The sequence below is a fragment of the Salvelinus namaycush genome, chromosome 24 (assembly GCF_016432855.1).
Source record: "Salvelinus namaycush isolate Seneca chromosome 24, SaNama_1.0, whole genome shotgun sequence".
Lineage (NCBI taxonomy): Eukaryota > Metazoa > Chordata > Actinopteri > Salmoniformes > Salmonidae > Salvelinus > Salvelinus namaycush.
The window spans coordinates 21,961,973-22,250,330 of NC_052330.1; the positions used below are offsets into that span (position 1 = coordinate 21,961,973).

Sequence of the window (288,358 nt, forward strand, 5' to 3'; positions counted from 1 at the left end):
GCCTGAAGAAGTTTTTAATTACAGCTGCAAAGGCCGACACAATGCAACCCTGCATACAGCGAGCTCAGCCCTGTCGGTTTTATTGTCCAATCGCAGTTGTCTGTCTGTGTAAAGGGCTTTAATGTTTCCATGGGCTTACTTAGTTTTACTTGGCTCAGTGCAGCCGGCAGCTACTGTGACAATTTCAGAATGTAACATGCTATTACTTTAATTTCAGGTAAAAGCTTAATAAAACAAGTCTCAAATATCAGGAAAATGTCTATACATTTCAGCTGTACATTTCAAAAACATTGGTCTGCTATAACCATTTGTACTGTAGGAGTGTTGGCTCAACAACACATTTCTGTTTAGACTGCCCTGCTTCAAGGGGGGCAACAGTCGTGCGAATGTCGTGCTACCTCCGGAGGTAGTGGTCGAGACATAGCAAGTATGCAAGTTTACGTTTGAGTAATATGTGTAGCCGACGGTATTTTTAAAGAGGCTCTATGTAGACTACGCCACCTTCTGTTTAATGAGAAGGATTTAAACCTTAATGGCCTATCATGTTCCCTGCACAGTTCAGTTACAGATCACCAGTTTAGAAAATGCATTTTATTATAGTTCAATATTTTCACAAAAGTTAGAGCATGAACGACTGTTTTAGTTATTTTAAATACTCCTATCTAGCCAACCAGACACCGTCTCCAAACTGCGTCCCAGGGAGCTGGCGTCCGCTCCCAACGCATCTCGATGCCCCCATAGGCACCTGCAATGTGATTTAACCAAAGAGTTTTGGTATCCATTACTGGGAGTTACAGGATAGGTACTGTTTGGTGTAGCACAGATCATTTACGAGCAACCTTAGCTTGGAGATACTGTCTTCGTCCTCAATTGGTGGAAACAGGAGTCTCATGGAATGTCGTTGTCCAGCTGCAGGGGGTCCGTTTGAATTTAGTAAATGCTCCATACATTAAAACAAATAGTTTTTTTGTTTCATGAAGAAAATCCAACAATGTCTACGCCCCCATCAAATCAAACTTTATTTGTCACATGCGTCGAATACATGTGTAGACCTTACAATGAAATGCTTACTTACAAGCCCTTAACCAACAATACAGTTCAATAAAGAGTTTAAGGAGCCTTTTGGTTCTAGACTTGGCGCTCCGGTGCCGCTTGCCGTGCGGTAACAGTGAAAACAGTCTATGACTTGGGTGACTGGAGTCTTTGACAATTTTTGGGGCATTTTGAGGATCTGGGGACCCATGCCAAATCTTTTCAGTCTCCCGAGGGGGAAAGGTATAGTCATGCCCTCTTCACGACTGTCTTGGTGTGTTTGGACCATGATAGTTCGTTGGTGATGTGGACACCAAGGAACGTGAAACTCTCTACCCGCTTCACTCGGCCCACCTTTTCCTGTAGTCCACGATCAGCTCCTTTGTCTTGCTCACATTGAGGGAGAGGTTGTTGTCCTGACACCACACTTCCAGGTCTCTGACCTCCTCCCTATAGGCTGTCTCATCGTTGTCGGTGATCAGGCCTACCACTGTTGTGTCGTCAGCAAACTTAATGATGGTGTTGGAGTCGTGTTTGGCCACGCAGTCGTGGGTGAACAGGGAGTACAGGAGGGGACTAAGCACACACCCCTGAGGGGCCCCAGTGTTGAGGATCAGCGTAGCTGACGTGTTGTTGGCTACACTCACCACCTGGGGGCGGCCAGTCAAGAAGTCCAGGATCCAGTTGCAGAGGGAGGTGTTTAGTCCCAGGGTCCTTAGCTCAGTGATGAGCTTTGTGGGCACTATGGTGTTGAACGCTGAGCTGTAGTCAATGAACAGCATTCTCTCATAGGTGTTCCTTTTGTCCAGGTGAGAAAGGGCATTGTGGAGTGCAATTGAGATTGCGTCATCTGTGGATCTGTTGGGGCAGTATGTAAATTGAAGTGGGTCTAGGGTTTCTGGCATGATGGTGTTGATGTGAGCCATGACCAGCCTTTCAAAGCACTTCATGGCTACCGACGTGAGTGCTACGGGGCGGTAATCAGTTAGGCAGGTTACCTTCGCTTCCTTGGGCACAGGGACTATGGTAGTCTGCTTGAAACATGTAGGTATTACAGACTCGGTCAGGGAGAGGTTGAAAATGTCAGTGAAGACACTTCCCAGTTGGTCTGCGCATGCTTTGAGTACACGTCCTGGTAATCCGTCTGGCCCAGCTGCTTTGTGAATGTTGAACGGTTTAAAAGGTCTTGCTCACATCGGCTACCAAGTGCGTTATCACATAGTCGTCCTGAACAGCTGGTGCTCTCATGCATGCTTCAGCGCTGCTTGCCTCGAAGCGAGCATAAAAGGCATTTAGCTCTTCTGGTAGGCTCGCGTCACCATCTTGTCTATTTCAAGTCTTCTCTCATTGATCAAGAGAGTGGGAGTCCACCCCAAAGTGCTGCATGTCATGATGACAGACACCTGTCTCGATCAATGACAGAAGACAAGAAATAGACAAGATGGCGGAGTACACAGTTGTATTAATTCATGGAGCAAAAAAAGTATTTTAATAACAGAGCATTTTCTAAATTCAAATACTCCACACTGCCCACTCACTCAATCACACCTGTAGGCAATTAGGACTGATCGTTCTTGAGAACATCAGCTATGGCTGCGCCACTGTGTGGGAATGTAGGTGTGGTCAGCCAGGTAAAATACCACATGTATGCATCAGCAGCTAATAAAGAGTAGCTTACTATCAGCTCCTAAGATATCACTAGCTTGAATCAAAGAACCCAATGCCCCAGGCCTGTCTGCACCCTGTCTACGTCCTGTGATCTAACCAGCTACTGATCTCAAATCAAAGCCAGTCAACTCAGATATTTCAGAAAACTGAAATATCAATTCAATAACTGAAAAGGGAAATCTATTTTGAATAACTTCTCAAAATACTTGTCACCTATACTCCCTGTCCGGCCTCTAGGTCACAGGTGTCAAACTCATTCCACGGGGGGCCGAGTGTCTGCGGGTTTTCGCTCCTCCCTTGTACTTGATTGATGAATTAACATCACTAATTAGTTAGGAACTCCCCACACCTGGTTGTCTAGGGCTTTATTGAAAGGAAAAACCAAAAACCTGCAGACACTAGGCCCTCCGTGGAATGAGTTTGACACCCCTGCTCTAGGTCATCAGGCTGCTGATTATCCCGCACACCTGTCACCATCGTCTCGCCCACCAGCGCCTCATGACTCCATCACCTGGACTCCATCACCTCCTTGATTATCTTCCCTATATCTGTCACTCCCCTTGGTTCTTTCCTCAGGTGTTATTGACTCTGTTTTCATGTCGGTGTGTTGTTTGTGTTCCGTGTTTATTGTTTTATTTATTCATTAAAACACTCCCTCCCTGTACTTGCTTCCGACTCTCAGTGCGCTCGTTACAGAATAACACCTTAAGCCTCAACCAGATCGCCAGGCTCCCCTGCCTGAGCCGGCTTGTCAAGCTCTCATGCCTCAGCCGATTCGCCAGGCTCCCCTACCTCTACCGATCTGTCAGGTTCTCATGCCTCAGCCGGATCGCCAGGCTCCCCTACCTCTACCGATCTGTCAGGTTCTCATGCCTCAGCCGGATCGCCAGGTTCCCCTACCTCTACCGATCTGTCAGGTTCTCATGCCTCAGCCGGATCGCCAGGCTTCCCTACCTCTACCGATCTGTCAGGTTCTCATGCCTCAGCCGGATGGCCAGGCTCCCCTACCTCTACCGATCTGTCAGGTTCTCATGCCTCAGCCGGATTGCCAGGCTCCCCTACCTCTACCGATCTGTCAGGTTCCTGTGCCCCAGCTGACTCGACAGGTTCCCGTGCCTCAGCTGGCGTGACAGGTTCTCACGCATCAGCATGGGTGACCAGTCCGCTCCTGATCCCTGGGTTCGTCCCCTTTGACGGCGTCCTGCGGCTGGAGCCTCGTGTCGGGGAGGGGGTACTGTCACCTATACTGATCCCTCCTTGATTATCTTCCCTATATCTGTCACTCCCCTTGGTTCTTTCCTCAGGTGTTAATGACTCTGTTTTCATGTTGGTGTGTTGTTTGTGTTTCATGATTATTGTTTTGTTTATTCATTATAACACTCCCTTCCTGTACTTGCTTCCTGACTCTCAGTGCGCTCGTTACAACACTGAAAAGTAAAAGCTATTTATTTTAAAAGTTGCTCCAATTTTTGAAGTTTAAATTCAAATCACTTCCTGAATTGACTACCTTCAATTAGAATTGACCCCAACCCTGGTCTCTTCTCATAGCCTCTGTCTAACCGCTATGTGGGGAGACTAGCTAGTTCCAACACAGCAGCACCACCACTACCCCCCTCAGTGCTGCTCCACGTGTTACCATGCCGTAAGAGCAATCCATCCCCCCTGGACACAGATCCTGCTGTTTGTCCTTCTTGTGCAACGTCAACCGGTCTGCTCCTCTCTGCCTGCAATACACTCCCCAGTCCACTCCACACAACAGTTTAAATGGCAACCATGGTAACCAATATTCACACTGGGTGTCCAAGCTTACCGTACACTCATTACCTAATACATAACACCAACTCATTTAACACCTGTTGTACCTATCACAGTGGATATACGTACTGTACAGGGAAACAGCCTGCTGCTGTATGTCCAGGCCATGTACCGGCTGTACCTGAATACTCCTCTAACCATCATTTACTCTCCCACTTCATTCCCTCTCTCTCTTCCACCTTCATTCCATTATTTTCTCTATTACTCTGCCTTTACCCCTCTTTTTCAAATTCTCTCTCTCAAAGTCTCTTTTCTCCTGAGCCATCCCTATCATGATTCCCTTTACCTTTTGGTCCATCCCTCGCTCTCCCTTTCTCACTCATCTATCTGTAGTGGCACCAGTGGATGGGAAGATGTGGCCGACAGACAAAATGTTCCCCTTAAAGGAGAGTTGACTCAGTGTCTCAGTCACTACTCCCACACGTCATTGGCTCTTACGGTGGTCATCCTTAATATTTTACGCTTTTTTTCTCTCCAAAAGTAAATTTTTGCATTTCTAGTTTTAGGCAGAGAGACAAAAAAAGACAAGTTCAGATCAGACAAGAAACAAACAACATTTCAGTGGCCCAAAAGTGTTTAAACATTTTGTTACCAATTCATATTATCTTCTGATAACAATTGCTGTTTACAATGGTAAAATGAAGAAATTCACAGAAATTCACATCGGCAGAGATCAAATCAAATTTTATTGGTCACACACATGGTTGGCAGATGTTAATGTGAGTGTAGCGAAATGCTTGTGCTTCTAGTTCCAACAGTGCAGTAATATCTAACAAATAATCTAACAATTCCCAACAACTACCTAATATACACAAATCTAAAGGGGTGAATGAGAATATGTACATATAAATATATGGATGAGCGATGGCCAAGCGGCATAGGCAAGGTGCAGAAGATGGTATAAAATATAGTATATACAGTTGAAGTCGGAAGTTTACATACACCTTAGCCAAATACATTTAAACTCAGTTTTTCACAATTCCTGACATTTAACCCAAGTAAAAATTCCCTGTCTTCGGTCAGTCAGGATCACCACTTTATTTAAAGAATGTGAAATGTCAGAATAATAGTAGAGAGAATGATTTATTTCAGCTTTTATTTCTTTCATCACATTCCCAGTGGGTCAGAAGTTTACATACACTCAATTAGTATTTGGTAGCATTGCCTTTAAATTATTTAACTTGGGTCAAATGTTTTGGGTAGCCTTCCACAAGCTTCCCACAATAAGTTGGGTGAATTTTGGCCCATTCCTCCTGACAGAGCTGGTGTAACTGAGTCAGGTTTGTAGGCCTCCTTGCTCACACACGCTTTTTCAGTTCTGCCCACACATTTTCTATAGGACTGAGGTCAGGGCTTTGTGATGGCCATTCCAATACCTTGACTTTGTTGTCCTTAAGCCATTTTGCCACAACTTTGGAAGTATGCTTGGGGTCATTGTCCATTTGGAAGATCCATTTGCGACCAAGCTTTAACTTCCTGACTGATGTCTTGAGATTCAACATAACTTTCCTGCCTCATGATGCCATCTATTTTGTGAAGTGCCCCTTTTCTGAGGTCTTGGCTGATTTCTTTTGATTTTCCCATGATGTCAAGCAAAGAGGCACCGAGTTTGAAGGTAGGCCTTGAAATACATCAACAGGTACACCTCCAATTGACTCAAATTATGTCAATTAGCCTATCAGAAGCTTCTAAAGCCATGACATAATTTTCTGGAATTTTCCAAGCTGTTTAACTTCTCTGCGCTACGGATCCCTTTAGCGGGATCATTTTCCTAAACAACCACTGAATTGCAGGGCGCAAAATATTACTAAAAATATTTATAATCATGCAATCACAAGTGAAATATACCAAAACACAGCTTAGCTTGTTGTTAATCCACCTATCGTGTCAGATTTTGAAAATATGCTTTGCAGCGAAAGCAATCCAAGCTTTTGTGAGTGTATCAATCAATGCTAGAACAGCTAGCCCCAAATTAGCATGGTCACGAAAGTCAGAAAAGCAATAAAATGAATCGCTTACCTTTGATAATCTTCGGATGTTTGCACTCACGAGACTCCCAGTTACACAATAAATGTTATTTTAGTTCGATAAATATTACTTTTATAACAAAAAAAAGCCATTTGGGTTGCGCGTTATGTTCAGAAAACCAAAGCCTCGTTCCGTTTGACGAAAATTCCAAAAAGTATCCGTAATGTTCGTAGAAACATGTCAAATGTTTTTTATAATCAATCCTCAGGTTGTTTTTAACAAACATAATCGATAATATTTCAACCGGACCGTAACCTATTCAATAAAAGAGAGAAATAAAATGGAGAGCTACCCCTCTCACGCGCAGGAACTAATCAAAGGACACCCGACTCATTTTGAAAAATCGCGATAATTTTTCAAAATAAAAGCCTGAAACTATGTCTAAAGCCTGGTCACAGCCTGAGGAAGCCATTGGAAAAGGAATCTGGTTGATACCCCTTTAAATGGAAGAAAGACGGGCAAGGAAACACAGATAAAATAAAAAAATAAAAATCACTTCCGGGTTAGATTTCCTCAGGTTTTCGCCTGCAGAATCAGTTTTGTTATACTCACAGACAATATTTTGACAGTTTTGGAAACTTGAGTGTTTTCTATCCTAATCTGTAAATTATATGCATATTCTACGATCTGGACCTGAGAAATAGTCCGTTTACCTTGGGAACGTTATTTAAAAAAAAATATATATATATATATCTGACCCCTAGCGTCAAGAGGTTAAAGGCACAGTCAACTTAGTGTCTGTAAACTTCTGACCCACTGGAATTGTGATACAGTGAATTACACGTGAAATAATCTGTCTGTAAACAATTGTTGGAAAAAATACTTGTGTAATGCACAAAGTAGATGTTCTAACCGACTTGCCAAAACTATAGTTTGTTAACAAGACATTTGTGGAGTGGTTGAAAAACAAGTTAATGACTCCAAACTAAGCGTATGTAAACTTCCGACTTCAACTGTACATGTGATATGAGTAATGTAAGATATGTAAACATGATTAAAGTGGCATTATTTAAAGGGGCATTGTATAAAGTGACTAGTGATCCATTTATTAAAGTGTCCAGTGATCGAGTCTCAATGTGGTCATCCTCTCGGAGTTAGTGATGGCTGTTTAGCAGTCTGATGGCCTTGAGATAGAAGCTGTTTCTCAATCTCTCGGTCCCAGCGTTGATGCACCTGTACTGACCTCACCTTCTGGATGATTGCGGTGTGAACAGGCATTGGCTTTGGTGGCTGTTGTCCTTGATTATCTTTTTGGCCTTCCTGTGACATTGGGTGCTGTAGGAGTCATGGAGGGCAGGTAGTTTGCCCCCGGTGATGCATTGTGCAGACCGCACCACCCTCTAGAGAGCCTTGCGGTTGAGGGCGGTGCAGTTGCTGTACCAGGCTGTGTACAGCCCAACAGGATGCTCTCGATTGCACATTTGTAAAAGTTTGTCGGAGTTTTGGGTGACAAGCCAAATTTCATCAGTCTCCTGAGGTTAAATAGGCGCTGTTGTGCCTTCTTCACCACACTGTCTGTGTGGGTGAACCATTTCAGGTTGTCTGTGATGTGTACGCCCAGGAACTTAAAACTTTCCACCTTCTACACTGCTGACCCTTCGATGTGGATAGGGGGGTGCTCCCTCTGCTGTTTCCTGAAGTCCACGATCATCTCCTTAGTTTTGTTGACGTTGAGTGAGAGGTTGTTTTCCTGACAGAAGAGGGCTGAGCACACACCCTTGTGGGGCCCCAGTGTTGAGGGTCAGTGAAGTGGAGATGTTGTTTCCTACCTTCACCACCTGGGGGCGGCCCGTCAGAAAGTCCAGGACCAAGTTGCACAGGGCGGGGTTGAGACCCAGGGCCTCCAGCTTGATGATGAGCTTGGAGGGTACTATGGTGTTGAATGCTGAGCTGTAGTCAATGAACAGCATTCTTACATAGGTATTATTTTTGTCCAGATGGGATAGGGCAGTGTGCAGTGCAATGGTGATTGCGTCATCTGTGGATCTGTTGGGGCGGTATGCAAACTGAAGTGGGTCTAGGGTGGCCGGTAAGGTGGAGGTGATATGATCCTTGACTAGCCTCTCAAAGCACTTCATGATGACAGATGTGAGTGTTACGGGGCGGAGGGTGAGCAGAAGGACTTGAGTTCCTGTGTGTTGTTATGATCACACCATGAGTTGTTAATCATAAAGCATACATAATGCACTCCAGATGGAGATCACTGCTTTGAATCTCTGAGAACAGTGTGACAAGTAGGGAGGATCACATGGTGACAACGTCCTGAGTGGTCTTCTAACAGTTGTGTGGTGTGTCTGTGTAAGAGGAGAGAAAGAGAAATACACATTTGGGGAGAAAGAGGGGGTGAGAGTGAGAGAAGAGAGGGAGAGAGTGTGAGAGGAGAGGGAGAGAGAGCGAGGACGAGAGAGAGAGAGCGAGGAGAGAGAGTGCGAGAGGGGGGATGTAATAGGTGGAGCAGGAGGAGGCAGTTCATGGTTGAAATGGAGAGGGAAATGTCAGTTTTATACAGCATGCAGTTTCTCCCTTCATTCTGTGACCACAGCAGGTGTACTACTATTAACCACGCACAGAGGGAGCTACACATAGTTCTATTCCACTAATCAACTGTTTTTGTGGATACAAATTGAACAGGATTGCTACCCCATGAAAGGTAGCTGGCTCCAGATGATTCATTCATTTCAGGCGAGTGAGAGGTGTGTGACCAAAACAAATCACTGATATTTGACACCCGCTGTTTGGTTCAAAAACAACTTAGAAAAACAGGCTTATTTAAAGACCCTGCTTCTCATTCATTCTCACATATAAGCGCGCGTGCACACACACACACACACACACACACTAATGACTAATGAGGGGAAGACGGCTCATAATAATGCCTGGAATGGAATGGCATCAACCACATGGAACCCATGTTTGATGTGTTCGATACCATTCAACTTATTCCGTTCCAGCCATTTCTGAGGCCATCCTCCCCAATTAAGGTGCCAGCAGCCACCTGAGAGACACATATTCATCCTGAAATCTATAAATGCCCACCTTGTTAACCTTGCTACAGCTGTATCTGCCTACTAAGGCCAAACAGCCTTTTACAGTGAAGAAAAAAGGTGGTATGGAGAGGGGAGGCACGTTTACCTAAGCACATGTACGCTCATGGGCTTAGTCTGATTTCTGATCACTAACGGTCTGTTTTTGATAATGTCACTAGACGAGGAAACCAGAAAGACAAAGTATATAAAGAGCTGTCCTAATGGTTGTTGTTCCTCTCTGTCTGATTGGCTATTCTTATCTCTCTAGGCACCCAGCATTGTCCCGCTGGCCAGAAATGGCAGACACCGGCACACGTTCTCTCCCTCCAATGTTCTCGATCAGCTTTAATCTGGGCTTAATAACAGCTAATAGACGTTCACTCTCGGTTTCATTCCCTCTCCTCTACATGCGGGTATATGCAGCAGGCTGTTCATCCCTCCTCCCACGCTTCCTCTCCCCCTTCCTTCTCATTCCTCTATCGCCGTGTCTCACTAGGCACAGAGAGGCCAGGGAGAAAGGACCAGCGGCCAGGGTGTGTGTGTCTTTGTGGAGTGTGTATAACTGAATGTGTGTTATATCTGTGAGCAAGTCAGTGGCTGTGGCTGCAAAAGCTCTCTGAAGCCCGAGGGAGAGACACACACTCAGAGACAGAGAGCGAGGGAGAGCTATACACACACACACAGAGAGAGAGCGAGGGAGAGATATACACACACACACACAGAGACAGAGCGAGGGAGATATACACACACTCAGAGAGACAGAGAGCGAGGGAGAGATACAGAGACAGAGCGAGGGAGAGATATACACACACACACAGAGACAGAGCGAGGGAGAGATATACACACACTCAGGGAGAGATACAGAGACAGAGCGAGACAAAAAGATTGAGAGATTAACAAAATGAATACAACAGTAGAGCATGCAGCCCAAAGTCACCAGCAGACAAATCATCCTCAATGAATGAGTATACAGTACTGTCAGTGTGTTTCTGACATGTACAGTTGTTTTAGTGACAGCTGTAGAGGATGGAGAGGTAGAGGACAAGAAGGAGAGAACAGACTGAAGGAGTGTGGCTTGGTCTTGTTTTCTAAGGATGCTACTGTAGTCCACTCACCAATGAAACCTCTCACCACATTTAGATTTACATGACATTTAATAAATATACAAGTTTAATATGGCGCTACACACTTATTCGCCCCAGTATTTAGATAGGCAGTTATCCTAAACAAAGTAAATCAAAGACAATTAAAAAAGCAAAATAAAAGGTGCAAAACAATGAAAATCATAATCTTCATTATTTATATGAAATGAAATTAAATCAATTAGTTTTGTAAACATGATAAGTTTATTTTGTCCAACATCCAAACAGAAAAAACGACAGCTGTGCTAAATGTGTGTAAAACTCAAAAGCTATATTAAAAAAAGCAGGGATGTGTTTAAAATTGCATGAGAGAGAAAAAGAAAACAATTAAACACTTGTTTAACCTTGGAAGCCATACATGATCATGACTAAAATAACTGAAATAAATAACCTGTTTTCATCCTTTACTGCTGTCACTCTAAAATAACTACTGAAAAATCTGAAGTCATAAAACAGACTAGGAATATTTTCCTCCCTCCTCTGGAAACACTCCCTAACTCTCATCAGTCGGAGAAGCCTTTGATTGGGTGTCCACTGTATACCATGAAACTACCATCCACTCTCCTTGCAGGTAATGGGGCTGTGGTCAAGAGCGCGGTTGATCCAACGTTGAGATGTGGTTGATCGATGGTTGCTCCATGGTTGAGATTTGGTTATGGCCATAGAAATAGAATGAATAGAACAGGCTTGGAATCTCTGACCCTGGCAATATGACTGGTAAACTCATGGGTACACTTGTAATGACTGCCTGGTGATTAAATCATTTCCATGGTAATGTAGAATGTTAATTCAAATGATGCTAACTGATGTGGCTCTTACAATGGAATGTCTTTTTTTGTCATGTCAGTTGAGTTGATTTAACAGATCACATCACAGATTGATGGCACACTTCCTGCTTTTACTTCCTGCTTTGCTCCTTATGGGTACACTCGCAATGGCCACCAGTCCACCCATTATGCCATCATTGACTTTAATGGGGATGACCATTCTATTTCTATGGTTATGGCGCCTCTCACATCACATGTACCTGTTCTTGATGTACTCTCTGTACATGAGTATGTCCTCTCGGCACAGTGATCTCACCTGGCCAAGGCCAGTTAGCACGTGGCCCTCAAACACCTCCCTGTTGTCCCTGTCCACCTGCGGAGACGACACCTCGTATATACTGTCAGTCGTAAAGCATGACACAGGAACACTGAAGAGAGAGAGATAAGAGGGAGAGGTGAAAAATAAAACAAATAGTTAAACTCATGCTGGATATAAGTTACTGTGGTACAGTAGCTGTAGGTAGTAGTGATTCACGTGTAACATAACTAAGCCAAGCAGACCAAAATGTGTTCTGCAGAAAACTGACATTTTTTAAACTGAAACGTGTTCCTAAAAGAAGAGATAATGGGTCACAAGACAGATTTGTAGACGATTGAGGATGCAGGGAGGGAGAGAAAAATGTTGGTATTTCTACAGCCCTGGTAATCACTAATAATAACTAGTGTGGAAGCTGAACCCTTCGCATGTTCAGTCATCTACACAGCTCATTAGCTACCTCAGGTTTCTCAAGTCATCCTTCTGGAGGGTGGCAACACCACAACCCCACCCACCAGCCTCATGCACATACCCACTATACAGACATTTCATAGACCACTTTTTCTCACAGCACTCAACACTACCCCCCCCCCCCGCTTTCGGGAACGTCACAGAATACACAACATGACAGAATGACACAGAATTCATCAGAGCAGAGCACTTAGTAAAAAGCCAGTGTTGAGCAATGGGGCCGGCCATTGGGCTAGACTTAACATCAAGTGCTTTTATGACTGAAAAAGAACAACATGTGGATGTGGAGGTACAATGTGTCTGTTCTGCTTGGAGGTCACAACTCTCTTATTGTAAAAGAGCTTGATATGTACACTCAGCACACAGTACTAAACTGACTTCTGATAGCGGATGTTGGCTGAGAGGTCACCAAGACAACACAGTGAGGCATCCAGTGGGTCACTGAGTGATGTACAGTAGTTAGCCTTGATAGAGAAGCACTTGTGACTGAAGTGTTTTGGGTGAGTCAGAGCAAAGCAAACAGTCACAAGTTAGCTAGGATGAACAATACCAGGAAGTGGAGTAGAACTCAACCTAATCGTTTCACATGTTCCACCTTTCCTACCACCATTTCCTGTAGCAACACTGGTCTTCCTCTTAGTTGTCCCAGCACGTTTGATGACCCACTTCCTCTGCAGTAAATCAAATTACTTTTCTGTTCTTTGTCCTCTCATTCTCACTCTTTTTACTGGTTCCCCTGTCCCCCTAGTCCCTGGCTGTGAATTGAGTGTGTGTGTGTTTCTGGGTGGTTTCTGAGAGCCTGAGAGAAACAGTTGAGGTGTGTAAAAAAAAATGTAGGTGAATAAGAGAGAAGACACTAGCAAGGTTTCCATCCAATTGGTGACAGATGTGAATATAAAAAAAATCCTGATAAAAACCATGTACATTTTCCAAGCAGAGTTGTGTTTCTATGAAATAGACTTTTTGCGGCTAAAAATATGCGGGATGACGTAGTGCACACAGAATAACTTCTGCAGTTAAATTCCCATGTACCGAATAAACAATACAAGTACAGTAAATGGGTTTCCATCACATGTTCAACTACTGATCGTTTTGTCACAAAGCATGTTGCGCTATATAGAGAATGTTCCCGCTCTGGTCTTTGCACGTGTGCTCTAGCCAACAGCTCAGCGATAGGCCTACAGTGCGGGTATCTACATGAGATTCCTATTATGGAAAAAAAGAGCGAGATTCTTTCTATTTGTGAAATGGCAGTCAAGCATCGATCATCACGTCACCAGAATCAGACCCTCAATATTTATTGGAAAGCAGCATCAAGATCACCGTGCACTTTCACCAACCTGTGAAGTTCATAACTTATTTCATCTGTAGTTAAATAAACTGCATGGTTTCCCAGGTCGTAATGGGAGGACCACAAAACATATCATCGCTTGACTCCAAGTTTACTTTGATATTATATCAATATTTGAGCAGAAAGGTATTTCAACCATCATTTCACGCATAATTAACTTTACAGACTCTAAAATATCCTACCTTGTCTAGCGTATTTCATTTTGCCGACATTTGGAAAGTTTACTGACAAATTTGCTGTTTCCATCAGGCCTGTCATACATTTTTACCCGACGTACTTTACTCGCATAAAGAAGTTGGATGTAAACCTGGTTACTGAGACACTTCAGTGTCCGAAAATGTTAAAACACTTCCTGACACAACACACACACACAGGAGACAAGGTACGGGGTGTGGGGTAGTCCAGACATGGTGTAGCACTACATACTACTGAAATATGCATTTCAAAAGACGTGCCACAAGTGCAGGTGAGGTGGTCAACAACGCTGATGGCTGGTTCCTTGTACCAAGCACATGCGAGGTCAACAATGCTGATGGCTGGTTCCTACTACCAAGCGCATGCGAGGTCAACAATGCTGATGGCTGGTTCCTAGTACCAAGCACATGCGAGGTCAACAATGCTGATGGCTGGTTCTTACTACCAAGCGCATGCGAGGTCAACAATGCTGATGGCTGGTTCCTATTACCAAGCACATGCGAGGTCAACAATGCTGATGGCTGGTTCCTAGTACCAAGCACATGCGAGGTCAACAATGCTGATGGCTGGTTCCTACTACCAAGCGCATGCGAGGTCAACAATGCTGATGGCTGGTTCCTATTACCAAGCGCATGCGAGGTCAACAATGCTGATGGCTGGTTCCTAGTACCAAGCACATGCAAGGTCAACAATGCTGATGGCTGGTTCCTAGTACCAAGCACATGCGAGGTCAACAATGCTGATGGCTGGTTCCTAGTACCAAGCACATGCGAGGTCAACAATGCTGATGGCTGGTTCCTAGTACCAAGCGCATGCGAGGTCAACAATGCTGATGGCTGGTTCCTAGTACCAAGCGCATGCGAGGTCAACAATGCTGATGGCTGGTTCCTAGTACCAAGCACATGCGAGGTCAACAATGCTGATGGCTGGTTCCTATTACCAAGCGCATGCGAGGTCAACAATGCTGATGGCTGGTTTCTATTACCAAGCGCATGCGATGTCAACAATGCTGATGGCTGGTTCCTAGTACCAAGCGCATGTGAGGTCAACAATGCTGATGTCTGGTTCCTATTACCAAGCGCATGCGAGGTCAACAATGCTGATGGCTGGTTTCTATTACCAAGCGCATGCGATGTCAACAATGCTGATGGCTGGTTCCTATTACCAAGCGCATGCGAGGTCAACAATGCTGATGGCTGGTTCCTATTACCAAGCGCATGCGAGGTCAACAATGCTGATGGCTGGTTCCTAGTACCAAGCGCATGCGAGGTCAACAATGCTGATGGCTGGTTCCTTGTACCAAGCGCATGCGAGGTCAACAATGCTGATGGCTGGTTCCTAGTACCAAGCGCATGCGAGGTCAACAATGCTGATGGCTGGTTCCTTGTACCAAGCGCATGCGAGGTCAACAATGCTGATGGCTGGTTTCTATTACCAAGCGCATGCGATGTCAACAATGCTGATGGCTGGTTCCTATTACCAAGCGCATGCGAGGTCAACAATGCTGATGGCTGGTTCCTAGTACCAAGCACATGCAAAGTTAACAATGCTGATGGCTGGTTCCTACTACCAAGCGCATGCGAGGTCAACAATGCTGATGGCTGGTTTCTATTACCAAGCGCATGCGAGGTCAACAATGCTGATGGCTGGTTTCTATTACCAAGCGCATGCGATGTCAACAATGCTGATGGCTGGTTCCTATTACCAAGCGCATGCGAGGTCAACAATGCTGATGGCTGGTTTCTATTACCAAGCGCATGCGATGTCAACAATGCTGATGGCTGGTTCCTATTACCAAGCGCATGCGAGGTCAACAATGCTGATGGCTGGTTCCTATTACCAAGCGCATGCGAGGTCAACAATGCTGATGGCTGGTTCCTAGTACCAAGCGCATGCGAGGTCAACAATGCTGATAGCTGGTTACTATTACCAAGCGCATGCGATGTCAACAATGCTGATGGCTGGTTCCTATTACCAAGCACATGCAAGGTCAACAATGCTGATGGCTGGTTCCTAGTACCAAGCACATGCGAGGTCAACAATGCTGATGGCTGGTTCTTACTACCAAGCGCATGCGAGGTCAACAATGCTGATGGCTGGTTCCTTGTACCAAGCGCATGCGAGGTCAACAATGCTGATGGCTGGTTTCTATTACCAAGCGCATGCGATGTCAACAATGCTGATGGCTGGTTCCTATTACCAAGCACATGCAAGGTCAACAATGCTGATGGCTGGTTCCTAGTACCAAGCACATGCGAGGTCAACAATGCTGATGGCTGGTTCTTACTACCAAGCGCATGCGAGGTCAACAATGCTGATGGCTGGTTCCTATTACCAAGCACATGCGAGGTCAACAATGCTGATGGCTGGTTCCTATTACCAAGCGCATGAGAGGTCAACAATGCTGATGGCTGGTTCCTATTACCAAGCGCATGCGAGGTCAACAATGCTGATGGCTGGTTCCTAGTACCAAGCGCATGCGAGGTCAACAATGCTGATGGCTGGTTCCTAGTACCAAGCACATGCGAGGTCAACAATGCTGATGGCTGGTTCCTAGTACCAAGCGCATGCGAGGTCAACAATGCTGATGGCTGGTTCCTAGTACCAAGCGCATGCGAGGTCAACAATGCTGATGGCTGTTTCCTATTACCAAGCGCATGCGAGGTCAACAATGCTGATGGCTGGTTCCTATTACCAAGCGCATGCGAGGTCAACAATGCTGATGGCTGGTTCCTAGTACCAAGCACATGCGAGGTCAACAATGCTGATGGCTGGTTCCTAGTACCAAGCGCATGCGAGGTCAACAATGCTGATGGCTGGTTTCTATTACCAAGCGCATGCGAGGTCAACAATGCTGATGGCTGGTTTCTATTACCAAGCGCATGCGATGTCAACAATGCTGATGGCTGGTTCCTAGTACCAAGCGCATGCGAGGTCAACAATGCTGATGTCTGGTTCCTATTACCAAGCGCATGCGAGGTCAACAATGCTGATGGCTGGTTTCTATTACCAAGCGCATGCGATGTCAACAATGCTGATGGCTGGTTCCTATTACCAAGCGCATGCGAGGTCAACAATGCTGATGGCTGGTTCCTATTACCAAGCGCATGCGAGGTCAACAATGCTGATGGCTGGTTCCTAGTACCAAGCGCATGCGAGGTCAACAATGCTGATGGCTGGTTTCTATTACCAAGCGCATGCGATGTCAACAATGCTGATGGCTGGTTCCTATTACCAAGCACATGCAAGGTCAACAATGCTGATGGCTGGTTCCTAGTACCAAGCACATGCGAGGTCAACAATGCTGATGGCTGGTTCTTACTACCAAGCGCATGCGAGGTCAACAATGCTGATGGCTGGTTCCTATTACCAAGCACATGCGAGGTCAACAATGCTGATGGCTGGTTCCTATTACCAAGCGCATGAGAGGTCAACAATGCTGATGGCTGGTTCCTATTACCAAGCGCATGCGAGGTCAACAATGCTGATGGCTGGTTCCTAGTACCAAGCACATGCGAGGTCAACAATGCTGATGGCTGGTTCCTACTACCAAGCGCATGCGAGGTCAACAATGCTGATGGCTGGTTCCTACTACCAAGTGCATGCGAGGTCAACAATGCTGATGGCTGGTTCCTACTACCAAGCGCATGCGAGGTCAACAATGCTGATGGCTGGTTCCTAGTACCAAGCGCATGCGAGGTCAACAATGCTGATGGCTGGTTCCTAGTACCAAGCACATGCGAGGTCAACAATGCTGATGGCTGGTTCTTACTACCAAGCGCATGCGAGGTCAACAATGCTGATGGCTGGTTCCTATTACCAAGCACATGCGAGGTCAACAATGCTGATGGCTGGTTCCTATTACCAAGCGCATGAGAGGTCAACAATGCTGATGGCTGGTTCCTATTACCAAGCGCATGCGAGGTCAACAATGCTGATGGCTGGTTCCTAGTACCAAGCACATGCGAGGTCAACAATGCTGATGGCTGGTTCCTACTACCAAGCGCATGCGAGGTCAACAATGCTGATGGCTGGTTTCTATTACCAAGCGCATGCGATGTCAACAATGCTGATGGCTGGTTCCTAGTACCAAGCGCATGCGAGGTCAACAATGCTGATGTCTGGTTCCTATTACCAAGCGCATGCGAGGGCAACAATGCTGATGGCTGGTTTCTATTACCAAGCGCATGCAAGGTCAACAATGCTGATGGCTGGTTCCTATTACCAAGCGCATGCGAGGTCAACAATGCTGATGGCTGGTTCCTATTACCAAGCGCATGCGAGGTCAACAATGCTGATGGCTGGTTCCTAGTACCAAGCGCATGCGAGGTCAACAATGCTGATGGCTGGTTTCTATTACCAAGCGCATGCGATGTCAACAATGCTGATGGCTGGTTCCTATTACCAAGCACATGCAAGGTCAACAATGCTGATGGCTGGTTCCTAGTACCAAGCACATGCGAGGTCAACAATGCTGATGGCTGGTTCCTATTACCAAGCACATGCGAGGTCAACAATGCTGATGGCTGGTTCCTATTACCAAGCGCATGAGAGGTCAACAATGCTGATGGCTGGTTCCTATTACCAAGCGCATGCGAGGTCAACAATGCTGATGGCTGGTTCCTAGTACCAAGCACATGCGAGGTCAACAATGCTGATGGCTGGTTCCTAGTACCAAGCACATGCGAGGTCAACAATGCTGATGGCTGGTTCCTACTACCAAGCGCATGCGAGGTCAACAATGCTGATGGCTGGTTCCTACTACCAAGCGCATGCGAGGTCAACAATGCTGATGGCTGGTTCCTACTACCAAGCGCATGCGAGGTCAACAATGCTGATGGCTGGTTCCTAGTACCAAGCGCATGCGAGGTCAACAATGCTGATGGCTGGTTCCTAGTACCAAGCGCATGCGAGGTCAACAATGCTGATGGCTGGTTCCTAGTACCAAGCGCATGCGAGGTCAACAATGCTGATGGCTGGTTTCTATTACCAAGCGCATGCGATGTCAACAATGCTGATGGCTGGTTCCTATTACCAAGCACATGCAAGGTCAACAATGCTGATGGCTGGTTCCTAGTACCAAGCACATGCGAGGTCAACAATGCTGATGGCTGGTTCTTACTACCAAGCGCATGCGAGGTCAACAATGCTGATGGCTGGTTCCTATTACCAAGCACATGCGAGGTCAACAATGCTGATGGCTGGTTCCTATTACCAAGCGCATGAGAGGTCAACAATGCTGATGGCTGGTTCCTATTACCAAGCGCATGCGAGGTCAACAATGCTGATGGCTGGTTCCTAGTACCAAGCACATGCGAGGTCAACAATGCTGATGGCTGGTTCCTACTACCAAGCGCATGCGAGGTCAACAATGCTGATGGCTGGTTCCTACTACCAAGCGCATGCGAGGTCAACAATGCTGATGGCTGGTTCCTAGTACCAAGCGCATGCGAGGTCAACAATGCTGATGGCTGGTTCCTAGTACCAAGCGCATGCGAGGTCAACAATGCTGATGGCTGGTTCCTTGTACCAAGCGCATGCGAGGTCAACAATGCTGATGGCTGGTTCCTAGTACCAAGCGCATGCGAGGTCAACAATGCTGATGGCTGGTTCCTTGTACCAAGCGCATGCGATGTCAACAATGCTGATGGCTGGTTCCTATTACCAAGCGCATGCGATGTCAACAATGCTGATGGCTGGTTCCTATTACCAAGCGCATGCGAGGTCAACAATGCTGATGGCTGGTTCCTATTACCAAGCGCATGCGATGTCAACAATGCTGATGGCTGGTTCCTAGTACCAAGCGCATGTGAGGTCAACAATGCTGATGTCTGGTTCCTATTACCAAGCGCATGCGAGGTCAACAATGCTGATGGCTGGTTTCTATTACCAAGCGCATGCGATGTCAACAATGCTGATGGCTGGTTCCTATTACCAAGCGCATGCGAGGTCAACAATGCTGATGGCTGGTTCCTATTACCAAGCGCATGCGAGGTCAACAATGCTGATGGCTGGTTCCTAGTACCAAGCGCATGCGAGGTCAACAATGCTGATAGCTGGTTACTATTACCAAGCGCATGCGATGTCAACAATGCTGATGGCTGGTTCCTATTACCAAGCACATGCAAGGTCAACAATGCTGATGGCTGGTTCCTAGTACCAAGCACATGCGAGGTCAACAATGCTGATGGCTGGTTCTTACTACCAAGCGCATGCGAGGTCAACAATGCTGATGGCTGGTTCCTTGTACCAAGCGCATGCGAGGTCAACAATGCTGATGGCTGGTTTCTATTACCAAGCGCATGCGATGTCAACAATGCTGATGGCTGGTTCCTATTACCAAGCGCATGCGAGGTCAACAATGCTGATGGCTGGTTCCTAGTACCAAGCGCATGCGAGGTCAACAATGCTGATGTCTGGTTCCTATTACCAAGCGCATGTGAGGTCAACAATGCTGATGGCTGGTTTCTATTACCAAGCGCATGCGATGTCAACAATGCTGATGGCTGGTTCCTATTACCAAGCGCATGCGAGGTCAACAATGCTGATGGCTGGTTCCTATTACCAAGCGCATGCGAGGTCAACAATGCTGATGGCTGGTTCCTAGTACCAAGCGCATGCGAGGTCAACAATGCTGATGGCTGGTTCCTTGTACCAAGCGCATGCGAGGTCAACAATGCTGATGGCTGGTTCCTAGTACCAAGCGCATGCGAGGTCAACAATGCTGATGGCTGGTTCCTTGTACCAAGCGCATGCGAGGTCAACAATGCTGATGGCTGGTTTCTATTACCAAGCGCATGCGATGTCAACAATGCTGATGGCTGGTTCCTAGTACCAAGCGCATGCGAGGTCAACAATGCTGATGGCTGGTTCCTAGTACCAAGCGCATGCGAGGTCAACAATGCTGATGTCTGGTTCCTATTACCAAGCGCATGTGAGGTCAACAATGCTGATGGCTGGTTTCTATTACCAAGCGCATGCGATGTCAACAATGCTGATGGCTGGTTCCTATTACCAAGCGCATGCGAGGTCAACAATGCTGATGGCTGGTTCCTATTACCAAGCGCATGCGAGGTCAACAATGCTGATGGCTGGTTCCTAGTACCAAGCGCATGCGAGGTCAACAATGCTGATGGCTGGTTACTATTACCAAGCGCATGCGATGTCAACAATGCTGATGGCTGGTTCCTACTACCAAGCGCATGCGAGGTCAACAATGCTGATGGCTGGTTCCTACTACCAAGCGCATGCGAGGTCAACAATGCTGATGGCTGGTTCCTACTACCAAGCGCATGCGAGGTCAACAATGCTGATGGCTGGTTCCTAGTACCAAGCGCATGCGAGGTCAACAATGCTGATGGCTGGTTCCTAGTACCAAGCGCATGCGATGTCAACAATGCTGATGGCTGGTTCCTAGTACCAAGCGCATGCGAGGTCAACAATGCTGATGGCTGGTTTCTATTACCAAGCGCATGCGAGGTCAACAATGCTGATGGCTGGTTCCTAGTACCAAGCGCATGCGAGGTCAACAATGCTGATGGCTGGTTCCTATTACCAAGCGCATGCGAGGTCAACAATGCTGATGGCTGGTTCCTAGTACCAAGCACATGCGAGGTCAACAATGCTGATGGCTGGTTCCTAGTACCAAGCGCATGCGAGGTCAACAATGCTGATGGCTGGTTCCTATTACCAAGCGCATGCGAGGTCAACAATGCTGATGGCTGGTTCCTAGTACCAAGCGCATGCGAGGTCAACAATGCTGATGGCTGGTTCCTTGTACCAAGCGCATGCGAGGTCAACAATGCTGATGGCTGGTTCCTAGTACCAAGCGCATGCGAGGTCAACAATGCTGATGGCTGGTTCCTTGTACCAAGCGCATGCGAGGTCAACAATGCTGATGGCTGGTTTCTATTACCAAGCGCATGCGATGTCAACAATGCTGATGGCTGGTTCCTATTACCAAGCGCATGCGAGGTCAACAATGCTGATGGCTGGTTCCTAGTACCAAGCACATGCGAGGTCAACAATGCTGATGGCTGGTTCCTACTACCAAGCGCATGCGAGGTCAACAATGCTGATGGCTGGTTTCTATTACCAAGCGCATGCGAGGTCAACAATGCTGATGGCTGGTTTCTATTACCAAGCGCATGCGATGTCAACAATGCTGATGGCTGGTTCCTAGTACCAAGCGCATGTGAGGTCAACAATGCTGATGTCTGGTTCCTATTACCAAGCGCATGCGAGGTCAACAATGCTGATGGCTGGTTCCTACTACCAAGCGCATGTGAGGTCAACAATGCTGATGGCTGGTTTCTATTACCAAGCGCATGCGATGTCAACAATGCTGATGGCTGGTTGCTATTACCAAGCGCATGTGAGGTCAACAATGCTGATGGCTGGTTTCTATTACCAAGCGCATGCGATGTCAACAATGCTGATGGCTGGTTCCTATTACCAAGCGCATGCGAGGTCAACAATGCTGATGGCTGGTTCCTATTACCAAGCGCATGCGAGGTCAACAATGCTGATGGCTGGTTCCTAGTACCAAGCACATGCGAGGTCAACAATGCTGATGGCTGGTTCTTACTACCAAGCGCATGCGAGGTCAACAATGCTGATGGCTGGTTCCTTGTACCAAGCGCATGCGAGGTCAACAATGCTGATGGCTGGTTTCTATTACCAAGCGCATGCGATGTCAACAATGCTGATGGCTGGTTCCTATTACCAAGCGCATGCGAGGTCAACAATGCTGATGGCTGGTTCCTAGTACCAAGCACATGCGAGGTCAACAATGCTGATGGCTGGTTCCTACTACCAAGCGCATGCGAGGTCAACAATGCTGATGGCTGGTTCCTATTACCAAGCGCATGCGAGGTCAACAATGCTGATGGCTGGTTCCTAGTACCAAGCACATGCGAGGTCAACAATGCTGATGGCTGGTTCCTAGTACCAAGCGCATGTGAGGTCAACAATGCTGATGTCTGGTTCCTATTACCAAGCGCATGCGAGGTCAACAATGCTGATGGCTGGTTTCTATTACCAAGCGCATGCGATGTCAACAATGCTGATGGCTGGTTTCTATTACCAAGCGCATGCGAGGTCAACAATGCTGATGGCTGGTTCTTACTACCAAGCGCATGCGAGGTCAACAATGCTGATGGCTGGTTCCTATTACCAAGCGCATGCGAGGTCAACAATGCTGATGGCTGGTTCTTACTACCAAGCGCATGCGAGGTCAACAATGCTGATGGCTGGTTCCTATTACCAAGCACATGCGAGGTCAACAATGCTGATGGCTGGTTCCTATTACCAAGCGCATGAGAGGTCAACAATGCTGATGGCTGGTTCCTATTACCAAGCGCATGCGAGGTCAACAATGCTGATGGCTGGTTCCTATTACCAAGCACAGGCAAGGTCAACAATGCTGATGGCTGGTTCCTATTACCAAGCACATGCAAGGTCAACAATGCTGATGTCTGGTTCCTATTACCAAGCGCATGCGAGGTCAACAATGCTGATGGCTGGTTTCTATTACCAAGCGCATGCGAGGTCAACAATGCTGATGGCTGGTTTCTATTACCAAGCGCATGCGATGTCAACAATGCTGATGGCTGGTTCCTATTACCAAGCGCATGCGAGGTCAACAATGCTGATGGCTGGTTCCTATTACCAAGCGCATGCGAGGTCAACAATGCTGATGTCTGGTTCCTATTACCAAGCACATGCGAGGTCAACAATGCTGATGGCTGGTTCTTACTACCAAGCGCATGCGAGGTCAACAATGCTGATGGCTGGTTCCTATTACCAAGCACATGCGAGGTCAACAATGCTGATGGCTGGTTCCTATTACCAAGCGCATGAGAGGTCAACAATGCTGATGGCTGGTTCCTATTACCAAGCGCATGCGAGGTCAACAATGCTGATGGCTGGTTCCTATTACCAAGCACATGCAAGGTCAACAATGCTGATGGCTGGTTCCTAGTACCAAGCGCATGCGAGGTCAACAATGCTGATGGCTAGTTCCTATTACCAAGCACATGCGAGGTCAACAATGCTGATGGCTGGTTCCTATTACCAAGCGCATGAGAGGTCAACAATGCTGATGGCTGGTTCCTATTACCAAGCGCATGCGAGGTCAACAATGCTGATGGCTGGTTCCTATTACCAAGTGCATGCGATGTCAACAATGCTGATGGCTGGTTCCTAGTACCAAGTGCATGCGAGGTCAACAATGCTGATGGCTGGTTCCTATTACCAAGTGCATGCGATGTCAACAATGCTGATGGCTGGTTCCTACTACCAAGTGCATGCGAGGTCAACAATGCTGATGGCTGGTTCCTATTACCAAGTGCATGCGAGGTCAACAATGCTGATGGCTGGTTCCTACTACCAAGTGCATGCGAGGTCAACAATGCTGATGGCTGGTTTCTATTACCAAGCGCATGTGAGGTCAACACACACACTGCAAAGAAATACATGCCCTTTTCTGCACTGCCTGAGAGAAAGAAACCAGCTTATCTAGAGCTCCACTGTCCCATGATCAGTCAATTAAAACACTGATACTGCTTTCTCCTTTTTCCTCAGCCTTTCACACCAATAGTGAGCCTCCGTTTAGCTCAGCCAATACATGATGGGTCAAACGGATAATGCCAAGCGCAAGAGATGGGAAAAAAAGAGAACTTTTGGGGGATGTGGTTACATGTCTAAGAATAGCCTTGTTATGCAATGGCAGGTACACCTGCTGGACCCGTGGCCATGAGAGAGAGGGATGGAGGGGAAAAGGGAGGTAGAGAGGACTAGAAAGAGTGATGAGGTCAGATGATAGAGAGAGAGAAAAGGGGGAGAGGGAGGGAGCGTATGATACAAAGTTAGCTGTATTGATGAATCAGTTTGTTTCCCTAGCCACACACACAGCTGTGCTCTATATCAGGGCTGGATGCCTGGCTGATAGGACGCCTGGCTGACAGGACGCCTGGCTGACAAAGCTCTCCATAGAGAAACAGAGGGTGATGAGAACAACACTCAGCCAGCTTCACTGAGACGCTTCACCAACATCAACACAGAGAATCAGCTAGAACATTCAACAAAGGACAACACGTGTCCATCCATACTCCTCCACAAAGGGTTAACATATACAGCAAAAAAAAAAGGGGGTGGGGATAAAGGAGTCTGACCCTCCCCCTTCAATTCACCTGTATAAGCCCACTCATGTATATGATCTGTCATACAGGCCTCTCCCTTTAAGGGAACAGTAGATCCATGTGCACAGGGCACCGGCATATGTATGCGTTAAGCATGGATGGGTCCGTGGGGAATGGGAAAAGCCTTTCAGAGCCTGGTCTTGTTGGGGCTGTGTGTATTGTTTGACGGGGATTTTTCTCCTTTCACTCAAATCCATATCTCAAAATTCGAATTCAACTTCCTGTGAGACGGATCTCAGAGGTTTCTCTCTCTACCAGACTCGCTCTCCCTATTGCTGTCTCTCTCCGTCTCATTTGGTCTCTCTCTCTCCGTATCGCTCCCCTTCTGCCTCAGATTTTGGAACCTCTGGCTGTGTGTTGGCTGGGCGGTTGACTGATCTCTGCAGTGATGTGAAACCACAGCAACACGTTGATTCAGTAAATAGACCCTGATAACACACGTGGCTCTCCTTCCATCCTGTCTCCAGTCTATATTTTTTGCAGCGAAACAAAAACAAACAATCTAACCCTCCAAACCTCTCAAAGGGTTCTCTGAAAGTTCCCCTATTCACACAATTCACTTCCATAATAACCATGGCGAGAATTAAATGAAGACTTTTATTGATCTAGCCTCAATCAAACTGAGCCAGGAAGAGAGCAACACGTGTGTCTGTGTGTGTGTGTGTGTGTGTGTTTAGATGGATTGCTATGCGTCAACCACTTCAACGTCTAGGAGATGGATGAGACGAAAGAGTGTTACCGTGACAACAGGCTGTGGAGATGAACAAGGGTTTTATATAAGGGTGAATGCACTCAAGGCAGGTGTGTGGGTGGTGATGAAGGATTGAGGTATTAGAAAACCACCCTCCCCTCTGACACACACACACATAGCTAATTAACATTCTCCCAATAATGGTCACCTACATTAAGGATCTGACTGTGGAGGTGTGAACCCATTGCGTGAACCCATTAAGCAGTCTAATGACACACAGACACACACCAGAGCCCTTAAACTCAACTCTGGACCTGGAAGCCAGTTCCACTGCTTTGTTTCCCCATTGTTCCCCTCTAATCAGGGACTGATTTAGACCTGGGACCCCAGGTGGGTGCAATTAATGTTCAGGTAGAACAGAGAACCAGCAGGTTCCGGACCTCGTAGGGTATCCCCTGCAATCCTCAACCCTCTGCAATCCCCTGGACCAGAGGATTGCAGGATTTTAGGGTGCTACAACCTAATCGGCTTGTCCACTAGATCTAACAGGCAGTAGTGATGGGTAGGGGGGATAGATACATGTACACATATTTTGGACGATATATCATATCTTATTGTTTTGAGAAGCTTGTTCTCCATCTTCTTTTTAAAAAGGGAGCCAATTTGTTTTCAGCACTTATTTCCATGACTGATCAAAACTTTCTCATGGCTCTTTCTTGTTCCTCAGCAGCAGACATATGGTGAGCAATATGTTTGGAACATTGAATCACAATAAAATCACAGTATCGAATCGCAATACATATAGAATCGGCACCAAAGTATCGTGATAATATCGTATCGTGAGGTCCCTGGCAATTCCCAGCTTTAACACGCAGTGAAGGAAAGTGCAAGATGTTTTACTGGAGGGCCACACAACGCTCTGGACCTGAAAACCATTCAGCCCATCTAACACTAAAGCCACCTCAGAGTCTGGAACTGCCTAGAAGGAAAGGACAATGCAGTCAAAACACGTGTTCCTACATTTTTTCTTTGCTTTAACCCTTTACACTCATGGGAATTGGCCTATATGGATAAGGTCAAATTGAAATGTTTCTTACAGAAGACCTATAAAAAGCATATGACAATGCTAGCAACACTGAGATTATGGGGAAATGATCAGACCGAAAGGTGAGGACAACAGTTCACCTGACAAGACTGAACCCAAACATTAACACTGTTGATTTGATGTGCAATTTACATTTACTGTACTTTTCACAGCATTTGTCAATAATAAAATCTGAAAATACTCTGGATACATTCAGTAACATAATAGGGTTGGGGTTTGAGTGAGGTCTAACTGGAGTCTCCAAGTGGCCACACACCTCTCCAAACTGTGCACAGTTCAGTCATTTCAATGCACCTTCATGACTCAAGGAAATAGCTTTCAAGGTGCTTTTTTGAGCTCTCCTAGCTTTGCCATTGAGGAAATGAAGCAAGCACACTTGTAGTTGTTTTGTTTGGAACACAACCCTGTGTCCACACAACCACAGTTGTTGTTTACGCAATCCAAAAACATTCCTATATAAAATCACAATCTGGATCAGGTGGATCATTATTTTGAAAGCTAACATTGTTGCCAATACAATACGCTAAGTTATAAAATATGATCTTACAGTGTTAGGCGCATCAAATGGAGTTATGAGTACATTCAAGTGCGTATTCCGCGGGAAATTTTCTTCACAATACGACAAACATAGGCTCATTTTGTTCAAGACAACTGAGTATAAGGCAGGTAATCTATGTAACTGTAGATGAAATATGATATGAATTGTAGATTTGGAATCACAGGTGTGTGGTGTGCTTGTATGACATTAAATCTGTATTTAATATAACCCTCATCGTCTCATCTTTTAGAACACAGACTCCTCTCGACATGTCGCCTTCCACATTTCCCTCACTCAGACAACAACAAACATACAAAAGTAGGCCCATTAGTGGGAGGGATGCGGGCATGTTCTTGTTGAGAGCGATTCTTAAGTTTAAAACGACTGTCAGTCAAAAGATATCCAAGTGTGCTTACTTCATTTCCTCAAGCCGAGAACATGAGCACTGATGTCCCGTATAGCATGTAACTGTACAGCTACTGCGTTCCAATTTAGGCACTTATCAATGAGAAAATCTGCCATTTTCAACCCGTATATGGGATGACGGGTGTTGTGTATGGGATGACGGGTGTTGTAAGTGGAAAGGCACACTGGAAAAGGAAATTAAATTAGGATAAATGTGATCAAGATTGTACTGTGAGTCTGGAGTCTGTCCTCATGTAATACCATCCCCTCCATGCCTAAGTCAATGGGTGAGACAGGTCTCAAGGGGGATGAGGCTGTGGATGGAGGGAGTGGGGTGCCAGGGAAGGAGGGGGAGCTGGATAGAAAGCAAACACAAGGATACAGCATTCTGCTGTCCCTCTCTCCCAAATTCTCCCTGCAATTTCTCAAGCAAGAATTTTGCTACGACTGTCTGGTAGTGGTCTGAGTGGGGCGGGGGAAACTGAAAAATACCTGTTATTGGCAGAGGTTTGGAATGCTCTTTCTTATTGGTCTATTAACTAGTGGTGATGTCACCAGGCAGGTCAAAACTCCATCCCACCAACAAAGGCTGACATTTCAGGGGGTCTTTACAAACAGCTCTTACACTAAAAGGGCTTTAGCATAATTTTCACAATTTCACAGTATTATTCCAACCCCATTGTGCCGAAATATATATATAAAACACAGGAAATAACATTTGACTGCACTGGGCCTTTAAAAGAATACAGTTGAAATCAAAAGTTTACATACACTTAGGCTGGAGTCATTACAAATCTTTTTTCAACCACTCCACACATGTCTTGGTAACAAACTATAGTTTTGGCAAGTCTGTTAGGATATCTACTTTGTGCATGACACAAGTAATTTTTCCAACAATTGTTTACAGACAGATTAATTAAATCACAATTCCAGTGGGTCAGAAGTTTACATACACTAAGTTGACTGTGCCTTTTAACAGCTTGGAAAATTCCAGAAAATGATGTCATGGCTTTAGAAGCTTCTGATAGGCTAATTGACATCATTTGAGTCAATTGGAGGTGTACCTGTGGATGTATTTCAAGGCCTACCTTCAAACTCAGAGCCTCTTTGCTTGACATCATGGGAAAATCAAAAGAAATCAGCCAAGACCTCAGAAAAACAATTGTAGACCTCCACAAGTCTGGTTCATCCCTGGGAGCAATTTCCTGAAGGTACCACGTTCATCTGTACAAACAATAGTACGCAAGTATAAACACCATGGGACCACGCGGCCGTCATACCGCTCAGGAAAGAGACGTGTTCTGTCTCCTAGAGACAGACATATTTGGTGCGAAAAGTGCAAATCAATCCCAGAACAACAGCAAAGGATCTTGTGAAGATGCTGGAGGAAACAGGTACAAAATATCTATATCCACAGTAAAACGAGTCCTATATCGACATAACCTGAAAGGCCGCTCAGCAAGGAAGAAGCCACTGCTCCAAAACCGCCATAAAAAAGCCAGACTACGGTTTGCAACTGCACATGGGGACAAAGATCGTTCCTTTTGGAGAAATGTCCTCTGGTCTGATGTAACAAAAATAGAACTGTTTGGCCATAATAACCATCGTTATGTTTGGAGGAAAAAGGGGGAGGCTTGCAAGCCGAAGAACACCATCCCAACCGTGAAGCACGGGGGTGGCAGCATTATGTTGTGGGGGTGCTTAGCTGCAGGATGGACTGGTACACCTCACAAAATAGATGGCATCATGAGGGAGGAAAATGATGTGGATATATTAAAGCAACATCTCAAGACATCAGTCAGGAAGTTAAAGCTTGGTCGCAAATGGGTCATCCAAATGGACAATGACCCCAAGCATACTTCCAAAGTTGTGGCAAAATGGCTTAAGGACAGCAAAGTCAAGGTATTGGAGTGGCCATCACAAAGCCCTGACCTCAATCCTATAGAAAATGTGCGGGCAGAACTGAAAAAGCGTGTGTGAGCAAGGAGGACTACAAACCTGACTGAGTTACACCAGCTCTGTCAGGAGGAAAATTGGAAAATTCACCCAACTTATTGTGGGAAGCTCGGGGAAGGCTACCGGAAACATTTGACCCAAGTTAAACAATTTAAAGGCAATGCTACCAAATACTAATTGAGTGTATGTAAACCTCTGACCCACTGGGAATGTGATGAAAGAAATAAAGCTGAAATAAATCATTCTCTCTACTATTATTCTGAAATTTCACATTCTTAAAATAAAGTGGTGATCCTAACTGACCTAAAACAGGGAATTTTTACTTGGGTTAAATGTCAGGAATTGTGAAAAACTGAGTTTAAATGTATTTGGCTAAGGTGTATGTAAACTTCCGACTTCAACTGTATGTATGAAAAAGTTGTAAAACATTATCCTAAATATAAAACCATCAATTTGGTTACCATTGGTGCTTAATATGAGTTGTCAGTATATAAATATAATATATATATTAAGTACACACTTTTATTTACTATCATTTCTTTGTTGTAAATGTTTTGGTGCCATACTGGTGGCAGTAGTGAAAAACGTCAATAGTTGGAAAGGTTAATTAAAAATAATTCCATTGTTGATCAGATGCTTTTTTCATCAATTAGGCAATAACCATATGGTTTATCCACTAGAAACTCATGGACAATATCGACACGGATATAAAAATGAATACTATATCAACTTTTTTTTGTCAAAGTATAAATGACCGAAGTTACCATTAATTACCAATATTAGCAAAGATTCCAGTAGTAAATTAGTAAATTACCAGTAGCTTTGCAACCCTATTCCCAGGAGACTGTTGTTCATACGCTTTTATATGATGGTGTGTGTGTGTGGGTGTGCGTAGCGCACATTGCTTTAACATGTGTTGGAGTGCTGGCACTTCTAAACCCCCGGTTCACAGTGCACTGGGGTGGGTCAGAAGTGGACACGGGAGCGAGAGGCTACCACTGATGAGAGAATAACACTGAGGAGGATAGAGGGAGGGGATTGACAATAATAAGAAGAGAGAAATTGTGGAGAGACAGGCAGCACAAGTCCACAAGCCCCTTTGGGACCACTTAGAAAGGAATGTGTTATTAAATTTTTTCCAGAGTCGTCTGAAAAGGCCTGTAGCCATCTGTTCATTAGAATAGTATTAGACAGTGTACTTGTTTGTGTGTTAAAAAAAGCTCAACTTACACGTTGATGGCGTTTTCCAGGACTGAGGGTTCAGTTCTCTCCAACTTGTGCTGGTTCTGGCCCAGATAGGCAAACCTGCAGAACGACACACACACAGAGTGTTTAAACAGCTGATCACCACGGAGACCAAAACATCACAGATAACATAAGTAGCATCACACCTCTTTTTTTAGACACCACAGTATCAAATATTTAACATTGAATTATGAAAGTATGTGGACGCCTGCTCGTCAAACATCTCATTCCAAACTAAAAGTAACATTGAAAAATAGTAATCAATATATATATAAAAACACAGAATCCCAAACAATGTTCATAAATCTGAGTTGACATTTCTGGAAGGCCAGCATCTCGGAGTCGCCTCTTCACTGTTGACGTTGAGACTGGTGTTTTGTGGGTACTATTTAATGAAGCTGCCAGTTGAGGACTTGTGAGGCGTCTGTTTCTCAAACTAAACACTCTAATGTACTTGTCCCTCTTGCTCAGTTGTGCACCGGGGCCTCCCACTCCTCTTTCTATTCTGGTTAGAGCCATTTGCGCTGTTATGTGAAGGGAGTAGTACACAGCGTTTTACGATATCTCTTGCCTGCATCTAGCTTATCTAGGGTGTAATCATTAGTCCAAAAGTTGCAAACAAGAGTTTATTGGACAAATTCAGGTTTTTATCCCAGTTTCGTTTGCATCCGTTTAAGAAACGTTTATCAACAGAAATCGATGGAATGAAGACACCCCTGATCACACAGACAGTTCACTTTGTATTCCTTCTCGCCTCTATGCACTCTCCTCTCACCTTTTCCCTTCGTTTGTAGACTTCAATGAACAACACTTCAGCTGTATGTGACCAGGCGAAAAAAAACTTTCCAAGCCAACCCATATCATAACCGCTACACAGCCTACATCGTTGTCACCATATTAGCTAAAGTAACGTCATAGTCAACATAGCTAATAGAAATAACTCATTCGTAAACCTGCTACATTCATGTAGTAACGTTACAGTGTAGAGTCACAGTAAGCAGTTACACTGGCAGGCTCCGGCGGCAATACATTTTTAAAACCAAAAGCTTACCTTTACTTGGAAGAGTTCCAGTTATGGATAGTCATAGCCAGCAAGCTAACATAGCATCCCTCTTTTTGAGCCAGGTGTTTGAGTAACTAAACTAGCCAGCTGCATTTGCTAGCTAAGTGAAACTGAAAAAAAAGTACAAAATCTCACATGCTTCTCCTTCATTTTTGAAGAAATTAATTTGTTGAAAACTGTTCAACTATTGTCTTTCTCTCTCTTTGAGTCAACTACTCACCATATTTGATGCAGTGCTAGCTAGTTGTAGCTTATGCTTTCAGTACTAGATTCATTATCTGATCCTTTGATTGGGTGGACCACATTTCAGTTCATGCTGCTCTGATAGGTTTGAGGACATCCTCCGGAAGTTGTCATAATTACTGTGTAAGTCTATGGAAGGGGGTGAGAACCATGAGCCTCCTAGGTTTTGTATTGAAGTCAATGTACCAAGAGGAGGACGGAAACTAGCTGTCTTCTGGCTACACCATGGTGCTACCCTACAGAGTGCTGTTGAGGCTACTGTAGACATTTATTGCAAAACAGTGTGTTTTAATAAATTATTTGGTGACATTAATATATTTAGTATAGTTTTATCTAAAAAGGATAACTTTTTATGTTTTAACATTTATATTTTTACGAAATTCACTGAGGGTGGTCCTCCCGTTCCTCCTCTGAGGAGCCTCCACTGGTTAAGGTAAAAGCAAGGTGACGTATAACCAATAATTATCTTCATACAATAGCTCCCAGTACTATACAATGGCTGTGTTCAGCTCCTCCAAAATGTGATATCTGAGTGACCAGGGTACAGAAGGACACAGGAACAAAGGACAGTATGACGAACAGCAGCTATAAATACAGAGCTGTGAGGGGAGAGCGAGAAACACAAAACTTTATTGTTCCCCTGGCCTGATTAATCTCTCCATTTCGGTGGTTCCATCAGGACGCCCCACAGGTAGGGAGACGTGAGTGTGTGTGTGTGTGTGTTCTGATGGGATTAGGCTCCAAGGGCCTTCAAAGGCCCAACACACACACTCAGTTGTTCATTGAGGAAGAGACGGCTGTAGCTAACCTGAGGTACCCCTCTGTGTCCTGAGTTCCATCCCTACACTGATGGCCACTATAGTATAGGCTGCCATAGCACATGGCGAAAAGCTCGGATGATGAGAGTAGAACTATACTTCTAAAGGGGGATTATAGATATGATCATACATACAGTACATATTAATGAGCCATTCATTGTATGTGTCCTACAGGCACAGTATGTATAGCGCCTTCAGAAATGATTCACACCCCTGGACTTTTTCCACATTTTGTTGTTACAGCCTGAATTCGAAATGGATTACATTTAGACTTGTTTTGTCACTGGCCTAGACACAATACCCCATAATGTCAAAGTGGAATTGTGTTTTTAGAAATGTTTATAAATTTGTTATAAATTTGCTGAAATGTCTTGAGTCAATAAGTATTCAACTCCTCTGTTATTGCAAGACTAAATAAGTTCAGGAGTAAAAATGTGCTTAACAAGTCACATAAGTTGCATGGACACACTGTGTGCAATAATAGTGTTTAACATGATTTTTGAATGACTCTCTCTACACACCACACATACAATGAACTCTAAGGACCCTCAGTTGAGCAGTGAATTTCAACCACAGAGTCAACCACAAGGACCAGGGAGGTTTCCCAAATCCTTGCAAAGGGCTCCTATTGGTAGAAGGGTACAAATAAAAAAACAGACATTGAATATCCCTTTGATCATGATGAAGTTATTAATAACACTTTGGATGGTGTATCAATACACCCAGTCTCTACAAAGATACTGGCGTCCTTCCTAACTCAGTTTCATGGAGAGGAAGAAAACCACTCAGGGATTTCACCATGAGGCCAGTGGTGACTTTAAAACAGTAACAGAGTTTAATGGCTGTGATCGGAGAAAACAGAGGATGGATCAACATTGTAGTTACTCTACAATAATAACCTATTTGACAGATATTCCAAAATATGGCACAATATTAACCTAATAAAAAATATTCCAAAACATGCATCCTGTTTGCAACAAGGCACTAAAGTGATACTGCAAAAAATGCGTGCAAAGCAATTCACTTTTGTCCTGAATACAAAGTGTTATGTTTGGGGCAAATCCAATACAACACATTACTGAGTACCACTTTCCATATCTACAAGCATAGTGGTGACTGCATCATGTTATGGGTATGCTTGTATTCTTTAAGGACTAATGGATCTATGCACAGGCAAAATCCTACAGGAAAGCCTGGTTCAGTCTGTTTCCACCAGACTTTAGGAGATGATTTACCTTTCATTAACCAAAAACACAGGTGACCAAGAACCGATAGTCACTTTGACAAAGTTCCAGAGTTCCTCTGTGGAGATGGGAGAACCTTCCAGAAGCACAACCATCTCTGCAGCACTCCACCAATCAAGCCTTTATGGTAGAGTGGCGAGATGGAATCCCCTCAGTAAAAGGCACATGACAGCCTGCTGGGAGTTTGCCAAAAGGCACCTAAAGGACTCTCAGACCCAAGATTCTCTGGTCTGATGAAACCAAGATTGAACTCTTTGGCCTGATGTTTTTCAGCAGCAGGGACTGGGGGATTAATCAGGATCGAGGGAAAGATGAATGGAGCAAAGTACAGAGAGATCCTTGATGACAAACTGCTCCAGAGCACTCAGGACCTCAGACTGGGGTGAAGGTTCATCTTCCAACAGGACAATGACCCTAAGCACACAGCCAAGACAATGCAGGAGTGGCTTCGGGTCAAGTCTCTGAATGTCCTTGAGTGGCCCAGCCAGAGCTCTGACTTGAAACCGATCGAACATCTCTGGAGAGACCTGAAAATAGCTGTGCAGCGACGCTCCCCATCCAACCTGACAGAGCTTGAGAGGATCTGCAGAGAAAAATGGGAGAAACTCCCCAAATATAGGGGTGCTAATCGTGTAGCGTCATACCCAATAAGACTTAAGGCTGTAATCACTGCCAAAGATGCTTCAACAAAGTACTGCGTAAAGGGTCTAAATACGTATGCAAATGTGATATTTACATTTTTTTATTTTATTAAATTTGCAAAAATGTGTAATATCCTGTTTTTGCTTAGTCATTATGGGTTATTGTGTGTAGAGTGATGAGAAAAATAAACAATTGAATCAATTTTAGAATAAGGCTATAACGTAACAAAATGTGGAAAAAGTCAAGGGGTTTGAATACTTTCTGAAAGCACTGTATATGGCAATGGTCTATTTGCATATAGGCCTGCTGCAGCTCTGATTGGTTATGGCGCACAGGTCTGTGTAGAGTGGGCTCCCAAGTGGCGCAATAGTCTAAGGCACTGCATCTCAGTGTAAGAGGTGTCACTACAGTCCCTGGTTTGATTCCAGGCTGTATCACAACTGGCCGTGATTGGGAGTCCCATAGGGCGGCGCACAATTGTCCCAGCGTGGTCCGGGTTTGGCCGGGGTAGGCCGTCATTGTAAACAAGAATTTGTTCTTAACTGACCTGCCTAGTTAAATTAAATAAATCAAAACAAGAGTAGTGCCTGTCAATGGAATAGAATCCTACTCAGATGCATTCTGCCTACAATCTGCCTCTTGTATAGCTAGTTCATTTTGTTTCAGTATGTTGCATTGAAACGGGCTAATACTGCGTTGATTCATCACAATTCCTACAGTAAAGAGAAACGTTGACAGTATTAACTAACAGGGAAAACTCTAGAACGTTGAGTGAAGTTCAGTCTCGTGCTTCTCTGCGCTCGCTGATATTTCTTCTGCGCGGCAGTCCTGGGGAAGCTTAGTGGGAACATTGGGTGCAACTCTAAACTCAGCAAAAAAAGAAACGGCCCTTTTGAGGTCATTAATGTGCCGTTCTCCAGTTGACAGAGTCCATTTAGAACATCACCCTAATAGTGACTATGGGACGGCCTGTCCCCATCTTCCTAACAGGTAGGTCTTCAGGACAGGATGTCTTCTATCATTATCATTATCAACATCATCATTACAGAGAAAAGGATCAGAATCAGACTGACTGATCATCAGCTGTGTTTGTCTCACAGGGACCACTTTCATAACGAAACGTGTCTCTGTCATGATTAGACGTTTGGGCAGTTTTGTGTCAGTAGGTCAGAAGCTCACAGGGGTTGAAATGCAATACTCAGTGTGACGGCAGTGTGAAGATCGATCTTTTCGGCATACAGTCAATCATCAAACACCTGACTCAGTCTCACATGATGCGTGGAAGCCACTCGTTTTCATGGTGTGTGTGTGTGTGTGTCTCACCTCTCATATATGAGCATGTCATCCTCGGCAGGGAGCGCGGCCAGGTTGAGTCCATAGGTTTCCCTCATGGACTGTTGCAGGAAGTCCTGTGTGGGGGCAAGGGTCAAATGTTAGGGGTCAAAAGGTTAGAGCGAGGTGAGAGGTAACAGTGAGGAGTGGGATGAAAGGATACAAACAAACAGTATGAAATCATCCTGAACAACTCTGACTAGATCTCCTCAAGCGCTCTCCAACTGTACAACCGTTCAGATTGTACCCCCTTCCTATAACCAGGGACCAAACCTGAGGAGAACATATCAACACATCCTCCCCTCATGAGAAACACTAGACGTGGGAAGTGTAGTTTACTGTGGGAGGTGTGCTTTGTAGTCCGCAGGGAGAAAATAGATGGCTTTTCAGCAAACACAAAGCCACAGGAAAACTACAGACTGGAACACCTGTGATTGTCACCACAAGAGACTAGAGTGAGAATGAATACTAACAACAATAAAGATGAAGTGTACATCCATCTTCTGTCCCTACATAACGTGGATGGTCCAGAGGTGGTTTAAGTAACAGCAGTAGCCTTTCAAGCACTCTTCTCCTCTGAGATGATGGGACAGCTCTATGTCCAAAACAAAACATAGCATTTCCATTCAAAGGCTATGGATTCAGCCTGCCGCCATGGTCTGTGCCCAAGATGAGAGAACTGGAGGGAGGTGGCCGGATACAACGAAATACAAGAGAGTGAAGCTTTGCAAACACACACAGAAACAAACTCTCACACGCACGCACACAGAGGGAATATGGAATTAGTGTGTCTAATTATACAGCAAGCAGCAAGGTAATGATCAGATGTTTAAATATTTGATCAGTTATGTGTTTTTCTGGCGCCATAGCAATCCATTCTCTGGGACAGGCTCGCAGGCAGCGACACGTGTGTGTATGTGCCGACACGTGAGCTAACCGCTAACCTTCTATCCCAAAATATTCATGACCCCCCTCCCTGCTACCCACTCCAGATCCAAGAAGAGGCAGAAAACATATATGAGGGAAGCATGTTATAAATGAAGCCTGAGGGAGAAAACATATGAGGGAAGCATGTTATAAATGAAGCCTGAGGGAGAAAACATATAACTGAGGGAAGTATGTTATAAATGAAGCCTGAGGGAGAAAACATATATCTGAGGGAAGCATGTTATAAATGAAGCCTGAGGGAGAAAACAGTACTGGATATTTAATGGATATTTACACAAATATATATTTTATTCAATGTTTTTTTGCCTCTCGTTGTCAAAAGCAATCAGTGTGGTTGTTACTGGGGATATGAGGATGAGTGAATCTGTCAAGAAAGACTGGGAGGGGAGAGGATGAATCAGAAAACAGAAAGCAGCATGTGAATTAACATATAAAGGTATATTGACATCTAAAAGCATGTGAATGAAGATGTTAAATAAAATAAAAGCTGTCAGCGGAGGAGTGTAATCTCTTTCTTTCGCTCCGTCTTCATCTCTCTACCCTGCTCTCTCCATGGCTCCTGTCCTTTCTCGATCTCTCATCACGTGTAGACGGGGAGAGGAGAGAGCTTATCCTTGTGATATCTTCTGTTTAGAGAGTATGAGATGGCCCTTAACCTGAACACTTCACTCAAGAATGTAAACAGAGGACGAAATTACCCACAAGCCCCCAGCTGGCACCAGAAGCCATGTTGTGTGGATGCCTGGCGGCACACGAAAATAAAAACTTGATTCACCACCACCGACCTCGCCGCTTCTTCACACAATGAGGGTCTAGTCGGTCAAAGAGACCCCAAACAGCATCTGGGTCACCATCGCCGCTGACAACAAATGTGGCACACAATAGTCTCGTTATAGCAACAGATTGAGTACAATTGGGATTTTGAAGCAAAGCGTGACATTTTTATGTGTCCCGGTGTACGTCACTGGGCTTGGCTGTCGATTACTCTGTCTCTTTTCTAGAGGCCTCATTTCTCTTTTCATCTCTGTCCATCCATCTATTCACTTATGCTTTTGTTGTATTTTATGGCAGAGTATAATTTATCCCATAGCTGTCGTCATAAAACATACAGGAGGAATGACCGTTCGAGGAAGGTTCAGTAACTGGACATAAGTTGAGAAATAAGTTGAGAGATGAGTCGAGACAAAGCTACCATAGACCTACCCAGTCTATGATTGACAAACAGAGATTTCAGATATGATATGAACTCAGGGGAAGAGGCCTTTCCAAACCAACTGTCCTAGAGGATGGTAGAATGGATAGAGAAGGAGAGACTTCTCAACTCGTTGTGTTGTCTCTCACAGGGAAAAGTACTGTGAGCCATTATTTAATTAACTACATCCAAATCATCTACTTCGTTAGGATGTCCAGTTCTATACAATTCATGAGTTGGTAATTGCTCCTCATCTTCAATATGCTCCCCATCTTCCCCCAGTTCATTTCCTGACCTGAATGAGCTCCAATGGAATCTACTCACATCTTGCTGCCAATCTAAACCCCCCTTTTATGGTAGCACTCACATGAGGTCCAGGTGATGGTACCACTCTTAATAGACAGTGGTACTACCACCTGGGTACCAGTCCAACAGCAGGTATGTGTCCCAAATGGCATACTATTGCCTTTGTAGTGCACTACTGTTGAAAAGGCCCATAGGGCTCTGGTCCAAATTAGTGCATTATATAGGGAATAGGGTGCCATTTGGGACACAACCACACAATGTATTCTGACTGAGGCTGGCTTCAAAGGGCTAAAGCCCAGCTCCGCTTCTAGGTCATCCTATTCAAATTCAAACTCCCATTGTCTTCCCTCCGCTCACTCACGAAGGAGAATATTCAACCAGTCCAGTTGTCATGGAAACACAGAGACCTTGAGTCACAAACGAGAGATGAGAGCCCCCCGTTTTTTGTTGTGAAGTGTGTGTGCACATGAAAATGGATCAGTGTCATGTATTTTATTCAATCTAGTATAATCATTATGATACAATGTATTAGACTGGTGACTGTGGATAATGTTGATGATAGAACACAATATCAGCTGCAGTGGTATGTTAGTCTTCTACATTTTGCTCTGCTGTCTAAAAATCCAAACCGTCAAGCCAAACCGTCAAACCGTCAAGCCAAACCGTCAAACCAAACTATCAGTGTCCTGGGGAGTTCAATCAAACCATAAGAACTCAAACTGTGTTGTGATGAAAACACTTTTGATTACATATAATTTATATGCCATGTTATGGATTCATTATCTGAATGATTATGCGACCATTGTGATAATCTCAATGGATAGGGGGGAAATTAATGTTCTCAAACAATAACACCGATAGGTCAACTCCGTGAGTGAGAGGGGGAGAGAGGGAGACAGATGGTTGGCTAGAGAGACAGAAATGGGAGGGAGAGGGAATGAGAGAGGGCCAGTTAGCGAGAGAGAAACCAAGAGAAACGTCATTATGTTCTGAACATGTGAGAGAAACAGGAGAGCTCCACCTGACACTGAAAATCTTTTTAAAATTGACACAGAATGAGTTTTCAATCTCGATAGTTGAAATCTTCACTTTTAGTTAGCTCTCTCCCAAGGTCCAGTTTGCATGTCAGCTGACATTTAACTCAGCTGGCTACGTGTGTGTGTGTGTGTGTGTGTGTGTGTGTGTGTGTGTGTTTCCCATCCCATACCTCCTGAGTGCGGACGCTCTCCCCAGACTCGGTCAGTAGTTTGACGGGGGTGGAGCGTTGGGACACTGATCCGTCATCGTCGCGGTCGTCCTCGGAGTCGTCCTCTGAGCTGCTGGAGATCTGTTCCTCGCTGGGGGGCGGGGGGGCGCTGGCCGCTGTCTTCCTCTGGACCACCGTCTCCTCCTTACTGCTCTTAGCACTACACACACACACTTACATTTGAGTCATTTAGCAGACGCTTTTATCCAGAGCGACTTACAATTCATGCCTTCATCTTAAGATAAGTGGTTGTCTCACCCAGCTATCACACACATTAGTAGTAGTAGTAGTTAGTGTCAGTAGTCCATAGCGTGACCATACTGCTCTTAGACACACAGAATAAACAGACAGTAGAGGTAGACAGTACCGTTGGTAGTTTTTTTAAATAAACATGGTTAACAAGACGGAGCCAGACTGAAAGGCTGAGAGAGAGAGAGAGAGAGAGAGAGAGAGAGAGCGCGAGAGTGAGAGATTAGGCAGCAGGACAGAGGGGAGTAGGGGGAAGTGAGCGAGAGGTTAGGCAGCAGGACAGAGGGGAGTAGGGGGAAGTGAGCGAGAGGTTAGGCAGCAGGACAGAGGGGAGTAGGGGGAAGTGAGTGAGAGGTTAGTGGGGAGGAGAGAGGTTAGGCAGCAGGACAGAGGGGAGTAGGGGGAAGTGAGCGGGAGGTTAGTGGGGAGGAGAGAGAAGTTAGGCAGCAGGACAGAGGGGAGTAGGGGGGAGGGCAGAGGGAGAGAGATAAATTAGGGGGGAGGAGAGAGGTTAGGCAGCAGGACAGAGGGGAGTGGAGAGAGGGAGAGAGAGAGGTTAGGGGGGGAAGAGAGAGGTTAGGCAGCAGGACAGAGGGGAGTAGGGGGAAGTGAGCGAGAGGTTAGGCAGCAGGACAGAGGGGAGTAGGGGGAAGTGAGCGAGAGGTTAGGCAGCAGGACAGAGGGGAGTAGGGGGAAGTGAGCGGGAGGTTAGTGGGGAGGAGAGAGGAGAGAGAAGTTAGGCAGCAGGAGAGGGGAGTAGGGGGAAGTGAGCGGGAGGTTAGTGGGGAGGAGAGAGAAGTTAGGCAGCAGGACAGGGGGGAGTGGAGAGAGGGAGAGAGAGAGGTTAGGGGGGGAAGAGAGAGGTTAGGCAGCAGGACAGAGGGGAGTAGGGGGAGGGCAGAGGGAGAGAGAGAAGTTAGGGGGGAGGAGAGAGAAGTTAGGCAGCAGGACAGAGGGGAGTGAAGAGAGGGAGAGAGAGAGGTTAGGGGGGAGGACAGAGGGGAGTGGAGAGAGGGAGGTTAGGGGGGAAGAAAGAGGGAGAGAGAGGTTAGGGGGGGAAGAGAGAGGTTAGGCAGCAGGACAGAGGGGAGTAGGGGGAAGTGAGCGAGTGGTTAGTGGGGAGGAGAGAGAGGTTAGGCAGCAGGACAGAGGGGAGTAGGGGGAAGTGAGCGGGAGGTTAGTGGGGAGGAGAGAGAAGTTAGGCAGCAGGACAGGGGGGAGTGGAGAGAGGGAGAGAGAGAGGTTAGGGGGGAAGACAGAGGGGAGTGGAGAGAGGGAGGTTAGGGGGGAAGAAAGAGGGAGAGAGAGGTTAGGCAGCAGGACAGAGGGGAGTAGGGGGAAGTGAGCGAGAGGTTAGGCAGCAGGACAGAGGGGAGTAGGGGGAAGTGAGCGAGAGGTTAGTGGGGAGGAGAGAGGTTAGGCAGCAGGACAGAGGGGAGTAGAGGGAGGGCAGAGGGAGAGAGAGGTTAGGGGGGAGGAAAGAGAGGTTAGGGGGGAGGAGAGAGAGGTTAGGGGGCAGGATCGAGGGGAGTAGAGGGAGGGCAGAGGAGAGAGAGAGGTTAGGGGGGAGGAGAGAAAGGTTAGGGGGGAGGACCGAGGGGAGTAGGGGGAGGGCAGAGGAGAGAGAGAGGTTAGGGGGGAGGACCGAGGGGAGTAGGGGGGTGGAGAGAAGGAGAGAGAGAGTAATCAAAGCGTTGTCCTCTCTCTACAACGGATGGACAACTCCAATCTGGATGCCTACATAACACTCCAGTAGAGAACGATACCGGACACTCAATCATTCATTAAAAGGTTGCGCTTTGATAAATAAACCCATAAACAGCCATTGACTGGTTAAAGGAACAGGAGTAATACATGCCCTTTATAGTAGTTCAATATTCATACTAACACACGTAATTGCTCAACAACTAGGTGTTATTGAAGGTTTTCAAGAAGGTAAAGAGGTGGTGTGTGTGTGTGTGTGTGTGTGTGTGTGTGTGTGTGTGTGTGTGTGTGTGTGTGTGTGTGTGCTCACATGAGTCAGCTAATGGAAGATGAGTGTCTTGTTTTTGGGCCACGGCTTCCAGATACACGTGTTGAGACACAGAAATATACAAACGCACATAAACAACGCCTGTGCGGAACACACACACACACACACACACACACGAGGCCACACATGAGCGAACAAAGAGAAGCGCACCCACGAGCACACACACACACACACACACACACGAGGCCACACATGAGCGAACAAAGAGAAGCGCACCCACGAGCACACACACACACGTCATGATTCTTTACTCCAAACGGGTGGCGGTTCGTGTGCAAAGTATATGATTACAGTGAGAGTAGTTTCTAAATGTACCAAAGTATTTCACTACCGTTCAAAAGTTTGGGGTCAACTCGAATTTTCCTTGTTTTTGAAAGAAAAGCAAATTTTTTGTCAATTATTTATAGATTATCTACATAGGCGTACAGAGGCCCATTATCAGCAACCATCACTCCTGTGTACCAATGGCATGTTGTGTTAGCTAATCCAAGTTTATCATTTTAAAAGGCTAATTGATCAGAATCAGCCGTTTCCAGCTACAACAGTCATTTACAACATTAACAATGTCTACACTGTATTTCTGATCAATTTGATGTTATTATAAATGGACATTTTTTTTTTGCTTTTCTTTCACAAACAAGGACATTTCTAAGTGACCCCAAACTTTTGAACGGTAGTGTATGTCTCTGTCCCTCTCTCTCGCTTTCTGTCTTTTGTAACAAGCTGCCATATTGTGTCAGTCTGCTTGGGACCTGTTTCTAATGTATTAAGTGTGTATGTTTAACTTGTGTTACCATTTAGTTAGCTGGTAAATAAATAATTAAACCAATTTGTGTAGTACTGAATCATAAGTATGGCTGGGGATTTTGCAGATGCAGGAGGTTACGACTGTTCAGAATGTCGATATGATACGAAGTTACGATTAATACATTGACTGTTTATAGATGTGTTAGGTTAAGACCTTTAGAGTTTAATTTGGGAGATGGTAACTCTTTAAAGAACCGCTCTTGTGGTGCCCCAGATCCTAATGAGTTAATTGTTACCTGATTAATTGAATAAAGTAACAATTAAACATAGTTAGGTGATAAGATAAATAACAGTCATCAGACTAATTAACGTAAAGTCACGACACACACCCAATGTGTAGAGTACACTCACCCAATCACAGCAGATTTCCCAGTCTCCTCTGGCTTGCGCACAGTGAAGGGGCTGGGGTCCACTCCTACCGTCTTGGGCATCAACTCCCTTCAAACACAGAGAGAAAATAATCACCACATTATTATCCCAGGAAAAACACATCATAGTTAACCTCATGTCTGCACCCAGATCCAAATCTCTTTTGTCTCTCTGCAACAGGCATATGGTGAGTACACCAAACATTAGGAACACCTTCCTAATATTGGAGTTGTGCACACCCATGGAGTTGCTGACCAAGAAGACTGTGAATGTTCCTGAGTGGCAGAGTTACTGTTGACTTAAATCAATTGAAAATCTGGCAAGACCTAAAATTGGCTGTCTAGCAAAGATCAATAACCAATTTGACAGAGCTTGACGAATTTTGAAAAGAATAAGGGGCAAATGCTGCACAATCCAGGTGTGGAAAGCTCTTACCCAGAAAAACTCACAGCTGTAATCGCTGCCAAAGGTGCTTCTACAAACTATTGACTCAGGGTTTGAATACCTTTATAAGTGAGAGATTTCTGTAATTCATTTCTAATTATTTTTTTTATCTAAAAACATGTTTCTACTTTGTCATTATGGGGTATTGTGTGAAGATTGGTGAACAAAAAACCCCCATTTAATCCATTTTGAATTCAGGCTGTTACACAACAACATCTGGAATAAGTCAAGCAGAATGAATACTTTCTGAAGGCCCTGTATATAATACCTTCATTGTCAATTTACAATTATAATATTTTTGCTCCGGCCAGTATTCAGACATCTCATTGTATGAAAGTAAAAAGCAACATGGTTAGCCATTACCCAGTGGATATTGATGTAACTGTCTACAGGTCAGGGTACGTACCGTGCAGAGTTGGTCATAGCTATGCAGAAGGTGTCGTCAAAGGAGGTGAGTTCGTAGGGTTTGAAGAACTCTGTGTAGGTATCGATGCTCTCGTCGTAACGGTTCACTCTCCTCACCCCTACCTTCTTCATATTCTCCTCACAGGGAACTGGAAGCACACACACACACACCCTGATTAGGACACACACGCATATCAGGACACGTCACACTAACATATTGTACATACAATGCTCATAGTGTACACACAATCACACACACCGTGAAATTAGAGAAAAGTATATTCTTTTCATTTATTCTTTTCATTTATGTCGGTCATGATTTTGGCTTTGAGACAAACTTTACTTTCCAACCCAGATGTGTGTATGTGTAATAGATACCTTCATCATAGGGCAGAGGCAGGTAGGATAAGATCCCCTCCGACCACCAGTACGTATAGCTAGAGAGAAACACACAACAAGGATTAGCTAACAGCGTTCAACATTATGATAAACGCAAGTTTCCATAAGGTTTGCATTCTCTACATTCTCTACCTTCACTGCCATAACACCAATGAATACCGTACTTCCATAAGCCAGTTATGAAACTAGGATTCAGCTCGACGACAGCCTAACAACTAATACATCATCCCTTTAATTCAACAAAGTCCAGTTTGTGCAAATAAATACAGCAATTATAGGGAGTTGTGTGGCTGGTTGAGAGGAAAAAGACTGACTGCAGATTTCATTTCTTCAGATAATAACAGAGCCATCTTGGCCTTTGTAACTGAATGGTGGAGTGGCCACAGCAATCTGGGTCTGTCATTATGACAGCAGCACAACCACAAAGAGTTGACTGAACAGAGGCAGGCAGGTAGGCAGACAGATCTGGGTCAGAACATACGAGAAGAGAAAGGGAAAGAGGGAGTGAGAGACTGGAAGACAGAAAGAGAGGAGAGTGAAAGACAGTGAGAGGGGGTGAGAGGGCATCAAAGTAAAAATAAGAATGAGAGAGTGAGAGCGAGAGAGAGCGGTAGTAGAGGTCTGCTACCCTACCCGAGCCAGACGGGCCACGACATTATACATGGGGTTAGGGATGGGTAGGGACTGTTTTTTCATCAATAACTACAGTACGGGCAGGTCACTAACATTTTGAACCTGTCATATCTGTCTAAGATCATAACATGGTGTCAGAAGTGATTCAACTTCGTCAAAGATAGGAGACATTATTTAACAGAAAATAACAATTTTCCTTGAGCTGTCTGAGTTGAGTGATAAAGTATCTAACTGCTCTCCTGTCTCTTCATTGAGCAGAGCGGCCCAAGCGGAGCCATTGCTATGGATACTCAAGAGCAGAGCGAGCTGCGTGCATGGAGCCAGTGACAGACAGAGAGGAGCAGCGAATGGATTTACTAAGAGAGGAAGTTACTTCTGATTTTGGGTTTTGGGCAGGGCCTTAAATTTGCCAGAAGCAATCAGGCCTGGGTAGGGTAGGGCCTGAACATCGCAGGCATGGTTAGGGCTCGGCTTAAAATTCATGACTGTGCAGGGCTAGAGGGAGCGAGGGGGTGGAGAGGGCGTGAAATAAGAAAGAAAGAGACAGAGCGAGTGGGTCTGAGAGAGCGGGACCAAGAGAAAGAGATGGAGAAGAGAGACACTTAAATCATAAAACACACTCAGACAAGCTTCAGCATGCGCACACACACACACACACTGCTGTTCTGCAGGTAAGCCCCCCCCCCCTAAAAGAAACACAGATGCAGCTGGTAATCTTGTCCAAGTGATCTCCCACCAGGCATATCAGCGTGTGAGTACGCATCTGCCGTGGTGTGTGTGTGTACCTGCGCCTGTCGTGGGTCAGTGCCATAGAGTTCCTCTGGTGCAGGTAGAAGTCAGTGGGCAGCTCCCAGAGGTGAGGCTTAGACTCTGACGGCTGGTACACCTGCAGAAACAGGTTGATGGCATCCTGCCGGTCTGCATCTGAGACAGAGAGAGTCACAGAGACGACGATACGATAAGCACAATATGTACAAGACCGAGGTGGAAGTAACAGGAAGTAAATGTATCCTTTGTGTCCACATCACTAAGGAATTAACACAGTCCACACACACAGTTATGAAGAGGGCACGACAGAGCCTCTTCCCCCTCAGGAGGCTGAAAAGATTAGGCATGGGTCCTCAGATCCTCATAAAGTTCTACAGCTGCAGCGCTGAGAGCATCTTCACTGGCTGCATCCCCGCTGGGTATGGCAACTGCAAGGCACCCGACCGCAAGGCGCAACAGAGGGTGGTCAGTACGGCCCAGTAGATCACTGGGGCTGAGCTCCCTGCCATCCAGGACCTCTATACCAGGCGGTGTCAGAGGAAGGCCCCAAAAAATGTCTACGACTGCAGCCACCCAAGCCATAGACTGTTCTCTCTGCTACCGCACAGCAAGTGGTACTGATGCACCAAGTCTGGAACCAACTGGACCCTGAACAGCCTCTACCCCCAAGCCATAAGACTGAACAGCTTCTACCCCCAAGCCATAAGACTGCTAAACAAGAGCTAATCAAATGGCTACCTGCTGCTGCTACTGTCTATTATCTATCTTGTTGCCTAGTCACTATAACCCTACCTATGTGTACATTTACCTCATACCTCTGCACATCGACTCAGTACTGGTACTCCCTGTATCTAGCCATGTTATTACCTCGTACCTCTGCACATCGACTCAGTACTGGTACTCCCTGTATCTAGCCATGTTATTACCTCGTACCCCTGCACATCGACTCAGTACTGGTACTCCCTGTATATAGTCAAGTTATTTGTACTCGTCATTGTTATTCACTGTGTATTTCTTCCTCGTGTCACTTTTTCTTTCTTTAACTCTGCATTATTAAAAAAGTACACGGATGTAAGCATTTCACGTTAGTCTACGCCTGTGACAAAAGTGAATGTCTACAGTAACAGAAAGTAAATGTTCTATAATAACAGAAAGTAAATGTTCTACAGTAACAGAAAGTAAATGTTCTATAGTAACAGAAAGTAAATGTTCTATAGTAACAGAAAGTAAATGTTCTATAGTAACAGAAAGTAAATGTTCTGCAGTAACAGAAAGTAAATGTTCTATAGTAACAGAAAGTAAATGTTCTATAATAACAGAAAGTAAATGTTCTACAGTAACAGAAAGTAAATGTTCTACAGTAACAGAAAGTAAATGTTCTATAGTAACAGAAAGTAAATGTTCTATAGTAACAGAAAGTAAATGTTCTACAGTAACAGAAAGTAAATGTTCTACAGTAACAGAAAGTAAATGTTCTACAGTAACAGAAAGTACATGTTCTATAGTAACAGAAAGTAAATGTTCTACAGTAACAGAAAGTAAATGTTCTACAGTAACAGAAAGTAAATGTTCTACAGTAACAGAAAGTAAATGTTCTACAGTAACAGAAAGTAAATGTTCTACAGTAACAGAAAGTAAATGTTCTACAGTAACAGAAAGTAAATGTTCTACAGTAACAGAAAGTACATGTTCTATAGTAACAGAAAGTAAATGTTCTACAGTAACAGAAAGTAAATGTTCTACAGTAACAGAAAGTAAATGTTCTACAGTAACAGAAAGTAAATGTTCTACAGTAACAGAAAGTAAATGTTCTACAGTAACAGAAAGTAAATGTTCTACAGTAACAGAAAGTAAATGTTCTACAATAACAGAAAGTAAATGTTCTACAGTAACAGAAAGTAAATGTTCTACAGTAACAGAAAGTAAATGTTCTACAATAACAGAAAGTAAATGTTCTACAGTAACAGAAAGTAAATGTTCTACAGTAACAGAAAGTAAATGTTCTACAGTAACAGAAAGTAAATGTTCTACAGTAACAGAAAGTAAATGTTCTACAGTAACAGAAAGTAAATGTTCTACAGTAACAGAAAGTAAATGTTCTACAGTAACAGAAAGTAAATGTTCTATAGTAACAGAAAGTAAATGTTCTATAGTAACAGAAAGTAAATGTTCTATAATAACAGAAAGTAAATGTTCTACAGTAACAGAAAGTAAATGTTCTATAGTAACAGAAAGTAAATGTTCTATAGTAACAGAAAGTAAATGTTCTATAGTAACAGAAAGTAAATGTTCTACAGTAACAGAAAGTAAATGTTCTACAGTAACAGAAAGTAAATGTTCTACAGTAACAGAAAGTAAATGTTCTACAGTAACAGAAAGTAAATGTTCTACAGTAACAGAAAGTAAATGTTCTACAGTAACAGAAAGTAAATGTTCTACAGTAACAGAAAGTAAATGTTCTATAGTAACAGAAAGTAAATGTTCTATAGTAACAGAAAGTAAATGTTCTACAGTAACAGAAAGTAAATGTTCTACAGTAACAGAAAGTAAATGTTCTACAGTAACAGAAAGCAAATGTTCTATAGTAACAGAAAGTAAATGTTCTATAATAACAGAAAGTAAATGTTCTACAGTAACAGAAAGTAAATGTTCTACAGTAACAGAAAGTAAATGTTCTACAGTAACAGAAAGTAAATGTTCTACAGTAACAGAAAGTAAATGTTCTACAGTAACAGAAAGTAAATGTTCTACAGTAACAGAAAGTAAATGTTCTACAGTAACAGAAAGTAAATGTTCTACAGTAACAGAAAGTAAATGTTCTACAGTAACAGAAAGTAAATGTTCTACAGTAACAGAAAGTAAATGTTCTACAGTAACAGAAAGTAAATGTTCTACAGTAACAGAAAGTAAATGTTCTACAGTAACAGAAAGTAAATGTTCTACAGTAACAGAAAGTAAATGTTCTACAGTAACAGAAAGTAAATGTTCTACGCTAACAGAAAGTAAATGTTCTACGGTAACAGAAAGTAAATGTTCTACGGTAACAGAAAGTAAATGTTCTACGGTAACAGAAAGTAAATGTTCTATAGTAACAGAAAGTAAATGTTCTATAGTAACAGAAAGTAAATGTTCTATAGTAACAGAAAGTAAATGTTCTACAGTAACAGAAAGTAAATGTTCTATAGTAACAGAAAGTAAATGTTCTATAGTAACAGAAAGTAAATGTTCTACAGTAACAGAAAGTAAATGTTCTACAGTAACAGAAAGTAAATGTTCTACAGTAACAGAAAGTAAATGTTCTACAGTAACAGAAAGTAAATGTTCTACAGTAACAGAAAGTAAATGTTCTATAGTAACAGAAAGTAAATGTTCTATAGTAACAGAAAGTACATGTTCTATAGTAACAGAAAGTACATGTTCTATAGTAACAGAAAGTACATGTTCTATAGTAACAGAAAGTAAATGTTCTACAGTAACAGAAAGTAAATGTTCTATAGTAACAGAAAGTAAATGTTCTACAGTAACAGAAAGTAAATGTTCTATAGTAACAGAAAGTAAATGTTCTATAATAACAGAAAGTAAATGTTCTACAATAACAGAAAGTAAATGTTCTACAATAACAGAAAGTAAATGTTCTACAGTAACAGAAAGTAAATGTTCTACAGTAACAGAAAGTAAATGTTCTATAGTAACAGAAAGTAAATGTTCTATAATAACAGAAAGTAAATGTTCTATAATAACAGAAAGTAAATGTTCTATAATAACAGAAAGTAAATGTTCTACAATAACAGAAAGTAAATGTTCTACAGTAACAGAAAGTAAATGTTCTACAGTAACAGAAAGTAAATGTTCTACAGTAACAGAAAGTAAATGTTCTACAGTAACAGAAAGTAAATGTTCTACAGTAACAGAAAGTAAATGTTCTATAATAACAGAAAGTAAATGTTCTACAGTAACAGAAAGTAAATGTTCTATAGTAACAGAAAGTAAATGTTCTATAGTAACAGAAAGTAAATGTTCTATAGTAACAGAAAGTAAATGTTCTATAGTAACAGAAAGTAAATGTTCTATAGTAACAGAAAGTAAATGTTCTATAGTAACAGAAAGTAAATGTTCTATAGTAACAGAAAGTAAATGTTCTATAGTAACAGAAAGTAAATGTTCTATAGTAACAGAAAGTAAATGTTCTATAGTAACAGAAAGTAAATGTTCTACAGTAACAGAAAGTAAATGTTCTACAGTAACAGAAAGTAAATGTTCTACAGTAACTGAAAGCAAATGTTCTACAGTAACAGAAAGCAAATGTTCTACAGTAACAGAAAGTAAATGTTCTATAATAACAGAAAGTAAATGTTCTACAGTAACAGAAAGTAAATGTTCTATAGTAACAGAAAGTAAATGTTCTATAGTAACAGAAAGTAAATGTTCTATAGTAACAGGAAGTAAATGTTCTACAGTAACAGAAAGTAAATGTTCTACAGTAACAGAAAGTAAATGTTCTACAATAACAGAAAGTAAATGTTCTACAGTAACAGAAAGTAAATGTTCTACAGTAACAGAAAGTAAATGTTCTACAGTAACAGAAAGTAAATGTTCTACAGTAACAGAAAGTAAATGTTCTATAGTAACAGGAAGTAAATGTTCTACAGTAACAGAAAGTAAATGTTCTACAGTAACAGAAAGTAAATGTTCTACAGTAACAGAAAGTAAATGTTCTATAGTAACATAAAGTAAATGTTCTATAGTAACAGAAAGTAAATGTTCTATAGTAACAGAAAGTAAATGTTCTACAGTAACAGAAAGTAAATGTTCTACAGTAACAGAAAGTAAATGTTCTACAGTAACAGAAAGTAAATGTTCTACAGTAACAGAAAGTAAATGTTCTACAGTAACAGAAAGTAAATGTTCTACAGTAACAGAAAGTAAATGTTCTACAGTAACAGAAAGTAAATGTTCTACAGTAACAGAAAGTAAATGTTCTACAGTAACAGAAAGTAAATGTTCTACAGTAACAGAAAGTAAATGTTCTACAGTAACAGAAAGTAAATGTTCTACAGTAACAGAAAGTAAATGTTCTACAGTAACAGAAAGTAAATGTTCTACAGTAACAGAAAGTAAATGTTCTATAGTAACAGAAAGTAAATGTTCTATAGTAAAAGAAAGTAAATGTTCTATAGTAAAAGAAAGTAAATGTTCTATAGTAACAGAAAGTAAATGTTCTATAGTAACAGAAAGTAAATGTTCTATAATAACAGAAAATAAATGTTCTATAGTAACAGAAAGTAAATGTTCTACAGTAACAGAAAGTAAATGTTCTACAGTAACAGAAAGTAAATGTTCTACAGTAACAGAAAGTAAATGTTCTATAGTAACAGAAAGTAAATGTTCTACAGTAACAGAAAGTAAATGTTCTACAGTAACAGAAAGTAAATGTTCTACAATAACAGAAAGTAAATGTTCTATAGTAACAGAAAGTAAATGTTCTACAGTAACAGAAAGTAAATGTTCTACAGTAACAGAAAGTAAATGTTCTACAGTAACAGAAAGTAAATGTTCTACAGTAACAGAAAGTAAATGTTCTACAGTAACAGAAAGTAAATGTTCTACAGTAACAGAAAGTAAATGTTCTACAGTAACAGAAAGTAAATGTTCTACAATAACAGAAAGTAAATGTTCTATAATAACAGAAAGTAAATGTTCTATAATAACAGAAAGTAAATGTTCTATAGTAACAGAAAGTAAATGTTCTACAGTAACAGAAAGTAAATGTTCTACAGTAACAGAAAGTAAATGTTCTACAATAACAGAAAGTAAATGTTCTATAATAACAGAAAGTAAATGTTCTATAGTAACAGAAAGTAAATGTTCTACAGTAACAGAAAGTAAATGTTCTACAGTAACAGAAAGTAAATGTTCTACAGTAACAGAAAGTAAATGTAATTATTCTGTAGTGTTGGTCAGTTGGCTCAGATTTGACCTTAAATCAGACTAAGGACTTTAAGGTGCCCACACGGTCATTTTGGAGACAGATAAAATAGAAGAGGAGGATAGAGAGAGAGAGGAAGATAAATCATCTAATACAACTACATGTACATTAAAGGCTCCAGGGACTCCTGTGATGAATGGATCACTGAGGGGAAAACATCATTACAACCAGACGGTTTGGAGGTGTGGCAGATGGGTGCTGCAGAGATCAGCGTTCGGTCGTCTGCGTGTCATGTGTTGTACCATGTTGTGGTGACGCGAGGTGTGATTGATTAGGTTTCCACACCTCCCTCTCTGCTGCGCAGCCCCGTACTAATGCACTTAAGGGCCAAGGCGGGTAATTAGCTGCAAAACCAGGGTGTTTGGCAGCAATTACAGGCTCTTTCTATCTCTCTCCCTGGTCATTTCTAGAAGTAAATTTCATCATATTCAATAAATAAATAAGGAGTTAATGTCACACTATGGAGGAATACACGCAGCCACAAACATCAAGGAGAAGAAAACATGTGTTTTTACATTTGTGTGTGTGTGCTCGGTGTGTTAATTGTACATTGGAGGCAGGTTAGTGTGTGTGTGTGTGTTAGAGCTTGTGTTCCTTTAATTCAACACTATTGTTTCTCTGTTCTGTACATCCTCCACAGATGCAATAGATTCCGCATGTAGAATGTGATGTCAATGCTATACCTGTCCTTCTCAGTTATATACTTTAAATAACTGTTGTTTTGAGAAAGGGGTTACAGCTCAAGGGAAACACTTTGAAAAACAGTTGTGGAGCTGGCGTGTGTGTGTGTGTGGTCTCCATCATGAAACATGACATTTTTAGTGAAGGACCCTATGACATCATACACAGGTGAGCTCCAAAGCTCACGTCCGGCCAAAAGTGTGACATGACCTTGAGAGTCAGTGAGGCAAGAGTAATATTGGGGCAATGACTAAATAAAAACATTAGCCTTGCCTGTGTGACTGAAATCACACACCGTCCCTGACCCACACAAACAGCCTGTATCATCAGGAACAGTGTGAGAGGAGAGGGATGATGAGGGGGAGAAAAAGAAGAATGGGAGGAACCCAGAGGAAAGAAGGTAGAAAGGCAAAACAAGTATTGCCGTGAAACCGACCATTTTGCATCTTGTCACATGCTTCAGTCACCACTGACAGGTGCACAGGCCGTACACATCAGTTTCCAAGAAAGACACCTGACGTTTCAAAGAGATTTACAAGGCAGAAGGTCCCTGGGCTTTATACCTGTTCTATTAAGAAGTTGCCTAAGGACTAAAAGTAACGTGGAACGAAGTTGATCACAAATACAAAGTCACCAATGTCTTTGTTATGCAACTGTTGCCAACCAAGGATAAAAAGATGCTTCAAATGAAAACCGAGATGACCGCATTAAAAGAGAACTGTATAGACTACAGGCCTATATATTTCAATCAATCCTATTGAAATACATTTCATGCTAATTCAATTGAGTTGTATTTTGCTCATTGTAGGCTACAGTCTGAAATCGTGTCTCAATATATTTCATGGTGTAGCATGTGCACATTTTTACATGGTAATTATAGGGTAATGCCTATGAGCATTACAATAAGTCGCCTCAATATTTGCAACCATAGGTGATAATATCTCTCTAGAAGCTGATCTGTTGTCAGTATTGTGGAATTATTCTCCTAATGTTTTAAGGTAGGCCAAGATTTTAACTGAGGAAGCTGATCCGAGAGCAGCGCTGCTTGTCTTTCGATCACATGCCTCAACTACACACTTCTCTCTGTGTGGAGTTTTGGGAAACGCATGTTACATCTTCGGTGGTTGTAGGAACGATGCATCGCTCAAACACTCGTAAGCCTAAGTTCCATCGCTATCGGGAAACTGGGTCCTGAATACACTGCATAATTTTACAAAGTGGGGTTATGACTATATTCTTGAAGCTTTACAGCATGGTTATCGAATCACTACCCATCAACAGTAAATGCAGCCCATATCAAAATGCCAGTTACTATCTATAGAATACTATAGGGAATTAGATCAAGCTACTAGAGGTTTGTTAGTCATCTACAGTAATTATGTCATGTTAAAACATTATTAGTCACTCGTCCTCAGTGAACAGAAAGCACAGAGCTTGGAACATCATTCAACTGTTGGTAATACTGTGCAGTGCATTCGGAAAGTATTCAGACCCCTTAACCTTTTCCATATTTTGTTACATTACAGCCTTATTCTAAAATGGATTAAATCGTTTTTTTCTCTCACTTCCATCTACACACAATTCCCCATAATAACAAAGCAAAAACAGGTTTTTAGCTACAAGCTTGGCACACCTGTATTTGGGGAGTTTCTCCCATTTTTCCCTGAAGATCCTCTCAAGCTGTCAGGTTGGATGGGGAACGTCGCTGCACAGCTATTTTCAGGTCTCTCCAAAGATGTTAGATCGGGTTCAAGTCCGGGCTCTGGCTGGGTCACTCAAGGACATTCAGGGACTTGTTCCGAAGCCACTCTTGCATTGTTCTGGCTGTGCTTAGGGTCTTGGTCCTGTAGGAAGGTGAACTTTCACCCCAGTCTGAGGTACTGAGTGCTCTGGAGCAAGTTTTCATCAAGGATCTCTGCACTTTTCTCCATTTATATTTCCCTCAATCCTTACTAGTCTCCCAGTCCCTGCAGCTGAAAAACATCCCTACAGCATGATGCTGCCACCACCATGCTTCACCATTGGGATAGTGCCAGGTTTCCTCCAGACGTGACGCTAGGCATTCAGGTCAAAGAGTTCAATCTTGGTTTCATTAGACCAGAGAATCTTGTTTCTCATGGTCAGAGTCCTTTAGGTGTCTTTTGGCTGTCATGTGCATTTTATTGAGGAGTGGCTTCATGCTGGCTACCATAAAGGCCTGATTGGTGGAGTGCTGCAGAGATGGTTGTCCTTCTGGAAGATTCTCCCATCTCCACTCTGCTAGAGTGACCATCGGATTCTTGGTCACCTCCCTGACCAAGACCCTTCTCCCCACAATTGCTCAGTTTGGCAGGGTGGCCAGCTCTAGGAAGAGTCTTGGTGGTTCTAAACTTCTTCCATTTAAAAATTGAGGTCACTGTGTTCTTGGGGACCTTCAATGCTGCAGAAATGTATTGGTACCCTTCCCCAGATCTGTGCCTCGACACAATCCTGTCTCGAAGCTCTACAGACAATTCCTTGAACCTCATGGCTTGGTTTTTGCTCTGACATGCACTGTCAACTGTGGGACCTTATATAGGCAAATTATGTCCAATCAATTGAATTTACCACCGGTGGACTCCAATCAAGTTGTAGAAACATTTCAAGGATGATCAATGTAAACAGGATTCACCTGAGCTCAATTTCAAGTCTCAAAGCAAAGGTACTGAATACTTTTGTAAATAAAATCTGTTTTCACTTGTGTAGATTGATGAGGAAAATGTTTTATTTAATCAATTTTAGAATAAGGCTGTAACGTAACAAAATGTGGAAAAGGTCGAGGGGTCTGAATACTTTCCGAATGCACTGTATGTACTTTAGCCAGAAAACAAATGTGCCGCCTAGAACAGATTGAATTGCAGACGTTTTCAGCTCTAACAATGTTCCAACATTCAACTTGGACACGATACTGTACAGACTCAGCTAAGAACATGTAACAGCTCTTTCTCTCTTATGTCAGTTAGTCCAATCTTCTTTCAACATCTTGCCATAAATTGAAGAACAAAGTAAAATAAACAAGAGTAAGCCTATGAATGAATAAAAACCCTCAATTACAGTTAAGAAGAAAGATGGAGTTCAGAATAGTCTAATAGGGAGACAGACTGTTGGGTTGAGAGGGGTAGGAGAGAGATGCTACAGTAAGAAAAACCAAATGAGTTGTTTTAGCATTAGTGACGACAACGAGGGTGGTGACTCAACACAATAACATAAGAGGAAAAGGAAATGCAATCATGGGAAATAAGCACTGTGACAGTCTGATCCCATCCTCAGTGGCACAGTAGTTTGGCCTTTTCACTTCTTTCTTCTTTTCTTTTTTCTCTCCATCTTTTTGGGAACCGAGTGCTGTGAGGGATGAAGCGTAAATCATAGTCCACAGATGGTAAGACGCGTTAGTCCCGTGTCCCATTGTGACATAGCTACGCCCGAATGCGCACCTCCCCACAATTCCCAAACAGCGTGGCTCCGGTACATGTCCTCGAATCATTTGAATGTGTTGACAGTTGGAGAACAATACTCCTTCAAATTAGTGGATTCAGCTTTTTCAGCCACACCCGTTGCTGACTGGTATATAAAATCGAGGAAACAGCCATGCAATCGCCATAGACAAACATTGGCAGTAGAATGGCCATACAGCAGAGCTCAGTGACTTTCAACGTGGCACTGTCATAGGATGCCACCTTTCCAACAAGTCAGCCCTGCTAGAGCTGCCCCAGTCAACGTGCTGTTACTGTGTAGTGGAAACGTCTAGGAGCAACAGCGGCTCAGCCGCAAAGTGCAAACGCGTTCTCTGAAGTGATGAATCACACTTCACCATCTGGCAGTCCAACGGATGAATCTTGGTTTGGCGGATGCCAAGAGAACGCTACGTGCCCCAATGCAGTGACAACTGTAAAGTTTGGTGCAGGAGGAATAATGGTCTAGGGCTGTTTTTCATGGTTCGGGCTAGGCCCCTTAGTTCCAGTGAAGGGAAATATTAACGCTACAGCACACAATGACATATGGCATACAATGACATTCTGTGTTTCCAACTTTGTGGCAACAGTTTGACACTGTACAGACTAAGTGCACAAAGCGAGGTCCATACAGAAATGGTTTGTCGAGATCCATGTGGAAGAACTTGACTGGCCTGCACAGAGCTCTGACCTCAACCCCATTGAACACCTTTGGGATGAATTGGAACGCAGACTGCGAGCCAGGCATAATCTCCCAGCATCAGTGCCCGACCTCACTAATGCTCTAGTCCCTGCAGCAATGTTCCAACAGCTAGTGGAAAGCCTTCCCAGAAGAGGTGATTTTGGAATGAGATGTTCGACAAGCATTCTTTTGGACATGTAGTGCAGCTTGACCTGCGCTGAGAATTCGAAAAGTATGAACGTCAACATACCAATATTCTAGAACAATGATGGACGCTTAAGGGTGGGATAAGTGTCAGCTCTGTCGTACTAACCATCAGGCATAGATGACACATCTGGGTTAACCAGCATTCAGTCTAACTGTTACTGGCCAATCAAAATGATCCTGTATCTATATTAGCCTGATGACAGACATTGGTTGGTGCAGGGAGAGCAGGGTGTGTGAGGACAGAGGAAGACAGTGACTCACCACTCGACATCACACACAGAGATGTTGCAATTGACTTCTGCAGCCAAAAGAGAAGAGGAGTTTCTTGTGTCGACTCTTGATGAAATGCTCTACTCAAACCCAAAAGGGCAAAAGGGTGGGTTTAGTGTGGAACGTTAGTCTTGAACGTGCTAACACACACACACGCTCACTAACAAATACCTGGCCACAACACTGACATCAAACTGATTCCCACTCAGCGAACGAACGAGTTAGAGTGGCCCCTCATCCTCTCACAGGCCCCCGAGGCCCTCTTTTCTCCTACTCACTCCATTGCAGCCAGGCCCCAGCAGATCTCATTGTGGATATCTTATATGACGCCTGGGGTTCTGGTGTACGTCATTTCTGAACACTAATAACAATGAGGATAGTTTCATCCTGAACTAGAGAACAGTAAAGTTTCATTGCCACCACAATCAGATGACTGTGTGTGTGTGTGTGTGTGTGTGTGTGTGTGTGTGTGTGTGTGTGTGTGTGTGTGTGTGTGTGTGTGTGTGTGTGTGTGTGTGTGTGTGTGTGCGTGTGTAGTCAACACAAGGTAAATTACATCAACCTAGGGAGGCATGGAAGATTTTTATATAAAAAGATCAGGACGCAATAACAGAGATAATAATAATCTCATCCAAAATAAACAATTATTTTCCTCCATATTCCAATAATACCATTTCTCCATTTAAGCCTAACTGTTTTGTTTTTGTATTTATTATGGATCCCCATTAGCTGCTGCCGAAGCAGCAGCTACTCTTCCTGGGGTCCAGTAAAATTAAGACAATTACTGTTGACTGGATTATTCCCATGATTCACTTGGATTGAGTTAAACTAAACATGGTCCCCAGTAAAACACTCCAGGGTCACTTTCCTCACTAAAGTTTGAGGGAGACAGGAAGTAATGTGTTAGTTGAAGAGGAGAGAAGACATTTTGTCCCCTGTAGTGTCAGTGTGACTGAAGGGAGATATTTTTTTGTTTGTTAATTTAACCTTTATTTCACTAGGCAAGTCAGTTAAGAACAAATTCTTATTTACAATGACGGCCTACCCCGGCCAAACCCAGACGACGCTGGGCCAATTGTGCACCGCCCTATCGTTACCAGGATATGGGTCCTGTGGTGCTGGTAGACTGAATGTTACACTGGGGGATGTCATGAGGATGTATAATTCAACGTCGTGAAGGAAGCCTAATTTCATCATAATTAGTGTGGAGGTGGGCGAGGGTGTGTGTGTGTGTCCATGCAAATGTAATGCATGCGTGTGTGACTGTGGATCTTTGTACGTGTGAGGGTGATTCAGAAGATAGTGCTCTGGGAGACCGAGGAGGGTTTCTACAGCTCTGTTGTTAAATCTTCCAGCAACAGGAGATGTAGGACACCGAGACGAGGGCAAGCCTTCTAATCAACCCCGTGTCTACAGTGTTCTGAACAGCAAAGGGCTGTGAACTAAGATGTCGAGAGACTGGGATTTAAAGGGAGAAAGGGAACACTTCTAAGCCAAGAACACAACGAGATGCACTTAGTGCTGTGTATAGTAGATTTTCCTGTGTTTTATATACTCCGTTCTGAAGTATTCCAAGGCAATAGAGTTCTACCCATAGAATTAGAATAGTCAATTAATAGGATCTCTATGGTTCCACCCCTCTGCTCTAACTCTTCCCCACAATGTCGTGTCCTCAAACAATGTAGCTGGGAAATACAATAAATAAATCAGTACTGGACACATTTACAGTGGTTGATTTATTAGGGTCTTTATGGCAATGCTGAAGACTGATGTGAAGGGGGATAATGTATAGCTCTCTACACAGTGTTTCTCTACCAGAATAATTTACAGCAATTAGTCTCCACTAATGCAAACTGTGTGCGTGTGTGTAATCCCGTGGGAGAGAGATAGGTTGTGTAAACATCACATGATGTATGACATTATTATGAGGTTGCCACTCGCCATACGCTGGGTCTGCAAACTCATTATAGATTTTATTTGAAATGTAACTAAGGAGTTGGGGGGGGTCACATTATCTGACAGAGAGAGCATAGAGGTAGTGGGAGCAATGGTTCAACAGTAGTTGGAGAAGTGGAGGGGATGAGGTGGGGGGGTGGGTGGGTGGGTGAGGGGAAAAGGTAGAGTGGATGAGGATGGGGGTGAGAAGGGAGAGTGGATGAGGAAGGGGGCGGGAGAAGAGGGGGTGAGGAGGGGAGAAGGAAGCGTGGATAAGGAGGGGGCGGGAGAAGAGGAGGGGGGCGGGAGGAGGATGAGGAGGGGAGAAGGAAAAGTGGATAAGGAGTGGGCGGGAGAAGAGGAGGAGGGGAGAAGGAAAAGTGGATAAGGAGTGGACGGGAGAAGAGGAGGGGGCGGGAGCAGAGGGGGTGAGGAGGGGAGAAGGAAGAGTGGATGGGAGGGGGGAAGGAAGAGTGGATGAGGAGGGGGACGGGAGAAGAGGGGGGCGGGGCAGGAGAAGAGGAGGGGGGAAGGAGAAGAAGGGGTGAGGAGGGGAGAAGGAAGAGTGGATGAGGAGGGGGACGGGAGAAGAGGGCGGGGCAGGAGAAGAGGAGGGGGGCAGGAAAAGAAGGGGTGAGGAGGGGAGAAGGAAGAGTGGATGAGGGGGACGGGAGAAGAGGAGGGGGCGGGAGAAGAGGGGCAGGAAGAGTGGATGAGGGGGGCGGGAGAAGAGGAGGGGGGCGGGAGAAGAGGAGAAGGAAGAGTGGATGAGGAGAGGGATGGGAGAAGAGGAGGTGGGCGGGAGAAGGGAAGGTGGGCGGGAGAAGAGGAGGGGGCGGGAGAAGAGGGGGACGGGACAGGGAAGAGTGGATAAGGAGGGGGGGAAGGAAGAGTGGATGAGGAGTGGGACGGGAGAAGAGGAGGGGGGCAGGAGAAGAGGGGGTGAGGAGGGGAGAAGGAAGAGTGGATGGGAGGGGAGAAGGAAGAGTGGATGAGGAGGGGGACGGGAGAAGCGGAGGAGGGGAGAAGGAATAGTGGATGAGAAGGGGGGTGGGAGAAGAGGGGGGCGGGAGAAGATGAAGGAATCGGCAGAAGAGGAGGGGGCGGGAGAAGAGGAGGGGGCGGGAGAAGATGGGGGGGCGGGAGAAGAGGAGGGGGTGAGGAGGGGAGAAAGAAGAGTGGAAAAGGAGGGGCAGGAAGAGTGGAAAAGGAGGGGGGTAGGAAGAGTGGATGAGGAGGGGGGTGAGGATGGGGGATGAGGAGGGGGGAGAGGGGATGAGGAGGAGGGGGTGAGGGGATGAGGAGGGGAGAGGATGAGGGGGGTGAGGGGATGAGGAGGGGAGAGGATGAGGTGAGGAGGGGAGAGGATGAGGTGATGAGGAGGGGGTGAGGGGATGAGGAGGGGTAAGGAAAGAGGAAGAGTCACTAGTGGATGAGTAAGCAGTGGTGTCATAAGGACAGGGCAGGGGTGAATGGAGTATGTGTGTGTGTGTGTATTTAGGGGGAATAGAGGGATCCTGAGTGAGTGTGTTGCCGTAGTAACAATACTGGGGTGATGAGTGAGTGGTATGAAGTGGTAATACCTCGAAGGCACCGTTACCTCGGAGACACTACTACCTACATAAGAAATCTCAAACTAGGGCTGTCAAGAGAGACTACCTAAAATCAGGATGCCTGAAAAGAATTTGCAATGGTAAAAGTATTTTTGTTATGACAGATAATGTGTGTGTGTGTGTGAGCATGTGGGTGTGTGTGCATGTGTGTGCTTGCGAGCATGAGACACCATTCTGTGTACTTCTGGCCCTTCTTTGGACACTGTGTTAACAAACCTCCAGACGAGCTTCAATGCCATACAACTCTCCTTCCATAGCCTCCAACTGCAAGTTAAACTAAATGCATGCTCTTCAACCGATCGCTGCCACACCTGCCCGCCCGTCTAGCATCACTACTCTGGACGGTTCTGACTTAGAATATGTGAACAACTACAAATACCTAGGTGTCTGGTTAGACTGCCAACTCTCCTTCCAGATTCACATTAAGCATCTCCAATCCAACATTAAATCTAGAATTGGCTTCCTATTTTGCAACAAAGCATCCTTCGCTCATGTTGCCAGACATACCCTCGTAAAACTGACTATCCTACCGATCCTTAACTTCGGCGATGACATTTACAAAATAGCCTCCAACACTCTACTCAGCAAATTGGATGCAGTCTATCACAGTGCCATCCGTTTTGTCACCAAAGCCCCATATACTACCCACCACTGCGACCTGTATGCTCTCGTTGGCTGGCCCTCACTTCATATTTGTCGACAGACCCATTGGCTCCAGGTCATCTATAAGTCCTTGCTAGGTAAAGCCCCGCCTTATCTCAGCTCACTGGTCACCATAGCAGCACCCACCCGTAGCACGCGCTCCAACAGGTATATTTCACTGGTCACCCCCAAAGCCAACTCTTCCTTTGGCCGCCGTTCCTTCCAGATCTCTGCAGCCAATGACTGGAACGAATAGCAAAAATCACTGAAGCTGGAGACTCATATTTCCCTCACTATCTTTAAGAATCAGCTATCAGAGCAGCTTACAGATCATTGCACCTGTACATAGCCCATCTGTAAAAAGCCCACCCAACTACCTCATTCCCATATTGCTATTTATTTTTTTGCTCCTTTGCACCCCAGCATCTGTAATTGCACATTCATCTTCTGCACATCTATTACTCCAGAGTTTAATTGCTAAATTGTAATTATTTCACCACTATGGCCTATTTATTGCCTCACCTCCCTAATCTTACTCCATTTGCACACACTGTATATATACTTTTCTCTTGTGTTATTGACTGTATGTTTGTTTATTCCATGTGTAACTCTGTGTTGTATGTGTCGAACTGCTTTGCTTTATCTTGGCCAGGTTACAGTTGTAAATGAGAACTAGTTCTCAACTGGCCTACCTGGTTAAATAAAGGTGAGATAAAAGTGTGTCCGTGTCTACCTGAGAAAGCGTTGCTATAGTAACGGGACAGGGTCTGCATGATGTCTTTGGAGTGCTGTGTCCAGGGGGCTATCTTCCGGTAGGTCTTCACCCTGTGGACCAGCTGGGAGCCCCCGTACTGCAGAGACAGGGTGTCCCCATGGTCTTCATACAGTTCCTCAAACAGCCTGAATTGGGGAGGGGGGTAAAGGTCACACAAGGTCAGAGATGTCAACAGCATTTTCTAATTACTTATGTCAACTTTTAGAAAATGTTTAAGTGAGTCTCAGAGGCGAGAGTAGAGTAGGGTTTTACCTAACACAGTCCGTGTCGAACTGCAGCTTGGGCTTGTCAATCATGCCCAGAGCGTAGAGCTGATAGGCCAGAGCACACTTCCCCACCATGAACTGGGCCGTGTTAGTACGGTCCAGACAGTCCACACAGTTCGTCCTCAACACACCTGTCTGAAGATAGGAGAGGAGAGCTCAGCAACAACAAAACATTTGAATGTGGGCGCTGATAAAAGACGTGCATCATCTCCACCTTCAGGTTTCCATGTCAACAGCCACCGCTTGCTTAGGTGTGTACGGTGTGTAATATACCGTACCTGGACACGCCCACTTGAGGTGAGACTTCCCCCAAGATCTCCCCACCTGAGGAAAGAGAAAACTCCTTTAATCAATTAAACACTGAGTATGCTTGTTGTACTTTTATACTCCTGCAATGCACATTAATTGTCTAGAGACGGCACAACTCAAAGTTTCTGAATCTGAACACATTTAGGACTGGTGCATCGAGGAGTAATTATCCAATGCCACAAAGCACTGTATGATGAAAACCAGAGAAACATCGGCTCTACTACCCATAGCATCTCTTTCCTCTCCAAGATTACCATCCCGTCCTCTTTGCTTATCAATTTAGGTCACTCTAGGCTTGCTTCATTGCCAGGTGTATCTAGCCCCTGGCTTGTATGCAAAGCATGATATGCTAATGTAAAAAATAATGAACCCCTTTTCTCCCCAATTTCGTGATATCCAATTATGATCTTGTCTCATCGCTGCAACTCCCCAACGGGCTCGGGAGAGGCGAAGGTCGAGTCATGCGTCCTCCGAAAAAGCACCCGGAAGCCAGCCGCACCAATGTGTCGGAGGAAACACTGTTCAACTGATGACGGAGTCAGCCTGCAGGCGCCTGGCACGCCACAAGGAGTCGCTAGAACGCGATGAGCCAAGTAAAGCCCCCCCGGCCAAACCCTCCCCTAACCCGGACGCCGCCCTATGGGACTCACGCTCATGGCCGGTTGTGACACAGCCTGGGATTAAACTTGGGTCTGAAGTGATGCCTCTCACTCATTATGATGGCGTCGACAGGAAACACAGAAACATGGCTCTCTCAGGATATGTTGTCAGAATCGGTTCAGCCACCGGGCTTCTCCATGCAACACGCCGACAGAGATAAACACCTCTCTGGGAAAAGATAGGGGGTGTATGCTTTATGATTAACGACTCATGGTGTAATCATAACAACATACAGGAAGTCAAGTCCTTCTGCTCACCCGATCTAGAATTCCTTACAATCAAGTGTCAGCATTTTACCGACCAAGATAATTCTCATCATGTATAGTCACAGCTGTGTACATTCCCCCTCAAGCAGACACCAAGATGGCCATCAAGGAACTTCACTGGACTATATGCAAACTGGAAACCATACATCCTGAGGCTGCATTTATTATAGCCAGGGATTTTAACAAAGCAAATTTGAGAACAAGACTACCTAAATTCTACCAGCATATTGATTGCGCATGCGCAATACCCTCGACCACTGCTACTCTAACTTCCGCGATGCATGCAAAGCCCTCCCCCGCCCTCCCTTCGGCAAATCCGACCACGATGCCATCTAGCTCCATCCGTCTTATAGGCAGAAACTCAAACAGGATGTACCAGTGACGAGAACCATTCAACGCTGGTCTGACCAATTGGAAGCCACACTTCAAAATTGTTTTGATCACGCGGACTGGAATATGTTGAGGTCAGCATCAGAACAACATCGACCTATACACTGGCTCGGTGAGTGCTTTTATAAAAAAGTGCATTGGAGATGTTGTACACACTGTGACTATTAACACCTACCCTAACCAGAAACCGTGGATGGATGGCGGCATTCACGCAAAACTAAAAGCACGATCCACCGCATTTAACCATGGAAAGAGGTCTGGGAATATGTCTGAATATAAACAGTGTAGCTATTCCTTCCGCAAGGCAATCAAACAAGCCAGTACAGGGACAAGGTGGAGTCGCAATTCAACAGCTCAGACACAAGACACAAGGCAGGGTCTAAAGGAAATCACGGACTACAAAAATAAATCCAGCCACGTCACAGACGTCACGCTTCGAAACACTTTCTTCGCCCGCTTTGAGGATAATACAGTGCCACCATCGCGGCCCACTAACAAGGACTGCGTCCCCCCCCCCCTTCTCCATGGCTGATGTGAGTAAAACATTTAAACGTGTTAACCCTCGAAAGGCTGTTGGCCCAGGCAGCATCCCTAGCCGCATCCTCAAAGCATGCGCAGACCAGCTGGCTGGTGTGTTTAAGGACATATTCAATCGCTCCCTATCCCAGTCTGTTGTCCCCACATGCTTCAAGATTGCTACCATTGTTCCTGTACCCAAGAAGGCAAAGATAACTGAACTAAATGACTACCGCCCCGTAGCACTCACTTCTGTCATCATGAAGTGCTTCGAGAGACTAGTCAAGGATTATATCACCACCTTACTGGCCAAACTAGACCCACTTCAGTTTGCATACCGCCAACAGGTCCACAGACGACGCAATCGCCATCACACTGCCCCATCTCATCTGGACAAGAGGAATACCTATATAAGAATGCTGTTCATTGACTACAGCTCAGCATTCAACACCATAGTACACTCCAAGTTCATCATCAAGCTGGAGGCCCTGGGTCTCAACCCCACCCTGTGCAATTGGGTCCTGGACTTTCCAACAACGACGAGACAGACTAGAGGGAGGAGGTGAGGGAACTCGGAGTGTGGCGTCAGGAAACCAACCTCTCACTCAACGTCAAGAAAACAAAGGAGATGATCGTGGACTTCAGGAAACAACAGAGGGAGCACCCCCCTATCCACATTGAAGGGACAGCAGTGGAGAAGTTAGGAAGTTTTAAGTTCCTGGGCGTACACATCACAGAACGAGGCTGAAGAAATGTGGCTTGTCACCCAAAACTAGAGGTCGACCGACTTAGATTTTTCAACGCCGATACCGATTATTGGAAGACCAAAAAAAGCCGATTCCGATTAATCGTGCCGATTTTTACATATATATATATATATTTAAAAAAAAAATATATATATATATATATATATATATATATATATATATATATATATGTAATAATGACAATTACAACAATACTGAATGAACAATAAACACTTATTTTTACTTAATATAATACATCAATAAAATCAATTTAGTCTCAAATAAATATTGAAACATGTTCAATTTGGTTTAAATAATGCAAAAACAAAGTGTTGGAATAGAAAGTAAAAGTGCAATATGTGCCATGTAAAAAAGCTAACGTTTAAGTTCCTTGCTCAGAACATGAGAACATATGAAAGCTGGTGGTTCCTTTGAACATGAGTTTTCAATATTCCCAGCTAAGAAGTTTTAGGTTGTAGTTATTATAGGACTATTTCTCCATATACCATTTGTATTTCATATACCTTTGACTATTGGATGTTCTAATAGGTACTTTAGTATTGCCAGCCTAATCTCGGGAGTTGATAGGCTTGAAGTCATAAACAGCGCAATGGAAGAGCTGCTGGCAAATGCAAGACAGTGCTGTTTGAATGAATGCTTATGAGCCTGCTGCTGCCTACCACCGCTCAGTCAGACTGTGCTATCAAATCATAGACTTAATTATAATAACACACAGAAATACGAGCCTTAAGTCATTAATGGTGGTCACGATAACAACACCCACCCGTAGCACATGTTCCAGCAGGTATATCTCACTGATCATCTCCAAAGCCAACACCTCATTTGGCCACCTTTCCTCTGCTGCCAGTGACTGGAACGAATTGCAAAAATCGCTGAAGCTGGAGACTTTTATTTCCCTCACCAACTTTAAACATCTGAGCAGCTAACCGATCGCAGCAGCTGTACATAGTCCATCTGTAAAACAGCCCACCCAATTTACCTACCTCATCCCCTTACTGTTTTTATTTATTTACTTTTCTGCTCTTTTGCACACCAGTATCTCTACTTGCACAAGATCATCTGATGATTTATCATTCCAGTGTTAATCTGCTAAATTGTAATTATTCGCTCCTATGGCCTATTTATTGCCTACCTCCTCATGCCTTTTGCACACAATGTATATAGACAAATTTTTTCCCCTACTGTGTTATTGACTTGTTTATTGTTTACTCCATGTGTAACTGTGTTGTTGTCTGTTCACACTGCTATGCTTTATCTTGGCCAGGTCGCAGTTGTAAATGAGAACTTGTTCTCAACTAGCCTACCTGGTTAAATAAAGGTGAAATAAAATAAAAAATTAATATGGTCAAATCCGGAAACAATAATTTCGAAAACAAAACGTTTATTCTTTCAGTGAAATACAGAACCGTTCCGTATTTTATCTCACGGGTGGCATATATAAGTCTAAATATTGCTGTTACATTGCACAACCTTCAATGTTACGTCATAATTACGTAAAATTCTGGCAAATTAGTTCGCAACGAGCCAGGCGGCCCAAACTGTTGCATATACCCTGACTCGGCGTGCAATGAACGCAAGAGAGGTGAAACAATTTGCCTAGTTAATATTGCCTGCTAACATGAATTTCTTTTAACTAAATATGCAGGTTTAAAAATATATACTTCTGTGTATTGATTTTAAGAAAGGCATTGTACATTCGTACTCATTCGTGAGTACTCTAGAGTACTCTCTCAACTAGACTAAAGAAGGCCAATTGTATTGCTTCTTTAAGCAGCAGAACAGTTTTCAGCTGTGCTAACATAATGGTAAAAGGGTTTTCTAATGATCAATTAGCCTTTTAAAATGATACACTTGGATTAGGTAACACAACGTGCCATTGGAACACAGGAGGGATGGTTACTGATAATGAGCCTCTGTACGCCTAAGTAGATATTCCATTAAAAATCTGCAGTTTCCAGCTACAATAATCATTAACAACATTAACAATGTCTCCACTGTATTTCTGATCAATTTGATGTTATTTTAATGGACTAAAAATGTGCTTTTCTTTCAAAAACAAGGACATTTCTAAGTGACCCCAAAGTTTAACGGTAGTGTGTGTGTGTGTGTATATATATATATATACACACACTGCTCAAAAAAATAAAGGGAACACTAAAATAACACATCCTAGATCTGAATGAATGAAATATTCTTATTAAATACTTTTTTCTTTACATAGTTGAATGTGCTGACAACAAAATCACACAAAAATGATCAATGAAAATCAAATTTATCAACCCATGGAGGTCTGGATTTGGAGTCACACTCAAAATTAAAGTGGAAAACCACACTACAGGCTGATCCAACTTTGATGTAATGTCCTTAAAACAAGTCAAAATGAGGCTCAGTAGTGTGTGTGGCCTCCACGTGCCTGTATGACCTCCCTACAACGCCTGGGCATGCCTGATGAGGTGGCGGATGGTCTCCTGAGGGATCTCCTCCCAGAACTGGACTAAAGCATCCGCCAACTCCTGGACAGTCTGTGGTGCAACGTGGCGTTGGTGGATGGAGCGAGACATGATGTCCCAGATGTGCTCAATTGGATTCAGGTCTGGGGAACGGGCGGGCCACTCCATAGCATCAATGCCTTCCTCTTGCAGGAACTGCTGACACACTCCAGCCACATGAGGTCTAGCATTGTCTTGCATTAGGAGGAACCCAGGGCCAACCGCACCAGCATATGGTCTCACAAGGGCTCTGAGGATCTCATCTCGGTACCTAATGGCAGTCAGGCTACCTCTGGCGAGCACATGGAGGGCTGTGCGGCCCCCCAAAGAAATGCCACCCCACACCATGACTGACCCACCGCCAAACCGGTCATGCTGGAGGATGTTGCAGGCAGCAGAACGTTCTCCACGGCGTCTCCAGACTCTGTCACGTCTGTCACATGTGCTCATGTGCTCAGTGTGAACCTGCTTTCATCTGTGAAGAGCACAGGGCGCCAGTGGCGAATTTGCCAATCTTGGTGTTCTCTGGCAAATGCCAAACGTCCTGCACGGTGTTGGGCTGTAAGCACAACCCCCACCTGTGGACGTCGGGCCCTCATACCACCCTCATGGAGTCTGTTTCTGACCGTTTGAGCAGACACATGCACATTTGTGGCCTGCTGGAGGTCATTTTGCAGGGCTCTGGCAGTGCTCCTCCTTGCAAAAAGGCAGAGGTAGCGGTCCTGCTGCTGGGTTGTTGCCCTCCTACGGCCTCTTCCACGTCTCCTGATGTACTGGCCTGTCTCCTGGTAGCGCCTCCATGCTCTGGACACTACGCTGACAAACACAGCAAACCTTCTTGCCACAGCTCGCATTGATGTGCCATCCTGGATGAGCTGCACTACCTGAGCCACTTGTGTGGGTTGTAGACTCCGTCTCATGCTACCACTAGAGTGAAAGCACCGCCAGCATTCAAAAGTGACCAAAACATCAGCCAGGAAGCATAGGAAACTGAGAAGTGGTCTGTGGTCACCACCTGCAGAACCACTCCTTTATTGGGGGTGTCTTGCTAATTGCCTATAATTTCCACCTTTTGTCTATTCCATTTGCACAACAGCATGTGAAATTTATTGTCAATCAGTGTTGCTTCCTAAGTGGACAGTTTGATTTCACAGAAGTGTGATTGACTTGGAGTTACATTGTGTTGTTTAACTGTTCCCTTTATTTTTTTGAGCAGTGTATATATATTTATTCATTTTTTCTTCTTCTTTTGAATGATTATTTTATTCATAATTGTGGTAGTGTAAGAAGGTTAGCCTCCAGACTAGCAGTGAGCCCCACAGGAGTCTCCATATGAGACAACCCAGGGCTAGTCAGAATGTCACATGTCTGGAAGCACGGAAGAAATAATAAATTAAGAAGTAAATGGAGGAAGACTTTTCATTTGTGACACGTCTGGCCTGGACTCAAGTCAACAACCCCGCCAGAGACGAGAGAGTGGGCGGCCGTGTGTGTGTGTGGTCCATGTGCATATGTGTGTGTTTCTTAAGCATGAGCAAATGTATAAAAGCAAGGGAGTGTGTTTGATAATGTAACATAAAGCTAATAAATACGGCATTAGAAGAATGGCTAGCAGCTTAGGTAACCAGATGGAAATGTCAATGCTTGTGATTAAGATATGCAGATAGTGAGCAGTGCAGCCCTTCTTCACACCCTTCTGCTGCTGCATGCTCCGTCATCTACTCTGATAGGTAGGGATACCCTGGCCATGACTATTCAGCAAGACTCCCATCGAACAGACCCATCTATTCCCATTACTGGACATTCATTTATATCAGAAGGAAAAAAAGAAATGTAATTGCTATTAATGCGTGATTGTAAAATACTGTATGATTAGTTATTAGACGGAGCTTTATAACAGCCCTCAGAGGGACTTTGTCTAACACACTAAAACAAACGTAGCAATAAACACCAACCCCTGTAAAAAAATCTAGAGGGTGGGGTGAGGTAGTTATAGAGGTATAGGTTGGGTTGTAAAGGGCGCAAGTTTTTACCCCTCTGGCGTCACCTCTCGTCTGGGTGTACCTCTCGTCTGGCCTGTTTGTGTGTACCTCTCGTCTGGCCTGTTTGTGTGTACCTCTCGTCTGGCCTGTTTGTGTGTACCTCTCGTCTGGCCTGAGGGTGTGCGTGTGTGTGTGTGTGTGTGTGTGTGTGTGTGTGTGTGTGTACCTCTCGTCTGGTCTGAGGGTGTGGCAAAAGAAGTCAGAGCGGTTGATGAAGAAGCCGGTCCTCTTGACCACGTTCTCTGCTATCATACTAAGACGGTCCAGCACGTTATACAGCTTACTGAGAGAGGGAGGGAGGGAGAGCGAGAGATGCGATCATTATTTGACACACTGGAAAATAATTTACCAAAAATCAGAGCAAACTGGAATGTTATTTGGTCCTAAACAGAGAGTACACATTGGCAGAATACCTGACCACTGTGACTGACCCAAAATTAAGGAAATGTACAGACTCAGTGAGCATAGCCTTGCTATTGAGAGAGGCCACCGTAGGCAGACATGGCTCTCAAAGGAAAACAGGCAATGTGCACACTGCCCACCAAATGAGGTGGAAACTGAGCTGCACTTCCTGACCTCCTGCCAAATGTATGACCATATTAGAGACACATATTTCCCTCAGATTACACAGATCCACAAAGAATTTGAAAACAAATTACATTTTGATAAACTCCCATATCTATTAGGTGAAATACCAGTGTACCATCACAGCAGCAAGATGTGACCTGTTGCTACAAAAGCAACCAGTTTAAATAAAAACATATTTATTATTTTTTGAACTTCAGCTACATACAAACTTTCTTGAGTGTAATGTTTACTGTTCATTTCTGATTGTTTATTTAACTTTTGTTTATCATCCATTTAGCCCCTTAAGCCCCTTAAAGAGAGAGAGAAAGAGACAGAGAGAGGGGGCGGGGCAGGCAGACAGAGAGAGGGGGCGGGGCAGGCAGACAGAGAGAGGGGGCGGGGCAGGCAGACAGAGAGAGGGGGCGGGGTAGGCAGACAGAGAGAGGGGGCGGGGTAGGCAGACAGAGAGAGGGGGCGGGGTAGGCAGACAGAGAGAGGGGGCGGGGCAGGCAGACAGAGAGAGGGGGCGGGGCAGGCAGACAGAGAGAGGGGGCGGGGCAGGCAGACAGAGAGAGGGGGCGGGGCAGGCAGACAGAGAGAGGGGGCGGGGCAGGCAGACAGAGAGAGGGGGCGGGGCAGGCAGACAGAGGGAGGGGGCGGGGCAGGCAGACAGAGAGGGGGGGCGGGGCAGGCAGACAGAGAGAGGGGGCGGGGCAGGCAGACAGAGAGAGGGGGCGGGGCAGGCAGACAGAGAGAGGGGGCGGGGCAGACAGACAGAGAGAGGGGGCGGGGCAGACAGACAGAGAGAGGGGGCGGGGCAGGCAGACAGAGAGAGGGGGCGGGGCAGGCAGACAGAGAGAGGGGGCGGGGCAGGCAGACAGAGAGAGGGGGCGGGGTAGGCAGACAGAGAGAGGGGGCGGGGCAGGCAGACAGAGAGAGGGGGCGGGGCAGACAGACAGAGAGAGGGGGCGGGGCAGACAGACAGAGAGAGGGGGCGGGGCAGGCAGACAGAGGGCGGGGCAGGCAGACAGAGAAAGCATATGAGTGTTAGGCAACTTAAAAGGTCTCTTTGAAAAATGTTTTCACTGAACTTGAACATTTCCTTCAGGGACAGCAACAATAACTCATCTACTGTTAAAGTTAGGTCCATTGCTGGTGATCAAAGGTAGCTTGGGGAGTACCATGCCAGTGAAAATGAATAAGGGAAAGATGTGATCTTCACAGCGTTTCCATAGCTGCAGTGATGGATAACCCCAGGACTTTGTGGTTAATGTACTTTGGCCCATGAAATATATAGCCCTTCTTGGGTCACATGGGACCATGTGCTGCTGTATGTACTGTATATAACCATGTAGCCTAGAGGATCCCAAACTAGGGGGCAGATATGAAAATGGGGTTGCGGGAGAATTTCCCAAATCCCCCCCAAAAATGTAATATATAAATACAAAAAATATATATTATAATACTGTCTTTGTATCTCAATTTTTATGTGGTTAACCTTAAAAATCTAAAATGAAAATGATTATACTCCAAAACTCCCCAGCTTATGCTCTCCAAATGGATGTTAGCTGTGAGGATCGAGATGCCCATGCAATGACTTTTGTTCGCTATAAATGTTGGGGGAGGCTATTCACGAGGACATATTGCTCTGTCTCATGATTCCGGAGTGTGCTGTGGCTATATTGACGAAAAACAGATTCCATATGGGATCGAATGGTGGGCTTTTGCACAGATGGAGCTCCATCTATCACGGGACGGCGGGCAGGCCTCCGCACTAGTTATGAACGTGAATGTGATTTTTCGCATTGAGAGAAGAGCGGTTGTCATTCACAATGGATGTAAAAACAACGGACTTGGTTGACTTTCTGTGTAATGAAAATAACAGAACACAGCATCAGTAAGTGTCCCACATGAGTGATGACTGCTCATCTCCAACGCTTGGAAGGGCACTTTGGGACCTACTTCCCAAGACAACTGGTAACTCGGAATGAAAAGAGCTCCAACTGGGAACATCTGCTTTGAACAGTCATGTAACTCGGAACTCAGCCATCTTTCTAGAGCTTAGACTTCCTGACCTGAAGATCACTAACGTCAGGATTCAACCACGTATTTGTCTTAGTTCCCAGTTGTCTTGAAAGCACCATAAAAGTCATGGTAGACTACCCTTCGCCAGCTCATATCTGTGTGAAGCTGGATCCAGTGCTCGTCTGCATTAAAATCAAATATCCATCCAGGTTGGATGTGACAGCAGAGAGGAGGTGCGTACTATTGACCACGCCCCCTGACTTTGAGAAGCTCTGACGCGACACCCATCAAACATACCCATCTCATTAGTGGTGGCGAGATATAAGACATTATCAGTATAACTTGCAATTGACTGTCATAGTCCCACATTAAAAGTAAACATTGGTTGTTAATTACAACAACAAAAAATTCACATGGGTGGGGTCACGAGACTTTTCAGATATCAAAATAGGGTTGTGGGCCCAAAAAGTTTAGGAACCATTAAATGTTCTGAGGTGTTGACTTAGGTTGCTGGGACAATACTTTGTACCTCTGGCTCTTACAGAACACGATGCTGGTGTAGGGTTACGCTAAAGCAGCCGGTATGAGTAGGATGAAGTCGCAACCAAACACTGATCTTAGGCGTTTCCCCTTTAATGGTTAAGGATAGGGTTTGGGTGAGCTGATCCTAGATCTGTACCTCTTGGTGTATCGGGCCATGTCCCAGGCGATGTAGTCGATGCAGTGTTCTGGAGGGAGGAACTGGTTGAGGTTGATTACAGCTGGGAAGAGCTCCTCACTGAGGATCTTCTCATGCTTTCTCTTCTCTCGTTTCTACACACAGACACGGAGACACACACATCATCAGCGTTACTCATTTACACTGAAGGAAAGGTCTCTGATTTATGAGAAGAGGCATGAAAGTCTATGGTAATTTCATAATTTTTGTCTCGTGCAAATTTCTCCCGCAACGGTACCACCTGAATGAACATAACATTTTTTTTAACATCTCCATCCGTTAACTACATACAGATGTAGGACCTTAATTTGAGCCAGTTTGCTAAAGCAGGAAAATAGTTCTGCAGCAACAGGAAATGTGAATTATGTGGATTATAATTAATGGAATTTTTGTAGGGGTTGATACATTTTGCGTTAGGGCAAATTTAAGTCTGAAATGTCAAAGTGGAAATTCAAATACACTACAAGTTTGCATTTCCTGCAGTGCAGGAAAATTCTCAGCAACAAAAGAATGATCAAATGAAGATCCTACATCTGTAACTAAGATCAGATGGAGCTACCTTAAGAGAGAACTATTTACAGACACTTAAAACTAGTGAGTCACAACCTACCAACCAACCATTAATGCCCGTTCACCCACAGGAGCAGTGTGTGTACGTGTGCGCGCAGTAGTCATCACCTCTTCTCTCCAACGCAGACACACAGACACAGTACTCCTAGCTCTGCATTGACATCAGCTAATCATGTCTACAGCAGCCAAACTATGTCTGTCTACCAGATCTTCAGTTCCTCTCTACGAAACGTTCTCTCAAAACACACTCTCCCTCACATATGCTGGCTACTTACTGCACTGTCAGTTCCTATTCATTCTGTTTGAAGCCAAGAGAGTCTACCCCCGCATCCCAGTATCCAAGCCCCCTGCTGCTCCTCCTGTCATCTCTCCTAAAGATCACGCCGGTCGCTAGACCTTCAACAACCTTTTAACCACTTATCTACAAAACACACACACGCCTCTATCAGTGTCACAGCACTGGCCAAACAGCCAGTTAATAACCAGCCATTAACCACTGCCAGGCTCTCTCTCACAGCATGGCATCAAAACACACACACACACACACACGTGCCAAACAAAGTATCATGCATACACGCACACAACTGCAAACACACTCATCATGTGCCAGCATACCATGCATGCAGTACAGTACAGTACATGCTCTGCACACACAGATGGGAATCATGCAAAATGCATGCACATGGATACACACAGATCTCACACACCTGCATAAGAGTGTGGCAAGGCATGACAGAGGCTCTTGCTGTGACAAATGAACAGTGGTTAAATGTGTCTCTGCACAAACGAGGGAATTTCCCAGTTAAGAGAAATGGATCCTGATGAGTGACACACCCCCACCTACCCATCACAAATCACTACTACGTTGCAAAGTCTATGGTGACTTTTTTTTATTGCTGCTTGTGAGTGAGAGGGGTGGGGGGGGGGGGGGGAGAGCGGGGAGCGTGGGACTAAGGGGGAGCACCCTACCCTCTCATCCCCTACTGCACATGGCCGAGCTTGTGCAGGCAACGGAGGGCTGTGATTGGCTATCCCTCTTCTCGTTCCCTTGTGAGTGACATGCACAGGACACCCGAGCTCAGCAGTAAGAAGGGGGGGGTTCACAACACTGTGTGAAGAGAGTGTGTGAGTGCATTTAAGGTGGTTCTTCAACAGCTTGTAATTACCAGCCCCTAACCAGTTTCATCTCTCCAGTACCTCTTTTATCACTCCATCTGTCAGAGTAACCACAACAACTGTTCTTTTCCAATGTATTGACACAGCTAGGGAGTTAGCCTAAACCTTCACTAGCTAATTAAATCAACACACCAGGCTATTGTCCAATCACATGAAGCTGTGATTCCAGGAATCCTGCTGGTTTCTTAGAAAAATCCTCAAGTGAAATTCTCAGTCATTTGGATGTGTCTGTAAACACTTCATTATGGTCATGTTGGATATTACATCTCTCCTTGTTTTCTCCTCCACAGGGACATCTGACACCAGAGAATGTGTTTTTTTTCCTCCAAAAGCTTATTTAATGCCATCTTTAGTATAAATATGTTAATTGAAACATTGCAGTAATATAATGCTTGGAAAACAACACAATGGGGCCATACTTACAAACATTATATATATTTTTTGTTTAACCTGGACCCGTCTCAAAACGAGCATCAGCAAGATACAATCGTGGACATAGTTGCACATGATAGAACGCTACATTGTAGCTGGCCCCATCAGCTGACAATGATTATATGTGTATATACATACACAAGTTGAAGTCGGAAGTTTACATACACTTAGGTTGGAGTCATTAAAACTTGTTTTTCAACCACTCCACAAATGTCTTGTTAACAAACTATAGTTTTGGCAAGTCTGTTAGGACATCTACTTTGTGCATGACACAAGTAATTTTTCCAACAATTGTTTACAGACAGATTATTTCCCTTATAATTCACTGTATCACAATTACAGTGGGTCAGAAGTTTACATACACTAAGTTGACTATGCCTTTAAACAGCTTGGAAAATTCCAGAAAATGATGTCATGGCTTTAGAAGCTTCTGATAGGCTAATTGACATCATTTGAGTCAATTGGAGGTGTACCTGTGAATGTATTTCAAGGTATACCTTCAAACTCAGTGCCTCTTTGATTGACATCATGGGAAAATCAAAAGAAATCAGCCAAGACCTCAGAAAGAAAATGGTAGACCTCCACAAGTCTGGTTCATCCTTGGGAACAATTTCCAAATGGCTGAAGGTACCAAGTTCATCTGTACAAACAATAGTACGCAAGTATAAACACAATGGGACCACACAGCCATCATACCGCTCAGGAAGGAGATGCATTCTGTCTCCTAGAGATGAACATACTTTGGTGCAAAAAGTGCAAATCAATCCCAGACCAACAGCAAAGGACCTTGTGAAGATGCTGGAGGAAACAGGTACAAAAGTATCTATATCCACAGTAAAACGAGTCCTATATCGACATAAACTGAATGGCCGCTCAGCAAGAAAGCCACTGCCCTAAAACCACTATAAAAAAGCCAGACTACGGTTTGCAACTGCACATGGGGACAAAGATCGTACTTTTTGGAGAAATGTCCTCTGGTCTGATGTGTTACGCCCTGACCATAATTTGCTTTGTATGTTTTATGTTTTGGTTGGTCAGGGTGTGATCTGTGTGGGCATTCTATGTTGTTTGTCTGGTTTGTCTATTTCTGTGTTTGGCCTGATATGGTTCTCAATCAGAGACAGGTGTTTTGCGTTGTCTCTGATTGGGAACCATATTTAGGTAGCCTGTTTTGTATTGTGGGTTATTGTCTATGGCAGGTGCCTATGTCTGCACTGTTTATTTATAGCTTCACGTTCGTTTGTTGTTTTTTGTATAGTTTGTCTAGTGTTGTTCGTCTTCGTTCATTAAATTAAGTATGTATTCAAACCACGCTGCGTTTTGGTCCGATCCTTACTCCTCCTCAGACGAGGAGGATTACGACGAACGTGACATGAAGAAACAAAAATATAACTGTTTGACCATAATGACCATTGTTATGTTTGGAGGAAAAAGGGGGAGGCTTGCAAGCCGAAGAACACTATCCCAACCGTGAAGCAGAAGGGTGGCAGCATCATGTTGTGGGGGTGCTTTGCTGCAGGAGGGACTGGTGCACTTCACAAAATAGATTGCATCATGAGGTAGGAAAATTATGTGAATATATTGAAGCAACATCTCAAGACATCAGTCAGGAAGTTAAAGCTTGGTCGCAAATGGGTCTTCCAAATGGACAATGACCCCAAGCATACTTCTAAAGTTGTGGCAAAATGGCTTAACGATAACAAAGTCAAGGTATTGGAGTGGCCATCACAAAGCCCTAACATCAATCCCATAGAAAATTTGTGGGCAGAAATGAAAAAGTGTTTGCGAGCAAGGAGGCCTACAAACCTGACTCAGTTACACCAGCTCTGTCAGAAGGAATGGGCCAGAATTCACCCAACTTATTGTGGGAAGCTTGTGGAAGGCTACCGGAAACATTTGACCCAAGTTAAACAATTTAAAGGCAATGCTACCAAATACTAATTGAGTGTATGTAAACTTCTGACCCACTGGGAATGTGATGAAAGAAATAAAGCTGAAATAAATCATTCTCTCTACTATTATTCTTACATTTCACATTCTTACAATAAAGTGGTGATCCTAACTGACCTAAAACAGGGTATTTTTACTAGGATTAAATGTCAGGAATTGTGAAAAGCTAAGTTTAAATGTATTTGGCTAAGGTGTATGTAAACTTCCGACTTCAACTGTATATGCTACCACTGGTGTGTGTCCAAATTTGACATTTTTGATAACAACCGCCGTGTCTTTGTGAGACGCAGAGTAGGTGAACGGATAATCTCCGCATGTGTGGTTCCCACCGTGAATCTTGGAGGAGGAGGTGTGATGGTATGGGGGTGACACTGTTGGTGATTTATTCAGAATTCAAGGCACACTGAACCAGCATGGTTTCCACAGCAATCTGCAGCGATACGCCATCCCATCTGGGTTGCGCTTAATGGGACAATAATTTATTTTTCAACAGGACAATGACCCAACATCTCCAGGCTGCGTAAGGGTTATTTGACCAAGAAGGAGAGTGCTGGAGTGCTGCATCAGATGACCTGGCCTCCACAATCACCCATCCTCAACGCAATTGAGATGGTTTGGGATGAGTTGGACCGCAGTGAAGGAAAAGGCGGCAACAAGTGCTCAGCATATGTGGAAACTCCTTCAAGAAAAGCATTCCAGGTGAATCTGGTTGAGAGAATGCCAAGAGTGTGCAAAGCTGTAATCAAGGCAAAGGGTGGCTACTTTGAAGAATCTAAAATATATTTTGATTTTTTTAACATGATTCCATATGTGTTATTTCAGAGTTTTGCTGTCTTCACTATTATTCTACAATGTAAAAAATAGCAAAAATAAAGAAAAATCCTTGAATGAGTCCAAACTTTTGACTGGTAATGTATATACACTACCGTTCAAAAGTTTGTGGTCACTTGGATATGGCTTAAAAAAAAAAAAAAAGTTTGTTTTTGAAAGAAAAGCAATTTTTTTGTCCATTAAAATAACATCAAAATGATCGGAAATACAGTGTAGACATTGTTAATGACTATTGTAGCTGGAAACGGCTGATTTTTAATGGAATATCCACATAGGCGTACAGAGGCCCATTATCAGCAACCATCACTATTGTGTTCCAATGGCACGTTGTGTTAGCTAATCCAAGTTTATAATTTTAAAAAGGTTAATTGATCATTAGAAAACCCTTTTGCAATTATGTTAGCACAGTTGAAGACTGTTGTTCTGAATAAAGAAGCAATAAAACTGGCCTTCTTTAGACTAGTTGAGTATCTGGAGAATCAACATTTGTGGTTTCGATTACAGGCTCAAAATGGCCAGAAACAAATAAGTTTCTTCTGAAACTCATCAGTCTATTCTTGTTCTGAGAAATTGCCAAGAAACTGAAGATCTTGTACAATGCTATGTACTATTTCTTTCACAGACCAGCGCAAACTGGTTCTAACCAGAATAGAAAGAGTGGGAGGCCCCAGTGCACAACTGAGCAAGAGGACAAGTACATTAGTGTCTAGTTTGAGAAACAGACGCCTCACAAGTCCTCAACTGTCAGCTTCATTAAATAGTACCCGCAAAACACCAGTCTCAACATCGATAGTGAAGAGGCGACTCTGGGATGCTGGCCTTCTAGGCAGAGAAAGGAAAAGCCATATCTCTGTCCAGTGTCTGTGTTCTTTTGCCCATCTTAATATTTTGTTTTCATTGGCCAGTCTGAGATATGGCTTTTAAGTGACACCAAACTTATTTCCGGGCAATTTGGATAACTAGGGCCACTAACAATTTATAGGGCATTCACGCCCTGCTCTAAAATGTAGAGAAAAACAGGGCAATTCAAGAGCGTGCTATAAATTCATGTCAAAATGTAGTTTCCTTTGCCCTGTCATTATCAATCACTTGTTCTTGACAGTGTTGATGAAATAAGAACGTTAGTTTGCTAGTTTAGACTGAGGTGCTCTTGGTTGTATCTCTTCCATATTTAGCATTGGGAGATGGCACCATTTGGAGGTCTTTCTGCAGGATGGACCTATCAAAATCAACTTGATACCCTCGTCATTTTCATCTCCGATCCTTGGCTTCCATTGGCTATTTATTGGCGATCAATTTACATTGAGAGGGGCCGTTTCTATAGCGATTTAAAGGGAAAGACTCAGAAATACACAATGAAAACAGGAACAGATTGTCTACGCGGAGGGTGGATAATGAAATTCAGTCTGTCAGTCTTCGAAATAAATATTATTTAGTCCCTATGTTGCTTTCTATTTCACGGATTTCATTTAGAAAAAGTCCATATTTTCACTCATGAACGTGTAGCCAATGGTTAGCTTGTCAGTTGATGTTCGAAGTTAGCGCCAATCTGCCATGAAGCAGCGCCACAGAGTTCTATTGAGCAGTGACCACTTTTTGATCATCCCGGTGACGACATTTCATTCACTCTAAACATGCTCAATTCTCTGAGTATTCTCATGGTAGAGACATGAGGTTTGGACTATTGCTTTTCTGACGCAATTTTCTATTGAATGGACATATTTGTATAAACCTTGAATGAACTAATCATTTTATGGGTGAACACACAACAATTTAAATGAAGTAAATGGATCCGTGGAGACAAACTGTGGAACAATCCTTTAACTGTCCACTGATGTAACAGTATCGTAAATGGGTACTCTGAGGAAGGTTTCATCTATTGGACTCAGTTTCTACCAGAGTAATTATTCCGTTGTTCCATTAACAGTGTGACTGAGGTGTTGGTCTGAGGTGCCCTGTGGTGGGTGGTGCGGTGCAGTGAGGTGAGGTGCGGTTACCTTGACGAGGTTGAGGATGATGATGGGTGAGCCAAACCGCTGGAGCATCTGGTCAAAATGGAGGGCAGCTACATGGGCATAGGGGTCGGCCTGATCCACTGAAACACAACAGAGAGAGGTCAGAGAGCAGCTACACTACCGTTCAAAAGTTTGGAGTCACTTAGAAATGTCCTTGTTTGTTTAAAGAAAAGCACATTTTTTGTCCATTAAAATAACAGAAAAATTATCAGAAATACAGTGTAGACATTGTTAATGTTGTAAATGACTATTGTACATGGAAACGGCAGATTTCTCATGGAATATCTACATAGGCGTAGAGGCCCATTATCAGCAACCATCACTCCTGTGTTCCAATGGCACGTTGTGTTAGCTAATCCAAGTTTATCATTTTAAAAAGGCTAATCGATCATTAGAAAACCCTTTTGCAATTATTTTAGCACAGCTGAAAACTGTTGTCTGATTAAAGAAGCAATAAAACCGGCCTTCTTTAGTCTAGTTGAGTATCTGGAGAATCAGCATTTGTGGGTTCGATTACAGGCTCAAAATGGCCAGAAACAAATAACTTTCTCCTGAAACTCGTCAGTCTATACTTGTTCTGAGAAATTAAGACTATTCCATGCGAGAAATTGCCAAGAAACTGAAGATCTCGTACAATTCTGTGTACTACTGCCTTCACAGAACAGCGCAAACTGTCTCTAACCAGAATAGAAAGAGGAGTGGGAGGCCCCGGTGCACAACTGAGCAAGAGGACAAGTACATTAGAGTGTCTAGTTTGAGAAACAGATGCCTCACGAGTCCTCAACTGGCATCTTCATTAAATAATACCCGCAAAACACCAGTCTCAACGTCAACAGTGAAGAGGGGACTCCGGGATGCTGGCCTTCTAGGCAGAGTTGCAAAGAAAAAAACATCTCAGACTGGCCAATAAAAATAAAATATTAAGATGGGCAAAAGAACACAGACACTGGACAGAGGAACTCTGCCTAGAAGGCCAGCATCCCGGAGTCGCCTCTTCACTGTTGACGTTGAGACTGGTGTTTGTGGGTACTATTTAATGAAGCTGCCAGTTGAAGACTTGAGGCATCTGTTTCTCAAACTAGACACTCTAATGTACTTGTCCTCCTTGCTCAGTTGTGCACCGGGGCCTACCACTCTTTCTATTCTGGTTAGAGCCTGTTTGTGCTGTTCTGTGAAGAGAATAGTACACAGCGTTGTACGAGATTTTCAGTTTATTGGCAATTTCTCAAAGTTTCAGAATAAAGTTCTTTGTTTCTGACCATTTTGAGCCTGTAATTGAACCCACAAATGCTGATGCTCTAGATACTCAACCAGTCTAAAAGGACAGTTTTATTGCTTCTTCAATCAGAACAACAGTTTTCAGCTGTGCTAACATAATTGCAGAAGGGTTTTCAAGTGATCAATTAGCCTTTTAAAATTATCAACTTGGATTAGCTAACACAACGTGCCATTGGAACACAGGAGTGATGGTTGCTGATAATGGGCCTCTGTACACCTATGTAGATATTCAATATATTTTTTTAAATCAGCCTTTTCCATGTACAATAGTCATTTACAACATTAACAATGTATTTCTGATCAATTTAATGTTATTTTAAATGGACAAAGAAATTGCTTTTCTTTCAAAAACAAGGACATTTCCAAGTGACCCCAAACTTTTGAACGGTAGTGTACATGGGCGCACGGGTCGGCCTGGTCCACTGAGACACAACAGAGAGAGGTCAGAGGTTAGAGGGCAAATACATGGGCGCACGGGTCGGCCTGGTCCACAACAGAGAGAGGGCAGATGTTAGAGGGCAAATACATGGGCGCACGGGTCGGCCTGGTCCACTGAGACACAACAGAGAGAGGTCAGAGGTTAGAGGGCAAATACATGGGCGCACGGGTCGGCCTGGTCCACTGAGACACAACAGAGAGAGGTCAGAGGTTAGAGGGCAAATACATGGGCGCACGGGTCGGCCTGGTCCACAGACACAACAGAGCGAGGTCAGAGGTTAGATGGCAGATACATGGGCATAGGGCTTGGCCTGGTCTACTGAGGTGCAACAGAGAGAGGTTAGCTACATGGGCGTAGGGGGCGTCCTGGTCCACTGAGACAACAGAGAGAGAGGTTAGCTACATGGGCGTAGGGGTCGTCCTGGTCCACTGAGACAACAGAGAGAGAGGTTAGCTACATGGGCGTAGGGGTCGTCCTGGTCCACTGAGACAACAGAGAGAGAGGTTAGCTACATGGGCGTAGGGGTCGTCCTGGTCCACTGAGACAACAGAGAGAGAGGTTAGCTACATGGGCGTAGGGGTCATCCTGGTCCACTGAGACAACAGAGAGAGAGGTTAGCTACATGGGCGTAGGGGTCGTCCTGGTCCACTGAGACAACAGAGAGAGAGGTTAGCTACATGGGCGTAGGGGTCGTCCTGGTCCACTGAGACAACAGAGAGAGAGGTTAGCTACATGGGAAAAGGGGGTCGGCCTGGTCCATTGTGTCTGATAGGGAAGTGAGTTACTGTACTGTACATACATATCTTAGTGGGGAGAGCAGTCTCACAGTTACATTAGGGTCACTTTAGCATCTAGTTCACTCAACTCTATTTTGACTGAGCGATGAGCAAACGTTAAGGTTTCGGATGTTAGAAGGAAAGGGGGATACCTAGTCAGTTGTACAACTGAATGCCCTCAACTGAAATGTGTCTTTCGCATTTATCCCAACCCCTCTGAATCAAAGCCATGCCACTGGCTGTATCATAAGGTAAGCAATGTTTGATATGATTCATAAGCATTTCATAAGACCAACCAAAAGGTAACCTGGAAACATTAAGGTCATCTAACCTGCTGTTGGTTATACAGTAGAGTATTATTATACCATAACTAACACGCATGCCCATTTCCTTTCTGCCCCTCTCTCCATCATTTCACCCATCCGCTCTATTCTCCTTTCTGCCCCTCTCTCCATCATTTCACCCATCCGTTCTATTCTCCTTTCTGCCCCTCTCTCCATCATTTCACCCATCCGCTCTATTCTCCTTTCTGCCCCTCTCTCCATCATTTCACCCATCCGCTCTATTCTCCTTTCTGCCCCTCTCTCCATCATTTCACCCATCCGCTCTATTCTCCTTTCTGCCCCTCTCTCCATCATTTCACCCATCCGCTCTATTCTCCTTTCTGCCCCTCTCTCCATCATTTCACCCATCCGCTCTATTCTCCTTTCTGCCCCTCTCTCCATCATTTCACCCATCCGTTCTAATCTCCTTTCTGCCCCTCTCTCCATCATTTCACCCATCCGCTCTATTCTCCTTTCTGCCCCTCTCTCCATCATTTCACCCATCCGCTCTATTCTCCTTTCTGCCCCTCTCTCCATCATTTCACCCATCCGCTCTATTCTCCTTTCTGCCCCTCTCTCCATCATTTCACCCATCCGCTCTATTCTCCTTTCTGCCCCTCTCTCCATCATTTCACCCATCCGTTCTATTCTCCTTTCTGCCCCTCTCTCCATCATTTCACCCATCCGCTCTATTCTCCTTTCTGCCCCTCTCTCCATCATTTCACCCATCCGCTCTATTCTCCTTTCTGCCCCTCTCTCCATCATTTCACCCATCCGCTCTATTCTTTCAGTGTTATGACTTCATGTGGTGGTCATGCAGAGCCCCACACCTGCAGACAATTCAGCCAACCAAATGAAGATCTGGGTCAGTCAAACATCTCTTCCCCTCATGATCAGTCATGAGGGGAAATCAGTCATCCATTTAGGTCAGTTGTAAATGGTGATGTTGGGTAACCAGGGTGAGGGAGGGGGGGGGGGGCTGACTGAAGCCATTTTATGAGGCCCTCATCCTCGTTCCCACGTGGGTCGTCATGATTAGGACGAGGAAGCATGAAAAGACACGCTTCTCTTCATCCCTCCCTACAAAGCTATTCACCTACTTAAGCATGTCATAAAGACAACAGGAGGCTTGTGTAACCGCAGTCTCATTTTTCAGGACCGGCTGGCTGGGTGGTGACTGACCGCTATGTCCCACCAGGGTCTTCCTGATCGTCTACCTGTCCTAAATTCACTAATGGCTGATGATCTTGGAGCTGACAGGCATCGTTATCGAACAAGAATTGACATGTAATTGGACATCTTTGTGTCTATGGGCTTCTATATCTGTGTGTGCCTGATGCCATAACGCTGAATTGATTTAATGGATTAGCTGAATGACGTTTGAGCGGGCGCTTCATGAAATGGATTTCCATGGCTGAACAGCTGCACACAAGCCCAAGATCCCCATGCACAATGCCAAGCGTTGGCTGGAGTGCTGTAACGCTCTTCGCCATTGGACTCTGGAGCAGTGGAAAAACATTCTCCGTAGTGATGAATCACACTTCACCATCTGGCAGTCCAACGGACGAATCTGGGTTTGGCGGATGCCAGGAAAACGCTACCTGCCCCAATGCATAGTGATGTTATATCAGCAAAGGGGGGACCAACTCCATATTAATGCCCATGATTTTGGAATGAGATGTTCGACGAGCAGGCGTCAACATACTTTTGGTTATGTAGTGTAGATAGACAGATGGGAGAGGGAGGGTAAGGTCCCCATCACATAGATCTTGAGGACACACTAGCTCTCTCTGTACATTACATCTCTGCATTATGCACGTAAATGTCATCCTAGGATGGACTGAAAACCAAATGGAGGATGAGAGGAAAAGATCATTTCATATACAAATGCATGCGTGCGCGCGCATACACACATCTTGGGACAAGCTCTCAACCTCTTAGGTAAATATCATCCACGATGGACTGTAGACCAAATGGGGTAAGAAAGGATAACATCATTTAATGCAGTCGAGTCCACACACACAAACTGCAGTCTCTCTCCACCTTTTCAATCTCTGAGACCATCTGATCCTCACACACTCCCTAGGATGTATCCTGCTGGAGTCATAATGAGAAACAGAAATGGATGAAAAGAGGTGAGAATATCTCTCTCTCATCAATAGTAAAACATGGTCCGTTTGGCCAGAGTATAGTTTATAGTATTACTACTACTGTAAGTGCTGTAGTAATGTGTATCTTATGGCATATTGGTGATATGGGTATGTCCAGACAGAGACCAGTAGACCACATTATATTAATGATACTGTACAGTGTATACGATATTTAATGATGATAACATCTTACATCGTATAGGTGGTTTAGGCATCATGGTGGAGATGTCCTGGGACCAATAGAGGGGAACGGAACCCCTGACCTGAACGTACGAAGAGTAACTCCCCGCCGTGAATGACATCACCGACGCATCGTGGATGATCTGCTCAGTCTCCACCTCATTGGCTACGTCGCCCTGCAGAGGACCAGATGAAAACAGGTGAGGGACAATATACAGAGAGAACCACATGGATCTACACACTCTTAGATGGTCCCATAGTTGTTTTTTTCATTGTTCAACAGTTTTGACCTGTAATTGACAGGAGTGGACCATATACTGAACCAGAAAGTCATCCCAAAATGAGCACAGACACACCTTACGACTTTCAATCCTGGCCTAAACTAAGCCGCGCGGAGAGAATAATAGATACATAATTTGGCCTCAAAAACACAGCATACTGAACCCCTTTACCACCAAACTACACACACAAAAAGGAGATGCAGAGACACGGTGCTTACATTAACCCCCCCCCCCCCTTTGTGCCATGCTGCTATTATATAACACTGGGGGCGACTACACCCTGTTGTCGTGGCGACAAGATAAGGCAGGAGGTTACCTCGCAGTTGGCTCCTCTCTTGAGGAAGCGGGTGCCAGCGAATTTACTGGAGCGCCTGGCAATGAGGGTGACATGAACCGGACGACCGTAGATCAGGAGCTCTTCACACAGAGGTTAAGGTGGGACACACACAGTTGTAATATAAAAAGGCAAAGTGTCATTGGTTTCAAATAACAATTAGTAAATGATTGAAATGGTATTGTAATTCACTCGCCACGCAAAACACCTAGGATAAGAGAGATACTTCAAAGAGGGAGACAAGATGGTGCTTTGGCACTTCCCAACTTACTGTTTCACTACTGGGCAGCTAATATTCAGAAGATTTTGGTCTGGTGTAATTCTCCAAGTACCAACTGGTGCTCAATAGAAGCACATTCTTTCCAATCATCCCCTTCTCTTCTTGAATCTGTGCCCCACTATCCATGTGTCCTTCAGAGTACACTACAAATTCTATTGTGCTCTCTACTTTGAAGATCTCTAAACAATTTTGTCAGCATTTTAGACTTTCTGCACCTTATCTTCTACTCCCTATTTGGAACAACCATCCATTTCTACCCTCCAATCTTGACCAGGATTTGTTTTTGTGGCGTGAGAGAGGTTTGGTATGTTTCAACTATTTATTATTTTTAGAAGGGACCTTTGCCAGTTTTAATGATCTTGTAGCTAAATGTAATCTGCCTTAATCTCTTCCGCTATTTCAAAGCTCGTAATTTTGTTAGTTCTCACTTTCCTACTTTTCCTTAATCACCTCCTATCACGCTATTAGAAGGGATCCTGTCACTCCCGCAGATATGGGGACATCTCATATGATGATGTTATGCTATCCTCTGAAAACCTCTCCCATCAACAAACTAAAGACTTACTGGGGAAGAGAACTTGACCTAACAGATGACTGGTCGGAGGAGGCACTTCTTAGGGTTAACATATTCCTGTGCTCGGTTAAGTTTAAATCAGATCAAAGTGTTGGACAAAATTCATTACAAAAAAGGCAAACTCCACCAGAGTCTCAGGGTTCGCGCCCAGGCTCTGTCGCAGCCGGCCGCGACCGGGAGGTCCGTGGGGCGACGCACAATTGGCATAGCGTCGTCCGGGTTAGGGAGGGTTTGGCCGGTAGGGATATCCTTGTCTCATCGCGCTCCAGCGACTCCTGTGGCGGGCCGGGCGCAGTGCGCGCTAACCAAGGGGGACAGGTACACGGTGTTTCCTCCGACACATTGGTGCGGCTGGCTTCCGGGTTGGAGGCGCGCTGTGTTAAGAAGCAGTGCGGCTTGGTTGGGTTGTGCTTCGGAGGACGCATGGCTTTCGACCTTCGTCTCTCCCGAGCCCGTACGGGAGTTGTAGCGATGAGACAAGATAGTAATTACTAGCGATTGGATACCACGAAAATTGGGGAGAAAATGGGATAAAAAATAATAAAAAAAAGGCAAAAAACTATTCATTTTTCCCCCAGAGACAAATGACACGATGCGTAATGTCTCCCGCTGATCACAGTCACATGTTTTACTCATGCTCTAAGCTGTCAAGAGTTTTGTTCTTCCTTTTTAACTTCTTATGGCTGGGGGGGCAGTATTGAGTAGCTTGGATGAGTAAACTGCCTGCTACTCAGGCCCAGAAGCTAAGATATGCATATTAGTAGTAGATTTGGATAGAAAACACTCTGAAGTTTCTAAAACTGTTTGAATGATGTCTGTAAGTATAACTGAACTCATATGGCAGACAAATACCTGAGAAAAAAATCCAACCAGGAAGTGGGAAATCTGAGGTTTGTAGTTTTTCAACTCTTTGCCTATCCAAAATACAGTGGAAATTTGGTCCGATTGCACTTCCTACGGCTTCCACTAGATGTCAACAGTCTTTAGAACCTTGTTTGAGGCTTCTACTGTGAAGGAGGATGGAATGAGAGCTGTTTCAACCAGGTGTCTGGCAGAGTGCCATGAGCTCACTCAGGCGCGCCCCTGTGAGAGTTAGCTGCGTTCCATTGCATTTCTAAAGACAAAGGAATTCTCTGGTTGAATCATTATTGAAGATTTATGTTAAAAACATCCTAAAGATTGATTCTATACATCGTTTGACATGTTTCTACGAACTGTAACAGAACCTTTTGTCTGGATCTAGTGCTCGCGCCTCATGAATTTGGATTTGTGAACTAAACGCGCGAACAAAAAGGAGGTATTTGGACATAAATTATGGACTTTATCGACACAAAACAAACATTTGTGGATCTGGGATTCCTGGGAGTGCATTCTGATGAAGATCATCAAAGGTAAGTTAATATTTATAATGCTATTTCTGACTTCTGTTGACTCCACAACATGGCGGGTATCTGTATGGCTTGTTTTTGTGTCTGAGCGCCGTACTCAGATTATTGCATGGTGTGCTTTTTCCGTAAAGTTTTTTTGAAATCTGACACAGTGGTTGCATTAAGGAGAAGTGGATCTATAATTCCATGTATAACACTTGTATATTTTCATCAACATTTATGATGAGTATTTCTGTAAATTGATGTGGCTCTCTGCAAAATCACCAGATGTTTTGGAAGCAAAACATTACTGACCATAACACGCCAATGTAAACTGAGATTTTTGGATATAAATATACACTTTATCGAACAAAACATACATGTATTGTGTAACATGAAGTCCTATGAATGTCATCTGATGAAGATCATCAAAGGTTAGTGATCCATTTTATCTTTATTTCTGCTTTTTGTGACTACTCTCTTTGGCTGGAAAAATGGCTGTGTTTTTCTGTGACTAGTTGCTGACCTAACATAATCATTTGGTGTGCTTTCGTCGTAAAGCCTTTTTGAAATCGGACACTGTGGTGGGATTAACAACAAGTTTATCTTTAAAATGGTGTAAAATACTTGTATGTTTGAGGATTTTTAATTATGAGATTTCTGTTGTTTGAATTTGGCGCCCTGCACTTCCACTGGCTGTTGTCATATCGATCCCGTTATCGGGATTTCAGCTGTAAGAAGTTAACTACTCTCTCTAAAGGTATTGATATTGACCTGCAGTCTTGTCCTTTGATAGACAGCACAAATGGAAGTCCAAATATAGCTATTCTCACCTAAAGTAAAGCAGATGTAACGTTTGCTTCACTAGTAGCCCGCCAACAGATTTGGCTTAATTGGAAATCTCCCAAAACAACCGCTGAGTTCTTATGTCTTTTCTTAATTTAGAGTGCATGTACTGCTAACTTTTTTCTGAGATGGCCACCTTTAATTTCCTTTTTTTGACAAATTACACTCTATTGAGCAAGATTAAGAACTTGGGACCAAAAGGGGGGGGTAGTGTGTTGTGATCTGTTATACTTTTATTTTCATATTGAATGTTAGTTTGCTTGTTTTTTTTTTGGGGGGGGGGGGGGGGGGGGGGTACTCATGTCAAGAATTGTAAAGTGTATGCATTTATATGTCTAATTCAAGAAAGGGAGAAATTGCCCCTGCCAATCACTGTTCCCCTCCATCTCTCTCGCACTAATTTACTAAGTCCCTCTCTTAACTCTGTTTTCCTCTTTACCTCCATCACTTCCTCCATCTCTGTGCCTTTCTTCACCCCTCCCCCTCAGTTTCCTTCTAGGAATTCTTCTGCCTGGGTTTCTCTGGGAAAAGAACCATGAGAAGGATGGCTTCCAGGAACCGTTGTCTAAACCCAGCGTCTGCAATGTGGCCCCCACTGCCCCTCTAACCAGCCAACCTGGTGAGACACACACACTTAACCCTCGTGCTATTCAGCAATATTTGCTGTAAACCAGTGGTCCTCAACTGGTTGTCTCGGGACCCAAATTGAACCAAATATTCTCAGTCGCAACCCAATATTAGCATCCCATTTTGTTGTTGTTGCAAAAATACAATCTGGAAAACTATTTAGAATGCTATATTGATAGTAAATGTAGCAATTATATGATAAGGGAACAACATTCCCACCTTTTTCCATTGTCAATAACTCTAATTTGCCAATATTCTTGATGAAGAATGTTAATAAGCTGACTGGTTTGAGACCACAAAATCAACCAAATCCGCTAAATAGCACTGCTAATAGCTCCAGATAAGAAAATACTGTGATTGAAAAAATAGTTTCAGAAATAAAACAAATAATAAATGTAAGTAGGTTCATTATCATTTCCCCACACTTTCTACATAGTTTTAGTTGTTTAAGTTCAGACTGAAGTATTTTTGTTTATACTATCCATTTTCTCTTTCATCTCGCCATCACTGGGATACTGGGGAGTTCACTTATTCATCTCATGACTGTGGAGGAGGTGATTCATTATTACTTGCGTATATAAAAAGCCAAGAACAACTTCAGTCAAGCAGAAGAGTCATTAGCTAAAACCTCTCATGGCTAAGAGGTGCAATGAATGGTTATAATGTCTTAATGTCTGCTTATAAGATCTGCACTGACGGATAGTTAAACTGGGCTCTCAAAATCAGGGACACAATTCATCAGATTTAGTTATTCTCAAGCACTTCTACCCAAGCCTCAAGCATCCACACTCAAATATGCATCAATATAACCAAACCATGCATCAATATAACCAATGTATAACCATACATTTTGTTTCAAGTGTGTTTTTCTTTGGCTTAGTGGAGACATTAGCTGTGCGTTCCTAGTCTAAACAAAAAGAAACTGTCTAGCTAACCTAATCATGTTTTTATTTTCCACCTCATATACCAGATGGGCAAAGCATGCAAATGCTGTACTGTTTTCATACCTGATAAGCATTGCGTAATATTTTTATATAGACCATAATATAAACACAAATCGCTTAATGCAGCTTAGCAGACTGGCGAGCATCTGGCTCATTAGGTATTCCAAGTGCCCCCCAAACAAAAACAAACCAAAAAATGGTATTCCATGTGTTGTGGAACAAGAAGCAGGCACACACTTTCCAGTGAGCAGCATGCCAGACACATGATAGGGGGAAAAAAAGAAAACTCGGCCAACCAGCAGCCTATCGAACAAACAATAGACCAGTCGATTAAATTGTCAGCCCTAGTGGATACCAACATCTGGAACATGGCAAAAGCACCAAGTCACTGACACAAGCACACATGCACATTTGCAGCACCTGACTACTAAACTGAACACTCTACTTTGCAGGTCGTAACCAGGCAGGAGGAAAAGGATACTGGACTGGCCACAGAAGCCATGGATGATGTACATGAGCCAATCAGGATGCACTGTGTCCTTGACGCGCTCCAGGAGCTTGCCGTTCCACACGTACTTGGCGTACGGTTCACTCTGGAGGCCGTGGAACACTGCAGCGGAACCATGACATAGGAACATAAAACACCACAGAACAGCTTACATGGACAGGATCAAGGAGGGGATGGTTTACCACCGATACAGTAGATTAGAACATGGAAACTGTATTGAGGAGAGACAGATGAGCTGAATAAAGATTTTGGTTTTGGGCTAGTAGTGATGTCCTGATCAACCTTTTAGCTGGTGAATGGCTTTATGAGTGGCTTGAGTTGTGAGGATCTTTTTCTATTTGGAACCAGTGACTGACTTAACAGTTATAACATCAAGAAAACATAACCAAGTGTAACATACAACTCCTTTTTTTGTGCTAACAAATGAAATGTGTTCAATAGAGTGTATTCACAAAAACTGGAACTGGAGTTTAGGGAGAGTGTGAGAGGGCAGGAGCTGTCTGACCTTGTGTGGGCAGGCCCTCGTCCTCGAAGATGTCGAAGCTGTCCTGCTGTCTGCTGCGCCGTGTGTGCACCTCCTCCACTGTGCCCGGGTCACACGGGCTATGCAGCAGCGTCAGGTTGTACTGCAGGGAGTGGCTCAGGTCATAGCTGTAGCTGGGGGGGTCAAAGTTCATAGGTGAAAAGGTTAACGAGGAAGAAGAACACTTCGATAATCAGAAATCAACGAGATGGATGAATGGAGTGATGCGTAAAAACAATAATGATAGAGGAATGACCGGGAAAAAATCATTTTGTTTTACACCTGACAGTACGTCTATTTTTTTTTTAATATATTTTTTTCTTGACGATATACCTTTTTTATATCCTCAAGGAAAAAAACATTGTAAGGTCCAAAATGTATCTTCACCTGTCGCTAGGGAGAAAAATTACCAGCTTGACAACAAGTCTGAGTGAGAACTAATAGAAGGTCATCTGCGGAGCGAGTCGTGACTACACTAAGTCAATACAGACCCTTTAGTACAGCTACTGCTACAGTGGGCTTTAGATGGTAGGTGCTGAAGGGCATGATTCCAAGAGGAGTTACGGATACACCAGATGGGTATTTTGAGCTCTCTGTGTGTCACTCTGGCTTAATGACGAAAAACTGACAGACACTTCAGAAAGGAGTCCAAACAGTACTTTAATGATACATAACTATTGGTGGCAGTGATGTCATCTCTTATGTGTTTTTGTAAGAGAATTCAATGAAAGAAAATACAATCTAATTCAATGGATGGATGGAAATAAAAGATAACCGTTTGTTTTAATGAGATGTACACTGAGATAAAAACATTAGGAACACTTTCCTAATATTGAGTTGACCCCCTTTTTGCCCTCAGAACAGCCTCAACTCGTATGGGAATGGACTCTACAAGGTGTCGAAAGCGTTCCACAGGGATGCTGGCCCATGTTGACTCCAATGCTTCCCACAGTTATGTCAAGTTGGCTGGATGTCCTTTGGGTGAGTGGACCATTCTTGATACACAGGAAACTGTTGATTGTGAAAAACCCAGCAGCGTTGCAGTTCTTGACACACTCAAATCGGTGCGCCTGGCAAACTCTGTTCAAAAGGCACTTAAATCTTTTGTCTTCCCCATTCCCCCTCTGAATGGCACACATACACAATCCATGTCTCAATTGTCTCAAGGCTTAAAAATCTTTTTTTAACCTGCCTCCTCCCCTTCATCTACACTGATTGAAGTGGATTTCAATAGTTTTAATGAGGATGTTGATACATAAATCCATAAGAGTGTGGCTCTGTCCTCTCTCACCGACTCATAACATCACTGCAGTAAAAGATCCAGTCTTGAAAGTGTGTGTGTGTGTGTGTGTGTGTGTGTGTGCGCATGTATGTACATGAAAGGGATAACCTCAGATATACTATACATCTTGTGTGACATTTGTTCCAACAAAGTAACATACAAAAAAAGTGAAGAACTGAATAGCGTTTGACAGGTTCCATACTGCAGCAAACACCTGAGCATCCTGATCACCAAGGCTTGTGACAAACAAAAGCATTGACTTGACAAACAACAGAAGAGCTATGTGGAGGAGTGGGTATTTTTAAGATCTCACACACTTACTTACCTGAAGTAGAAGTTACTGGACAGGTCCACATTCTGAAAGATCCTCACGTATCTATAAGAGGAGAAATAAACAGTCCCAATCTCTTATGGTTATGACCTGCATCACTGACATAATACTGGTTGTGACTAGACAGAGTACAGCTACGACCGGAATTGACTTTTCGTAGCAGTTCAGGAGCGCATTTGAGCTAACCCTAACCCCTTTCCTAACATTAACCTAAATTCTCCTAACCTGCCACGTGGCTGCGTAAGTTCTCCTAACCTGCTACGAAAAAGTAACTTCTGGTCGTAGCTGTATCCCACCTAGTCAGAACCTCAAATACTAGTGGCAGGAGTTTTTCCTGTCGCATCACCACAGTCACATGACCGGAGTTGTCAGGTCACATAGGAAACAGTCCTAGTCTTTGAGATATAACATCATACATGTTACTTTCTCATCTCAATGAAAAGGGGAGACAAGAAAATGTCATAATCATTTGCTGTGCACGGCAGGTTATTTAGACCCATATACTGAGTGATCCTTAGCTGGTCATCCTTAGCTGGTCACACAGTGAAGCCGTCACACTGTGTGTGTAAACAGAGAGAAACAAGTGAGAGAAAGAGGAAAGTGGAAGGAAAGGAGAAAATCTCCAGTGGGGTGTGAGATGTTGGGTATATAACGGTTGACCTACTGTACCTGGCCTCGTCAGGATGTGTCACCCTCACTGAGTCGTTGGGGATGTAGATCATGTTAGTATCCTCTATCTTGTATATGGAGTGACCACCAATGTCGGCCATCTTCCTCCGCTTGGTGATCAACACGAGGTAATAACCCTCAAGGAATCGGACAAAGCCTGCAAGACCAGGACAATGAATACACATGAACAGCACACATAAGATTAGTATTACTATAGGACACCTCAAACCACCCAGATAACATTTTCATACATCTATGTACAATATCTATTCTCATCTCAACAATCAAATGAGTGCCTATCTATGTATGTGTGTGTCTTCATGATAGATGAGACCACTTGTTTTTCACGCTGCATGACCACAACACACTCACAGTCTGTTCATCTGTCTTACATCCTTCATTATCACCTTCAAAATCTTTATTTTAAATTATATATATATATATTTTCAATTACAAAATAATATGCTTTCAGTCCTGGAATGTGTATTCACTACTGTAATACACAGAGATATACTGCTTCACGGAAAAGCAGAATAGATGTTCTCTGAGAGCATATTATTGTTTGTCAATCATATTAGTCAGGCTGTTTTCATATGATCTCCTCTTGGAGGTCATGGACCGCTAGAAACACAGACCACAAGCGCCATGTCGCTTGGACCAGGGATTCCCAAACTCGGTCCTGGGCCCCCACTCCGATTTACGTTAATGGGAGGGGATGAGACCATAGGCAAATCTACAGGTTACGCATCCTCCTGGGGGAAATAACCTACTGGGGATAGATGAGAGAAACATCCCTAGAAACAGCATAGGATAAATTCATATGGATAAATGATATTAAGCATAAATGGTTTGAGGATTGGGGATGAGAGAATGGACATTTTGTACCTCAAAATGATACCCTTACCCATTTTACATCATCAGAACCACCCATGTTCTTGCCGTGACACATTGACATTCCATTTCCCTGCTTTGTCTGGGTCGGTGTGAGCGATTTCCTAGATCAGTGGTTCCCAAATTGAACTCACTCTTGAAAGTTGTAATAGTAGAATGCAAAAGGTGTCATTTAGAAATTGGGCAGTGCATCATCAGTTCCTCTTGTCATGTCAGTTATCGCAAACCGTAGAGAGCTATTTGTCCAATGCTGGAAGGTGTGACATTAGTGCTAGTACGAACTCGGACACAGGCACAGAGAAACACAACAGATAGAGGTAAGGGTAAATCCAGAATATTTACTTAAGGTCTTCATAGCAAAACAACAAAGCAAGGGCCCACGAGAACACTGAACAAAACATGAGACCTGAGCAACTGGCCCAGTCCACAGAGGAACCTAAATAGTCATCCAGCAGGTGATCCCAATAAGCCCAATCAGGGTCACCTGGATACTAGAAGTAACCCAAGGGTGTTCTCCAGTGGCAACCTCTGGTGTACACTCAAGGGAGAAAACCTGACCTGTGACAGAAGGGGGGGCCTGAGTGAAAAAGTTTGAGAACCCCTGTTCTAGATCACCATCCAGCTCAATACAGATGACTTCCAAGAAATGTTTCTCTGTAGGCCATGCCATGTTACCTACGTAGCCAATTGCAGTGATCGTCAATTTCAGATAGAAAAATAGATTGGGTGTCTGTGGGTGTGAATGTTTAAACCTTAAACCACATTAGTGCTGAACGATTAACTGAAAAGTTGGTTATTTTTCAGTTTTTAAAACAACTAATTGACCGATGTCAGTTCAATTATTTGAATTCCAATTTTCAATGCCTCAATTGCGTTGAAGTTTCTCTAGAGATAAATCAGATCATGTCCGAATTGTGCGATGTAGTAGGGAGTTGTAGTGTCCAACAGACCAATGTTCTACATAATTATCACGTTTTCAGCGCTAAACTAACTACAATGACCATAATCCATTGTACACCTGTTTCTTTTAGCCTGCGACATATAGGCATGAAAATGCCTGATCAAAAGGGATAGGCCTACTTTGAGAGCAATTGCTTCACGAGGTATCCATGGAGGGCCTAGTCTCTGCTGGTTTTTCCTTTCATTTCAGACCTAGACAACCAGGTGAAGGGAATTCCTTACTAATTAATGACCTCACTAATTAATGACCTCATCAATCAAGTACAAGGGAGGAGCAAAACTCTGCAGACACTCGGCCCTCCGTGGAGTTTGACACATATGATCTAAGTGATTGTTGGTATTTATGAGTATGCCTTATTTACTTTGAAGAACTATTAAAATAGTGATTTTCTCAGACAGCATAGGCAACAGCTTTATAGAGAGGAGAAAATAACTTGGAATTAATTAATAAAATCTAATTAAACAAATGTAATATACACAACAACTGAAGTATTTTATTTAAAAGTAAAGTAATGTGAATAAGTGGTTAATAAGTCAGAAGCAGTAATAGGCAGTCACTACCACAATGGGACTTTCCTTACTTGTTTTATTCTGTGTAGTTACAGAATTCAATCCACATAATGAAACCGAAATCATTTTTTTATAATCGAACTGAGACTACCTCAAAAAGCAGTAGTCGCTCAGCCCTATACTAAATTAAAATCGCAGTTATCAAAAAACATTATTTTCCGTGTTATAGCCTAACTAGACAATAGGCTATAAAGGCCTGGGGAAAGTTGTGTAATTTAAAATAAAACCAGAGAGGAACTTTAGGCTTCTTTGGGGAATTTGCGAGGCGTGCAAAGACATGTTTTTCTGCCTGGCCCCTCCCTCCCCTCTCTCCCTTGCGCTAGCTTGTGTGGGGCGTATTCATTATTCTTTGTGAGATACAGCATTCCATTGAGAGATACAGCTTTTGATTGCCGATAGATAGAACCATGCACTAGGCCTGACTGTCTGCCTGGTGGCCGACCTGCATACTGTGCACCTCCCCTCTCTCTCCCCGTCCCTGGATCGCTATGAATGTGCTTATTTTCTCAGAAGTACGGCAACTAATAAGTCTCCTCCGTTTCAAAAACACTGAAGCTTAGGAGTCGATCCCTAGCGAAATCAAATCTTGACACTCAGAAATGGGAGTCGACACCGGGCGTCGACGTGCAAGGCGTCCAGGCAGTAGCGGTTATAGCTTGTAAGGCTCCCTGGGCGAACACCCCTTTCAGCGCCCCACCCGGCAACAACAACAACAAAAAAGCACCATTCTGCACTAACTAATTTTTATTCAGACATTTGGAAAAACACAAATAAATATTCATAACATTTAAAACTATATAAATATAACAATATATACAAAAATAAGACTCATAAATATCAAAAAGAAGTAACAAAGACAAATAGAAACAAATGTGTTGATTTGGCACTCGGGCATCAATACATTAGCCATCCCTCAACACTGTCAACTAAGAGTCAAGACTAAACCAATTCACCTTGGTGGTGTGCAGACTGGTTTTATATTATTCTTAACGATTTCACACTAACCAGAAAAAAATTCAACAGTATTATGAATGAATTGTGGTTTATTTGGTAGCATTTCGTATTGTGACTGATTTTACTAATTGCATTAGTGCTGTACAAAAAGTTAGATGTGCACTATTTGATAGATTCCCCCGCTCCCCCTACCTTGGGTTTCCAGTGGGGTGACCTGACCTCAACCTACCCCCAACCCATCTCGTACTTCTGAGTGGCAGTAGTAGCCTGTCTAGCTCACAAACTAGAAATCAGGGAGCCCACTCCGACAAGGTTAATTGACCCACAGTCCCACACGGTGACATATCATTGACGTGACGTGCAAATGAGCGCTAGAAAACCGATCTCTCATATGTCACCATTACAAAAAAAAATTGTGCGGGTGCCCCGTGCCGCCCCCGACAAGATACCGCCTTAGGTGGCTGCCCATGTCGCCTATACCTAAATCCGCCACTGCGTCCAGGAATCAATTATTTTGGAGTCCACTCTACACTATGTCATCATAATTAACGGTTCGAAAGGCAAGCAACAGCAGCGAAGTCCTGTTTGGCACGACTGTGAAGTTAAAAAAGAAGGAAATACAACTTAGCGAGGTGGAATTGAGGTACGGAAATGATAGTACAGGTGCAATGCTTAACCACCTGAAAGGGACTGACCGTGAGACATAGCCGTGGGAAGCAAGTGTGCTAAGGGTGCTGCAGCACTCCCTGATAAAATCACAATATTTTTCTCTCTCACAAAAGTAGTGAACTGTACCTTTACTACTCCTGTATGAGCGCACCTAAATAGCAGCATCCCTCACCCCCATATAGTTTTAATGTAAAAAACGATAAGGTATCATGGGCAGAGGTGGCCTGCACCCTGGCTTACATGCACTTCACCTGTGTGTGTGTGTGTGTGTGTGTGTGTGTGTGTGTGTATATATATATATATATATATATATATACACACATACACACACACACACACATACAGTTGAAGTCAGAAGTTGACATACACCTTAGCCAAATACATTTAAACTCAGTTTTTCACAATTCCTGACATTTAATCCGAGTACAAATTAAATGTCTTAGGTCAGTTAGGATCACCACTTTATTGTATGAATGAATGTGAAATGTCAGAATAATAGTAGAGAGAATGATTTATTTCAGCTTTTATTTCTTTCATCACATTCCCAGTGGGTCAGAAGTTTACATACACTCAATTAGTATTTGGTAGCATTGCCTTTAAATTGTTTAACTTGGGTCAAGCGTTTCCGGTAGCCTTCTACAAGCTTCCCACAATAAGTTGGGTGAATTTTGGCCCATTCCTCCTGACAGAGATGGTGTAGGATTAAGGTCAGGGCTTTGTAATGGCCACTCCAATGCCTTGACTTTGTTGTCCTTAAGCCACTTTGGAAGTATGCTTGGGGTCATTGTCCATTTGGAAGACCCATTTGCGACCAAGCTTTAACTTCCTGACTGATGTCTTGAGATGTTGCTTCAATACATCCACATAATTTTCTGTCCTCATGATGCCATCTATTTGTGAAGTGCACAAGTCCCTACTGCAGCAAAGCACCCCCACAACATGATGCTGCCACCCCCGTTCTTCACGGTTGGGATGGTGTTCTTCGGCTTGCAAGCCAACCCCCTTTTTCCTCCAAACATAACGATGGTCATTATGGCCAAACAGTTCTATTTTTGTTTCATCAGACCAGAGGACATTTCTCCAAAAAGTACAATCTTTGTCCCCATGTTTTTATTTTATTTTTTATTTCACCTTTATTTAACCAGGTAGGCTAGTTGAGAACAAGTTCTCATTTACAACTGCGACCTGGCCAAGATAAAGCAAAGCAGTGTGACACAGACAACAACACAGAGTTACACATGGAGTAAACAATAAACAAGCCAACAACACAATAAACAAGTCAATGACACAGAAGAAAATAAGTCTATATACAGTGTGTGCAAAAGGCATGAGGTAGGCAATAAATAGGCCATAGTAGCGAAGAATTACAATTGAGCAGATTAACACTGGAGTGATAAATGAGCAGATGATGATGTGCAAGTAGAGATACTGGTGCGCAAAAGAGCAGAAAAGTAAATAAAATAAAAACAGTATGGGGATGAGGTAGGTAGATTGGGTGAGCTATTTACAGATGGACTATGTACAGCTGCAGCTGCTCAGATAGCTGATGTTTAAAGTTGGTGAGGGAAATAAAAGTCTCCAGCTTCAGCGATTTTTGCAATTCGTTCCAGTCACTGGCAGCAGAGGAAAGGTGGCCAAATGAGGTGTTGGCTTTGGAGATGATCAGTGAGATATACCTGCTGGAACGTGTGCTACGGGTGGGTGTTGTTATCGTGACCAGTGAGCTGAGATAAGGCGGAGCTTTACCAAGCATAGACTTATAGATAACCTGGAGCCAGTGGGTCTGGCGACGAATATGTAGCGAGGGCCAGCCGACTAGAGCATACAGGTCGCAGTGGTATAAGGTGATTTGGTAACAAAACGGATGGCACTGTGATAGGAAACTGGATGCAGTCTGAGTAGAGTATTTGCAGTTGCAAACCGGTCTGGCTTTTTTATGGCGGTTTTGGAGCAGTGGCTTCTTCCTTGCTGAGCGGCCTTTCAGGTTGTCGATATAGGACTTGTTAACTGTGGATATAGATACTTTTGTACCTGTTTCCTCCAGCATCTTCACAAGGTCCTTCACAAGGCTGTTGTTCTGGGATTGATTTGCACTTTTCGCACCAAAGTACGTTCATCTCTAGGAGACAGAACGCGTCTTCTTCCTGAGCGGTATGATGGCTGCGTGGTCCCATGGTGTTTATACTTGCGTACCATTGTTTGTACAGATGAACGTGGTACCTTCAGCCATTTGGAAATTGTTCCCAAGGATGAACCAGACTTGTGGAGGTCTACCATTTTCTTTCTGAGGTCTTGGCTGATTTCTTTTGATTTTCCCATGATGTCAATCAAAGAGGCACTGAGTTTGAAGGTATACCTTGAAATACATTCACAGGTACACCTCCAATTGACTCAAATGATGTCAATTAGCCTATCAGAAGCTTCTAAAGCCATGACATCATTTTCTAGAATTTCCCAAGCTGTTTAAAGGCACAGTCAACTTAGTGTATGTATACTTCTGACCCACTGGAATTGTGATACAGTGAATTATAAGTGAAATAATCTGTCTGTAAACAATTGTTGGAAAAATTACTTGTGTCATGCACAAAGTAGATGTCCTAAACAACTTGCCAAAACTTTAGTTTGTTAACAAGAAATTTGTGGAGTGGTTGAAAAACGAGTTTTAATGACTCCAACCTCAGTGTATGTAAACTTCTGACTTCAACTGTAATAAAACCCTGGATTCCTGATACCGTTGAGAGTCCACCGGTCACCCATATTGGCACTTCCTAGCAGGAGCAGTCCTCCATAAGAATGAATGGAATTGTACAGTAATTCAATTAAATGTTAAGGACAAAATTACATAAGTATATCTTTTTTGTTGTAGTGGGGACAGTAACATTACTGCTGTCTAAATTTGAAATGTTAATGTTTAGCTCACAATGTAATTCAAAAGTATGCATTAAGGTGACAAATTGAATAAACGTGTCAAAAACGAATATAGACATTAATTAATTACTTGTGTCATGCACAAAGTAGATGTCCTAACCGACTTAACAAAACTATAGTTTAACAAGAAATTTGTGGAGCGGTTGAAAAACAAGTTTTAAATGACTCCAACCTAAGTGTATGTAAACTTCCAACTTCAACTCATATATATATATATATCACACTACTGTTCAAAAGTCTGGGGTCACTTAGAAATGTCCTTGTTTTCCATTAAAACATACATGAAGAGTTGAAAAATGAATAGGAAATAGTCAAGACGTTTGTTCACAAGGTTATAAATAATGATTTTATCAAAATAATAGTTTCCTTCAAACTTCGCTTCGATCTTTGTGATCCGAACACCTCAAACTTAGATTAGTCTGTCCATAACACTTTTTCCCAATCTTCCTCTGTCCAGTGCCTGTGTTCTTTTGCCCATCTTAATCTTTTCTTTCCATTGGCCAGTCTGAGATATGGCTTTTTCTTTGCAACTCTGCCGAGAAGGCAGAGAATCTCAGTCGCCTCTTCACTGTTGACGTTGAGACTGGTGTTTTGCGGGTACTATTTAATGAAGCTGCCAGTTGAGGACTTGTGAGGCGTCTGTTTCTCAAACTAGACACTAATGTACTTGTCTTCTTGCTCAGTTGTGCACCGGGGCCTCCCACTCCTCTTTCTATTCTGGTTAGAGACAGTTTGCTCTGTTCTGTGAAGGGAGTAGTACACAGCATTGTACGAGATTTTCAGTTTCTTGACAATTTCTCCCTTGGAATAGCCTTAATTTCTCAGAACAAGAATAGACTGACGAGTTTCAGAAGAAAGTTATTTGTTTCTGGCCATTTTGAGCCTGTAATCGAACCCACAAATGCTGATTCTCCAGATACTCAACGAGTCTAAAGAAGGCCAGTTTTATTGCTTCTTCAAATCAGCACAACAGTTTTCAGCTCTGCTAACATAATTGCAAAAGGGTTTTCTAATGATCAATTAGCCTTTTAAAATGATAAACTTGGATTAGCTAACACAACGTGCCATTGGAACACAGGAGTGATGGTTGCTGATAATGGGCCTCTGTACGCCTATGTAGATATCCATTAAAAATCAGCCGTTTCCAGCAACAATAGTAATTTACAACATTAACAATGTCTACACTGTATTTCTGATCAATTTTATGTTATTTTAAAATGGACCAAAAATTTGCTTTTCTTTCAAAAACAAGGACATTTCTAAGTGACCCCAAACATTTGAACGGCAGTATGTGTGTGTGTGTGTGTGTGTGTGTGTGTGTGTGTGTGTGTGTGTGTGTGTGTGTATATACACACACACCGCCTTTGGAAAGTATTCAGACCCAATGACTTTTTACACATTTTGTTACATTACAGTCTTATTATAGATTAGATTAAAATAGATTAAATAAAGAAAAATAGTCAGCAATCTTCACACAATACCCCATAATGACAACCCAAAAAAAGGGTATTCTAAAATTGTACAAATTTATAAAAACTGCCAACATATTTACATAAGTATACAGACCTTTTGCTATGAGACTCAAAATTGAGCTCAGGTGCATCCTGTTACCATTGATTGGACATGATTTGGAAGGCACACACCTGTCTATATAAAGGACCCACAGTTGACGGTACATGTCAGAGCAAAGAACAAGCCATGAGTTCGAAGGAATTGTCCGTAGAGCTCCGAGACAGGATTGTGTTGAGGCACACATCTGGGGAAGGGTACACAAACATGTCTGCAACATTGGAGGTCCCCAAGAACACAGTGGCCTCCATCATTCTTAAATGGAAGAAGTTTGGAACCACCAAGAATCTTCCAAGAGCTGGCCGCCTGGCCAAACTGAGCAATCCGGGGAGAAGGGCCTTGGTCAGGGAGATGACAGAGCTCTAGAAGCACTCCACCAATCAAGCCTTTATGGTAGAGTGGCCAGACGGAAGCCACTCCTCAGTAAAAGGCACATGACAGCCTGCTTGGAGTTTGACAAAAGGCACTTAAAGGACTCAGACCATGAGAAACAAGATTCTCTGGTCTGATGAAACCAAGATGGAACTCTTTGACCTGAATGCCAAGCCTCACGTCTGGAGGAAACCTGGCACCATGCCTACGGTGAAGCATGGTGGTGGCAGCATCATGCTGTGGGGATGTTTCTCAGTGGCAGGGACTGATAGACCAGTCAGGATCGAGGGAAAGATGAACGGAGCAAAATACAGAGATCCTTGATGAAAACCTGCTCCAGAGCGCTGAGGACCTCCGACTGGAGAGAAGGTTCACCTTCCAACAGGACAATGTCCCTAAGCACACAGCCAAGACAACGCAGGAGTGGCTTTAAGTGACAGAGCTTGAGAGGATCTGCAGAGTAGAATGGGAGAAACTCCCCAAATACATGTGTGCCAAGCTAATTGCGTCATACCCAAGAAGACTCAAGGCTTTAATCGCTGCCAAAGTTGCTTCAACAAAGTACTGAGTAAAGGGTCTGAATACTTATGTAAATGTGATATTTCAGTTCTTTATTTTTAATAAATTAGCAAAAATGTCTAAAAACCAGTTTTTGCTTTGTCATTATGGGTTATTGTGTGTAGTTTGATGCGAGAGAAAAAATGGTTGCAATTTTAGAATAAGGCTGTAACCTAACAAAATGTGGGAAAAGTCAAGGGGTCTGAATACTTTCCGAAGGTACTGTAATGTGTATGCCTGTGCGTCCTTGCTTGCGCACATCTGTTTGTTGTTCTCCCCATTACTGTATGTAGATCAGGGCTGATGGGGGATGAATGGCATTCACACTACTGTCAGACCTATTACCTGTTGGTATAATTCTACAAACACACTGGCCCGGAGACGGTTGGAACAAGGCACCATGATTAAAGCCTCACAACATTGTCTGTTCAAACTACTGAATGTCATCTGACTCAGCCTCCAAGTAAATGGGTTTGTGTGCGTGTGCTTGTGTGTACAGAAACGAGACAGAAGGATAATAAGGCTGTGACGCTCCCCTCTCAGGATCCCTTCTTCCCTCTGTTCAGTGTGAACTTGATCTCAAAGCTTGACATTTCTACTAGCAAGAGCATCACAACTCCACATTAGCAACCATTTCACCTTGAGATGCTTCATTCTTCCAGGCATTAAGACTAAATACATCTCTCAGGTTCAGATACCGAAATTACCAATTAAGTAACAAAATTGGTTTTCAAGAGAAAAATGTGGGGAAATGGTCTAGCGGGAAGTTGGTTATTGTCAAACTTCAAGTGGCCATTGAAGGCCTTGAGAGATCAGGTAGTGTCACGTGCTTATGAGAGTAGAAACAGGTATAGAGACTAAGGCCAGAAATACATCTGAATGGGGTTGGATTACGCTTTTAAGTCTTTATTTGATCAATTAAGTAAACCAAAACAAGTGACTGCATTGATTAGCTTCTTGTAAAAAATATTTAAAAAATAGCCTGCTAGGAGCACTAACTCTATAATATCTCTGAACCCTCCAAAAGCTGGTTTCCACAGCAACACAGGGACAGAAAACACACTTTCTGCCCTTAATGACTGCTTCAGGATCAACTCTCCTTACCACAGTCCTACTAGCCTACACATCTCAGCCAAAACCCTCATGTGCAGTACTCACTAGACAAGACATGCCGACAGGCTCATGGCCGTTCCTATGGCAACTGGTAGAGGAGAAGAAGTTGTGAGGACTGAGGGTCCAAGGAGGACTATCTTACCCACAATGCCATAGGCTGACACAGCTCGGGACAGACCTGAGGAGCCCTTCTGGCCCATCTTGGTGCGGTTGCCCAGATCCAGACGTCCCAGGAGCTCCCTCACCTCCTGCTGGTTGTAGACATGCTGGGGACAAGAGGGATGTATTGTTAATAGTGGGCTTCTGGATTCTTTAAAACTGAGCTTCTGGCTGAGACAGGTGCAAGCAGTAGAAAGTGTACATCCCATAGACATCTTGGGACTAAGCCCCGGCTTTGGTCAATATTTGTTTTTCTGTGCTGCCGTTTGGATTTCAGAACACTGAAAAACATTTCTAATATTAATTCTGCTGTGATCACAACATAACGTGGCAGACAGTACATCCATTCCTTCTGCAGAGAACAGAACAGTACATACTGTACCAGTGGAGGCTCCTCAGCAGAGGAAGGGGAGGACCATCCTCAGTGAATTTCATAAAAATATAAAGTGAAACATTAAAAATAAGTTACCCTTTTTAGATAAAACTACACTAACTACATTCACATCACCAAAAAATGTATTAGAACACACTGTTTTTCAAAGAAGATCTACAATAGCCTCAGCAGCACTCTGTAGGGTAGTACCATGGTATAGCCGGAGGACAGCTAGCTTCTGTCCTCCTCTTGGTACATTGACAAAACCTAGGAGGCTCATGGTTCTCACCCCCTTCCATAGACTTACACAGTAATTATGACAACTTCCAGAGGACGTCCTCCAACCTATCAGAACTCTTGCAGCATGAACTGAAATGTTGTCCACCCAATCAGAGAATCAGAGAATGAATTTAGTACTGAAAGCATAAGCTACAGCTCGCTAGCACTGCAGTACATCAAATGTGGCAAGTTTTTTTAATTTTTTATTTCACCTTTATTTAACCAGGTAGGCTAGTTGAGAACAAGTTCTCATTTGCAACTGCGACCTGGCCAAGATAAAGCAAAGCAGTGTGAACAGACAACAACACAGAGTTACACATGGAGTAAACAATAAACAAGTCAATAACATAGTAGAAGAAAAAAAAAGAGAATCTATATACAATGTGTGCAAAAGGCATGAGGAGGTAGGCAATAAATAGGCCATAGGAGCGAATAATTACAATTTAGCAGATTAACACTGGAGTGATAAATCATCAGATGATCATGTGCAAGTAGAGATACTGGTGTGCAAAAGAGCAGAAAATTAAATAAATAAAAACAGTATGGGGGTGAGGTAGGTAAATTGGGTGGGCTATATACCGATGGACTATGTACAGCTGCAGCGATCGGTTAGCTGCTCAGATAGCAGATGTTTAAAGTTTTTGAGGGAGATAAAAGTCTCCAACTTCAGAGATTTTTGCAATTCGTTCCAGTCGCAGGCAGCAGAGAACTGGAAGGAAAGGCGGCCAAATGAGGTTTTGGCTTTAGGGATGATCAGTGAGATACACCTGCTGGAGCGCGTGCTACGGGTGGGTGTTACCATCGTGACCAGTGAACTGAGATAAGGCGGCACTTTACCTAGCATAGCCTTGTAGATGACCTGGAGCCAGTGGGTCTGACGACGAACATGTAGCGAGGGCCAGCCGACTAGAGCATACAGGTCGCAGTGGTGGGTGGTATAAGGTGCTTTAGTAACAAAACGGATGGCACTGTGATAAACTGCATCCAGTTTGCTGAGTAGGGTATTGGAAGCTATTTTGTAGATGACATCGCCGAAGTCAAGGATCGGTAGGATAGTCAGTTTTACTAGGGTAAGTTTGGCGGCGTGAGTGAAGGAGGCTTTGTTGCGAAATAGAAAGCCGACTCTAGATTTGATTTTGGATTAGAGATGTTTGATGAGAGTCTGGAAGGAGAGTTTGCAGTCTAGCCAGACACCTAGGTACTTATAGATGTCCACATATTCTAGGTCGGAACCGTCCAGGGTGGTGATGCTAGTCGAGCGTGCAGGTGCAGGCAGCGAACGGTTGAAAAGCATGCATTTGGTTTTACTAGCATTTAAGAGCAGTTGGAGGCCACGGAAGGAGTGTTGTATGGCATTGAAGCTCGTTTGGAGGTTAGATAGCACAGTGTCCAAGGAAGGGCCAGAAGTATACAGAATGGTGTCGTCTGCGTAGAGGTGGATCAAGGAATCGCCCGCAGCAAGATCAACATCATTGATATATACGGAGAAAAGAGTCGGCCCGAGAATTGAACCCTGTGGTACCCCCATAGAGACTGCCAGAGGACCGGACAACATGCCCTCCGATTTGACACACTGAACTCTGTCTGCAAAGTAGTTGGTGAACCAGGCAAGGCAGTCATTAGAAAAACCGAGGCTACTGAGTCTGCCGATAAGAATGTGGTGATTGACAGAGTCGAAAGCCTTGGCCAGGTTGATGAAGACGGCTGCACAGTACTCTCTTTTATCGATGGCGGTTATGATATCGTTTAGTACCTTGAGCGTGGCTGAGGTGCACCCGTGACCGGCTCGGAAACCGGATTGCACAGCGGAGAAGGTACGGTGGGATTCGAGATGGTCAGTGATCTGTTTGTTGACTTGGCTTTCGAAGACCTTAGATAGGCAGGGCAGGATGGATATAGGTCTGTAACAGTTTGGGTCCAGGGTGTCTCCCCCTTTGAAGAGGGGGATGACCGCGGCAGCTTTCCAATCCTTGGGGATCTCAGATGATACGAAGGACAGGTTGAACAGGCTGGTAATAGGGGGTGCGACAATGGCGGCGGACAGTTTCAGAAATAGAGGGTCCAGATTGTCAAGCCCAGCTGATTTGTATGGGTCCAGGTTTTGCAGCTCTTTCAGAACATCTGCTATCTGGATTTGAGTAAAGGAGAAGCTGGGGAGGCTTGGGCGAGTAGCAGCGGGGGGGGGCGGAGCTGTTGGCCAAGGTTGGAGTAGCCAGGAGGAAGGAATGGCCAGCCGTTGAGAAATGCTTGTTGAAGTTTTCGATTATCACGGATTTATCGGTGGTGACCGTGTAACCTAGCCTCAGTGCAGTGGGCAGCTGGGAGGAGGTGCTCTTGTTCTCCATGGACTTTACAGTGTCCCAGAACTTTTTGGAGTTAGAGCTACAGGATGCAAATTTCTGCTTGAAAAGCGTGTATTGGTTCCTGACTTCCCTGAACAGTTGCATATCGCGGGGACTCTTCGATGTTATTGCAGTTCGCCACAGGATGTTTTTGTGCTGGTCGAGGGCAGTCAGGTCTGGAGTGAACCAAGAGCTATATCTGTTCTTAGTTCTGCATTTTTTGAACGGAGCATGCTTGTCTAAGATGGTGAGGAAGTAACTTTTAAAGAATGACCAGGCATCCTCAACTGACGGGATGAGGTCAATATCCTTCCAGGATACCCGGGCCAGGTCGATTAGAAAGGCCTGCTCGCAGAAGTGTTTTAGGGAGCGTTTGACAGTGATGAGGGGTGGTCGTTTGACCGCGGACCCATAGCGGATACAGGCAATGAGGCAGTGATCGCTGAGATCTTGATTGAAGACAGCAGAGGTGTATTTGGAGGGCAAGTTGGTCAGGATAATGTCTATTAGGGTGCCCATGTTTACGGATTTAGGGTTGTACCCGGTGGGTTCCTTGATGATTTGTGTGAGATTGAGGGCATCTAGCTTAGATTGTAGGACTGCCGGGGTGTTAAGCATATCCCAGTTAAGGTCACCTAACAGAACAAACAAACAGAACAAAGTAGTTGACTCAAAAAGAGAGAAATACCCATATTTGAACAGTTTGGGGAAGAAAAAAAATTCTTCCAAAATTAAGGAAAAGCAAGAGAGAGAGAGAGATATTTTGTAGTATAGTCAAATTGCAGATAGCTAGTTTAGCCTACACAAACACCCGGCTCAAACAGAGAGGGATGCTATGTTAACTAGCTGGCTATGGCTATCCAACACTGGAACTCTTCCAAGTCAAGGTAAGCTTTTGGTTTTGCTAATTTATTGCCAACGAGGCCCGCCAGTTTAACTGCTAAACTGATTGCTGCTGACTTCACTATACTGCATGATTGTAGCGGGTTTATTAACAACTTACTGCTAGCATGACAACAATGTAGGCTGTGTGAAGCGGTTAGCAGTCAATGAAGGTTTGACTTGGAAAGGTTTTTTCAAAGACAGCTGATGTGTTATGCACTGGTCCACAAGCAAAGAGGTGAGGAGGAGAGAGCGCGTAGACAGATTTGAGAAGAAATTATATATATATATATAAATAACATTTTGAAAAATAAACTATTTAATCTATTTTAGAATAAGGCTGTGAAGTAACAACATGTGGAAAAGTCAAGGGGTCTGAATACTTACCGAATGTACTATATATATATAGTACATTATTCTAAAATAGATTAAATAGTTTATTTTTCAAAATGTTATTTATATATATATATATAATTTCTTCTCAAATCTGTCTACGCGCTCTCTCCTCCTCACCTCTTTGCTTGTGGACCAGTGCATAACACATCAGCTGTCTTTGAAAAAACCTTTCCAAGTCAAACCTTCATTGACTGCTAACCGCTTCACACATATATATATATAGTACATTCGGTAAGTATTCAGACCCCTTGACTTTTCCACATGTTGTTACTTCACAGCCTTATTCTAAAATAGATTAAATAGTTTATTTTTCAAAATGTTATTTATCTTGGCAAGTCAGTTAAGAACAAATTCTTATTTACAATGACGGCCTGCCCAAACCCTAACAATGCTGGGCCAATTGTGCGCCGCCCTATGGGACTCCCAATTACGTCCGGTTGTGATACAGTTTGGAATCGAACCAGGGTCTGTAGTGACGGCTCTAGCACTGAGATGCTGTGCTTAGACCACTGCGCCACTCGGGAGCCCTCATCAATCTTTAAAAATATATATATCACATTTACATAAGTATTCAGACCCTTTACTCAGTACTTTGTTGAAGCAACTTTGGCAGCGATTAAAGCCTTGAGTCTTCTTGGGTATGACGCTATTAGCTTGGCACGTGTATTTGGGGAGTTTCTCCCATTCTACAGATCCTCTCAAGCTCTGTCACTTAAAGCCACTCCTGCGTTGTCTTGGCTGTGTGCTTAGGGTCATTTTCCTGTTGGAAGGTGAACCTTCTCTCCAGTCGGAGGTCCTGAGCGCTCTGGAGCAGGTTTTCATCAAGGATCTCTGTATTTTGCTCCGTTCATCTTTCCCTCGATCTTAACTAGTCTCCCAGTCCCTGCCGCTGAGAAACATCCCCACAGCATGATGCTGCCACCACCATGCTTCACCGTAGGGATGGTGCCAGGTTTCCTCCAGACGTGAGGCTTGGCATTCAGGCCAAAGAGTTCCATCTTGGTTTTATCAGACCAGAGAATCTTGTTTCTCATGGTCTGAGTCCTTTAAGTGCCTTTTGTCAAACTCCAAGCAGGCTGTCATGTGCCTTTGACTGAGGAGTGGCTTCCATCTGGCCACTCTACCATAAAGGCCTGATTGGTGGATTGCTGCAGAAATGGTTGTCCTTTTGGAAGGTTCTTCCCTCTCCACAGAGGAACTCTGGAGCTGTGGCAGAGTGACCATCGGGTTCTTGGTCACCTCCCTGACCGAGGCCCTTCTCCGCCGATTCCTCAGTTTAGCCGGGCGGCCAGCTCTTGGAAGAGTCTTAGTGGTTCCAAACTATTTCCATTTAAGAATGATGGAGGCCACTGTGTTCTTGGGGAACTTCAATGCTGCAGATATTTTTTGGTACCCATCCCCAGATCTGTGCCTCGACACAATTCTGTCTCGGAGCTCTACGGAGAATTCCTTCGACCACTGCCTTGGTTTTTGCTCTGACATGCACTGTCAACTGTGGGACCTTATATAGACAGGTGTGTGCCTTTCCAAATCATGTCCAATCAATTCAATTTACCACAGGTGGACTCCAATCAAGTTGTAGAAACATCAAGGATTATCAATGGAAACAGTATGCGCCTGATCTCAATTTCGAGTTTCATAGCAAAGGGTCTTATGTAAATAAGGTATTTCTGTTTTTTATTTTTGCTAACATTTCTAAAAACCTATTTTTGCTTTGTCATTATGGGGTATTATGTGTAGATTGATGAGGAAAACATTTAATTGTATACATTTTAGAATAAGGCTGTAACGTAAAACAAAATGTGGAAAAAGTCAAGGGGTTTGAATACTTTCTGAGCTGGTTGTATGTGTCTGGTATGAAAGTGAACTGTACTTGCGTGTGATCAGGGGTGTCTATTCATTGCGCCGATTCTGTTGAAAAACGTTTCTTAAAGGGAACGGGGATAAATATACCTGAATTTGTCCAAAATAAACTTTTGGATTAATGATTACACCCTAGATCAGCTAGATGCAGGCAAGAGTCTGCAAGGTGGTATTTTGTGTCACTGTCTGTCACCTTGATTGCTCAAAATTCTCTCAACATGTGTGCATCTACGTTGTAAACTTTTATTCATATGCTAGGTTATAGCAACCTCATGATGGGTATAGGGAAAATTTGAGTATCATGTAGTAGCCTAAACCTATCGCTGTTACATTGAACAGGGTGAATGGAATGTGAATGACAGTCAGCCAAAATGCTGTAATAGAAATAAGGCCATGGTCATAATTTATTTATATATTTTTTAAATGTTGTAATTTTCTTTGTCACTCCAGTATCACATGAATACACATTAGGCAAATGTATAAAATTGCAAGACCATTAGCTTTAAAACTGCTAAATGTTCTTTGCACCCCATGACAAAATGAATAGAATTACAGGAAATAAGCTTTAAATCTGTAAAATTCTCTCCACCAAGAGGGGTGTGAACAGTTTGTGTCATGAACAGTGCTTGTGCCCACAGAAATAGACAGGGCACGGGTTGTTCCCCAATGCTGGGAGGGGGCCCAGAGTGAAGAAGTTTGGGAGCCCCTGATCTACAGGAACGAATGGGAGGATGATGATGGATGGAAAGGGAGCTTACCAGTGGACACTCTGTACAATAATAACAAACCAATCAGAATCCTTATCATTCTGATGAGAACAAACAAATCTCCTCCACTCTCATACACCGTGGTAATGACTGACTGCAGGGGATGAGTGATAATGTACAGTAGTCTCTTAAACCTTCATCAGCCAAATCTGTCACCCATACACACTTAGGACCAGGTGACTGATTGTACAATTTTCCCTGAGGGGTGCTGTACAACAAGGGCAAAGGTCACTGCTACTCTAAAGCAGTGGTTTGACGTGCAGCAACTCACCTTATCATCAATAATCGCCAGGTCCTTGGGCTCAGTGCGGTCGATTTTCAGAACACGGTGTTTGGTTTGGGCGTGATTGCTCCCCACAAGGAAATACCTCTGTAATCAAAGAACACATGAAAGTGTGTGATTACATTACACAATAAAGTACATCATGGATGAAACATCGAGCCTCACTCAACAGCGGGATGAAAGCAGTGCTTTGGTCGATAGAAGATGAGAGAAAAGTACAATTTAAAACAGTGTTTAATACAAGACATGCTTTTCTTTTTCATGCAGGACTTTTCTCACTGACACAATTAAGATGCTACATGAGTCTCTTTCTTCCGACCCTTATGTGTTTCTATATTGGTGTGAGATTTGATGCGGGGACGTCCAGTATGAACACGTTGATAGTACAGTCTGGAACTGAGTTAATTCTGTCCTGTTCTACCTATCATCTACACCTCTGTGTTGCTAATGTCTGAACACGAGTGAGCCAATGAAAGGGGCAGGGCTGACCTGAAACTCTTACAATGTAGTCAATGCTGGCTCTTTACAAAACGTGTTCCTCAATCCTAGGCCGTCCTGCTGAGACCCATAGCGTTTGCGCGCTTTTGTCCCAGCCCAGCATGAACACTTCTGATGCATCAAATCAAGTTGATGATCAGATTATCAGTTGTTTTAGTATGAGGACCCATCTCTGTCCGTCTTCTGAATGCAGCAGCAAGTAACTTTGTGTTGTAAAAATGTATATGTTAAGATGTTACAACGTACTCTTACCCATACTGGCATACCAGACACCACCGCAGCCCCCACAAGGCAGGGGGGCCAACGAGCTCTGGGGCCCCATGCGCCCGTCATTGAAGTCTATTTTTTTATTTTTTTTATAAAATAGTTGACAGTAACCCTCTAAAAAGTAATTAGTACTTCAGTGAACAAATGCCGTAGTTAAGGCTACGACGGCGCCAGTGCAATGAGTGTGTTCAAAAGCACATATCAGACCGAGAGCCTAATGTTTCTTAGGTAGTCCTTTAGGATTTTTTTTGTTTAGAAAACAATTTCTCTGTAGACGCGAGAACTACAGGGATGGTAAATACAGCTTAATTGCCATAGCAACATCAGGGAAACTGGGAAGAAGGGCGTTGTGCTTCAAATACAGCAGTTCTGTAACATCTTTAATTGAGCTTATCATTCACCTTAATTGCTGCCAGATTATAATCAGATTATAATATTTAGCAGACAACAGTTCTCGAGGACTTACTGTTTGCAATTTCATTCATACTGGTGAACCAGCATTGGAGTTGTGTGGTTGTAATATCAACAGTCCCTTATCTCTGGTATATCTTGACATGCATCATTCAAGAATCAATTTAAATTGTGTGCAGCGCCATGGACAAATAATGCACAATGTCTCAGGAAAGACTTTCTGGGTTGGCAATACTCAGTATAAAAAAACAGTCGGTCCCGCAACCTGGACCTACAGGGCTTGGTGAAAACATTTGCACACAAAAAAAAGGAGGACTTCAGGAGACCAGGGAAGTCTCTCAATTTGGATCTAATTTGATTTCATTTACCTTGAATATAGCAGCCCATTTGAGAAGACTATTAGCCGCATACATCCCAGAGTTCAACAAAAAAATTGTGGCTGAATTTATCCTCAAGCCAACTACTTTCCCCCTTTATTTTGTGTAATAAAATGAAATTTAAAGTTTATTAATAGCAGCTAGATACAGTATATAGCTATAGATCGTACACTGCATAATGAAACAACCACTAGTAAGCTATTGTTTTGAGGGTGGACTGACTTATTTGGCATTAAAGGACTGGTTTTATGCACAACAACTTCTATCCAAGCTGGGAGAGAGCGAGAGGATGACTCATGTCATGCAGGGTCAGGTAGCCTATACATATATAATAAGTATGCTGTTGCATCGAACATTTATTATTCAAATCTGCAATGTTTGAATTTCCAACTTTAATTACTGAACAAGTATTACATCATTGCCACCAGTCAGCATTTTAAAAATGGCAGCATTGCGACATGGTGTATAGCTTCGTGAAATGTTAGGCTTAACATAAGAAAACTACGGGCAAAGAAGCCTACCAATAAACATGTATCCATTATTTAAAGCAAAGCTAAGACCTGGCACCACAGAAAGCCTATCATCGAATCGATAGGCATGCAGACATGTCGCTATTTCAGCACCAGGGACAGCAATCGGTAATCGAACTCCGCCATTGCGGGGGACCAGAGAAACTGCGTTATACCAGAGCCCATACTGCCATCTAGTGTTAATGTACTGTAAACAATAGGTCATAACATAAGACAATGGGCAAATGGTCTGCTAAAAATACTGTCTTTCATTTGAGATATTGAATGCAATCGTGACTAAATATCCAACACCTGGTAATAGTTTATAAATGACAGTTAAGACAGTGTAATATGGACATACCAACACTATACTTCATGTGTTAAGAAATAAGCTATGCATTATGCGCAAAACGGATGGAAGGCTTCCTCCAGCCAATGTTTGAGAGAATAATGCATTCATCAAGTCTAGGGGAAATACTGTGAAACGTACGGCTCTAGTTTCGTACAGAACCAACTTCTGCACTCCACTGATGACAGCTGCTGACAGAGGCATGGTGAAGATTTGACGAAGACCAACTTCACAGACTCGATGGACGAGACTGCCAGCTGCGTTATGTGGAGTTCACACTGGGGAAGGATATTAGAGAGATTCGAGGATGTCAACTTCAATTCAATTGACAAACAGAATACGTTACAAAGTTATAAACAAGCAATACAGCTGTTGCATTAAATATGACTGCTATAAAGTGGAGACATTGTAGCTAGCTGACATTGTTACTGTCAGTAAGATAGTGCCAAACCATGGCGAGCATGGGTGTATTCATTACGGAAACCGTTACCAGTTTTAGAACCAAACGATAGCAAATAGAGCAAACGGAACATAACGGGGAGGGACCGACCTGAATATGTCCGAGAAACTCTCGTTTGCGTTTTCCGTTTGGAGGAAACGGTTTCCTGCGAAACGTTTTGCAACAGAATCGGCCTAATGATTACACCCAATGTTGTCTTTTTTGACAACATATCAATACCATATGACTCACCAAATGTCGTTAGCTGATACGAGGCATGTTAAACTGCTCCTTAAGATGTTGTTTCAAACCATGCTCAATCAAAAACCCAATTTGACAGCACTGCTAAAGACAGAAAAGCAAACGAATTTACCATGCACTTCCCTGATCATGCGTTTGTTTCGATCAGGTGACTGTCACAAACTTCAGCTGAGACGGGTACTCACACGATCAAAAAGGACGCGATATAAAGCGATTTAAAAGTCCTTGTACGGGCTCGGGTTACTATGGTTACGCTCGCTCAACAAAGTTGAGGTATAAGAAAATTATATGGTTAACAGGCACATAACCATGGCTAACTTGTTTTGAGTACCTAATAAAACAGATGGCAAATTATTAAATGGTAAGTTAAATGTCATTTCAAATGTAGCTAGCTAGCTTATGTCGTTGCAGTATTATTAAACCACTCACTTGCTAGGTAGTACTAGGGGTATTCAAAATTGTCTAAACTAACGTTAGCTAACAGTTTAGAGTTTGCCTGTGACAGTTGGTTACAACAACCTTTTCAGCTGCTTGTCAGCTACTTGAAATGATAACATTCTTTCATGGCTGTTTGTCATTGCATATTTCAGAGGAAGTATCATCAAATGTTCTAGAACTCCCAGTCATGAACACTTATGTTGACAACCTCATTGAGGATGAAGCTGAGATTGAGCTTCTTCTTGCCAAACCGACTTGCTTCATCATTATTGGGAAGCCAGTGAGTTATCAATATGGTTCACACACACACACACACACACACACACACACACACACACACACACACACACACACACACACACACACACACACACACACACTGACCTACTGTATTGTTATTCTATACAGGGGGTTGGCAAATCTACTCTTGCCACAAAATTAGCCCAGTCCTGGAAGTGTGTCTTGATTGATGGTAAATATTCCCTATCTATCTCAACCTGTTTTTCTGTTCCTAATATCATGCCCTGTTCTCTTTTTCTGTATCTGAACACGTCTTTATACATTAATTTCAGACACAGAATTGCTCAACCAACACATCAATGATCAAAGAGCGCAAGGAGTAGAGGTGAGTTGCCACTGTGCAGCCTCAATTTTCTGTATAGTAGCAGATTTACATGAATGACTTTTCAACTACCCATCTTATGGTTTCAGCTTCTAGAGATTCTGAATGAAGGGAAAAGTATCTCAGAAGAGATGGTGGTCCAGCTGATTCTGGACAGGCTCAAGTCACCAGAGGTCGAGCACTACGGTAATTCAACTCATTTTGCTAGCCTAATCGACATTGCTTTCGTTGTTCCTTAATCCCTAACTACATTATACTCACTAGATTCAACACAGTGCTGCATGTTTTGTGTATGTTTGAAGTGTGTGCAGTTTCAGGAAAATGACAGTATTGTGTTGTATGGCAGGTTATGTGCTGAGCTGCTTGCCCTCCATGTCAGAGGAGTACCTGAAGATACTGGAGCAGATTGAGTTCATCAAGAACCTGAGACTGGCGCCCGATTTTATCATAAACATCAAGGTTATCTTCTTCTCCCTTGAGTTAGTTTACTGTGCCTTGTGCTGAATTAACAAGATACAACCAAACTTTTACAGCTAGTTACACCCATTGCACTACACTACACCATTGACCGTGAAATAACAGTAAAATCCTGAAACTGTCCTTGGCCTGAAGTATCCTCATTGTGTTGAACTTTTCTATCCACTTATTCTATTGAGCTGTTCCATCCCCAGTGTGCAGACAGGGACCTGATCCACCGCCTGGCGGGCCAGAGGCAGCACCCCCAGACAGGCAGGGTGTTCCTCAGGGAGCAGTGGGACACTGTGAAGAAAGAGACCACCAAGAAAAGGAATGAGACAGACGAGGATGAGGGGGAAGAGGAGGAAGGGGAGCTGGAGGAGGCAGAGGAGGTGCAACCAATCATGAACAGATTGATACTATCCTCATTGGAGATGTTGTTATACTCTATTCTATGTGATTTGTTTGTTTGTTAACTTAGTCGGTTGCTTATTTGTTGATCAGGTGGAGGAGCGCGAGCTGCAGAAGGACATGATTACCCAGCTGGTGCGAGCGCAGGAAAACTTCCCAGAGAACGCCTACCGCAGGGTTCTCCTGTATAAGGACACCATTCTCAGACCTCTAGAGGTGAGCGCACTGAGGCCTGAAGAGGACACACCTAAAATGGCTGCCAATTCCTGACAACAACTCCATTCACTTTGTTGACTCATCATCAAGTGTTCTATCTTGATCAGTGATAGAGATGTAGTGTATTACTAGATGGACACAGTTCTCTGTTCTGATTAACTGTCATGGCTACCGACATGCTGTTTGACATGCTGTTTGTTTCCAGGACTACATGGCAGACCATGCTTCCCTGCACCTGTTTGAGCTGGATGGGAATAAAAACCCTGAGGAACTGTTCATGGTGGGATCAGAGGGGGTTCTTGGAAAGAGGGGTTCCCTTTCTGAGGGAATAAGCAACGCAACCCGTAGCCCTCTGTCAATACATTAGTCACATTGAAAACCCTTGAGTTGGCTGCAATTTCATTATCCATTCTACAACTAACCACAGTGACTGTCCCGTAGGTAAAGACTGACTTCTGTGTTTTAATTGCTGGTTGACGAGCTGGTTATTTATGGTTTTGTCCCTGGTGTAGTCAGTGCTCTTCCGTCTGGAGTCCATGGCAGTGAGGAGGGTTGCTGTCCCCCTTCGGCTGCTCCAGATCGACGAGGAAGAGCTGCCTGATGAGATTGACACGGTCAGACATGCTACTGCCTCTCGCTTATGCTACTGTTTGTGTGGAAAACCCTAAACTCAGATCTATTATTGTAAGATTAGTCAATGATCCTTGAGCAGCAAGCAATGTAGCTAGCTAGCACAATGTTAACAGGTCATGGTAGCCCAATGCTATGGGATAGTAACTGCCATTGACTGTCTGTGCTGATGTCCTCTCTCAGGAGGAGCTGTTGCGGACCATGTCCTCCTCTAAGACAGTGGCCCCTGGGTTCAGGTGGAGGAGGAGTCGTTGGTGTAGAGCCTGCCCTGTGGCCCTGAAGGAAGGAAAGATCATCAAGGGCAAGCCCGAGTTCTCTGTGGGGTGAGTGAGTGAGTGAGTGAGTGAGTGAGTGAGTGAGTGAGTGAGTGAGTGAGTGAGTGAGTGAGTGAGTGAGTGAGTGAGTGAGTGAGTGAGTGAGTGAGTGAGTGAGTGAGTGAGTCGGTGAGTGAGTGAGTGAGAGTGTGTGTGTGTCTCTCTGTTGCTTGTGTCTACACATTCCAGCCATTAACTCTCCTTCCCCGCTCCCCTTCAGGTTCATGGACAAAATCTACATCCTGTCGTCCCAGGAGGCCGTGGGGAAGTTCATGCTGAACCCGCGGCGGTACCTCCTGCCGCCTATGCCGCGACCGCCCTGCAAGGTGTCTGTGATCGGGCCTCCATGTGCAGGCAAGAGCACGCTGTGCGCCCTACTGGCCCAGCACTACGGAGCAGAGGTGGTGGACATGGAGGTCTTGATGAAGCCAGTCATCACCAAGGTCAAACAGGACATGCTGGAGAAGGTCAAGAGAGACTCCACCCTCATGGCTATCGAGAGGGTCAAGGTCAAAATGGAACTGGACGCCACCCACGGGTCCAGTGAGTGATGGGATGATTATGGTGGTGATGATGATGATTGCATGGTGAAAAAGTGTATCAATCCTTTGCTCGGTTTCTTGTGTTGTCACCTGAAGCATTTATAGTATGAGCATTTAGTAAAATGTAATAAAATGTGGATTTCCTGCAGTAAACATGAGATCCAACATCAGTGAGGAGGAGTCTGATGACAATGATTCAGGTGAGTAAATCAGACTCTAACCAACAAACAGGTAAGTGCTGCCTAATAGACATACACATTTACTGGTGATTCTGATGTCATCCCACAGCGACATCCACGACCCTCTCCTCGAGTGAACAGACTGAGGAAGGTGAGCAACACAACCATACAGTCCCACTACATGTCAGTTTCTCTGTTTGACTGTCTGCTGAGGTGTCGTTGTCGTTGTTGTTGCTGCTGCTGCTGGGATACAGTGATGATGGAGGTGACAGAGGAGCACCCAGATGTACAGGCCATCGTGGAGGAGGCTTTAAAGGAGGCGGAGCAGGTTGTAACCCCGCCCTCTCTGGACCTGTATGCAGAGGTGCTGGAGAATCACATCAGAGAGGTTTGTCTGAAGTCAAGTCAAGTAAATTACCGTGAAGATTAAATAGTTGAACGTGTGCACAGTATCTTTCCAAATTGAAAAAGCTATGCCTTGTGGAATGGCATTGATGTTCTTTATCAAATGAGTATTCCAGATTGAGATGGCCGATGCAGACTCAGAGATCAAGAGAGGGTGGGTGCTGGACAACTTCCCCAGGAACAGGTCCCAGTTGGCCACCATTCAGGATCTCCACGATGGGATCATGCCCGATATCCTGTTCTGCCTGAAAGACAACGATGGGGAAGGTGGGAGAAACTACAACTCACAACTACAAATACTACCATAGTAATGCCTTTGTATTATTCATCTGAAGACTACCATATTTGTAGTTCTATACAAATGGAGAATATTTCTGTTGCAGGTAGGGTAGTATTGAAGAGGGTGTATGAACAGAACAGGGAGGAGGTTGACAAGGTAATCAAGAGGCTTGAAGAACAACAGAAACAGAAGGCCCAGGAGGCTCAAGATTCCTTGTGAGTAGAGCTAAAATGGAGGGGGAATGATGTGTTGGTCCTCTGCATCGTTGGAGCCAACATGGATGGTTGGGTTAACCAGTTTCATCTTGCTGTATGTGTGTTTGTGGCCTTCTGTAGAAACCGTATGCAGCAGGACCCAGAGGAGGATCCTAAGCCAACAGATCCTCAGGCCAAACTGGAGGCAGTGCAAGAGGAGGTGGAGGGTACTGTTCCATTTTAACTAAATGTTGTCATTCTCGATCTCGATCCTCAAAAACATGACTTACTGGTAAATCAAATCAAATCAAATTGTATTTGTCACATACACATGGTTAGCAGATGTTAATGCGAGTGTAGCGAAATGCTTGTGCTTCTAGTTCCGACAATGCAGTAATAACCAACGAGTAATCTAACCTAACAATTCCACAACTACTACCTTATACACACAAGTGTAAAGGGATAAAGAATATGTACATAAAGATATATGAATGAGTGATGGTACAGAACGGCATAGGCAAGATGCAGTAGATGGTATCGAGTACAGTATATACATATGAGATGAGTAATGTAGGGTATGTAAACATAAAAGTGGCATAGTTTAAAGTGGCTAGTGATACATGTATTACATAAAGATGGCAAGATGCAGTAGATGATATAGAGTACAGTATATACATATACATTATATTAAGTGGCAGTGTTTAAAGTGGCTAGTGATACATTTTTGATCAATTTCCATCAATTTCCATTATTAAAGTGGCTGGAGTTGAGTCAGTATGTTGGCAGCAGCCACTCAATGTTAGTGGTGGCTGTTTAACAGTCTGATGGCCTTGAGATAGAAGTTGTTTTTCAGTCTCTCGGTCCCTGCTTTGATGCACCTGTACTGACCTCGCCTTCTGGATGATAGGCAGTGGCTCGGGTGGTTGTTGTCCTTGATGATCTTTATGGCCTTCCTGTGACATCGGGTGGTGTAGGTGTCCTGGAGGGCAGGTAGTTTGCCCCCAGAGATGCATTGTGCAGACCTCACTACCCTCTGGAGAGCCTTACGGTTGTGGGCGGAGCAGTTGCCGTACCAGGCGGTGATACAGCCCGACAGGATGCTCTCGATTGTGCATCTGTAGAAGTTTGTGAGTGCTTTTGGTGCCTTCTACGATCACAGCTTTTGTATACTCATATCTATCTTCATTGTATCCTCTTAATTTGCTTTGCAGAAGGCTCTGCCAAATCTGATGCAGATGATGTTGACAAAAGCCCACCTACCGTCAGCATAAAAGGTGGAGGTAAGACTGAGCAATGACCATCTGAGCAATGTGAAAACATTGTTATTGTTTTGTTTTGTGATATGATGATGATGATGATGATGATGATGATGATTATTATTATTATATTTCTGATGTAAAGTGCCACCTGCCTCCATCCATCTCTCTCTCTCTTTCTTTCTTCAGAGGTGACTCTGCCTGCAGTGTGGAAGAGAGGCTATCCAGACGGTCCAGAGATGAACCCATTCAAGCTGCAGCTGAAGCAGTTTGTGATCGACTGGGAGAGCATGGAGTCCTCTATCACAGGCAGCTACAATGTACTGGAGACCTCTGGCAAGAGCCCTGAGGACCTGGTCCAGGAGATGGTCTTCCACATGGAGAGTGAGTTTTCGGCTTAGGGTGTTTATGTAGGTGGAGGGGGTGGGGGGCTCAGGGTGTGTACATGTATGTTTTTTGTGCTGGTAAAAGAGAGTATGTCAGGGTACTAAGAGTATGGCAGTGTTTGAGGTTGAGTGACTATACTGGCTTGGTCAAATAGTGTGGCAGAGGACAGAGTTATAAGGCACCTTCAGAATGTATTCATAGTCCTTGACTTATTCCACATTTTGTTGTGTTAGAGTCTGAATGCAAAATGAATAAAAAATTATATATTCTCACCTATACGTCACATAGTTCTCAGAATCACACAATATCCCATAATGACAAAGTGAAAACATTTAGAAATGTTTGCAAATGTATTGAAAATTAAATATCTAATTTACGTAAGTATTCAAACCGCTGAGTCAATACTTTGTAGAAGCACCTTTGGCAGCGATTACAGCTGTGAGTCTTTCTGGGTAAGTCTCTAATAGCTTTCCACACCAGGATTGTGCAACATGTGCCCATTATGCTTTTCAAAATTCTTCAAGCTCAGTCAAATTGGTTGTTGATCATTGCTAGACAACCATTTTCAGGTTTTGCCATAGATTTTCAAGTAGATTTAAATCAAAACTGTAACTCATCCCCTCAGGAACATTCACTGTCTTCTTGGTAAGCAACACCAGTGTAGATTTGGCCTTGTGTTTTAAGTTATTGTCCTGCTGAAAGTTGAATTAATCTCCCAGTGTCTGGTGGAAAGCAGACTAAACCAGGTTTCCTCAAGGATTTTTCCTGTGCTTAGCTCGATTCTGTTTATTTTTTTATCCTGAAATACTCCCCAGTCCTTAATTAACGATTACAAGCATACCCATAACATGATGCAGTCACCACTATGCTTGGAAATATGGAGAGTAGTACTCAGTAATGTGTTGTATTAGATTTGCCCCGAATATAACATTTTGTATTCAACACAAAAAGTTAATTGCTTTGCCACATGTTTTGCAGTTTTACTTTAGTGCCTTGTTGCAAACAGGATGAATGTTTTGGAGTATTTGTATTCTGTACAGCCTTCCTTCTTTTCACTCTGTCAGTTAGGTTAGTATTGTGGAATAGTTTCCTTCCTCTTCAGCAACTGAGTTAGGAAGGACACCTGTACCTTTGTAGTCACTGGGTGTATTGACACACCATCCAAAGTGTAATTAAAATAACTTCCCCATGCTCAAAGGAATATTCAAATGTCTGCTTTTTTATTTTGACCCATCTTCCAATGGGTGCCCTTCTTTGCAAAACATTGGAAAACCTCGCTGGTCCTTGTGGTTGAATCTGTGTTTGAAATTCACTGCTCGACTGAGGGACCTTACAGATAATTGTATGTGTGGGGTACAAAGATGAGGTAGTCATCTCTGTTAAACACTATTATTGCTCACAGAGTAAATCCATGCAACTTATTATGTGACTTGTTAAGCAAATGCTTACTCTTGAACTTGTTTAGGTTTGCCATAACACAGGGGTTGAATACTTATTGACTCAAGACATTTCAGCGTTTCATTTTTTATTCATTTGAAAACATTTCGAAAAACATAATTCCACTTTGACATTATGGGGTATTGTGTGTAGGCCAGTAACAAAACATATAGGCTGTAACACAACAAAATGTGGAAAAAGTCAAGGGGGTGAATACTTTCTGAAGGCACTTTTAGGTACCTAATAACCTTGATGTGTGTTTTCCCAAGAGCCCTTTAAGTACGTGGGCTGGGAGCTGTCAGGAGTAGACCTGGATGAGGAGGAGGAGGATGCTCAGGCCTTGGCTGAGCTGGAGAAACCTGAGGAGGCAGAGGAAGAGGAGGAACAGGAGACAGATGTACGTCCTACATGGAGAAACCCACTAATGACGTATAATAGTTGGCAATTTAGACCTTACACATTTCTTGTACACATTCTCCAATTAAATGCACTGTAGCTGAAAAGAAAATTGTTTCAGACTTCACAGTATAGGTATTCTAACCAAAAACATCCCGTCCATGTCTGTTTACCATCATCCCATACTGCTGTTTTTCTGTAACATTTTTACGACATACCCTCTCTCCTCTCTCCCTGCTGTATCCAGGAGGAGGCAGCGTCTAAGAGGGTGATGGGGGACACCCAACACTTCTGTCCCGTGTCCCTGAAGGAGAACGGGGCACTGATCCCCTGTCTGGATGAATATGCGGCCAAGTACAGAGAGAAAGCCTACTACTTCTCTAGTACTGAAGCCAGGGAACGCTTCTTACTGAGCCCCGAGACATACGTCTCACACACACAGCTATTGCAGGTAGGAGAGGAGGGAGGGAGGGAGGGAGGGAGGGAGGGAGGGAGGGAGGGAGGGAGGGAGGGAGGGAGGGAGGGAGGGAGGGAGGGAGGGAGGGAGGGAGGGAGGGAGAAACAAAGTGGAAGAGTGACAGAGAGAAACAGTGAGGAAGTAAGAGCTACTGGATAACTTGTTGAACAATTGAATCTATGAATGTCTGAAATGACCAAATAGCTAAGACAAGTGAATCCATGATAAAATAATGATTCCACTTGACCCCCATATTCTATCCCTCTTCCTCTCCACCTCCCCTTTGTCCCCATCCCAGGCCCCAGCTCTGAGAGTCTTCCTGCTGGGTACGAGGGGCTCTGATAAGACCACCCACGGGAAATGGCTGGCGGAGCAACTGGGGCTTTTTCACATCCAGTTCAGGGAGTGCCTGCAGGAGCTGATCCTGGGGAAGACCCAGGCCCGCGTACCCTACTCTGATGAGGTGGAGCCCCCTGAGGAGCCCCTTGAGGACCTGGAAGCCCTTCTGCTGCAGGCACAGGGAGGGGCAGCAGTGCCCTCTACGGACGAGGAGGAAAAACACAGTGGGAAGGACAGCCCAGAGGAAGCCCCAGCAGCAGAGGTAAAGGATATGATACTGTCACATATCACAGTTTATATGGTGCAGTATTGCAGCTTGTTCCCCAGGTAATGAATGGTGGGCTATCTGTGTTGCTGTGTATGTTGCTAGCAGGAGGTGGGGCTGAGTGACGAGGAGGAGGCAATTAAGTCCTATCTGTTTGATGGAGCGCCTCTGCCTCAGGAGATCATGGAGATGATGCTGCCACAGTTCTGGGACCAGGAGCCATACAAGTACAAAGACATTTCACTAACACACACACAGACTCATCTTGACACACAAGGCACTCTCGCCCACTGACTTCCCATCTTGACTGATTTGCTGCACCCCCCTCCCTACCCCAGATCGAAAGGGTTCATCCTGGAGGGTTTCCCCCAGAACCCTGAGGACGTTTCCTTCATGGTGGAGCGCCGGCTGTTCCCGGACGCAGCCGTGGTCATGACGGTGGACGTGAGAGACGTCGTGCGGCGTCTGCTGCCCCCCCGCCTAGCCAGCTGGAGAGAACGCCGTGACCGCAGGAGAGAACAGCTGAGACAAGTCAGGGAGCTACGCCACAAACTACGGGTGAGAGGAGAGCAGGGCAGATGACTAGGGCTTCAGAACAGGGAGCCAAGTGGGGGAGAAGGTGGAGAAAGTAGAGAGGCTCAATGCTCAAGGCAGGTGTTAGAGGTCATGTTAACACACTCTCACTCCCTCTCTCTTTCTCCATCTTCCCCCCCCTCCTCTCTATTTTTCTCCAAACCCCATCCTCTCTCTCTCTCTCTCTCTCTCTATATATATATATACATATATTTTTTTTTTTTCTCCCCCTCCCTCACTCCCCTCCATCTATCTCTTTCTGTTGATGCAGGAGGAGGCCATCACCCGGAGGAGGGCTGAGCTCATGGCAGAGCATGCCTCAAAGCAACCAGCTGCAAAGGTAGTCCTTCATTGTCACAAGCACAGATGCTGTGACTCTTTGAGGCTGATATGGGTCTGTGCTATATTAGTTTGGGAAGAGTTTATGATTAGACGCTGATAAGTAGGGACTCTGTCATCCACTGTTCCTTACAGTCTCTCTCTGTGTGCCAGGTGAAGGATGAGGAGGATGAGGTAGAGTTTGATGAGGAAGAGGAGGGGATGGAGGAGATCGAAGCCATGCTGATTGAGGAGTTTACTCTGGACGAGGAGGATGATGGGGAGGATGAGGAGACAGAAGCGGCTGCTGAGGAGAGGCTGGAGATGGAGATCGGGGAACGCTTTGAAACAGACGACGCCAACTTCACTAGGATGATGGTACAGAGACACACATACTGTCCAGCTATGAACAGGCTTTAATATTGTCAGAGGCATTATAATAATAATAATACATTTGTAACCCAAAGTGCCATTATAAATCCAATCACATTTTATTTGTCACATGCTTCGTAAACAACAGGTGAAATGCTTACTTATGGGCCCTTCCCAACAATGCAGAGAGAAAATGAAAAATAATAACACAAGAAATTAATACACAATGAGTAACGATAACTTGGCTATATACACAGGGTATCAGTACAGAGTATAAAAGACAAGGTGTAATTTAGTTCAATTACAAAAGCATAAAAATAAAAAAAACTGCATTATACTGTGACTTCATCTTATCAATTAGAGACGGTTAGGCTCCATAACTGAAGACATACTTTTTCCTCCTCGCCTTCCATTTATGTCACCCTGCACCTTTTCTTGAAATAATTGTCTGACTCTCCCACAGACCCCCTCCCCCCATCTTAGTATGTGATTATTTACTTGTGTGTTTGTTTGTTGTTCAGGAACTCCTGGATGAAAACCAGATCCCTAAACTGACCATCAACGGTGGCCGTAAGTCCAGGATCGTGCGTTACCAGCTGCTTCAGAAGGTTCAGCCTCTGGTGACCAACAGGGAGGCCCACTTCCACAAGTGCCAGCCCATCAGCTATACCCTGGCCCGCAAGCTGCTCTGCTACTCCTTCAAGTATAACAGCTTCTTCGGCTGCTGGGACCCCGTCAAGGTCAGTATAAACCGGGACATACCCACACTCTCTTTCTCTCTCTCTCTCTATTCAAATCCCAATACGCTTAATTCAGTGGATGTGGACTTCTTCATAGTGTGATAAATGTTTTTATCTTCTAACTTTCTGTTTATCCCTGTATGCTGTGATGTGACTGATAGCAGATCCCATGTGTTCCTCTTTTAGTACACAGAGGGAGACCTGATCCAGCCAGTGCAGGGTCCTATGAACACATCCTACCCTGTCCTCTTCCACCAGTTCATCTACTTCTTCGCCTCCAAGGAGACGAGGAACACCTTCATCCTCAACCCCATCAAGTACCTGAAGCAGCCCAAACCCAACCCCTCCCTTCCCATCAAACTGGTCATTATCGGACCCCCCAAGTCAGGCAAAACCACAGGTCAGAGTTCACAACACATAGAGGCATATTACACAAGTTCTCATCCAGTGGTGGAAAATGTTACCAATTGTCATACTTGAGTAAAAGTTAAGATACCTTGATAGAAAATGACTAAAGTAAAAGTGAAAGTCACCCAGTAAAATACTACTTGAGTAAAAGTCTAAAAATATTTGATTTTAAATATACTTAAGTATCAAAAGTAAATGTAATTGCTAAAATAAACTTAAGTATCAAAAGTAAAAGTATAAATCATGTAAAATTCCTTATATTAAACAAACCAGATGGCATCATTTTCTAGTTTTTTACATTTACGGATAGCCAGGGGCATGCTCCAACACTCAGACATCATTTACAAATGAAGCATGTGTTTAGTGAGTCTGCCAGATCAGGGGCAGTAGGGATGACCAGGGATGTTCTCTTGATAACTGTGTGAATTAGGCAATTTTCCTGTCCTGCTAAGCATTCAAAATGTAATGAGTACTTTTTGGTGTCAGGGAAAATGTATGGAGTAAAAAGTACATAATTTTCTTTAGGAATGAAGTGAAGTAAAAATTGTAAAAAATATAAATAGTAAAGTACAGTACAGATACCCCCAAAAACGACTTAAGTACTACTTTTAAGTATTTTTACTTAAGTACTTTACACCACTGTTCTCATCACAAATTTAGCTCTGTGGTAAGTGAATGTAATTCACTTTTTGTAAGGATTGTTTGCAATATGTTTATTTGATTCTTAAACTCTTTTCTCCTCTATGAATGCACTAAAACTCACGTTACTGTAACTTGTCAAACAATGCATTAGGATTTGATTCTCTCTAACACAAACTTAGATTTAAGACCATCTCAGGCCAGTTCTGCCAATCCAGCTGTACATTAGCTCACCCAAACAGAGAACACACCCATATTTATATGTGTTGTGCAGTGGCGAGGATGTTTGCCCATGAGTACAGCCTGACTCGTCTGTCCATTGGGGACGTGATGCGGACTGTGCTGGCCAGCCAGGGTAGGACAGAGCTGGCCACCCAGATGATGAAGCACCTCTCCCAGGGCCACACCTTGCCAGATGAATTGGCCATCCAGTGTCTGGAGGTAGCCCTCATGAGCCTGGTCTGCAGCACCAGAGGGTAAGGCTGAAATATAGAGGCAGTGTTCAATTTCCCTCTTTCTAATGTCTGGTTTCATTCTGAATTATGTCATAAAACGTTAAAAGTCAGTAAGTCCCAGTGAGACTGTAATTTGGTGATCCATGCAGACCAATCAAAAGCTGGAAAAAGGTTGTATTGAACAAACCAAAAGCAACATTTCATTGTATGCCAACCAGAAGGTTGACTAGGCTATTCATTCTATTTCCATGACATATTCTATTGACTGTATTTCCTTCCCTATCTCAGGTACGTGTTGGATGGCTTCCCTATGACGCGTAAGCAGGCTGATTTGATGGAGGCTCGGAGCATTATCCCAGTGCTTGTGGTGGAGCTGCAGCTGGACACCGTGGAGGTGCTAAAGAGAGGCCTCAGTGACAAGATGAAACCCAACAGGTCAGAGGGGTGGCACTAGATGGCCCTACCAGAGAGGACAAAACTGTTGTGTACTGTACATCCAGCTATATGCATCAATCTCAAATGAATAGGAAAGTTCGGCACGTCCTGAAATTAATAAACTTTGAGTGTCTATGCTTCCCATTCATTTAAGATTTAGGGCATCTATGCAACAGATGACCTGGGACATGGATTCATCTTGTTATCATTTTGGCGTAAACTGTCACTTAATTATCCCCCCTCCCCTGGCAGTCCCCACCTGATGCATGACAGCCCCCAGATCCTGAACATCCGTACCTCTAATTTCAAGCGTGAGGTAGAGGCGGTGAGGCAGCACTACCAGCAGCAGTACCAGAACTGGGTCTCTGTGGATGGACACAACTCCAAGTGGTGGGTCTGGAACAGAATCCTGGATGAGGCCCGCATGAGCATGAGACACATCCACACCTACCTGGAGAAAATACGCACCGGTAATATATGCAGTCTAGAGAGAAAATAGAAAAAGCCTATTCACTTTGGTAATTATTTGATTTCTACACTGAACAGAAATATAAACGCAACATGTAAAGTGTTGGTCCCATGTTTCATGAGCTGAAATAAAAGATCCCAGAAATGTTCCATAAATTATGCACAAAAAGCTTATTTCTTTCAAATTTTGTGCACATATTTGTTTACATCCCTGTTAGTGAGCATTTTGCCTTTGCCAAGGTAAAATCTACCTGACAGATGTGGCATATCAAGAAGCTGATTAAACAGCATGGTCATTACACAGGTGCACCTTGTGCTGGGGACAATAAATGGCTACTCTAAAATGTGTAGTTTTGTCACACAACACAATGCCACAGAGTTTTGAGGGAGCATGAAATTGGCATGCTCACTGCAGGAATGTCCACCAGAGCTGTTGCCAGAGAATTGAATGTTCATTTATCTACCATGAGCCACCTTCAAACTTGTTTTAGACAATTTGGCAGTATGTCCAACCGGCCTCACAACCACAGACCACGTGTTTAGCATTGTGTGTGTGAGCTGTTTGCTGATGTCAACGTTGTAAACAGAGGCAGGCATAAGCTAAGGACAACAAACACAATTGCAATTGCATTTTATCAATGTCACTTTGAATGCACATAATTACTGTGATGAGATCCTGAGGCCCATTGTGAGGCCCTTGTCTTTTAAGGTATCTGTGACCAACAGATGCATTTCTGTATTCCCAGTCATGTGAAATCCATAGATTAGGGCCTAATACATTTATTTCCTCACATGGACTTTAACTCAGTAAAATCTTTGAAATCGTTCATTTTTGTTCAGTATATATTAAAGTCTTATGAGATTGCTGCTTCTCCTATGTCTTTGACCCTGGCCCCTACAGGACATGCAGCTAGCATCGACAGGCTGTGCATCACACCAAAGGAGCTAAATTCTCGGCTGGGTGAGTTTAGCTATTACTGCCCTGTCAGCCTCGCCCTCCATCGCCACCTGGTGGACTGTTCTCTCACTACATCTCTGGAGCTGGCAGCTGAGTTCAGGGGACACTATTACAAGATGTGCTCTCGGGAATACCTGGAGGTGGGTCTCATACCTGGTGACAGTCATCAATGATTTGGTGACTTACCTGCATATAATGTGTGTAAAGTGCTCTTTGAGATATGTGGTTAAAAGGTATAATGTATATTATTACATCACAGGAACTATTAACAGAGGTAAAATTATATTGATTTCTCTCTTTGCCTTGTACCCCTATCTACAAAAGCTCTTCCTTGAGACTCCAGAACAGTTTGTGATCCCGGGCTGCCCACATGCTCTCCCCCCTCCCCACATGTTGCCCAAGAAGCTGACGGCCGGCCAGGTGAAGGCCAGGTTCCCCAAGCAGGTGGAGATGAAGGGCTACTGCCCCGTCACCTACCTGGATGGGAGGCAGAGGTAGCCAACACACTGGCTTTACTCCTATCTATTCATTATAGTACCAGTCTTCTTCAATGCTGGCACAGGGGGGCATGGGTTCTCTGTAGGTCTCTGGCTTTTTAAGAGGTCTCAAGTTTGGAATATGCCAGTAATTAGGTACAGTTGAAGTCTGAAGTTTCAATACACTTTAGCCAAATACATTTAAACTCAGTTTCTCACAATTCCTGACATTTAATCCTAGTAAAAATTCCCTGTCTTAGGTCAGTTAGGATCACCACTTTATTTTAAGAATGTGAAATGTCAGAATAATAGTAGAGAGAATGATTTCTTTCAGCTTTTATTTCTTTCATCACATTCCCAATGGGTCAGAAGTTTACATACACTCAATTAGTATTTGGTAGCATTGGCTTTATATTGATTAACTTGGGTCAAACGTTTCAGGTAGCCTTCCACAAGCTTCCCACAATAAGTTGGGTGAATTTTGGCCCATTCCTCCTGACATAGCTGGTGTAACTGAGTCAGGTTTGTAGGCCTCCTTGCTAACACACACTTTTTCAGTTCTGCCCACAAATTTTCTATGGGATTGAGGTCAGGGCTGTGTGATGGCCACTCCAATACCTTGACTTTGTTGTCCTTAAGCCATTTTGCCACAACTTTGAAAGTATGCTTGGGGTCATTGTCCATTTGGAAGACCTATTTGCGACCAAGCTTTAACTTCCTGACTGATGTCTTGAGATGTTGCTTCAATATATCCACATCATTTTCCTACCTCATGATGCCATCTATTTTGTGAGGTGCACCAGTCCCTCCTGCAGCAAAGCATCCCCACAACTTGATACTGCCACCCCTATGCTTCACGGTTGGGATGGTGTTCTTTGGCTTGCAAGCCTCCCCCTTTTTCCTCCAACCATAACGATGGTCATTATGGCCAAACAGTTCTATTTTTCTTTCATCAGACCAGAGGACATTTCTACAAAAAGTACGATCTTTGTCCCCATGTGCAGTTGCAAACCGTAGTCTGGCTTTTTTATGGTGGTTTTGGAGCAGTGGCTTCTTCCTTGCTGAGCGGCCTTTCAGGTTATATCGTTATAGGACTCATTTTACTGTGGATATAGATACTTTTGTACCTATTTCCTCCAGCATCTTCACAAGGTCCTTTGCTGTTGTTCTGGGATTGATTTGCACTTTTCGCACCAAAGTACGTTCATCTCTAGGAGACGGTGTGACGGCTGCGTGGTCCCATGGTGTTTATACTTGCGTACTATTGTTTGTACAGATAAACGTGGTACCTTCAGGCATTTGGAAATTGCTCCCAAGGATGAACCAGACTTGTGGAGGTCTACAACTTTTTTTCTGAGGTCTTGGCTGATTTCTTTTGATTTTCCCATGATGTCAAGCAAAGAGGCACTGAGTTTGAAGGTAGGCCTTGAAATACAGCCACAGGTACAACTCCAATTGACTCAAATGATGTCAATTAGCCTATCAGAAGCTTCTAAAGCCATGACATCATTTTCTGGAATTTTCCAAGCTGTTTAAAGGCACAGTCAACTTAGTGTATGTGAACATTAGAAGCCTCCTCCCTAAGTTTGTTTTATTCACTGCTTTAGCACACTCTGCCAACCCGGATGTCCTAGCCGTGTCTGAATCCTGGCTTAGGAAGGCCACCTAAAATCCTGAAAGTTCCATCCCTAATGTAATGAGTGTGTGTAGGTGGCAGGGAAGTCAGGCGCAGGAAAAGGAACTTTGTATAAACGGAGTCGTTTAATAAGTGCTCATAACCTCCAAAAACCAAAATATACCAAAAATAATAAAAGTGGGTAAAAAATCCGTCGCACACCGACACATGACTAGCACAACACATACAATAAACAATCTCCGACAAGGACATGAGGGGAAACAGAGGATTAAATACACAACATGTAATTGATGGGATTGGAACCGGGTGTGAATGAAGACAAGACAAAACCAATGGAAAATAAAACATGGATCAGTGATGGCTAAAAGATCGGTGACGTCGACTGCCGAACACCGCCCGAACAAGGAGAGGGACCGACTTCGGCGGAACACCTAACTATAACATTTTCCGACAAGTTAGAACTGCCAAAGGGGGAGGAGTTACAATCTACTGCAGAGATAGCCAGAAGAGTTCTGTCATACTATCCAGGTCTGTGCCCAAACAATTCGAGCTTCTTCTTTTAAAAATCAACTTTTCCAGAAACAAGTCTCTCACCGTTGCCGCTTGTTATAGACCCCAGCTGTGCCCTGGACACCATATGTGAATTGATCGCCCCATCTATCTTCAGAGTTCGTACTGTTAGGTGACCTAAACTGGGACTTGCTTAACACCCCAGCCGTCGTACAATCTAAGCTAGATGCCCTCAATCTCACACAAATTATCAAGGAACCTACCAGATACAACCCAAAATCCTTAATCATGGGCACCCTCTTAGATATCATCCTGACCAACTTGCCCTCTAAATACACCTCTGCTGTCTTCAACCAGGATCTCAACGATCACTGCCTCATTGCCTGCGTGCATAATGGGTCCGCGGTCAAACGACCACCACTCATCACTGTCAAACGCTCCCTAAAACACTTCAGCGAGCAGGCCTTTCTAACCGACCTGGCCCAAGTATCCTGGAAGGATATTGACCTCATCCCGTCAGTAGAGGATGCCTGGTTGCTCTTTTAAAAGTGCTTTCCTCTCCATCTTAAATAAGCATGCCCCATTCAAAAAATGTAGAACTAAAAACAGATAGAGCCCTTGGTTCCCCCCAGACTTGACTGCCCTTGACCAGCACAAAAACATCCTGTGGCGTTCTGCATTAGCATCGAATAGCCCCCGCGATATGCAACTCTTCAGGGAAGTTAGGAACCAATATACTCAGTCAGTTAGGAAAGCTAAAGCTAGCTTTTTAAAACCGAAATTTGCTTCCTGTAGGACTAATTCCAAAAAGTTTTGGGACAATGTAAAGTCCATGGAGTATAAGAGCACCTCCTCCCAGCTGCCCACTGCACTGCGGATAGGAAACACTGTCACAATAAGCATTTTTCCACAGCTGGCCATGCTTTCCACCTGGCTACCCCTACCCCGGCCAACACCTCAGCACCCCCTGCAGCAACTTGCCCAAACTCCCCCCGCTTCTCCTTCACCCAAATCCAAACAGCTGATGAAAGAGTTGCAAAATCTGGATCCCTACAAATCAGCTGGGCTAGACAATCTGGACCCTCTCTTTCTAAAATTATCTGCCGAAATTGTTGCAACCCTTATTACTAGCCTATTCAAACTCTCTTTCGTATCGTCTGAGAACCCCAAAGATTGGAAAGCTACCGCGGTCACCTTAGACCAAAACTGTTATAGACCTATATCCATCCTGCCCTGCCTTTCTAAAATCTTTGAAATCCAAGTTAATAAACAGATCACCGACCATTTCGAATCCCACCGTACCTTCTCCACTATGCAATCTGGTTTCCGAGCTGGTCATAGGTGCACCTCAGCCACGCTCAAGGTCCTAAACGATATCATAACCGCCATCGATAAAAGACAGTACTGTGCAGCCGTCTACATCGACCTGGCCAAGGCTTTTGACTCTGTCAATCACCGCATTCTTATCGGCAGACTCTATAGCCTTGACTTCTCAAATGACTGCCTCGCCTGGTTCACCAACTACTTCTCAGATAGAGTTCAATGTGTCAAATCGGAGGGCCTGTTGTCCGGACCTCTGGCAGTCTCTATGGGGGTGCCACAGGGCTCAATTCTCGGCCCAACTATTTTCTCTTTAAATATCAATGATGTCGCTCTTGCTGCTGGTGATTCGCTGATCCACCTCTACGTAGACGACACCATTCTGTATACATCTGGCCCTTCTTTGGACACTGTGCTAACAAACCTCCAAACGAGCTTCAACGCCATACAACACTCCTTCCGTGGCCTCCAACTGCTTTTAAATGCTAGAAAAACTAAGTGCATGTTCTTCAACCGATTGCTGCCCGCACCCCAGTATCTCTACTTGCACATCATCATCTGCACATATATCACTCCAGTATTAATGCTAAATTGTAATTATTTTCACCTCTATGGCCTATTTATTGCCTACCTCCCTACTCTTCTACATTGGCACACACTGTACATAGATCTTTCTATTTTTCTTTTCTTTCGTGTTATTGACTGTACGTTTGTTTATGTGTAACTCTGTGTTGTTGTTTTTGTCACACTGCTATGCTTTATCTTGGCCAGGTCGCAGTTGTAAATGAGAACTTGTTCTCAACTAGCCTACCTGGTTAAATAAAGGTGAAATAAAAAATGTTAAATGTAAACTTCTGACCCACTGGAATTGTGATACAGTGAATTATAAGTGAAATAATCTGTCTGTAAACAATTGCTGGAAAAATGACTTGTGTCATGCACAAAGTAGATGTCCTAACCGACTTGCCAAAAAAAATGTAATGACTCCAACATAAGTGTATGTAAACTTCCAACGTCAACTTTATATATTAAGTTATTTAAATGTATAAGGCCATAGAAATTTAATTACATGTTTAACGGATGACATTTCTTGAAAAGTGAGGCGATTGAGCTAACAAAAAAAGTTGACCTTCTTCTTAAAATACTATAGTGACCTTAGTTCAACACATAACAACCTATTCAAGATATTTTAACCTCTTAGAGAGAATATAAGATGCATAGTTCAGCAATTTTCCTGATTTATTATAATAAAAAAGTTTGAGAAAAGTGAAGAGGGGAATTCGTTAAACATTTAAAAACATTTGTTTGGCCTTAGGTATTTATAAACTTGGTCAGAGCAAACTTGCTCTCACGGACCTGTTGTGATTGTGTTATGGTTCCCCCTGGCACCAGAAGGCGGCAGAGACCGCGCTAGAGACCTTTATTGGATGATTGTGTCCCTGTTAAAAGAGGTGTGTTTTCTGTGGTCCTTTGCAGCTTGAATTGCTTACCGTGTGCGTTCATTTCCTGAGTGAGTTTGAGACTTTGTGTTTGTTTTTTCAAGTGTACTGTGATCCTGCGTCTACCGGTTCTCAGTAAAGTATTATGTTTATCCTTAACCACTGATTCCTCGTCTGGTCTCTTCTCTGCACCTGGGTCCAACCTTACAACGTCACAGATTGATGCTCTCATCCTACCTCCCAGACAGGCTGCTTGCTATATGCTCTCAGTTGATTCCGTTTCATGTTAGTGCCTTTGAGATGTATTGATTTTAGTTTGAAACTCTCCTCAGGTATGAGGCCCTGGTTCGTGGAAGCGTGGAGTACTCTGTGGAATATCGGGAACAAATCTACATTTTCGAGAACGAACAGAAACAGGACAGGTTTCTGAGGTCAGTAATAGACTGATGCAATGAACTTGGTGTGATCTCAAACTATCGATTTGAATATTGTTAGGTAACCCAAACCAGTTCTCTTCCAACTCCTTGCTCCTCCTCTCAGGTTACCTGAGACCTATTGGAACCAGAAGCTGCCCGACAAGCTGCCTCCTATGAGTGAGCCTGTGCAGCTCACCTCCCTGCCCATGCTAGGCTACATGGAACAGGTGAGACTGAGGCTCAAACACACCGGGAGGCACTCCGGATGTAATTACTGGAGGGACTTAATCTGAATAAAAACAGCTGAAGTGTGTTTACACTACAGTGCATGTGACATACTGTATGTTGACCAGAGGTTTTGTGTTCCATATCAGGGCGTGGCAAGATCTATCATTAAAGCTCTGACGGCCGTCGGTTGTCTCAAACCAAAGTTCCCCTACCTCAGTCCGAAGAGATCAGCACTCCATTATCTGGCCTTTTATTTGAAAGGTATGCAAAAATCATTGAGAGGAGCCTTAAGGCTCTTCACACACCCAAGTTTGTCATTACCATAATGTCACACGGTCCCTGGACATGCTATCTTTGCAGTGCATTGGTCTCGGATTATAATTTGACTCTGCATTATGTTGCTTGTCCATTCTTTCACCATGTGCTCCCTCCCTATTCCCTCCATCCCTCTCTCCGTTCCTCAGCCTTCAACCCCAGGAACTCGGACTACATCCGCCAGAAGTACAAGAAGAAGCTGGCGTCATTTGAGGAGAATTGTGAGCTTATCTCCTACCTGGGCTCCACTATGACCAAGAAGTACATAGCTCCTCAGGAGCAGCCCATAGACTTTGAATTTAAGCTGCACAGGTTTTTGGCCTTTGGAGAGTCCACAGAGGCTGCTGCTGGGGTGCTATAGTACCTCATGACTTGTGAAATATTGTTCACTGAAATGATGAGCTCTCAGTATTTCACAGGGTGCATTGTACTGTTGATATATCAAAGACTGACATTAGAATTGCAGTCCTTTTAAACTGCTATTAATATTTCTAAATGTTTCTTATTATTTAACCAAATGCATTGTGTTAGTTCACCATTTGTAAGTTGAAAGTCAATGGGTTTTTCTTCGTACATATTAAAAACCTAGTGCAGTCAGAAATGTGATTTTCCTGTGATATATATACATTTCCACACTGTTGAAATAATACTGTGAAAATTATCATGTCCTTTAAGTGTACGAGCTGTTTGAAAAGACTGCCAGAAATTTCAGCCTGTTTGGTGGGATGGAGTTTGGGCCTGCCTGGTGACATCATGAGGCTGTAAATGTGTGAATAGAGGGCTTGCAGTTGCTTCACAAATCACCTAGCAACCGCACCAAGCGCCATGTTGGAAGAACAAACTCAGTTTGTTGAAAGTCCTCCAATCGTTGACATGGCTGGCTGCGTTTTGCTACCACCGGAAACTTCAGGAAGATTGCCCTTTTTTTTCTTCTAAGGACCTAGAAAACGGAGGCAGTGGGAGAACCTATTTAAGTAAGTAAATATGTTGAAAGGGGTCAAAAATGATGTATTATTATCTAGCTTACTACAGAAACGTAGTGTGCAGGCTAACTCAAATGAGCTGCTAACGTAATGTTAGATAGTTAGCTAACTTTACATACTGTATATCTAGCTACGTGAATTAAATATCACCAGTTTGCTAACTTCATATTAGCTAGTTAGCTATCTTGATGTACACTGCTCAAAAAAATAAAGGGAACACTTAAACAACACAATGTAACTCCAAGTCAATCACACTTCTGTGAAATCAAACTGTCCACTTAGGAAGCAACACTGATTGACAATAAATTTCACATGCTGTTGTGCAAATGGAATAGACAAAAGGTGGAAATTATAGGTAATTAGCAAGACACCCCCAATAAAGGAGTGGTTCTGCAGGTGGTGACCACAGACCACTTCTCAGTTCCTATGCTTCCTGGCTGATGTTTTGGTCACTTTTGAATGCTGGCGGTGCTCTCACTCTAGTGGTAGCATGAGACGGAGTCTACAACCCCACACAAGTGGCTCAGGTAGTGCAGCTCATCCAGGATGGCACATCAATGCGAGCTGTGGCAAGAAGGTTTGCTGTGTCTGTCAGCGTAGTGTCCAGAGCATGGAGGCGCTACCAGGAGACAGGCCAGTACATCAGGAGACGTGGAAGAGGCCGTAGGAGGGCAACAACCCAGCAGCAGGACCGCTACCTCCGTCTTTTTGCAAGGAGGAGCACTGCCAGAGCCCTGCAAAATGACCTCCAGCAAGCCACAAATGTGCATGTGTCTGCTCAAACGGTCAGAAACAGACTCCATGAGGGTGGTATGAGGGCCCGACGTCCACAGGTGGGGGTTGTGCTTACAGCCCAACACCGTGCAGGACGTTTGGCATTTGCCAGAGAACACCAAGATTGGCAAATTCGCCACTGGCGCCCTGTGCTCTTCACAGATGAAAGCAGGTTCACACTGAGCACATGAGCACATGTGACAGACGTGACAGAGTCTGGAGACGCCGTGGAGAACGTTCTGCTGCCTGCAACATCCTCCAGCATGACCGGTTTGGCGGTGGGTCAGTCATGGTGTGGGGTGGCATTTCTTTGTGGGGCCGCACAGCCCTCCATGTGCTCGCCAGAGGTAGCCTGACTGCCATTAGGTACCGAGATGAGATCCTCAGAGCCCTTGTGAGACCATATGCTGACACATGCACATTTGTGGCCTGCTGGAGGTCATTTTGCAGGGCTCTGGCAGTGCTCCTCCTTGCACAAAGGTGGAGGTAGCGGTCCTGCTGCTGGGTTGTTGCCCTCCTACGGCCTCCTCCACGTCTCCTGATGTACTGGCCTGTCTCCTGGTAGCGCCTCCATGCTCTGGACACTACGCTGACAGACACAGCAAACCTTCTTGCCACAGCTCGCATTGATGTGCCATCCTGGATGAGCTGCACTACCTGAGCCACTTGTGTGGGTTGTAGACTCCGTCTCATGCTACCACTAGAGTGAAAGCACCGCCAGCATTCAAAAGTGACCAAAACATCAGCCAGGAAGCATAGGAACTGAGAAGTGGTCTGTGGTCACCACCTGCAGAATCACTCCTTTATTGGGGGTGTCTTGCTAATTGCCTATAATTTCCATCTTTTGTCTATTCCATTTGCACAACAGCATGTGAAATTTATTGTCAATCAGTGTTGCTTCCTAAGTGGACAGTTTGATTTCACATAAGTGTGATTGACTTGGAGTTACATTGTGTTGTTTAAGTGTTCCCTTTATTTTTTTGAGCAGTGTATTTATCGTTTCAGCCCCAAATGTATTGGTAGGTAGGTAGATAGCTAACGGCCATGGAAGAGTGTGAAAGGATTAACTAGCACTTCCAGCTGTCACAAAGGGGAGATTAGGCTACTCTGGATAGGGCAGGTAACTTTAGTAGGGCATTACAAAACTATTCTCCAGTTCTCCAGAAAAACTAAGGACAGCGAGATAAAGGAACTTAATATTCAGGGATGTTTAACATCATTATAATGCAGCGTGTTTCTTTGTGTTGTTTTCTGTCCTCAGATACAAAGAGCCATCAAATCCTGTCTGCAGATGAACAGGTCCCAATGAATGTCCCAAGAGAATAAGGGTACATACAGTGCATTCTGATAGTATTCAGACCCCTTCCCTTTTTCCACATTTTGTTATGTTAGTCTTATTCTAAAATTGATTAACTTATTTGTTTTCCTCAATCTACACACAATACCCCATAATGACAAAGTGAAAACGGGTTTAGACATTTTAGCAAATATACAAAACACAGAAATCCCTTATTTACATAAGTATTTAAACCCTTTGCTATGAGATTCGAAATTGAGCTCAGGTGCATCCTGTTTCCATTGATCATCCTTGATGTTTCTACAACTTGATTGGAGTACACCTGTGGTAAATTCAATTGATTGAACATTATTTGGAAAAACACACACCTGTCTATATAAAGGTCCCACAGTTGACAGTGCATGTCAGAGCAAAAACCAAGCCAGGAGGTTGAAGGAATTGTCCGTAGAGCTCTGAGACAGGATTGCGTCGAGGAACTGATCTGGGGGAAGGGTGGCAAAAAATGTCTGCAGCGTTGAAGGTCCCCAAGAACAGTGGCCTCCATCATTCTTAAAAATGGAAGAAGTTTGGAACCACCAAGACTCTTCCTAGGGCTGAGCAATCGGGGGAGAAGGTCAGGGAGGTGACCAAGAACCCGATTGTCACACTGACAGCATTCCAGAGTTCCTCTGTGGAGATGATTGTCCTTCTGGAAGGTTCTCCCATCTCTGCAGCACTCCACCAATCAGGCCTTTATGGTAGAGTGGCCAGACAGAAGCCACTCCTCAGTAAAAGGCACATCACAGCCTGCTTGTATTTTCCAAAAGGTTCCTAAAGGACTCTCAGACCATGAGAAACAAGATTCTCTGGTCTGATGAAACCAATATGGAACTCTTTGGCCCGACTGGGTCGAAGGTTCACCTTCCAACAGGACAACGACCCTAAACACACAGCCAGGACAACGCAGGAGTGGCTTCAGGACAAGTCTCTGAATGTCCTTGAGTGGCCCAGCCAGAGCCCAGACTTGAACCCGATCGAACATCTCTGGAGAGACCTGAAAATAGCTGTGCAGTGACGCTCCCCATCCAACCTGACAGAGCTTGAGGGGATCTGCAGAGAAGAATGCCACACCTGTATTTGGAATTTCTCCCAATCTTTTAGCATCATACCCAAAAAGACTCAAGGCTGTAATCGCTGCCAAAGGTGCATCAACAAACAGTCTGAATACTTTATGTAAATGTGTTCAATGCCAGATACTTTTATCCAAGGAGGTCTGAGTGGCACATGGAGGTGCTAATGAAGATGGTTTGCCTAAGACTACCACAATTACATTGAACACATTTAGCATACTGTTATGGGATTTTTGTGTTTAATGACTAAAATATGTATACATTTGACTTAGATGTTACTGTATGAATGAAACTTATTATAATCATAATGCTGAATGTAATGTGTTCCTTATTAGAAAGAATGGAGTTATCTTCAGACAGGCTGGAATGCTGTGTTCCTTACAGGACATTCTGTCTCTACCCAGGGAGGGGAGAGACCTTGGGTTGGTTGCAGATTGTCTGCCACCTGTTAAACTATGTAATGAGGCTGTGAACTGTATTGCCATTGTATTCTAGAGGAGGATGGACATTAAAACTTATGACATCATCTTTATTATATAACCTGATGTAAATTGTACTATGATTCAGTACTCTCGAGAATAAACGCTATTGATTGATTTTGAGACTGGTTTCTGTCCATTTTATGCTGATAAGTATCTTACAAATTCTTATGTATGGACAGAGTGTTTTAATTGGTTGATAAACATAGGAATTAAAATTCCTTTAACACATACATAGTCAAATTGTAAAGAAAGAAAATAGTTGGGCTATAAGAATACGTTTTATTCAATGGGGCTAGGCAAAGCAGAGATGACAATACTTTATTTCACCCATACAATATAGCCTGTTATTAAAGTACAATACATTTACAATATCATAAACAATAGTCTTTTACACCTTCCAAATTACATTTTATATATTAATATGGTGTAAGGGGGCACTTTTTCCATGACGACAAGGTGAAGGTGCTCTACTCAAATGGCACAACAGAATCGTTTAGATTGATCAAAGCACAGCATATAACAACCATGTTGTATAATTGAGGGATGTCTCCTTTCATATCTGGAAAATGGCGAAGTAGTAGAAACTGATGCTGCTGCAGCATTGCTCATCTTCACAGTGGTAATCCAGTTGACATGGGTGTCTTGATAGAGGTCAGCTGGTGAACCTACAGTAGTACATAAACAAATTAAAAGCCCACCTGATGTTAGAATGTCACCTATACCACCAGGGCTCTTAAATTGTTTGGTTGTGTTTAATTCATTCAGGTGTTTTAGTGTGATAAAGATTAAATCTGTTGGGCTTGAACAACCAATAGTCAATACAGGTTGTGCTATCCCATTGAGGCCTTTGTCCTATGCTGCAATGTCCATACATTTTCCTTCCTCTTATGAATAAAGTTCTCAACAAATTATCATTGTATTATCATATGAATATCAATGAATATGATGACCACAAGTGTTTTTGGCAATAATGTCCTCTGGGCTATATGGACATAATATTGTACAATTTGTATCTCTCATTTTCATGGTCATGGCTAGAAGGGATCCAGTTTTTGTCAAATTAATGTCATATTTGACATTTCTTAGCAGATTAGGCAGCAGGTTAGGAAAAGGTTTAGCTAAAATGTACTTTTGACAAAAGTTGGCTTTCTTTTAGCCAGGACCCCTTTTTCATAGGCCTAGATTACATGGTTGCATTCAAGACAAGGTCGTTTTTATTGATCAGTAGAGTAGGCCATGGCTACCATCGTATGAAAAATGATTCTGAAAATGTCACCAGTCATAAACTGTAGTAGAATTGCATGAAATGTTTATCAAAGGCCACATTTTTCCAGGAAACGTCTCTGATATAGCCTATAAACCTATACCACTACGCGCTTATTAAATGGCCTAAATTATTACTATCCAATCTACTCATAACATTAGGAATAGTAGGCTTACATTTGTCTGCAAATATACGATGATCGAGGCATGCAATCCTTTGGTGAAAAATAGCTTCCCCAAAACTTTAAACTCACACAACACGTTATTTGCTAGACTACAAGCTATCTAGCTAGCTAATTTTGGTTAACTTATTGTTAGCACTTGGTTGGCATAACAGCCAAACTAAACTCGAAATCGATCAGACTTGACTTACCAGTGATTAAATGATCGTAGCAGACCCATTACTGACAGCTGTCTGGGTTCAGGTCTTGAAAGGCAAAAAGGTTTCTTCTTTTATCTGACAGTTCTTGACTCTTACCTTGGTGTCACCAATGGTGTTTCATGATTGCGGGGAATCTGTAAACATATTTTTTTCCTGATGTCTTTCCTGTCTTGTTAGAGAATGCAGTTTGGGGTAGCCACTCAGCTGTTGTTGTCTGAAGAATTAATGCGGTGGTTTCCAACGTGGCCGCCAGGACGCTTTTTATGTTAACTGCAAGCCCTCAATAAGAAAGAGTTCCAAACCTCTCTGCCAATAACAGCGTTTTCAGTTTCCCGCTCCCCACTCAGAACACTCCAGTCCCAGCAAAATTATTGTATGAGAAATTGCTCTTTGCTAAACAATTTTTTTTTTTTTCAAACATTTTAATTGAAAACAATCACAGTAAGGTACTTCATTGTTACCCAGAAATTATTTGATATTGAGATTTTAAAAAACGGCTTAATTTGACCTTTAAACCATGGAGATCCTATTCAATTAATATAGCTGCATTCCAAACACTTAAGACACACCCTCTCCCCTTGCCCTCAAATTAAGTGGACCCTTCGGTTGACGTATCATGACGTCTGTCTGACGAGTTGAATTAATTTTAAATGGACCGCTCTTGCCCGGAAATTTGTCACTCGTTCATCCCACGGTTGTGTTTTCAGTCATCATGGAACTGTTGTGTGTGCCTTACATGTGCTACAGTCAATTATGATTGCATTTCAAATCAAATTCAAATCAAATGTTATTTGTCACCTACACATGGTTAGCAGATGTTATTAATGTGAGTAAGTAATCTAACCTAACAATTTCACAACTACCTTATACACACAAGTGTAAAGGAATGAATAAGAATATGTACATAAAAATATATGAATGAGTGATGGCCGAACGGCATAGGCAAGATGCAGTAGATGGTATAGACTACAGTATATATATGAGATGAGTAATGTAGGGTATGTAAACATTATATAAAGTGGCATTGTTTAAAGTGGGTAGTGATACATTTATTACATAAACTTTTCCATTATTAAAGTGGCTAGAGTTGAGTCAGTATGTTGGCAGTGTAACGGATGTGAAATGGCCAGCTAGTCAGCGGTGGTGCGCGCTAATGGCCTTTCAATCGGTGACGTCACTTGCTCTGAGACCTTGAAGTAGTGGTTCCCCTTGCTCTGCAAGGGCCGCAGCCTTTGTGGAGCGATGGGTAACGACGCTTCGTGGGTAACTGTTGTTGATGTGTGCAGAGGGTCCCTGGTTCGAGCCCGGGTATGGACGAGGGGACGGACGTAAAGTTAAACTGTTACATTGGATGCTGTTGACCCGGCTCACTGGTTGCTGCGGAAAAGGAGGAGGAGGTTGAAAGGGGGGTGAGTGTTATGGATGTGAAATGGCCAGCTAGTTAGTGGTGGTGCGCACTAATGGCCTTTCAATTGGTGACGTCACTTGCACTGAGACCTTGAAGTAGTGGTTCCACTTGCACTGAGACCTTGAAGTAGTGGTTCCCCGGTGGGTAACTGTTGTTGATGTGTGCAGAGGGTCCCTGGTTCGCGCGAGGGGACGCCACTCAATGTTAGTGGTGGCTGTTTAACAGTCTGATGGCCTTGAGATAGAAGCTGTTTTTCAGTCTCTCGGTCCCCGCTTTGATGCACCTGTACTGACCTCGCCTTCTGGATGATAGCGGGGTGAACAGGCAGTGGCTCGGGTGGTTGTTGTCCTTGATGATCTTTTTGGCCTTCCTGTGACATCGGGTGGTGTAGGTGTCCTGGAGGGCAGGTAGTTTGCCCCCAGTGATGCGTTGTGCAGACCTCACTACCCTCTGGAGAGCCTTACGGTTGTGGGCGGAGCAGTTGCCGTACCAGGCGGTGATACAGCCCGGCAGGATGCTCTCGATTGTGCATCTGTAAAAGTTTGAGTGTTTTTGGTGACAAGCTGAATTTCTTCAGCCTCCTGAGGTTGAAGAGGCGCTGCTGTGCCTTCTTCACCACGCTGTCTGTGTGGGTGGACCATTTCAGTTTGTCCGTAATGTGTACGCCGAGGAACTTAAAACTTTCCACCCTCTCCACTACTGTCCCGTCAATGTGGATAGGGGGCTGCTCCCTCTGCTGTTTCCTGAAGTCCACGATCATCTCCTTTGTTTTGTTGACATTGAGTGTGAGGTTATTTTCCTGACACCACACTCCGAGGGCCCTCACCTCCTTCCTGTAGGCCGTCTCGTCGTTGTTGGTAATCAAGCCTACCACTGTATTGTCTTCTGCAAACTTGATGATTGAGTTGGAGGCATGCATGGCCACGCAGTCATGGGTGAACAGGAAGTACCCTCACCACCTGGGGGCGGCCCATCAGGAAGTCCAGGACCCAGTTGCACAGGGCGGGGTCGAGACCCAGGGTCTCGAGCTTAATGACGAGTTTGGAGGGTACTATGGTGTTAAATGCTGAGCTGTAGTCGATGAACAGCATTCTTACATAGGTATTCCTCTTGTCCAGATGGGTTAGGGCAGTGTGCAGTGTGATTGTGATTGCGTCATCTGTGGACCTATTGGGGCAGTAAGCAAATTGGAGTGGGTCTAGGGTAGGGTGGTGTCACACCCTGGCCTCTGTTATATTGATTTTCTTTATTAGTTTAGTTAGGTCAGGGTGTGACATGGGGGATGTTTGTGTGTTTTGTCTAGTTTAGGGTGTGTGTATTGTTTAGGGGGTTGTGTATAGTGTATGGGGTTGTGTTCAGTATAGAGGTTTAGGAAAGTCTATGGTTGCCTGGTTTGGTTCTCAATCAGAGACAGCTGTTTATTGTTGTCTCTGATTGGGAGCCATATTTAAGGCAGCCATAGGCTTTGGGTGATTGTGGGTAATTGTCTATGTCTAAACGTTAGTAGCTTGTGTGTGCACTTTCGTTTTGTAGCTTCACGGTCGTTTGTTGTTTTGTATAGTTTGTAAAAGTGTTTCGTTTCGTGTTCATCTTCGTTATAAATAAAAGGGAAGATGTATTCATATCACGCTGCGACTTGGTCCACTCTTTCACCAGAAGACGATCGTGACAGGTGGAGGTGATATGGTCCTTGACTAGTCTCTCAAAGCACTTCATGATGACGGAAGTGAGTGCTTCGGGGCAGTAGTCATTTAGCTCAGTTACCTTAGCTTTCTTGGGAACAGGAACAATGGTGGCCTTCTTGAAGCATGTGGGAACAGCAGACTCAGATAAGGATTGATTTAATATGTCCGTAAACACACCAGCCAGCTGGTCTGCGCATGCTCTGAGGACGCGGCTGGGGATGCCGTCTGGGCCTGCAGCCTTGCGAGGGTTAACACGTTTAAATGTTTTACTCACGTTGGCTGCAGTGAAGGAGAGCCCGCAGGTTTCGGTAGCGGGCCATGTCAGTGGCACTGTATTGTCCTCAAAGCGAGCAAAGAAGTTGTTTAGTTCGTCTGGGAGCAAGACCTCGTGGTCCGCGATGGAGCTGGTTTTTCTTTTGTAGTCCGTGATTGACTGTAGACCCTGCCACATACCTCTCGTGTCTGAGCCGTTGAATTGTGACTACTTTGTCTCTATACTGACGCTTAGCTTGTTTGATTGCCTTGCGGAGGGAATAGCTACACTGTTTGTATTCGGTCATGTTTCCAGTCATGTTTCATATCTTGGCTAGAAGACAACGTATCCTCAGACAACGAATGTTAGCCATCCTACTATATCAGGTAAATCGAAAATTACAATGTATAGGTGTGATGTCAGGGAAAGTTGTTCGCAAGTTAACATTTCCAAAAGCTAATCAAATAAAAACATAATTACTTTTATGATACGTGTTTGAGCTGTCGTGTGCATTAGCACTGTAGCACAATTTTGAACTTTTTTACATTCGTTTTTACTTACACTTGTATGCTGACTTCTCCATATTAATTTTGGCTTTACATTTTGGCTTACTTTTCTTAGCGGATGTACAATCATTGCGAATTGAATTATGGGGCATTTCAGGCCCCAACGTTAACAATTGTACACTCGCAAACTCTTAAAAACGAGGTCTGAGGGGCTTACGTTGCAAACTTCCCCTGCTTGGCTAATCATTTGGACTGACAACAAATATGGCCGCAGGGATTCCCCCAAGGGCATAGGACTGAGGGTTTAGGGCCGAGGGCTGTCTACTTTGAGTTTGAAATGCAGCCTACGTCATAAAACCTCAAAGTTCCAGAATGGAATAAATGGCAGCCATGATGGACATATTGGACAGGGAGAAATCCAAACCAGTCTAATTGGAATGAATGGCAGTAGAGCCATAATCTTGATTTTACTTATGCCGGGGAAAAAAGGCATGTTTTATTAGAAATTGTGTAATAGAATTATTGTCAACCTAAAATATTGTAATAGAATTATAAAACAGTTTATGGTTTTATACCAATTTTCTGTATAAATGGCCTCTAAAATATGTAAACAGCTGACCTTTATTCCATCATTACATTTACATTTTTACATTTTAGTCATTTAGCAGACGCTCTTATCCAGAGCGACTTACAGTAGAGTGCATACATTTTATTACATTTCATTACATTTTACATACTGAGACAAGGATATCCCTACCGGCCAAACCCTCCCTAACCCGGACGACGCTATGCCAATTGTGCGTCGCCCCACAGACCTCCCGGTTGCGACAGAGCCTGGGCGCGAACCCAGCCCAGCCTGGGCGCGAACCCAGCCCAGCCTGGGCGCGAACCCAGAGACTCTGGTGGCGCAGCTAGCACTGCGATACAGTGCCCTAGACCACTGCGCCACCCGGGAGGCCACATCATAAGAAGGTTCATGTCCATTCTCGTATTCTAATTCTACGTAATATATAAATTTTTATGAGAACCTGTAGTCTGGGTACCAGTCTGTTTACCTAGCATTCCACTCATTGCCACTCCTTGTCGTGCTAAATAGACTGTCCTTTCTGCCATCTTCAAATATGAACATTCTATCACAGTTTCTAAACCATACTGTACTGTCTTTGATTCTATCATTAATGAGCTCGGGGAGAACAGAGGATTTAATCCTGATTCGATAACCCTCACAGCTATCATCCAATCACAATGATTATGCAAATATTGGAACTCTCACTTTTTTCCTCCACAGTTCATGTTGGTATGCAACTGTTTTTTGTTTGGTTTTATCTGGATAGTGGACAGTCTCACAAAAGCAATGTTGTGTATAAACCCTGGATGACTGACAGGGGACACTGTATTGAAGCCTCCACGCAGCCACCTTGGCACTCCTAATTTGTAAAAAATATTCAGGACTCTATAGAAATGCATTTATTAATGTCTATATTCGTTTTTGACACGTTTATTCAATGTGTCACCTTAATGCATACTTTTAAATTACATTGTGAGCTAAACATTAACATTTCAAATTTAGACAGCAGTAATGTTACTGTCCCCACTACAACAAAAAGTATATACTTATGTAATTTTGTCCTTAACATTTAATTTAATTACTGTACAATTCCATTCATTCTTATGGAGGACTGCTCCTGCTAGGAAGTGCCAATATGGGTGACCGGTGGACTCTCAACGGTATCAGGAATCCAGGGTTTTATTACAGTTGAAGTCGGAAGTTTACATACACTGAGGTTGGAGTCATTAAAACTCGTTTTTCAACCACTCCACAAATTTCTTGTTAACAAACTAAAGTTTTGGCAAGTTGGTTAGGACATCTACTTTGTGCATGACACAAGTAATTTTTCCAACAATTGTTTACAGACAGATTATTTCCCTTATAATTCACTGTATCACAATTCCAGTGGGTCAGAAGTTTACATACACTAAGTTGACTGTGCCTTTAAACAGCTTGGGAAATTCTAGAAAATGATGTCATGGCTTTAGAAGCTTCTGATAGGCTTATTGACATCATTTGAGTGAATCGGAGGTGTACCTGTGAATGTATTTCAAGGCCTACCTTCAAACTCAGTGCCTCTTTGCTTGACATCATGGGAAAATCAAAAGAAATCAGCCAAGACCTCAGAAGAAAAATTGTAGACCACAAGTCTGGTTCATCCTTGGGAGCAATTTCCAAATGCCTGAAGGTACCATGATCATCCGTACAAACAATAGTACGCAAGTATAAACACCATGGGACCACGCAGCCGTCAAACCGCTCAGGAAGGAGACACATTCTGTCTCCTAGAGATGAACGTACTTTGGTGCGAAAAGTGCAAATCAATCCCAGAACAACAGCAAAGGACCTTGTGAAGATGCTGGAGGAAACGGGTACAAAAGTATCTATATCCACAGTAAAACGAGTCCTATATCGACATAACCTGACAGGCCTCTCAGCAAGGAAGAAGCCACTGCTCCAAAACCGGCATAAAAAAGCCAGACTACGGTTTGCAACTGCACATGGGGACAGAGATCGTACTTTTTGTAGAAATGTCCTCTGGTCTGATGAAAGAAAAAATAGAACTGTTTGGCCATAATGACCATCGTTATGTTTGGAGGAAAAAGGGGGAGGCTTGCAAGCCGAAGAACACCATCCCAACCGTGAAGCACAGGGGTTGCAGCATCGTGTTGTGAGGGTGCTTTGCTGCAGGAGGGACTGGTGCACTTCACAAAATCGAAGGCATCATGAGGATGGAAAATTGTGTGGATATATTGAAGCAACATCTCAAGACATCAGTCAGGAAGTTAAAGCTTGGTCGCAAATGGGTCTTCCAAATGGACAATGACCCCAAGCATACTTCCAAAGATGTGGCAAAATGGCTTAAGGACAGCAAAGTCAAGGTATTGGAGTGGCCATCACAAAGCCCTGACCTCAATCCCATAGAACATTTGTGGGCAGAACTGAAAAAGCGTGTGTGAGCAAGGAGGCCTACAAACCTGACTCAGTTACACCAACTCTGTCAGGAGGAATGGGCCAAAATTCACCCAACTTATTGTGGGAAGCTTGTGGAAGGCTACCCAACACGTTTGACCCAAGTTAAACAATTTAAAGGCAATGCTACCAAATACTAATTGAGTGTATGTAAACTTCTGACCCACTGAGAATGTGATGAAAGAAATAAAAGCTGAAATAAATAATGCTCTACTATTATTCTGACATTTCACATTCTTACAATAAAGTGGTGGACATGCCTAACTGACCTAAAACAGGGAATTTTTACTAGGATTAAATGTCAGAAATTGTGAAACTGAGTTAATGTATTTGGCCAAGGTGTATGTAAACTTCAGACTTCAACTGTACGTCATTGGTCAAAAGTTGCTAGCACACATAGTTCTCAAACTATACTGAACAAAAATAACGCAACATGTAAAGTTTTGGTTTCATGAGCTGAAATAAAAAATCCCTGAAATATTCCATATGCACAAAAAGCTTATTTCTCTCAAATTTTGTGCACTAATTTGTTTACAGCCCCAGTTGGTGAACATTTCTTCTTTGCCAAGATAATCCATCCACCTGACAGGTGTGGTATATCAAGAAGCTGATTAAAACAGCATGGTCATTACACAGACACACCTTGTGCTGGGGACAATAAATGGCCACTCTAAAATGTGCAGTTTTGGGACATAAAACAATGTTAAGATGTCTCTAGTTGAGAGAGTGTGCAATTGGCATGCTGACTACAGGCATGTCCACCAGAGCTGTTACCAGAGTATTGAATCTTCATTTCTCTACCATAAGCTGCATACAATGTAGTTTTAGAGAATTTGGTAGTAGGTCCGACTGGCCTCACAACCACAGACCATGTGTAACCACGCCAGCCCAGGAACTCCACATCCAGGCTTCTTCATCTGGGGGATCGTCTGAGACCAGCCACCCGGACAGCTAATGAAACTGAGGAGTATTTATCTGTAATAAAGCCCTTTTGTGGAGAAAACCAAGTGTGATTGGCTAGGCCCTGCTTCCCAGTGGGTGGGTAGGACCTGGCTCCCCAGTGGGTGGGTAGGACCTGGCTCCCCAGTGGGTGGGTAGGACCTGGCTTCCCAGTGGGTGGGTGGGACTATGCCCTCCCAGGCCTAGTCCCAAAATTACATGTATTTACAGTAAGTATTTTTTTGTGCTGTAGTGGGGACAGCAACATTACCAAAAACGAGGTGGGAAACTTCTGTTTCAGTCCCTGTGTTGACATAAAACATGATTTGGTCTGCTCAGTCAGTTAGTGCTCATGCTGGATAGCCTTAGCTAGCTAGCTAACCAGGTTGGTTTGCCAGAATATCTATATTTAATCTTTACTTTGAAGCTTTAAGTTACCTCGGCAATGCTCTTAGCAATTTGAAAATTAGCTGCCCAGTCATGTGAAATCCATCGATTAGGACCTAATGAATGTATTTCAATTGACTTATTTCCTTATATGAACTGTAACTCAATGAAATCGTGTATTGTTGCACGTTGCGTTTATATTTGTGTTCAGTATAAATACATACTGCAAATACAACCACAAAACGTCTTAGCTTTGATTTTGTTTTTGACTTTGTTGTTAAAATTATAATTATATTTTCGAGACTCCACGTGTTGTCATGGATTTATACTATGTTTAACAACCAATCAGCAACTCCGTCACAAGGCCAGTACAAGAAGTGAAGTGGAATATTATGCCGCGTTAAAAACAACTGGGAAATCTCCGACATCTGACTAAAGTGCGTTCAAGACAACTGGGAACTCGAAGAAAAAAAGAGTTTCTGACTGGGAAAAATCGTTGTGAACGGTCATCCAACTCGGAATTCCAAGTCTGAAACTCGGGCATATTTCTAAAGCGCTGACTTTCCGACCTGAAGATCACAGACGTCATGATTTGACCTCGTTTTTTTCCCCGAGATCCCAGTTGTCTTGAAAGCACCATTGGTTAAACAGACTTCCACAGATACTAAACCGGTCCCCATGCTAGACAATATGCTGTACTGTCAACAAAATGCGACGAAAACTTCATTTTAGCTCGTGACTGCAATGTTACCATGGATACGTTTTGTTTACTAACACCTCTGGGCTGTCAAAAAATTATTGCAGCCCAATGGAAATAGCCAATCATGACTTCTGAAGTTTATCTGGAAATCGTGGGTTTGATGAAAGAACACCATTTTCAAATTGCTAAGAGCATTGCCGAGGTAACTTTCAGCTTCAAAGTAAAGTTTAAATATAGATATTCTGGCAAACCAACCTGGTTAGCTAGCTAGCTAAGGCTATCCGGCATGAGCACTAACTGACTGAGCAGACCAAATCATGTTTTATGTCAACACAGGGACTGAAACAGAAGTTTCCCACCTCGTTTTTGGATCCAACAATTCGTCCATTACTCGAATGTGACTGGCATGTGTATCTAACCAATAAGAAAAGGGTGGGTATACTTTTTGAGTATTTGAATAATAGACTCAAATGCAGAATAATGCTTAGCTAAGTAGTGTGATGTATGGCTTGAGTTGTGGTGTGCATTAGTCAACATTAGTATTATGAATTGTTGAGTTTTACTGCATCCTTTAACATTTTCAAACCAAGGAGCTGAAAGGGGAGGTGTGGCAGTTCTCCAGCAACCTCATGTGTTTCGTGAATGGTTGTCTCCTTGGCAACGAGAAGGACCTGACCAGCTGGGCTGAGAAGCAGTGGGAGTTTACACTTATCCGTCCACATGCACTATACCTGGCTCTCGCTGACGACTACTACTCTAAACACCTCCACAGCACTGGGGCAAGTCTAGTCTACACACTGTACTTGCATAGGATTAGTATAGAGTGACCCCATAGACCATGAAACACACACAGACAGACAGTGCAGTTACTACAGTAAGCCCCATGGCCCTAAAGTACTTTATAACAGTGACATCATACCTACAACATGACATCCTCTCTCGCTTCCACCACAGCACACGTTTGTTTACATGGACATTTCGATCCGAGGGGAATCGGTTGGGAGATTACTGTTTGAGGTGAGACTACCCATTCAGATCAATGGTTACAAATGACAAAGAAGTTGGTCCAGAGTTGTATTGACGGCGTAGGTCTTCTGTCTCCCCAGCTGTTTACAGAGCTGTGTCCGAAGACGTGTAAAAACTTCCAGGCTCTGTGTACAGGGGAGGCAGGCCTGTCACAGAGTGACTTAACGCTGTCCTACAAGGGTTCTGTGTTCCATCGTGTGGTGCCCAACGGCTGGATACAGGGGGGAGGTACGGTCTACCAGGTCCTCTATCCGAAAGTCACCCCTATAGCCCTACATTGATAAGAAAGGACATACAGCACTGTATTTTACTTGCCATTGATTCCATACTGTATCTGTTTGCTGTAATATCGGTAAGTTTTAATTGAGTCATCATACGTCAATATTTACTTTTCAGTACACACACACACCACTTGATGTCATATTTCCCTATTGCAGATATTTCGGCACCAGGCAAAGGCAACGGAGGGGAGTCAATCTACGGGCCAACTTTTGAAGGTACAGACGCAGGCCTTCCAAATCAAGTTACTACTCTACAGTATTAATACCCATGTCTAGGGAAATGTATTCGGGTAAGTAAGTATAGGGAGATGTATTAGGATGTATGTCTATTTACTGTCTCCACACTAACATGTGCCTGTGGGATCTCTGCTAGATGAGAGCTTTGCAGTCTCCCACAGTAGGAGGGGCATCCTGGGAATGGCCAACCAGGGTCCTCATAGCAACAGCTCTCAGTTCTACATCACCCTGCAGCCCGCCCTTTGGATGGACAGAAAATATGTGGCTTTCGGGTGTGTACGTCTCTAACGATGTGTGGTATAGTGCTGTTAGTTGAATGAAGTGTATGTTTGTGTACTGCTATAGTGTACTGCTTGTGTCTCGGTTTTGTGTTCAAAAACCTTTAGGCTCGCACAATCTTTTGGGTGTCAACGTTTAACGACCTCTGTGGCATCGGGACTGTTCTGTGATATACTGTATGTCTGTATATTGTACCTGGTATTCAGCTGTTTTCATATTCTTTGTTTTGTAGTCAAGTGGTTGAAGGCACAGAGGTTCTGAGGAGACTTGAAGAAGTCCCAACCTACAATGAAAGACCCAAACAAGACTGTAAAGTAGCAGACTGTGGAGTGTTTGAACCCTGACGTAACCTTAACTGCACATTTTTATTAAAACCCAGTTTGACATAACTGGTCCAGCTCTATTTTATTCTTGGTATATTCAGTTAAGCTCAGGTAATTAAAGCTTTAGTCCCTGGGGAATTGGATTTGTAATGAATATATACAGTACCATTCAAAAGTTTGGATACACCTACTCATTCAAGGATTTTTCTTTATTTGTACTATTTCCTACATTGTAGAATAATAGTTTAGACAAACTATGAAATAACAGATATGGAATCATGTAGTAACCAAAAAGTGTTAAACAAATCAAAATATATTTTATATTTGAGATTCTTTAAAGTAGCCAGCCTTTGCCTTGATGACAGCTTTGCACACTCTTGGCATTCTCTCAACCAGCTTCACCTGGAATGCTTTTCCAACAGTCTTGAAGGAGTCTCCACATATGCTGAGGACTTGTTGGCTGCTTTTCCTTCACTCTGCGGTCCGACTCATCCCAAACCATCTCAATTGGGTTGAGGTTGGGTGATTGTGGAGGCCAAGTCATTTGATGCAGCACTCCATCACTCTCCTTCTTGGTTAAATAGCCATTACACAGCTTGTAGGTGTGTTGGGTCATTTTCCTGTTGAAAAACAACTGATAGTCCCACTAAGCCCAAACCAGATGGGATGGCGTATCACTGCAGAATGCTGTGATAGCCATGCTGGTTTAGTGTGCCTTGAATTCTAAATAAATCACAGTGTCACCAGCAAAGCACCCCCCACACCATCACACCACATCCTCCATGCTTCACGGTGGGAACCACACATGCTGAGATCATCCGTTCACCCACACTGCGTCTCACAAAGACACAGCGGTTGGAACCAAAAATCTCAAATTTGGACTCCAGACCAATGGACAAATTTCCACCAGTCCAATGTCCATTGCTCTTGTTTCTTGGCCCAAGCAAGTCTCTTCTTATTGGTGTCCTTTAGTAGTGGTTTCTTTGCAGCAATTTGACCATGAAGGCCTGATTCACACAGTATCAAATTTGTCACATGTGCCGAATACAACAGTATTTCACCTTACAGTGAAAGCCCTTAACTTTCACTGTAAGAAATTACTTACAAGCCCTTAACCAACAATGCAGTTTTTGAAAAAATACGTGTTAACAAATAATTAAAGAGCTGCAGTAAAATAACTATAGCGAGGCTATATACAGGGGGTACCGGTACAGAGTCAATGTGCGGGGGCACTGGTTAGTCGAGGTAATATGTACATGTAGGTAGAGTTAGTGACTATGCATAGATAAAACAGAGATTAGCAGCAGCGTAAAAGGGGAGGGTGGGCAATGCAAATAGTCTGGCTAGCCATTTGATTAGCTGTTCGGGAGTCTTATGGCTTGGGGGTAGAAGCTGTTGAGAAGCCTTTTGGACCTAGACTTGGCGCTCTGGTACCGCTTGCCATGCGGTAGCAGAGAGAACAGTCTATGACTAGGGTGGCTGGAGTCTTTGACAATTTTTAGGGCCTTCCTCTGACACCGCCTGGTATAGAGGTCCTGGATGACAGGAAGCTTGGCCCCAGTGATGTACTGGGCCGTACGCACTACCCTCTATAGTGCCTTGCGGTTGGAGGCCGAGCAGTTAGGATGCTCTCGATGGTTCAGCTGTAGAAACTTTTGAGGACCCATGCCAAATCTTTTCAGTCTCCTGAGGGGGAATAGGCTTTGTTGTGCCCTCTTCACGACTGTGTTAGTGTGTTTGGACTGTGATAGTTTGTTGGTGATGTGGACACCAAGGAACTTGAAGCTCTCAACCTGCTCCACTGCAGCCCCGTCGATGAGAATGGGGGCGTGCTCGGTCCTCCTTTTCCTGTAGTCCACAATCATCTACTTTGTCTTGATCACGTTGAGGGAGAGGTTGTTGTCCTGGCACCACACAGCCAGGTGTCTGACCTCCTCCCTATAGACTGTCTCATCGTTGTTGGTGATCAGGCCTACCACTGTTGTCATCGGCAAACTTGATGATGGTGTTGGAGTCGTGCCTGGCCATGCAGTCATGAGTGAACAGGGAGGACAGGAGGGGACTGACCACGCACCCCTGAGGGGCCCCCGTGTTGAGGATCAGCATGGCGAATATGTTGTTACCTACCCTTACCACCTGGGGCTGCCCGTCAGGAAGTCCAGGATCCAGTTGCAGAGGGAGGTGTTTAGTCCCAGGGTCCTTAGCCTAGTGATGAGCTTTGAGGGCACTGTGGTGTTGAACGCTGAGCTGTAGTCAATGAACAGCATTCTCACGTAGGTGTTCCTTTTGTCCAGGTGGGAAAGGGCAGTGTGGAGTGCAATACAGATTGCATCATATGTGCAACTGTTGAAGGTATGCAAATTGGAGTGGGTTTAGGGTTTCTGGGATAATGGTGTTGATGTGAGCCATGACCAGCCTTTCAAAGCACTTCATGGCTACAGACGTGAGTGCTATGGGTCGGTAGTCATTTAGGCAGGTTACCTTAGTGTTCTTGGGCACAGGCACTATGGTGGTCTGTTTGAAACATGTAGGTATTACAGACTCGGACAGGGAGAGGTTGAACATGTCAGTGAAGACACTTGAAAATTGGTCTAGGGTTTCTGGGATAATGGTGTTGATGTGAGCCATGACCAGACTTTCAAAGCACTTCATGGCTACAAACGTGAGTGCTACGGGTCGGTAGTCATTTAACAGCTGATGCTCTCATGCATGCTTCAGTGTGACTTGCCTCGAAGCGAGCGTAGAAGACATTTAGCTCGTCTGGTAGGCTTGTGTCACTGGGCAGCTTGTGGCTGTGCTTCCCTTTGTAGTCTGTAATAGTTTGCAAGCCCTGCCACATCCGACGAGCGTAAGAGCCGGTGTAGTATGATTCAATCTTAGTCCTGTATTGACGCTTTGCTTGTTTGATGGTTCGTCGGAAGGCATAGCGGAATTTCTTATAGGCTTCCGGGTTAGAGTCCCGCTCCTTGAAAGCGGCAGCTCTGCCCTTTAGCTCAGTGCGGATGTTGCCTGTAATCCATGGCTTCTGGTTGGCGTATGTATGTACAGTCACTGTGGGGACGGCGTCATCGATGCACTTATTGATGAAGCCAGTGACTGATGTGATGTACTCCTCAATGCCACCGGAAGAGTCCCGGAACATATTCCAGTCTGCTAGCAAAACAGTCCTGTAGCTTAGCATCTGCTTCATCTAACCCATTTCTTATTGACCGAATCGCTGGTGCTTCCTGCTTTAGTTTTTGCTTGTAAGCAGCCAGGTGGGGGTCAAAATCAAAAGTATCAGTCAGTATCTGGTGTGGCCACCAGCTGCATTAAGTACTGCAGTGCATCTCCTCCTCATGAACTGCACCAGATTTGCCAGTTCTTGCTGTGAGATGTTACCCACTCTTCCACCAAGGCACCTGCAAGTTCCCTAACATTTCTGGGGGGAATAGCCCTAGCCCTAGCCCTCACCCTCCGATCCAACAGGTCCCAGACGTGCTCAATGGGATTGAGATCTGGGCTCTTGGCTGGCCATGGCAGAACACTGACATTCCTGTCTTGCAGGAAATCACGCACAGAACGAGCAGTATGGCTGGTGGCATTGTCATGCTGGAGGGTCATGTCAGGATGAGCTTGCATGAAGGGTACCACATGAGGGAGGAGGATGTCTTCCCTGTAACGCAAAGCGTTGAGATTGCCTGCAATGACAAGCTCAGTCCGATGATGCTGTGACACACCGCCCCAGACCATGACGGACCCTCCACCTCCAAATCGATCCCCACACAAACATATTTTGCAATATACTTAAATCTAAAATATACATGGTGTACAGTACATATTCGTTTGCTGAACTAGTTTTTTACTGATGTCCTAAAACCCTTTTGTTTATCAGTTTTAATTCACCACACCACAGGACGATTAAGCGGGTGCAAATATATTTACACCACACAAATCTGGGTGAGGGGTTGTTGAAAGGCCTACCCTGTTTTTCTCTGGTTTATGCCAACCAAACAACTGGCAGCCTTGCCTGGGAACTTTGTTGTTTTCTTTTTTATGTTTCTGTAATACCATGTTTGTAAATACTCTACATGATCAAAAGTATGTGGACACCTGCTCATCGAACATCTCATTCCAAAATCATGGGCATTGATATGGAGTTGGTCACCCCTTTGCTGCTATAACAGCCTCCACTCTTCTGGGAAGGCTTTCCACTAGATGTTGGAACATTGCTGCGGGGACTTGCTTCCACTCAGCCAAAGGAGCATTAGTGAGGTCGGCACTGATGTTGGGTGATTAGGCCTGGTTCGCAGTCAGTGTTCCAATTCATCCCAAAGGTGTTTGATTGGGTTGAGGTCAGGGCTCTGTGCAGGCCAGTCAAGTTCTTCCACACCGATCTTGACAAACCATTTCTGTATAGACCTCACTTTGTGCACGGGGCCATTGTCATGCTGAAACAGGAAAGGGCCTTCCCCAAACTGTTGCCACAAAGTTGGAAGCACAGAATCATCTAGAATGTCATTGTATGCTGTAGCGTTAAGATTTCCCCTTCACTGGAACTAAGTGACCTACTCCGAACCATGAAAAACAGCCCCAGACCATTATTCCTTTTCCACCAAACTTTGCAGTCGGCACTATGCATTGGGGCAGGTAGCGTTCTCCTGGCGTGATTCATCACTCCAGAGAACGCATTTCCACTGCTCTAGAGTCCAATGGCGGCGAGCTTTACACCACTCCAGCTGACGCTTGGCATTGCGCATGGTTCTTAGGCTTGTGTGCAGCTGTTCGGCCATGGAAACCCATTTCATGAAGCTCCCAACGAACAGTTATTGTGCTGACGTTGCTTCCAGAGGCAGTTTGGAACTCGGTAGTGAGTGTTGCAACCGACATTTTTTCCCACTTCAGCACTCGGCAGTCACGTTCTGTGAGCTTGTGTGGCCTACCATTTCGCAGCTGAGCCGCTGTTTCTCCTAGACGTTGCCACTTCACAATAACAGCACTTACAGTTGACTTGGGCAGCTCTAGCAGGGCAGAAATTGGACAAACTGACTTGTTGGAAAGATTGAATCCTATGACTATGCCACATTAAAAGTCACTGAGCTCTTCAGTAATGCCATTCCACTACAAATGTTTTTCTATGGAGATTGCTTGGCTGTGCGCTCAATTTTATACACCAGTCAGCAACGGATGTGGCTGAAATAGCCGAATCCACTCATTTGAAGGGGTGTCCACATACTTTTGTATATATAGTGTATGTATATACAGTTGAAGTTGTAAGTTTACATACACCGTGGCCAAATACATTTAAACTCAGTTTTTCCACAATTCCTGACATTTAATCCTATAAAAAAGTCCCTGTCTTAGGTCAGTTAGGATCACCACTTTATTGTTAGTGAAATGTCAGAATAATAGTAGAGAGAACGATTTACTTCAGCTTTTATTCATCACATTCCCAGTGGGTCAGAAGTTTAAATACACTCAATTAGTATTTGGTAGATATTTACCTTTAAATTGTTTAACTGGGGTCAAACGTTTCAGGTAGCCTTCCACAACCTTCCCACAATAAGTTGGGTGAATTTTGGCCCATTCCTCCTGACAGAGTTGGTGTAACTGAGTCAGATTTGTAGGCCTCCTTGCTTGCACACGCCTTTTCAGTTCTGCCCACAAATTTTCTATAGGATTGAGGTCAGGGCTTTGTGATGGCCACTCCAATACCTTGACTTTGTTGTCCTTAAGCCATTTTGCCACAACGTTGGAAGTATGCTTGGGGTCATTGTCCATTTAGAAGTAAAACTAAATGCATGCTCTTCAACCGATCGCTGCCTGCACCTGCCCGCCCGTCCAGCATCACTACTCTGGACGGTTCTGACTTAGAATATGTGGACAACTACAAATACCTAGGTGTCTGGTTAGACTGTAAACTCTCCTTCCAGACTCACATAAAACATCTCCAATCCAAAGTTAAATCTAGAATTGGCTTCCTATTTCGCAAAAAGGCATCCTTCACTCATGCTGCCAAACATACCCTCGTAAAACTGACCATCTTACCGATCGTCAACTTCGGCGATGTCATTTACAAAATAGCCTCCAACACCCTACTCAACAAATTGGATACAGTCTATCACAGTGCCACCCGTTTTGTCACCAAAGCCCCATATACTACCCACCACTGCGACCTGTACGCTCTCGTTGGCTGGCCTTCGCTTCATACTCGTCGCCAAACCCACTGGCTCCAGGTCATCTACAAGACCCTGCTAGGTAAAGTCCCACCTTATCTCTGCTCGCTGGTCACCATAACAGCACCCACCCGTAGCACGCGTTCCAGCAGGTATATCTCACTTGTCACCCCCAAAGCCAATTCCTCCTTTGGCCGCCTCTCCTTCCAGGTCTCTGCTGCCAATGACTGGAACGAATTACAAAAATCTCTGAAACTGGAAACACTTATCTCCCTCACCAGCTTTAAGCACCAGCTGTCAGAGCAGATCACAGAACCTGTACATAGCCCATCTATAAATAGCCCAAACAACTACCTCTTCCCCTACTGTATTTATTTATTTAGCTCCTTTGCACCCCAGTATTTCTACTTTGCACACTCATCTACTGTCAAATCTACCATTCCAGTGTTTTAATTGCTATATTGTATTTACTTTGCCACCATGGCTTATTGCCTTTACCTCCCTTATCTCACCTCATTTGCTCACATTGTATATAGACTTATTTTTCTACTGTATTATTGAGTGTATGTTTGTTTTACTCCAAGTGTAACTCTGATGTTATATGTGTCGAACTGCTTTGCTTTATCTTGGCCAGGTCGCAGTTGTAAATTAGAAGTTGTTCTCAACTTGCCTACCTGGTTAAATAAAGGTGAAATAAATAAAATAAAATTTGCAACCAAGCTTCAACTTCCTGACTGATGTCTTGAGATGTTGCTTCAATAGATCCACATAATTTCCCTCCCTCATGATGCCATCTATTTTGTGACGTGCACCAGTCCCTACCGCAGCAAAGCACCCCCACAACATGATGCTGCCACCCCCGTACTTCACGGTTGGGATGGTGTTCTTCGGCTTGCAAGCATCCCCCTTTTCCCTCCAAACATAACAATGGTCATTATGACCAAACAGTTATATTTTTGTTTCATCAGACCAGAGGACAATTCTACAAAAAGTACGATCTTTGTCCCCATGTGCAGTTGCAAACCGTAGTCTGGCTTTTTTATGGTGGTTTTGGAGCAGTGGCTTCTTCCTTGCTGAGCGGCCTTTCAGGTTATGTCGATATAGGACTTGTTTTACTGTGGATATAGATACTTTTGTACCCATTTCCTCCAGCATCTTCACATGGTCCTTTGCTGTTGTTCTGGGATTGATTTGCACTTTTCGCACCAAAGTACTTTGATCTCTAGGAGACAGAACGTGTCTCCTTCCTGAGCAGTATGACGGCCGCGTGGTCCCATGGTGTTTATACGCGTACTATTGTTTGTACAGATGAACGTGGTACCATCAGGCGTTTGGAAATTGCTCCCAGGGATGAACCAGACTTGTGGTCTACAATTTATTTCTGAGGTCTTGGCTGATTTCTTTTGATTTTCCCATGATGTCAAGCAAAGAGGCACTGAGTTTGAAGGTAGGCCTTGAAATACAGCCACAGGTACACCTCCAATTGACTCAAATTATGTCAATTAGCCTATCAGAAGCTTCTAAAGCCATGACATCATTTTCTGGAATTTTCCAAGCTGTTTAAAGGCATAGTCAACTTAGTGTGTGTAAACTTCTGACCCACTGGAATTGTGATACAGTGAGTTATAAGTGAAATCATCTGTCTGTAAACAATTGTTAGTTGTGACATGCAGAAAGTAGATATCCTAACTGACCAAAACTATAGTTTGTTAACAAGAAATTTGTGGAGTGGTTGAAAAACAAGTTTTAATGACTCCAACCTAAGTGTATGTAAACTTCAGACTTCAACTGTAGCTTTTTTCGACCCAGAAATAAAAGCTAGATAGAGATGTCGTGTACCCTGTATATGTGAAACAATCATTCCCCCCTAAAAATGACTTGTCTGTTGATTCAATCCCTCCTCTCTGAGTAAACCAAAGCAAAGACTCGTCCAAACCAAAGACTTGTGGCATTTCTAGTCCTCATTTTGTTGTGGTGGACTATACAGGAAATGGTATCTTGACCTAAAAGAGGCCACAAAAACAGTAGGCATGCTGTCCAAATTCCTGCACTGTAGTGTACAGTCAGAACAGAACTAAATAAAAAAAAGTTATAACCAGGGGCTGTGAGTTGGTTGGCATGTATTATCTGTTTGTTTCATCAACAAGTGATTCTATATCAGCAGATGATATGCAAGAATGAAATCCTCTGGTTATTTCAATTGTGATTCATGACAGGTGTGAGTTTCTTTCAGGAGAATTAAACATGTTGCCACTTACCCGAGACAAGTTATTATAACTGTGCCACTCTGCAATGAAGTAGTATAAACAGGAGGTCCGTGTTTTTAAGTACAGTATACTGTGAAATAAAGTCAGTACTGGACGTCTTACTTCACGACATCTCTTTACCCCTCCCTGCAAGTAAGCAATAAAAAGTGCCACATGACCTGTGTAGAAGGAAGTAGCAAGTTAGCAACAAGCCCCGTATCCAGCAGATATCCAGATCTCTCTTGCGACTATAATTCGGGTAGAACAAATTGAGGAAAAATAGAAATTAAACAACATGTTCTTAAAACTTGTGTACGTTACATTGGTACTCGCATTGGTGAGTGCAACAACAGCTCCAGACGTAGGTAAGTTTGCGACCTACGAAGCACAGCACAACCTGTTCTTGCGCTTTCTGCATTGTAAAGCCAGCGAGCGAGCTAGCTAACGTTAGCTAGCTAACTAAGGAGAGGTAACTGCGCGAGACGTTTGAGTGCATATTTATGTCACATGTCTATCTAGTTCCCCCGAATGTGACTGCAAACAGTTTGTTTAAATTATTTGTGCGAATCCCACGTGTTGTCAAATCAGGTCAAGCTAGTTGGTTTTTATAAGGATATGTACGGAGCTTAGCCAGCTAGCTAACAGACTGCGCGCGCGCGACATCAAGCAGCCCACGTTATCGTCCTCTAACTAGCTTTTAGAATAAAAAAATACTAACGCCAGCCAGCAACCCTAAACTTACAGGCAAATGTATCGCTTTTAATTGACCCTTTCACAACAACTTTCGAAAATGGATGGTTAGTGAATCGGCCAGCTATTCTCTTGTTGCCCATGTCCAGCTGGCTGTTATCATATGCAACAACAAGCCTGTCAGCCTTGCGTCACATTAGACTTTTGTTGCGTTATGAAGCTCTAGTTAGTTAGCTATGAAGCTACACAAGTCACACGAACAGAGGGACAATGTTAAAGTCCCTCATTGACACAGGTATTTTAAATGTAATGCACTTGATGTTGACATGACCTTTCTCACCTCGTAACGTTAGACTGATTTCATGTACAAGGAATCGCTGAGTAACTTTACCACTCCCTGTGACTAACGATTTACATACAGTTGATGAGTAATGTTTTGCCTAGTAAATATCTCCCTGGTAGGTCCAATTAGGTCTATATCCGTTAAAGTTGGGCAAATTACATCTAACCTTAGTTATACACTTGTAATTACTTATGTTAATTGATGTTTCCCGTTTCAGTTGAATGTGCTGCACTTGAATGTGACGCATGTGTTGGTGACTGTCAATGGATGAACTGCACATGTAAGTACCTACTTTTCCTGCTCCTGCATGCATGATATTGTGGTGAAGAGTCATACATTTTGGCATGTAAGCTTAAGCCTACAATTTCCTGGGCCATACTGTAATTTTAATTTAGGAACATTAAACTACCAGACAGTATCGTTCTCTTTCAGGTACATTGTAAGCCAGTTGATTCTGTTTATTGACAATGTCATTCCAAAGGATCAAGAGGTAGCCATTTTGAGATGCAAGTCAAAAAGGACTGGGACAATGGGCCATTTGGGCAAGGCAGTGAACAGAGAAATGTGTGTCCTTAGTAAAAGTGTCTGCTTAGGTAGTTTAAGAAGCTACTAGGACATTTAGCCTCAAACCTCTTCCACACCAGCCATTTTAGAGAGTAGAGATATATCTGCTGGTCCTTGGACAAGAACACTTTGCTACACAATTATCTCATTATGATAATGGAAATGCCTGGTCAGACTATCATGATAAATGTCTTGATATTGTGGTCTCAAAATCTCCAGTGGGGATGTTTGTTCGTTTTTAGGCTTTGGTCGATGGTGTGATATACTAAGCTCCTAGATGCCTGAGTCATACAGCATAATTAAGCAATAAGGCACGGGGGGGGGGGGGGGGGGGCGCGTGTGGTATATGGCCAATATACCACGCCTAAGGATTGTTCTTAGGCACGACTTTGCGGTGTGCCTGGACACAGCCCTTAGCCGTGGTATATTGGCCATACACCACAAACCCTCAAGGTGCCTTATTGCTATTATTAACTGGTTATCAATGTAATTAGAGCAGTAAAAATAAATGTTTTGTCATACCCGTGGTATACGGTCTGATATACCACATCTGTCAGCCAATCAGCATTCAGGGCTCTAACCACCCAGTTTATAAGTCTTTATATAGCCAGCCAACAGCCTGCTGCTCTGACTGCCACATCCAAACTCTGTTTGCCTGTGGATGTTATCAGCCCAGTGAATTGAGGTTACAGGTTGTTTTAATTGGGTTTTGTAAGCCAAGCCCAGATCATTGCCCATGACACAGTGCTGAGTGATAAAGGTGAACAGGTGCGTCATTCCCAGGTATGTGCGTGCCTGTGTGTGTGATGCTGAGAAGAAGCAGAGCAAATCCGATTGTGTGTTTTAGGAGGTGGTGCCATTTAAGCTACGTAGGGTTGTGGGATGTTTTTAGAGAGCCTGTGTGTCTGTCATCATGATTTGCATAATTTACTTCAACATAGCAAACAACATAGTCCTATAATATCTAAATTGTGGGTGTGGTAAGTTGAATAGAAGGTTCCAGGCACATTATCCTCCTTGATTATGTGGACTGAGCTGAGTGTAGGCCCTCAGTTTTTGCGGTTACCACTAAAAAGAGGATGATCCCAGCTGCTACTGTATTTATTTCTCGGCTGCACTATAAAACCGCAGTAGCCTACCCGGCATGATTTGAAAAATGATCTGCGGGAAAGCAGCTTCCATTCGCTATTCGAGTGCATATGGACGTCTTTTTTTTATCCTGCCCATTTGTTAATAGGCCCTTCTAAATCGAAACATGTTGAATATTAGAGTGAAATATGATCACTTGAAAAGAGACCAGCGTGTGCAGCCTGAGGCAAGGAACAGAGCGTAAGCGGGCCAAATTAGGCCCGTGGGCCGCCAGTTGGGGAACCCTGGCCTATGGCATGGCGTATAGCCAGATGACATACTCCTATCCTGTTTTACTGAAATACAGTTGAAGTTGGCAGTTTACATGCACTTAAGTTGGAATCATTAAAACTCATTTTTCAACCACTCCACAAATTCTTGTAAACAAACTATAGTTTTGGCAAGTCGGTTAGGACATCTACTTTGTGCATGACACAAGTAATTTTTCTACCAATTGTTTACAGACAGATGATTTCACTTCTAATTCACTGTATCACAATTCCAGTGGGTCAGAAGTTTACATACACTAAGTTGACTCTGCCTTTAAACAGCTTGGAAAATTCCAGAAAATGATGTCATGGCTTTAGAAGCTTCTGATAGGCTAATCGACATCATTTGAGTCAATTGGAGTTGTACCTGTGGATGTATTTCAAGGCCTACCTTCAAACTCAGTGCCTCTTTGCTTGACATCATGGGAAAATCAAAAGAAATCAGCCAAGGCCTCAGAAAAAAATTGTAGACCACAAGTCTGGTTCATCCCTGGGAGCAATTTCCAAACGCCTGATGGTGCCACGTTCATTTGTACAAACAATAGTACGCAACTATAAACACTATGGGACCACACAGCCGTCATACCACTCAGGAAGGAGACGCGTTCTGTTTCCTAGAGATGAACATACTTTGGTGCAAACTGTTTGGCCATAATGACCATCGTTATGTTTGGAGGAAAAGGGGGGATGCTTGCAAGCCGACGAACACCATCCCAACCGTGAAGCACGGGGATGATGGCATCATGTTGTGGGGGTGCTTTGCTGCAGGAGGGACTGGTGCACTTCACAAAATAAATGGCATCATGAGGTAGGAAAATGATGTGGATATATTGAAGCAACATCTCAAGACATCAGTCAGGAAGTTAAAGCTTGGTCTCAAATGGGTCTTCCGAAGGGACAATGACCCCAAGCATACTTCCAAAGTTGTGGCAAAATGGCTTAAGGACAACAAAGTCAAGGTATAGGAGTGGCCATCACAAAGCCCTGCCCTCAATCCTATAGAAAATGTGCGGGCAGAACTGAAAAAGCGTGTGCAAGCAAGGAGGCCTACAAATCTGACTCAGTTACACCAGCTCTGTCAGGAGGAATGGGCCAAAATTCACCCAACTTATTGTGGGAAGCTTGTAGAAGGCTACCAGAAACGTTTGACCCAAGTTAAACAATTTAAAGGCAATGCTACCAAATACTAATTGAGTGCATGTAAACTTCTGACCCACTGGGAATGTGATGAAAGAAATTAAAGCTGAAATAAATAATTCTCTCCTATTATTCTGACATTACACATTCTTAAAATAAAGTGGTGATCCTAACTGACCTAAAACAGGGAATTTTTACTAGGATTAAATGTCAGGAATTGTGAAACTGAGTTTAAATTTATTTGGCTAAGGTGTATGTAAACTTCCGACTTCAACTGTACATTTTATTCATATCATAATGTTTATTTCGACCTGCCTAAAATAAATAATGGATTTATTGTGATGGTGTATATTAAATGGATTTATTAGATTTTTTTATATATAAAAAAAAGTTTCTGTGTGGGTATAGATTTTTTTTATGCAGATGTTCCAAAGGCGTGCATCAGCGGCTTGTTTGCATCAGCGACGCTGAAAGTATTTCAAAACTGTAATATCTTATGCTTCACGGAGTCATGGCTAAACGACGACACTATGAACATACAGCTGGCTGCTTATACGCTGTACTGGCAGGATAGAACAGCAGCGTCTGGTAAAACAAGGGGCGGCGGGCTATGTATTTTTGTAAATAACATCTGGTGCATGATATCTAAGGAAGTCTCGATTTTGCTCGTCGAGGTTTTGCTCGCCTGAGGTAGAGTATCTCATGATAAGCTGTAGACCACACGATCTACCTAGATAGTTTTCATCTGTATTTTTCGTAGCTGTCTACATACCACCACAGTCAGAGGCTGGCACTAAGACAGCATTGAATGAGCTATATTCCGCCATAAGAAAATGCTCACCCAGAGGCAGCGCTCCTAGTAGCTGGGGACTTAAATCCATTTTACCAAATTTCTATCAGCATGTTGAATGTGCAACCAGAAGAAAAAAAACTCGACCACCTTTACTCCACACACAGAGACGCATACAAAGTAGAGGTCGACCGATTAATCGGAATGGCTGTTTAATTAGGGCCGATTTCAAGTTTTCATAACAATCGGAAATCGGTAATTTTGGACGCCGATCATTTATTTTTATTTTTTTATATTCATTAAAAATGTATATATAATAATAATGTACACCTTTAACTAGGCAAGTCAGTTAAGAACACATTCTTATTTTCAGTGACGGCCTAGGAACGGTGGGTTAACTGCCTTGTTCAGGGTCAGAACGACAGACTTTTACCTTGTCAGCTCAGGGATTCAATCTTGCAACCTTACGGTTAACTAGTCCAACGCTCTAACCACCTGCCTCACGAGGAGCCCGCCTGTTACGCGAATGCAGTAAGAAGCCACGGTATGTTGCTAGCTAGCATTAAACTTATCTTATAAAAAATAATCAATCAATCATAATCACTAGTTAACTACAAATGGTTGATGATATTACTAGTTTATCTAGCGTGTCCTGTGTTGCATATAATCGATGCAGTGCGCATTCGCGAAAAAGGACTGTCGTTGCTCCAACGTGTACCTAACCATAAACATCAATGCCTTTCTTAAAATCAATACACAGACGTGTATATAATTTTTAAACCTGCATATTTAGCTAAAAGAAATCCAGGTTAGCAGGCAATATTAACCAGGTGAAATTGTGTCACTTCTCTTGCGCAACAGTTTGGGTCTCCTGGCTCGTTGCGAACTAATTTGCCAGAATTTTACGTAATTATGACAACATTGAAGGTTGTGCAGTGTAACAGGAATATTTAGACTGATGGATGCCACCCGTTAGATAAAATACGGAACGGTTCCGTATTTCACTGAAAGAATAAATGTTTTCTTTTCGAGATGATAGTTTCCGGATTCGACCATATTAATGACCTAAGGCTCGTATTTCTGTGTGTTATTATGTTATAGCTAAGTCTATGATTTGATAGAGCAGTCTGACTGAACGAGGTGGGCACCAGCAGGCCCGTAAGCATTCATTCAAACAGCACTTTCGTGCGTTTTGCCAGCAGCTCCGTTGTGCTTCAAGCATTGCGCTGTTTATGACTTCAAGCCTATCAACTCCCGAGATTAGGCTGGTGTAACCGATGTGAAATGGTTAGCGGGGTGCGCGCTAATAGCGTTTCAAACGTCACTCGCTCTGAGACTTGGAGTGGTTGTTCCCCTTGCTCTGCATGGGTAACGCTGCTTCGAGGGTGGCTGTTGTCGATATGTTCCTGGTTCGAGCCCAGGTAGTGGCGAGGAGAGGGATGGAAGCTATACTGTTACACTGGCAATACTAAAGTGCCTATAAGAACATCCAATAGTCAAAGGTTAATGAAATACAAATGGTATAGAGAGAAATAGTCCTATAATTCCTATAATAACTACAACCTAAAACTTCTTACCTGGGAATATTGAAGACTCGTTGTCAAAAGGAACCACCAGCTTTCATATGTTCTCATGTTCTGAGCAAGGAACTTAAACGTTAAACTTAAGCTTTCTTACATGGCACATATTGCACTTTTACTTTCTTCTCCAACACTTTGTTTTTGCATTATTTAAACCAAATTGAACATGTTTCATTATTTATTTGAGGCTAAATTGATTTTATTGATGTATTATATTAAGTAAAAATAAGTGTTCATTCAGTATTGTTGTAATTGTCATTATTACAAATAAATTTAAAAAATCGTCCGATGTAATTGGTATGGGCTTTTTTTTGGTCCTCCAATTATCGGTATCGGCGTTGAAAAATCATAATCGGTCGACCTCTAATACAAAGCTCTCCCTCACCCTCCATTTGGCAAATCTGACCATAATTCTATCCTCCTGCTTACAAGCAAAAATGAAAGCAGGGAGCACCAGTGACTAGATCAATTAAAGAAGTGGTCAGATGAAGCAGATGCTAAGCTACAGGACTGTTTTGCTAGCAAAGACTAGAATATGTTCCGGGATTCCTCCGATGGCCTTGAGGAGTACACCACATCAGTCATTGGCTTCATCAATATGTGCATCGACGACATCGTCCCCACAGTGACCGTACGTACATACCCCAACCAGAAGCTATGGATTACAGGCAACATCCGCACTGAGCTAATGGCTAGAGCTACCGCTTTCAAGGAGCGAGACTAATCCGGAAGCTTATAAGAAATCCCGCTATGCCCTCCGATGGACCTTCAAACAGCATCAATACAGGACTAAGATCGAATCGTACTACACCGGCTCTGACGCTCGTCGGATGTGGCAGGGCTTGCAAACCATTGCCGGCTACAAAAGGAAGCACAGTCGAGAGCTGCCCAGTGACACGAGCCTACCAGATGAGCTAAACTACTTCTGTGCTCGCTTCGAGGCAAATGGCACTGAAACATGCATGAGCGCATCAACTGTTCTGTAAGACTGTGATCACGCTCTCCGCAGCCGATGTGAATAAGCCCTTAAAACAGGTCAACATTCACAAGGCCGCAGGGTCAAACGGATTACCAGGACAGGTACTGTGAGCATGCGCTGACCAATTTTCAAGTGTCTTCACTGACATGTTCAACCTCTCCCTGTCCGAGTCTGTAATACCTACATGTTTCAAACAGACCACCATAGTGCCTGTGCCCAAGAACACTAAGGTAACCTGCCTAAATGACTACCGACCCGTAGCACTCACGTCTGTAGCCATGAAGTGCTTTGAAAGGCTGGACATGACTCACATATCAACACCATTATCCCAGAAACCCTAGACCCACTCCAATTTGCATACCACTCCAACAGTTGCACATATGATGCAATCTGTATTGCACTCAACACTGCCCTTTCCCACCTGGACACAAGGAACACCTACGTGAGAACGCTGTTCATTGACTACAGCTCAGCGTTCAACACCATAGTGCCCTCAAAGCTCATCACTAAGCTAAGGACCCTGGGACTAAACACCTCCCTCTGCAACTGGATCCTGGACTTCCTGACGGGCAGCCGCAGGTGGTAAGGGTAGGTAACAACACATCCGCCATGCTGTTCCTCAACACAGGTGCCCCTCAGGGGTGCGTGCTCAGTCCCCTCCTGTACTCCTGTTCACTCATGACTGCACGGCCAGGCACGACTCCAACACCAAGTTTGCCGATGACAACAATGGTAGGCCTGATCACCGACAACGACGAGACAGCCTATAGAGTGGAGGTCAGACACCTGGCCGTGTGGTGCCAGGACAACAACCTATCCCTCAACGTGATCAAGACAAAGTAGATGATTGTGGACTACAGGAAAAAGAGGACCGAGCACGCCCCCATTCTCATTGACGGGACTGCAGTGGAGCAGGTTGAGAGCTTCAAATTCCTTGGTGTCCACATCACCAACAAACTAACATGGTCCAAGCACACCAAGACAGTCGTGAGGAGGGCACGACAAAGCCTATTCCCACACACGAGACTGAAATTTTGGCATGGGTCCTCAGATCCTCAAAAGATTCTACAGCTGCACCATCGAGAGCATCCTGACTGGTTGCATCACTACCTGGTATGGCAACTGCTTGGCCTCCGACAACAAGGTGCGAACGGCCCAGTAGATCACTGGGGCCAAGCTCCCTGCCATCCAGGACCTCTATACCAGGCGGTGTCAGAGGAAGGCCCTAAAAATTGTCAAAGACTCCAGCCACCCTAGTCATAGACTGTTCTCTCTGCTACCGCATGGCAAGCGGTACCAGAGCGCCAAGTCTAGGTCCAAAAGGCTTCTCAACAGCTTCTACCCCCAAGCCTAAAGACTCCCGAACAGGTAATCAAATGGCCTCCCAGACTATTTGTATTGCCCCCCCCCCCCCCCCCCCCCCCCCCTTTACACCGCTGCTACTCTGTTATTATCTATGCATAGTCACTTTAATAACTTGACCTACATGTACATATTACCTCAACTTACCAGTGCCCCCGCACATTGACTCTGTACCGGTACCCCCCTGTATATAGTCTCGCTATTGTTATTTTACTGTTTACTTGTTACTTTTATTTCTTATCTGTATCTTGTTTTGTTTTTTTAACTGCATTGTTGGTTAGGGGCTTGTAATTAAGCATTTCACTGTAAGGTCTACACCTGTTGTATTCAGCACATGTGACTAATAAAATTTGATTTGATATCAATATTTGCACATAAAGGTATTTCCACCTCCATTTCTCCCGTAATTCATTTTACAAGACAAAGATCCCACCATGTCGAACAAACTAATTCTGTCGCATATATAAAATTGTACCCTAATTACTTGTTTCCATCACAGCTGTTGTGAATTATATATTTTTTAATAAGGTATGACTTTATTCTGATTTAAAAACTGTGGATGGAAACGTGGTTAATGACTGACAGACAAAATCCCCACAGCGCTGTGTCACACACCAGAACGAACAACGAGCAGTCTCTCTCTCTCTCTCTCACACACACACACACACCAGAACTAACGTCTCTCACCACACAGTAGGTCGGAGGTCTGAACTAATGCTTCTCACAAGCCCTACAACAGGATCACCAATTAGATATGAACTCAGTAAATCTGAAAGTTCACACAGACTGACCGTGGAGAGGGCCATTCTAAAGTTGGCTACAATACAGACCCAGCACACTTAGGCCCAGGTAATGACCCAGCTCATTGTGGTGAGTTACTGCAAGCCCCACTGTTATTACCAGATTTATCATTGGTTTAGGGATTTCATGTAAACAACGCATAGGCCTCAAAGGGGCTCCATTTTTGTTCTGAAGGCTGTATTTTAATCCCACTGAGCTTCACATGTCCGCTGGTTTAGCTCAAAGTGTACTGGTCTGGATGTAAGAAACACAAAGCGTTATGCAGCACTAGGCGCTTTAAGGATTTCCCCTCTGACAATCCTCTTCCCTCCGCTCTCTCTCACTGGATGCCCCTTGCAGTGGGTTTGTCTCACACTGATGTCAAGATCCTTCTGGAATATGCCACCTTTCATAGCTGCCTGTGAGGTAACAGCCACTTCTACCAATGGAAAAGCCTGCCTTACACACACGGATAGTGGGGTCACACACGGATGATCTTAATTGCATATTCCTCGTGTCCTCTCGTCTCCTTCTCAAAACCCCATTGGATGAGAGAACCAGAGGTCCCTCCCCTCTGACGTTCTCCTCCAGTGGGGTTTTGAGAAGGAGAGAATGCGAGGAGTATGCAATTAAGATGCTCCACTACTTAGCAAGACTAGGGTAGTGGCAGTGCTCAAAGTTTCAGAACAGTACGAGCATGAGATAAATCACCTGTAGGTTTCTGTTAAAGTTGATGTGTTTATGCTATGACCAGCAGCAAGTCTACCTAGCTTTATTGATATCACGCTGTTTCTTTATCAAATCAAACTTTATTGGTTGCGTACACAGATTGAGATGTTCTTGCCAGTGCAGTGAAATGCTTGTGTTTCTAGCTCCAACACTGCAGCAATATCTAACAATACACACACACACAAATAAATATAGGGCGTTTTAACACTTGGTCCCTTAAAGACATTTTCTGTGAACTCAAGGAAGTTGGCTTAATTTGTTGTGCAGTGGGCACACACGAAAGCGGTGGTCACCAACCGGTTGATGGCCAAAAATGTACAGTGCATTCGGAAAGTATTCAGACCCCTTGACTTTTTCCACATTTTGTGTCGTTACAGCCTTACTCTAAAATCGATTTAAAACCAATAAAAAAGCTACACACAATACCCCATAATCACAAAGCGAAAATGGGTTTCATGACGTTTTTGCAAATTGATTAAAAAAACATACCTTATTTATATAAGTGTTCAGACGCTTTGCTATGAGACTGGAAATTGAGCTTAGGTGCATCCTGTTTCCATTGATCATCCTTGAGATGTTTCTACAACTTGATTGGAGTCCACCTGTGGTAAATTCAATTGATTGGACATGATTTGGAGGGACACACCTGTCTCTAAGGTCCCACAGTTGACAGTGCATGTCAGAGGAAAAAGCAAGCCATGAGGTCTATGGAATTGTCTGTAGAGCTCCGAGACAGGATTGTGTCTCAGATGTCTGCAACATTGAAGGTCCCCAAGAACACATTGGCCTCCATCATTCTTAAATGGAAGTTTGGAACAACCAAGACTCTTCCTAGGGCTGGCCGCCCGACCAAACTGAGCAATCGGGGGAGAAGGTCAGGGAGGTGACCAAGAACCTGATGGTCACTCTGATAGAGCTCCAGAGTTCCATTGTGGAGATGGGATAACCTTTCAGAAGGACAGCCATCTCTGCAGCACTCCCCGCCAATTAGGCCTTTATGGTAGAGCGGCCAGACGGAAGCCACTCCTTAGTAAAATGGCATGTGACAGCCTGCTTGGAGTTTGCCAAAACGCACCTAAAGAACTCTCAGACATGAGAAACAAGATTCTCTGGTCTGATGAAATCAAGATTTCTAAAAACCTGTTTTCTCATTGTCATTATGGGCTTTGTGTGTAGATTCCTTGTGTGTTGTTTCATAGTTTTGATGTCTTCACTATCATTCTACAATGTAGAAAATAGTAAAAAATAAAGGATCCTTGAATGCGTAGGTGTCCAAACTTTTGAATGGGACTCATATCTCTATATAGATTGTGTGTACACACACTACCGTTTAAAAGTTTGAGTTCACTTAGAAATGTCCTTGAAAAGCACTTTTTTTTGTCCATTTAAAATAACATCAAATTGATCAGAAATACAGTGTAGACATTGTTAATGTTGTAAATGACTATTGTAGCTGGAAATGGCAGATTTGTAATGGATTATCTACATAGACCCATTATCAGCAACCAATGGCACGTTGTTAGCTAATCCAAGTTTATCATTTTAAAAGCCTAATTGATCATTAGAAAACCCTTTTGCAATTATGTTAGCATAGTTAGCGAACTGTTGTGCTGATTTAAGAAGCAATAAAACTGGCCTTCTTTAGACTAGTTGAGTATCTGGAGCATCAGCATTTGTGGGTTTGATTTACAGGCTCAAAATGGCCAGAAACAGAGCACTTTCAGAATAGAACCAGAATAGAAAGAGTGGGAGGTGCCGGTGCACAACTGAGCAAGAGAACAAGTACATTAGTGTCTAGTTTGAGAAACAGATGCCTCACAAGTCCTTAACTGGCAGCTTCATTAAATAGTACCCACAAAACACCAGTCTCAACGTCAACTGTGAAGAGGCGACTCCGGGATGCTGGCTTTCTAGGCAGAGTTGCAAAGAAAAAGCCATCTCTGACTGGCCAAAAATATTTAAGATGGCAAAAAGAACACAGACACTGGACAGAGGAACTCTGCCTCGATGGCCAGCATCCCAGAGTCGCCTCTTCACTGTTGACGTTGAGACTGGTGTTTTCTGGGTACTATTTAATGAAGCTGCCAGTTAAGGACTTGTGAGGCATCTGTTTCTCAAATTAGACACTAATGTACTTGTCCTCTTGCTCAGTTGTGCACCGGGGCCTCCCACTCCCTCTATTCTGGTTAGAGACAGTTTGCGCTGTTCTGTGAAGGGAGTCGTACACAGCGTTGTACGAGATCTTCAGTTTCTTGACAATTTCTCCCATGGAATAGACTTCAATTCTCAGAACAAGAATAGACTGACGAGTTTCAGAAGAAAGTGCTTTGTTTCTGGCCATTTTGAGCCTGTAATCGAACCCACAAATGCTGATTCTCCAGATACTCAACTAGTCTAAAAAAGGCCAGTTTTACTGCTTCTTTAATCAGCACAACAGTTTTCAGCTATGCTAACATAATTGCAAAAGGCTTTTCTAATGATCAATTAGCCTTTTTAAAGTGATAAACTTGGATTAGCTAACACAACGTGCCATCGGAACAGAGGCGTGATGGTTGCTGATAATGGGCCTCTGTAGATATCACATAAAAAATCTGCCTTTTCAAGCAACAATAGTCATATACAACATTTAACATTGTCTACACTGTATTTCTGATCAATTTGATGTTATTTTAATGGACAAAAAAATGTGCTTTTCTTTAAAAAAACAAGGACATTTCTAAGTGACCCCAAACTTTTGAACGGTAGTGTATCTATCCACCCCCTTGGATTAATCAGTAATGGGAAAGATCATGCAGTGGGGGAGGGGGCTGGCTATGATTTATGACTTTCCCGGAAGGAGAATGACTGAACTCACACTAGACTCCTGAGCTGACAAGCCCATCCCATTTGACTGAAAACAAGATAATACTTGGCTGTGGTTCAAACTCATAAAAGACACACCCTCGTCCACTTAACCTCGCCTTATGCCCTTGGGGGAATCCCTGTCACCATCTTGGAGGGCGGTCCAAATGATTCGCCAAGCAAGGGAAGTTTTAAAACGTAAGCCCCTCAGCCCTCGTTTTTAGTCGAGTTTGCGAGTGTACAATTATGTTCACTTTGGGGACTGAAACTCCCCATAATTAAATTTGCGACGATTGTACATCCGCTAAGAAACGTCTGCCAAAAATGAAAACGTCAACATTGAAGTGTAAGTAAAAACAAATGTAAATAAGTTATAAATTGTGCTACTAATGCACATGACGGCACAAACACGTCTTGTAAAAGTAATGATGTTTGGTTCGTTTTTGGAAAATTTTGAAATAAATTTTTTTCCTTCAGAAGTTCCAGCTAGGCAGGCTAACCGTTAGTTAGCTAATTAATTTGCTAGCTATCATATAGTAGGCATATATTAATCATTATACAGTTAATTGTAAGTAGACTTGCAATTGTAATTGACTGTAGCATATGTAAAGCACCCACAAGCTACCGGTGGCTGAAACACAATCATCGCGGGATGAACGAGTGACGAATTTCTGTGCAAGGGCGGTCCATTTAAAAATCATTCCTTCCTCCCTTACCCTGCAAGTGTATACTTGTCAGGCATCATCAGAAGTGTCCACTTAATTTGAGGGCTGAGGGGATAGGGTGTCTTCAGTGTTTGGAATGCAGCCCTTGTGTTCTTAAATGGCTCATGTTCCCTATGGTGCCAGGATTAATATAGTTTTCCTAAAGATTCCCGATCACCTGAACACATTTTCTTGTCTTTGTGTTCGTGCTCTACTGGAAAACGACATCTTTCATTGGTGCTTGTTTGTTCCTTTTATCCCCTCTGTTCAGTTACAGCAACTCCAGATGTCTCCTGTGTCAACGTCACCGTAAACAGTCAGAACATGAGCATAGGCGCCTGCTCCAATGAAACCTGCTCAGGTAAAGTCCAATACCATCACCTGGTTCATTTAAAGGCTACTCCAGAGGGATTACATGTGCTTTGTCATTCCAGTGACTGTCACTTTGTTAACATGACACAGGACTGGCCTTCAACAGAAAGTGACTGATCTAGGCATATGTAGACATTCTATATCTCTGTTATGTGGTGTCAGTTGCTTTCTCTCAATACTCTGAAATGCTTCCCTCCTTTCCTAATTGCTTTGTCGCTGCCTTCCTCCTCCCTTGTCATTCCACTGGTCCAAAAGGATTAGATGGGCGAAAGCTATTTGTATGAATTCACGCTATTACATTCACCTACCAAATCCTGTCAGATCAAAATGGAAGGCAGGAGGGGAATGCAGAAGGCATTTTGGGACTATCCAGATGTAGCCTGGTTGTTATGGTGGTATGTCTCTTTCTTCCCTGCTTTATACTAGGCCCGGGATGATACCAGTATCGCGATACTCATTAGTATTGTGGCAAGGAAACAAAAAGCAAAGCGGATTTAACTTCTTTAGATTAACAGCCCTAATGTTGGAGACGAACGTGATTAGGTTCTCTTCCAGAGTCACGTTTATTTTCCAAGCAATAGTGCACAATATTTTACGTACAGCAGGACCGTAGTGTTAGGTCTGCTTTGTGTTTTCATTTTTGCCTTGGAAAAAATATTGCAATACTGAAATCGTCACAGCCCTGCTTTATACTCTGTCTCTCTCTGTGTCGGTCTCTTCAGTGCAGTCTTTTACTTCAAGTTCAGCCAAACCCCCTACCCCCATCACGGCTGCTATCCCTACCCTCACCCCTACGGTCAGCAATGTCACTAACAGCTCTACCACTGAGTCCACCACAGGTAACCAGCAAAAACCAGCCTCTCAGCTGCTCCCTTCTAATCAGTGTGTGTCTACTGTGTGGCCTGATGGTTGTAATGTCAACCCTAAATATGGGTAAATGGTCAACTGTTTTTGTAAGTGGTGAAATGGTATTAAACTGATATCTTACTGCTGTGTCCAGCTAACCTGACCACTGCAGTACCAACCGCCCTGCCCACTAACGGCACCGTCCCAGTCTCTGACACAACGACTGCTTCAAGTAAGTTCCCATGCAAGCCCAGTCTGAAATCAAATCATATTACTGAATCAAATTACTGAATCAAAACTCAATTCCACCAGTGTATTATCAATATGTTTGTGGTTCTACATAGCCCTAGAGGCTAGTGGCGATACAGTGGTATGACTTGGCTCTCACTCCCACCCTGTGCAGACAGCACTGCGTCACCAGTGGGGCCCTCTCCTGCACCTCATAAGAATGCAACGTTTGACGCAGCAAGCTTCATTGGGGGCATCGTGCTGGTCCTGGGCCTCCAGGCTGTGCTCTTCTTCCTCTACAAGTTCTGCAAGTCCAAGGACCGCAACTACCACACCCTCTGAAGGACCCACACCAACACCTACTCTGGCCCCCCACCCCTCCCAGGCCAGCTGGAACCTCCTAATATCAACCCCCTAACCCCTGGCCATTGTGATTCTCTCAAACAGTGTTTCTCCCACAATCCCCACTCCTCATTGCATTGTGCTAGCAACCTGTGGTTTAGGCCTGTAGCCTGAATACACACATGGGCTGTAAACTAAACACACAACAGAAGGCTGCTGAGGAGAAGACGGCTCATAATAATGGCTGGAACGGAGCAAACGGAATGGCATCAAACGCATGGCATGTGTCTAATTCCATTCCGTTTGCTCCGTTCCAGCCATTATTATGAGCCATCTTCTCCTCAGCAGCCTTCTGTTGTGTGTTTAGTTTGGAACGGATACCATTCCGGCTCTAGCCATTAGCACGAGCCCGTCCTCCCCAATTAAGGTGCCACCAACCTCCTGTGGTACACACCCACATTTGCGCCACATCTTTTACTGGATGTAGTACACTACGCATTTCTCACACCCTGGTGCAGCCTTCAGCACATAGGATTACATCACTGTGTTTCCCCTCTCCTACTCCTCTCTTTCCCCCCCTCCTCATTCAGTTAGTCATTGTGACTGGAGGAAAATCAGCTTCATTTACTGCTCCTCTCCCCTGGCCCTTCATTTTAATGTTTTACCTGCCTGGCCTGCCATTTAAAGAGCCAACAGTCATTTATGTGAAGGACTTTCTGTTCTGTTGGAATATAGTGGGGCTGCCATGGCATTAGCTTGTGGCCTTCATGCACCTTGGTAACGCTTCGGAAACACTGAGGTCCCCTCCCCTGTTATTTTTCAGAATTTGATGACTGGATGATGCAGCATAGCTTTTATTCTTGTTTGTCGTGGGACAGATCTGGGCAGGGTTTTTCACACCTATATAAAGGGGTTATAATCAACTGATGGTAGAGGTACCTGAGAAACTCCAAACAAAAAGAGAACTAGAAGCAGTACTCCATTCTTTAAGTTAGAATATTCTGTATGAAGATGCCTCCATCTGAAGCGGAGGATGAGTCAAACTCTTGGTGTTAAGACACAGCACACACCACACGCTGCCAAGAGAGCAGCTCAATGCAATACACCCAAATCAATCCCCATTTCTACAACCCCCTCTGTCTTTACCGGCTTCAGCCAAACGGATCACAGTGAAGAGTCGAGTCAGTAGACTTGAGATCTTCCCTTAACAGGAAGGCAATCGCAATGAGTCAAGTCTTTGGGACATGGTCGAAGGGTTCTACAGATAAAAGATTGTAGTAAATATATGAGAATGATTAAATAAGTCTAATTATGAATTCAAGTGTTGAATGGAAGAGATGAAGATAAGACAGCCTGCACCTTATTGATGCGTACAGTGATAGCAGTAAAGTGCCTTTAATGTTAAATGTGACTTAAAGAGGGGATGAGTGAGAATTATGATGTTGCTGCTCTTCCTCCTAGCTGAGGCCTGAGTGTCGTTGTTGTGAAGTAAAAGCAGTCTGGTGACAGGAGCGGTAACACAGTGCTGATATTGGTGATGAGCAGAGAGAACAGAACCAGGGTGGTTCTCAATCCCATTTTTAATTCACTCAAACCAAGTAGTTACCTGAAATTCCAAAATGTTCCTCATAGAAGATTGGGAATGATTTCAATTTCAGTTGACTTCCTGAACTGGCTGAATAATTGCAATGAATTGGGCCCAACCCTGAACAGCAGAACCCTAGTATCCCAGCTGGACTGAATAGCCTTTTATTATTGAAGAGTAGACCGATACATTAGTTCCTCATCTTGGTCTTTAATGGATGAAGACCTATTACAGTATCAATTGATTATAATGGCATTGGTTGAGATGTCACCTATGCAGGCAGAAGTTTTGAATGTTTCCCACAGCACCCTAGTGCTAGTTCCCCCTCATATTGTACAGGCACATCCTTATAGCCTGTGTTTTTGAAAATTAATAGTGAAGAATAATTTTTGGCTTAGTTCTTAATACATTTGTTTTTCCTGGAGTCATGCATAAATTGGACTGATAGTTTTGAAATTATCAAATAACTAACTAATACCTGGTCCCTGAACTTAAAATGGATGCAATGTTGAGATGTCCTTTTCATTTTGGGAGTTTTCTTTTCTCCCAATGAGCTCTGTCTTTTTTTAAGTGCAGTGCCAAGGAGAGGAGTTCCTTCAGAAAGTATTGACACCCCTTGACTTTTTCCACATTGTGTTGTTATAGCCTAAAATTGATTCAATTGAGATTTTGTATCACTGATCTGCACACAATACCCAAAATGTCAAAGTGGAATTATGTTTTTAGAAATGTTTACAAATTAATTAAAAATTTAAAGCTGAAATGTCTCGAGTGGAAAGGTATTCAACCCCTTTGTTATGGCCAGCCTAAATAAGTTCAGGGGTAAAAATGTGCTTAATGAGTCATGTAAATTACATGGACTCACTCTGTGCGCAATAATAGTGTTTAACATGATTTTTAAATGACTACTCCATCTCTAAAACCCCACACGTACAATTATCTAAGGTCCCTCGGTCGAATAGTTAATTTCAAGCACAGATTCAACCACAAAGACCAGAGAGGTTTTCCAATGTTTTGCAAAGAAGGGCACCTATTGGAAGATGGGTAAAAAATAAAAAAGCAGACATTTGAATATTCCTTTGAGCATGGTGGTTATTAATGACACTTTGGATGGTGTGTCAATACAGCCAGTCACTACAAAGATGCAGGCGTCTTTCCTAACTCAGTTGCTGGAGAGGAAGAAAACCACTCAGGGATTTCACCATGAGGCCAATGGTGACTCTAAAACAGTTACAGAGTTTAATGACTGATGGGAGAAAGCAGGATGGATCAACAACATTCTAGTTGCTCCGCAATACTAACCTAATTGACAGAGTGAAAAGAAGGAAGCCTGTACAGGAAAGAAAATATTCCAAAACATGAATCCTGTTTGCAATAAGGCACTAAAATAATACTGCAAAAAATGTGGCAAAAGAAATTTGACACTTTGTTCTGAATACAAAGCATTATGTTTGGGGATACTCCCAACACATCACTCAGTACCACTCTTCATATTTCCAAGCATGGTGGTGACTACATCATGCTATGGGTATGCTTGTCTTCGGCAAGGACTAGGGAGTTTTTAGGATAAGAATAAACGGAATAGAGCTAAGCACAAGTAAAATCATAGCGGGAAACCTGATTGTCTGCTTTCAAACAGACACTGGGAGACAAATTCACCTTTCAGCAGGACAATTCCTAAAACACAATGCCAAATATACACTGGAGTTTCTACCAAGACAACATTGAATGTTCCTGAGTGGCCTGGTTGGGCTTTTACTTAAATCTGCTCATAAATCTATAGCAAGACTTGAAAATGGCTGTCTAGTAATGATCAACAACCAACTAGACAGCTTGAATAATTTTAAGAATAATGTGCACGTATTGCACAATCCAGGTGTGCAAAACTCCTAGAAGTTTTTGGGGGATTTTTCTTCTGCTTTGACGTTAGAATATTTTGTCTAGATCGTTGGCAAAAAATTACAATTAAATCCATTTTAGTCCCACTTTGTAACACAACAAATTGTAGAAAAAGTCCAGAGGTTTGAATACTTTCTCAAGGCACTGTAGGTTTCCCAAATGTAGTGCTCGTACAGTATGTCTAGTTCTTTGATTAGCTTGCTGCTAACAGTGTGATGTCCACCTTGTACATAGAGCTGTCATGTCCTTCAGTTGATCTACCTTCAAGGTTTCCACTTTCAATCGTGTAAAGGCAAGATGATGGATCTTTTTTAGTGTTTTATCAATTGCTTTCGCTTGCAGTGGCTTGTCAATGTCAAGACTTGGTTGTGTTTTTGTTTGTAATTTTTTGCTTGTTTGCATGTCCAATGCTTGAAATTGTTATATTTTATTTTGAATTAGGCTCATGGTGCTTCAGACACTTAAAATAAAAATAACCACTTGATGAATTTGTCAAACAGTATGCTAGTGGAGAGTATGCCTAAACAATGTGCATTCAAGCCAAAGTCCTCAGTCTTGGCATGGAAAATGGAGCGTTGCACTGACGAAGCTTTGCTTTGTACTTTTTGCCTTATCGTTTTTGTATTGCTTCCAAAAATGTATGAATGCTTTAGAGAACTCTTAACTCAATATTTTCCTAATGATGGAAAAAAAAGTATCACTTTGTTGTTTTGTATGAACACACTCAATGTCATTTAAATGTGCGCATGCGTCTTTCCTTGGCCTTCATTGTCCCTGATTTCATGGTTTTTTTCTTGATCGCTTTAAGCATGCCTTTTACAATATTCATCTACAGTCACCCAACGGCATTAGGCTACGTCCCAAAGACCCCCGAACTATGGCATGTCAGAAGTACAAATCTAGTTTTGCCTTGGCTGCATTCACAGCTTCACAGTATGCTGTGGCAACTGATAAGCATTTGTGAATCAATCCAGCATTCTGAGTGTTACTTCCCTGTTATTTCTCCTTTTGCCATAGTCCTAAGGACACAATGTTTGTTTTTGAAACTGATTTAAAATGACTGCCTACCATAGAAATGCACCATCTTGCAGTGAGATAGTATTTTCTTTCAGTAGATGTCACAGGACATCGCCAGTACCCAAAGCAACTAATACAAATATTCAAATTATTGCCAATTTTTTCCAGTGCCCGTAGACTCACACAGTTCCTCTCCCTGCACCTTTTCAAGAAAAGTGCCTTACTCAGTTGAACATAAATTAAGGTTTTTATTTTTGTTGTAACGGGATAGTACACCCAATAGATATCAAAGGGACTCCGCATTTTCAGACCCCTTGTAAAGATGAAATCAAAGATGCTTTGTGTTGTAAGAGCATCTTTAAATGTTGTCTTTGTTTTCTCAATCACACTTCGCTGTGGGAGCCTAAACCAGACACAAGAATGGGTTAGCTGGCCAGAGCCACAGACATGCATAGTATGGCAAATTGTCCTAAATATTGTCACCAAGCATTCCATGACTTGCCTACATTCCAACCAAAAATGGAATTTACATTCTTGACCCTAGAATGTAGCGTTCTCTGGAACAACGGTGTACGTTAGTATTGTACCCAGTTGGTTGATCTTTACATGTCTCTGGCTCTCGAGGCAGCTGTCATTATTAGTGTGAAGCTCTGGAGCTGTTTTTTTTTGTTGCCTTATTGCTTTTTAACCATGTCCACATGCCACCTTGATCTAAGTCCTGTTGAATAAAAAGTCATAGGTCTTATGGAATGATTCCTCAGCTTTGCTCTCACCTTTCTCTCTCACACACAGACACACACAGGTTAATGTGTTGACAGACACTTGCTGTTGCATATAGTCAGGATGCCTACAACTCTAATGGTTTATGCTTGTTTGATGTGTCCTTTTTGCCTGGAATCTTGTTTTGCCTTAAGTTTTCTTTTATAGTTTTGCCATTAGATTCAAGATGTTAAAATCAATAAAGTTTGAATATTGTTAAACAATTTATTTGTCTTTGTATTTACTGTACATTCTCTCACATTTCTGAGCAGGACAGTCTTATGGCAGAATGCAGTGGAACATACAGTAAACCACAAATCAAGACCGCTACAATGGAGCTGTATATTTGTGAAACAGTTTGGAAACCAGGACTCGGATCTTTAACCTCCTATCTATGAAATAATGTGGCAGGTTGCCTCGGCAACAAAAGGTACAGAGTTCAGAAAGAATGATCTCCAGCAGATTTAGAATTAGAACATGGGAGAGAGAAGTAAGGAGGGAAGACACTAGAATACCTGCTGTTGAAACCTCACAGAATTTGGAAGAACTAAACAGGCAAAGATGCTGGACTAAGGTAAAGAAGTAGCGCTGCTGACTACATTCTAGGGCCCCTAGTGAAGGTGTGGATGTCAGCGACAGTCAAACACATCTCTGTCGGTGGTCTAGCCACGTGCTGGAAGGGTCAAGTTGCCCAGAACGCCTGTAGAGGTGCAACAGGGTATTACAGCTTTACTCTGCAGCACTGCCCCTTAAACATAAATCAATCAAATGTATTTATAAAGCCCTTTTTACATCAGCCGACGTCAAAAAGTGCTATACGGAAACCCAGCCTAAAACCCCAAACAGCAAGCAATACAGATGTAGAAGCACAGTGGCAAGGAAAAACTCCCTAGAAGGCAGGAACCTAGGAAGAAACCTAGAGAGGAACCAGGCTCTGGGATGTGGACAGTCCTCTTCTGGCGGTGCCAGGTTGAGATTATAACAGTACATGGCCAAGATGTTAAAATGTTCATAGATGACCAGCAGGGTCAAATAATAATAGTAATCACAGTGGTTATAGAGGGTGCAACAGGTCAGCACCTCAGGAGTAAATGTCAGTTGACTTTTCATAGCCGAGCATTCAGAGTTAGAGACAGCAGGTGCGAGAGTGAGTCGAAAACAGCAGGTCCTGAACAAGGTAGTACGTCCGGGGAACAGGTTCCATAGCCGCAGGCAGAACAGTTGAAACTGGAGCAGCAGCACAACCAGGTGGACTGGAGACAGCAAGGAGTCATCAGGCCAGGTAGTCCTGAGACATGGTCCCAGGGCTCAGGTCCTCCGGGAGTGGAGGGAGAGAGGGAGCAAACTTAAATTCACAGAGGACACCGGATAAGACAGGAGAAATACTCCAGACATAACAGACTGACCCTAGCACCCCGACACAAACTATTGCAGCATAAATACTGGAGGCTGCGACAGAAGGGAACCCGAGGTGGGCGCCAAACAGGAAGATAACATCAGTGACTCAACCCACTCAAGTGACGCACCCCTCTTAGGGACGGGATGGAAGAGAACCAGTTAGCCAGTGACTCAGCCCCGTAATAGGGTTAGAGGCAGAGAATCCCGGTGGAGAGAGGGGAACCGGCCAGGCAGAGACAGCAAGGGTGGTTCGTTGCTCCAGTGCCTTTCCGTTCACCTTCACACTCCTGGGCCAGACTACACTCAATAATAGGACCTACTGAAGAGATGAGTCTTCAATAAAGACTTAAAGGTCGAGTCCGAGTCTGGGTCTCTCACATGGATAGGCAGACCATTCCATAAAAATTGAGCTATATAGGAGAAAGCCCTGCCTCCAGCTGTTTGCTTAGAAATTCAAAGGACAATAAGGAGGCCTGTGTCTTGTGACCGTAGCGTACGTGTAGGTATGTTTTTTATAAAATAATTATTTAACCTTTATTTAACTAGGCTAGTCAGTTAAGAACAAATTCTTATTTACAATGACGGTCTACCAAAAGGCAAAAGGTGTCCTGCGGGGACGGGGCCTGGGATTAAAAATAAATAAATAAATACAATATAAATACAGGACAAAACACACATCACGACAAGAGAGAAAACACTACATAAAGAGAGACCTAAGACAACAACATAGCAAGGCAGCAACACATGACAACACAGCATGGCTGCAACACATGACAACACAGCATGGCAGCAACACAACATGACAACAACATGTAGCAACACAACATGGTAGCAGCACAAAACATGGTACAAACATTATTGGGCACAGACAACAGCACAAAGAGCAAGAAGGTAGAGACAACAAAGCAGCCACAACTGAGAGTAAGAATGTCCATGATTGAGTCTTTGAATTAAGAGATTGAGATAAAACTGTCCAGTTTGAGTGTTTGTTGCAGTTCGTTCCAGTTACTAGCTGCAGTGAACTGAAAAGCAGAGCGACCCAGGGATGTGCGTGCTTTGGGGACCTTTAACAGAATGTGACTGGCAGAACATCTAGCCGCTCGAGAGCACCCTTACCTCCCAATCTATAAATTATGTCTCCGTAATCTAGCATGGGTAGGATTGTCATCTGAATCAGGGTTATTTTGGCAGCCGAGTCTATATTTAACTTCAGCCTGCAGCTTTGATATGTGCTGAGAGAAGGACAGTGTATCGTCTAGCCATACTCCCGAGTACTTTTATGAGGTGACTACCTCAAGCTCTAAACCCTCAGAGGTAGTAATCATACCTGTGGGGAGAGGGGCATTCTTATTACCAAACCACATGACCTTTGCTTTGGTGTTGTTCAGAACAAGGTTAACGGTAGAGAACACTAAGAAAGCTTTGTTGGACACTAAGAAAGCTTTGTTGTAGAGCATTTAACACAAAATCCGCGGAGGGACCAGCTGAGTATACTGTATCATCTGCATATAAATGAATGAGAGAGCTTCCTACTGCCTGAGCTATGTTGTTGATGTAAATTGAGAAGAGCATGGGGCCTAGGATTGAGCCTTGGGGTACTCCCTTGGTGACAGGCAGTGACTGAGACAGCAGGTTTTCTGACTTTTTACACTGCACTCTTTGAGAGAGGTAGTTAGCAAACCAGGCCAAAGACCCCTCAGAGACACCAATACTCCTTAGCCGGCCCACAAGAATGGAATAGTCTACCGTATCAAAAGCTTTGGCCAAGTCAATAAAAATAGCAGCACAACATTGCTTAGAATCAAGGGCAATGGTGACATCATTGAGGACCTTTAAGGTTTCAGTGACATATCCGTAACCTGAGCGGAAACCAGATAGTATACCAGAGAGATTACAATAGACATCAAGAAAGCTAGTCAGTTGATTATTGACAAGTTTTTCAAACACTTTTGATAAACAGGGCAAAATAGAAATAGGCCTATAACAGTATCGGATCAGCTTGATCTCCCCCTTTAAGTAAAGGATGAACCGTGGTTGCCTTCCAAGCAATGGGAACCTCCCCAGAAAGGAGAGACAGGTTAAAAAGGTCAGAGATAGGCTTGGATGATAGGGGCAGCAACCTTAAAGAAAAAAGGGTCTAAACCATCTGACCCAGATGGTTTTTTGGGGTCAAGTTTCAGGAACTCCTTTAGCACCTCAGACTCAGTGACTGCCTGCAGGGAGAAACTTTGTAGCGGGGCAGGGGGAAAAGAGGGAGAAGCATGGGGGAAAGTCGCATTAGAAGGGGTGGGAGATGAGGAAATGTTGGACGGGCAAGGAGGCATGGCTGAGTCAAATAGCAATCCTGACTTAATGAAGTGGTGATTAAAGAGCTCAGCCATGTGCTTCTTGTCAGTAACAACCACATCATCAACATTAAGGGACATGGACAGCTGTAAGGAGGAGGGTTTATTCTTCAGGTCTTTAACCGTTTTCCAGAACTTCTTGGGGTTAGACTCACAGAGAGAGATCTGCTCCTTAAAGTAACTAACTTTGGCCTTCCGGATAGCCTGAGTGCACGTATTTCTAATTTTTCTGAACGAGAGCGTCAGCCTGAGTATGCGTGTGCCGAGCCTTTCGCCAAATGAAATTCTTGAGGGGCTGGGGCTGAACCTGTTTTTAATTCTCCTTTTCTTCATGGGGTCGTGTTTGTTAACACCATTGAAAACATCAAAAAAGAAGGTCCAAGCATCTTCAAGCTGATTCTATACCATTTTACAGAGGCCAGGTCATGAAGGAAGGCTTGCTCATTAAAGTTTTTCAGCAAGCATCTATAACAATTCAGGACAGGTCTTTTCACTGAGCAGCCATTACGAACACAGGCTATAAAACAGTGATCACTAAGGTCATTACAGAAAACACGAGACTGATACCTATCAGGATTATTTGTGAGGATAACATCAAGGAGAGTAGCCTTTTCTGGGTGTTTGGAGTCATACCTTGTGGGATTGGTAACAATCTGAGAAAGATTTAGGGAGTCCCATTGCTTTAGGACTTGGTCAGGGGGTTTAAGCATGTCCCAGTTTAGGTCACCTAGCAGGACAAATTCAGACTTAGTGTAAGGGGCCAGGAGAGAGCTTAGGGCAGGTAGGGTACAGACCGGTGCTGATGGAAGACGATAACACCCAGCAACAGTCAACAAAGAGCTATTTGAAAGTTAAATGCTTAAAACCAGCAAATCAAATTGTTTGGGGACAGACTTGGTGGAGACAACCGAGCACTGAAGGTGTTCCTTGGTAAAGATTGCCACTCCCCCACCTTTGGAAGATCTGTCTTGCCGAAAAAGGTTATAACCAGAAAGGTTAACATCAGTACTCAAACACTCTTCCTTAACCACGTCTCAGTAATGACCAACACATCGGGATTGGAACTGTGAACCCACACTTTCAATTGATCATTTTTAGGTAATAAGCTTCTAGTGTTAATGTCTAGAACACCCAGGCTTTTACGAGAGCAGAAATCAGTGCAGCAGATATCAGAGAACAAGTCAGAATTGGGCCTAGCAACGGTAGATGGGCCAGGGTGTACATGCACATTTCCAGATATCATCAACAGTAATACAATGTACGGCAGGACCAAATCGGAGAGATAGGTAGAAGCAAGCCCATGTAATGCTTTGTAGGTTAGCAGTAAAACCTTGAAATCAGCCCGAGCCTTTACAGGAAGCCAGTGTAGAGAGGCTAGCACTGGAGTAATATGATCACATTTTGGGGTTCTAGTCAAGATTCTAGCAGCCGTTTTTAGCCCTAACTGAAGTTTATTTTGTGCTTTATCCGGGTAGCCGGAAAGTAGACCATTGCAGTAGTCTAATCTAGAAGTGACAAAAGCAGGATTAACTTTTCTGCGTAATTTTTGGACAGAAAGTTTCTGATTTTTGCATTGTTACGAAGATGGAAAAAAGCTGTCCTTGAAATAGTCTTCATGTGTTTGTCAAAAGAGAGATCAGGGTCCAGAGTAACGCTGAGGTCCTTCACAGTTTTATTTGAAACGTCTGTACAACCATCAAGATTAATTGTCAGATCCAACAGAAGATCTCTTTGTTTCTTGGGACCTAGAACTAGCATCTCTGTTTTGTCTGAGTTTAAAAGTAAAACATTTGCTGCCATCTACTTCCTTATGTCGGAAACACAGGCTTCCAGGGAGGGCAATTTCGGCGCTTCACCATGTTTCATCGAAATGTACAGCTGTGTATCGTCCGCATAGCATTGAAAGTTAACATTATGTTTCCGAATGACATCACCAATAAGGTGAAAACAATAGTGCTCCTAAAACGGAACCTTGAGGAACACCGAAACTTACAGTTGATTTGTTAGAGGACAAACTGATATCTTTCCGACAGATAAGATCTAAAACAAGCCAGAACTTGTCCGTGTAGACCAATTTGGGTTTCCAATCTCTCCAAAAGAATGGAGAGATACCTGTCTTGTGCCTAACCAGGGTGTTCTGTAGTAGGGCATTGTGTTTTCTCTCTTTTACTCTTCACCCCCTTCCCTCTCTGTCTCTCTCTATCTCTCTCTTTCTCTAACCTCTGCTTAGTGCTAACTCACACATAACAGGATATTAAAGAGGAAACTGGTACAGGAAATCTACCGCTGGCTCCATATGCAAACAGTGACCTTGATATTACTGACTTAATTAACACCATCAGAAGTTAAGTCCATAACCCATTAAGAAACCAAACTGATCAATTATACTGGACCAGAGTTCTCTCTCTCTCTCTCTTTGGGGAAATGACACTCTCTAATTGTTTTATATTTTTTACATTTTCTCTCTCTCTCTCTGTCTCTCTCTCTCTCTCTCTCTCTCTCTCTCTCTCTCTCTCTCTCTCTCTCTCTCTCTGTCTTTCACATACACACATTCCTTTTTTTGTCAAACACTCAGTCCAGTGTCCGTTGTATCCTACTCTCTCAAACTAACAGGATACGTGGCCAGTTCCCAGGGCCTGCTTACTTTGCAGAAAATGCCAGTGCGAGAGAAAGTGTGTGTATTTGTGAATGTGTTCATATGCATTCTTCTTTGAGGGTGTATATGTGTGTGTTTGGAGAGCATGTTTTATGTGTGACTGGGCAAGTGTTATTATTCTTCCCTCTGATCAGAAGCGGCCCTCGAGGCTGCCGTTGTTTTCCTACAACCAGAGAGCGAGGTTACGGGAAAGGCCAGGCATTTTGGACTCTGAGTACTAGGTCCTTTCCATCTTTCCATCAAAAACAATCTAACGCCCTGCACTTAGTGTGCAGTGGACATGGATGGTCGATGAGCCACATGGTTGTTCTATTTCAGTCCACCTCTTATTTATGACCCCAGATGCCCTTTACAGAAGAGGGGGAATCTCCCATTCAGTCTTGTTAGTTACTCGATGACTAAGCTCATCCACCTGCTGAATCTCTATTCGAGCCTGGGGACGAGGTTACTTGACGACCAATCAACTTACCGTGAACACTATTTATTATAGACCAAGGAATCATCAACTAGATTCAGCTGCGGGCAGATTCTATCTTGAGCTGACGGTCAGGGGGCCGGAACATAATTACAAATAATTTGTAGACTGCAAATTGACCGAGAGAAGCATAAACAGATATAACGTTGGACTGAAACATAATCATTTCAAACCTTGTTTACATTTGTATACCATCACATACATTGAGTATACAAAACATTATGAACACCTGCTCTTTCCATAACCAAGTGAATCCAGGTCAAAGGTATGATCCCTTATTGATGTCATTTGTTAAATCCACTTCAATCAGTGTAGATGAAGGGGAGGAGACAGGTTAAATAAGTATTTTTAAGCCTTGAGACAATTGAGACATTAATTGTGTATGTGTGCCATTCAGAGGGTGAATGGGCAAGACAAAAGATTTAAGCACCTTTGAACAGAGTATGGTAGTAGGTGCCAGGCGCACCGGTTCGTGTCAAGAACTGCAACGCTGCTGGACTTTTCACGCTCAACAGTTTCCATGTGTATCAAGAATGGTCCACCACCAAAAGCACATTCAGACAACTTGACACAACTGTCGGAAGCATTGGCGTCAACATGTGCCATCATCCCTGTGGAACGCTTTCGACACCTTGTAGAGTCCATGCCCCGACGAATTGAGGCTGTTCTGAGGGCAAGGGGGTCCTAATGGGGGGGGGGGGGGGGTCCTAATGTTTAATATACTCAGTCTATTATCTCTATATTATGTGTGGGAATACTTTGGAATGGATTTCCTAAATTGGATTCACTTGGAGCTGGTGTTTTTACAGTCTTTTATGTCCAACAATGGGCCGCCAGTTGAGGAACCCTGTTATAGACTGACAGGGAATTTGTCTTGTAAAATCATTCAAGCCGGAGTGCTTCACATTATCTGTAGATATTGTCAGTGATTTAAACAGACAGATTATATATATATATATATATATATATATATATATATATATATATATATATATATATATATATATAAAAGTGAAAGTCCCAAAACACAGTCACTGGACTGTTGGCACCCGTCTTTCAACCTACAGTAAGGCTTAATTAAAAAATATATATATATATATACTGAACAAAAATATAAATGCAACATGCAACAATTTCAAAGATTTTGCTGAGTTACAGTTCATATAAGGAAATCAGTCAATTGAAATAAATTCCTTAGACCCTAATCTATGGATTTCACATGACTGGGCAGGGGAGCAGCCATGGGTGGGCCTTGGAGGACATAGGCCCACCCAACTGGGAGCCAGGCCCACCCAATCAGAATGAGATTTTCCCCACAAAAGGGCTTTATTACAGACAGAAATACTCCTCCAGCATTTTGCTTTTATATTCTTGTTCAGTGTATATATATATATTTAAAAAAATGTAAGCCTTACTGTAGGTTGAAAGACGGGTGCCAACAGTCCAGTGACTGTGTTTTGGGACTTTCACACACCCACAACAACATGCCTGGCCCTGGCAGAATACAGACATTACTCTGGCCTCCCACTCTGGCTGCTACTGACACCACTCTGCTTTGTCCACTGGTCAGGAGATAGAGCAGGAGGGGGAGGGAGAGAAAGAAAGTGATAGAGGGAGGTGAGAGAATGGAAAGGGAAATGGGGTAAGGGAGTTGAGAGAGTGAAAAGGGGGAGAAAATAAGAGAATGTATGGGAGTGGGTGAGTCTGGTGGGGGAGAGAGATTAAATGATAGAGAGATGGGAGGGAGAGCTAGACAAAGGCCAGGGCTCATCTGAGCTAACTTGATTTCTACTCCCAGTGCTAGTCGATAATCTAATAAAGCAGTATGAGACAAACCACTGGATTCAGTACTGCTCTCTCTGACCCGCTCTCTGTGCGGTGCGATGCAGTGAGCTCCAAATCACACATAAAATACCAGAACCCAGTGATGGCAGATATATAGAAGTGAATCAAATGGACGTTAAAAACAATGAGTGGCAGCTGAACTCTTCTCCCATGACTCAGGGCCCTGTACAGCCAGTTCAGGTCGGGGTAGAGACCAGGCCGGCCACGTCTGCCTTTTTAACTTTTACAATTTAGGTTTCAATTTCAATTGAACCCTGGGAAAGCGGATCACCACCCTAGGGATACAAATATGACCACACACACACCTGCAGCTTAAGGACCAGAGTTGGGGTCGATTAATGGTTGGACCACAGAGTGTTTTGGTGTCTGGGGAGTGGCTGAGGACTGAGGTCATTACATGGGTAATGTCTGAGACTGAGACAAAGCCTCCATGTGTGTCTGTTTGCTGGGTATGACGAAAATGACACAAAACCATGGTCAAATGTTACGATGAGGCTCTCTCCCTGGGATAACTAATCATTCTGAACTTGACATGACTCTGTAAAAGTGTTTTTTATAGCTCAAATTGTAGTCACAGTATGAAGACACACACCCTGCTGATTTTCTGGCACTGGATTAGGCAGAGCTCTTGGCTTCTCCAGCCCCTATGGCCAGAGCCCAGCCCATAACATAGCAGGTGATTACTGTATGGAAATCCCCAGTCAGTCTAGCATCACTCCTAACGAATGTCTGCCATCGTCATCATCCGTCCCATCAGTGAATCTGCTTTTCCACCATTTTATCTCGTGTCGATAGAGAATGAGAGAAGGAGCACTGTGTGTGTGTGCGCGTGTGTATAACTCAATGGTGTATATACAGTCATGTGAAAAAGTAAGTACGCCCCCTGGAAAGTTGTCTTTTTTTGTAAATATTTGGACAGATGGATATGTAGTCTTCAACACTATTGACAGATAAAGGTAACCTAATTTAACCAATGAAACATTATACTTTGCAATCATTTATTCATCAAAAATCAACAGAAATGCAATTCCATAGTGGAATAAATAAGTACACCCCCTAGCTTCAATAGCTGGTGTTGCCCCCTTTGACTGAAATAACTTAATGTAGCCGTTTCTTGTAACTGTCTATCAGTCTCTTATATCGACTGAGAAATCTTTTCCCATTCTTCTTTACAGTACTGCGTCAAGGGTGTCATGTTCGAGGGATTTCTTGCATGCAAGGCCCACTTCAAGTTCCCCCACAGCATTTGGACAGGATTGAGATCTTGGCTTTGACTCAGCCATTCCATAACCCTCCATTTCTTCTTTTTGAGCCATTCGGTTGTAGCTTTGCTTTTGTGTGTTTTGGATCATTGTCCTGTTGCAAGGATTCATGTTCGGTTCAGCTTTTTGACAGATGGCCTCACATTCTCCTCAAGAATTCTCTGGTACAATATGGAATTCATGGTTGACTAAATGATGGCAAGTTGGCCAGGCCATCAGACAGCCATAAACCATAATGCCACCGCCTCCATGCTTTAGGGTTGGTATGAGGTTCTTCTGTTCAAAGGCAGTGTTTCGTTTTTGCCAAAGATGGCGTCTGGCATTGCGGGCAAACAACTCCACCTTTGACTCATCTGTCCAGAGCACAATGTTACAGTAGTTTTGGTCTTTACCCAGGTGTTGTCTGGCAAACGTCAGTCTTGACATTCTTTTTTGAGAGCAAAGGCTTCTTCCTGACCTCACATGTTGGCCAAGTTTGTGCAGTCTCTTTCTGACAGTTGACTCATGCACTTCGACACTGATTATGGTAAGAGGTCTGTAGATCCCTTAATGTTATCCTGGGGTTCTTAGAGACTTCTATGAGCATCTTTTGTCAGAATTTGGTGGGACGATCTGTCCTAGGTAGATTGCCAGTGGTCTGGAGTTTTTCTCCATTTGTAGATGATCCGTCGGACAGTGGAATGATGTACTTTGATTGCTTGGAAATGGATTTGTAACCCTTCCCAGACTCACTGGCATCAATAATGTTTCTTCAAGGGCCTTGGAGGTGTTTCCATCTTGGCATGATGTTACCACACAGCCATATGGTTAAGACCAAACCAGACCAAGTTTCTAATCTTTATGGAAGGCTGGGCCCAAGGTACTCTAATGACTTCCTAATCATTTTCACCTGTTTTGGTGCACCTGATTCTAATTCTAGACATTTTAGGTGATGGTAAAGCTAGGGGTGTACACATTTTTTCTGCTTAAGAAAATTGCATTTTGTTTATTTTAATTGCATAACATTTTCAAAGCACATTTTTTTGTGTGTTATTTGTTAAATTGGGTTAGCTTTATTATTAAATGTGTTTGGAATTTAGCTCAAATATCCATGTGTCCAAATATGTTTTATAAAATACCACTTTCCAAAGGGTGTACTTTCTTTTTCACATGACTGTATATACTGTTAACAGTGTAGTTTTGTGTGTGCTTGTTTTGGAGGAAAGACTTGGTTCACTCGACCTTCCTCTATGGGGGTTCTAAGTCCTCCTGCATATTGCATATCTGGTGTCCCCTGAGCTTTGAGGCCACTGTGAATGGAAACAAAGACTGAAAGCCCATCTCAAGTCTCACTTAGGCTGGAGTTGGGAATGTAGACTGTCTCACATTCAGAGTCAGTCTGTGTGCTAGTCTGTTTCTGCTATTTCCAACCTCCACCTTATGGAGAAGGACTGGCACCCAAGCTAACTGTATTGCACCACCTCAGTATTCCTGTGGTCAGAAAGACATAGATGCTCCTTCGTACTGCTGTTGTTCAGCTGTCTGTTGCTGTTGACATAAGCGTTCTCAAACAGAACAGACAGCATGGGTTGACTTTCAGATAAGGAAGCCAGCCGTATGATGCTTATATTGGTTATTATCAAGCTGTTCATACCCTACGCAGTAGGCCTTATGGTAAGTGTCAATAGGTTTCATAACAGACTTGTCTAGGCAAGGTTTGATACTGGAGAACAATAGGGGAATGTCGGTTGTCTATTAATGTATTGTAAATAAATACTGTAGTCTACGTCCCTAAATGAAATAAGTCATAATTTCACAACAAGCTGAAATAAATTACAAACTGCAGTAGGGCTGGAGGTCCTAAAATGACAAAAATATAAATGGCGGCCTCTTCTTACCTCTAGTTTCCTATCCAGGAGAAACATCACCATCTAGTGGATATTGACTATGTGACCATAAGGGCACAAAACATTGGACTGAAGTAGTCTGGGCAAATCTGGCTTTAATAGATGAATGAAAATCACAGGAATATTGAACATAAGAAAAAAGGTTGAGGTAAAACAAAAGTCTGATGCTGTTATATTAAGTGTTTATTAGACAAAAACGTGACTATTTTTGTGCATGTACAATGTGTATAACAAAACAAACATACATAACAAATACAAGTAATAAAAAGTAACTTCAAATACAATAATATAATTGAAATAAAATATGTCCAAACGCATCACTTCAAAGCTCGCAAGAGAGAAAACTCTTGGATATAAATGTTTATTCTTCAAGGTGAGACATTCATTGGTCATAAATATCTGTTTAGAAAACATCTGACCATGCAGAAGCTGAAAACCACAATGGGGGATCCACAATGCTTTGCTTCTGTGGCTCCCGAAGCCAGTCCTGAAGGACCCCTATGTATGCAGGCTTTCATCTCCATCGCCCATTGGTCATCATTTGTATATAATTCAGTATGGTTTGAGATGAACCTGTACACAGAGGGGTCCTTCAGATCCAGCTGTGATACATGCTGTCCTAACTATGTCTCCCAGGTGATGTCATCTTTCTTTAGGCTAGTGCAGAGTCTCTGGGTCTCTCTGAGCAGCTGGAGGTTCTCCTCCTGACTCACCCCAGCTCTCTTACCCCCCCGTGAGGTGGTCTTAACTGGAGAGGGGGGCAAGGGTCTCACCCCACTCCCCCCCTTAGCCCTGCCATCCTCACTTGTCGCCCGCTGACGAGGTTTCTGGGGGTTCTGTGTAAGTTTGTCCACCTGAGTGGGGAGAGGAAACACAGGGAGAGGTCATACAGTATTATTAGACATGTCAAAGAAAAATCTCTCCCCAGTAATCCTCCTCCCTACCCCTCCTGCAGATGCAGAACATCCCCTCATTCCTCCCAACTCCCTCTCTGCAGTATTATGTACGTACAGTCTGCTGGTGTTTGCGGAGCTTGGTGATCTGAGATCCCTTCTCCTCCATCCTCTTGACCAGCAGCTCTAGCTCCCTCTCCAGATCCTCCCTGGTATCCCGACGCCGCGTCTCATCCATTTGACAAACCAGCTCTTGGTGCTCACTGAATTACACAGACAGAAATATTAAAACACACTAAGTCATGTGTGTGTTTAATAATTAATGTTAACACACTATCAGCCCCCTCAAAATCCATCAGAAACCTGCATACACATTGTCCACAAACACACACACACACTCTTAGCTAATGGTAGTACTCACAAGCTCATCTGTCCCAGTTCGTCCTGCAGTGCCAGCAGTAGCTCAGACAGAGAGCCCAGAGCAGGACCTGCCGGTCCAGGGGGAGAGGTGTTGGTGGATGGGGCCCTATGGAGGGCTCTCCTGGCCCCAGCGGAGCCAGACCTGCGCAAGGAACGCACCCGCTCACACAGGTGGGGCTGGTGGTGCTTCATCATGTGGAGGACACTCTGCATGTTAGCGTGCACCGAGTGGCTGGGGCTTGTCGACTAAGAGAGAGAAAGATAGGGAGAGATGTGGCGCTCAGTCACAGAGGAATTCTCTCAACAAACCCAATAAATACTTGCAAAGTAAAATGCAGACGTACTGTTCCAGCTACGAAGGGCAGTTTATTTTTGGGGAAACATGGTGGTGCTGGGGCCTCTTGCCGCACCAAACTCGTTTTCTGGAGAGGAAATGTTCAGACATTGTTATGTAGCACAAAATAAAGTTAATTGCAGTGCACGTCATTAAGTTCTGGTTATTGAAGGTAGTACCTTGGAGGCATTCTTGGACTTCTTCTTTGGTTTAACCTCATCCGGGACTGCAGGACACAGGCGGAGGTTGGTCTCCAGCTCCCTCTGCAGCTGTTAAAGGATGTTTGGGCTTGAAAAAGTGGAACCTTGTGTGTCCGATCATCGGTCATGATGAAAAAAGTAACGTTCCCTATACTTTCAATGTATTTTTCCGCAAAAGGCGGATAAACGCTATCGCAAAATAAAATAAAGTTAAAACTGTTTACCCTCCACTACACCACTGCTTGTGTAGGTGTTATTAAACTAACCTCATCTGCTTTCTCCTGCACCAGTTTCCGCTCGTGTTCCTCTTCCAGGAGTTTCTGTTCCAGCAGCTCAATTTTCCTCTGAGGACAACAGAGAAAAGTTGAGAGATTAACTTTTGATTTACCACCACAGACTATGGTTAGTTACACCTCATTCAACCAAAGCACCATTGGTTACCTCAGCCACAGACTGTGTCTTGGACAGTTTCAGACAGTCCCTCTCTAGTTTCTCCAGCTTCTCTAGCGGAGTGTGGGCATCAGAGCAGTTCTGGAGCCTCTGCTTCTGAAGGGACAACTCCAATGGATAAACAGACACGTGTTAATCTAGTCTGATGCAGCAAAAATAACGTGCAACATGTCTGCCTAGTTAATGAGGAATTGGTGAACAGAGGCCAGCTGATTCACATTCAGCTATATCTATGGACAGTTGTGCTCTGGGTGTTCGTAAATTCAGAGCGTTGTCAGATTGTCCATTCATAAATTCAGAGTGTTCTGCTCTCGGAGCGTTTAGAGCCACTGGACGCTCTGGCCGAGGAGTAGGGTTGATCCAAGCAACGGCAGTCAAGCACCCAAGCTATCTGGCTTAAGTTGGTTAGTTTGCTAGCTATTTCTAGACACAAATGAGAGGACAACACAGTCTGACCATTGTACTCACCCTAGCTAACAGAGCTGGTTAGGCTGTTTTCATGTTATCTAGAGTGTTGGTGTCTAACTGTGCTCCTGACAACAATTTAATTTTAAAAAATTGCCGACATTGACTGACACCAGCCATACTCAACAAGTGTTGCGCGTTTGTAAAATTCATAAGTTATTCTGCACTCTGGCACACTCATATGAAAGTGCTCTGAAATCAGAGTAGTTAGCCAGAGTGAGTTTATGAACACACCCTTAGTGGCATGTACCTGTTTCTCAGTCAGAGTGTTCTTGTCCTTCTCTGCATTCTCCACCATCTTCCTCATGTAGTCCAGCTGCTTCTCAAGGAGCTGACAGCGAGCTTCCGCAGACTGAAGCGGAGTGACCCGCTCTAAACACAGACAAAAAAACAGGAGTGAGAGATTAGACATGGTTCCTTATCACCATAAGCATCATTCTGAGTACACAGCAACAAGAGGCACAGATATGGCAAATAGAAATCAAACCAGATGGACATCAGCAATAGATGGGAGAGGTTGAGGAAGGACAGGTGTAAAAACAAACAAAAGATAACTATTGTAAAATAGACTGTCCATAAAATGTATATGTATAAGCTGGAAGTAGAGGCCAAAGCGTTGTTGTTCACTAGTTTACTCCAATTAGTGGAGGGGTGGTAGGGTTACAAAGTAATAAAGGAAAATATATGGGGGATTGGAAGTGATGCAAACAATTACATTGATGGAAGCTACAATCTATCTGCAATATTAAAGCTTATCTACCCCCTTAAAAAAAACAAAAAAACAAGAGGCACAGAGAGTGAGTTGCAGATATACAGTATATAGTCTCAAAGTCAAGTACCTTTCTTCCTGGAGCCATCTGTTTCTGTGGTGTTGCATGGAGTGATGGAGCACTCATATCCATGGGCTGCCTGGGAGAACTGTTTGACGTTCTTCTCAGCCTGCTTCCTTTCCAGCTCCAGACGACGGATCTTCTCCTGGAGGGTCTTGAGAGCAGCAATGACTGCTACCGGGGAGAAAAACACCTACCGTTAGTAACCAAGCTACAACCATATGCATAATAGTTAAACCAAGGACCTAGAACAGCAGACAGTCCCAGAAGTAAAGGCATTTCATTGTCTACATCGTGCCTACCTTTGCTGCCAGCATCAGGCGTAGTCCGATACACCTGCGGAGTAATGTTCTGCAAGTTCATGGCCGTCTTGGTAAGGGGGGCAGGGGCTTCCCAGACATATGAAGGTGGTGACAGCCTATCTGGAGGCTGGTAGTAGCTCCCTATGTAACTATTTTTGGAAGGAGAGTCCAGCAACTAGATAGAAAAGCAGCATGGTTGAATGACTTAGCAAAGACACCAGCATGAAGACCACCTAAAAGAGTCCTAAACGTGCCCAATCTTAGCAAGGTAGCAACGCAGCTGTTTTCAAAAAGGCAAACAAACTCTCCTGGAAACACATCGAACGTTCCATTATTCATTTTAGCAAGCTAGTTTTAGTAGCTAGCGTGACAATCATGACAAAGTCAAACAAAGATAATCGGTTGCAAACAGAAGCACTTGCATCGCTAGCTAGCTAACGTTAGTTACGAGGAAGGATAGCTTGCCAGCTAGCTATGGGTTGACTAACTAACGTTAGCTAACTCAAAACATGTCTGGAGTTATTTTGCTAACTTAGCTATGCAATTGTCTCACCTGATCTTGATAAGCCTCCATATGTAATGGTAGAAAAAATACCCTCGAAATAAAATACAAATATATGACATGTATTATTTATCTGCTTCCGATTTGTTGACATTGGATGGCTAAACTTCCAAACGATGACAGCAGGCAGTTCTTACAATTAACATTTCCCTCCTACACTCTTCCTTTTACCGCTCACTGGTTCAGCCTGCGCAGTGGGTTCTCTGCGCACAGTTTATTCTAGGCACTATCCACTCAAAAGATTGTCTGCTAAAACAGATGTATGGATAAAATAATACTGTAATGCAGACCCAATATAATATATTAATCAAATGCGCTTGGAACCGGAGCATAACTGAAATGTATGAATGTATCAGTCTAACAATAATTAAAAGCCCCTCTGCCATGTGTTACAAAGTCTGAACCAATGATTCAATTGATTGAAGTGGCTCTTCAACCAATTTATGCAAAATATTTGGCCATGGAGAATATTATGAGGGAAATTATATTTTCATTCCATCAGAAAGCTGTCAAAGCTGGGAGGCAGGCAGCCTGTTTGCAGATGATGATGATGACGATGATGAGATGCAGATGAATGCGCAGATTTCTTCACATGCACACGTATGGGTTTTGAGAGCTGTGTGGTACGTTTATAAAGGAACGGAATAGCATATGCCTGTCTGGCACTAGCCACCTGGTGACAGTCTTGAATGGGACAGCAGTTTGCCCACGTCCCACTGTGGTAATCTCCCCATCACAGACACCCTGGCTGGATGTTTAGTCCAAATGATGGAAAAACCTCAAACGATGATGGCATTCTCTCCTTACTCTTGTGAATGGCACTATATTTTCATATATAAAAATACACATTTCTATATTCAAAGAATTGTAATGGTGGCACTGTTGCAAATAGTATTTAAATGTCTTTGTGTCACCTGAGGTTTAGAATCGCTTGTCTGTGTAAAAGCAAAGTGGGGGATGTGTTCACTTCTAAAATGTTGTTATTTTACATTTATGATAAACAAGGGGAGGGGGGGGGCTCTGCGCAACAACAATCCCTATGTTTGCTGGGAAGTGTATTTTTTAATACCTGTTCATTCCCGTTTTTTATGTGGGTCCGTTTGCTAAAATAATCAAACTCCCATGTTTCCCCTGTCGTGGTTATGGGCACGCCTTTACACCATACCTATTGGTGAAGATCTGCATAGATCCTCCTTCATTGTATTATGCAGTAGACCATTGGACATGAGTCTTTCCAATCAACTGTCAACTCAAGTTGCTGCTCTGTATAATGAAATCTGCCTCCGTGTTTCAGTGCAGACTCAAGACGTCCTACGGCTGCAAGATCTGTGCAAAAATAATGTGAATAAAGTAAGTATTTGTGAATGACACCCTTCGTTTGTAAGATGTACTGAAAAATGAGGGTATATAACTGCCGTTATGCTATAGATATTTGTACAATATTCCTGTTTTGTAACCAGCTAGCTACTGTTAAAAGGCTTAAGACAGAGAGAGCGAGAAAAGATTGAATGGCATTTTGGTTAGCTAACCAAACCTGCCTTGTAAACCAGATACCACACATTTATAACTAGCTAATGAGACTACTAAAACAAAGTGCATTGGCTGTGGATACTGTCAGATCAGTGCCAAACATTTTGGAAGTACATAGGAAACATGTTTTTATTTTAGCATGTTGAACAACATTACTAGCTGCCAACGAACTGCAAAACGGCTAACTAGCGTTGTAGCTACAGCTAGCTTGTTGTTCTCAGCAGCAGTACTGTACAACTAGGCTTTCTTTGTTGGTAGTAACTTTCTGGTCAACAAACGACTGGCTTTCTCAGTGTTCTCCGTACAGGTTGGAAGGGACGAAAAGTTGTCTTCATTGTCCATTGATACGCCCGCATGTTTTTTTTTTGTTGTCCGTTCCCTTTCACTGGTCTCACACACACACACACACACACACACACACACACACACACACACACACACAGAAGCATCTTGGCAATGCATACAATGTCCTTTTTATCCAGTCAAAGTATTTTGTTTCTCATTTGTATTATCAATGCCAACTCTCTAGCTGCATTGTTGAAGTTTTGACTGACATTGTTTTAGAATTTTCATAAATATTTGTAGTTGTACGGTCTATTGAATGAATGCATTTTGGGGATGCTAACGTAGTGTATACATAAAATATTTTAGCATCTGAGTATTTGACAGCAAACGGTTGGTATTTCATGCACTTCATATTATAGCCTGCCACGAGAAATCAAGAGAATCAGAATAAGATGGACATCCAGGATCAGGATGCCACAGCCAGATGGGAGGCTCTGGGCAGCCGTGACGCGAGATCCAGAGGCACAGCAATGGAGCACATCAGCCAGGAGGTGATGCGGAGAGTGGAGAGTATAGGGCCGATACCAGCCACCGTCCCCTCGCCTCTAGCTACTGCAGGGCACCCCACCAGCGACCTGAACGACATCCTGGCCCGTCTACTCATGCTGTCCAAGCGGTGCCCTTTCGATGACGTCAGAGAGCGATGTGTTTGGCTGCTGCAGAATGTTCAGGTAGGAGAACACGCAGCGCGAGGTCAACAGATGTGGTGCTGTCTGATATTATACGGCAGTGGCTGTACCACTACCACAGAGTTTCTAATCCCAGAGGTGCAACATTGCGAGCAGGGCTGGTCCTTGCTGCTCTGCCGCCCTAGGCAGGACCTCAAAAAATGCAGAACTAGAATATCCCTAGTAAGCTAAAAGACATATTTTCCAGTAGTTGAAGTTAGGTTCAATTTAGGTTCTGAATGAAATTTGAAAATACATAATTTATAGATGTCAATGTTTGGGCTGGTCCAGACCGGACAAAATCGGAACCAAATTTAGACGTCTATGATTGGTTCAGATTTGGTCCGGACAAAAAATCGATGTCTGTGGATGTTGAAATCAAGGCCGGTCCGGACTGCACCATAAAAAGACTTCCAAAAGGTGTTGGCTTCCGTCCGTGCTTACTGAGGTGCCTACATTGTTGCCTGAAATATAATTTTATGAATGCACATCTGTGTGATAAGCCTACCGTTTGTAAAACACAAAAAGAAGTCCGGACAGGACCAAAAAGACTTTGGCCATGTAGGCTCCCAATGTACTTTTATGAATGCCCGTCCATGTGGTAGGCCCACCATTTGTAAAACATGCATTGCATTGGCTTTATTAATCCTGATTTCTGTGACTAATCTATTTAAGCTCTGAATATCAACTACCCAACTTTGTCAGCAGGTATCGTGAGCCTATCTGTAATGGGTTTACACAGTGGGAAATGCAGAAGTATTACATTTTTTTTCTGCTATGATCAGCTTGTGAAAAATTGACAGATACAAACTTGAAACCACTAATAATGACAATGGGGAGAAACTCCTGGACAACAGTTGTGATTGCCCATTTTACTTTGACCTGTCCTGTTTTTAGATATGTTGTTTTTAACATGACAGCAGATTTATTATTTGATTGGGTGCCATTTAGGTTTGGCTTTTTGATCGGTGAAACCTGCATGACGTAAAAAGTGTCCGTCTCATTACATTGTCATACATTTGATCTCCAGCCTGTGGGTTACAGAAAAGGCCACAAACTCATTCTACCATATCCTGTATCTGCTACATGATTTATATTAGATTGTATTTTTGACTGAATGTTGGTGGAGTGCCGCTGCGATGCGGAGAGTTACACGGAGAGGGGTGCTGGGAATGGACAAGCAAAATATTTGGTGCCCCTGCCTTTGACAAAGTCGGCACTGCTTATCACAGGGCGGCATCAGTGCTCACCTAAAAAGACCATATGCAAGTGGGTGAGAGAAAATGTTTGTTGTTGGAGGTGCGTCTTAGTCAGTTTAGCTCAGAAAATGCTTCCTAATGAGCGGGCCGGCCGTGATCGCGAGACTTCCTGGAATGCTTGCGAAACAGACCAAGCAGGCCGGGGTTTGGAGTATGAGAAGTCAATGAGAGTAGTGAAAAATTCTAACTTTAGATTTTAATTTTGTCCAAATCTAAAGGCACAACCTAGATTGGAGCCATTGTCTTAAATAGTTGAACATGTTGTTACTCCAACCTCCTGAAAGTTACTGACACGTTTTAATTTTAGTCAAACAACTTTATATTGAAGGAGTGCTGTTGTTTTGACGGCCTGCACATGCGCAGTTTGTCGCGAGACTACCATCAAATATGTTTATAACTAACCCAAGATAGACCACAGCCTGCCTCATGCCATCATGTAGCTAGGCCATTACAAGTGTTCTCTTTTTGTTATTGTTGTCTGGTTATTAACCCCTGTGTGTGAATACCTCAGAACCCAATGGCTCACTATTGACAGGTATGAGGATGGGCTACAGTGTCAATGGATGAAGATTACTGTACGCTATTATAATGCAGAAGGGTCTTCTGGCTGTAACCGGATTAGAAACTGTATTATTGACCACTGAACACGGTACAAAATGATGTAACCGCAAGGCACCAAGGGAAAGTAATGATAAGCTAACCTCTGATCTTGACCCTGTCTGTCTCCTGTACCTTTTTTGTTTAAAAATGTCACAAAGCTACAAACAAAACTGGGTCAGGGCATAGGGGAACTTTGCCTTGTTAATCATCCTAAGGGTGTCTGACTACATAAATATTGTAATGTGTTGCATGCATGGGGAAATGGGCTGAACACTGCACTTTATAGAATAGGCCAGCCTGTTGCCTCTCAGCCTGTATCCTCTCCAGCTAAAACATGATATGTCTATAACAAACAAACAATTAGAACAGCTCATGAGGATATGGCTCAGGGTGTTATTCATAGAAAAAACCTTGCTAGGTTCCGGGTATAATTCATGTTTGTGTATATCTGGATGAGAGTGAGTAAAAGCACGAGGGACACAGCATAGAGAAAGCGGCTTTGTGGTTTAACAGTGCCGCCGAGGGTACGCACCACCGTCTGGTATTTCCAAATTATGTTAAGCTGCAATTGTTGAGGTCTTGCCAAAGGTTGCATTTGAGTCCTGCACGTCTGCGGCTCCCTTAGCCTCCCTGTGTTCTGGTCGTCCGTCACCACACATATCCACCGTTTAAGATGGGGGGGCTTTTCTAATTCTGCTGACTATAAGAGAGAGTCTTGGAGAGCACAGGGCAGGCAGGTAGGTCAGTCTAATCACACAGGCAGTCCCCTTCCATCAATAGTCTCAAATGTGAGGATTTCCTGCTTGGTGAGAAGAATGCTTCTATAATACCCCTGTACTTAATCCAGGGATTATATCAGTGATGAATAGCTACATGCTCTCACAGTAAGGTACTGTAGGTAGACTGTTCTGAAGGGTCTTTTTAAAATGATGTAGCTTCCTTTCAAGAATGAAGTAGAATAATGTATTGATGCCTGAGAGGTAAATGTAGGTTGTGTTTTTATATAGAAATAGTCTAATTTACAGTGCATTTGGAAAGTATTAAGACCCCTTGACTTTTTCCACATTTTGTTATGTTACAGCTTTCTAAAATGGATTAAATAATTATTTGTCCTAATCAATCTACACACTATCCCATAATAACAGCAATGTTTTTTTTATTTTTTTTATTTATGCAAATGTATTAAAAATAAACATAAATATCTTATGTACATAGTATTCAGTCCCTTTGCTATGAGACTTGAAATTGTGCTCCGGTGCATTGATCATCCTTGAGATGTTTCTACAACTTGATTGGAGTCCACCTGTGGTAAATTCAATTGATTGGACATGATTTGCAAAGGCACACACCTGTCTATATAAGGTATCACAGTTGATCATGCATGTCAGATTAAAAAACAAGCCATGAGTTCGAAGTAATTGTCCGTAGAGCTCTGAGACAGGATTATGTCGAGGCACAGATCTGGGGAAGCGTACCAAAACATTTCTGCATCATTGAAGGTCTCTAAAAACACAATGGCCTCGATCATTCTTAAATGGAAGAAGTTTGGAACCACCAAGACTCTTCCTAGAGCTGGACGCCTGGCCAAACTGAGGAATCGCGGGGAGAAGAGCCTTGGGGAGAAGAGCCTTGGTCAGGGACGTGACCCTGAACTCGATGGTCACTCTGACAGCTCCAGAGTTCCTCTGTGGAGATGGGAGAACCTTACAGAAGGACAACCATCTCTGCAGCATTCCACCAATCAGGCCTTTATGGTGGAGTGGCCAGACGAAAGCCACTCCTCAGTAAAAGGCACATGACGGCCCATTTGGAGTTTCCCAAAAGGCGCCTAAAGTCTCTCAGACCATGATAAACAAGATTTTCTGGTCTGATGAAACCAAGATTGAACCCTTTGGCCTGAATGCCAAGCGTCACGTCTGGAGGAAACGTGGTACCATCCCTACGGTGAAGCATGGTGGTGGCAGCATCATGCTGTAGGGATGTTTTTCAGTGGCAGGGACTGGGAGACTAGTCAGGATCAAGGGATAGATGAACGGAGCAAAGTACAGAGAGATCCTTGATGAAAACCTGCTCCAGACTGTTGAGGACCTCAGACTGGGGCGAAGGTTCACCTTCCAACAGGACAACAACCATTTAAGCACACAGCCAAGACAACACAGGAGTGGCTTCGGGACAAGTCTCAATGTCATTGACTGGCCCGGACTTGAACCCGATCGAACATCTCTGGAGATACCTGAAAATAGCTGTGCAGCGATGCTCCCCATCCAGCCTGACTGAGCTAGAGAGGATCTGCAGAGAAGAATGGGAGAAACTCCCGAAATACAGGTGTGCCAAGCTTCTAGCGTCATACCCAAGAAGACTTGAGGCTGTAATGCTGCCAAAGATGCTTCAACAAATGGATCTGATTACTTAAGTAAATGGGATATATATATATATACAGTAGCGCAAAAAAGTATTTAGTCAGCCACCAATTGTGCAAGTTCTCCCACTTAAAAAGATGAGAGGCCTGTAATTTTCATCATAGGTACACTTCAACTATGACAGACAAAATGAGAAAAAAAATCCAGAAAATCACATTGTAGGATTTTTAATGAATTTATTTGCAAATTATGGTGGAAAATAAGTATTTGGTCACCTACAAACAAGCAAGATTTCTGGCTCTCACAGACCTGTAACTTCTTCTTTAAGAGGCTCCTCTGTCCTCCACTCGTTACCTGTATTAATGGCACCTGTTTGAACTTGTTATCAGTATAAAAGACACCTGTCCACAACCTCAAACAGTCACACTCCAAACGCCACTATGGCCAAGACCAAAGAGCTGTCAAAGGACACCAGAAACAAAATTGTAGACCTGCACCAGGCTGGGAAGACTGAATCTGCAATAGGTAAGCAGCTTGGTTTGAAGAAATCAACTGTGGGAGCAATTATTAGGAAATGGAAGACATACAAGACCACTGATAATCTCCCTTGATCTGGGGCTCCACGCAAGATCTCACCCCGTGGGGTCAAAATGATCACAAGAACGGTGAGCAAAAATCCCAGAACCACACGGGGGGACCTAGTGAATGACCTGCAGAGAGCTGGGACCAAAGTAACAAAGCCTACCATCAGCAAGGGCATTGAAGATGAAACGTGGCTGGGTCTTTCAGCATGACAATGATCCCAAACACACCGCCCGGGCAACGGAGTGGCTTCGTAAGAAGCATTTCAAGGTCCTGGAGTGGCCTAGCCAGTCTCCAGATCTCAACCCCATAGAAAAACTTTGGAGGGAGTTGAAAGTCCGCGTTGCCTAGCAACAGCCCTAAAACATCACTGCTCTAGAGGAGATCTGCATGGAGGAATGGGCCAAAATACCAGCAACAGTGTGTGAAAACCTTGTGAAGACTTACAGAAAACGTTTGACCTCTGTCATTGCCAACAAAGGGTATATAACAAAGTATTGAGAAACTTTTGTTATTGACCAAATACTTATTTTCCACCATAATTTGCAAATAAATTCATAAAAAATCCTACAATGTGATTTTCTGGGTGTTTTTCTTCTCATTTTGTCTGTCATAGTTGAAGTGTACCTATGATGAAAAATTACAGGCCTCATCTTTTTTAAGTGGGAGAACTTGCACAATTGGTGGCTGACTAAATACTTTTTTGCCCCACTATGTCATGCAATAAAATGCAAATTAATTACTGAAAAATCATACAATGTGATTTTCTGGATTTTTGTTTTAGATTCCGTCTCTCACAGCTGAAGTGTACCTATGATAAAAATGACAGACCTCTACATGCTTTGTAAGTAGGAAAACCTGAAAAATCGTCAGTGTATCAAATACTTGTTCTCCCCACTATGTATGTATATATATATATATATATATATATATATTACATTTAATATATTTGCTAACATTTTTTAAACAGTTTTTGTTTTGTCATAGGGTAGTGTGTGTGTTTTGTGTAGATCCATTTTAGAATAAGGCTGTAACGTTACAAAATGTGGAAAGAGTCAATGGGTCTGAATAGATTCCAAATGCACTGTGTATGCAGCCTAACATACTATCTGCCAGTTGCAGAATTGCCTTCGACCTAAAACAAGCAGCTGTCATGTGCTATGTTTTCCAAGGAGGCAGCCTCTGTGAATTTGTAGGACAGTGTGTTGACAGTTGCAGGGAAGGGAGCGGTCTGGGGTTTTTCTGGGGTTGTGTTCCTCCAGTTCTGGAGACTGCTTTTGGTGAAGGGTTAGGAGATCATGGTGTAGGGGTGGGCAGGAGGGTCGAGTTCTCACAAGCTGGCTCTGTATAAGGGGTTCAAAGAGGTCAGAACAGCTTACCCAGGCACTTCAGTAGACATGGTCAACGTAAGCAACATCGGTCACGCTGGTCTTGTTAAAGCGTTGTGCTTTCATTGGAGGTTGAGTCAATGCATGTAGGCGCACAGCTTTTTTACACACAGAGAGAGAGAGAGAGAGAGAGAAAATACAAAGTCTATGAAAGGTGTGGTCAGACTGATCAGCTCAGTGTGGTCACTGTGTTCCTTAGTGGATGAAATGCCGTTCTTAGACTATATCTACATTTGAGTTATTTAGCAGATGCTCTTATCCAGAGCGACTTACAGTATAGTGAGAGCATACATTTTCTTACTGTTAGACAACACAGACGCTGTGCGGGGTCTCTCTCTGTGAGTTATGCTATGAAGCATTTGTTACCCGCTAACCCCCAACCTGAAATATAGCGTGGCACTTTGGGGAATATTCAGAGGTGGAAACTTTCCGTGGGAATTAACGGAAATATATGCAAATTAATATGAATACCATTTAAATGTAATGTTTTTTTGCATTTGATATATTTACCATATCATATGGAGACAAACAAACCTTTTACCTCATCATAAGTAGACATAATTGCAAATTATTAAATCCTTCCAATAAAAAAAAAAACTATTTGGTTACGATTTGAACTTTAATTAAATGAGTTGAGTCGTCACATGGAATGATTTCACTGAACAACAAAAGAAAGGGAGTATTGAATGATCCATCGCATCTCGAATAGAAGTAGAGGGACTTTTGTTAGAGTTTGCTTGTTGTGAGCGCTGAGAGAACTTTATGCACTTGGCCAGATGATTCTGCATCTTTGTTGCATTTTTCACTTGTGATTTGGCACAGTATTTGCAAATGTACACAGCTTTTCCTTCTACATTAGCTGCAGTGAAATGTCTCCACACATTAGATAGTGCCTGTGCCATTTTCCTGTAAAGATTTTTTTTAAATAATACAATTCCATGTACAGATAAATAGTTAAGCAGTTAGATTAAACAACTCCTTTGTAAGGTACATTTTTAAAAATGAAACGTGTATGGAAACAGGTGAATTAACACTCCGCAGTTAGCAGGCTCAAGCAAGCTAAAACCCACATGGTAGCAAAAACTAACTAGCAGAAATTGTTAACAAGTTAGAAATTATTTAAACACACTTTGCTGTAGGCTACTATTTACTAGTTAACAAAAAAATCATACCTCATATTAAATATATTCACCCCACCCAGTATTGTAATCAAAACTTACCAGACAGCATGTAGTCCTTGGCTCAGACAGTGTAGTAGTGTGGACTCAATATCATCTCATTAGTGTGCAAGATCTTGAGAATCAGCTGTACATGTGATGGAAGAGTGCACTGTGCATGCAGAGGTTTGCAATTCCATTGAATGAGGGATAGTTTAACCAAAATATGCCACAAGATTTAGAATTACCTTGTGTATCCCACAAAAAAGGTTCACTGTTATAAGCTAACTTTTTTTTGATGAATTAAGCAAAATTCCGCAAATTCCCGGGCTTAACTTCCCATGAAAAATATCTGGGAAAATTCTGGGATGTTGACACAAGGTTGTAAAAATGACACTGTAATTCATAGTATCCTGTCCTCTGTCCCACCATGCTAGTAGGAAAAGCCTCGCCAGTGTTTTAACCGATGCCTTCTAGGCAATAGCACAGGTTGTTGCCAGTTAAGGGAGGAAGTGTCAGCTGTGATGCTTTACATTTTTTACACAGATTATTTAGCCAATTATGTTTCTTTAGCATTAATGATATGGCCTGGCCTAGTCTGCTGTGCTCCGTCTGGCGTCCCTCCACCCAGGAATAGAACCACAGCCAGGCAGTCAGGCCCGGCCTCTCTCCTTTCACATGAAAGGCCAAGGAGGCCCTACAGGCAGAAGCCGATTACAACTTGTTTCCCCTTTTTGTTCTTGTTTTTCCTTTTTAAAGGTTAGAGTGGATTGTTAGGCTGGATGCATTGTCTTTTTGTATGCTTTGAAAAGGAAGCTACTGCTTTATACGACTGTTGCCTGATGAGTTTTGTTTGGCATGACATGGTGAGATTATTTCAGAGAATTGTTGTGTGTTTTTAGTGTACCGTCATGGTGGTAGGATGTTCTCCCCTGATCCTGTGTGTGTGTCATCCTGTATTTGCTTACTGTATCAATAGAGAGAAACGGAGAGAAGAGAAGCCGGTGGTCTGGGACTCTGGGCAGATCTCCCGCAGGTCTCTATACTAACTTTATACTGGTGGGACTGGTGCTACTAGCTTTTTATACTGGTGGGACTGGCGCTACTAGCTTTTTATACTGGTGGGACTGGCGCTACTAGCTTTTTATACTGGTGGGACTGGCGCTACTAGCTTTTTATACTGGTGGGACTGGCGCTACTAGCTTTTTATACTGGTGGGACTGGCGCTACTAGCTTTTTATACTGGTGGGACTGGCGCTACTAGCTTTTTATACTGGTGGGACTGGCGCTACTAGCTTTTTATACTGGTGGGACTGGCGCTACTAGCTTTTTATACTGGTGGGACTGGCGCTACTAGCTTTTTATACTGGTGGGACTGGCGCTACTAGCTTTTTATACTGGTGGGACTGGCGCTACTAGCTTTTTATACTGGTGGGACTGGCGCTACTAGCTTTTTATACTGGTGGGACTGGCGCTACTAGCTTTTTATACTGGTGGGACTGGCGCTACTAGCTTTTTATACTGGTGGGACTGGCGCTACTAGCTTTTTATACTGGTGGGACTGGCGCTACTAGCTTTTTATACTGGTGGGACTGGCGCTACTAGCTTTTTATACTGGTGGGACTGGCGCTACTAGCTTTTTATACTGGTGGGACTGGCGCTACTAGCTTTTTATACTGGTGGGACTGGCGCTACTAGCTTTTTATACTGGTGGGACTGGCGCTACTAGCTTTTTATACTGGTGGGACTGGCGCTACTAGCTTTTTATACTGGTGGGACTGGCGCTACTAGCTTTTTATACTGGTGGGACTGGCGCTACTAGCTTTTTATACTGGTGGGACTGGCGCTACTAGCTTTTTATACTGGTGGGACTGGCGCTACTAGCTTTTTATACTGGTGGGACTGGCGCTACTAGCTTTTTATACTGGTGGGACTGGCGCTACTAGCTTTTTATACTGGTGGGACTGGCGCTACTAGCTTTTTATACTGGTGGGACTGGCGCTACTAGCTTTTTATACTGGTGGGACTGGCGCTACTAGCTTTTTATACTGGTGGGACTGGCGCTACTAGCTTTTTATACTGGTGGGACTGGCGCTACTAGCTTTTTATACTGGTGGGACTGGCGCTACTAGCTTTTTATACTGGTGGGACTGGCGCTACTAGCTTTTTATACTGGTGGGACTGGCGCTACTAGCTTTTTATACTGGTGGGACTGGCGCTACTAGCTTTTTATACTGGTGGGACTGGCGCTACTAGCTTTTTATACTGGTGGGACTGGCGCTACTAGCTTTTTCAGTTGACAGCATCACATGATTTGGTCGCACCAATTCTTCTCTGTGCGGTGATAATGACCTGACCTACAAAACATTAGGAACACCTGCTCTTTCCATGACATAGACTCACTAGGTGAATCCAGGTGAAAACTATAGTTACTTATTGATGTGTAGATGAAGGGGAGGAGACAGCTTAAAGAAGGATTTTTAAGCGTTGAGACAGTTGATACATAGATTGCGTATGTGTGCCATTCAGAGGGTGAATGGGCAAGACAAAAGATTGAAGTGCCTTTTTGAATGGGGTATGGTGTGTAAAGAACTGCAACACTGCTGGTTATTTCACACTCAACAGTTTCCTGTGTGTATCAAGAATGGTCCTCCACCCAAAACACATCCAGCCAACTTGAAACAACTGTGGGAAGTATTGGAGTCAATATGGGCCAACATCCCTATGGAATGCTTTCGACACCTTGTAGAGTCCATGCCCCAATGAATTGAGGCTGTTCTTAAGGCAAAAGGGGGTGCAACGCAATATTAAATTAGTATGCCCTTGAAGGGCTTGACATTCAGATAAATTTGTCATTGAATGAAAAGAATATTGTCCCGGGATGCTCGCATCATTTAAATGTTATATTTACTTTGCGGGCTGAGTAAGTCGCTTATAGCCTATAATGACCTTTCCTTCAAACAGACACACTTACATTTTAACTTGACAATATCATATTTACATTGACTCTTTGGAGGAAAAAAATAAAACTTAAAAAGGGTGTTATTGTTAGGGATTTCTGAACAGTCATTCTACAGTTGTAGGGCCCTATAAAATCAGTTTGATCTTTTGGTAAATTCCATTTTTTCCTAGTTTTCCTAGTTTTGTCAGGTTTTCACTCTCAAAACCACACAAGTCTTGGGAAAAATATATAAAATAAAGGTGCAGGGTGTAGTTGCCCTTTTTTAAATCAATTGTCCACCTAGCAAGAGACAGTTGTTTGGCTAGCGATGTTTTTGTACTGTAGGTTTTATAGCTAGTCTCATGCTATTTTGTACATTTTGCCAAGGGGCTGAGAGAAAATGTTGCAGTTTAAAGGTAATTTCCTGTCTTTTTTTTTTTTTTTTTTTTCATGGCTTATGACATGTTGATATGCTATCTGGGGGGCCCGACCTCCAGGGGGCTGTAGGGGTGTGCTATGCCAGTGGCTACCATATACAGTGTAGGCGACATGTGAGTTTGATGAGCAAATGCCCCGTGATTGATACAAATCATTGTGATATCATTCTGCCAGGTAGCCCTACTTTGCAGTCAACATTTAATTGGGGAGATTTTTGGGGAAAGCCTTTAGAAATTATAATTCAATCAGTGCATGATGACTGAAATGCCCATCGCGAAGATTCAACCAAGACTTCGGACTAAACCTTTTGAATACCTGGTTTCATACCCATCACTGTTTGAATAAATCTTGTTAATGAAACATTTAACATTGTGAACCCAAAACTAACTTGGCAGTGCGACCACAACTTTTAATGTAGCCGGTCAAGTCAAAGGGTCACAAATGCAAGTGTTCTGGTCGCAGTTTTGAGCCCTGTCCTGGATTATGGGAGATTGCTCAAAAACGAGGTCAGACAAATTTCAGGGTGGGGGGAGAGAAAGCGAGAGGCTGCAGGCAGCAGCGACCTTTGGCACAGTAACCACACAGAGATGCTCTCTCCCTTTCCCTGTTTCTCTGTATGTAGAATGGGATAGAGATATCTAAAGCCCTGTATTTACAGCTGGCTGCCTGCTGGGCCTGCCTGGGAGCGGGACTGAGGGGTTTGGGCTGCCTGGGAGCGGGACTGAGGGGGTTGGGCTGCCTGGGAGCGGGACTGAGGGGGTTGGGCTGCCTGGGAGCGGGACTGAGGGGGTTGGGCTGCCTGGGAGCGGGACTGAGGGGGTTGGGCTGCCTGGGAGCGGGACTGAGGGGGTTGGGCTGCCTGGGAGCGGGACTGAGGGGGTTGGGCTGCTTGGCCTGTGGGAGATGGGGCTGTTTCTCAGGATGCCAGACCAGTAGACTAAGCGGTTGTCATCTGGCAGATGTAGGCTGCTGTACCTGCATGTAGAAAGCTTTTTTTTGTATGCTAAAATGTGTTCACGTTTCATGTTAACTAACCATCATCAAATAAGTGTGTTTTTCACATCCTATGCTCCCGTCTCCATGCCTTGACCTATATTCTGAACGTGCGTAACCATAGCAATGTCATCAAAAGGGCACCGCCACACACACAACCACTGAAGACGTACCCCCTTCCTGAGTCCCACAATGCATCCCACCTTTGCTGTGCCAGTGCAGACTGCGGAGAGGGTGAGAGGGGGAGGTAGAGAGAGGGGCATGAGAATGGGGGAGGGGTGGTGTGGGTGGTGCTAAGTGTGGAACTAGGTCAGTCAATCCCATTGGCTTAATGAAAATAATAAACACTCTTCTTATCCACTACATACCAGCACAGTTTACTATAATATTAAAGTATATGTATTTCTGATTGCTGGACTGTTTTGTGTTCTCCTTCTCTATTCCTCTCTTAATGGTTAGCCATAGTGCTTTTAATACTGGTGCGGGGGGTGAGAGGTGGGTGAATGGGGTGTTACAGAGAGCGGGCAGTCGCCATGGCACCAGTGGTATGAGGGGCATGATAGGGTGGCTAGTTGGGACCGTTACCAAGAGGCTGGCCTGGGCTTATTTCTGGCAGAGCTATTCAGGAAAAAGAGAGGGGGATAGAAAGAAAGAAAGAAAGAAAGAGGAAGAATTAAAAGGAGGAGAGAGGAAAATGAGGGACAGAGAATGTATAAATAAAGGAGAGGGATAGAGAAGGGTTAACAGAACTGAATTAAATGTCTCTGTATTCAGTCAACTACCTCCAGTGGAAAACTACCAGAACCCCACAACTGCAGTGCAGTGCACACCCCTCTCACCCACACACAGAGAGGGAGAGATGGAAGGGGGATGAGAAAGTGATACAGAGAGAGATCGAGGGATACAGAAAGGCATGGAGAGAGAGACACACACACCCTCCCACCATCCTGCAGAATAAAACTGTAGTCATTGCAGCAAGGGTACACACAGCCACACACACTGCAGTGTTTTTAGTCCCAAGCTGTTTGACAAAGATCAGATTGCAGCCCACCTGTTGTCGATTTTAATTTGACTGAATGCATGAATGAACAATTGTAAGATCTTAGGAGCCAACATCCCCTGTGTCTCTTTCGCTCTCCTCTCTCTGGGTATGTGCACGGTATCTTTGTCTATCTTGTAAGACATGCATGCTTGAGAGGCATCTTAGGATCAGGTGGCAAAGCATGAATAGGTCAATGGCTGGTCTCCAGACCCCATTCTGATGTAGGCTGTATTGGTTAACAACTCCAATGCACCATGGATTTAAAATAAAAATGGATTTCCACTCTTTTTACTGGATTTCAAACTCCACATGGTATTCTTTAGATATAACCAAACCATTATAATATTTAGGCTTACACCACTACAATAATGTGTAGCATAGTAAATCCGTGCACTAGAGGGCGCCAGACATCCATTCTTCACCCCCGTGCTCTGGCAAGACCTGGAATTTTCCATGCACTGAACTGAATGCAAGCAATGCCTGTTCTTTTTTTTCTCCTACTGCCCTGGCCAAGGAACAAACATCCCCTGTGTCTTTCTCTCTCATCTTCTCCTCTCTTCTCTCTCTGGGTATGTGTACGGCATCTTTGTCCATCTTGTAAGACATGCATTCTTGAGAGGCATCTAAGGATCAGGTGGCAAGGCATGAATAGGTCAGTGGCTGGTCTCCAGACCCCATTCTGATGTAGGCTGTATTGGTTAACAACTCCAAGGCCTCTGACTGGGATTTAGCCTAGTTCTTGTTCAGGAGTCAGGAGCTGATGGGCTTGGTGTGTTGATTACATCCCTGCATATATTGGATGGTCTGAAGCTTGATGGTAAATCTGGTGCCTAGTTTATGATTTAGGTCCTGGGCTGGGTGTTATTTGGGGATCTCTTTTCTTTGGCCCTTATGTAGGTCTAGTTCAAGTATGCACACAGTGAGGGTGCCAGGTGTGCTTTAGGGGTCCTGGTTCGTGTTTGGTGGTAACTCTGCCAGGGTCAAAGGCCAATGCATTCCAAGGGAAACGGGACTGGGGACGTGCCCTGGGCCCATTCACTAAAATGTTTTGCTCATATTACTTTCTACCATCCAAAAATACCTCATTTTGTGACAACTGAAGGGTCCTCTCCTTCAGTGTTGAACTAAGCATGTAACTGTGTTGACAGTCATTGATCTACAAGTCATTGATCTACAAGTCATTTTGCATGCCGAACAACCCTAGGGAATATCAGTAGCCTAGTCAAACTGCACACTGTGCCCAGCTTCTCACGCTGACCAACGCCAGGTAGGCGGCCTGTTCCTGATCTTGCACCTTCAGCAATCAAATGCTTAAATGGTTTGCACAATATTAGGCTTTATTTGTTGAGTGACAACCTGTCATTTGCTTGGTGGTTGTTCTTATCTGTGTGCTGTTGAAAATGATGTTTTACCGGAATCAAGGTAACCTACTGGAGACAACTCCCATCTGGCTATACCTGCTGAACAGGGCTTACAATAGATTTTATTTGATTGTTCAGGTTCACCATCAGCAGTTTTGGTAGTTTTGCTCTAAATGTCAGTGTATATGGTCATTTTTCGATATACAGGGTAAAGTTGATAATTGAATAATAAGGAATCACGTTTGTGCGGCACACTGCAAGCCCAAAGTGAGAGGAGAAAAGAAGCCAACTAATCTTCAGAAAGGTCATAGCCATTTGATTTTGAGATTGGGAGTGAAATCCAAAATTGTGCTATATTTTCATTGGCTATGTCGGAACTAATTTGTAAACTATAAATATTGATGCATTACTAACTCGAACACTTAATCTGCAAAAAGTTAATTAGTGGGTGATGGTGATATCAGAACCAAAGTGGGGGACTAAAAACAGGCTACATTGTCCATGATCTGATAGTGGTAGATCTCTAATCTGATAGTGGTGTCGTAGATGCCTAGTCTCCCTAATGGCTCTAATCTGATAGTGGTAGATGTGTAATCTCCTTTATGGCTCAGATCAGGTGCCTACATAGTATACATAATTTACACACACACACAGAGAGGCCCAGCTCATGAGCTCCATCAGCAGCAGATTTTCATTTAGAATGGAAAATAAATGTGTTTATGCAACAAATGTTAGTGCATCGAATTGTATAGCACTGAATCACATCGATTCGTTCTCTAATCAAACTGAATCTCACTGAATCGTTTCAAATTAATACATATCATATCGGAGCCCATGCCAAGAGTGTGCAAAGCGGTCATCAAGGCAAAGGGTGGCTAATTTGAAGATTCTCAAATATAAAATCTTTTTAGATTTAACACTTTTTTGGTTACTACATGATTCCATATGTGTTATCTCATAGTTTGTCTAAACTATTATTCTACAATGTAGGAAATAGTAAAAAAATAAATAAACCATTGAATGAGTAGGTGTTCTATAACTTTTGACTGGTACTGTACAAAGGGCTGGTTTCCCAGAATCTTCTTAGTCCAATACTAGGCTTAATCTGTGACCAGGAAAACGCCCCGTTGTGTGTGAGAAGGGGAGAACTACTCATTCAGACAATACGACTTGCTAAGTTTCAAGTTCATGGTCCCTTAGATTGATCCTTGTGTTTGTCTACTGTCTAAGGCCTGGTCTATAAGCCCTTGAAGGGATTGTACTCTGCACAGTGACGTGCTCTCACCTTTCTGTAGGCCTAAGCCTTGAAACACTGTAAAGACTTTGCCTTAATATGGATGTTGTTGTTCAGTATTTTTCCTCCACTCTTTCTCGGTGTTTGTTGTTGTGTGAGTGGAGCGTGGGACATCTGACACTACCAAAATGGTCAGTGCTATCCTTGATCCTTGGGACGTCCCTACCCTACACTAGACGGGGTGGTGGCACACGTGAGTGTTGTCTCTTTATGACATGTGCCCAAGTAGACAGAACCCACACGTGTTTCTTTTTAAAAGAGGAAATACGACTGTTCCTCTTTTCTAAAGTCAGCGGTTATTAAAAATGTGAAGACGAGGGGGGGGGGGGGGGATACGGAAACCACGACTCAGCGGTATGAAACACGTGTGTACGTATTTGAGGATCTGTTAATTGCCTATTCTTTCACATCCACTCGTGCTAGTTTGTTTTGTGTGTGTACCACTAGCACTGATGTCCTAGCAGTAGGGGGTCTGTTTTAAACATAGCAGGAAGTCAGACTTGGGTCTCTCTATCCCTCATTCTAACTGATGATGATGATGAACCGGGCAGCCATTACGGAGGTAACATAACGTCCTGTTCATCATGTTCTTCCTTCCTCTGTGTTTATGAGTCCCGGGTCCTTCACAACACGACACGCCCCCGGCTCCACCAGCCAACCACTCAAGTAATGTACAGATTACCTCACACCACTGTCGGCACGACGACTGACCTACTCTTAGCTACAGTACTTACTGTTACTGCACAGTCATCAGAATAGCATGTCTTATCATTTTTGTCTGAGAGAGTGAGACCGGTAGTTATCTAGAGAACATTGTGTGAATACACATAGGTTTTAAAGGCTTAGGAGGTGGTTAAACAGGGTTTCATCTTAAACCAAACCCTCTTTGTCCTATCCTAACCATGACCCCTTGCCACACTAGAGAAATCCCTTCAGTTTGTCCTATTATTTGTCCACAGATGGCCTGGATTTTAGCAGTGGACATGTGTAGAATTTGTGGCACCACCACTGATCATGATTGATGTTACATCAAGCGCTTGAAAGTACAGACTAGTGTAGTGAGTTTCCCCATGGGTAGTCTACAGTTTGTATGGATTGGCCCTATATCCTACATTTGATGACAAGTTCAGGAATGGAATATGACAGGCATCCATCCTCAAAGAAAACAAGAGACTGCATCCAACCCACGTCATCATGGATTGATTAGGTGGTGCTGGTTCTAATGCTGAGGTGGTGAACAGTTTAGTGGCGCTTTGTAAGAGCTTTATAGTGAGTGTGAAGGCTTACTGCGGGCTTATGTAACTGGGGTTCACAACAGAGCATCAGAACTAGGCCGGGTTCAAAATTCCATTTCAGATCTCGGAGGACAAAGTTTACATTAGGCTGAAAATGTTTGTAAACAATGCTGTTTGTCCTGTAATGATGGCAAAGGGAGAGGAGATGGAGGAGCAGGGAGGCCGACGAGAGGAAAGCGGAGGGATAGGGGCAAGTGAGATACAGACGGCAAAAGAGGAAGTGGAATCAAAAGTTGAGAGAGGATAAAACAGAGTAGAGGGAGGGAAATAACAAATCTAGTCGGGCAGAAAGATCTCGGGAGAGGCACAGAAAAAGAGATGAAAGCAGAGGGAGGAAAATAGTTTGAGGATAGCTCGGCCAGGGCAGGCCGAGACCTATAGAGAGGAGAAGGAAAAACAACTTTTCCTGCTCCAATCTATCATTTGTTGGCAGCGTGCCACACCTTGTCTGTGTTTCTCAGTTGTTGTTGCAGTCAACACACACTGAACTGAACCCCTTAGGATACCCCTCTGGTTTCATATGACGCAAGTTAGATCTATTAGATTTATAAAGCTAGCCAGCTAAAGTACTGCGTACAGCGTATTCAGACACTGACTTTTTCCACATTTTGTTACGTTACAGCCTTACTCTAAAATGGATTAAATCGTTTTTTATCAACTGAAATATAAAATGTACGTACGTATACAGACCTTTTACCTTTTATTGCCTTTTGGCAAACTCCAAGTGGGCTGTCATGTGCCTTTCACTGAGGCGTGGCTTCCATCTGACCACTAACGTAAAGGCCTGATTTGGTGGAGTGCTGCAGAGATGGTTGTCCTTCTGGATGGTTCTCCCATCTCCACAGAGGAACTCTGGAGCTCTGTCAGAGTGAACATTGGGTCCTTGGTCAGTGAGGTGACCAAGGCCCTTCTCCCCCGATTTCTCAGTTTGTCCGTGCGACCAGCTCTAGGAAGACTCTTGGTGGTTCCGAACTTCTATTTAAGAATGATAGAGGCCATTGTGTTTTTAGAGACCTTCAATGATGCAGAAATGTTTTGGTACGCTTCCCCAGATCTGTACTTCGACACAATCCTGTCTCGGCGCTCTACCAACAATTCCTTCAACCTCATGGCATGGTTTTTGTTCTGACATGCATGGTCAACAATGGGACTTTTTTTTATATAGACAGGTGTGTGCCTTTCCAAATCATGTCCTATCAATTGAATTTACCACAGGTGGACTCCAATCAAGTTGTAGAAACATCTCAAGGATGATCAATGGAAACAGGATGCACCTGAGCTCAATTTTGAGGCTCATAGCAAAGGGTCTGAATACTTATGTAAATAAGGTATTTTTTAAAGTTTTGCAAACATTTCTAAAAACCTGTTTTCTCTTTGTCATTATGGGTTATTGTGTGTAGATTGAGGAACAATTTTTATTTAATCAATTTTAGAATAAGGCTGTAACGTAACAATTGTGGAAAAAGTCAAGTGGTCTGAATACTTTCCGAAAGCACCTCATGCGCGTTTCTGTGTACAGGTGGCCATCTGAGAAACATGCTGTCATCACCTATTCTTTCCTCACTAATATTTCTCCTCATCAGTTCTCTTGGCAAATGCAAACACACACATGACAGAACAACTGAGTCTTTTTGGTTTCGCCTGTAGCAAACTAGTTGTCATATTGGATCATTTATGTTGTCATTTAATAACATCTGTGAAATTGAGGTTTGTTATGCTCATGAGAATACTTTTTTGGAACAGATTTGGGGTTAGTTTCAAGAAACACAAATATTTTGAGGGCTCTTCCTGTAATGACTTTCTATTACATAAATCAACTGCGGAGGGAGAGGGGCGAGGGATGTAACTGCTGAGAGAGGGATGTTTGTTCTTTTGTGTGTGTGTTAAGATGTTGTCTGTGGGATGTGCAGTGTCCTTTTCTGAGGTGGTTGTCGAGCTGGTGATGCCTCATCATGGCAGTGTGCTGAACACATCTGTTATGAGCCCTCCACACCCTGACATCAGCTTACTCAGTAACTCTGGACAATGTCTGTTTGCCAATGTGTGTTTAGGAGAGGATTTGTGTGTGTGTGCGTCTGAGTTTCCTCGAGTCTCCTCCCTTCTGCAGGCATGCATCCAGCTCCTATTAATACTAGGTTCTGACCTCTCCTTTATTCTCTCCATCCATCATCCTGAAGACTTGCAGAAAACAGAGTGAGAGAGCAGCAAAACAACAAGCTCGCTCCTCCCCCTCAGCCGCTCCCATTGGCCCAGACACAAAGCCTGATCTGGCTGTGATTGGCCAGATGCAGACACACCTCTAGAATCTGTTTGTCTTCTGCAAGAAACATAACTAACAGTCAAGGGAAGGGGGGATTAGGAGGGGTGAGATATGGGAGGGAGGGGGGGGGTGTAGATTGGATATGGGATTCTCGAAAACATCCATTGAACCATTTTCAAAAACTTCTAGGAAACTTGTGTGTGAGAGAGAGAAACCAGGCCAACCTTATTTAGTCAGCAGTATTTATGGGCCCCTGTGCTCAACTGGGGGCGTGTTGTTTCCCCTTTTTTAAAAGGTTGGCCAACAACTTGGACTTAAATAACTCCGTACACACACAGTAGATCTTTGTTTAGATAGAAAAAGCAACATCTTCATAGCTGCAATAATGCTAACGATATTGACTTGTTTTTGTGGTTGAATAGCCCAACTGTGTAACCAACAGACATGAATCACCGCCTGCTATTCAAGTGTCAATCTGTCATCAACTTAGTGCCTTCAGAAAGTATTCACACATTGTGTTACAACATGAATTTAAAATGGATTACATTTAGATTTTGTGTCACTGATCTACACACCATACCCCATAATGTCACAGTGGAATTTTGTTTTTATAGATGTTTACAAATTAATTACAAAAGAAAAGTCTTGACCCTTTTGTTATGGCAAGCATACATGAGTTCAGGAGTACAAATGTTGCTTCACAAGTCACAGGTTCCATGGACTCACTCAGTGTGCAATAATAGTGGTTCATTTGATATTTGAATGACTACCTCATCTCTGTACCTCACACACAGTTATCTTAAAGTTGAGCAGTGAATTTCAAACAGATTCAACCACTAAAGACCAGGGAGGTAAAAAAAAAAAGCATGCAGACATTGAATATCCCTTTGAGCATGGTGAAGTTATTAATAACACTTCGGATGGTGTATCAATACACCCAGTTACTACAAAGATACAGGTCTCCTTCCTAACTCAGTTGCCGGAGAGGAAGAAAATCACCAATGGTGATTTTTAAATGGCTGTGATAGGAGAACTAAGGATGGATCAACATTGTAGTTACTCCACAATACTAACCTAATTGATAGAGTGAAATAAAGAAGCCTGTATAGAAGAAAAGTATTCCTAAACATGTATCCTGTTTGCGATTCCCTATCCCAATAAGGCACTAAATTAATACTGCAAAACAAATTGGAAAACAAAAAAAATTTTGGTCCTGAAAACACAACGTTATGTTTGGGGCAAACACAACACATCACTGAGTACCACTCTTAGTATTTTCAAGCATGGTGGTGGCTGCATCTTGTTATGGGAATGCTTGTCATTGGCAAAGACTAGGGAGTTTTTTAGGATAGAAGAAACTGAATAGAGCTAAGCACAGACAAAATCCTAGAGGAAAACCTGGTTCACTCCGCTTTCCAACAGGCACTGGGAAACAAATTCACCTTTCAGCAGGAAAATATTCTGAAACTCAAGCCCAAGTATACACCAGAGTTGCTTACCAAGACAACATTGAATGTTCCTGAGTGGCCTAGTTACAGTTTTGACTTGAATCAGCTTGAGAATCCATGGCAACACTTAAAAATGGCTGTCTAGCAATGATCAACAACCGACTTAACAGAGCTCGAAGAATTATGGAAAATAATAATGGGAAAATATTGTACAATCCAGGTGTGCAAAGCTCTTACCCAATAAGTCTAACAGCTGTAATCATTGCAAAGATTCTAATAATAGTATGTCTTGACTCAGGGGGTTGAATAGTTATCTTATCAAGATACTGTATGATAGTAAAAAAAAATTTTTTTAATCTTAATTGTTTTCTTCCACTTTTACTTTACACATGATTGTGTGTAAATTGTTGGCTAAACAATTCAATTAAATCAATTTTAATCCCACTTTGAGACACAACAAAATGTGGAAAAAGTAGAGGTGTGAATACTTTCTGAAGGCACTGTATACAGTAATCATCTTATCTAGTACAGCACTGTTCCGTGTTTCATGTTTGTCATTTGTGTGCTGTCTCAGGAAAAATATGTTTCATCTGACCGTAGTGAGCCGCATAGGCTGTTAATCAGAGCGCATAGTGGCCTAGACGGTTTGGTGGGTCTGGTACAGTAGGTCTGTGGAGGGGCTCCTGACCAGAACAGAGACTGAGGACCTGCTTTCTGGTTATCTATTGCTGGTGTTCATAGACTTAGGGGTGATGGTGGGGTCAAGGCCTGTTCAGGTCTTATTTTGAAATCTGAGTGAGATGTGTGTGTGTGTGTGTGTATATATATATATATATATATATTAGGGAGATTTTGGCCTTCCAATATCTTGGAAATTCATCCGTCCGTCTTTCTTTTAAGAACAGACCGCTCTGGGAGGGACTGGATTGGTTAGTCCTGGGTCATAGGCAGCTGAGCGGTTCTGGTGTCCATACTCCAGAATAGGTTTGCCACTATGTATCATTGTCTATGTGCTTCCTCATATGTGCATATTATTGCATACCTTTGTGTTCTCTGTCGTGTGTGTGTTGTTCACATAAACCAGGTCAAGGGCGGGGATGTGTGCCACTAGTGTTATGAAAGTGGAGAGCACCGTGTCATCCCATCCTTGTTTACCACTTCCCAAGTGTGTGTGTGAGAGAGAGAGTGGTATGTGTTATTGATAGCTATTAAAAACCCTTTGGATCGCATGCAGGGGTGTGTCAAGGGTGTGTGTCCGCATGTTTCTGTGAGCATATTTATCACAGAGCACTTCTTGCCAATGTGACCAAGGCTAAAGGTGGAGCCAGGAGACCATAACTCCCATAGTCTGAGCTGCTATTCACAATGTCCCCACTGTGGGGGTGAAACACACCTCCATTTTCCATGTTGCTTATAGGGCTGGGAATTTCCAGTGACCTGACAATACGATATTATCACAATACTTTAGTGACGATACGATATGTTTTGCGATTCTCAAAATTCTATGTGTGTATTGCAAGTCGATGTTCCAAACCATATTTCTCACCATATGTCTGCTGCAGAGGATCGAGAGAGCCATGAGCCATGAGAACTAGTTTTGATCAGTCATCGAAATAAAAGTGCTAAAAACAAATTGGCTTCCTACTGTATGTAACACAACCCCCCCCCCCCGTCCTTATGTCACTTAACCAGCCACCTTACTGTATGTAACACCCCCCCCCCCCGTCCTTATGTCACTTAACCAGCCACCTTACTGTATGTAACACAACCCCCCCCCCCGTCCTTATGTCACTTAACCAGCCACCTTACTGTATGTAACACCCCCCCCCCCGTCCTTATGTCACTTAACCAGCCACCTTACTGTATGTAACACAACCCCCCCCCCCGTCCTTATGTCACTTAACCAGCCACCTTACTGTATGTAACACAACCCCCCCCCCCCGTCCTTATGTCACTTAACCAGCCACCTTACTGTATGTAACACAACCCCCCCCCCGTCCTTATGTCACTTAACCAGCCACCTTACTGTATGTAACACAACCCCCCCCCCCCGTCCTTATGTCACTTAACCAGCCACCTTACTGTATGTAACACAACCCCCCCCCCCCGTCCTTATGTCACTTAACCAGCCACCTTACTGTATGTAACACAACCCCCCCCCCCCCGTCCTTATGTCACTTAACCAGCCACCTTACTGTATGTAACACCCCCCCCCCCCCGTCCTTATGTCACTTAACCAGCCACCTTACTGTAAGTAACACCCCCCCCCCCGTCCTTATGTCACTTAACCAGCCACCTTACTGTATGTAACACCCCCCCCCCCCCCGTCCTTATGTCACTTAACCAGCCACCTTACTGTATGTAACACAACCCCCCCCCCCCCCGTCCTTATGTCACTTAACCAGCCACCTTACTGTATGTAACACAACCCCCCCCCGTCCTTATGTCACTTAACCAGCCACCTTACTGTATGTAACACAACCCCCCCCCCGTCCTTATGTCACTTAACCAGCCACCTTACTGTATGTAACACAACCCCCCCCCCCCCCGTCCTTATGTCACTTAACCAGCCACCTTACTGTATGTAACACAACCCCCCCCCCCCCCGTCCTTATGTCACTTAACCAGCCACCTTACTGTATGTAACACAACCCCCCCCCGTCCTTATGTCACTTAACCAGCCACCTTACTGTATGTAACACAACCCCCCCCCCCGTCCTTATGTCACTTAACCAGCCACCTTACTGTATGTAACACAACCCCCCCCCCCCCCCGTCCTTATGTCACTTAACCAGCCACCTTACTGTATGTAACACAACCCCCCCCCCCCGTCCTTATGTCACTTAACCAGCCACCTTACTGTATGTAACACAACCCCCCCCCCCGTCCTTATGTCACTTAACCAGCCACCTTACTGTATGTAACACAACCCCCCCCCCCCCGTCCTTATGTCACTTAACCAGCCACCTTACTGTATGTAACACAACCCCCCCCCCCGTCCTTATGTCACTTAACCAGCCACCTTACTGTATGTAACACAACCCCCCCCCCCCGTCCTTATGTCACTTAACCAGCCACCTTACTGTATGTAACACAACCCCCCCCCCCCCCGTCCTTATGTCACTTAACCAGCCACCTTACTGTATGTAACACAACCCCCCCCCGTCCTTATGTCACTTAACCAGCCACCTTACTGTATGTAACACAACCCCCCCCCCCGTCCTTATGTCACTTAACCAGCCACCTTACTGTATGTAACACAACCCCCCCCCCCCGTCCTTATGTCACTTAACCAGCCACCTTACTGTATGTAACACAACCCCCCCCCCCCGTCCTTATGTCACTTAACCAGCCACCTTACTGTATGTAACACAACCCCCCCCCCCGTCCTTATGTCACTTAACCAGCCACCTTACTGTATGTAACACAACCCCCCCCCCCCGTCCTTATGTCACTTAACCAGCCACCTTACTGTATGTAACACAACCCCCCCCCCCGTCCTTATGTCACTTAACCAGCCACCTTACTGTATGTAACACAACCCCCCCCCGTCCTTATGTCACTTAACCAGCCACCTTACTGTATGTAACACCCCCCCCCCCCCCGTCCTTATGTCACTTAACCAGCCACCTTACTGTATGTAACACAACCCCCCCCCCCGTCCTTATGTCACTTAACCAGCCACCTTACTGTAAGTAACACAACCCCCCCCCCGTCCTTATGTCACTTAACCAGCCACCTTACTGTATGTAACACAACCCCCCCCCCCCCCCGTCCTTATGTCACTTAACCAGCCACCTTACTGTATGTAACACAACCCCCCCCCCCGTCCTTATGTCACTTAACCAGCCACCTTACTGTATGTAACACAACTCCCCCCCCCCCGTCCTTATGTCACTTAACCAGCCACCTTACTGTATGTAACACAACCCCCTCCCCCCCGTCCTTATGTCACTTAACCAGCCACCTTACTGTATGTAACACAACTCCCCCCCCCCCCCCGTCCTTATGTCACTTAACCAGCCACCTTACTGTATGTAACACAACCCCCCCCCCCCCCCCCCGTCCTTATGTCACTTAACCAGCCACCTTACTGTATGTAACACAACTCCCCCCCTCCCGTCCTTATGTCACTTAACCAGCCACCTTACTGTATGTAACACAACCCCCCCCCGTCCTTATGTCACTTAACCAGCCACCTTACTGTATGTAACACAACCCCCCCCCCCCGTCCTTATGTCACTTAACTAGCCACCTTACTGTATGTAACACCCCCCCCCCCCCGTCCTTATGTCACTTAACCAGCCACCTTACTGTATGTAACACACCCCCCCCCCCGTCCTTATGTCACTTAACCAGCCACCTTACTGTAAGTAACACAACCCCCCCCCCGTCCTTATGTCACTTAACCAGCCACCTTACTGTATGTAACACAACCCCCCCCCCCGTCCTTATGTCACTTAACCAGCCACCTTACTGTATGTAACACAACCCCCCCCCGTCCTTATGTCACTTAACCAGCCACCTTACTGTATGTAACACAACCCCTCCCCCGTCCTTATGTCACTTAACCAGCCACCTTACTGTATGTAACACAACCCCCCCCCCCCCCGTCCTTATGTCACTTAACCAGCCACCTTACTGTATGTAACACAACCCCCCCCCCGTCCTTATGTCACTTAACCAGCCACCTTACTGTATGTAACACAACTCCCCCCCCCCCGTCCTTATGTCACTTAACCAGCCACCTTACTGTATGTAACACAACCCCCCCCCCCCCCCGTCATTATGTCACTTAACCAGCCACCTTACTGTATGTAACACAACCCCCCCCCCCCCCTGTCCTTATGTCACTTAACCAGCCACCTTACTGTATGTAACACAACCCCCCCCCCCCCCCGTCCTTATGTCACTTAACCAGCCACCTTACTGTATGTAACACAACCCCCCCCCCCGTCCTTATGTCACTTAACCAGCCACCTTACTGTATGTAACACAACCCCCCCCCCCCCCCCCCGTCCTTATGTCACTTAACCAGCCACCTTACTGTATGTAACACAACCCCCCCCCCCCGTCCTTATGTCACTTAACCAGCCACCTTACTGTATGTAACACAACCCCCCCCCCCCCGTCCTTATGTCACTTAACCAGCCACCTTACTGTATGTAACACAACCCCCCCCCCCCGTCCTTATGTCACTTAACCAGCCACCTTACTGTATGTAACACAACCCCCCCCCCCCGTCCTTATGTCACTTAACCAGCCACCTTACTGTAAGTAACACAACCCCCCCCCCGTCCTTATGTCACTTAACCAGCCACCTTACTGTATGTAACACAACCCCCCCCCCCCGTCCTTATGTCACTTAACCAGCCACCTTACTGTATGTAGCACAACCCCCCCCCCGTCCTTATGTCACTTAACCAGCCACCTTACTGTATGTAACACAACCCCCCCCCCCCCCGTCCTTATGTCACTTAACCAGCCACCTTACTGTAAGTAACACAACCCCCCCCCCCCCCGTCCTTATGTCACTTAACCAGCCACCTTACTGTATGTAACACAACCCCCCCCCCCCGTCCTTATGTCACTTAACCAGCCACCTTACTGTAAGTAACACAACCCCCCCCCCCGTCCTTATGTCACTTAACCAGCCACCTTACTGTATGTAACACAACCCCCCCCCCCCGTCCTTATGTCACTTAACCAGCCACCTTACTGTATGTAACACAACCCCCCCCCCCCGTCCTTATGTCACTTAACCAGCCACCTTACTGTATGTAACACAACCCCCCCCCCCCGTCCTTATGTCACTTAACCAGCCACCTTACTGTATGTAACACAACCCCCCCCCCCCCCCCCGTCCTTATGTCACTTAACCAGCCACCTTACTGTATGTAACACAACCCCCCCCCCGTCCTTATGTCACTTAACCAGCCACCTTACTGTATGTAACACAACCCCCCCCCCCCGTCCTTCTGTCACTTAACCAGCCACCTTACTGTATGCAACACAACCCCCCCCCCCGTCCTTATGTCACTTAACCAGCCACCTTACTGTATGTAACACAACCCCCCCCCCCCCCGTCCTTATGTCACTTAACCAGCCACCTTACTGTATGTAACACAACCCCCCCCCCCGTCCTTATGTCACTTAACCAGCCACCTTACTGTATGTAACACAACCCCCCCCCCGTCCTTATGTCACTTAACCAGCCACCTTACTGTATGTAACACAACCCCCCCCCCCCCCGTCCTTATGTCACTTAACCAGCCACCTTACTGTATGTAACACAACCCCCCCCCCCGTCCTTATGTCACTTAACCAGCCACCTTACTGTATGTAACACAACCCCCCCCCCCGTCCTTATGTCACTTAACTAGCCACCTTACTGTATGTAACACAACCCCCCCCCCCCCCCCCGTCCTTATGTCACTTAACCAGCCACCTTACTGTATGTAACAACCCCCCCCCCGTCCTTATGTCACTTAACCAGCCACCTTACTGTATGTAACACAACCCCCCCCCCCCCCGTCCTTATGTCACTTAACCAGCCACCTTACTGTATGTAACACCCCCCCCCCCCCCCCCCCGTCCTTATGTCACTTAACCAGCCACCTTACTGTATGTAACACAACCCCCCCCCCCGTCCTTATGTCACTTAACCAGCCACCTTACTGTATGTAACACAACCCCCCCCCCCGGTCCTTATGTCACTTAACCAGCCACCTTACTGTAAGTAACACAACCCCCCCCCCCCCGTCCTTATGTCACTTAACCAGCCACCTTACTGTATGTAACACAACCCCCCCCCCCCCGTCCTTATGTCACTTAACCAGCCACCTTACTGTATGTAACACAACCCCCCCCCCCCGTCCTTATGTCACTTAACCAGCCACCTTACTGTATGTAACACAACCCCCCCCCCCGTCCTTATGTCACTTAACTAGCCACCTTACTGTATGTAACACAACCCCCCCCCCCCCCCGTCCTTATGTCACTTAACCAGCCACCTTACTGTATGTAACACAACCCCCCCCCCGTCCTTATGTCACTTAACCAGCCACCTTACTGTATGTAACACCCCCCCCCCCGTCCTTATGTCACTTAACCAGCCACCTTACTGTAAGTAACACAACCCCCCCCCCCCGTCCTTATGTCACTTAACCAGCCACCTTACTGTATGTAACACAACCCCCCCCCCCCCCGTCCTTATGTCACTTAACCAGCCACCTTACTGTATGTAACACAACCCCCCCCCCCCGTCCTTATGTCACTTAACCAGCCACCTTACTGTATGTAACACAACCCCCCCCCCCCCCCCGTCCTTATGTCACTTAACCAGCCACCTTACTGTATGTAACACAACCCCCCCCCCCGTCCTTATGTCACTTAACCAGCCACCTTACTGTATGTAACACAACCCCCCCCCCCCCCCCGTCCTTATGTCACTTAACCAGCCACCTTACTGTATGTAACACAACCCCCCCCCCCCCGTCCTTATGTCACTTAACCAGCCACCTTACTGTATGTAACACCCCCCCCCCCCCGTCCTTATGTCACTTAACCAGCCACCTTACTGTATGTAACACCCCCCCCCCCCCGTCCTTATGTCACTTAACCAGCCACCTTACTGTATGTAACACAACCCCCCCCCCCCGTCCTTATGTCACTTAACCAGCCACCTTACTGTATGTAACACCCCCCCCCCGTCCTTATGTCACTTAACTAGCCACCTTACTGTATGTAACACCCCCCCCCCGTCCTTATGTCACTTAACCAGCCACCTTACTGTATGTAACACAACCCCCCCCCCCCCCCCGTCCTTATGTCACTTAACCAGCCACCTTACTGTAAGTAACACAACCCCCCCCCCCCCCCCCCCCGTCCTTATGTCACTTAACCAGCCACCTTACTGTATGTAACACAACCCCCCCCCCCGTCCTTATGTCACTTAACCAGCCACCTTACTGTATGTAACACAACCCCCCCCCCCCCCCCCCCCGTCCTTATGTCACTTAACCAGCCACCTTACTGTATGTAACACAACCCCCCCCCCCCCCGTCCTTATGTCACTTAACCAGCCACCTTACTGTATGTAACACAACCCCCCCCCGTCCTTATGTCACTTAACCAGCCACCTTACTGTATGTAACACAACCCCCCCCCCGTCCTTATGTCACTTAACCAGCCACCTTACTGTATGTAACACAACCCCCCCCCCCCCCCCCGTCCTTATGTCACTTAACCAGCCACCTTACTGTATGTAACACAACCCCCCCCCCCCCGTCCTTATGTCACTTAACCAGCCACCTTACTGTATGCAACACAACCCAACCCCCCCCCCCCCCCCCTCTAATGTTGTCAGCCCCCTCCTGTGTTGTTTGTGAGAATCGCTGTTGTTCACTCTTGTCTGTGCATGCTGGTGTGTAGAGCTGTTGATTCCATCCCCACCAGATTGCTGTCAATTGTTTACCTTGTGTGTGACATGCTTGGGCATGTTTGTCTCAAACCTCTAGCAGTAAGGCTGTATAGTAGGCCAACATGTCCTGTTCCCCTCACTGTTAGTCACTGCAGGCCTGTTTCACTAGGCATTCTGTTCTCTCATTCTGGATGTCTACAAGTTCAACTTGAACCTTTACATAAACTTTTCACATATAGACACAGTTTCCTACTGTGTTCCCTGTTCTGTTACATGTACAGTACCAGTCAAAAGTTTGGACACCTACTCATTCCAGGGTTTTTCTTTATTTTTATGTTTATTACAATGTTCTACATTGTAGAATAATAGTGAAGACATCAAAACTATGAAATAACATATATGGAATCATGTATTAACCAAAAAAGTGTTAAACAAATCCAAATACATTTGAGATTCTTCAAAGTAGCCACCCTTTGCCTTGATGAGAGCTTTGCACACTCTTGGCATTCTCTCAACCAGCTTCAAGAGATGGTCACTTAATGCGTTTGAGCCAATCAGTTGTGTTGTGACAAGGTAGGGGTGGTATACAGAAGATAGGACTATTTGGTAAAAGACCAAGTCCATTGTATGGCAAGAACAGCTCAAATAAGCAAAGAGAAAGTCCATAATTACTTTAAGACATGAAGGTCAGTCAATTCAGAAAAATTGAAAAACGTTGAAAGTTTCTTCAAGTGCAGTCGCAAAAACCATCAAGCGCTATGTTGAAACTGGCTCTCATGAGGACCTTCATGGTCAAATTGCTGCAAAGAAACCACTACTAAAGGACACCACTAAGAAGAAGAGACTTGCTTGGGCCAAGAAACACAAGCAATGCACATTAGACCGGTGAAATCTATCCTTTGGTCTGATGAGTCCAAATGTGAAACTTTTGGTTCCAACCACCGTATCTTTGTGAGACGCAGAGTAGGTTCAACGGATGATCTCCGCCTGTGTGTTTCCCACTGTGAAGCATGGAGGAGGTGGTGTGGGGGATGCTTTGCTGGTGTCACTGTCAGTGATTTATTTCAAATTCAAGGCACACTTAACCCGGATGGCTACCACAGCATTCTGCAGTGATATGCCATCTCATCTGGTTTGCGCTTGGTCCCACTATCATTCGTTTTTCAACAGGACAATGAACCAAACACCTCCAGTGTAAGATGACCTGGCCTCCGCTAACACCTGACCTCAACCCAATTGAGATGGTTTGGGATGAGTTGGACCGCGTAGTGAAGGAAAAGCAGTCAACAAGTGCTCAGCATATGTGGGAACTCCAAGACATTCCAGGTGAAGCTGGTTGAGAGAATGCCAAGAGTGCAAAGCTCTCATCAAGGCAAAGGGTGGCTACATTGAAGAATCTCCAATATAAAATATAGTTTGATTTGTTTTAATGCTTTTTTGGTTACTACATGATTCCATATGTGTTATTTCATAGTTTTGATGTCTAAACTGTAATTCTACAATGTAGGAAATAGTCAAAATAAAACCTTTGAAGGAGTAGGTGTGTCTGAGCTTTTGACTGGTACTGTATATGTCTGTCCACATTGCCTGCATAAATCCTCATACATATGTACAGTAGGCTACCACTTTTTCTGGGGTGGGTTGTGTGCGGAGCGGATTTGGGTACAGTGTCCACACCTTATATGAAGATATGTTGGTACATTCCTCAGAGGGAGATCCTGTCAGGCGAAGCTACTACAGCACACACACAGCCACAAAGCAGAACATACCTAAAACTCACTGGGTCGTTCCATCTCAAAAAGCACAAGAAAGTGGATTGACACCCACTATCTCAGATTTTTCTGAAATCGTTTCTGTAGTTAAAAGGAATAAGAATAGCATTCCTGCAACATTATTATTTTGTTGAAATATAATTGGATCTCTGAGAAATTAAGATAATTGATGGGGGGGAGGGGGGGGCAAATGCAATTAGTCTGGGTAGCCATTTTGATTAGATGTTTAACATGTTGGTATTACAGACTAGGACAGGGAGAGGTTGAAAATGTCAGTGAAGACACTTTCCAGTTGGTCAGCGCATGCTCGCAGTGCACGTTCTGGTAATCCATCTGGTTCTGCGGCCTTGTGAATGCTGACCTGTTTAAAGGTCTTACTCACATCGGCTGCGGAGAGTGTGTTCACGGTCTTCCGGAACAGCTGGTGCTCTCATGCATGTTTCAGTGTTACTTGCCTAGAAGCAAGCATAGAAGTAGTTCAGCTCGTCTGGTAGGCTCGTTTCACTGGGAAGCTGTCGGCTGTGCTTCCCTTTGTAGTCTTTAATGGTTTGCAAGCCCTGCCACATCCGACGAGCGTCCGAGCCGTTGTAGTCCGAATCGATCTTAGTCCTGTAATGATGCTTTGCCTGTTTGATGGTTCGTCGGAGGGCGTAGCGGGATTTCTTAAACTTCCGGGTTAGAGTCCCACTCCTTGAAAAAGCGGCAGATCTAACCTTTAGCTCAGTGCAGATGTTGCCTGTAATCCATGGCTTCTGGTTGGGGTATGTATGTACAGTCACTGTGGGGACGACATCATCGATGCACTTATTGATGAAGCCAAAGACTGATGTGGTTACTCCTCAATGCCATCGGAGGAATCCCGGAACATATTCTAGTCTGTGCTAGCAAAACAGTCCTGTAGCTTAGCATCTGCTTCATCTGACCACCTTTTTTTTTTATTGATCTAGTCACTGGTACTTCCTGCTTAAAATGTTGCTTGTAAGCAGGAATCAGGAGGATAGAATTATGGTCAGATTTGCCAAATGAACGGCAAGGGAGAGCTTTGTGTGGAGTAAAGGTGGTCCAGAGGTTGTTTTCCCCTCCCCCCCTCTGGTTGCACATTAGAAATTAGGTCAAACTTATTTAATGTCCCCGGCCACTAGGATCGCCGCCTGTGGGTGAGCGTTTTCCTGTTTGCTTATGGTGGAATATAGCTCATTGAGTGCAGTCTTAGTGCCAGCCTTTGTGGTGGTATGTAGACAGCTATGAAAATACAGATAAACTCTCTAGGTAGATAATGTGGTCTACAGCTTATCATGAGATACTCTACCTCGGGCGAGCAAAACCTCGAGACTTCCTTAGATATCGTGCACCAGCTGTTATTTACAAAAATACATAGACCGCTGCCACTTGTCTTACCAGATACCGCTGTTCTGTCCTGCCGGTACAGCGTATAAGCAGCCAGCTATATGTTGATAATGTCGTCGTTCAGTCACGACTCCATGAAGCATAAGATATCACAGTTTTGAACATCTGATTTGGATTCCAAAAAATTCTAACATTGGGTAAGACATGAGGATTTTAGAGAAATGGTCAAAATCCACCCACGGACAACACACAGCTCATGCCAATCCCACCCCAACAGCGAGTATACAGTATCAGTTCTCTACGTACATATCCCAAACAAAAGCCATGGATTACAGGCAACATCCGCACTGAGCTAAAGGCTGGAGCTGCCGCTTTCAAGGGGCAGGACATTAATCCGGACACCTGTAAGATATCCCGCTATGACCTCCGACAAACCATCACAGGCAAAGCATCAATACAGGAATAGGATTGAATCCTTTTACGCTTGCTCTAACGCTATCAAGGTTTACAAAAGGAAACCCAACCGCAAGATGCCCAGTGACGCGAGCCTACCAGACGAGCTAAATGCCTTCTTGCTCTCTTCGAGGCAAGCAAAATTTAACCATGCATGAGAGCACCAGCTGTTCTGGACGACTGTGTGAGCACGTTCTCCATAGCCGATGTGAGGAAGATCTTTTAACCTCTAACACCTCCCAAACCCGGATCCGGGAGCACCCCCATCAGTAGAAAAGCTACTAGCATAGCCTAGCATAGCGTCACAAGTAAATACTAGCATCTAAATATCATTAAATCACAAGTCCAAGACACCAGATAAAAGATACACATCTTGTGAATCCAGCCATCATTTCTGATTTTTAAAATGTTTTACAGGGAAGACACAATATGTAAATCTATTAGCTAACCACGTTAGCAAAAGACACCACTTTTTTTACTCCACCAGTTTTTTACTCCATCAGTAGCTATCACAAATTCCACCAAATAAAGATATAAATAGCCACTAACCAAGAAACAAATTCATCAGATGACAGTCTGATAACATATTTATTGTATAGCATATGTTTTGTTAGAAAAATTTGCATATTTCAGGTATAAATCATAGTTTACCATTGCAGCCACCATCACAACTCGACTAGAATAACTACAGAGAGCAACGTGTATTACCTAATTACTCATCATAAAACATTTCTTAAAAATACACAGCGTACAGCAATTGAAAGACACAGATCTTGTGAATCCAGACAATATTTCAGATGTTCTAAGTGTTTTACAGCGAAAACACAATATAGCGTTATATTAGCATACCACAATAGCAAACATCACAACCGCATTGATTCAAGCCAAACATAGCGATTACGTATAAACCACCAAAAGATATTAATTTTTTCACTAACCTTCTCAGAATTCTTCAGATGACAGTCCTATAACATCATATTACACAATGCATATAGAGTTTGTTCGAAAATGTGCATATTTAGCGGCACAAATCGTGGTTATACAATGAGAAAAGTAGCAAAGCTGCCCAGAAAATGGCAGGAGAAATCTTTGAAGAGGCACCTATTCTAATCAGTAACTATTCCAAAACTTGACTAAAAAATACAGGTTGGACAGCAATTGAAAGACAAATTAGTTCTTAATGCAATCGCTGGGTTACATTTTTAAAATTAACGTTACTTCAAGCATACAGCGTGCGCTAAAGCGAGACCGCACCATAATTCATGGCGGAATTATTATCTGACATTTGTCAACATAAGTACGAATTAACAGCATGAAGACTGCTTACTATTAGCTGAGCTTCCATCAGAATCTTGGGCAAGGTGTCCTTTCTCCAGAACAATCGTCTTTGGGTTGAAAGATGTCCTCTTGTCCGGTCGAAATAGCCGCTAATGTTAGCCGCCAACTGGAGTGGTGTCCAACTCGTGAAAGCGCATGGCAAAGAAATCCCAGAAAATCGCAATAAACTGCTATAAACTGCTAAGTCGGTTTAAATTAACTACCTTATGATGTCTTTAACACCTATAACGAATAAAAACATGACCGGAGATATAGAACTACTAAAACGAAAGCGTTTGCAGGACGCCATTGTGATGTCTTCATGCGTCAAGCGCACCGTTGAAAAGGACGGTACTTCCGTTCCACGGTCTATATATAGGGCCCAGATTGCGCAATCCACTCCATTCAAATTCTCCCCGCTTACTGACATCTAGAGGAAGACGTATGCAGTGCATGTAGCCCGATGGCTTACATGGGGACTTATAAACTGGCCTCAGAACAGGGACCTCGATTTCTGAAATCTCACTCCCTGACAGGAAATGTGCTGCAGAATGAGTTCTGTTTCACTCAGAGAAATATTTCAAATGGTTTTAGAAACTAGAGTGTTTTCTATCCAATAGTAATAATAATATGCATATTGTACGAGCAAGAATTGAGTACGAGGCAGTTTAATTTGGGAACTCATTTTAACAAAGTCGAAATGGCGCACCCATAGGCTCAAGAAGTTAAACAGGTTAACATTCACAAGGCCACAGGGCCAGACGATTACCAGGATGCGTACTCGGAGCATGCGCTGACCAGCTGGAAAATGTCTTCACTGACATTTTCAACCTCTCCTTGACCCAGTCTGTAATACCTACATGTTTCAAGCAGACCACCATATTGTTTTAGATTGAACCTTCCTCCCAGGCCTGGCCTAGCCCAAACCAACACCCCAACTATTTCCTATGGCTCCTGACCTACAGTGCCTTCAGAAAGATTTCCCACCCCATGACTTTAACATTTTTCCCCCTTTGTTACAGACTGAATTGTTAATTGATTAAATATGTTTTGCCACTAGCCTACACACAATACCCCATAATGTCAAAAGTGAATTCATGTTTACTACTTAATTATATGAAAAGCTGAAATGTCTTGAGTCAATAAGTATTCAACCCCTTTGTTATGGCAAGCCTAAATACGTTCACACTCTGTGTGCAGTAATAGTGGTTCACGTTATTTTTGAATGCCTATCTCATCTCTGTACCTCACACATACAATTAGCTGTAAGGTCCCTCAGTTGAGCAATGCATTTCAAACAGATTCAACCACAAAGATCAGGGAGGTAAAAATAAAGATACAGACATTGAATATCCCTTTGAGTATGGTGAAGTTATTAATAACACTTTAATAACACTTCAATACACCCAGTCAAGACAAAGATACACGTCTCCTTCCTAACTCAGTTGCCAGAGGAGAACGAAACTGCTCAGGGATTTCACCAATCATGTGTGGGTGGGGGCTGCTGTAGTTTGTGTGTTCATTAGACATGAGCCCCCCCAGTCTCTGCTGGTTTAAACTAGTTCCTCTGTCATTGTGGGATGTAGCGCGGTGGCTCGGCTACACAAAGCAGTTAGTAATAACAGAGGCCTTCCCTCTGCACGGGACAGGACGGGGGGTGAGGGAGACATGGCAGGACTGAAGTGGGGAGGGGGGGGGCAGGGTAGAACTGGGGTGGGGTGATCGGTGGGGAGGGGGAGTGTACATTGTTGGACTGTTGGGGGGGGGGGGGGGCAGCCAGCCAGCCAGCCAGCAGAGTAGGACTAGGACAGCACAGCATTATTCACATCAGAGGGTTACCTACCTAACAGCCATGGTACTGCTGCACTACAGCATTGGGTAGTGTTCTATGATAGTTTTAGGTTCCATGCTCTCATGTGTTTCATGTGTTGCTGCCATGCTACGTTGTTGTCTTAGGTCTCTCTTTATGTTGTGTTGTGGTGTCTCTTGTCGTGATGTGGGTTTTGTCCTATTTATATTTTATTTTTAATCCCTGCAGGTGGCCTTTTGCCTTTTGGTAGGTCGTCATTGTAAATAAGAATTTGTTCTTAACTGACCTGCCTAGTTAAATAAAGGTTAAATAAAGGTTAAATACATAAATAAAAAACTTGTAGTGTGTTCCAAATCAGTTTTTTTGTCACATGCGCAGAATACAACCGGTGTAGACCTTACAGTGAAATGCTTACTTAACTTCTTGCGACTACAGGGGGTGCTGTTCCGAATTAGCATTTTGTCGTCTCCAAATTAAACTGCCTAGTACTCAATTCTTGCTCGTACAATATGCATATTATTAATTATATTGGATAGAAAACACCTTCTAGTTTCATACAACGTTGAAATGATGTCTGTGGGTGACCCAGAACTCTTTCTACAGCGAAATCCATGACAGACAGTGAAAGTTCTGAGAGCGAAGCTCTGGTTTCAGATCAGTTTTTAAGGTCTCTGTCTATCCTATGGAACGACACGAACTGCACCCGCCTTCCCCTGGATGTCAGTAACCAATGAGAAGTGGAATGGGCCTTCTCCGTAGCTCTCAGAGGTTATAAAAGACCAAGGAGTGAGAGTAGCCCCCCTTTCGACGCTCGCCCTTACGCAGGAAGGGACCTCCGGACGCCATTTTCACAGGCTCGGTTATCAACTTGAAATGTATCCGTCTGTAATTTAATTCGATATAGGACTTAGAAACATCATAAGGTAGTTAATTTAAACCGTTTTATAGCAATTTATATCCGTTTAGTGCGATTTTGAGGAATTTCTTTGTTGTGCACTCTGAAACTTTGGACACGTTTTGGGGTCCCGTTCGATCGTTAGTGGATATTTCGAAGGACAGAGGACATCTATCGACCAAAAGACGTTTATAACATAGAAAGGATACATTGCCCAAGAATATGATGGAAGAACAGCTCAAAGTAAGCAATATTTAATATGATAAATTGTTGTTCTGTCGAAATATTTTAAACGCATATTTCGCCATTTTGTTTGGTATAGCTTCACTTGGCGAACCCTGTATTGAAAAGTAAGGATAATTTTACAAATGTAAATCAGCGGTTGCATTAAGAACTAATTTGTCTTTCGATTCCTGTCAACCCTGTATTTTTTAGTCAAGTATATGATTAGCTTTCAATTAAACTAGATCACTCTGATAGATGACGTCAGACATATTGAGGCTTGATTTCCTAGTATTTTTATTGTGTAACCACGGTTTTGTATGGCTAAATATGCACCTTTTCGAACAAACTGTATATGTATGTTGTAAAATGATGTTACAGGAGTGTCATCGGAAGAATTCTGAGAAGGTTAGTGAAAAAATTAATATCTTTTGGCGGTGATTACGTTATAGCGCTCTTTGGCTGGAATCGATGCTCTGGTAACGTTTGCACATGTAGTATGCTAACTTATCGATTTATTGTGTTTTCGCTGAAAAACGCTTAGAAAATCTGAAATATGGTCTGAAATCACAAGAACTGGGTCTTTCCATTGCTATGCTTTGTCTATTTTTATGAAATGTTTTATGATGAGTAAATTGGTCATACACGTTGCTCTATCTAGTAATTCTAGTCGATTTGTGATGGTCGGTGCAATTGTAAACTGTGATTTCTACCTGAAATATGCACTTTTTTCTAACAAAAACTATCCTATACCATGAATATGTTATCAGACTGTCATCTGATGGTTTTTTTTATAGGTTATTGGCTATCAATATCTTAGTTGAGCCGAATTGGTGATAGCACCTGAAGGAGTAAGAAACTGATGGAGTTAGAATAGTGGTGTATTTTGCTAACGTGTTTAGCTAATAGATTTACATATTTTGTCTTCCCTGTAAAACATTTTAAAAATCTGAAATGGTGGCTTTATTCACAAGATCTGTATCTTTCATCTGGTGTCTTGGACTTGTGATTTAATGATATTTAGATGCTACTATCTACTTGTGAAGCTATGCTAGCTATGCTAATCAGTGTGTGGGGGGTGGGGGGTGATCCCGGATACGGGGTTGAGGTTCGGTAAAGGTTAAAGGCTCTAACCTGCAAAAAAGGTAATAGGTGAACAATAGGTAAGTAAAGAAAAAAAAATAACAGTAGCGAGGTTATATACAGTAGCGAGGCACTCGTCGTTGTCGGTGATCGGGCCTACCACAGTTGTCGTCTGCAAACTTAATGACGGTGTTGTAGTCGTGCCTGGCCATGCAGTCGTGGGTGAACAGGGAGTACAGGAGGGGACTGAGCACGCACCCCTGAGGGGCTCCAGTGTTGCGGATCAACGTGGCAGATGTGTTGCTACCTACCCTCGCCACCTGGAGGCGGCCCGTCAGGAAGTCCAGGATCCAGTTGCAGAGGGAGGTGTTTAGTCCCAGGATCCTTAGCTTAGTGATGAGCTTTGAGGGCACTATGGTGTTGAACACTGAGCTGTAGTCAATGAACAGCATTCTCATGTAGGTGTTCCTTTTGTCCAGGTGGGAAAGGACAGTGTGGAGTGCAATAGAGATTGCATCATCTGTGGATCTGTTTGGGCGGTATTCAAATTGGAGTGGGTCTAGGGTTTCTGGGATAATGGTGTTGATGTGAGCCATTACCAGCCTTTCAAAGCACTTCATGGCTACGGACGTGAGTGCTACGGGTCTGTAGTCATTTAGGCAGATAGTCCCTGTGCCCAAGAACACGAAGGCAATGTTGGTCTGCTTGAAACATGTTGGTATTACAAACTCAATCAGGGACATGTTGAAAATGTCAGTGAAGACACCTGCCAGTTAGTCAGCACATGCCCGGCGCACACGTCCTGGTAATCCGTCTGGCCCCGCAGCCTTGTGAATGTTGACCTGTTTAAAGGTCAACATGTAGATATGGTCAAAGTGTTCCAGTGTAGTTGGTGATGGAAAGACGGAGAGAGAGAATGAGAGAAAACGGGAGGGTGTGGGAAAGATGAAGACATGAAAGTATTGATCGAGAGAAATAGAAAGCTGTAATGTGAGAGAAGTAGAGAAAGTGTGTGCTGTTTGGTTCCAGAGGAAGTGGTGTGTGTGTGTGTTACCCTGACAGGATGACAAAGTAGGTAGAGTGGGTTAGAGGTGGTCTCTGCCTGGAGCCTGGAGGGGAAGTCCCTTCTCTCAGCAGCCTGCTGTGTACTTGTCTGTGTGACATACTGTATACACACACGCACATACGTGCACATAATGTGTGTTCTGGATGATGTATGTACAAGCTCAAGGACATCCAGTCTTCCACAGCAACTGCATATGTAGTGACAAACTACTGCATGCATAACTCAAAATCCTCCCTTTCTCTCATGTCTGCAAGCACATTCACACACACATACAGTTGAAGTAGGAAGTTTACATACACCTTAGCCAAATACATTTAAACTCAGTTTTTCACAATTCCTGACATTTAATCCTTGTAAAAAAAATCCCTTAGGTCAGTTAGGGTCACCACTTTTTATTGTAAGAATGTGAACTGTCAGAATAATAGTAGAGAATTATTTATTTCAGCTTTTATTTCTTTCATCACATTCCCAGCGGGTCAGAAGTTTACATGCACTCAATTAGTATTTGGTAGCATTGCCTTTAAATTGTTTAACTTGGGTCAAATGTTTTGGGTAGCCTTCCACGAGCTTCCCACAATAAGTTGGGTGAATTCTGGCCCATTCCTCCTGACATAGCTGGTGTAACTGAGTCAGGTTTGTAGGCCTCCTTGCTCGCAAACGCTTTTTCATTTCTGCCCACAAATTTTCTATGGGATTGATGTCAGGGCTTTGTGATGGCCACTCCAATACCTTGACTTTGTTGTCCTTAAGCCATTTTGCCACTATTTTGGAAGTATGCTTGGGGTCATTGTCCATTTGGAAGATCCATTTGCGACCAAGCTTTAACTTCCTGACTGATGTCTTGAGATGTTGCTTCAATATATCCACACAATTTTCCATCCTCATGATGCCTTCGATTTTGTGAAGTGCACCAGTCCCTCCTGCAGCAAAGCACCCTCACAACACGATGCTGCAACCCCTGTGCTTCACGGTTGGGATGGTGTTCTTCGGCTTGCAAGCCTCCCCCTTTTTCCTCCAAACATAACGATGGTCATTATGGCCAAACAGTTCTATTTTTTCTTTCATCAGACCAGAGGACATTTCTACAGAAAGTAGGATCTTTGTCACCATGTGCAGGTGTAAACCGTAGTCTGGCTTTTTTATGGCGGTTTTGGAGCAGTGGCTTCTTCCTTGCTGAGTGGCCTTTCAGGTTATGTCAATATAGGACTCATTTTACTGTGGATAAAAATACTTTTATCCTTGTTTCTTCCAGCATCTTCACAAGGTCCTTTGCTGCTGTTCTGGGATTGATTTGCACTTTTCACACCAAAGTACGTTGATCTCTAGGAGACAGAACGCGTCTCCTTCCTGAGCGATATGACGGCTGCATGGTCCCATGGTGTTTATACTTGCATACTATTGTTTGTACAGATGAACGTGGTACCTTCAGGAAATTGCTCCCAAGGATGAACCAGACTTGTGGAGGTCTACAATTGTTTTTCTGACGTCTTGGCTGATTTCTTTTGATTTTCCCATGATGTCAAGCAAAGAGGCACTGAGTTTGAAGGAAGGCCTTGAAATACATCCACAGGTACACCTCCAATTGACTCAAATGATGTCAATAAGCCTATCAGAAGCTTCTAATTTTCTGGGATTTTCCAAGCTGTTTAAAGGCACAGTCAACTTAGTGTATGTAAACTTCTGTCCCACTGGAATTATGATACAGTGAAATAATCTGTCTGTAAACAATTGTTGGAAAAATTAGTAGATGTCCTAAAGGACTTGCCAAAACTATAGTTTGTTAACAAGAAATTTGTGGAGTGGTTGAAAAATGAGTTTTAATGACTCCAACCTAAGTGTATGTAAACTTCCGACTTCAACTGTGTGTGTATATATATGTGTGTATATATACATATACATATACATATATATATATATATATATATATATATATATATATATAGAATACTCACACTGTCTCTCTTTCTCTGTAACTGTGGCAAAAGTCTGGCTGTTATTGTAGGCAGCTGGTGGTGGGCTTTCCCGTCTAAACAGCCCCAAATGCTGAGGTGGCAAAGCTGTGGAAATAGAGGAAGAGAGAAGGAGTGGGTGAGACAGGGCTCCAGACTAAACATTTTCCCTAGTTTTTCAGTTGGTGGCACCAGCCAATGATTTGGTCTCATCCAATTTTTCTGCGGCGTCATGCAATAGAAAACATGTGTGTCATCGTATAAAGTTATTCACAGTGCTTTATTAAATAGTGTAATAGACTACTGAGAAATAAGTTTATCTTTTCATGTTGGGATTCATAATATGTTCATGTGCAACCTAATAGTGATTGTCATGCATTTCTTTGGGTCAATAGAAATAAATGTATGTGTACTAATATCATAGATGGTGAATTAGCCCCAAATCAGGCTAATTCACCACCGGAGTAAGTGGAAACTCAAAACACATTATCTAGATCGCTTACTCTAAATATAACACCCACTGCTAGTACTGTAGTCATGTACTAATCTAACAGTACATATAATATCCACTGCTAGTAGTCATGTACTAATCTTACAGTAAATATAATACCCACTGCTAGTAGTCATGTACTAATCTAACAGTACAAATAATACCCACTGCTAGTAGTCATGTACTAATCTAACAGTAAATGTAACATCCAAAACAGCTGCCCGATGAGGCCTTTGCAATCGCAATTTCAAAGCACATAATAATTTGGCATGCTCCATATCCCAAACCCATATCATACAAATTATACCTACTGAAAGCTGAGAACCTCATCTCTTCAACTGTGACAACACGATAGCTGTGTTTTGCCAGCAATATGATTTTTTCTTCATCTCCCTGAGCATTTCTTACCCCATGAAAGGAGAGAGGGAGTGGCTAGCTTGACACAGCAGCTGGCCCCAGGGAAAGGGGTACAGGGGCAGGCAGACACCATTACAGGAATCTTGAGGATAATGTACTTTACTGTTCGACCAAATCATGGTTTATCCTCCTATGAGGGTACCATAGGATGCACCGATGTGACCAGTTAAAATTGTAACTCGCACAATCAAGTCAAAGGGTCGCAAAATGCGATAAATGTTCGCAGTCTGGGGCCCTGGAGAAGAGCGGCAGGTTCGGTGGGGTGACCACTAAGCCTGAGAGAGGGAGGATGGGATCCCTACTGGGCCAAAGCAAGAGCAGGAAACTGGGGGCAGGGGAGATGGGCGTGGGCCAATGAGGTCTTCCTCTTGTCTCTGACAGAGGATACGCACACGGACGCTCCCCAGCTCATGTGAAACCATGTAACCCCTCCAGCCACCCACTGAGGTTATGAGAGGCAATTGAGGCACCCCACAGCCCTGTCCTCTCGCCTCCTTCCTCTACGTGGTCTACCCTCGCTTGCCTTGTCCCAACACTGGGGTCTCCATTCATTCGGACTCACATTACATTATTTACACAGTAGCCTAGGTCCTATAAACACACTTTCCCCCTCCAAGTAAAATCCCAGAATGGGTTTATGGTACTGTACGAATACCCCCCCGCCCTCACACTCATTGAATGGACACTGCTAGGCAGTAGTAGTAAGCAATGTAAACAAGATGTTGCATAAACTAAGGCCTGGCTGACTGAGTCAGGCCTGGGGCCCAAAGGTCACACTCACATAACCTCTAATGAAGCACTGAAGACTACATCTGTAGTGGAAGTCAGAGAGGAACTGGGGCTTTTGTGTTTGTGTTCACTCTTGTTATTGCTCTCTAGTGTTAACAACTTGGTCTGTGTTTTCCACTGTAGATTGTTTTGGTTGATCTTCATATTGTCATCAGTACCACTGTCAGTGTTCCAAGTGGGGGAATCGGCCAGCCCCATCCCTCAGCTAGCCTACTTACAAAAACAAGTGGCAGGTTTACCAAGTGGCAGGTTTACCACCATGTTTTCAAAGAAGATAAATAAGGTGATTGCATTGGAGAAAGAGAGAAAGTGAATAAGGGAGATTCTACATAAAGATAAAGCATAGAGAAATAAAGTTAGAAGGGGAAAACGAGGGAGGCCAGAGTTAGTGAATAAGGGAGATTCTACATAGAGAAATGAAGACAGAAGGAGAAGGGGAAACCGAGGGAGGCCAGAGAGTTAGCAGGCGTGGTTGTGTTGGCAGGTAGCCTGCGCAGCTGCTTCATACAAGGCCCCTACACAGCAGGAAGGGGATGGTGCGTGCACACACACACACACACCCATATCACTCTCTAGGCTGCAGAACTGAGCCTCCCTTCATTGTGTTTTGGTTGTGCTCTAGTCCTTCACCTCCAGCTGTGTGTGTGTGTCCCCTTATGGAGGTGTATGTACTGCGTTATCAGAATGCTGTGTAACTTATTCAGAAGCAGGACTCTTTGTCCCAGCCTCTCTTCTGATAGTGTTGTTCGCACACACAACCTCCATGCCACTGTAGACTTTTTTCTGTTAAAGGTAGGGCCAAGTGTTCTGAAGAGGAGTTCGGGGAATGGAATTCTGAGAAGCCCTGTCCGGATCATGGTATCACCAGTAGAAGACTGGTGATGACGACACGGGACACTTGAATGATGTGAAATGCTCTCTCTGTCTGTGTGTGATGAACAGCAGCACTGCAGGGAATGAAGGTCTGTGGCAAAACACGGGGGGGGGGGGGGGGGGGGGTTCAAATGGAACTTGATTTGGGAGGGCATTTTTAAATCTGGGTGTTTCGCTCACAAACAAACAAACACACCCTCTCTTCATGGAACACTGTTCTGCTGACCCAGCAGGACAGCACAGAGGAACGTTGGGAGCCTTCGTCATGGTGACAGGTCCCCAATTCTGACTGGGTCTTTTATTAAAAGGCATCCTTCTCTGTCCTTCCCTTCTCAGAACCGTAGGTCTGCCCCTAACGAAGGGGGAGGGGGACCCTTTCAGCTGAAGTAAACTTAAAAGAAAGCCTCCATAAGTAGCATAAGACCTAGCGTTAACATGAATGCTAACCCCATAAACCTTGGAAACTATGACACGGCATGCTCTTTAGCATTAGCCTAGCTTAGCCTCATCACAGCCAGACAAACTAATGGAAATAGTGAATGGGGAGAGAAATGGCATTGCTATAAGGTCACACGCTGGCATTCCAGCAGGGGTTCTTCGTAGAACCGCCAATGTTCCATTCACTAGCCATGTAAACCCTGGTGATGGAGTGCTGATGTCATGATGTCCGCTCGCTGGTGTTCTGTTAGCGTCCTGTGAGCGTTTTTGTGAGGCCTCGTTTCCTTACTGCTTCCTATTCGGAAAGCAGTAGGGGTGTGTTCCTCTTCCTTCCTGACCCCTGAACTCTTTATCTCAGTCACGCTTACCTCAACTTTACCAACAGTTGCACTGTGCTGTGGGTCTGTGCGTGCCACTTTACTGTGGGTTTGTGGGTGCCACTTTACTGTGGGTGTGTGTGCCGTTGTGCATGTTTGCAGCTAATGTCTTCAAAATAAGTTATGTGACTCACAGAGAATGACACTTCTGAGAAAGCGCAAGATGAATGAAAAATATAAGAAAGGAGCGATGTCACAGCCCATGAAAAAGTTGTCAAACCAGGCAATCAAAGTTTGTTACGTCAACAGGATATAGCAGGTGTAAGCAGTACAGTGAAATGCTTACTTGCAAGCTCTTTCCCAACAATGGCAGTATTCAATATCAAAGGTCAAAATAAAACAAGATGAAATAAAAACGTGTGTTTTATACAGGTTCAGAAGCAGTACCGTATCAATGTGCAGGGATACTTGTGATAATTGAGGTAGATACGTACAAGTCAGCTGGGTAAAAGCAGGGTTCTCTGTCCCTGTGACATCAAACACCTGCCGCCATGGCCCAGCTAGGTGGGTCAAGGCCTCTGGTCTGTTACCACTGACGCACAGTGCCTCCAGACCAGATTAAGTCACCTCCAGTGAACAGTGGTGTGTGTGACATCAGTGATACCCTAGCATGAGGTCATAAGTCAACACAGAAGGATATATGAACCTGGGCCCAGATAAACATTTGTTTTCGCTTGCTTGGTGCGCCAGTAGGGATTTTACTTTAGGATCAATGGAAAGGTCTTTTAATGTGTAAACTCTGCTCACTCGCTGCCACGGTCGAGCTAAAATGACTGCACCTAGAGAGAGCGAGAGACTGCGGCACACAGAGAGCGAGAGAGGAGAAGGGGATGAGGGATGGAGCGAGGGGGGTGATTTGGGGACAGAGGGGCGTGTGGTTGGGGTCATCAGTGGATTGTGGGACTGATGGGCAGTCTCTAATCGAGGTCTTCTGGAACATTCTCTGGCTGTGGCCGTAGACATCTGTCATCGCTGTGGGGACCATGTTTTTGTGTACTGCTGTTGGCACCGTGGCAACCAGGGGTGTCTGACAGGACCTGTCTCTCACCCTTAGTTAGAATTCAGTCCTGTAGACCTGCCAGGCAAGCTCTGGATACTTGACACACTTAGTGAATGTATGTGCACAGATGTTCCTCTGCCAATGTACCCATGGAACCCATGTACCCGTAGAGATAAGCCTGCATACTTTGTGTAGCCTCATGAAAAACAACTTCTACTGTATTTATCTGAAGTTCTCTTCATGTGTCCATGTGCTGTTATTCATAGTTAGAATCAGCTCCTTCCATGTCAGTCAGTCACCCCTCTGGCCTGCTCAGAGCAGACGGAGGCCCTCTCTATCTCTGGCTAGAGAGAAGAGAGCGAAAGGGCAGAAGGGGGAGAGGGAGAAAAGAGATGTGCGAAGAGAATGATGGAGAAAAATGAGTAATGGAGACAACCACAGTCTGAGAGACTGATAGAGAGAAAGAAAGGGAGAATGGGAAAGAGGGCTAAAGATGTGGTCTCACCAACCCTCTCCTAAAAAAAACTAACATTTTCTCTGAAAAGCTCTCAACTTTCTGTTTGTCCCCAAACACCCTTCTGCTCAGTCCACAAACAGGCTCCTTTTCCTAAACACAAACTGCACAACACTACCTCAGAGCAAACAACATTCTCCTACACCACCCACTAAACAAAACAGACCCCTCACTGAAAATACAATTCCTGTTCGCCGGAATATAAAATGCTTTTCAAGAAGTGTTTTCGTGTTTGCTGATTGGTGAAATGTTTGGAAAACACATTTTCTTGTTTTGTACACTTGTTTCCATATTGAGCCAACTGTACAATTACTTAGTTGTAGGAGTGTCAGTGTGTGGGTAGTTCTTGACATCACAATTTGGTATGTGTCTTGATAAAGATATTTAGAAGCAAAGTTAGAGCAAAAGAACGACCCAGAATAGCCGCAAACTTGAGCTTAAATGCATTTCTTTTGTCTCTAGTTTGACCAGGGGGAGGCGTGACCTGGTCCAGCTGGGGTAGAGGAACTAGTTTCTCAGGCGAGTCTGGGGATTGAGGCCTACTCTGGCTGGTTTTGGGGTGGGGGGTGGATAGCAGGGTTGAAGTGGGTTTTTCATGTCTGGTGTCCAGGCAGTATCCAGATAGTGTTGTGTTCCCTGCTGTAGGCAGTATGTGTGACAGCAGTGGAGGCTGATGCATTTGCTGGTATTTGAGCCTGAGCATCTGGTTCTTTGAGTAGGCCTGCTATTTATCAAACTGAAGCAAAGTCTGCAGGGAGGGGAAAAAACACTATGCTATGTAGGTTAACCCCCCTTAACTCTCTCTCTCTCTTCCCTTTCTAGCTCTCTCTTGGTCCCTCACTCTGTTATTCAAAGTCCTGTTTGTTCAGGGAGTTGTACAGCGCCCTAAAGGAGAAAGAGAGAGAAAGAGCGAGAGAAGAGGTGGGATGGTAGAATGTACAGCCCAGTTGCGTCTCTGATCTGTCAAATTTAAAAAAATGGTTTTGGTATTTTGTTGCACAATCAGAGAAGCTGGCACCTGTTGTTGTTCTCCACTTTAAGAACAAGTCTACTTATTGTAATGTAGATCATTAAGCTTTTCAGGAAATCTGTTTTTCTTAGAAAGACTGGAAGATAAAGGGTCTGTTGACACAAGCTAGCTCACTCAAGTTGAATGATTGGATATTTCCCAATGCAATGGTGTCGAGTTGATAAACAATCTGTTTTATACATTTTTTTGAAAGGTGGTGGCGGGAAGAAATATCAAATTTACATAAGTATTCACACCCCTGAGTCAATACTTTGTAGAAGTACCTTTTGCAGCGATTACAGCTGAGTCTTTCTGGGTAAGTCTCAGAGCTTTCCACAACTGGACTGTGCAACATTTGACCATTTATTATTTTCATAATTCTTCAAGCTCTATTAAGTTGGTTGTTGATCATTGCTAGACAACCATTTTCAGGTCTTGCCATAGCTTTTCAAGTAGATTTTAAGTCAACTATAACTCGTCCACTCAGGAACATTCACTGTCTTGGTAAGCAACTCCAGTATAGATTTGGCCTTGTGTTTTAGGTATTGTCCTGCTGAAAGGTGAATTAATCTCCCAGTGTCTGGTGGAAAGCAGACTGAACCAGATTTACCTCTAGGATTTTGCCTGTGCTTAGCTCCATTCCGTTTCTTTTTTATCCGGAAAAACTCCCCAATCCTTAAAGATTACAAGCATACCTATAAGATAATGCAGCCACCAATATGCTTGAAAATACGGTGAGTAGTACTCTGTGTTGTTTTGGATTTGCCTCAAACATAACACTTTGTATTCAGGACAAAAAGTTAATTGCCCTGCCAAATGTTTTGCATTATTACTTCAGTGCCTTGTTGTAAACAGGATGCATGTTTTGGAATTGTTTTGTTCTTTACAGGCTTCCTTCTTTCACTCTGTCTATTAAGTTAGTATTGTGGAAGGACGCCTGTATCTTTGTCGTGACTGGGTGTATTGATACACCATCCAAAGTGTAATTAATATCTTTACCATGCTCAAAAAGGGAGATTCAATGGGTTTTTTTCACCTACCAATAGGTGCCCTTCTTTGTGAGGCATTGGAAAACCTCCCTGGTCTTTGTGGTTGAATCTGTGTTTTATATTCACTGCTTGACTGAGGGACCTTGCAGATAATTGTATCTGTAGGGTACAGAGATGAGGTAGTCATTGAAAAATCATGTTTAACACTATTATTGCACACCGAGTGAGTCCAAGCAACTTGTGTGATTTAAGCACATTATTACTCCTGAACCTATTTAGGCATGCCATAACAAAGGGGTTGAATACTTAACCTCAAGACATTACAGCTTTTCATTTTTTAATACATTTGTAAAAATGTCCAAAAACATAATTCCACCTTGGCATTATGGGGTATTGTGTGTAGGCCAGTGACCACAAAAATCTCAATTTAATCAATTTTAAATTCAGGCTGTAACACAACAAAATGTGGAAAAAGTCAAGGGGGTGAATACTTTCTGAAGGCACTGTCAGAAGCAATAGGAAATAGTTGGTGTTGGTTTGGGCTAGGCCAGGCCTGGGAGGGGCAGTAGGTATTACAGACTGGGTCAGGGAGGGAGGTTCAATCTAAAACAATATGTTCTACCAGTACCTGGAAAGACTAACTTCAAATTGTTTTCAGTCTTTTCTGTCAATCAATTTCTTTCCTCACACCCTTATCTCCCAGCCCTCTTCTGTCACCCTATCTTGTCGATCTTTCTCTTCTTCTGCTACATCCATTTCTTACTTGCCCTTGACTGCCTCGGAGCGTTCTCTCTGATTGTTGTTTTTGTCAATGAGACTGCTGGTGGAATGTGGTCGAACCAGACCTAGGTTCAAATACTTTTGAGGGCATTTCATTACTTTCAAAGACATTTGGAAGTAAGTATTTATATATATTTTTTTTAATTTGAAATGACTAGTTGAATATTGCAATGCATTTGGGAAGTATCTGATACACTCCCATGCATGTAACCCAGGTATTTGAAAATAATTTAAAAACAGTGGGCTATTTATAGGAGATTGTTTGAAAATACTTCCAATATAAGTACTTGATTTTGGACACATTTGAAAATACTCAAATACACAGAAAATATGTATTTTAAATAACAAATACATTGAATCTCCCTTTTTGAGTAGGGTAAAGATATTAATTACACTTTGGATGGTGTATCAATACACCCAGTCACTACAAAGATACAGGTGTCCTTCCTAACTCAGTTGCCAGAGAGGAAGGAAACCGCTCAGGGATTTCACTATGAGGCCAATGGTGACTTTAAAACAATTACAGAGTTTAATGGCTGTGATAGGAGAAAACTGAGGATGGATCGACAACATTGTAGTTCTCCACAATACTAATCTAATTGACAGAGTGAAAAGAAAAAAAATATTCCAAAACATGCATCCTGTTTGCAATAAGGCACTAAAGACTGTGAAAAATTAACTTTATGTCCTGAATACAAAGATTTATGTTTGGGGCAAATCCAACACAACATATCACAGAGTACCACTCTTAATATTTTCAAGCATTGTGGTGGCTGCAACATGTTATGGGCATGCTTGTCATCGGCAAAGACTAGGATGTTTATGATAAAAAGAAAAGGAATAGAGCTAAGCACAGGCAAAATCCTTGAGGAATACCTTGTTCAGTCTGCCTTCCAACAGACACTGGAAACAAATTCACCTTTCACCACGACAATAACCTAAAACACAAGGCCAAATATAGTTTACACTGGAGTTGCTTACCAAGACTACATTGAATGTTCCTGAGGGGCCTAGTTATTATTTTACGACTTAAATAGTCTTCAAATCTATTGCAAGACTTGAAAATGGCTATCTAGCAATGATCAACAACCAACTTGACAGAGCTTGAAGAATTTTTTAAAAGAATGTGAAAATATTGTACAATCCAGATGTGCAAAGCTCTTAGACTTACCCAGAAAGACTCACAGCTGTAATCACTGCCAATCGCTGTGATTCTAACATGTATTGACTCAGGTGTGTGAACACTTATGTAAATTACATACGGTATTTCATTTTCAACACATTTTCAACATTTCTAATAACATGTTTTCACTTTGTCATTATGGGTTATTGTATGTAGATGGGTGAGAAAAACAAATATATTTAATCAATTTTGAATTCATGTGGAATAAGTCAAGGGGTATGAATACTTTCTGAAGGCACTGTCTTCCTCTCCCTTGCTCTCTCTATTTATTTATTTTCTATCTATCTCTGATGATTTGTACCTGTCATTCTCACTTTTTGCCCCTCTGTTCCATACCTCCACTGTGATGTAACGCACTGGGCCAAACATGTTTTCCTGAATGCAACACACACACAGACCCCAATCATTTGCTGCAGCGTTGTTTTTCAATGCACTTCTCTTTGACACAGAATAGTTCACATTTCTCTGCCCCATCTGTCAATATGGCCTTTATTTAAGTAAGATAACTCTTGTTATGAGTTAGCACTCCAAACATGCTTTCTGATATGCTAAAAAATAAATGTGCACATACGCTTTCTCTCTCTCTCTCACTCTCTCACACACACACAAATAATCCTGCAGCAACAGGGAATGTGGATTATAATGAATGGACATTTTTGTAGGGTTGATGCATTTTTTTATGGCAAATCAAGTCTGACATTTTAAAGTGTAAATTACAAACTTTAGAAGCCTTTTTAAACCTCTAATACTCTACAAGTTTGCATTTTTTGCTGTGCAGGAACATTTCTGCAACAACCGGCTGATCTACGTCTGTATGGTGGCGAGTAGGCTATATTCTCCCATCTTTATTTTCACAGTGCTCGGGCTGTGCTTCTTTATTTTGGAGCTGACCTTTCCCCTACTTCATTTTATGTGCAGTTTTTCTCAGTTACTGTCTCCCTCATACACTGTCTCATTATACCCAGAACATTCTCACTATGCTCCCTACTGTCTCGGTTTTTCACTAAGGCCTATTAAGGGACTCTCCTGTTCAATCTGCTGCATTAGAACTGCACAACAGGGATTTGTAGTTCAGAGATGGTTTGTTGTAGATGTTTCTGCTATCCGTTTTAGACATGTCTATGGTAAATCAAAGTAAACCCAATGGGGTAAAGTTGCACCATTGTACTGCAGTGCAAGACTGGTGTCTGAGTCTCCCTTCCCATCCTCTCCTCTCTCCCTACTGTACTACAGTTGCTCCATTGTACTACAGTGCATGATAGTCTCTCCCCTCCCCCTGACTAGCTGGTGTTAGTGGAAGGGAAGATGACCATCTGCTGCCCCAGTTTCCCAGTGACTGGACAACCGCCTTACAGCCTTCCCTTATAGCACCGTTCCACTTGCCATTGTCTGCCTGCCTGTGTGTATGTGTGCTTGTGAGAGAAACTGAGTGTGTTTTGTGTAATTGTGTGTGTGTGTGTGTCTGTGCACACTGTGTCTACCTGGAGGAGGTCCTTGGCTGTATTGTGTTAGTGTTTCCTGTGGGACTCCCATAAAGAACCCACCCATGAACAGTGCTGCTGTCTTCACACTGAGCCATGGGGCCTGTAGACATGGCCTTCAGGAAAGGTAAACAAAGGGTCTCTGCTTTAGTGCAGTAAATGAACACGATTCTTCGAGGCGCCGCTACAGCCTGGGGTTCGATCCCCGGCCGTGACAGGGAGCCCCATCAGGCGGCACACAATTGGCCCAGCGCTGTCCAGGTTAGGGGAGTGTTTAGCAGGGGACTTTCCTTGGCTTTTCGCGCTCTAGCGACTCGTCGTGGCGGGGCGGGCGCCTGCAAGCTGACGTGGCCGTCAGTCGAACGGTGTTTCCTCCTACACATTGGTACGACTGACATCCAGGTTAAGCGAGCAGTGTGTTAAGAAGCAGCACAGCTTCGCGGGTCATGTTTCGGAGGACACAGGTCTCAACCTTCGCTTCTCCTGAGCCCGTTGGGAAGTTGCAGCAATGAGACAATTACGAGAAAAATAAGAGAATACGATTCTACACCGTGTTCACCAACCTTTTCTGAGTCAAGATCACTTTCTGAGTCAAAATGCGAGCCGAGATCTACCGCTCTGACTTTTTTACAAACGTAACTTAAGCCTAAGCAACATTAACTAATTTTAAAAACAGTTCTGTAGCAACAAGGTTTGTGCAGTAGGCTATAGGCCTAATACATTATCACTGGCTATGCTTGAATTGCCCTGCCAATATTGTTCTTCTCAGACCATTTTGAAATTATATTTTAAAAATGTAGGTATATGATCACACTGGTAATAGATCATTTATTGTATTACTTGTAAGGCACAGCTGAGCTTAATGATCATCTTTTTGTTTTTACTGGACTGATGGTCTGCATTTGAAGGTCAGTCTGAGGGGAGCAGCGGTGAGGCTGCCTCACCTGACTCACTTCCCTCCGCTCTCCCTCCGCTGAGTAGGGGCAGTCTTCCAGCTGATGGTGAAACTCAAGTCACTGCATTATTTCTGCCTCATGCACCAATTCATGTTGTTACTATGACCAGAGAGAATGAAATATTCCTCTATTATTATACACAAGCCCGGGGACTCCCGAGTGGCGCAGCAGACCCGGGTTAGATCCCAGGCGGTGTCACAACCGGCCATCACCAGGAGTCCCATAGGGCGGTGCACAATTGGCGCAGCGTCGTCCGAGTTAGGGGAGGGTTTGGCCAGGGGGCTTTACTTGCTTCATCATGCTCTAGCGACTCCTTGTGACGGAACGGGCGCCTGCAGGCTGACCTCAGTTGAATGGTGTTTACTCTGACACATTGGTGCGGCTGGCTTCTGGGTTAAGAAGCGCGGTTTGGCTGGTCATGTTTCACATTACTCGACCTTCGCCTCTCCCGGGTCCTTTGGAGAGTTGCAGCGATTAATTGCTTCACAATTGGATATCACGAAATTGGGGAGAAAAGGGGGTAAATAAAATAGACACACCGCTAATAATAACGCAAGCTTATCACACTTTAGTTTTCTCATTCATTACAGCTGCAGTGCTGGTTGTAGTGTGAGTGGAGGTAAGGAGAACGCACATTTTATGGTTTATAAAAGTGTTGAACAAAGTGTTGACAGTGCTGAAATAACAACTTAAACATGAAAACAGCAGCTGTATTCATTGAGTGCCTCTAGTCATGTTTTGAAATCTTACAGTATCAACTTTGCTGTGGTTTCTTTTTACAGTCTATGGCTCGAGGAAACTGTGCAGACACGGTGATCTGAGCTATCTGATTGGCCAGCGGTAGAACTATAAGGACACTTGATTTGCTGTCTGGGCCTGCCGGGTAGGCGAAGATGCATTAAATGGTTAAAAATGGGAGCACTTTGCCCTCCTGGTGATAGAGCTACTGAATCAAGGGCACCTACCGCCAACAGCATGAAACAAATGAAATACAAATTGGAGCGCATTGTTTGTTTTGTTTTTTACAGAAATGTTTGTTTTGTTTTTTACAGAAATGTTTGATGATCGACTAGGAATGCCTTCGAGATCAGTTGGTGACCACTGCTCTACACATACATGGATTGACACACATGGACACACACACACCAATGATCACATGGATCATTGGCTTTTCAAATCAACCTTTCCTCTGAGTCTGCACTCAGTGTTCAGAGGCAGTAGCTATCTGCTGACACGTTCCAGTGGTCATTGTTAAAGTCTAGTCAGACAGGCCCACCAAACATTCTCAGGGTTATAGATACTGGCAGGCACATACTGGCAGGGCTGTAGACATTATTGGTGTCTGTGTGCCATATGGTGCCTCTACAGGAGATGGACAGACACCTCAGTAGGCGAATACAGACAGATGGACAGATCATGCCCCTGTAGCTGATCCAGACTTAGCTGGGCTGGTGAAGAATAGAGAATATTCCCCTCTAGCCCACACAGTTCTATTCAAGTCCAATGTCTACATAAAGACAGACAGCAATAGGGCTTACAGTATGTTGTTGGCGACAACAAGAAAAGGCCTATGTTAGAAACTGATAATGAGAGACATGCAAGGGGTTATGTAAAACACACCCAAATACAACTAGATCTCACACAGCAACCCCCAGGTATTCTGTTCACACATCTCTGCTTAGCCGCTGTGTCTCTCATTTGTCTTTCTCGGTTACCAGTTTTTTTTTTCTTCCCCTCTATTCTGTTCTGTGACTTGTTATTGAGAGAGTGATGTTGCACCCCCCCCCCCCCCCAATGGGCTTTATTGGCATGGGAAAGATATGTTTACATTGCCAAAGCAAGTGAAATAGATAATTTAAAAAAGTGAAGTAAACAATCAGAAATGAACAGTTAACATTTCACCCCCAACAGTTTCAAAAGAATAGAGACATTTCTAAATAAATAGACAGATAAATAAAATTTATTTTATTTTATATAGCCCTTCGTACATCAGCTAATATCTCGAAGTGCTGTACAGAAACCCAGCCTAAAACCCCAAACAGCAAGCAATGCAGGTGTAGAAGCACGGTGGCTAGGAAAAACTCCCTAGAAAGGCCAAAACCTAGAGAGGAACCAGGCTATGAGGGGTGGCCAGTCCTCTTCTGGCTGTGCCGGGTGGAGATTATAACAGAACATGGCCAAGATGTTCAAAATGTTCATAAATGACCAGCATGGTCAAATAATAATCAGGAATAAATGTCAGTTGGCTTTTCATAGCCGATCATTAAGAGTTGAAAACAGCAGGTCTGGGACAGGTAGCACGTCCGGTGGACAGGTCAGGGTTCCATAACCGCAGGCAGAACAGTTGAAACTGGAACAGCAGCAAGTCCAGGTGGACTGGGGACAGCAAGGAGTCATCATGCCCGGTCGTCCTGACGCATGGTCGTAGGGCTCAGGTCCTCCGAGAGAGAAGGAGAGAATTAGAGAGAGCATACTTAAATTCACACAGGACACTGGATAAGACAGGAGAAGTACTCCAGATATAACCAACTGACCCTAGCCCCCCGACACATAAACTACTGCAGCATAAATACTGGAGGCTGAGACCGGAGGGGTCAGGAGACACTGTGGCCCCATCCGATGATACCCCCGGACAGGGCCAAACAGGAAGGATATAACCCCACCCACTTTGCCAAAGCACAGCCCCCGCACCACTAGAGGGATATCTTCAACCACCAACTTACAATCCTGAGACAAGGCCGAGTATAGCCCACAAAGATCTCCACCACAGCACAAACCAAGGGGGGGCGCCAACCCAGACAGGAAGATCACGTCATTAACTCAACCCACTCAAGTGACGCACCCCTCCTAGGGACGGCATGAAAGAGCACCAGTAAGTCAGTGACTCAGCCCCTGTAATAGGGTTAGAGGCAGAGAATCCCAGTGGAGAGAGGGGAACCGGCCAGGCAGAGACAGCAAGGGCGGTTCGTTGCTCCAGAGCCTTTCCGTTCACCTTCACACTCCTGGGCCAGACTACACTCAATCATATGACCTACTGAAGAGATAAGTCTTCAGTAAAGACTTAAAGGTTGAGACCGAGTTATAATATAGGTTGTATTTACAATGGTGTTTGTTCTCCACTGGTTGCCCTTTTCTCAATGCAACAAGACACATCTTGCTGCTGTGATGGCGCACTGTGATATTTCACCCAATAGATATGGGAGTTTATCAAAATTGGATGTGTTTTCAAATTCTTTGTTGGTCTGTGTAATCTGAGGGAAATATGTGTCTCTATAATATGGTCATACATTTGGCAGGAGGTCAGGACGTGCAGCTCAGTTTCCACCTCCATTTTGTGGGTGGTGGGCTCATAGAGCCGGGTCTGCCTACGTTTCTCGCTTTCTCTCTGTCGGTGAGAAGGTGAATGCGTGGGTGGTTTGAGATACAGGGCTCAGTTGCTCATTATGTTGACAACAGCCTTGTCCGTCTGATGGCTCTCCTGTTAGTGATGAAACCTCTGACTACCTTCTGTTAGCTCTTTTTCTTGGCACTGGAGAGGGGTGATCTGAGGGTATTGGATTTCATATATATGAACTTAGTGTAACTTTAAGCAGTTTCCCCAAAATGCATTTAGCAGCATCGCACCGCCGCTGCTAAATTGTGGCCGCCACTGCCCCCAAAAAGTTTTTCGGTAACCGAAAACATTTGCAGTGGAAACTTAAACCAGATATAAAGTATGTAGGATAGATAATGGATCTATATATATTTTTAAATCCCTGAGGTCATGTGCATTTGCCTGTATATGATATATGCGGGCTCATAATAATTTTAGTTGCCAAGTGCAATTGAATCCTAATCTTCAGTCAAGGACAGGTTATGGGGCGGCAGGTAGCCTAGTGGTTAGAGCGTTGGGCCAGTAACCGAAAGGTTGCTGGATCGAATCCCCGAGCTAACAAGGTAAAAATCTGTCGCTCTACCCCTGAACAAGGCTTTTGCCCACTGTTCTCCGGTAGGCCGTCATTGTAAATAAGAATTTGTTCTTAACTGACTTGCCTAGTTTAATAAAGGTTTAAAAAAAAATATATATATAAGATGGGAGCCTCAGACTGCATGCATGACTGACAAATCTGGTGAAAAGTCGTTCCATTGTTCTGAGGTTGTATTGAATGGCAAATAGTTTGTACTTCTGCTGGGCCATCTGTGCTTGTGAGTGTGTGTCTTCTCTTTTATTACCTGTGGCTTATCTTTCAGCCTGTCACATGACTTCATGGCATGACCGTTTTATTAGTGGTTTCTCCTTTCAGTACCGCAACATAATAACATGCTGGGGACAGAGAGAGGGGGTGAAAAGAGGATTTTGTGGAGGAGGGATAATGGAGTCTGGGAGATTTAGGGAGTGGGAGAGGTGAGGGGGAGGACAGGATGATTGTGATTTGTCGTGGAAGGATTGGGAAAGGTTGAAACCTGAGAGGGAAATCTGTTTGAGCCTTCAATCAGTACCTCTGACTGGAGTTTCTCCTCAAATAGGCTGCCTATTCACTGAAGAGATCTTAGTCCTAACTGAGAATTTGTGTGTGCATGTAAATGTGTGTCTTTTCTATGTTACAAGTTTGTGCACCTCCAGGTGTGGGTGCACAGTAATTTATTTTCAAATTGGAAGTGGCTAGTTATTGATTCTCTGGGACAATGATGTCACTCCAGACTGATGATACAGTGTTTGCTTACCCGTGAGGTTCTCTCACCCATTTCTCACTCTCACTGTGTCGGAAAAACCCTTCTCGCCTTCTCTCTCCCTCCATCCTTGTTATGGTCATGGAGGTAAGTCTATTAAAGTCCAGTGAGCCGTATGGAAGATTTTCTTCTCCTCTCCTGCTTGTATGGTCCTGTTGTTGATTAACCACAGGGCAAACATCTCAACCGCAGCCCACACCATCAGAGGACTGCTCAACCGACCACACACACACCACAGAGTGAGTGAGACGTTTCACCAGCCAGTCCCTTATTCTCTAAATCTCCTGTCCTGAGAGTCCAGGTATTACAGTAGTTTTTGTTAATAAAGCTAGACATGGGAGACTGTCATCCATGAGACAACATGCCAGTTGCACTAAACCTTACATGGGTCAACATGTTTGTCTGAAGAAATCAGTTTTTCCAAAATTCGACAGACTTCAGATTTACCATAACTGTACCTTGAATTCCCTTTTGGACTAGCATTTCTGTCTAGCGTGTATGTAAGCCTAATCTTGTCCATTCTGTGCTTTTTTTTGTGTGTTCTTGGCAAACGTATGTTCAGGTTAAGCAGTAGGACTGGTAATTGCGAGGGACCATACGATATTATCCCGATACTTAATATGGCTGCATCCCGCTACCGGGATCAATATGACAGCAGCCAGTGAAAGTGCAGGGCGCCAAATTCAAACAATAGAAATCTCATAATTAAAATTCCTCAAACATACATGTGTCTTATATCATTTTAAAGGTAATCTTGTTGTTAATCCCACCAAAGTGTCCGATTTTCAAATATGCTTTTCAGCAAAAGCACTACAAACGATTATGTTAGGTCACCACCAAACCACAATAAGCACAGCCATTTTTCCAGCGAAAGATAGCTTTCACAAAAAGCAGAAATAGAGATAATATTAATCACTAACCTTTGGTTATCTTCATCAGAGACACTCATAGGACTTCATGTTACACAATACATGCATGTTTGATAAAGTTCATATTTCTAACAAAAAATCTGAGTTTACATTGGCGCATTACATTCACTAGTTCCAAAAACATCAAGTGATTTTTGCATAGCCACATCGTTTCAACAGAAATACTCATCATAAATGTAGATGATAATACAAGTTATACACGTGGAATTATAGATATACTTCTCCTTAATGCAACCGCTGTGTCAGATTTCAAAAAAACTTTACGGAAAAAGCAAATCATGCAATCTGAGACGGAGCTCAGAACAATAGCCAAATTAGCCGCCATGTTGGGGTCAACAGAAACCAGAAAATACATGATAATTGTTTCCTTACCTTTGATGAACTTCATCAGAATGCAGTCCTAGGAATCCCAGGTCCACAATAAATGCTTGATTTGTTCGATAATGTCTGTTATGTCCAATTAGCTACTTTGGTTAGCGCGTTAGCGGTAAACAATTCCAAAGTCACAAAGCGCATCCACTATAACGTGACAATGTCCAAAAGTTCCGTAACAGTCAGTAGAAACATGTCAAACGATGTACTGAATCAATCTTTAGAATGTTGTTAACATACATCTTGAATAACGTTCCAACCGGAGAATTAGATTGACTTCAGAAGAGCGGTGGAACTGAGGTCCTCCTAATGTGAAGGCGCGCGTTCAATGCGTGGTCACCTCATGGCAGTGATTACTAATTCCTGTCTCCTTCGGCCCCCATTCACATTAGTCATCAGACAAAGTTCTATTGACTGTTGACATCTAGTGGAAACCATAGGAAGTGAAAACTCATCAATATCTCGCTGTAATTTCAATGAGAGCTTGGTTGAAAATCTGCCACCTCAGAAACAATTCAAACAGGAAGTGGAACTTCTCATGTTTTTGCCTGCCATATGAGTTCTGTTATACTCACAGACATAATTCAAACAGTTTTAGAAACTTCTGAGTGTTTTCTATCCAATACGAATAATAATATGCATATATTAGCAACTGGGACTGAGGAGCAGACAGTTTACTATGGGCACCTCTGTGCACCTTTCATCCAAGCTACTCAATACTGCCCCTGTAGCCATAAGAAGTTAAGTGCCGATATGATATGCGATTCTCATGATTCTATATGTATTATGATTCGATGTTCCAAACATATTGCTCACCATATGTCTGCTGCAGAGGAACAAGAGAAGTGCTGTAAATTGAATTGACTCCCTATTTAAAAAGAAGATTGAACAAGCTAAGAAGGAAAAATACTGGAGTTTTGGTGCAGTTACAGCCAACTAGCGCAAAAAATTATATTGCGACATTGTCAAAACGATTTGGTATATTGTCAAAAATAATATCCCAATATGTAATTATCGATTTCCCCTGGTCGCTATTGAACATACATGGTCATGTAATGGGAAGTAAATGCATGGCAGACTGACAGTATTCTAGTCAATGCCATTCTGACATTACTCAATCTAATATTTATATATTTCCTTAACTTTTAGATGTGTATTGTTGTGAACTGTTAGATACTACTGCACTGTTGGAGCTAGGAACTTAAGCATTTTGCTACACTTACACATATTTAGCAATGTTATTGCATGTGACCAATAACATTTGATTTGAGATGGTGCGTGTGTCCATGCACTGTTTGTGTTTTTGGTACTTATGATATTATCCTGGAAAAAGTGAGTCAGAACAGTCAGTGTATGCTCGTTATACTGTAAATACCACTGTTGAGTAAACTCTACCACTATAGAACATTTAAAGAAGAAATCGAGGGAGGGAGAGGAAGCTAGTCACAGTGAGAGATGGCGACCCTAAAGAAGGGAAGGAGGGAAAGATGAGGAGAGACTAGAAGACCTGAGAGGGGAGGATGGATGGATGCAAGGCCTCAGCTGTTACAGCCACTACATTCTCCTCCCTCCATATTTGAGAGCGAGAGATGTTCTGCTCGACCAAATAGGCATTTCAGAAACAATTCAATATTAACAGATCCGTTCTGGCTGTGGTGTGCCATATTAACAGGGCTCTGCCAGTGGTTTGTTCAGCCGGCCGGTGCCGGGGCTTATCGTCTAGTTATGAGGTAACGGGACCTGGGGAAAAAGGTAGAGCCACAGCGATTAGGCAATATCACATCTTCTCTGCTTCATAGTGAAGCTGGATACTCATGACACACAGGAAACAAAATGGCAAGAATGCCACTGCCTGGCAGGAGGGAGAGCAAGAAGAAAAGACAGGTACCCAGCAGGAAAGGCTGGTTAAAATCTGTCACCTGCTGGGTAGAGAAATATATATACAGTATATCACAAAAGTGAGTACACCCCTCACATTTTTGTAAATATTTGAGTATATCTTTTCATGTGACAACACTGAAGAAATGACACTGCTACAATGTAAAGTAGTGAGTGTACAGCTTGTATAACAGTGTAAATTTGCTGTCCCCTCAAAATAACTCAGCACACAGCCATTAATGTCTAAACCGCTGGCAACAAAAGTGAGTACACCCCTAAGTGAAAATGTCCAAATTGGGCCCAAAGTGTCAATATTTTGTGTGGCCACCATCATTTTCCAGCACTGCCTTAACCCTCTTGGGCATGGAGTTCACCAGAGCTTCACAGGTTGCCACTGGAGTCCTCTTCCACTCCTCCATGACAACATCACGGAGCTGGTGGATGTTAGAGACCTTGCACTCCTCCACCTTCCGTTTGAGGATGCCCCACAGATGCTCAATAGGGTTTAGGTCTGGAGACATGCTTGGCCAGTCAATCACCTTTACCCTCAGCTTCTTTAGCAAGGCAGTGGTCGTCTTGGAGGTGTGTTTGGGGTCGTTATCATGTTGTTATAATGTTGGAGTACTGCGCTGCGGCCCAGTCTCCAAAGGGTGGGGATCATGCTCTGCTTCAGTATGTCACAGTACATGTTGGCATTCATGGTTCCCTCAATGAACTGTAGCTCCCCAGTGCCGGCAGCACTCATGCAGCCCCAGACCATGACACTCCCACCACCATGCTTGACTGTAGGCAAGACACACTTGTCTTTGTACTTCTCACCTGGTTGCCGCCACACACGCTTGACACCATCTGAACCAAATAAGTTTATCTTGGTCTCATCAGACCACAGGACATGGTTCCAGTAATCCATGTCCTTAGTCTGCTTGTCTTCAGCAAACTGTTTGCGGGCTTTCTTGTGCATCATCTTTAGAAGAGGCTTCCTTTTGGGACGACAGCCATGCAGACCAATTTGATGCAGTGTACGGCGTATGGTCTGAGCACTGACGGGCTGACCCCCCCACCCCTTCAACCTCTGCAGCAATGCTGGCAGCACTCATACGTCTATTTCCCAAAGACAACCTCTGGATATGACGCTGAGCACGTGCACTCAACTTCTTTGGTCGACCATGGCGAGGCCTGTTCTGAGTGGAACCTGTCCAGTTAAACCGCTGTATGGTCTTGGCCACCGTGCTGCAGCTCAGTTTCAGGGTCTTGGCAATCTTCTTATAGCCCAGGCCATCTTTATGTAGAGCAACAATTCTTTTTTTCAGATCCTCAGAGTTCTTTGCCATGAGGTGCCATGTTGAACTTCCAGTGACCAGTCAGTATGAGGGAGTGTGAGAGCGATGACACCAAATTTAACACACCTGCTCCCCCTTCACACCTGAGACCTTGTAACACTAACGAGTCACATGACACCGGGGATGGAAAATGGCTAATTGGGCCCAATTTGGACATTTTCACTTAGGGGTGTACTCACTTTTGTTGCCAGCGGTTTAGACATTAATGGCTGTGAGTTATTTTGAGGGGACAGCAAATTTACACTGTTATACAAGCTGTACACTCACTACTTTACATTGTAGCAGTGTCATTTCTTCAGTGGTGTCACATGAAAAGATATACTCAAATATTTACAAAAATGTCAGGGGTGTACTCACTTTTGTGATATACTGTATATATTACACACACACACAGTTATTGAGAGGGAGAATGCACTTGTCATATCTCGGATGTTTGCCATTATGTCTGTGACGTGTTGCATCAGACTGTCTGTCCGCTGCCCTGTATGTCAGTCATTCATAATCAGTGGACAGGATCAGACCTGGACGTCCCCCCATACTTTTACTCTTTCACACTTCCATAATGTGCTATAGTAGACCTGTTCAACCTTGAAGTTGACCCCCCCCCCATGCCTGCTCTTCTCTCAGTCCCGCTCTCTCATACAAAGAGTTAATTTACACTTTCATTGTTTTTCTTTCCTTTAACCGTATGAGCAATCAGATGAGACTGATAACGTGTTAGTGTTGGAACATTGGCCAATGGTGAGCTGTGTTTTTGTGTGTGTTTTTTACTGTTGTGTGGCGTTGTCGTTTGTGGAAATAGAGTTAGGGGAGTGCTTCATTGTCCATCAGGTGAGGGGTTGGATCTGTTGTGAATGCTTATTAAGGGTTATTATAATCTGATCAGGGATGTGTTGGACGGGGTCCTGCTGGTGAGCTGAGTCTGGTTCTCACAAACCAAAAACCACAGCTGGTACTGACTGCCATGAGACACACAGCTCACCACTGGATAGTTTGGAGCTGCATGTTGGAGCTGCACTGATCTAAGGTCAGTTTGGTCAAGGTTATAGTTTTGGGATGGTTAACTGACCCCAGATCTTTGTATGTTTCTTTACCATGCACACCCTCTTCCTCTTAAACCTCTCTGGTCCCTAAACTTTACCCTTTGAACTCTTTCCTGCACCCCTCTGCAGCGGAAAAAAACGTGGTATCTTCCACAGTTCCCAGAGGTGAACCCTGTGAGGCACCGAACTCCGGAAGAGGAGATCAGGGGGAGTTAGAGGGGGGTTGGGGTTACTGTATGTTAGCACAAATCATAAAGAAGAGGAAAGTGTTTTGAAGGTTTTTTTCTCTTTTGTTTTAGATTCCTCCCTCCTCTCTACCCTCACTGCAATCTATTACATTGTTGTGCTCTTTGCTCCATGGAGTTCCGCTCCACTTCATGGAATCCAGGGAAAGCGGTTTCCTCCTGGTGTGCGTTTGTCCTGTGCCGGGCCCGTTGCTCTCAACCGCGCCTCTCAGCTCAGGAAAGCCGGCGTTTGGCGAGGCTGCTGCACTCTGATAGCATGCCAGAATAAACACACATCAGAGAGGGGCGGGAGAGTAGAGAAAAGGAGAGGGAAATAGAGAGGGGAGTGGGAGTAGAGGGAGGAATTAGAGGATTTAAACTCTGGTTTATATAATGTCAGTGGTTCCCAGGTTCTCACCTGTTGCTCTTCGAGTTTGACTTTCTGAAAAATGCATGAATCAATTCTCACCGGTTATTATTGTTGTTAGGCTACGTAGAGGACCACTGATCGACAGCAACATACAGGTAACTGCCAAAATAAAGGAAACGCAGACGTTCTTATCCAGAGTGACTTACAGGAGCAATTAGGGTTAAGTGCCTTGCTCAAGGGCACATCAACATATTTTTCACCTAGTCGGCTCAGGGGTTTGAACCTGGAACCTTTTGGTTACTGGCCCAATGCATTTAACCACTAGGCTACCTAATGCCCCAGCATAGTGTTTTTTTAATCTAGAATTTTTTTGTATTTCACCCCCTTTTTCTCCCCAATTTCGTGATATCCAATTACGATCTTCTCTCATCGCTGCAACTCCAGGCTCGGGAGAAGTGAAGGTCGAGTCATGCGTCCTCCGAAACATGACCCACCAAACCGCCCACTTAACCCGGAAGCCAGCCGCACCAATATGTTGGAGAAAACACCGTTCAACTGACGACCAGTGTCAGCCTGCAGGTGCCCGGCCCGCCACAAGGAGTCGCTAGAGCGCAATGAGCCAAGTAAAGCCGTCCCGGCCAAACCTTCCCTTAACACGGACGTCGCTGTGGGTCTCCCGGTCACAGCCGGTTGTGACACAGCCTGGGATCAAACCCGGTTCTGTAGTGACCGGATTGGAGCTTGGTTTGGATCAGCCAGGCTCTTAAACAGTGTTAGTGACTGCAAGCAGTGCCTTAGACCGCGCCACTCGGGAGGCCCCCAACATGGTGTCTTAAAACCTCTTAGGGATCCCTTATGGCTAGAATCCCGTTACCAGGATCGATTTGACAACATCCGGTAAATTGCAGAGCGCGAAATTCAAAAATACTAAATTCGTAATATTAAACATTCATGAAGATACAAATATCTTACATCATTTAAAAGCTTAACTTCTTGTTAATCCAGCCGCTTTGTCAGATTTCAAAAAGGCTTTACGGCGGAAGCATACCATGCGATTATCTGAGGACAGCGCCCCGCATACAAAAGCATGAAAACATTTTCCAAACAGATGCATCACGAAAGTCATAACTAGCGATAAAATAAATGGCTTACCTTTGAAGATCTTCATCTTTTTGCAATCCCAAGGTCTCTGTTACACAATGAATGGTCGTTTTGTTCGATAAAGTCCTTCTTTATATCCCAAAAATGTCCGTTTTTATTTTGCGCATTTGATTCAGAAATACACCTGTTCCAACTCGCCCAACATGCCTACAAAGGATCTAATAAATTACCTGTAAACTTGATCCAAACATTTCAAACAACGTTTCTAATCCAACCTCGGGTACCTAATATGTAAATTATCGATCAAATTGAAGACGGAATAAACTGTTTTCAGTACCGGAGAAAAACGAGGAGCACGCTCTCATTCACTCGCACCAAAACACTAGAGTCCACCTGAGTGACACTTAGAAAGAATAAAAAAAATAAAAAAAACATCGAACAATTTCTAAAGACTGTTGACATCTAGTGGAAGCCATAGGAACTGCAAACTGGGTCCTAATAATTATGCTTTCTCATAGAAAAGCATTGGAAATCCAATGACCTCAACAACAAAAAAATCCTGGATGGATTGTCATCGGGTTTTCGCCTGCCAAATCAGTTCTGTTATACTCAGACATTATTTTAACAGTTTTATAAACTTTAGAGTTTTCTATCCAATACTACCATGCATATCCTAGCTTCTGGGCCTGAGTAACAGGCAGTTTACTTTGGGCACCTCAGTCATCCAAACTTCCGAATACTGCCCCCTAGCCTTAAGAAGTTTTAATAGGGTGTTGGGCCACCACGTGCCATAACAGCTTCAATGCACCTTGGCAAGCGTCTTTACCTCTATCGGAGGGATGTAACTTCATTCTTCCACAAGAAATTCCAATATTTGGTGTTTTGTTGGTGTAAAATGCTGTTTCAGGCGCCGCTCCAGAATCTTCAGAAAGTGTTCAATTTGGTTGAGATCTGTTGACTGAGACGGCCATGGCATATGTTTTCATGCTCATCAAACCGTTCAGGGACCACTTGCTGTGGGGATGGGGGCATTGCCATCCTATAAGGGCATAGCCATGGTAGCCAAAATAATGGCCTGCCCAGCATTTTTATACATGACCCTAAGTATGATGGGATGTTAATTGCTTAATTAACTCAAGAACCACACCTGTGTGGAAGCACTTGCTTTCAATATACTTTGTATCCCTCATTTACTCATGTGTTTCCATTATTTTGGCAGTTACATGTCTAACTCAAAGCTCACCATCTCCAGGTATACAATTATAGCTATGCAGCTGCAGAAACATAGAAAAGCAAGCAATTGAGTTACAATTTTGAATGATGTGACGTGTGACATTGTTTGACATGTGAATGAAGAAAAGTCCAACTGTCCTGAACTTCAAAGTGGACATGGATGGGGACGTGAGGGTTAACTGTGCAGTGTTATACCAAGTCTTAGCCGTTATGTTAACTGCTTAGTGATGGAATGGACTGGCTCGAAACAAGAGCGTTGTTTGAAGAGTGGGAGAGCGACAGAGGGAGGGTGAGAGAGGGGAGAATACCTACTTTTCACTATTTGCAAATGAACAAGAGTTAACTGTAGTGTATTTGTATGTATATTTTGTGTTGATTTATCTCCTGTCCATTAAGTTTAAACATACTTTACCAACAACTGGAGAGCCTCAACTGTAAACAGCATGAAAAGACAGAGAAACAAAGTGACATAAGGAATATGCATGCTGCATACAGTACACTGTTGATGTGGGCTGCTCTTGTGAAACTGCTCTGGGTTAAGCTGCGGATAGAGGTCTACCTGTTACTCCCCCCACGCACACACCAACACTTGTATACACTCTCGCACTCAAAACAGCTCTTAACTTGCTGGGAGATTTAGTTAGCAAAGTGAAAAGTTAGTCAAACTCTCTCCCAGCTCTAGCAAAACTTTTATTTATTTATTTTTTAACCAGAGGAACAAGAGGGGGAGAGTGAGAGAAACGATTGGACCCTGTAAATGTTGTTCTGGCCTGTGATTGGTGAAAGCCTGTTGCTAGGCTTATGTCATTGTACGAGAGGGAGTTTTTTGCTTCCTCTCTGCTAAGCGAAAGGTCAGGTTTGAACTGGTTAGGAGGACTTCTACCACTTGTTGAACTTCCCCACGGTTTTGTGATTTACCCTCTCCGCTCTCTTGTATTTTCATCGCATGTTAAAAACACTGCAGACCACTTTTGGGGCACATAATGTGTACAGCTTTAGTTTTGGCTTCCTCTCTCTCTTTCTCTCTTTTAATCCCTTTGACTTGTATCCTCTTTTTATTGGCAAAAGCAGCTAAAAAGTTTGCATTTACAATTGCCATCTTCTAAAGTTTTTTCAAAGTTTTCCTAAATGCCCAAGTGTTTAAATGCTACTCTTTGAATAATTTATGTTTTTACGGGCTCTCTTAAAATGAAAAGATAAATAGTGATAGAGTAGGTACAAAATCACACACTATCATGTGTTACATATTTGCATGTATTATACATGTTAATTACTTTTGTCAAAGTTAAGGGAGTGACACTGAAATTCCTCTCTACATTCTCTTATGGAGTTGTCCTTTCATGTTAGTTGAATTTCAAGTTGAGAGGGATCAATGTTTCAGAATTCGAACCGGAGCTTGAACTTGTGACTGGACTGATGTTTGCTGCTGTTTGTTTGTTTATTCAGGGCCCACTCTAATCTTAATTACTTTTATCCTGTCCATCAAATGTTATAAAAATCACAAACCAGTTACATGGATGTGATAGTTAATAGTTTACTAACAGGTCTCTAACTTACTCCTCTCGAACCCCAGCCACCCCACCCAAATATGTAATCTTTCTATGCCTACCATTGTTGGTCTTATCTGTAGCTTAGAATGTATTCCCAGTCAGTTGTAACAATAGGATATTAACTAATGTGTGGCAATGCTCTCCACGAGTCCCTTATCTGTGTGCGCGCGGGTGGTTTGTGCATCATGGTTGGTTTGCTAGAACTGCAATGACATAATGTTAGACGCCACCAGATCTCACAGCAATGAGTTAATGATGTCAAACCCTCCACACCGGTCAGACTGCTCATTCAGACTCCGTGAAGAGAGGACCACGTCCAATCCCTCTATCCCTTCTTCTCAGAGGCTCACTATCTGCACTGTGAGAACCAGCTTGAGAAGGATCCCTGCAGGCTCTCTACCAGCCTCCCACTGCAGTCTAACTAATCATCATGATGTTATAGTAACCACCGCCCCCACTCAGCCCCTGGCTGGCGTGGCTACAGTAAAGCCCTCCGAGTAGGTGGTGGTGTGGTAGGGCTGTGTACGCCACTGAAAATAGTGTTTGGCCCTGTCCCCTGTCCGGGGGGCTGGGGGCCAGTCGGGGCCTGGCCTAGCCTAGGCTAACTCTTTTATGTGAAAAGGGCATGTCGTAAGCTGAACGCTGACCAGGCCTCTTCTGCTCTGCAACTTTGCTGAGCCATGGGGCTCACACACCGTGCTGGCTCTGCTGCTGGGAAACTGTAGAGTGCTGACTCCAGCCCCAGGGCATGTTTACCCCCACCCCTCCCTAGGGGTAACAGGAGTGAGGGAGGGCCACCGTCAATGAATCTGCCAAATATCTAGCCAGGCCCATATCAACCAGGCAGCCAGGCTCTAAAACAGAGTGTTAGATTGGAGCTTGGTTCAGATCAGCTTGGTGATAAACAACAATCTGGGCTCCCTCACCACCCCTCCATGTTACCTAATATAACTTGTTTTAGCAGGTTTTTATTTGGTTCTTCCACCCCTGCCTTGTATTTATTATTAGATAATATTAATATGATCAGCCTTCCAGTGGCGTTGTGCTGCTAATGAGGTTGTTGGTGGTATCTCTGCCATGGAACACTTGACCTGGCTGGCTGTGCTGCCGTAATAAGCAATTATCACAATTATGCAGCCGCTATTTACCACCACTAATTTATAATACAATAGTCAGATACTCAGATTTCATGCCACTGTAGTATTTTTTTTTTTTTGAGTAGTCATATCTAGACCAAAGCTCTCTCATGCTCCAACCATCTGACAAAACAGCATTATAAAATGACTCATAAATGACTTCAGGGTACAGTAAACACCAACAACAATGACTGGTGACATCATCCGCTCCAGGCAGTGTCTTTACTGACAGGCTCTATGATAGACCTGTCTTTATCGAGACTTCCTGGTAGGTTTGTTTGAGGTGCTATACAGCCCTGTCTGATTTGGTTTAAGGCTGCTTTATCTGAACTGATAGTCGAAGTGGAAAGCTGGAATTGATTTGCTGTTTGTAGACATGTACTGTCCAGGTATCTTACTGTGCCATTATAAGATCTGCCACCATATTTACAGTTGTGATGCTCCACCTCCCATTTATAACACACAGAGTGAATGACTTGCTGTTCTTTTCTCTGTTGTTTTCAATGTACATGACATAAGATAGCAGGTGCCTGCGAACGTCCATGTAGCACCGGGTCAGCTATGGGTGGAAAGGGTGAAAAATGATTTATGTATCATGTAATAAAGCCATAATAAGCAGGCAGTTGGTCGAAGTGACCATTTCACGCCATATTGTGCGCTGCAGAGTGATGGTCAGTCGATATCCATTGTCAATCAATGGCAGCAGCAAGGAACAAAATTAGAGACACGATTGATGATGTTTTCGTGGGGGCTCGCTCAATGCTCAAGTTAAGACGCTCACCTCTCTACACAGTTCACTCCTCCTCTCTCCGTGCCCTTATATCTCATTGGATGAATGGAGGTTGTTTTCGCCATGGGATTGGCTTTTGCGCACGTCAGTCAACCAATGCTCCGTTTATTTACGGACTGTATCCGCAGAGAGAGAACGGTATTCTGCTGTAGGACAGCACCGGCTGACAACTGAGCACTTTATTAACCAGTCCCTCAAGAAACAAAGCGAGAAAGGAAACGGCCATTGAAGTAGACCTTTTATATTTGTATACCTGAAAACATAAGATCGCACCGAGAACACATTATGAAGCACGCAACTGCAGCAACAGAAACCATTGAAAATAATTCATTTACAGTGACAGACGTATTTAAAATATGCACTCAGTGTGAACGGCTAAGCAAAAAGGTAAGAGGAAAATAAAATAAAGGGGAAATTATTTTGACAGTGAATGCATGTTTTGGAAAGCCCGTGCTTTCGTTTTGGAATTTAGATGATTAATTTGTGACAATACAGTTTCATGTCATTTTAGCCACTTGTTTTCTGTGGCTTCGAGCGAAGGAACTGCAGTGCAGTCTTTTCTTTTGTGTCCAACCTTGTTTACGCGTTTCAGGAGTTTGCGCTGCCTGTCAACTCTACTTTCTTTCCAGTTCTTTGTCATCCTACTGCCAACTCTATACACCGTTCGGTATAAGGTTCTACTTTTTTTCGATTGGTGTCTTTCAATGCAAGACAGTATTGTCGCTTTCGAGTAATCTTCGGCCGGCAGTAATAGGTCATTCATTCCGCCAGCTCATTGTGCTGCGCCGCGCAGAGGGACAGAAACGGAGCAGACAGTCAGCCCTAGCCTGTAGGACATGTCGTAATCAGCGACTTTTCAAGTTGACAGTTGGCTGTTTTTATGTTGAGTGAGATGTCAATCATATTTTGAATTCGTTTATTTAACTACTTTAGTATGCGAGCCTTTCTGATCAATAACATTGTCAAATATTGTATCAAGGGTATTACTTGTATCAAGTGTGTATCAAACTGCAAATGGTTACATAGCCACTGTAGGCATGATACATTGTATCTATCAAGCGTTCTTTTTGTGTATTTTGATAGTTTTGTAACATTTATAGAGACTGCTGTTATGGCTTGCTGCAGCGAAATGTTGAACAAAGAGATTTATTTCTGCACAGGCTGCGGTTGCAGTGCGCCAACCCGACTATAGAGCGAATATGTGGGCTAGTGGAGGGGTGAGAGATACGATATCCCACAGAAGGATGTACAATATTACACGGTCAGGGCTTTAAGGCAAAATGGTACGAAAAATCTCAATTCGTTTCCCCCCTGGCCTTTAGCTTTTGACGCCAATGAGCACTGTTGCATTTGGCTCTTGCATAACTATAATATGTGTTTTTTGTATTCTTTTGTCTTGCAGGACTTTGGAGTTCGAATCCCAAGACCCCTGGGAAATGGACCAAGTAGATTTATCCCTGAAAAAGAGGTATGGAGAACAAAAACAGTTTTTTACCACTGGACTTTTCTTTGGACTTCAAAACATTTGACTTGTTACTTATCTATACAAATTATCAATAACTTTGACATTTTATTACAGATCTTTTAGTTAGCATCTTATACCAATAAGTGAATTACATTAAATTCACTGTCTATTGTGTCAGATCCTTCAAGTCAGTAAAGTAGACCCCAGGACACAATCGATATTTGAGGACGCATTCGCAGCACTGGGTCGCCTTGACAACATCTCTTTGGTGATGGGCTTCCACCCACAGTACCTGGAGAGCTTTCTGAGGACACAGCACTACCTGCTGCAGATGGACGGGCCCTTATCCCTGCACTACCGCCACTACATAGGCATCATGGTGAGATCCCTAACCCCCTCTCCAACCTCTACACTACCACAGTATAGCCACTACAGAGGCACGATCAAGCCCTGTATATCTCTCTACCTACAGAGAGTATGTTTTGAATTCATGGACACTCACCTATAGACTGTACATTTAGAGTTCTTGGGCAGTCTGGTAATTGTCTCCCCTCCCAGGCTGCAGCAAGACACCAGTGCTCCTACCTGGTCAACCTGCACGTCAATGACTTCCTCCAGGTGGGAGGGGACTCCAAGTGGCTGAAAGGCCTGGACGGAGCCCCACAGAAGCTGCAGTCCCTCGGGGAGCTCAACAAGATCCTGGCCCACCGGCCCTGGCTTCTCACCAAGGCACACATCGAGGTACGCGGAGGGGGGGGGGGCTGGATCTGTGACACACATCCCCCAGGATTGGACAGAGGGACAGGTTAGGGTTATGTAACAGACACCAAAATTATTGGATGAGGCCTGGCCAGAGTTACACAGCTGCTGACTTTGCAGGGTTAGTTATATAACTTTTTGAAAGGGGGATCTGTAGAGAAGGAAGAGGGGAAGGGATGGGTAGAGCGAATAAAACAATTTGAAGTGGATGGATGGATAGAATGTGAGACAGGAAGTAAAAGATTCCACCCAAAGGAAACTACTGATTGACTGACGTATCAGCTCTCCCCCCCCCCCCCCCCCCCCCTCTCTCCAGCACCTGCTGAAGGCTGAAGAACACAGCTGGTCCCTGGCTGAGCTGATCCATGCTGTGGTGCTCCTCACACACTACCACTCCCTGGCCTCCTTTACCTTCGGCTGTGGCATCACCCCCGAGATCCACAGTGACGGGGGGCACACCTTCAGACCCCCCTCCCTCAGCCAGTACTGCGTCTGCGACATTGCCAATGGCAACGGGCACGGCCACCTGGAGGAGAGGAGAGGCAACCACCAGGTGAGCGTGAGGAGGAGAGTCAGGACTGTGTGTGGGTGAGCAAGGGAGAGAAGCTGTAGGTTTGTTAGTCACTCGGCTTTGACACCCGTGTGGTTGTGAGCGCAGTGATTCTTGTGGTTGTGGTTGCCCTGTGTATGACCAGTGCCCTGAACCAGAATGTGTGTTTGTTCCTGTGTCTAGGTATCGGAGGTGTCTGGTGAGGTGGAGGTGCTGATGGAGAGGATGAAGCAGCTGCAGGAGTGTCGTGATGAAGAGGAAGCCAGTCAGGAGGAGATGGCCACACGCTTTGAGAGGGAGAAGACCGAGAGCATGCTGGTGGCCACGGCAGAGGACGAGGAGTGTGTGCCATCCAGAGACGTATCCAGGCACTTTGAAGACCCCAGCTACGGCTACAAGGACTTCTCCAGGAGAGGAGAACATGTACCCACCTTCAGAGTGCAGGTATATAGTACACATGTGCACACACACACACCTCTTCAGGGAGAGGCAGAAAGAGAGAAAAGGAGAGAGAAAGTGAAGTTTTTTTCTCAACTTCAGGATTACATTTTCTAAATGTTACCATGTAACATGGACTATCTATCTGATTGATCAATTGATATCCAGACATTCTGATTAACCCCTTGCTTTCCTTTCTTCAGGACTACAGTTGGGAGGACCACGGCTACTCCCTGGTGAACCGTCTGTACCCTGACGTTGGTCAACTGCTGGATGAGAAGTTCCAGATGGCCTACAACCTGACCTACAACACCATGGCCATGCACAAAGACGTGGACACCACCATGCTGCGCAGGGCTATCTGGAACTACATCCACTGCATGTTCGGCATCAGGTACGCCACTCACTGGCTCTATACAAACACAAATCTACTCATGTAAATGTATATATTTAATGATGTAATATGCTAGATTCAGTCAAATGAAGAATGTTATAACGTGTTTAATACATTGACAAAGTGCAGTAATTTCGTACAGTAATGTAGTTAGTAAAGAAATAACTTTGTCTCAGGTATGATGACTATGACTACGGAGAGATTAACCAGCTGTTGGACCGCAGCTTTAAGGTCTACATTAAGACCATGGTGTGCAGCCCGGAGAAGACCACCAAACGAATGTACGAGAGCTTCTGGAGACAGTTCCAGCACTCCGAGAAGGTGAGGGGACAACTTTCTATTTTATTTATTCCATGGGTTTATGTTTCTGTTAGCATTTAACGTTTCTATATAGTTTCCTCTCCTAGTTGTTGATCTGTGTGACTGGAGTAATGTTGTGGAGAAGTTTTGTAATGCCTTCTACTCTCTCTTTCTCCCTCACTCTTCCAGGTCCATGTCAATCTGCTTCTTATGGAAGCGCGCATGCAGGCAGAACTGCTCTACGCTCTGAGAGCGATCACCCGCTACATGACATGAAGTGCTTTTGGCGTTTATCATTGTTTTTTGCTGTCATTGTCTTTGCTCTCGTGGGACACTTCAGAAGAAATAAACCAAGGGGGAAAACAGAAAACTAAAAAGATGAAAGGTGCCCCGTCCGTCGCGACGAAGCTCGTCCTCGTGATGTGGAAAGAAAAACGAACAGAACAAATGAAAGAGAGAACAAAAAAAAGCAAATGAAAGAAGAAAAAAAAGAACTGCAAAAAGAAAAGTCATCTCAACCCACTTGTGGAAAGATAAGCTGTCCTCTTTACCCGCAGTGCCAAAACTCACCATGAGGGGGCAGCCTGGAGCAGACACTCTGCTGGGCCAGAGGAAAAGAAACAGATGGCACAGGCCACCCTTCCAGTATTCCAATACACCTCAGTGGATGATGTCAATAGAATCTCCGTATAGTGTGTGAACCCACAGCAAATCTCCAGAAAGCAAAGCAGTGCACCAGTCTGCACTTGATAATGTAGTCACTGTTTTTTGTTGAATATATTTTGCTTTAGTTTTTTTGTATTAAGAGAAGTTGTTATCATCATGTGGTTGATGTTGTTATTGCGGTAACTGGAGATGATGGAAGCATTATTTGGCCTGTGTGTTGGTGTGCCTGGTTATGTCATACAGCACAGTATAGTGTGTAGAGGTGCTGCCTGATACTGCTGCTCATGTAAGCAAGGGGTCATATTGACCCCCCCCATCCTCCCCCCACCCCTAAGAACCCTATCCATCATAAACCCACAGCATTACCCCCCCCTTCCCCAATACCCCCCACCCTGAAACTGTTTGTGTAAGCTAACCCAAGAAGTGTGTGAAAACGGAGAGGTGAGGGAAAAACTAAAAAAGAACACTGTGAGCCCTATTTAGTTTTACTGTACGTATGATGAACCCCTTCTGTATGAGAGACTGATGTCTGTGACAAATATCATGTGTGGATGTGTGTGTGTAACTCCATGTGTTTTACAGAAAATATCAAGAAAAAAAGTGTGTTAAAATTTCAAGCAACAAAAAAGCAGGAAGAAAGCGAGGTAATTTGAAGGGTGAAACTTCTTGCCCCTGCTGTAGCTCTTTCCGTGTGGTGACTTACATTTCTTTGTTTCTGGTAAAAAAGCTTTGTCCTCTAAGAAAAAGAACATGAAAGCTAAAACAAAGTGGTCTTCCAGGGGATTGGCTTCCGGTTGTCATAACAATGACCTCACCTGTCTGTCTTCCGCTCACCCTCGACCTTTGACCCTGCCCTGGGCATCCTAACACTTTCAAAGCTTTGGGTATTGTGAATTGTACCAGTAAATAAATACCTCTTCTGTTTTCTTTTGTATCACATTAAGAAGTGCTCTTTGGTGAGCAGAATGACTCTCACTCTGGGTCGCTTGGCTTTCATTCGTAGGTAGCCCAGTTGGTCCTCATTGGACCGACTGTGGTCGATAGTCCAACTGCAGTCGGTCATAGATGTGCTTGTTCCCTCTGTGGGAGCCTAACCAGTGCAAAATCAGTTTTTTTTAACGAGGGGTGGACTCTCCACCCTTTTATTTTTGTTGACTAAAAACAGTAAAGTACTGCATTCTACTGAGGGTGGATTGATACAGTTGGACAGTTGAATGATTGTTTCACGTTAAGAGGAGGAGGAAGATGAGGATGTTGATTATGGAATGGTACATTATTTGGGGGTGGTTGTGAGAGGAAGTGTAGAGGTTTTATCAAACTTCTGACTAATGTCAGATACTGAAACTTTTTATATAAAAAAAAAATGGAATGTTATTGAATCATTGTATAATTTTTTTGTTTTCTCCTTAGAACTGTTGCTGCTGCATCAACATAATCATATCATTATTACATATAAATGATCTATACATTGAATCATTCATGAAACAAGCCCACCAAATTGTAGTCACAGCACACATGCATGTATTATCTGCAACCTTAACAATAAACATCTGATCTCCATCAATGGCATTTTACAATATGTCATCAGTAATGATGTAGGAAACATTTGGCTATTACAGATGCATTTTGCACAGTTAATGCAATTATGAGTCCCACACATAAAGAAATGTTTCTTACAACCGCATAAGACTGTTCGGTGTGTGAGTCTAAATCCTAGCAGGGTTTTGGTTTCCTGTGTTGAGTGGACCCACTGGTTCAATGTCTAGTTTTGATTTAGATTTGGTTGACTTGTCGACTAACGTGAAGAAAAGTCACCATCTCATTGGATTTAGGTTAAAAGTTAGGTAAAGAAATACTAAATTCTCTTGTTTTGATTGCTTTTTTCCACTTTGATTCAACGCCAACACATTTCATTTTTGTTGTTGAAATCATGTCAAAACGTTGATTCAACTAGTTTTTGTCCAGTGGGGAGTCAGTCCTCCTATTTATACTACACTGAACTCTGTGGTTCAATGTTTGCTTGTGTTGACGAGTCAAGGTTGAACGTTACTCCCACACCTGTTGTGCTAGAACACTTGGACCCGTCTGTAATGTGCAGTGAGATGAGAGGGAAAATTCCTTCTAGGATCACCTTTGAGCTCTATTCTGCTCACCTTCCTGTTCCGTTCTCCCTGCGGAAACTCCCTGGCATCCTTGTGGATGACTGGCTGTAGACTGAATTCTTTGGATGTTCAGGGACTTTTCCTACTGCGGGCAAACAGAGGGTGACTTGGTCCATATCTCTACTGATACTGAACTGCCTCATTTCCCTATGACAATCTGAACAGGATGAGACTATTATAAACAATAGATGCACTTAATACCTCCACGATCACCCAATTAACTAACTTTATCAACCCAGACGGACAGGTGTCTATCATGTAGAGAATGTGTGTCATTAACTATGGCTGATGAAATGCTATTGGGTTGTGGTCACTGTAAGGCGTTATTATTGCAGGATAAGTTTATTTTATTTTGACAGAAGTGCCGTTTTTGTTCTTCATTTGATGTAATGATAATAACGATGTGATTTAAAAACCGCTGTTTACTAACTTTGCAGCAGTACTGCCTGGTCCATATCTGTAACAATAAAGGCTTTGAGAAGGAGAACGTTTACGACACTTTGTTTTGTTGTGGTTTATTACTTACAGCAGTTCACAGATTAACAATGTCTTAACTTTTTATCACCACAGACGCAATTTACAATTATTGTCATATGTAAGAGTAGCTTATGATAATATTACTTTACCAGTTACAACAAAAACAACAATTTGTTATTTAAAGGGAAAACAACAGTTTGTCATACAAGTCAGAGGCTCAAAAATCCATATATCATAGCTAGGGCCAAGAGGGTTTCTTGACTAGGAAAACACTCTAAACCCAAGTAACAGCCTATAACTAAGTCCCAGAGTTGTCCCTGGTCAGGACCTTACTCATGGAATTAGAGAGACTGGTAGAACCGGAAGGTAAAGTGTGTTGAGTACAGACTGACACTGGAGAGGAGACAGGACGCTAGCAGGGCACAGCAAGAAGAAAGGCTAGGACATCACACTTTAGGGAGGGAGACTGTGTAGATGGCTGACAGTTTGAGTCTGGATCCTGTCCCTCAGCCTCTGAGCCACAGGACGGAACTCTGACTCCCAGAATTCTCGGTGGAAGTTCATGTAATCACCAGAGGTCCACTGCAGCGCCTCCTCCTCGTCTAAGGGAAAGGGGGATACCTAGTCCGTTGTACAACCGAATGCATTAAACTGAAACGTGTCTTCTGCATTTAACCCAACCCCTCTGAATCAGAGCTTCATCAAAACGATACAACATAAAAATAAAGTATTTGTTTAGAGCAGTAGACCAAAGCATATAATAACTATAAAAGGTTATTCATAAAACTTTCAGTAAAATAACCTCTTCTAAATAATTTCCGTACCTAGGTACAGTGTTTGGACCTCAAGCAGTGCCTCTCTCTCCTGGTTGTCCAGTGTGGATGGGGAGTCTGTCTCTGTCCCTGCCCCCCCCCCCCCCCCCCCTTCTCAGTGAGGTTCCACAGCGTCTGACACACCAGGCCAGCCAGCTGGCCCAAAGTCCCTCACTGTCTGCCAGCCTGTACACACACATCACATGCCGGGTGAGAGGGGTTTAAGTCACATATGATTCACACAATGCCTTACATTAGCTCTCCCTGAGTGCATCTGCTGCTGAAGGTTGGCTGATAAAACTCCGGACAGTTCTGCCCCCCCCCCCCCCCCCCCCCCCCCTTCCAGCAGCATTAGAGAGGAGCAGCTTCAACAGCATGAGAGAGAGAAGGAAGGAAAATATAGCTTGTTTGGTCGTATTATATCAAAGATATTGCGGTCGTACTGTCAACCGGTGCCTGCGTCATAGTGTGTGTTTCGTTTCTGGGTCTGACTGGAAAGGCCCTTTGGTGTGGTGCAGAAGTTCTCCTCTCCCTCTCTCTGTCTCTAATGTAAAGCAGCATGCATGGTCTGTCATAAACTGTGATCAAAACAGGATATTGAGCTGCCTGATTTGGGTCCACAGCCAGTGCCGGGGAGAGAGAAAAAACGTCTGTCTGTTTCAGTTTCAAGTTTTGTCACATTCACCAGTAGAGTGAGATGCTTAACCTGTTAGCTCTTCCCAACAGAGCAGTTGTATATTAGTACAACTAAAAAATAAGAAATAATAGAAGCTATATACAGGGTCAGTGCCAATACCACATTTACAATGTGCAGGGATACTGGAGTAATGAGGTAGATATGTACATCTAGGCAGGGATACTGGAGTATTGATGTAGATATGTACATGTAGGCAGAGATACTGGAGTATTGAGGTAGATATGTACATGTAGGCATGGATACTGGAGTATTAAGGTAGATATGTACATGTAGGCAGGGATACTGGAGTATTGAGGTAGATATGTATATGTAGGCAGGGATACTGGAGTATTGAGGTAGATATGTACATGTAGGCATGGATACTGGAGTATTGAGGTAGATATGTACATGTAGGCATGGATACTGGAGTATTAAGGTAGATATGTACATGTAGGCAGGGATACTGGAGTATTGAGGTAGATATGTATATGTAGGCAGGGATACTGAACTATTGAGGTAGATATGTACATGTAGGCAGGGATACTGGAGTATTGAGGTAGATATGTACATGTAGGCAGGGATACTGAACTATTGAGGTAGATATGTACATGTAGGCAGGGATACTGGAGTATTGAGGTAGATATGTACATATAGGCAGGGATACTGAACTATTGAGGTAGATATGTACATGTAGGCAGAGATACTAAACTATTGAGGTAGATATGTATATGTAGGTAGGGATACTGGTGTATTGAGGTAGATATGTACATGTAGGCAGGGATACTGGAGTATTGAGGTAGATATGTACATGTAGGCATGGATACTGGTGTATTGAGGTAGATATGTACATGTAGGCAGGGATACTGGAGTATTGAGGTAGATATGTACATGTAGGCATGGATACTGGAGTATTAAGGTAGATATGTACATGTAGGCAGGGATACTGGAGTATTGAGGTAGATATGTACATGTAGGCAGGGATACTGGAGTATTGAGGTAGATATGTACATGTAGGCAGGGATACTGGAGTATTGAGGTAGATATGTACATGTAGGCAGGGATACTGGAGTATTAAGGTAGATATGTACATGTAGGCATGGATACTAGAGTATTGAGGTAGATATGTACATGTAGGCAGGGATTAGGAAAAAGTGACTGGTAGCAGGATAAATAATAATAATAATAAACAGTATGGCAGCGTGTGTGTGTGTGTGTGTGTGTGTGTGTGTGTGTGTGTGTGTGTGTGTGTGTGTGTGTGTGTGTGTGCAAAAGTGTCAGCGTAGGCGTGATACACTGAGTGTACAAAAACATTTCCATGAGATAGACTGACCAGGTGAATCTAGGTGAAAGCTATAACCCCTTATTGAAATCAACTTCAATCAGTGTGGATGAAGGGGAGGAGACAGATTAAAGAAGGATTTGTAAGCCTTGAGACCATTAAAACATGGATTGTGTGTGTGTGCCATTCAGAAGGTGAATGGGCAAGACAAAAGATTTAAGTGTCTTTGAACAGGGTGTGGTACTAGGTGCCAGGCGCACCAGTTTCCCATGTGTATGAAAAATGGTCCACCACCCAAAGGACATCCAGGCAACTTGACATAACTGTAGGAAGTATTTGAGTCTACACGAGCCAGCATCTCTGTGGAACGCTTTCGACACCTTGTAGAGTCCATGCCTCGATGAACTGAGGCTGTTCTGAGGGCAAAAAGGGGTGCAACTCAATATTAGGAAGGTGTTCTTAATGTTTTGTACACTCAGTGTACATGTAAACAGGGCTGAAATGTGACTGGTAGCAGGAATATCTAAATACTTATGTTAATATACTAATAGTAATACATACATGTAAACATGAGTAATAGTGACAAGTAGCAGGATAATTAGATGGATACTAATGGTGTCAATAATCAATGAACAGCAGCGTAGGTATGAGGGGGAGCAGTAGTCTGTCTGTCTCTGTGTCTGCCTCTCTCCCCTCTCTCTCTCTCTCTCTCTCTCTCTCTCTCTCTCCCGTCTCTCTCTCCCGTCTCTCTCTCCCGTCTCTCTCTCCCCTCTCTCTCTCTCCCCTCTCTCTCCCCTCTCTCTCTCCCCTCTCTCTCCCCTCTCTCTCTCCCGTCTCTCTCTCCCCTCTCTCTCCCCTCTCTCTCTCCCCTCTCTCGCCCCTCTCTCGCCCCTCTCTCTCCCCGTCTCTCTCTCCCCTCTCTCTCTCCCCTCTCTCTCTCCCCTCTCTCTCCCCTCTCTCTCTCCCCTCTCTCTCTCTCTCTCTCAGTAACAGTGCACTACAGTGTGTGGGAGGGAGGTGGAAGGGCAGAGCGCACAGCTAAAGCTGAGAAACTGAGAATTTCACACCCGCCTGAACATGGCCTGTACCAGTCAGTCCTGAAACCATCATTCCAACCACCTAGAAGTTTCACAAGAAACCAACCAGGCTCTAAAAAGCACAGAACATCCTGTTCTCTCTTTGGCTCTTTCAGACTGCAAAAGGACCCAAACCGAAAAAGGATGTGCAACAAAAAAAACACAAAGAAGAAAGCAAAAAATTGAGGAAGAAATAGGTGTTAGATGTTTGGCACCTGTCCTCAGCACACAGGAAACTGGTACCAAACAAGGAGTTACTGTATAGACTTTTACAGTGAAGGGTTTGTACAGTGTGATACGTTTATTGACGGGACATACAAACAGGCGTACATTTCGGAGTAAATCACCTTCATTAGAGCCTTGGCTGGCCTTGGTATGTCCTGTCAATACATTTATCAGATCTAAGTGTGGGCAGTTTGGGTACACCTTTTTTCAGATGTTCTGAGAACATTATTGGGATGTTATTAGAACATTTTGGGAACATTATGGGGATGTTATGAGAACATTATGGGACCATAATTTCACTCTTACATTACCCTAAAAACGCTGAAACTCCCTCAGTGTGTCCAGCAGGTCGTGTACTAGGTGTTTGTTAGCTGCCAGGGTAGGTCCCACTGCAGGGTGGATGATCAGCACCCTAACCAGCTTCACCAGCATGTCCTCCTTCTCCCGCCCCCACACGGGAGACATACAGGGTGTACGGGCGTCCCTGGCTGAAGGTGTGTGGGTGTGTGTATGGTAGGGGGGTCCCCCCTCCCCTCGTAGGTGTTGTAGTGCTCCAGCAACATGGACACACACCCCTCAGCTGTGAAGAGGTGCTCTCTGGCCTCACTGCTCTGAGACGTTAGGTTACCCAGAGTGAAGAGCAGACGCACCCCCAGGTCTTGTGTGGAGGAGAGACAGAGGATTAGGTTAAATGTGTGTGTGTGTGTGTGTTATCCACATAAACAAATACCTTGGTGATTATAGAGAGTAATACAGTAATACATTTCTCCTATCAGATATGACCTGGCATTCATCACATGTACCGTTTCTCCCCCACCACAACAACAAGGATTGAAACATGTATACCACGTTTGTTTCTCAATCGCAATCTGCCCATCCCCTAAATTGTGTGTCACATACACAGAAACACACACAGTTACCCTGGGCCTGGCTGGGCTGACTGGCCAGTGTGGCTGATATGAACTGGGCTGTAACGTACTGTACTGACAAGTTTATGGGGACAGGCTGTCCTGTCAAAGAGCTATCCAGGACACAATGTGATCAACCGTGTGTCTATGTATAATAACAGGGGGATATCTGTGTGTCTCCTGTGTGTGTGTGTGTTTATTTCCTGGCTGATTAAGAGTCCTCTGATTGCCAGAGCCTCCCTCCCCTCCCCGTCTCCCTAAGGGCAGGATGACTTCCTCAGTTTCTCCTGTGACGATGATTAAAGTCTAAAAACGCGCGCACACTGCTGTAACTATACTGGGACTTGGAGTACATAAACAACTTCCTGAAGATAAATAGGCTTAGTCAATGTGCAGTATAAACAATGGGAGTAAATGGGCTCCTCTGCTTCCCATACCACACAGACACACAGACACACACACACACACACACACACACACACACACACACACACACACACACACACACACACACACACACACACACACACACACACACACACACACTCAGAGATACACACACTCAGAAATACACACACATAGATACACACACATAGATACACACACAGAGACACACACACACACTGATACACAGATACACACACAGAGACACACACATACAGCGACACATACACAGAGACAGACACATAGATACACACTCACACTCACACTCACACACAGACAGAGACACACACTCAGAGATACACATACATAGATACACACAGACACACACACAGATACACACACACAGATACACAAACACAAAGACACACACACACACACACACACACACACACACACACACACACACACACACACACACACACACACACACACACAGAGACACACATATAGAGACACACACACACACACACACACACACACAGACACACACACAGAGACACACACACATATACACACACACAGAGACACACACACAGAGACACACGGAGAGATACACACACACACACACACACACACACACACACACACACACACACACACACACACACACACACAGACACAGAGACACAGAGACACACACACAGAGACACATAGACACACACACACACACACACACACACACACACACACACACACACACACACACACACACACACACACACACACACACACACACACACACACACACACACACACACACAGAGAGAGAGAGAGAGAGAGAGACACACACACAGAGACACACACAGAGACACACACAGAGACACACAGAGACACATAGACACACACACACACACACACACACACACACACACACACACACACACACACACACACACACACACACACACACACACAGAGAGAGAGAGAGACACACACACAGAGACACACACACAGACACACACAGAGACACATACACAGAGACACACAGAGGCACACACACAGAGACACACACAGACACACACACAGAGACACACACACAGATACACAGGGGGCCCAGCTCACCTGTTCCCGCTGGAATTTACTCATCAGTTCTATAAATAGTGTGTAGCAGCCAGGCAGCATTTAGAGTATGAGGACAACAAATAACACTGACCAGATAGGCTCTCACTGGACTGCTATTGTCACACAAAAAGGATTGGCTTTATTGGCATTACTTGTGGAAATAGGGAGTGCTACATGCTTTTAGAATCATATACTGTCAGATAGTGAACTGTTGATTCTTGTAAGGTTGTATGAGAAAAAAACTCATTTTTGTACACACTTAAAAGTAATGCACAAGGTCAAGGAGTGTTGTAAATGGTCTGAGGTCTATACTGTCCCACTTTCAATTAAACAGTTAAACGTAAGGTTTTCAGCCTGAGGTGAGATGTTTTAGGTGTACATTGTGTATGTGTGGTACAGGTACCTGAACACCCTGGCGATGTTGATGCAGATATATTGTTCTCCGTGGTGATGGTGCAGCGCCTGGCACAGTTTGGTCAGGGCACGGTGGGAGATGAAGAAGGGGCGGGATTCTGGGTGGTCAGCCAGATGAAAGGGGATTCATCAGAGAAAATGACTTTACCCCAGTCCTCAGCAGTCCAATCCAGCAGTCCAGCAGTCTGTCCCTGATGTTTTTCCTGAAGAGAAGTGGCTTCTTTGCTGCCCTTCTTGACACCAGGCCATCCTCCAAAAGTCTTCACCTCACTGTGCGTGCATATGCACTCATACCTGCCTGCTGCCATTCCTGAGCAAGCTCTGTACTGGTGGTGCCCCGATCCTGCAGCTGAATCAACTTTAGGCGATGGTCCTGGCGCTTGCTGGACTTTCTTGGGCGCCCTGAAGCCTTCTTCACAACAATTGAACCGCTCTCCTTGAAGTTCTTGATGATCCGATAAATGGTTGATTTAGGTGCAATCTTACTGGCAGCAATATCCTTGCCTGTGAAGCCCTTTTTGTGCAAAGCAATGATGACAGCACGTGTTTCCTTGCAGGTAACCATGGTTGGCAGAGGTAGAAAAACGATTCCAAGCACCACCCTCCTTTTGAAGCTTCCAGTCTGTTATTCGGAACTCAATCAGCATGACAGAGTGATCTCCAGCCTTGTCCTCGTCAACGCTCACACTTGTGTTAACGAGAGAATAACTGACATGAATTTCTGTTCACATACATAGGTTGACCCAAACAGCACAAACATCTTCTGAGCATGACTCCTAATCTTTGGAAAGTTTTGTTCATCGAGAGAGGCATAGAACCTCGTCAGTGATATTGTTTTGAATAGTTCTCCAATCACTGCATCAGACTGAAGATCGATAAACTCAAGTTGCAGGTCAGTGGGAGCATTATCCACATTGAAAGGAGAGGAAACTAACAGCATGTCATTTTCCAACCAATTGAAATCCTCAAAACGATGAGAAAACTCACCGTTCAAAGCACGCAGCAGCGATACTTCTCCCGCTGGTCATCTGATAGGGAACAGACTAGTAGTGTCGGAAGGTGGGTACGTTTGTTGGCTTCTACTTGGCAGGTCAGGAGGAGTAATTTTCCCTTGAAGGCTTTGACAAGGCTGTGCATCTGATGTGCAAAAAGGCCCTTCCCTTATAGTTTGGAATTCAGTTCATTCACGAGGGCCATGATGTCCACGGTGAAGGCAAAATCAGCCAACCATTCTTTATCTTGCGGTTGAGGGAAATCCACATATTTTCCTTTCATTTGCAAAAACTCTGCAATCTCCGACTTCAGGTCCCACATCCTTTTAAGCACCTTTCCCACGTTTGTGTGGTAGGGGAGATCTGCCCGACCCGACTCTGTCTCTTCCAACAGTGAGACAAACTGCCTGTGGTCTAAAGGTTTTGCTCTTATGAAGTTTACCACTTTAGTGACTGTATCCAGGACATCTCATTTTCAGAACACATTTACAGAGCACCTCCTGATGAATAATGCAGTACAGGGATATCATTTTCAGAACACATTTACAGAGCACCTCCTGATGAATAATGCAGTACAGGGATATCATTTTCAGAACACATTTACAGAGCACCTCCTGATGAATAATGCAGTACAGGGATATCATTTTCAGAACACATTTACAGAGCACCTCCTGATGAATAATGCAGTACAGGGACATCATTTTCAGAACACATTTACAGAGCACCTCCTGATGAATAATGCAGTACAGGGATATCATTTTCAGAACACATTTACAGAGCACCTCCTGATGAATAATGCAGTACAGGGATATCATTTTCAGAACACATTTACAGAGCACCTCCTGATGAATAATGCAGTACAGGGACATCATTTTCTCATCTGGGTTCAGCTCAGCTACTTGATCTTGTATCCTTTTCCAAAGCCTCACCTTTTTTCCTGTCAAGTTTGGGCACCCATCAGTGGTCACACTGGATAACTTTTCAAAACTTTGCCACACACTTATTAACCTCCTCCAATAAATCTCTTGCTGTGGTTATGCTCTTCATTGACTGCACTGAAGCAAGCTCCTCTGTAATTTCAGTCTGGTGTTATGCCTCGTAACAGGCTGACCACACTGCTCGCGTCGCGTGCGCTCGCGTTGGAAAATAAATGTAGAAATCTATGTTATTCAATTATTGCACCCACACTGCTTGAGCGCGCCAATGAGTGTCTGCGTTGCCAAGGGCTAAAATAGAAATCAGTTCTATTTCTGACGCAGATCGCGCTGCAAGTCCTGCCTCTCCCATCTCCTCATTGGTTTATAGAAGCAGGTACACACGTGCCATCTCCTCATTGGTTATACCCACGTGGGTGACTGAAAGACCAACGAAGACCAACGGTAAGTGGCGGTAATGCACCTAATTTATGAAAGTTGCCAATCGCAATATAAAGTCAAGAGAAGAAAAAGCCTGGAAGGAAGAGAGATGACTAGAAACGATTCGGTTGACCTTTTTATGTGTGGATTAATTGGCGGAGTAGAGGACCTTGTGCATTTCAGGTAAAATAACAACTCAATGTTTATATCCCAGGACAAATTAGCTACAAACAGCAAGCTAGCTAAATAGGAAATTAACTAGCAAGTGCAAGCTAACTAGCTAAATTGCCTTAAATGTTTAATGCTTTTCGACCTGTCCCCAAATGAATATAATTGGTTCAGAGTTTGTTTTGATATTTTAACCTGCGTGTCGTGATCGCGTTTGTTGTGGGGGGGGCAAAATACATTTATGCACGATGGCGCACAATGGCGCACGCAGCAGCCGGTTTGGGTTCCATGTAAGAATATCAACAACGAGGGGCCTCCCGGGTGGCGCAGTGGTCTAGGGCACTGCATCGCAGTGCTAACTGCGCCACCAGAGTCTCTGGGTTCGCGCCCAGGCTCTGTCGCAGCCGGCCGCGACCGGGAGGTCCGTGGGGCGACGCACAATTGGGCTAGCGTCGTCCGGGTTAGGGTGGGTTTGGCCGGTAGGGATATCCTTGTCTCATCGCGCTCCAGCGACTCCTGTGGCGGGCCGGGCGCAGTGCGTGCTAACCAAGGGGGCCAGGTGCACGGTGTTTCCTCCGACACATTGGTGCGGCTGGCTTCCGGGTTGGAGGCGCGCTGTGTTAAAGAAGCAGTGCGGCTTGGTTGGGTTGTGCTTCGGAGGACGCATGGCTTTCGACCTTCGTCTCTCCCGAGCCCGTACGGGAGTTGTAGCGATGAGACAAGATAGTAATTACTAGCGATTGGATACCACGAAAATTGGGGAGAAAAGGGGATAAAAAAAAAAAAAAAAAAAAAAAAGAATATCAACAACTGCGCCGTGTCACGTGCATCACTGCTCTCATCCAGGGCCAATGAGAAATAGGTGAAATCCTTTACCTTGTCTTTCAACTGTTGTTTCATTTTCAAACAGCTCTTTCTTGTCGGGGCAAAGTATTGCTGCAGCGTCAATTAAACATTATTTCATGAATTCGCCTTCAGCGAATGGCTTGCTATGTTTAGCAATTTTGTGGGACAGTACATAGCTAGCTCTTGCAATTCCATTGGTTGCTGAATGCAGTTTTGTGAAAAGTCCTTGCTGCTTTTGCAACTGTGAAAGCAACTCATTCGATGCACTTGCCCTCTGCCCAGAAGACATATTCCTATATTTCTCTGCATGGGAAGTGTCGGGACATGTTGTAGTCTTTCACGACAGCGATGCTCTTTTTGCACACTAAGCACACAACTTTCCCTGATACCTCAATATAGAAATATGTTGATGTCCACTCTTGCTGGAACACCCTACATTCATTGTCTACTTTTCTTTTAAATCTTTGAAAAACGTATTTTTGCACAATTTCTAGCTAGCTACTATTTGTAACTGTGATGTGTGTCAGCCTGTCAGTCAGTCTGTCCTCGTGCGGTTGTTATTTATACGTGCCTTCAAAATAAATGTCCCACAAG

The 288,358-nt window shown here is 43.8% G+C and overlaps 7 protein-coding genes across 13 annotated transcripts; 5 read left to right on the forward strand and 2 right to left on the reverse strand.

The window, feature by feature from the left end:
- Positions 1 to 3,461: 3,461 nt before the first annotated feature.
- Positions 3,462 to 3,830, forward strand: LOC120019333 (small proline-rich protein 2H-like). Its single transcript, XM_038962627.1, has one exon. The coding sequence runs from the start codon at positions 3,462 to 3,464 to the stop codon at positions 3,828 to 3,830; it is 369 nt and encodes a 122-aa protein (XP_038818555.1).
- Positions 3,831 to 10,710: 6,880 nt separating this feature from the next.
- On the reverse strand, positions 10,711 to 115,246 carry fig4a (FIG4 phosphoinositide 5-phosphatase a). 3 transcript variants are annotated; one of them, XM_038962326.1, is made up of 24 exons: positions 115,085 to 115,246; positions 114,535 to 114,671; positions 111,971 to 112,069; positions 104,781 to 104,904; positions 94,055 to 94,211; positions 93,380 to 93,430; positions 91,755 to 91,906; positions 91,223 to 91,351; positions 86,086 to 86,186; positions 85,502 to 85,664; positions 80,325 to 80,422; positions 73,330 to 73,463; positions 70,225 to 70,341; positions 62,898 to 62,943; positions 62,606 to 62,754; positions 62,312 to 62,478; positions 46,110 to 46,248; positions 44,671 to 44,729; positions 44,294 to 44,441; positions 43,426 to 43,512; positions 39,948 to 40,146; positions 36,286 to 36,371; positions 30,938 to 31,012; positions 10,711 to 11,906 (listed from the first exon to the last, which is right to left on the reverse strand). In XM_038962326.1, exons 2-24 carry the CDS (start codon positions 114,595 to 114,597, stop codon positions 11,729 to 11,731), a joined length of 2,721 nt encoding a protein of 906 aa, XP_038818254.1. In that variant the 5' UTR covers positions 114,598 to 114,671; positions 115,085 to 115,246; the 3' UTR covers positions 10,711 to 11,728. The 3 variants fall into 3 exon arrangements, with proteins under 3 accessions (XP_038818254.1, XP_038818256.1, XP_038818255.1); XM_038962328.1 differs by lacking the exon at positions 114,535 to 114,671; XM_038962327.1 differs by lacking the exon at positions 70,225 to 70,341.
- A 472-nt stretch (positions 115,247 to 115,718) lies between these two features.
- On the forward strand, positions 115,719 to 136,384 carry ak9 (adenylate kinase 9). Its single transcript, XM_038962628.1, has 37 exons — positions 115,719 to 115,811; positions 115,940 to 116,003; positions 116,104 to 116,156; positions 116,243 to 116,339; positions 116,500 to 116,612; positions 116,825 to 117,001; positions 117,114 to 117,236; positions 117,442 to 117,516; positions 117,749 to 117,850; positions 118,050 to 118,189; positions 118,401 to 118,723; positions 118,872 to 118,922; positions 119,011 to 119,052; positions 119,156 to 119,289; positions 119,423 to 119,573; positions 119,690 to 119,801; positions 119,922 to 120,007; positions 120,992 to 121,060; positions 121,226 to 121,420; positions 123,130 to 123,257; positions 123,504 to 123,707; positions 124,012 to 124,314; positions 124,423 to 124,544; positions 124,656 to 124,875; positions 125,162 to 125,230; positions 125,383 to 125,586; positions 126,102 to 126,320; positions 126,507 to 126,720; positions 127,642 to 127,843; positions 128,111 to 128,257; positions 128,510 to 128,727; positions 129,627 to 129,823; positions 130,008 to 130,177; positions 135,397 to 135,495; positions 135,605 to 135,707; positions 135,855 to 135,969; positions 136,173 to 136,384. Exons 1-37 carry the CDS (start codon positions 115,719 to 115,721, stop codon positions 136,382 to 136,384), a joined length of 5,346 nt encoding a protein of 1,781 aa, XP_038818556.1.
- A 14,953-nt stretch (positions 136,385 to 151,337) lies between these two features.
- Positions 151,338 to 153,380, forward strand: ppil6 (peptidylprolyl isomerase (cyclophilin)-like 6). The gene is made up of 8 exons (XM_038962634.1): positions 151,338 to 151,415; positions 151,550 to 151,645; positions 151,804 to 151,992; positions 152,168 to 152,230; positions 152,320 to 152,467; positions 152,677 to 152,736; positions 152,894 to 153,029; positions 153,269 to 153,380. Exons 1-8 carry the CDS (start codon positions 151,338 to 151,340, stop codon positions 153,378 to 153,380), a joined length of 882 nt encoding a protein of 293 aa, XP_038818562.1.
- An 8,564-nt stretch (positions 153,381 to 161,944) lies between these two features.
- Positions 161,945 to 177,673, forward strand: LOC120019474 (sialomucin core protein 24-like). The gene is made up of 6 exons (XM_038962774.1): positions 161,945 to 162,125; positions 163,011 to 163,073; positions 175,928 to 176,017; positions 176,751 to 176,867; positions 177,029 to 177,106; positions 177,278 to 177,673. The coding sequence occupies exons 1-6, from the start codon at positions 162,056 to 162,058 to the stop codon at positions 177,442 to 177,444; spliced, it is 585 nt and encodes a 194-aa protein (XP_038818702.1). The 5' UTR covers positions 161,945 to 162,055; the 3' UTR covers positions 177,445 to 177,673.
- Positions 177,674 to 194,733: 17,060 nt separating this feature from the next.
- On the reverse strand, positions 194,734 to 199,200 carry cep57l1 (centrosomal protein 57, like 1). 4 transcript variants are annotated; one of them, XM_038962760.1, is made up of 11 exons: positions 199,019 to 199,200; positions 198,466 to 198,640; positions 198,173 to 198,334; positions 197,584 to 197,705; positions 196,860 to 196,976; positions 196,685 to 196,762; positions 196,398 to 196,487; positions 196,229 to 196,306; positions 195,886 to 196,130; positions 195,583 to 195,727; positions 194,734 to 195,425 (listed from the first exon to the last, which is right to left on the reverse strand). In XM_038962760.1, exons 1-11 carry the CDS (start codon positions 199,037 to 199,039, stop codon positions 195,195 to 195,197), a joined length of 1,464 nt encoding a protein of 487 aa, XP_038818688.1. In that variant the 5' UTR covers positions 199,040 to 199,200; the 3' UTR covers positions 194,734 to 195,194. The 4 variants fall into 4 exon arrangements, with proteins under 4 accessions (XP_038818688.1, XP_038818690.1, XP_038818687.1 ...); XM_038962762.1 differs by having other exon boundaries at positions 196,860 to 196,964; positions 198,173 to 198,337; XM_038962759.1 differs by having other exon boundaries at positions 198,173 to 198,337.
- A 71,238-nt stretch (positions 199,201 to 270,438) lies between these two features.
- Positions 270,439 to 277,521, forward strand: LOC120019085 (sestrin-1-like). Of its 2 annotated transcripts, none has more exons than XM_038962329.1 (9): positions 270,439 to 270,683; positions 271,699 to 271,764; positions 271,940 to 272,140; positions 272,320 to 272,502; positions 272,837 to 273,073; positions 273,254 to 273,514; positions 273,712 to 273,902; positions 274,079 to 274,223; positions 274,392 to 277,521. In XM_038962329.1, the coding sequence occupies exons 1-9, from the start codon at positions 270,582 to 270,584 to the stop codon at positions 274,476 to 274,478; spliced, it is 1,473 nt and encodes a 490-aa protein (XP_038818257.1). In that variant the 5' UTR covers positions 270,439 to 270,581; the 3' UTR covers positions 274,479 to 277,521. The 2 variants fall into 2 exon arrangements, with proteins under 2 accessions (XP_038818257.1, XP_038818258.1); XM_038962330.1 differs by having other exon boundaries at positions 272,051 to 272,140.
- The last annotated feature ends 10,837 nt before the right edge of the window (positions 277,522 to 288,358 follow it).

What these genes read in the sequence shown, in the direction of transcription:
- LOC120019333 (XM_038962627.1), top strand. Translation starts at nt 3,462, where the DNA reads ATGCCTCAGCCGATTCGCCAGGCTCCCCTACCTCTACCGATCTGTCAG.
- fig4a (XM_038962326.1), bottom strand. Translation starts at nt 114,597, where the DNA reads ATGCCTCTGTCAGCAGCTGTCATCAGTGGAGTGCAGAAGTTGGTTCTG. An exon ending in CGAGGGCCTGCCCACACAAG is followed by an intron (nt 91,352 to 91,754) that starts GTCAGACAGCTC and finishes GTTCCGCTGCAG; the next exon opens with TGTTCCACGGCCTCCAGAGT. An exon ending in ACCCTCAGACCAGACGAGAG is followed by an intron (nt 62,944 to 70,224) that starts GTACACACACAC and finishes CTCTTTCCTCAG; the next exon opens with GTGGGGAGATCTTGGGGGAA.
- ak9 (XM_038962628.1), top strand. Translation starts at nt 115,719, where the DNA reads ATGAACACTTATGTTGACAACCTCATTGAGGATGAAGCTGAGATTGAG. An exon ending in AGTGCAAGAGGAGGTGGAGG is followed by an intron (nt 120,008 to 120,991) that starts GTACTGTTCCAT and finishes TTTGCTTTGCAG; the next exon opens with AAGGCTCTGCCAAATCTGAT. An exon ending in CCAACTTCACTAGGATGATG is followed by an intron (nt 125,587 to 126,101) that starts GTACAGAGACAC and finishes TTTGTTGTTCAG; the next exon opens with GAACTCCTGGATGAAAACCA.
- ppil6 (XM_038962634.1), top strand. Translation starts at nt 151,338, where the DNA reads ATGACTTCTGAAGTTTATCTGGAAATCGTGGGTTTGATGAAAGAACAC. An exon ending in ATCTAACCAATAAGAAAAGG is followed by an intron (nt 151,646 to 151,803) that starts GTGGGTATACTT and finishes TTTCAAACCAAG; the next exon opens with GAGCTGAAAGGGGAGGTGTG. An exon ending in CGGCTGGATACAGGGGGGAG is followed by an intron (nt 152,468 to 152,676) that starts GTACGGTCTACC and finishes TCCCTATTGCAG; the next exon opens with ATATTTCGGCACCAGGCAAA.
- LOC120019474 (XM_038962774.1), top strand. Translation starts at nt 162,056, where the DNA reads ATGTTCTTAAAACTTGTGTACGTTACATTGGTACTCGCATTGGTGAGT. An exon ending in AACAACAGCTCCAGACGTAG is followed by an intron (nt 162,126 to 163,010) that starts GTAAGTTTGCGA and finishes TTCCCGTTTCAG; the next exon opens with TTGAATGTGCTGCACTTGAA. An exon ending in TACCACTGAGTCCACCACAG is followed by an intron (nt 176,868 to 177,028) that starts GTAACCAGCAAA and finishes TGCTGTGTCCAG; the next exon opens with CTAACCTGACCACTGCAGTA.
- cep57l1 (XM_038962759.1), bottom strand. Translation starts at nt 199,039, where the DNA reads ATGGAGGCTTATCAAGATCAG. An exon ending in GCCTGATGCTGGCAGCAAAG is followed by an intron (nt 198,338 to 198,465) that starts GTAGGCACGATG and finishes TCTCCCCGGTAG; the next exon opens with CAGTCATTGCTGCTCTCAAG. An exon ending in GAACTGGGACAGATGAGCTT is followed by an intron (nt 195,728 to 195,885) that starts GTGAGTACTACC and finishes TGTGTAATTCAG; the next exon opens with TGAGCACCAAGAGCTGGTTT.
- LOC120019085 (XM_038962329.1), top strand. Translation starts at nt 270,582, where the DNA reads ATGAAGCACGCAACTGCAGCAACAGAAACCATTGAAAATAATTCATTT. An exon ending in GATTTATCCCTGAAAAAGAG is followed by an intron (nt 271,765 to 271,939) that starts GTATGGAGAACA and finishes CTATTGTGTCAG; the next exon opens with ATCCTTCAAGTCAGTAAAGT. An exon ending in CACTGCATGTTCGGCATCAG is followed by an intron (nt 273,903 to 274,078) that starts GTACGCCACTCA and finishes ACTTTGTCTCAG; the next exon opens with GTATGATGACTATGACTACG.